This window comes from Mesoplodon densirostris, chromosome 11 (assembly GCF_025265405.1).
Source record: "Mesoplodon densirostris isolate mMesDen1 chromosome 11, mMesDen1 primary haplotype, whole genome shotgun sequence".
Taxonomy (NCBI): domain Eukaryota; kingdom Metazoa; phylum Chordata; class Mammalia; order Artiodactyla; family Ziphiidae; genus Mesoplodon; species Mesoplodon densirostris.
Genome location: NC_082671.1, coordinates 27,641,949 through 27,919,805, shown reverse-complemented (window position 1 = coordinate 27,919,805; position 277,857 = coordinate 27,641,949). Strand labels below are relative to the sequence as shown.

General features: G+C 40.6%; 2 protein-coding genes, 2 non-coding genes and 1 pseudogene across 6 annotated transcripts; 2 read left to right on the top strand and 3 right to left on the bottom strand.

The window, feature by feature from the left end:
• Positions 1-16,962: 16,962 nt before the first annotated feature.
• LOC132498511 (cyclin-dependent kinase 4-like) lies at positions 16,963-18,325 on the top strand. The gene is given in 1 exon segment (XM_060112262.1): positions 16,963-18,325. A coding segment is annotated over 1 exon segment (912 nt). The 5' UTR covers positions 16,963-17,099; the 3' UTR covers positions 18,012-18,325.
• A 36,050-nt stretch (positions 18,326-54,375) lies between these two features.
• On the top strand, positions 54,376-265,032 carry DENND5B (DENN domain containing 5B). Of its 3 annotated transcripts, none has more exons than XM_060112157.1 (22): positions 54,376-54,820; positions 151,562-151,627; positions 154,718-154,827; positions 162,606-163,272; positions 191,952-192,139; positions 197,353-197,889; positions 200,581-200,812; positions 205,188-205,338; positions 215,553-215,646; positions 220,394-220,525; positions 221,804-221,956; positions 222,828-222,906; positions 229,910-229,991; positions 243,941-244,069; positions 245,855-245,976; positions 248,707-248,852; positions 250,670-250,788; positions 251,631-251,818; positions 255,881-255,963; positions 256,178-256,304; positions 258,323-258,497; positions 259,997-265,032. In XM_060112157.1, exons 1-22 carry the CDS (start codon positions 54,694-54,696, stop codon positions 260,178-260,180), a joined length of 3,891 nt encoding a protein of 1,296 aa, XP_059968140.1. In that variant the 5' UTR covers positions 54,376-54,693; the 3' UTR covers positions 260,181-265,032. The 3 variants fall into 3 exon arrangements, with proteins under 3 accessions (XP_059968140.1, XP_059968141.1, XP_059968142.1); XM_060112159.1 differs by lacking the exon at positions 54,376-54,820 and adding an exon at positions 150,891-150,912; XM_060112158.1 differs by lacking the exon at positions 151,562-151,627.
• On the bottom strand, positions 62,800-62,906 carry LOC132499682 (U6 spliceosomal RNA). Its single transcript, XR_009533911.1, has one exon. It is a non-coding gene; the product is annotated as a U6 spliceosomal RNA (small nuclear RNA).
• Positions 86,171-86,243, bottom strand: TRNAG-UCC (transfer RNA glycine (anticodon UCC)). The gene has a single exon. It is a non-coding gene; the product is annotated as a tRNA-Gly (tRNA).
• Positions 265,033-269,661: 4,629 nt separating the features above from the next.
• On the bottom strand, positions 269,662-269,901 carry LOC132499353 (cytochrome c oxidase subunit NDUFA4-like; annotated as a pseudogene).
• Between the last annotated feature and the right edge of the window lie 7,956 nt (positions 269,902-277,857).

Here is a 277,857-nt window from a genome sequence, read left to right as displayed (position 1 = left end):
TAGTTTTCCATTGTATGTATATATAAAATGTGTTTATCTGTTTATCTATTGATGAATATCTGGGGGGGTTGTTTATTTGTTTGCTACTACAAATAAAGCTGCTTTGAATATTTGTGCACATGTCTTTGTATGGACATATGCTTTCTTTTCCATTGGGCAAATACTTAGGAGTGAAATGGCTAGATCACATGGTGGTGTGATTAACTGCAAACCTTCTCCAAAAAGGTTGCATTTTACATTCCATCATCAGTGAACAAGAATCCCAGTTCCTTCCATGTGATGAGGAAAACAATTTCATTTTTCTAAGTTGCTTCCTAGTCGTTTTAGAGTATAAAAACACCGCTCACACCTAGAGTCTGAGCATTTAGAAAAAAACTTGAGTCGAGGATACCCACAGTAAGTACCCGCTTTGTGTTTCCCGGGGCACCTTTTAAAATAACCACTCTGGGTTAAGCCTGCTGAAAGTTAGTGACCTCTGCCCAACTACCTCATGAGTAAATCGGTGCTTGCTACCCTTCTCTCCATCTCCTGCTCGCCCGGCTCTCCCTTCCCCCAGCTCATTGTACCCTCTTGCTTCTGGGGTCTGTAAGTAATAATAAATCTTGTGATTCTACTTCCTTTGTGTGGGTGTACTGAAATTGCATCTTCAATCAAAATGACCTGTGGGCTTTACTTCCCTAAATGGGAGCTCGGATGCTGAGGCAGCCTGACCCTGGATGGGTGGCTTGTGCCCCTTCATTCATCAGGTCATAATCTACATATTCTTAATTCAATACACCAGCTCCGGCTTCTCAACACACTCCACATCCTCACCAACACTTGATAGTGTCTTTCTTTCTGATTACAGCCATCCTAGTAGGTATGAAGTGGTATCTCATCATGGTTTTAATTTGCATTTCCTCAACGACTAACAATGTCTGAGCATCTTTTCATGTGTTTGTTTGCCATGCATACATCTTCTATTCCAATTATGTCTCATTTAAGTTCAAATTGTTGCATTATTTTTCTGATCTTTCATAATTTGGGCACATTAAATATAGACACTTTGGGGACTTCCCTATTGGCACAGTGGTTAAGACTTCAAGCTGCCAATGCAAGGGGCCTGGTTTCGATCCCTGGTTAGGGAACTAGATCCCACATGCATGCTGCAACTAAGGAGCACGCCTGCCGCAACCAAGACCCGGCGCAACCTAAAATAAATAAATAAAATAAATATTAAAAAATATATAAATATGGACTTCCCTGGTGGCTCAGTGGTTAAGAATCTGCCTGCCAATGCAGGGGACACAGGTTTGATCCCTGGTCCGGGAAGATCCCACATGCCGAGGAGCAACTAAGCCCGTGAGCCACAACTACTGAAGCCTGCGCTCTAGAGCCCGTGCTCCGCAATAAGACAAGCTACTGCAATGAGTAGCCCCCGCTCGCCGCAACTAGAGAAAGCCCGCGTGCAGCAATGAAGACCAAACGCAGCCAAAATTTAAATAAATAAATAAATAAATAGGCACTTTTTATCTATGTTTTTCCTCTGTGCTGGAAGAACAATTCAATAAAGCTAATGGAATGATGAGAGAAAAATAACCTCTCTTGCCATTTTTGGAGAATATTATTTACAAATGTAACACAATTTGAAGATGTTTATAAATATAAATTCTAAATAAATTTGTAAATATATTTCTAATAAAATATATACCTCAGTTTAGTTTTAAAATCAGCCTCAAGATGCAAACAACAGATAAATCGTACTCAATCAAGTGTGATTTGCCTCTGCCATCCCAGAATGTGTTTCTCCCCACACTTTTGCGTGAAGTTTTGAGGTTTTGGATTTTCTAGAGCTTCACTTCCTCTTCTCTCCCCCAAACTGCCCTTGCAAGCAGTCTACAGCGCCAGGTCTCTGTAAATTCAGAGGCTTCCTCTTCTCAGTTCCTTATCTGCGTTTGCAGCCTTTAGTTGGTCACTAGGCAAGCTTTTATTTTATTTAATTTTACTTTTTGGCCACGCCTCCCGGCATGTGGGATCTTAGTTTCCCAACCAGGGATCAAACCCACGTCCCCTGCAGTGGCAGCGCGGAGTCTTAACCACTGGACCACTAGAGAAGTCCCTAGGCAAGCTTTTAAACACCGGTCACTAAGTCATGCCTAAAAATCCCGGCATCTGGCCCTTTAAGACCAGTTTGTTGTAGAAAGGATTGCGCGCCCACTGAGAAGTGAAATCCTCAGCCAACTAAAGCTATAGTGCCATCTATTGGTAATTTAGGTGTGTCTGAGCTAAAATGGTAAAAATAAAAAAATAATAAAGAGCAAAGATTCTCACCCAACATTTGACCACACACTGGTATACTTGTTTGGTTGTAGGATGTGGCAGAAATACTTCTCACTGATAAAAGTTAAGGCCTGGGGCTTCCCTGGTGGCGCAGTGGTTAAGAATTTGCCGGCCAATGCAGGGGACACGGGTTCAATCCCTGGTCCGGGAAGATCCCACATGCCGCAGAGCAACTAAGCCCCGAGCGCCACAACTACTGAGCCTGCGCTCTAGAGCCCGCGCACCACAACTACTGAAGCCTGTGTGCCTAGAGCCCGTGCTCCACAAGAGAAGCCACCACATGAGAAGCCCGCGCACCGCAACGAAGAGTAGCCCCCACTCGCCGCAGCTAGAGAAAGCCGACGTGCACCAACGAAGATCCAACGCAGCCAAAAATAAATAAAATTGATTTTTAAAAGAAAAGAAAAAAAGAGTTAAGGCCTAAAATTTAGGAAAGATTTGGTATCACCCATGACACATTCTCCATCTCTGGTTGTCTCCCGTTCTCTCTGTCTCTCTCTCTCTCTCTCTCTCTCTCACACACACACACACACACACACACTCTCCACAACTAACCCACCAGGAAATCCGTAGGCTCTACCTTCAAAATATACCCAGAATCTGGCCTCTCTTCACCATCTGCATAATGTGCTGCTGAATTTGGTTGTCTAGCACTTTGCTGAGGATTTTTACCCCTCATCTCCTCTAAGTCTTTGCTCAAATGCTACCATCTCCATGAGGTCTGACCACCCTATTTAAAATTGCAAACAATTTCCCAGCTTTGTTTTTTTTTAAATTAATTAATTAATTAATTAATTTTTATATTTATTTATGGCTGTGTTGGGTCTTCTTTTCTGTGCGAGGGTTTTCTCTAGTTGCAGCAAGCGGGGGCCACTCTTCATCGCCGTGCATGGGTCTCTCACTATCACGGCCTCTCTTGCGGAGGACAGGCTCCAGACGCGCAGGCTCAGTAGTTGTGGCTCACGGGCCTAGTTGCTCTGCGACATGTGGGATCTTCCCAGACCAGGGCTCGAACCCATGTCCCCTGCATTGGCAGGCAGACTCTCAACCACTGTGCCACCAGGGAAGCCCCTGGGAATCCCCCCAGCTTTGTTTTTCTCCACAGACATTCATCACTTATTTGGCTTGTTGAACTCCCACGAGGACAGGGACTTGCCGTGAGGACAGAGATTTGTTCCCTTTTTCCCTTTTTTCTAATTGAGGTCTAATTCACATACGCTGAAGACACAAATCTCAAGTGAACAGTCTGACGAGAATTTTGATAAATGTAATGCACGTAACCATGTAACACACACCTATCGGAACATAGAACATTCCCTTTGCCCCAGGAAGTTCCCTTCTGCCCCTTCTCAGTCAGTCTCACACATCCACCCACTCACTGTGTTGATGTCTATCACCATAGGTTAGCTTTACTTGCTCTAGAGTTTCATATAAATGGAATTATACAGTTTGTACTCTTTTGTATCTGGCTTCTTTTGCTCAGCATAATGTTTTTGAGATTCAGCCACGTTGTTGCTTGCAGTGGTCCTTTGCTCCTTTTTCTTGTTCAGTAGCATTCCACTGTGTGACCATAATTCAGTTTGTTTACCTCTTTTTCTGATTATTGACATTTGTGTTGTTTCCAGTTTGAGGCCATTATTGATAAAGCTATAAAGCATCTACGAACATTCTTGTAGAACTCTCCTTGTGGGCATATGTTTTCATGTCTTTTGGGTAAATAACTAAGAGTGGAATTGCTGGACTATAGGGTAGGTGTATGTTTAACTTTCTAAGAAACTACTGAACAGTTTTCCAAAATGATTATAACATTTTAAGATTCCTACCAGCTGTGTGTAAGATCTGCACATCATGGACTGTGTGCTGTCAGCCATTTCAGTTTTAGCCATTCTGCTGGCTGTGGAGTGGGATCTCATTGTGGTTTTTTTTTTTTTTTTTTTTTTGTGGTATGTGGGCCTCTCATTGTTGTGGCCTCTCCCGTTGCGGAGCACAGGCTCCGGACGCGCAGGCTCAGCATCCATGGCTCACGGGCCCAGCCGCTCCGTGGCATGTGGGATCTTCCCAGACCGGGGCACGAACCCGTGTCCCCTGCATTGGCAGGCGGACTCTCAACCACTGTGCCACCAGGGAAGCCCTCATTGTGGTTTTTAACTTGCATTCTCCTATGACTTATTTCCACATGCTTATGCTTATTTTTTTATATATATAAATTTATTTATTTATTTTGGGGCTGTGTTGGGTTTTCGTTGCTATGCGCGGGCTTTCTCTAGTTGTGGCAAACGGGGGCTACTCTTTGTTGCAGTGCATGGGCTCTAGGCATGCGGGCTTCAGTACTTGTGGCACGAGGGCTCAGTAGTTGTGGCTCGCGGGCTCTAGAATGCAGGCTCAGCAGTTGTGGCACACGGGCTCAGTTGCTCCGCGGTATGTGGGATCTTCCCAGACCAGGGCTTGTACCCGTGTCCCCTGCGTTGGCAGGCGGATTCTCAACCACTGCGCCACCAGGGAAGTCCCCTCCACATGCTTATTGAAGGCTGGGATTTTGTCCATTTTATTTATTGCTTTATTTCCTGCCCATTAGTGCAAGGTGGAGCCCATATTAGGATATCAATGAATATTTGTTGAATGAATTACTCAATGGTTTACTCTAAGAAATAAACAAATTAGATTGGATTCAAGGTTGTTATCCCTTAATAATAACCCAAAGAACATTCTCTCTGACTTGGATTTTGAAATCTTTCTTTAGTGGAAGAGAAAAGATATCCTAGCTTAGTTCACTAGGAATGATATTCAACTCACAGCCCATTTTTCCCATTATGAACTAATATTACATTGATAGTCATGGTAGTTAGAATTTGCCATAGTGCTTTAGTTCCCTAAAACTTTGTTTAAATTTTTTCAAATTATTTTATGCCCATAGTGCTGTTGCTACTTTTGAACATCATCAGGCTTTTATAGCTTGGGGAGAAAAAAAATGTAAGAGCTTTTAATAAAATTTAGGTAACTAATTGGAAATTATCCTTGGGTTTTTATTTGATACGCTCAGAATTCTTAAAGTGTAATGACTACCATGTGCACAAGCTTTTGTAAACTATTACCTTATTTAATAATGAAAAATTAGGCTGGGAATAGAGGTGTTAAACTATAAGGATCTCTGAGGTTAGAATTTCTAACAGTAGTAGGAAAAATGTTTTAATGGAAAACTATGCATTGTTTAGCCTACAACCTCTCTCAGTCATCCGAGTCTGATTCTCTGGGAACTATATTACAACTTTGTAAATTGTAGACAGCTTATAGCAATCCTAAATAAATCCCAACCATAGTCATGTAAATCTTGTCCTGTCCATTTTCCTTCTCTCCTGCTCTACAGAAAAAGAAGCTAGTTTTGCCTCCATCTGCAAATTCATTTCAATTCTCCTGCTCTATGAATGAATCTGTTGGAGTCCTCTTTGAACTGGTTGTAACAGCTTACCTGTGTCAAAAGAAAATTCAGAGGGAATTCCCTGCTGGTCCAGTGGTTAGGACTCAGCGCTTTCACTGCCGGGGCTGGGCTCGATCCCTGAACATGGTACTAAGATCCCACAAGCCAGCGAGGTGTGGCCAAAAAAAAAAAAAAAAAAAAAAAAAATTCAGAAAGCTTTACTTGATATGAATATTTTATTGAGCAAGAAAAACTTCACAAACTGGGAGACTTGAAGACCAGAAGGGGTAAGACACTCACTTTCAGCAGCTACAACTCAGTTAAATGAGGAAGGATGTTGTTTTCTATCGCGATTGGTTAATAGAAAATTACATTCTTGCAGGGAGTGTAGCATCGCACAAGCTTACCTGTTTATAGCTGATGGGCTAGGAAGCTGTAAGGGCATGCTGATGTGAAGAAAGCTTAAGTTTTGTTTAAGGTCAGAGTCAGCATTTGGGGGAGATCAGAACAGTTGAAGCTTTGGTTATGGGGCTAGGGGTGATTGCTTAGGGTATATTCAAACTGTGGCCTCCATTATGGCTTTTCTTTGACACCAGTTTCCTCATTAATGAGTTTTTAAAAATATTTTACACATGTTCATTTCATAATATCTGTATGGGAGTAATAATTTTGTCCTTTGAAGGATAATTATCCTTTAATTAAATAATTAGCTGATCAATTAAAGAATTAGTTAACCATATAAGAAGGCTTATAATTAAGTTATAACTTTGGGAGTCTGGTTCACCTACATGCATCATTAACAGAGAGAGGAACTGTGGTAACTGGGATCTGGCTTAGTTTAGCCAGAATTAGTTTAGTTGTTTTTTCGCCCCACACTTACCTACTGATCAAGCTGATCAGATTGCAGAGAGGTAATTAAGGTAAAATTTGATCAGAAACCTGGTCTTCATATATAAATAGATAAACAAAAGGTCCTACTGTATAGCACAGGAAACTATATTCAATATCTTATAATAACCTATAGTATACAAAAATATGAAAAACAATATATATATTCATATATATACATATGTCTGAGTCATTTTGCTATATACTGGAAGGTAATATGGCATTGTGAATCAACTATACTTCAATTTAAAAAGCTTTATATTACAAAAAAAAAGAAAGAAACTTGGTCTTCAATAGACATGGTTCTTATGTCTTTTAAAAACGAAAGTTGTCTAAGATAGACTAGCTCTATATTTTCTCTGCTTCAAAATATATTTTAAATGTGGCTTGTGACAGGAGCTATTCTTAGAAACAAACAAAATGCTATCTTTTTTCCAACAGTTTCATATTAAGAGACTGAATATACAAATGGACAATGACCAGTCTGTATGACAATAGACTCTGACCCACAACCTTGGCAGCAAGCGGTCCCAGAAGCCAAATCACAACCTCTGCAGCTACTAGTCCAGAGTGATCAGATGAGGTCAATGACTGCCAGCTTCCTTAATATTTGCCCCACTTCCAACTCAGGAGCTACCAGAGAAAGCCAAAATGCTCCTCAGACCAAAAGCATAAGATGCCCTGCTCTAGTCAGCCACCTCCTGCTTCCAGTGCCAGCAATCTCCAATCACTGCTCACCTGGGGACTCTCACTCCCCTGTGGGTCTCTGCCCAATGTAAGAGATGCTGGCTGATTCCCTTGCTAGAGCAAACTCCCAATACATAGCCTCTGTTTGTTCTCATCTGGGTGCCCTTCGTTTATTTCCACATAATACATTTACTTCACTAGAGAATCATGAAACTTATATGAAGAATTTATTATTGGCCCAGAGGAAGCACTCAGAAAACTACAGGTTAATTCGTTCTTCCTGGAGATCAAAAAGTAGCTAGAAATTCCTCAACTATATTACTGAGATGAAATCATACAGAAAAGCTCTGGGACAGCAAACAAGAGAGTTGAACTCTAAGGCCAGTCATTTTTGTTATAAATAAAGGTAATATTATAAATGAAACTTTAAAAGTAAACTTGATTTTAATTTTCAGTACAGGAAAAAAGGTCCCTTGTTCCCAGTTTCTCAATCTTAAAGGTGAAAGGGACTTGTCCCTTGCCAAAGTTCGTTGTTTACAAAAGTCAAAAGGGGGATCTGGGGAGATGATGCGGTTTACCAGAGAACAGCGGGGAACCCCAAGGATAGCCTGGGTGTCTTTGGCCATGAACCCCTTCTCCCAGCAGCCTCAAATAAGCAAACACCCTAAGAAGAAACCATTTACAAATAGGTTCCAAACACGTCCCCCAACATTCCTTCAAGTCATATTTGTAGCCCCTAAACTCTGAACCTCAAATCTTGCTTACTCCTACTTCAGTTTTCTTTCTACAGCATCACTTCACCTTCGTCTGTTTCCAATTTTCTCATCAGCAAAAACTGTTTCAAATGAAATATTACCCAGAGCCCAAGAAGGCACGTGGGCTTCTCTTCACAGGTGCCTCGGTGCCTCCCCTCCAGAGGGCGCTGCACTTGTCTTATATAAGCGTTAGGAATCAGAATTAGAATACCTGCACCTCCAAGTACCCCAGGGCAGTGCTTTTCAAACCTTAATATGCAGACCAGTCACCTAGGAATCTTGTTAAAGGTCAGATTCTGGCTCAGGTCCTGGTGGTGCCGGAGAGTCTGAATTCCTGTTGAGTTCCCAGGGAAGGCAGTGCCCAGCCCCACCTGAGAAGAGTTTTAAAATCACACACGTATATCCCTCACTACCAGTTTAGGTGCACATATTCAGAGCGGAATCTGGGAGCTGTCATTTTAAAAGCTCCAAGTGCCAGTTCTGTTTACAAACACAGTGCTACAACAACATATTCCAAACTGCCCTGATGATAAGAACAACCTAAGACACTGGATTCAATGCTAGTTCTCAGATCTTCGCCTGGAGGTGCTGATTTAGTAGGTTTGGGGTGGAACCCAGGAATCTATTTTACAAGGGACACAAATGACTAGCAGCCCAAAAGTTTGGCAGACGATGGCCCTCAAACACAATTTAAAAACCATTCCATTCCGCTTTCCAGCTTTTGGATTTCTCCATTCTTTCATTCATTCGACTTTGTCACGACCGTCTTGGATTGGGTGGACTCCGACTGGGTCCTTTCCTTGCCCAGTGCCGATGGCGCCAATTGAACGAGACCAGGTTCGGCAAAGCAGAGAAGAAACTATTTGTTGATCAAGGAGTAGGCAGGGAGAGCTCCTGCTCTGAAGACCCCTTCTCCTTGCCGGGGGGTTGCGGGGAGCAGGAAACTTAAGGGGTAAGAGGTGGGTGCACCAGAATTCTGGGAAAGGGGCGGAGAGATCTAGAAACAGCTGGAACATGCGCAGTCCCTTGGGCTCCCTTGCACACGGACTAATTGTGCCTCGCAACGTGCAAGTCCCGCCTTTGGGCGGAGGTCCAAGCATGGTAAGGGGCAAAGGCAACTTTTAGACACTTTGGGGCTCTTCTGTGCAGGCGCTGCCCTCATGGCCAGGCTGGAACCGGTTCAGGGCAGTTGACTGTCCCCATCTTGGGCCTTTCTGGCTCTGGCTGGTTCTGCGGTTTTGCTTATGTGGTGTCTGCCTTAGTTCCTGTTAAGCGAGTACAGCTGTGGGCGTAGATCAATGGATTGTGGTGGGAAAAGAGAAAGTAGGTTAGTCTCCGTACACGTGTGGGTCTCCTCCCTGTGGCAGCTTTTTTTTTTTTTTTTTTTTTTTTGCGGTACGCGGGCCTCTCACTGTTGTGGCCTCTCCCATTGCGGAGCACAGGCTCCGGACGTGCAGGCTCAGCGGCCATGGCTCACGGGCCCAGCCGCTCTGCGGCATGTGGGATCCTCCCGGACTGTGGCACGAACCTGTGTCCCCTGCATCGGCAGGCGGACTCCCAACCACTGCGCCACCAGGGAAGCCCCCTGTGACAGCTTTGGTGTTAACTTCTGAATTATCTCCTCCAGGGCTTGATAAACTGCTGTTTCTTCAACTTTGCCATAATCAGACTTTCAGGTGGTGATTCTGAAAGGACCCTAGGCATCCCCCAGGCATTTTGAAAAGTTTAATTATTGTTTATGTAGAAAAAAATGAACCACAGGATCCAAGCATGAGCCTTTATTTGACAATACCTGGCACGAGAAATCTCAAGAGGAGCAGTCAGTTTAGGGGGAAAGAGTAGACTGTTTTACGGGACTTTAGCAAGAGGGGTCTGTCAAAATTCAGATCGTGCTGGGAATAGAGAAGAATTGTTCTTGAAGATTAGCAGCCATATCTTTAGCCATCTGGATTTTGCTTACAGTGCTGGGAAAGAACTGATAGGGGCCAAAGCCCTGTGCAAGAGGGTTGGGCAGAAGAGCCATCGGGACAAACACCTGCCAGATTCTCAGCGGAAATTTTCTAGTCTTTCAGGGTCTTGCAGTCCCTAATTTTGGTCGGCATGGATACTGAGTCTCATATCTAGGTCTTCCCACATCTTGGTTTGTTCAGTTCATTAGATCTATGTTACTTCTGAAGATTTCTATCTCAGACTCTGCAAAGAACAGGCATCCAAGCTTCCCATGACTTTTGCCTTTGTAACTCCAGTCACTTGACAAGTGAGTGGTTGCACAGAAGAGAATATAGCAAATGACTGTGGAGACAAGTATTAGCATTAGATTTATCAGAAGACCTTGAACAGTGCCTCTCAGTCCTGTTAATACTGGCTGTCATGGACTGCATGTTTACATCCCCCCAAATTCAGATGTTGAAACCCTTATCTCCAATGTGTTGGAATTTGGAGATGGGGCCTTTGGGAGGTAATTATGTCATATGGCGGGGTTAGTGCCCTTATAAGAAGAGACAGGAAGGAGCTTGTTCTCTTTCTGCTCAGCACCATGTGAAGATACAGCAAGAAGATGGCTGTGCGTAAACAGGAAGAGGGTCCTCACCGAGAACCCAAGCTGCTGGCCTCTGAGTCTATAGAGAAATAAGATTCTAGATTAACGGGTCTGTGTAACAGTCTCTTTGCTCATCCTTCTCATTTTCCCAAAGTAACAAAGATTAAGGGAAGAAACTTTATGAATTTCACTTTAGCAATAAGAGGTTTAAACTAACAGAGAGAGAAAAGATAGCCAAGCAAAGGAAGAGAAAGAGACAAAGAAGAGTTTGGCAGTCACTGACTCCAGGTATGCCTGCATCCTGATTCCCAGGTCTTGGACAGAAACTGCTCATAGATAGCCACCTGCTGTGTAGTCTGAGGCTCTTGGGAAGATGGTCTCCTTCATGATGCTTCTGTTTCTGATAACATCCCAGTGATGCTCAAGACAGTCTTATATTGGTATGATTTTCAATAAGCCAAAGTCTCTGGGATGAAGGTCATGCAGAGGTTCCTATAGTTTACCATTTGGAAAAGCTGCTGGACCCATTTTATAAACTGGGATATTCTGCATTCACCCTCTATCACCTTTTGCCATATTGGACTGTACAAGAACAGAGTCAAGGATGAGGGTGAGATCCACAGACACATGGAGTATTCAGCGAGCAGCATATGTGGAGATTGTCTATGAGTTCCTGCTGGAGTGACCCAAAAGGCCATTAGAGCCTTTGGCTGTAGTGACCAGAGTTCCTCTGGTAGTTTCATAAATTACCATTTATTCATTTGATTTTCTCTGAGGACTATTGGTGATAAGGCAGCAAAGCTTACATGTGACAGGGCCCTAGAGAGTTCCTTAACTACTATTTCAGTGAATTGGGTTCCTCAATCACTAGACAAATTAGGTGAGTTTTCTTCAAGTGGGAAACATAAGTACTAAAAAAATTTTTGCTACTGTCATAGCAGTTGCTTTACAATAAGAGAAGGCTTCAACCCAAGCAGAAAACAGAGACGGAGTAGTAAGAACACATTTAGAATCCCGTGAGAAAGAGACTGAATTAAATCCATCTGTAGAGGTTTAAAAGGGCATAAAGGTTTTGGCTCATTTCAATTTCCCTTCTTTACAGTTTTCCCAGGAGTATGGTTTGGATGGATGGATCATATTCCAGGCATATCCTCTGAAGTCTTATGAAAGATTTCCCACAAAGGCTTATGGAAGACTCTGATATAGTAAGATATGTGTATTTGGTCTTTGTTCCTGGTACAGGTTGTACCTTCACCCTATCTGAAAAAAGTTGGGGTTAATAGTGAATGCAACTGTATTGCCCAGTGTTAGAAATAGCCCACTTATCTTATAACCCTTCCCTATGTGAATCAGGGTGCGCTGAGGCGGAGGTACTTGCTAGACTAGTATTGCTGCCTGCAGTCTAAACCAGCACTGTGGCCAAACCTAATGTCCCTTCCAAAGGTGGAAAAGTTGGGGTATAGGTAGAGAGAAGGAGGAATAGTGGCTGAGGGTAGAGGAACAAATAAATGAGTTATGAAATAAGGGAAATCCAATATCACATTAATACCTCAAAAGAGGCTCAGAGCAAGAGATGACATTGTCTCTTAGCTCAATTTATCAGAAGCCTAAAAGGGTAAAGGCAGATATTGCTGAGAGCACTCCTGCTTTTTTTTTTTTTTTGAAGATGTTGGGGGTAGGAGTTTATTAATTAATTTATTTATTTTTGCTGTGTTGGGTCTTCGTTTCTGTGCGAGGGCTTTCTCTAGTTGTGGCAAGCAGGGGCCACTCTTCATCGCAGTGCGTGGGCCTCTCCCTATCGCGGCCTCTCTTGTTGCAGAGTACAGGCTCTAGAGCGCAGGCTCAGTAGTTGTGGCTCACGGACCTAGTTGCTCTGCAGCATGTGGGATCTTCCCAGACCAGGGCTCGAACCCGAGTCCCCTGTGTTAGCAGGCAGATTCTCAACCGCTGCGCCAACAGGGAACCCCCCAGCACTCCTGCTTTTAGAATCTGACAAGATGGAATGGAAGGCTGCAAACCTGAGTGGCCTCACCCTGGAGACATTTTCACACAATATGGATCCTGGACCGGACTAATTATTAATGACTGAATGGGTTCTAGTCATGTGCTGCATCTCTTAACTGTTAGGGTCCTCAGACCTGTGGTATATTTTAAAATATATATATGGTCTTTGTCCCCAGTTCCTGGCACAAAGCTTCTAAAACCCTTGGAATTTCCTGTGATAGGAGCATCTTTCATTACTCATAACAAGCCCTTTTCAACCATCCCTGAGTTTAGGTTGATGAGGTGACTCTTGGTAGACCTTTATTTTTTATTATTATTTTTAATGCAGTTTTTTAAAGATTTTTTTATGTGGACCACTTTTAAAGTCTTTATTGAATTTGTTGCAATATTGCTTCTGTTTTATGTTTTGGTTTTTTGACCACGAAGCATATGGAATCTTAGCTCCCCCTGCATTGGAAGACGAAGTCTTAACCACTGGACCACCAGGGAAGACCCTTGGTAGACCTTTAGACAGCTTCAGGATGGGGGCTGGTCAACAGAGGAACCAGCCTTATGATTAGAGGGCTGGAACTTTCAGCCCCATCCCCAGAACTCACGGGAGCAAACACAGACTGAAGATGGAGTTCAGTCACCAATGGCCAGTGATTTAGTCGATCATGCCTACCTAATGGGACTTCCATAAAAGCCCCTAAACGATGGGGTTCAGAGATCTGCTGGGTTGGTGGACACATCGAGATTGGGGGAGGGTGGTGCACCTGGAGAGGGCATGAAAGCTCTGCCCTTCCTCTCTCCCCAGTACCTTCTTCTATGCATTCTTCCATTTGACTCTTCCTGAGTTGTAATAAACCGGTAACAGTAAGTAAAGCCCTTTCCTGATTTCTGTGAGTTGTAGTGGTTTACTGAAACTGAGAAAGGGATTGTGGGAACCCCTGTCTTTGCAGCCAAGTTGGGCAGAAGTGTTGGTAGCCTGAGGACCGGGTCCTTGTGACTGGTGTCTGCAGTGAGGGCAGTCTGTGGGAGTGAGCCCCTGGACCTGTGGGGTCTGATGCTAACTCCAAATAGATGGTGTCAGAATAGAAGTAACTGGGCACCTAGTTGGTGTTCAGAGAATGAGAAAATTGCATAAATATGAATTCTACAGTTTCCTTTCTGTGTTGTTTAATTTCCACATATTTGTGAATTCCCCAAGTTTCATCTGTTGCTGATTTTTAATTTCATTGCATTATCATTAGAGAACACACTTTGTATGATTTAAGTACTTTTGAAATCATTGAGACTAGTTGTTATCACCCAGCATACTGTCCATTTTGGAGAATGTTCCATGTGCACTTGAGAAGAATGTGTATTCTACTGTTATTGGGTGTAATGTCTATAGATGCCTGTTAGGTCTAGTTGGTTTTGTAGGGTAGTTTGTCTTCTATTTCTTTGTTGATCTTCTGTCTAGTTGTTCTAGCTATTAGTGAAGCTATTATCAAAGTCTCCACTTACTAAATTTTCTACTTCTTCCAGTTCTGTCAATTTTTGCTTCATGTATTTTGGGGCTTCATTGTTAGGGTGTATGTGTTTATAATTATAATATCTTCTCAATGGATTGGCCCCTTTGTCATCATATACTTTCCTTCTTTGTCTTTCATAACTATTCAGTATTTTTGTCTTAATTGTCTGTTTACCTAATATTGTTATAGCCACTCTAGCTCTCTTTTGCTTACTCTTTTCATGGAATATCTTCTCCCATTCTTTTATTTTCAACCTGTTTATGTCTTTAAATCTAAAGTGAATCTCTTGTGGACAGTATATAGTTAGACCATGGTTTTTTAAAAATCCATTCTGCCAATCTCTGCCTTTTAATTGGTGTTTTAATCCATTTAAGTGTATACTGATAAGGAAGGACTTACTTCTGCCATTTTGCTACTTGTTTTCTGTATGTCTCATGTCGTTTTTGTTCTTTTATTCTTCCATTACTGCCTTCCTTTGTGTAAATAGATCTTTTCTGGTGTACTATTTTAATTCCCTTGTTGTTTGTATTGGTATATATTTTTTAGTTATTTTCTTAGTGGTTGCTCTGGGATTACAATTAATATATTAACTTATAAAAACGTAACTCAGATTAATACCAACTTAATTCCAAGAGTATATAAAAACTCTGCTCTTATATAACTTCATTTCTTCCCCCTCTTTTGCGCCATTAATGCCATACATATTACATCTTCATTCTATGCCCATTAATATAAATTTATAATTATTGCTTTCTGTAGTTGCCTTTTAAATCAGATAGGATAAGAAAAAAAGTGTTACAAACCAAAAAACATTTCTAGTGTCCTTCCATTTCAACCTGAAAGACTTCTTTTACTATTTGTCTGTTATTAACAAATTCTCTTGGTTTTCGTTTATCTAGAAATACTTTTTTTTTTTTTTTTTTTGGCTGCACTGGGTCTTGGTTGTAGCACGCTGGATCTTCTTTGCAGCACGCAGATCTTCATTGCGGCACATGGGCTTCTTAGTTGCGGCATGCGGGCTTTTAGTTGCGGCATGCGGACTCTTAGTTGCAGCATGTAGACTTCTTAGCTGCAGCATGTGGACTCTTAGTTGTAGCACACATGTGGGATCTAGTTCCCTGACCAGGGACCGAACCCGGACCCCCTGCATTGGGAGCATGGAGTCTTACCCACTGGACCACCAGGGAAGTCTCTATCTGGAAATATCTTAATTTCTCTAAAATAGACAAATTCTCTCAGCTCACAGCCCACCTTCTTGGTAGTCACCTTTTCTTCAGGCCACAGAGGGGTCCCTGCTCTGTTCTAGAGGGTTGGACTCTACCAGCTTGTCTGTACTATGAGACCCTGCCTCCTGATTCAGATGGCCTAAGAAAGGAAATGACTGAATTTGGACTTGGAACCAAGAAGACTCCTTGGAACCAACTGACTCTTAGGAGTTGTCAGGGAACATATTTCCCACCAAGTAAAATGGACAGTAGATGTAGATAAAGCCGTGCATGGAGAGTATGGTGTATCCAGGGCCTATGGAAGATACAAAGAAGTATCAAGCACTGTTCTTATCTTCAGGGAAGTGACAGGAAAGATAAATTGAGCAAAAGGGAATTCCTATTGTGTCCAGGTCATAAGGTAGTCCCTAAAAGTCAATGATAAATGAGTCAAGGTCCTCAGGAAACTTACTGTCTCATGGAGAAAATTAGTAGAAGAACTAATTATATTACAGTTTGATCAACACTAGCACTAAGCATAGGATGCTGCAAGCACTCAGACGAGGTCTTCCTAATCCAAACTCAGGGCCGGGGAAGGAGAGGGTTTAGTAAATGCTTTTAAGAGAAGCCAAAATTAATTCTTGTATAATAGTAGTTAACATTATTAACAGATTACTATCTCATTTAATCCTCTCTACAGCCGTATGTGGTAGGTACAAATATTACCCCCAAGTTACAGATGAGGAAACTGAGCTTTGGTGAGGTTCAGGGACTTGGCTAAGCTTCCCAGTTCTGGCGAGAAGGTCACACAGCTCTGAAGTGGTAAAGCTGAGCAGCCCTAACCAGGCATAATGAGCTTTAACCACCCATATTCATAACCACTGTGTAGCATGACAGATCACTAGTAGTTCACTAGGCTGGAATGGGAAAGGGGAACTTCAAGTCAAAGGAGTCAGGAGGAGAAAGATGGAGGGGTGAGAGTACAGCATGTGTTCTGGAAACTGAAGTAGTTCAGTGTGGCTGGATCAAGAGAGTAAAGGGGGAAATTTTTGGAAGAAGGAGGAAGAGGTAGGTTGGGGGAGGGACTCATGAAAGAGAACCATTGATGATTTTAAGCATCAAGAACTAAGATGAGGGGCTTCCCTGGTGCGCAGTGGTTGAGAGTCTGCCTGCCGATGCAGGGGACACGGGTTCGTGCCCCGGTCCGGGAAGATCCCACATGCCGCGGAGCGGCTGGGCCCGTGAGCCATGGCCGCTGAGCCTGCGCGTCTGGAGCCTGTGATCCCCAACGGGAGAGGCCACAACAGTGAGAGACCCGCGTACCGCAAAAAAAAAAAAAAAAAAAAAAAAAAGAACTAAGACGAGACTTTTTTTTTTTTTTTTGCGGTCCGCGGGTCTCTCACTGCTGTGGCCTCTCCCGTTGCGGAGCATAGGCTCCAGACGCGCAGGCTCAGCGGCCATGGCTCACGGGCCCAGCCGCTCCGCGGCATGTGGGATCTTCCCGGACCGGGGCACGAACCCGTGTCCCCTGCGGCAGGCAGACTCCCAACCACTGCGCCACCAGGGAAGCCCTAAGACGAGACTTTTAAGGTATGCAGAATGGATTGTGGAAAGGGAAGGTGTATGACTAGTCAAAGAAACCAGTCAGGGTGTCTATGGTCGGGCCCGTAGCGTCCAGCTGCCCCGGACCGAGCTCGAGTGTATGGCGCCGCAGGAACCGGCTCCGGGGCCCCGATAACGGGCCGCCCCCGCAGCTCCAGACACGGGGTGGGGGTCTCCTCTGGTCTGAGAATGGCTACCCCTCGATATGAGCCAGTGGCTGAGATTGGTGTTGGTGCCTATGGGACGGTGTATAAGGCCCGTGATCCCCACAGTGGCCACTTTGTGGCCCTCAAGAGCGTAAGAGTCCCCAATGGAGGAGGTGCTGGAGGGGGCCTGCCCATCATCACAGTCCGTGAGGTGGCTTTACTGCGGCGGCTGGAGGCTTTTGAGCATCCCAATGTTGTGCGGCTGATGGACGTCTGTGCCACAGCCCGAACTGACCGGGAGACCAAAGTGACCCTGGTGTTTGAGCATGTGGACCAAGACCTAAGGACATATCTGGACAAGGCACCCCCGCCAGGCTTGCCAGTGGAGACCATCAAGGATCTGATGCGTCAGTTTCTAAGAGGCCTAGATTTCCTTCATGCCAACTGCATCGTTCATTGAGACCTGAAGCCAGAGAACATTCTGGTGACAAGTGGTGGGACAGTCAAGCTGGCCGACTTTGGCCTGGCCAGAATCTACAGCTACCAGATGGCACTTACACCTGTGGTTGTTACACTCTGGTACCGTGCTCCAGAAGTTCTTTTGCAGTCTACATATGCAACACCTGTGGACATGTGGCGTGTTGGCTGTATCTTTGCAGAGATGTTTCGTCGAAAGCCTCTCTTCTGTGGAAACTCTGAAGCTGACCAGTTAGGCAAAATCTTTGACCTGATCGGACTGCCCCCAGAGGATGACTGGCCCCGAGATGTGTCTCTACCCCGAGGAGCCTTTTCCCCCAGAGGGCCCCGCCCTGTGCAGTCGGTGGTACCTGAGATGGAAGAGTCTGGAGCACAGCTGCTGCTGGAGATGCTGACTTTTAACCCACACAAGCGAATCTCTGCCTTCCGAGCCCTGCAGCACTCTTATCTACATAAGGCAGAAGGTAACCCAGAGTGAGCCATGGAATGGTTGCAACAGAACCAAGAGAAGAGAAGGCAACATTTCCCTTCCTTTGAACATTTGAGTGGAGAGACCCCCACTAAGAAGGTGATCTCTGCCTTCATCTCTGAGGCTATGGAGACGACTCCAACTTTTTATAGAGAATATTTTGCTGCCTTAATGACATTCCCCTCCCACCCCTCCTTTTGAGGCTTATCCTCTTGCCCCCTCTGTGTCCTTACACCAAGGGGTATGTCCCTTGTTCTTCCCCTTCCCTATACCTTGATATTGGGATCCTTTTTTATACAGGAAAAACAACAAAACAAAGAAAAAAAAAAGAAACCAGTCAGGATGACAGTTGCTTAGTCCCCAGCAAAAAGGATGATCTTAATTAAAATTGTAGCAGGAATGGAGAGGAAGTACAGGTTCAAGAGATGCAGAGACATTATACTCAGAAATGTGGCAGTCAGCTCTTTTTCTACCTGAGCAACACACTCTAAGGGGCCTTTTCAGATTTTTGGTGAAATCTAGAGATTTTGCAGAGAACTAAGGCAAATGCACTGTGGACTTTTTCCTTTGATGATAACACCTAGCTTTCTGACTTGAAAAACTATTTGTAATTTGTGGCAATACTCCCCTAATTAGAGAAGTACAAGAAGAGGATTTGGGGTGGAATACATAAATTCCGGTTGGGTTCATCTTGAGTTTGAGGTAAGTAAGGGACTCTGGGATTAAGGGAAGCTCTAGAGGCAGTTGATATACTTCTAGAGTTTAAGAGAGTTCTGGTTTGGATGTTGTGTAGACCGTCTGCAAGGTGATCAGTCCTCCCAGGTGCCCAGGACTGAGAGCTTTCCTGGAACATGTGACTTACAGTGCTAAAGCCAGGAGAGTCCCAAGCAGAGCAGGACAGCTGGTCACCCTAGGACAGGTCTGGGGCCCCAGAGAGAAAGCTGGGTTAGAAACATATATGTGGGCGGCACCAGTCTGTAAGTGACAGCAAGGAAGGGATGGAATCACCCAGGAAGAATGTGGTGTAAAGAAAAAACTGCCGAGGAATGAATCCTGAGGCATGCTAACACTAAATGAAAAGGTACAGAAATAAAAAAACTGGCGAATGTAGTACGGCTCTGTTGGTTGGTTACCCAGTAGCCATTCTCCCTTGTAGCAATCCTCTCCCCCTTTCCATGTGGGTCTAAGGGTGGACTTGTGACCCAGTGCTGACAAATGAGATTCGTTGGTTCCTTCAGCAAGCGGGGACGGATTGACTACCAGTTGCCAAGTCTGTGGGGATACAGATGAGAAGAAAATCCTTGACTTCATGGAGTCTACTTTTTCATGGATGAGAAAGATAATAAAGAAATAAAGGCATATGTCAGCTATTGATAATCCCTAAGAAGAAAAAGCAGAATAAGGGGAATAGGGAAAATGGGTTGAGGTACAGTAACATTTTATATGGAAAGTCAGGAAAGGCCTCAGTGGTAAAATGGCATGAAATGTATGGGACACCGTCCTGGTGGTAGGTACAAATATTACCTACCAGGGGTTTCAGCGCCACCTGGTGTCCACAGAGGGAGGTACCACTAAACCATGTCCAAAGGAAAGAGCCTGGATTCTTTTTTTTTTTTTTTTTCTTTTTGCGGTATGTGGGCCTCTCACTGCTGTGGCCTCTCCCGTTGCGGAGCACAGGCTCCGGACGCGCAGGCCCAGCGGCCACGGCTCACGGGCCCAGCCGCTCCGCGGCATATGGGATCCTCCCAGACCGGGGCACGAACCCGTATCCCCCGCATCGGCAGGCGGACTCTCAACCACTTGCGCCACCAGGGAGGCCCAAGAGCCTGGATTCTTGATTGATATCACTGAGCAGCCAAACCCATCCCTACTGATACAGGGATGGAAAAGGAAAGAAAGAAACGTGGGAAGAAAGTCAGAAGGAGCTGTGTCCTAGAAACTAAGGGGAAGGAGAGTTAACAGTCTCAAATGCTGCAGAGAGGCCAAGGAAGATAAATGTTTCAGTGTCTAATGGTGACCTTGACCAGGGCCGTTTCAGCAGAGCCACGGGGAAGACAGGAAGCACATGACCACACCTTTTCGAGGATCTTGCTGTGGAAGTCGAAGGTGAGGAGAGGACGCAATCTCCAGATGAGGGGATACAAACCAGAGGATGAAATTCTTAAATTCATAACTACACCAAAGTTTGTTTTACATTGAGGAAAAGTAAAAAAACAATAGACAGGGAGAAACTGAAGATATGGGAGTTAATTGATAGAGACAGTACCCAGGGGAAAAAAAGCCACAAATGTACAAACTGCTTTTCTTCTTCTTCTTCTTCTTTCAGTACGCGGGCCTCTCACTGTTGTGGCCTCTCCCGTTGCGGAGCACAGGCTCCAGACACGCAGGCTCAGCAGCCATGGCTCACGGGCCCAGCCGCTCCGCAGCATGTGGGATCTTCCTGGATCGGGGCATGAAGCCGTGTCCCCTGCATTGGCAGGCGGACTCTCAACCACTGCGCCACCAGGGAAGCCCTGCTTTTCTTCTAATGAAAAGCCGAAGTCCTTACTGGCTTTCAAGGCCCCGACTAGAGCTCTCCTCTCATCCCCAGCCCTCTCCCCGCTGCCCTCTGATGATTTGGTCGCCTGGCCTTCTTGCTGCTCCTCCCACCAGCTGCTCTTCGCTCTTTCCCCAGATATCTAAGCTCTCCCTTCCTTCCATGCTCTGCTCACAGATGACCTCTTCAAGGAGTCTCCTTGACCAACCGATATAAAATAACACCGCCATGCCCACACCATCATTCCCAATCCCTCGCCTAATTTTTTTCTGTCGCATTTATTACCACCTGACCTACCATACATCTCACTTATTTAATCGTCCACTGCCCGTCTCCCCACTAGAACGCAAGCTCCATGAAAACAAGGCCTTTGCTTTGTTTTCAGCATTGAGAACATTGTGTGGCACATAGTAGGCATCCAACAAATATTTGTGGAATGAACAAATATGTGGCCAAGAAGTAGCAGAGACAATACATGAACTTAGAAAAAGGAGTCATTGTGACCCTGGGCGGTCACAAAAGGCTCAGGTCCAAGAAGCCAGCACGAGCAATAGCAGCTCATATTTATTGGCTACATACTACCCACCAGATACTGTTCTAAGTACTTTACATAAATTGTCTTTTAAGCTTCAAAATGGATCTAGCATGTGGGTGCTCTTGTGACTTCTGTTTTACAGGTGAAGATGGAGGCACAGGGAGCGTAGGTCATGTGCTCAGAGTCTCATAAATAATTCGCAGCAGGGCTGGGATGACGAACTCAGGCAGAGCTGGGCATGTAAAGATCAGGCTGTAGTCCCTTAGCCTTTAAAGATTTAGACTTGGTGATGAGAAAGGAGAAAGATATTTCAGGCACAGCATTTCTGAAAGGCCAGAATTTACAAGTTCATTCTGGAGAGAATGAAGAGCCCAGTCTGACTAGAGAGGACATTCATGGGCTCCAGGAAATGGGAGAGAAAATTAGAAAGATAGGGTGGGGCCGGCTGGTGGACAGCTCAGTTGCCAGGCCTAGAAGCTTGGATTCCATTAGGAATTTCAGCTGGGAGTCCTGGTAGGTGTGTGATCAGAGGAGTAACAAAAGGTAAACAGCAGTTCCGTAGCTGTTGGCATGTTAACAGCCTCTGAAAGCAAAGCAGACACAGTAAGGAGTATTGGGAGGGTGAAAGAAACGCTTTCTCATCACCAAGTTCAAACTACTCTGTATTTTAATTATGATTTTTTTTTTTTTTGCGGTACGTGGGCCTCTCGCTGTTGTGGCCTCTCCCATTACGGAGCACAGGCTCCGGATGCGCAGGCTCAGCGACCATGGCTCACGGGCCTAGCCGCTCCACGGCACGTAGGATCTTCCCGGACCGGGGCACGAACCCGTGTCCCATGCATCGGCAGGCGGACTCTCAACCACTGCGCCACCAGGGAAGCCCAATTATGCATTTTAAACAGATGAAAAGGTAGCCTGGCAATCCTCACCAACTTTCCGTGTCTCCAGCAGACAGATTTAGATGTCCTAGTCAGTAATTAGCCATTGTTAATAGTGATGATGCAGTCATGACCGGTATCCTCCGAGTATTACATTTCACATCCTTTACATAAAGTATTTCATTTAATCTGCACAGCAACCTGTCCATAAGAGGAAACTGATCCTCAGTTCTAGACTCATGGACTGTTAGAATGGAAACAAACTTTAATATCATCTGCGCTATGGTTCAGTTTTCTCTGCAACATCTGAAACTCACCAGAGTCCTGCCTGCTTCCGAGAGGGGGGATGGGCAGCGTTTCACAAAGTCAGTCTCTCACCCTCAGCCCGCAGCAATCCTCAGGAGCTACAAGAACATCAGAGGAGAATATCACGAACATCTCAAGGATACTAAGTGCTGCCTGTATTTGCAGTTGCAAAAATCTTTATCCGTATAAAAATGTAGTCCAGGGCTTCCCTGGTGGCGCAGTGGTTGAGAGTCCGCCTGCCGATGCAGGGGACACGGGTTCGTGCCCCGGTCCGGGAGTATCCCACATGCCGCAGAGCGGCTGGGCCTGGGAGCCATGGCCGCTGAGCCTGCATGTCCGGAGCCTGTGCTCCGCAATGGGAGAGGCCACAGCAGTGACAGGCCTGCGTACCGCAAAAAAAAAAAAAAAAACAACACAAAAAATGTAGTCCAGGAAATCTTAGTCTATTTTCCCCTTCTGGACTCAGCCTATTTCTACCTAATCATTTTTCATATGCCAGAAGTACAGGAAGAGGATTCAGGGGAAAGTCAAACAATCTGTATCATGTGTGACTGTATGGCAGGCTCTTTATTCACAATATCTCATTTACTTCTCCTAACAACCTTGTGAACTAGATTACTAATCTCAGTTTTAATACAACATAGGGAAACTGAGGCCAAACAGCTTAAGTAACTTGCATAAATTCACCTGGGCCTGGCAGTGGCAGAACCCGGATTCTGATCCAGGTGCATCTGGCTCAAGACTTCATCTGCATCGCGTCCTGTGCACTCTCTTCTCTCTCCGTTGCCTTTTCCAGTACAGTCTCCAGTTGTACCCAGATTGCTGTCCGTCAGTAAGCTGTTTGGACAGCTTCTGGCTTCAACATCTGTACCAGTGCTGGGGGGGAAACAGCGGGCCCCACCCACTAGGGACAGCATCCAGAAGCATCTCCCACCACTCTTACTCCCCCCCGATCGTGCGGCAAAACACTTCAAAAGGGAAACCCAGGAACTATGCCCTCTCTGTTTACTTAGGTGACTTCCATAAGAGCTCACATCACACACAGTGTCCTGGCCTCACCGTATTTGGCAGTGATCAGCAGGTAGAACCCAAGGTTTTACAACAGAGACATGAAGGTTGAATGGGTGGGACCAGAGCAAAGAAGGTGCATCGGGTACAAGGGGCCCACTGACCCAGTCATATACTGCTAAGGACTGTGGGCTGTGTCCCTCCCAGTCAACTGTGGAGGCTAGAGGGACTCACCTAGGCCAGCACCCCAAGCTACTCGTCAGCTCTTTTGATTAAATCAACATTTACAGCACTGAGGTTTTTCACATTTGCTAAGGTATGTCCCTCGGGGGTATATTAAGAACACAGAAACCTTGTGTATGATGGACAATAGTAACCACTAGAGAGAGGTATCCCCAACTAGCTCAGTTGTCAACAACTCTCTTTTGAGAATCTGCTAGGGGTGGACGCTGTGGGAGAAACAAAAATGAGTAAGGCTTGCTGCCTCCCTTCAAGGAGCTTAAATATGAATCTCAGTAGTTAACTGCCTCTGTTACAAACTAAACTCTGTAAAAGAGCAGAGTGCAGTGGCTCTAAAGGCAAACGGTTCCCCCACTTAATAGCTCTGTGAGCTTGATTAAGTGACAACCTCTCTGTGCTTCAGCATCCTTGTCTATATATATAACGAGAGGTAACTGTCATAGGGTCGTGGTGAGGATTAAATGAGTCAATGCTTATACACTTCTTAAAGCAGCACCTAGAAGACAGAAAACATTCAATAAATATTTATAATAATTATTATTATTTAAAATACCAATAAGTATCCCTCTGCATGAATCAAATCAGCTAGAATTTTTATAAATTAGCACAGGAAGTCCTCATTTGTTCATTATTTCAGGAGTTAGAATATGTATATCTTTATACAGAAACATTGTAATAGATGATGTTTAGTTCCCAGGCCCTCAAACAAAAGACTCTTTAAGCCATGCTATCACTTAAGACTTTCATGTTTGCAGTTTAAAAACAAATTTAAAACTGTTCTATTGTAATAATAGAAAAAACAAAAAAACGATTTAAAATATAATCAGTAGCTTTTTATTTATCTTGAAAGTTGACACTTTAAGAAAAACAGGGTAGATTTTTAAAAATATTTATTTATTTAATTAATTTATTTGGTTGTACCAGGTCTTAGTTGCGGCAGGTGGGCGCCTTAGCTGCAGCTCCAGGGCTCCTTAGTTGCAGCACGTGGGCTCCTTTGTTGTGGCATGAGAACTCTTAGTTGCAGCATGCATGTGGGATGTAGTTCCCTGACCCAGGATCGAGCCCAGGCCCCCTGCTTTGGGAGCATGGAGTCTTATCCACTGTACCACCAGGGGAGTCCCCAGGGTAGATTTTTAAATAGATGAAAACGAACATGGAAATTTCTGACAAGATGAAAAGAAACATCTGGGTACTTGAAAGGCTTTAGAGGTCGACACTCCTAAGTTTTTAGAAAGTCTTATTTCATTCAGAACTTACATGGCTTTTTTTCCCAACCACTATTAGCAGTGGTTTTGCACCGGTACCTGGAATTAAAAAGAGGCAGAAGAGGACAAAACATATTCCTTAAAATGATATGTATACATGTGGAAGGAAAAGCCGTCTGGAATGCAGTTAACTCCATTTTTGTTTTTGTTTTTGTTTTTGCGGTACGCGGGCCTCTCACTGTTGTGGCCTCTCCCATTGCGGAGCACAGGTTCCGGACACGCAGGCCCAGCGGCCATGGCTCACGGGCCTAGCTGCTCCGTGGCATGTGGGATCCTCCCGGACCCGGGCACGAACCCGTGTCCCCTGCATTGGCAGGCGGACTCCCAACCACTGCGCCACCTGGGAAGCCCCTAACTCCATTTTAAGAAAAAAAAAAAAGCAGGATAGAATCCCCAAAAAGAAAAATGAAATATAACAGTCATTGATTTTCAACCACTGCACATTTCAAACCTGCACTTTTACATGGTAAACAACGGTACCCAGCAAATGTTGCAGTTGGGCCCTTGTTTGAGGTTTCTGCCAGCCAACTTTACAGGATGTCATCTTTGGCACTGTTAGCCCATGTGATTTAATACCTTACTCTGTTTTCTCTTATTTTAATTAAAAAATCAGAGAAAATTAAAAAATAAAGACCACATTAATAGAAAACAATTGAGACAGAGATGGTTCTCAAAGGAACACCTCCTAAGTCTCAGTTGAATGTCCACTGGTCAAGCTGTGAAGGAAAAGAAGACAATTAAAGACTATGTGCCCAGTATTAGAAATATATATTTGAAGAGTGTGAAATAAAATTAAAGATTTGATTTTCCGTTTTAGTTCTCTAGCAATGAAAACTCCCATAACACATAAGTTCATATAGACCACATAAATCCAACTTTTTAACTTTTGATTTTCAGAAATGCTGCACGTCGGTACAAGAGTAGAGGTGGCCAGTACAAATCAAGGAAGCACCTGTGCCAGGTGATTCTCCATGGTGGCCACCAGGAGGCACCATCAGCTCATTCATAACTGCCTTGGTCGGGGAGCTGTAAGTGAGGGAGGGTGTTTCCAGTGTGGTTTAAGACGGAAGAAAACAAATTGCTGTTTAATGCATTCATTCAGTTGGGACTTTTACAAATTAGTATTTGTAACTGAGAGACTGCCAGAGATTCAGGATGTGATTCAGTTTTTGCCGTCACTGACATCCCTTGTATAAATGCTTTTAAATGCAGTCTTGAGGGTAACTGATTCTCACTTCTCCATTCTCTCAAGAGCCTGTAGAATTATTCCAGTTCTGACAAGTCCCCAGTAGCTTTGTCTGGTGGAGTAGATTATCTTATCTCTTTGAACCCTGAAACACCAAATCTAAGTAAGAATCTGACCTTAGATCTTCATTTAAATTTGATAAACTGTCTCACTTACATTTATCTGCGTAAATGCTATTGGTGTCAAGACAGGAGTCAGATTCTAGACTAAATCAAACCCTGAGTCAAGAAAATGGCAGTCATGCAGCCCCTCTCGGTTCCCAGGGCTCCGCTCCCGGGAAGACACCTAGTGTTGCTGCATGACGGCTGTAGGCCCCCCTTCTCTTGCACTAGTGTTGTCCAGTATGCTTTCCCCTTTCAGCTGTTTCCTATTGCTGACAATCTGCTTACTTTAAGGCCTAAGTTACTCTAAACTATTTAAAAGACAACTGGGCTGTGTGAGAAGCTTTGGCTGGTAAGCCTTGCTGGCTGCTAAAGAGGGTCTTCCTGGGAAGCAGAAAGCTGGTGGGGACCTCACAGTCAGGGTCTGGTCCAAAAGCCAACTTTGGCAGGGCACAAAGATGGAGTCTTATACTACCACATTCCCAAGAGACTGTGGTACAAAGAACAATACACTGCAACTTACTACGTCATAATGAACAAGTAGGGCAGAGGCGCACTGATGGAGGCACACGGTTTGGTGGAAAGAGCTCTCAGTTATTGAGTTGTTTCAGCTGAAAGTAGCCAAATCCACTAGATGTGGGTTTTGCTTGCTGATTTCCCAGGGGACACATCATTTACACGTGTGGGGAATGCATTTTCCTGTAATGTCCCGCACATACTACAGTATGACTGTGCCTTATTTTATAGTCACTTACCACACTGTACATTCCACATGCTGTACATCCTCATATCGAAGTGGTCCTCCTCTCCAGTGAAGAGTAAGGAAGGTCACACCACAGTGTTAAGATAGGCTAGGCTATAGCAGGTAACAAATGAAACCCTGAACTCTCAGTGGCTGAACAGTATAATAATTTGTTTTTCGTTCATGCTGATGTTCCTGGTCAGAGCATTTCCCAGGACAGCTGTTCTCTAAGCAGCAAATTCAGGGATTGGCGCTTCTCCTATGATGTGTTTCTGCCATCTTGGAGTCTTCACTTCCAGCAGCGCAGATGGAGAGACAGCCAGACTGAAAGAACGTGAGGAGGTTTTATATAAGTGATGCTCGGACATGTAGTCTTCCTCTGAGCTCAAAAAGAAAATGAAATGGTTTGGTGGACACATATAATCAGCTCTGCCATGATCATGAATCTTTATTTCTAACAAAGGAACTTTCTGTAAATATCAAGTTCATCTTTCCCTTTCAATCCCACCTTCTGGGATTCTGTAAAATTTCTAATAACAGGGAGAAATTAAATAAAACTTCTGCATCCTTGTGAATTTATCGCCTACATAACCTACACAAGCATCTTAATCTACATAAGATTTCACTTAACCTGGAAGAATATTCTAATTATAAGCCACCCTCCATAGATGGAAGAACAGTGACCACACTCCCCCTCACCCTACCATTCCCACCTTTAGACTTCACACCATGTTACAGTTAGAACCTACAGCCATTTGTAGGGTCTTGCTTCTCCACATTTGCAAAGCCTTAATCCCACCCCAAACACAACAAAGAACATTAATGTTTCCAAATTCCAGATATTAATCTTTGGGATTTAGGGATGAGAGATCAGAATTCTCAAGAATTCCTGAAACCATAAGTTTTTCTTAAAATACTGCCAACATTATTCCTACTCTTTATTCATGACTATGGATATAGGAAACAAATTTATTTAATAATTAATAAATATTACGTTTAGTGGTATTACAGAGAACTACAGTCTATGGCAGATATCCAAACAGTGAATAAACGTGGATGAACATTAGTAGGTAGTATTTGAATAAGATAACAGTCATATCTCCCAGCAAGGTTAACAGCACTACCAGAATCACGTGAAGAAATTGCCAACTTAAGCATTTGTTTTGCTTCCCAAATGTGTTATTTTTTGTAGCACCACTCACAGGATTTGTATAAGGTATATGATGCATGTAATGTATTGATATTTATTTTATTTGCAAGAATGACTCACTGTTAGCAGCAGATGGGGCCATGAACACACCCCTATAACATAGCAACAGCTACAAACAACATGGGCTGATTGGATGGTGACCGCTTCTCTCTTTTTTTTTTTTTTTTTTTTTTTTTTTGCTGTACGCGGGCCTCTCACTGCTGTGGCCTCTCCCGTTGCGGAGCACAGGCTCCGGACACACAGGCTCCGCGGCCATGGCTCGCGGGCCCAGCCGCTCCGCGGCATGTGGGATCTTCCGGGATCGGGGCACGAACCCGTGTCCCCTGCATCGGCAGGCGGACTCTCAACCACTGCGCCACCAGGGAAGCCCGACCGCTTCTCTCTTGACTTCAACCTTCAGCTCCACGTGTCAGCAAAACCTTACGGAGCAAAGCTCAATGGAATTCTGGCACAGACGTGGTAAATCAGGGCAAGTGCAACCAACTCCTGTACCAGGACTATCTCGCGCTCACTGATTGCCAGTCTCCTGCCTGCTGTGGCCGACCTTTGATGAGTCCTTTGCCTTTTACCCTCTTCCCAGAGCTGACTAGTTCCCATTCACTTGGTGAGACCTCCTGAGCTCTGAATGCTGCTTCCCTCTAGTTGTTCCTTCTCAGGCTTCCCCCACACACTTCCCTGCCTTACCTACTGCCTACCTGGCCTTGGTCCCCCTGCTTTACTCCAAGACCTGAGCACTGCCAGCTCCCATTTCCATCGATGCCCTGTGTAACACACTGATGATAACTCACCTTACCTAAGTGGGCCTTAATGGAAAATACATATATAAATATATATAAATAATATCTTAGGGAAAGGAACCCTCCTACGCTGTTGGTGGGAATGTAAATTGGTGCAGCCACTATGGAAAACAGTATGAGGTTCCTCAAAAAATTAAAAATAGAGTTACCATATAATCTAGCAATCTCACTCCTGGGCATATATTCAGAGAAAACCCTAATTTGAAAAGATACATGCACCCCAGTGTTCACAGCAACACTGTTTACAATTGCCAGGACATGGAAGCCACCTAAATGTCCATCAACAGAGGAATGGATAAAGAAGATGTGGTACATATATACAATGGAATATTACTCAGCCATAAAAAAAGAATGAAATAATACCATTTGCAGCAACATGGATGGACCTTGAGATTATTATACTAAGTGAATGAAGTCAAAGAAAGACAAATATCATTTGATATCACTTATATGTGGAATCTAAAATATGATACAAATGAACTTATTTACAAAACAGAAACAGACTCACAGACATAGAAAACAAACTTACAGTTACCAAAGGGGAAAGGAGGGGAGATAAATTAGGGGTTTGGGATTAACAGATACAAACTACTATATACAAAATAAATAAACAAGGACCTACTGTAGAGCACAGGAAACTATATTCAATATCTTGTAATAAACCATAATGGAAAAGAAAAAAGCAATAGCTTAAATTTATATATTGAGATAAAATACTTCATATATGATCTCAATCTCATGACACCTCTGAGAGACAAAGATGATGGCAGACTTTATTTTCTCCATCTTAAGCTGAGAAAAATGGTTGCATATGGAAAGTGTGATAAATTTCAATGGTCAGCTTTTCATAGGGCTGGACTGGGACCAGTGTTTCTTTTTTATTCTTTGAATAGATATTTGAATGCCTACTAGTGCCGGCCACCTAATGCAGTTTTTATTTCATTGTTTTATATTCCTTAGGAGGGAATGTGCTTATATTAGTGGTGAAGAATAACATTCTACCACTCTAATATTTGAACCAGATATTCACAACAAGAGGTTATGGAGGTAGAGTCTGTGTTGGTTGAATGTTATTTAGAAAGCATTAATCATATCTGAGCCCTTTCATTAATTGTTCCTTAATGATTGATGCTAAGAGCTGATTCATCCACCTTTACAGCCCAGAGAGGAAGGCATGGGGCACTGTCAGAGACAGGCACGTGGAGCACTTTGCAGCTTATAAAGTGCTTTCGCTTACATGTCCTCCAATACAGTCCTCAATTTTCTGAAGGAATAGTGCCAGGATTATCTTCATTACATAGATGAAACAAAGACAGCAGCGTAAAATGAGATCCAAGGAAAAACCTACTTTTTCACTCTTGATAAACTGGAACAGTATTTGGGGAACCCCACTGGGGGTCAGCAATGTGGCAAGAAAGTGATTTTGAAGAAATATTCCCAAATTTAATTTTACCCAACTGACAAAGACAATTAAGTAAATCTTGCAGTTTGGAGAAACCCACCCTAGTTTTTGACAGTGCATAAAAGCTTAGATCTACTGCATTTGTTGCTTCAAGTTAGCAGCACTTTCTACTGTGTTCCTGTTGTGTTTATACCACAGCAAAGCTTTGCAACAGCCCAGGTTCAGGTGTACAATGTTACCGGGGTGACCATCATTGCAGTCGCATCAGCCACCACTGAATAGCCACATAGCACGAGCATGTAGCCCACTCAGCTCCTCTGGTTAGCAGACCGAAAAGCATCTGGGGTGATACTGAACTTGCCACTGGCAGGCGATACCGGGTCGTGATTGAGAGTTTGGGATAGACCCAGACAGCCTGAGTTCAAAATCTGGCTTCATTATTCACCAGTGGTGCAACTTGAACAGCTACCTCCTCTGTGATTCCGGCACCTTATCTGTAAGTGGATAACTAATGGTATCAGCCTCAAAGGTTGTTGTGAAGATGAACATGGCCAAATATGCCACCCCAAAACAGGCCACTTTGGCTTGAGGATTATTTTGAGCTAAAGGTACACAGCAGATGCTCTGACTGGCCCCCTTTTCTTCCTAAAAGCAGGAGATAAACTGCCCTATGGGATATGTCCAACAACCATATCATCAAGGGTGGGAAGTTGAGGGCAAGAGACTTCTTTGCAAACAGACCTTGTTTGCAAGGCAGTGCTTGTTAAAAATAACTCTTAGCTTTCTTTAGCCTCCCCGTTTCCTTTAGTTACTTTTCCACAATTGCCTGTCATTGTTCAATCTAGTGTAAAGGCATTTAGGTTTTGCCACTGCTTGAGGTCTTTATTTCCTTATGAAGGCTCTCATGTCACATAAAACTTATACAAAATAAATTTGTATGCTTTTCTCTGGTTAATCTGCCTCATGTCAATTTAATTCTCATGCCCAGATGAAAACTCTAAGAGGGTAGAGGTAAAATTTTGCCTCCCCTACAAGGATTAAATACTGTATCTGAAACGCATCAATATGGAAGAAACGTTTACTATTGTTATCTGCAAAATATGTGCATATATGTGAGTGTAAATGCAAAAAAAAAAGATTTGGAAGGGAGCACACAAAAGTGCTAATAGTGGTTATTCTAGGGAAGGGGAGTGAGATTTGGGGGAGGGGTTGGGAATGATGGGTGACTTTTACTCTATTTTCCTGAATTTTAATTTTTACATGAGAATTTATTTCTCAGTGAATTATTTGTGGAACTTTAAAAGTGATGTATAGACATGAACTGTCAGTCATTGCAGTACTATTAGAAAACATCACATCATATACTAAAAAAAACTATCATTTCATTAAGTAATACAGGTTTTGTGTTTTTTAAAATAACCCGAAAATATCTAGAAAAAATACAAATCTGAAAAAATTCACATTGATTTTTACCATAGGAGAGGATTGCTTTAGGAAGTAGGTAAAGCAGTGTCATAGAAAACTGTATTAATGTGCTCCAATCACATCAGCTTAGAAACGTCCTGTGGTGTAATTATAACGGAAGTTAGTACGTGACGATGCCATCCATTTTCATTACCGTGTTGCCATGTAGAGCAGTCATCGCCTTTAGCCTGCTGCAGTAGTATCATCATGTCCATCTGAGTTTCCACATCATCATCTTATATTCATGTAACCAAAAAAAGTTCCAGAAATGTGCTGCTGTCATTATTTCATCTGGGCCACAGCCATGGGTTGTTACGTAGGACATGTTTTTATTATAGGTAATGAAAGAAAGTCACAACAAAAATAAACTTTTAAATTTAGAGACAATATTCTGCACTAATCCAGAGGGTTTTATTTATTTATTTATTTATTTATTCATTTATTTTATGGCTGCGTTGGGTCTTTGTTGCTGCCCACCGGCTTTCTCCGGTTGCGGCGAGCAGGGGCTACTCTTCGTTCTGGTGCGTGGGCTTCTCACTGCGGTGTCTTCTTGTTGCAGAGCATGGTCTCTAGGTGTGTGGGCTCAGTAGTTGTGGCACGCAGGCTCAGTAGTTGTGGCTCGTGGGCTCTAGAGCGCAGGCTCAGTAGTTATGGCGCACGGGCTTAGTTGCTACGTGGCATGTGCGTTCCTCCCGGACCAGGGCTCAAACCCATGTGCCCTGCGTTGGCAGGCAGATTCTTAACCACTGCGCCACAAGGGAAGTCCCAAGAGTTTGTGTGTGTGTGTGTGTGTGTGTGTGTGTGTGTGTGTGTGTGTGTGTGTGACTTTTTGTGATTCGTGTTTGGGAATATTAGTAAGAAGAATAATTTAACTGAACAGTTTTATCCTTCATTTCAAGGGTGCAAACTTTGGGAAGAAGAGCTGTGGTAGAGATGCTTCTGGAGTTCCTATTCCCACAGGGAGAGCCTAACTGTACCCACAGAGGCCTCTGCTGACCCCCTTCCTCCCTTTTCAGGTGTATTGAGAAAGCACAGGGACTGTAAAGGCTGAGGCTTGAGATTCCCCAGCTGGTGAAACTGAGTTGAAGATAACTAAGTTAGAGACACCTCTTCAGTATGGTAAACAATTCACACTATCCCAAAGGAAATGAAGCCTTTTCCAGAGGGAGACTGGGGGATGGGGGAAGAGAGCTGGGGGAGAGGTTAAGAAGAGGGAAGGAGGAGGACTGCAAAGCAGAAAGAGGAAAGGGAGTGAGCTTTGAGGAACTTCCCAGACAGACGCTCCTGCGATTACATGATACAACCACCAGGTGGCGCACAGCCCGCCAGGTTCCCACCTGTAGTCCAATAAAGCAAGGGCGACTGTAAACACCGTGGAACTGTGCCGCATCTAGACAAGAGAGAATTGGGAGGGCTTATAATAGGATTTGGGTTTCTGTTAGATGATTTTGGGGAGGGTTCAGCAGAGAGAGGATTGTTCTGGATAGGGTGCTGTCAGAAAGTGGGGGTATCTTAATGATTTGGTGATTGAGTATCTTAATGATTTTCATCGAAAAGGTGGCAGGAACGGCATCTAGCTAACGCTATCACCCGTAAAGAAGTGGTAGTTGCTCATGTTAACCAGGAAGCCGGGGGGGGGGCGGTTGTGGGGGGCTTGGGGGTTGGGGGTTGTGGGGGGGTTGTGGGGTGGGGGGAGGGGGTTGGGGGGGTTGTTTGGTCGTTTCTGTGGTTCTCTCAGCTGTTTTGGCTTGTGCTAAAGGCGCAGTTGCAGAGTGGTCTCTGTCTCACCCCACAGAGTGATCTCAGGAGACTGTGCTAGTCTGTGAAACGGTTTAGGATTGGTAGGTGTAAAACCAGTTCCCAGCTGTGGAGGCCAAGCCGGTTCCCAGCTGACAGCTGTCGGGATTCCTTTTCTTTCTTTCTTTCTTTTTTTTTTTCACATGCTTCCTATCCACAGGGGTGCCAGCTGTTAGAAGGAGCATCCCAGGAAGTCATCCCCAGGAAAGCCCATGGCATGATGGCTAAATGCCTGAACTGTGGCCTTGGACCGACCTGACTTTGCATCCCAGCTCTGCCATTCATTGGCTGTGTGACCTTGGATAAGTTATTTAACTTCTCTGTGCCTGTTTCCTCTTTTGTAAAAGAAGGTAAAATTAGTACCTATCTCTTCTGGAAACTGGGAAAATTAAATGAGATAACATATGTAAACACAACAGTGCCTAACACATGATAGGCATCTAACTTAGACTAATCTACCCTATTCATTATTTGTCAGAGGTCACAATGGTCAGTGCACTCTGGAAACCCATTCAGGGGACTGAAGAATCAAACAATTATTAAAAAAAACTTTTACTATCAGCATATGCTCATAAAGGAAACTGATGGGTTGTCTTTCATTTCTGGTTTGTCCAAAACATATATATTCCAGACTTAGTAAGGAGATACTTGTATTCAAAAGAATTATTGCAAGGGGTGAGGGGAACTACTGCCGTGAGAGAGGGCTGTGACCATAGATCTGCAAACAACTCAGAGTTAGGCAAAAAAATTTTCCTCTGTTATAGAGAGGAGTAAACAAGCCTGGAAGGAGCTGGGCTCAGGAAAGTGGGATGAAAGAGTGGCACGAGCGGATGGTAGATCAGAGAACTTTGACCCTGAGGTCAGCCTATTCTCAGAAGCTGAGGGTGGGCCAAAGTTCAAGGGCCTGGAGGAAGGAGAGAGCTTAACCAAAGTTTGGTTAACAGTGTTTTGTTGCATTGATCAATGAGGACAAGGAATCATGTATTCAGCTAATCATTTATGAGGCAAAGAAAGGGAATCATGAGGGTCTGTGTCTGGCCTTGTCACAGGTGAACAGGGGGCATCTTAAGTCAGATGAGAAAGGACCGGTCTTGGCATTAAGCAAAGGCTGCTGGGGGATTTCTTAATCCTCACCAACGTGTTCCAGGATCACAGGGCTCAGGTAAAATTCAGCGTTGTCAGGTTGCAAATGACATGTTTCCTATTTCTCAAAGTGCTGTGTTTCAGATAAAGGATGAAACTTGGGCTTTAATATGACCTGAGAGATCCTGGATCCTTACACAGAGGCTGAGGTCTGTAAGGCAGAAGGGCCAGGGAAGAGCAGGTTTATTTGCAAAGCCCTCGGCAAACTGCACTGTTCAGAACATACTCGTTGTGTAACTTGTGTGGCTCTTGCATTGCTTCTGACCTACAAGTGGATCAATACGAAATAAAACTTGAAATGAGGCAACATCAGCGCAAAGGCTGAAACCGTGCCTTAGTTGAACCCGTGTTGAGGGCCCAGCTCTCTGCTGGTGCTCTGGGGAGTGTCAGCGTTGAAATGCTGTTCCGCCCACTCCCCCTGCAGAGCACCCTCTGCCCTGCCCCCACCCCCACCCCGAAGTAAGCTGCGCTGCTTTCTTCGCTTCGCCTGTATGGGTTTGGCTGGCGTGTCAGGGCTTTCCCTGCGTTTGGCTGGCGTGTCAGGGCTTTCCCAGGGCAGCTTGCGCCTGGAAAATCTCCCTCTCATTCCGTCCTCTCCTTGCATAGCCTTTCCTTCTCCATCGACACGGCTTGAGGGCTGCTCATATAGTCCACCATGGAGAGGGGCAATCTTGTAACTCCTACAATTTGCGATGTGCCCTGGAGGCAGCCTGGATCTGGGGTAGACCCTGAGAGGCTGCCCACGCCTGCCCCCCACCTTGGGGCACGTCTTTATTACACGCTCCTGCCAGGTTCTGAGCAGTCAAGCTTTGATTTACTTTCCCTTCCAAGAGCCAAGGGAATAAAGCTGTCAAGTACAAGCTGATGATCTGAACTAATTCTGCGGATTTATGAAAATGCTCAAAATCCAAGCGGGGTGTGAGAAGCAGCAGCCTGACGCTTGCAGCTGGGAAGTGGGTGCAGTGGGTCCCGCCACCCTCCCAGCCCCGCCCCTTCCTCTCTCCTGAAGAGACTTGTCTCCCCGCCTCCCTGCCTGTCAGGAGCCAATGCCCTCTCCCCTTCTTGAAAACAAAACCAAACCCTGCCTGTTCTGAGAGAGGGTGTGAATCAGAGGATCCTGTAACTGGAGGGAACTTTACTGACTTGTCTGATCCACCTCCGTCCTTTGGGAAAATACCTGTCCCTCCACTTTTGGAAAGCTGGCTCTGGCCCTTTTCCTTTACATCTAGGAAGGTTCTAATTATGAATCTTCCTAGGGGTGGAAGGAGAGAAGTAACCTTTCATCTGTTGGCCTCCTTCCTTCCCCTAGAGGCTGCTTCTTCCTATAGAGAAGGGTAGTTTGTGGCATCTCAAAGGAGACGTGACCAAACATTTAGAAATATCCTCGCATCCAGCGCATTAAAAGAAGGCTGGGGCTTCCCTGGTGGCGCAGTGGTTGAGAGTCCGCCTGCCGATGCAGGGGATGCGGGTTCGTGCCCTGGTCCGGGAAGATCCCACATGCCGCGGAGCGGCTGGGCCCGTGAGCCATGGCCGCTGAGCCTGCGCGTCCGGAGCCTGTGCTCCACAACGGGAGAGGCCACAACAGTGAGAGGCCCGCGTACCGCAAAAAAAAATAATAATAATAATAAAAGAAGGCTGAAGCAGTGTGGACCGCGGGTGTAGAGATAGCACTTTTAGAGGGAGGCATTGATTAAATAGAGGGGTGGGGGTGAGCGGAGTATTTAGTCAGATGAGGTTGTGAACCAATACTGCGCTCAGTGATGCCCTACTGTCTGCAGAGAATTCCTGCAAGGGGGGAGGATGTGTCATTCGTAGCACATCTTGGGCAGAGTACCCCTCTTCCCCCTCCCCCACTTCTAGTCCCTGTGCTCCCAGTGATGCTGACTGAGCACCAGGCATAGAACTTGGGGCCCAGCTTAAGCCAGTCAATACATCCTCGTCCCCAGGCCACCACAACTGGTTCAGAAATGGGCACAAGACCCCAAATGGTGCAGCCGTTGAATCCCAGGACGTGTGCTGCAGCTCTCTGGAAGAATCTCTCTCCCTTTCGTTGCACTTGAACCTGAGAGGCTGTGAGGCTGGACCTACTGCTTCAACCAGCGACTCAGAGCCTGAGAACAGAACCAGCACACAGAGGAGAGAAGAGTCAGCCAACAGAGAAATCTGTTTCTTCTTCACGCCGTTTGAGTCCTGAGTTAGGCCTTTCCTGAAACCAGTCCTCAATTCTGTGTGCTGATAAATTCCCATTCATCTGAGCCCAGTCTGAGTTAGTTTCTATCACTGTATACTCAGTCCTAACCGGGAGAATCAATATGCTTAACACATAATAGGTTTTGGAATGAATGTATGATTCAAGCATGTGTTTATCTTTAATGGACCGGGCAGGTGTCCCCACACACTCCATCTTCTCTGGTTCCTTTCTTCATGTGAGTTCAAAGAGCTTCATGTGTTTAAATTCAAAGTAGGTGAATGGTTAAGTATCAGTTTTGCTTGAAGATGAGCAGAGCTTAAAGTGGGGGGAATAAGACGTGAGGCTCCCTTAGCCTCAGAGGAGCATTGCTGCCTGAACCATCCCCGTGCCCCGCCTCCCAGTCTGTGGAAAGACTGTCTTCCGTGAAGCTGGTCCCTGGTGCCGAAAAGGTTGGCGGACCTCTGGTATAAACTGTTTCGATCCTGTTAGAAATGCTTTTGTCAGCATTTAGGAAAATTTTTTTTAATCTTTGACCTATGTTTCAAATACATATTACTAGCTAACTATCACAAAATGTAGGGCTTAATACAACCACTTATTTGCATGCGGTTTTACAGGTAAGGAATTTGAGGAGGACTCCCCTGGGCAGTCTGTCCGCCTGGCTTCATGTGGGGCCATCAGGTCTGCCCCTACGCTTCTGAGGTGGCGTGTTTGCTCATGTGTCTGATGTCTTGATGCTCCTGGGCTTTTCTTGTTGTCCACCTGGGGCTTCAGACCCCAGGGCTTCTTTATGTGGCTTGGGCCTCTCATAGCATGGTGATCTCAAGAAAGTTGCACTTAGTAGAAGCAGGAGATAGATGTTACTACGGCCAATTAAGGGCTATACCCGAAACAGGTGCAGTGTCTCTATTGCCATATGCTATTGGTCAAAGCAGTCCCAGAGCCTGTCCAGGTCCAAGGACAGTGTCAAGTTCTAGTTGCAGAAGATCAATGGGGTTGGGAGATATTTTGTGTCCATCTTTAGAACATACAGTCTGCCACAACCCATAATCTTCTAAGGAATGTATCACATGGAAATAATGAGAAAGATGGTATAAAAACAGAGAAGTTCATTATGACTTTTGTAGGAAAAAACCCCCAAACAGTGGAAACAATCTACATGTCTACCAATAGCTAAATGACTAAGTCAACCGTCACACACCAACTAACAGGAATAAAACACCATAATAATTGAGATTATGAAACAACATGAACAAGCGTTGCTATAAAAAGAGAAAACGTAAAATTCAAAAGCACGTGCAGGGGCTTCCCTGGTGGCGCAGTGGTTAAGAATCTTCCTGCTAATGCAGGGGACACAGGTTCGAGGCCTGGTCCAGGAAGATCCCACATGCCGCGGAGCAACTAAGCCCGTGCACCACAACTAAGCCCGTGCACCACAACTACGCCCGTGCACCACAACTACTGAGCCCGTGAGCCACAACTACTGAGCCCATGTGCCACAACTACCGAAACCCACGTGCCTAGAGCCTGTGCTCCGCAACAAGAGAAGCCACCACAGTGAGAAGCCCGCACACTGCAAAGAAGAGTAGCTCCTGCTCGTCACAACTAGAGAAAAACCTGTGCGCAGCAACGAAGACCCAATTCAGCCAAAAATAAAATAAAGCACCTGCACTATGATGATAATTATGTAAAAACCTGCACACATCTGAACAAAGTCTGGAAGGAAATATGTAGAAATGAAAATAATTGCCTTGAGGTGGTAAGATTCTGCATGACTTCCATTTTCCTCTTTATTGTTACAGCTTCATGAAAAATGAAAATGAGAAGAAAAGAAGAGAATTAAAGCTTTAATTGTCAGTGCTCAGTACTTGGGAGGTACATGTACTGAAGAAGTGCAGCAAAGATATAGGGAGAACACAGTTCTTCCTGTAATTCACTCATTCAGATAAGCTGCCAGGTCAGAGGATCCACAGATATACTTATTTATAATTAACTTTCTGTTATGACCTCTCATCTTCGGTATGCTGATTGTCACGTAAGCAATAATTATTATATTAACCTTGCTATGTTCCTAAGGCTGCTCATGATATGAGACTGAAAACGCTTTAAAAAGCTACTATGACATGTAAACATAAGATGATATTTTATTTAATCTTTTTCATAATGACTCCATCTTATCCAGGGTTTCTAAGATTGTCAGTGGCAATTTCGCATGGGAATTTATCCTAGAATGCTCTAGTGAGAACCTAGTCTATCTCCAGTCTCACGGCCACTGTTTGCCTGGGGACTCCATGTTTTGTATGTGAAGAAAGAGGCTGTGGAGTCTGGAATAGTCTATGCTAATCAAACTGCATGTAAAGTTCCTGTAGTGGCCCCGAATTTAACCTGGGTCTGGGAGACCAGGGACCAGCCTGCCTGGGACTATGACAGTCATAGCTGTAGGTGACCTCCAGCCCTTCACAGCCAAATCCAACCTTTGAATGGGCATTGCTCTCCAATGTTTAACTTGCTAGTCATTACTGTGCCTTTTTTTTGAAGGCCTTTTAAAACTTATTAAGGAAGGTGAAAGAAAGTGCAATAAAGGTCAAAGTCTTAAAAAAGTCTGATTAAATCATTGCAAAAACAAATTTTAAAAAAGAACTATCTGATGAGTTGTCATGACCCCTAGTTGTGTTTGAATAGTTAATGACTGGAGAAAACCTGGAGGAGGGAAGTGTTTAGATTACTTTGATTTAGGGCGATTGCCTTTTGGCGAGTTAAAAAAAAAAAAACTTATCTACTGGTTGACTAATGTAACTGCTGGTATTCTTAGAATTTACATGTCAGTATTCTTTTTTCCTGAAATTGGTGTTTTATTTAACAAATGCTTATCTACCAGGCATTATTTGGCATTATCCTGTACTTTACAGGTAATAACTAACTTAATTCTCAAAAACCCATAATGCAGCTATTGTTTTACAGATGAGGAGACTGAAGCTGGAAAAGGTTAAGAAACTTGTGCAGGATCACCAGCAATAAGCATCCGACCAGGACTCAGACCCATGTAGCCAGACTCCAGAGTCCTGTACTACTGTACTGTGCAGCCTGGGTAAGGATTCCATTAGAATTCCATGTTAACAAATAAAGCTACAAAGAATCTAATAAAATATTTCCATATCTAGGTGTATTCTTTTCAATCAAATTGCAGCAAAGACTCCTGTACTCAAAATAATTCGTAAGCTTTCTCTTATTCTTATTCATACAACTCTACATTAGGAAAGATACTGTAATTTGCAATACAGCCAAACCCTTTAAGAGGATTTACTTCCTCTCCAGCTACCAGATGGTCATAATAATAAAAGGTTAAATGTACTGTGCCTTTGCATGGTGTGCTTGTCAATCTCACTGGTTCGCCCGCCCACCCCCATGAAACACTCCTCCTGGTATTGAAGACCCTATGTAGTCCTTGAATCTGGGCTAGCCTTGTTGACACTATTATCCAATAGAAGATGGCAGAAGTGATGCTGTGCTAGGTCCAAGATTACGTCTTGAAAGGGCAGTAGCTTCCACTTTTTGCTGTTGGGAGCCCTGGGCTGCCGTGGAAGAAATCCAATTACCTTGTTGTAGAGACAAATGAAAAGGTCATGTGGCCAGGGAGGAGGAGGCCCAGCTGAGCCCAGCCCCAAGTCAATATGCCAGCTGATTGCAGATACACAAGTGACCACTGGCAAGATCAACAGAAAAATCACGTAGCTGAGCCTAGCCAAACTGAACTGTTGTTTTAAATCACTAAGTTTGGGGATAGTTTGTTATGCAGCAATAGATAACTGGAACACCAGATGCCTTTGCCTTTTATGAATGTGCTCATTCCAAAATATTTATTGACTCTCTACCATGTGACAGTTCTAGGAACTGGATATAGTGGTGAAAATTAACAAGTAAACAAATAAGTAAACACCTTCTAAGGAAGTTGCTTTCCGGTAGAGATCTGAATGATTAGAAGGAAGCACGTTCTGGAGATGGTGAGGAGATGCAGTCAGAGAGGGAGGCCGGGACTAGATCACGTCTGGGCCCTGGAGGAGTCTGGATTTTATTCTATGTATAATGGGGAACTATTGGAGAGTTTTACAAAATGGAGTGAGATTCTCTAATGTGGTCTCTGAAAAAGATGGCTCTGACATCTGTGTGGAGTAAAAACTGTAGGGGCACCAGGCAAGAGCAGGGAAATTAGGCAATGGTCCAGGCAGTAGGTGAGGATAGCTCAGACTAGGGAAGCGATTCTCAAAGTGTGGTCTTGTCAGCTTAGTGTTTCCTCAAAAAGTTAAACATAGAGTTGCTCTATGACCTGGCAGTTCTACTCCTTGGTATATCCCCAAGAGAACTGAAAATACACGTCCACACAAAAGCTTGCACATTAATGTTCATAGCAACATTATTGATAATGGCCACAAAGTGGAAACAACCCAATTGATGAATAAATAAAATGTAGTATATCCATGTAATGGAATATTATTAAGCTATATGAACAAATGAAGTACTGATACATGCTACATATGAACTTTGAAAATATTATGCTAAGTAAAAGGAGCCAGACAGAAAAGACCAACTAAAGTTCAATTTAACTTTTATAAAGTACCCAGAATTGGCAAATCCATAGTAAAAGAAAGTAGATTAGTGGTTATCAGGGGCTGGTTTGAGGGGCAATGGGTAAAGACTGCTAATGGAGTGATAAAGATGTCTGGAATTAGATAATGGTGATTATTGCACAACTTTGTAAACATGTTGAAAACTATTGAACTGTCGATCTTTTCGTTTTTTCTTTTTGGCTGTGCCACACAGCTTATAGGATCTTAGTTCCCTGACTGGGGATCGAACCCAGGCTCCCAGCATTGGGAGCGAGATTCCCAACCACTGGACCACCAGGGAATCCCCTGTTGATCTTAAAAAGTATGGTAAGTGAAGTTTATGGTAAATATAGCTCCATATTTTTAAATGTTAAAAAGTGTTGTCTGGGGAGCCCTGGAGATCCCTCTGAGACATTCTAGTGGGTCTGCAGGGTCAAAAGTATTTTCATAATAACACTAAGACATTACTTGCCTTTCTTATTCTCCTTCTTTCATGAGTATACAGTAGAATTTTCCAGACGATGGGCTTCCCTGGTGGCACAGTCCCCAATGAAGGGGACACGGGTTCGATCCCTGGTCTGGGAAGATCCCACATGCCATGGAGCAACTAAGCCCGTGCGCCACAACTACTGAGGCTGCGTTCTAGAGCCCTTGAGCCACACCTACTGAGCCCACACACCACAACTACTGAAGCCGGTGCGCCTAGAGCCCGTGCTCCGCAACAATAGAAGCCACCACAACAAGAAGCCCGCGCACCGCAACCAGAGAAAGCCTGCATGCAGCAACAAACACCCAATGCTGCCAAAAATAAATAAATAAATAAAAGAATTTTCCAGAGGGTACGTGACATGTGATATTGCAGCAGATTGAATGCAGAAGTAGATGTGAAAATGCAACCTTTTTTTTTTTAAAGTCAGACATTAAAGAGATTGGCGAAAAAGTAAAGCAATGCCACTATTCTCTCTAAATTTTGTGGGGACATATGTCTACTTAGAAAAATATATTATTTATATTAACATGATATGGACTTATTTTTTAATGGGTAAATAAATATTTTAAATTGTTTCAGCTCAGATTTCTAATACTAATGATAAGTATTAACATAACTCACATAAACAAAGGTCTTGGGAGTCTAAAATACTAGTTTCGAAGAGTGTGAAGGGACCCTGAGACCAAAAAGGTTGAGGACTGCTGAACTAGAATAATAGCAATGGAGGTAGTACAAAGTGGTTTGAAGGTAGACTCCATTGCTGGGGGTTTAGATGTTAGTAGTAAGAGGAAGAAAAGAGTCAAGAATGGCTTCTGGTTTGGGGCCTAAGCAAATGTGGATGGTGATGCCATGAGCTGAAATGGGGAGAACTGTGTGAGGAGGAGGTTTGGTAGAGAAAATCAAGTCCTATGTCAGAAATTTAGACGTTTGGACATTGAAAGATGATCTCATTTAATACTCCCTCCAATCCATGAGTTGGATATTACAGTCTCCATTTTACAGGTGAAGACGTTATAATTCAGAGTTTGCCTAGAACGCAGGAGATAGATCCTGATCTGAACCAGGTCTGACTCTGAAATCCTGGCTTATCTCAGTCGCCCTAAACTAAATTCACCTGAACTCCCAAACAGGAGGAAATAATAAAGGGATTTAGGTAAAAAGTGACATTTAAAATACGTAACAACCAGCGTGGTACCCTGTGGAGGCTGCAGTTCCCAGGAGTAGCAACGGCAGGTTTTCTGTGGGATCGCACAGGGTGAGGGGGACCAGGTGGGCATCAGGCATGTCCACTAGGGTGCGGGCAGAGTTGCCAACCAGAGCCCAGACCTGCTCCGCTCAGGGCAGAAGAAGCCAGGGGGCGGGTTGAGGGAGGAGGAGGAAGAGGCGCTAAGGTAAGTTCTCACCTTTTAAGAGGAATTTTAATATTTTAACAGAGTGCAACTATAGCAGTGTAAAGCCAGCTGAAAGTGAGCTGTGGTGCTGGGAAGGTGGACGTTAAAATATTTCTCCTCTCATTCCGGGTTCAGAGAAATTGTTTTCAAAAGCAGAGATGTGGGCTTCCCTGGTGGCGCAGTGGTTGAGAGTCCGCCTGCCGATGCCGGGGATGCGGGTTCGTGCCCCGGTCCGGGAAGATCCCACATGCCGCGGAGTGGCTGGGCCCGTGAGCCTGCGCGTCCGGAGCCTGTGCTCCGCAACGGGAGAGGCCACAACAATGAGAGGCCCGCGTGCCACAAAAAAAAAAAAAAAAAAAAAAAAAAGCAGAGACGTTGGGTTTCAGTTTTGCTCTGTTTCTTGTCCTGTAAATAATCAACTTGCTCCATTTCTAGTCCTCAGATAAAATCAACCACCCAACCAACCAACCTATCAAATACAGGAATGTGACTTATAAGAGATATTCATTTTAACATAATTTCAACACAATAAAACAATACATGGAAATACTTAAACTCAAAATTCAAATTCCTGCAACTTCAATCTGAAAAAAATTTTTGTATTACTACTATTATCTAAACTAGGTGACTATCAGTAAGACTTTTAATATTACTTACTGTATATTATTTGGTATTAAGGTGTTCATTTTTTTACGTTTGAAAATGGCATTATGATTGTGCTTTTAAAAAAAGAGTCAATCTCTTAGCTATACATACTACAGTATTTTCTGGTGAGATGATATTATATCTGACAGTTGATTTCCAATAATCTAGTGCAGTGGGGGTGAGGAGACAGTGGGGTTATAAGTGAAACAAGATGGACCACATATCGATAAATGTTGAATCCAGGTAATCAATACATGGGCACTCATTATTCCATTCTTTCTTTCTACTTTGTGTATGTTTGGAAATTTCCAGAACAAAAGTTTAAGAAAAGAGTTCAATATTTATCCAATGTTTAGAGAGTGTTGCTGTTCAAAAAAAAGACACAGGATATAAGACTGTAAATTGTTTTCTATATTTCACTTGCTTTAGGGTCTTTTTTCTTGAAAGGATTCTGTAAAATTGTACATTTCAAGACAAATATAAAAAGTAGTGTGTATTTATCCATAACCTCCTTTATCGCAGCTTCTGGGTGCCTCCTGTACACTTCCAATTATAGCAATGAGAGTAAATAATTCCCCTAATTTGGTCTTAATGTTCAACTGTTGTCCCATTAATTGCTACCTTTGTGTAGCTACTGCCTAGTAATACATCACTAGACAAGACACACATTTTATTGTCTAAATTCAGATGTTAACCTAGCAAGTTTTTCATTTTTCAGTAATTTACTTTTTTTAGGTGAAAATTTTAAAATTCTGTTTTAACTTAGTTCTTTATTGTAATCTGGGCATATTTTGCCTTAGAGGCATCTCCAGAACTCACTTTTTACCCAACGATGTTGAAAAGGTGGTTCCACAATATTTTAACATTTCTAGCTATAAATTATTTTTACACCCTAAATAAGATACTCCTGCTACCACATCCCCCTTGCCACATGTGAAGACACAACTTGAAGGTGACCATCTGCAAACCAGGAAGAGGGCTCTCCCCAGACACCCAATCTGCTGGCACTTTGATCTTGGATTTCTCAGCCTTCAGAACTGTGAAAAATAAATTTTTATTATTTAAAACTCTCAGTCTATGATAATTGCAGCCTGAACTAAGGCAAGGAGTTTGGTGTTTTATAAGACTAGATAGCAATTTTGTAAAGTAATAAAAAGTTAAGCAAACTTAACTTTTAACTAAATTTAAGGACAGGACAGCTAAATACAGAAAGTTGAAGTTATGTTATCCATCTCAAACCTTAAAGAAATGGGAGTATAAATTTAAAATGGTTGTTTCATGCTCTTGGTTCTTCACTACTAGATAATGCTCTTTCCCACTCTTAGTTAATAACATGCATATCTAAAATTAAGCCTCTTGTGTTGCCTTGGATTCTGTTACTTTAAATAGGCACCCACCAGATTATAATTTTTACTTGTTTGAAGGTTGTTGGAGTCTGATATTAATTTCTTTCCTGCCAAAAAAATCACAATGGGCAAGCTGGAAGTCAGAAACAATTATTCGGGATAGCACAATTAAATTGGCTTTTCTCCCAGCATCTTTCTTTTTACCTTTACTTATCGTTGGAGTCTGAAGTTCAAGGAAATAGTCATAGGAGAAGAATTCTTTTAAAAAGAGAGAGAGAGAGAGAGAGAGAGAGAGAGAGAGAGAGAGAGAGAGAAAGAGTCTATAGTTTTCCTAAAACAGAATAGGTACTTTCCAGAATGTATTCCAAAAACTATTACGTAATCTAAAATTGCTCCCTAGAAATCATGGAGGGGGTTCTAAGCTTGGAGGATAACAGTTGCTTAGAAGCAACTAAGATGAATAAACATGCTGTAATTTCCTTCTAAGATTTCAAGCCTAACTCAATGATGGGATTATGTCTAAATTGCTAAGCTTAAAATAATTGCCTCACGAATAGTCATATTGATTATGACTGAAAAACACAGAGGACCTGTGTTCTATTTTTAGTTTAAATGTACACTCTTTGTTGAGGAAGCTGAAGGATGCATTTACACAGTTTTCTGAAAGAATAAACTGTGATGTGTGGATGTGAGGAAAGGGAAAACAGTTCTTGACCTCCATAAGCTCTCAGCTGCACAAGTTGGAAAGAAAAGATTTATATATCTGAATTAATTAATATTGCAAGATTAAATTGTGTGGGACTACTTACAAGTGCCTCTGAATTCAGAGTGGGAGAGAATTGATGAGTGAGATTTCTGTGATTTAAAGGAAGTATTAGAAATTGTATACGAAGTCTGGAACTGAGAACTCAGGTTTAAGTTCTGGCATGTGGTAAGGGTCTAAAGATGTTGGATCCAAAACACACCCAAATCAAGATCGGTAGTTTTATTTAGTTGGCTCTTCAATTCAGTGCTTTCAACTATGAGGTTTATAGTTGAAACTAAAGAAGATTACACATTTATAACACGAAATCAAGTTCATCACTGAATAGCCAAATTAAATGGTTTTGATGATTGAAAATTATACATACATAAACATTATACTTTGCTACATTTCAACATTTATAGTTACTTATATTCTTGAGACTATTTTGGATCTCATTATGTGCAACACTATAAATCTATAGGACTCATTGACATATCACTAGAACACTGCCTGGCGTACAGTAGGCACTCAATAAGAATTGTTGAATAATGAATGAATTGTCAACATTCATACTCCTTTATGCATACATGTGTATATATGCATATATGAATATATCTATAGTCATTCAAATTAATCTTAAGAATAAGTCAATAAAATAGTTACAAGTTTGAGTTATTTATGAAAATAATCATGATTCACAATGTTGACAATCTTTTCTTACAGAAGAATACACATACACACTTAAAAAGGAAAGGTTTGGAATTACAAAAATGCAACAGACGCCTGTTGTAAAATTTTTTAACAATTTATAAATTTCATATTTGAGATATGAAAAATAAAAAGTGGAAGCTTTTCATATTTTCTAAGCACAAACATATGTATAGAGTTTATTTTAGTTTATCATACTATATATTTTTCTTTCTTGATTTGATATATTTTATATATTCAACCATATAGTAGATAATTATTTTTCCATCCGTGCAACTTCTTTCTTAGCATTACACCACATAGATATACCATAATTTATATAACCATTTCCTCTTGGTAGAAATAAGATTGTCTCCGTTTTTTTTAATACCATGAACAATGTTTCAGGTCATATCACTGCACACATATCCTTTGCTTGTGTATTTTTGTAGGAGAGATTCTGAGAAGCAGAATTGATGAAACAAAAGGTAAGAGTGTTCTAAATTTTGATGGAAAATCTGTATTTTAATCGCTACTCTTATATTCTCAATCTTGGTTTAGAGAAGGAACCCATCCAACCAAGGAAACTATCCTCTACAGAAGACTCTTAAGATTTCTTCCTCATCCTATGGTCCCTGATTCTCAGGGGGAGCCTGCCCTAGCTGCCTGAGATTCTAGTGGCATATTGTTGTTACCTCCTTGAGAAGAGATAGCACTGGGGCTTTATCCAGAATATGGAATTATATATTCTTTCCTTTTAGATTTAGAATATGTATAATTTTATTTTTAACTGGGAGGGAACTTACAGATCAATCCCCTTATTTGGGGGGCATACTTTTAGTTGCTAGTAAAAGAAAATAACTCAAACCGGCTGAAACAATTAAAGGAATATATTGGCTCACATTAACTGACAAATTCCAGATATTGACCTGGCTTCTTGTGCGATTTGATCTGGAGTTCATGATATAATCTGCTTTTCAGAGTTCCTCTAGTCTCTGCCCTTTTCTTTATGTTGGCTTCATCCTTGGCCTGGCTTTCCTTGTAGGGCTACCAGCAATTCTCTATTTACATCCAAGACGAGAAGAGGGTGTTCCTTCCTCCAGTTATCAAATGAAAGTTCTGAACCTCACACTAAGTAGACCAGCTTAGGACAATTGTCTATCTCCAAATCATTAACCCTTAAAGGGACATAGGTTCACAAAGCCTCACCCTAGAGCTAGCAGTAAGGCCAATCCCACCCAAACAGCATCAAGGCTAAACAATGAAGGGAGGGGAATGGATTCTGATTAAACAAACACTCCTTAGGGAGGAACTTCCTTTCCTCTTGCCTCTTTTCCATAAGGAGGGATTTCTACTACTGTAACACTCATGGCCCCTCCTTTGCCCCTTGCTTACTATTCTCTTGAATGATGGATAGCAAGGTCTGACATTCATGGTCCTCATTTCTCTGCTGGATGGAGCTAATCTAATTAAAGGTTGTAAGCATTGAAGATTCAGCTATTTTCTTTCCACCTGGAGCTTATGTGGGGCAGCAATACTAGGGTAAATGTAGATGTTCTGCAGTCTCAAATGTTCCCTTCTGTGTGCTGTGCCAGGGTCTGGCCTGGGGGAAGATTTCTGAACACAAAATGCAATCTATCAACAATTGAAAAAATAAGTTTATGATATTTTAAATATAGTCTGCTATTGTTTCAAGAAGTAGACAGATAAGGTACAATTAGTTTTTATAGGTTTATGTATTTATAATTATATAGAGATATTGAAAACATATACAGAGTTACAGCTTCTCTTCACGTCTTTTTTTTTTTTTTTTTTTTTTTTTTTTTTTTTTTGCTGTACGCGGGCCTCTCACTGCTGTGGCCTCTCCCGTTGCGGAGCACAGGCTCCGGACACATAGGCCCCACGGCCATGGCTCGCAGGCCCAGCCGCTCCGCGGCATGTGGGATCCTCCGGGATCGGGGCACGAACCCGTGTCCCCTGCATCGGCAGGCGGACTCTCAACCACTGCGCCACCAGGGAGGCCCTCTTCACGTCTTTTGAATTGGGGTTGGGTGGATGTGTAGAGAGGTTTTTATACCTTTTAGCCTGGTGTAGCCTGAAGGTTTTGCCTAATTCTTCCTATCAATATTCTCCAGGCCAAATCACACTTACATATATGCTCTTTTGGCTGCAAGGGGCAGAACCCCAATTTAAATTACCTTAGGCAAAAAAAAGTCAAATTCATGATAACATTAGAGGATGCTTGTTCCATTTGTCTCCTCTGTCCTGAGTGTCAGCCTCATTCTTCTCTCTAGCTGCAGGTTATCTTTCTTCACATAACAGAAACATGACCACTGGTACCTCCTGAGTTTTTCAGCTTACAACGCTGGCCACTTGCAGAGAGACCACCTCAACTCTCTGGGTCCCAAGTCCAAGACCAATGAGAAATTGCTTATTGGCCCAGCTTGGGCCACAAGCCTTCTTCTGGACCAATCAATTGTTTTGAGAGGAGGGAGAGATGTGTGTGTGTGTGTGTGTGTGTGTCTGTGAGATGTTGTATCATATCATTGTATCAATAGCTCCTCAGAGAGCAATTTGGTTGGAATGAAAGGAACAGGGTTCTCAGAAGAAGGAGGCGGTCTTGAGAAAATAATTACACATAAATCTACTATAGTATTATTGGAAAAAAGAGAAAGAATAGGACTAGATGATGAATAGGAACTAATGTTTGGTATTTTACATGAGGTAAAGGGAGAAAAGAAGGTCTAGAGATTTTATTGAGAAAGTAAGGAAACATTCATGTGAAACTATTTTTTTTTAACATCTTTATTGGAGTATAATTTCTTTACAATGGTGTGTTAGTTTGTGCTTTATAACAAAGTGAATCAGCTATACATATACATATATCCCCATATCTCCTCCCTCTTGCGTCTCCCTATTTTTTTTTAATTAGGATTTAAAAAAAAATTTTTATTTTTGGCTGCGTTGGTCTTCATTGCTGTGCGTGGGCTTTCTCTAGTTGTAGCGAGTGGGGTCTACTCTTTGTTGTGGTGTATGGGCTTCTCATTGTGGTGGCTTCTTTTGTTGCGGATCACGGGCTCTAGACGTGTGATCTTCAGTAGTTGTGGTTCGCGGGCTCTAGAGTGCAGGCTCAGTAGTTGTGGTGCTCCAGTTTAATTGCTCCGCGGTACGTGGGATCTTCCCAGACCAGGGATCGAACCCATGTCCCCTGCATTCGCAGGCGGATTCTTAAGCACTGTGCCACCAGGGAAGTCCCCACGTGAAACTTTAGATAGTACAGACATACTCAAAATGTTGACAAATGTTATGCCTTATTACTTTCAAATACTTCAGTAAAAAACAGATGAAACAAAATGGCAAAATGTTAATATTAAAACTAGGTGACGGGTATATATTTGCTCATTATCCCAGTCTTTCTGTATGTTTGAAAAATGTTCATTTCAAAGGAAAAAAATAATCAAATTCCAAAGTGGATCTCTGAAAAGAAGTCATAAGCAGCATAGAGGGGAAAGATTAGTCAACTCAAGTAAAGAGATTTCATAGACTTATAAACATCAGAGCTGAAAGGGCCTTAAGATATCCTACAATCCAGTCTTTTAGGTTTTGTTCCTGTCCTCCACTAACAATGTGTGTTTGGGTAAGTCACGAAAATTCTGTGGAACTTAGACATTTTTATTTGTAAAGTGAGGGGGCTGGCTTAGCTGATTTCAAATATTCTGTGTTAAACTCACTCAAAACTAGCTAAGACTAGGGACTTCCCTGGTGGCACAGTGGTTAAAAATCCACCTGCCAATGCAGGGGACACGGCTTCGAGCCCTGGTCCGGGAAGATCCCACATGTGGCAGAGCAACTAAGCCCGAGATCCACAACTACTGAAGCCCCTAGATCCTGAGTTCCGCAACAAGAGAAGCCTGCGCACCGCAATGAAGAGTAGGCCCTGTTCACTGCAACTAGAGAGAAAGCCCACGCACAGCAATGAAGACCTAACACAGCCAAAAATAAATAAATAAATAAATTTATTAAAAGAAACAATTAACTAAGTAAGACTAGCTCTCAGGTATCAGCAAGACTTTAAGAAAGTGAGTCACCTCCACTTGCCTGGCATTGAAGGCTCTTCATGCTCTGGCTCCAACTGTACTATTGTCCTCTATGCATCTTTATACCCCAGTCATTTCTTCTGTGCCTGGAACGTCTTCCTTCCCATCTCTACCTGATGAACTCCTATTCCTCTTATAAGGCCATCTCAAATATTACCACTTTCTTGATGTCCTATTGGATTCCTTAATAAGATTTGACCTCTGCTCACTAAATCCTACATCACTTTTTGAACTTGTCCTGTGGAATATACGACATTTTACTTTTTATTATCTCTTTTTGTTATTTTAATTATTATTATTATTTTTTTTTTTGCGGTACGCGGGCCTCTCACTGTTGCGGCCTCTCCCGTTGCGGAGCACAGGCTCTGGACGCGCAGGCTCAGCGGCCATGGCTCACGGGCCTAGCCGCTCCACGGCATGTGGGATCTTCTCGGACCAGGGCACGAACCTGTGTCCCCTGCATCGGCAGGTGGACTCTCAACCACTGCGCCACCAGGGAAGCCCAGTATTTTAATTATTTTTGAAAAATATTTTCCTTCCTGCTAGACTCTAGACTCCTGAAGAAGAGGGATTGTGTCTTATTTAGTTTCATATTCTGAAAGCATTAGCATAATGACTTACATAAAAGAGATTTTTTATAAACTTGGACCCATTGTATACGGTAGAAACAGATTTATACAAAATCGTGAGTTGGCTGTTTTGCTACCAAACTCTTATTGGCATAAACCAACACTTTTTCTGAAACTAATGATGAGGGAATATGGTTATCAATTTTCCAAATAACTTTTCATTGTGATAAGATTTTCCCAGAAAGCTAAAACCCTGGCAGAAGACAATGTCACTCAAGAAAACATCACTCACAAAAGAAAATCTTTTGTTGGAATTGTGATTATTTGGCATGTTTTGTGCTATGTAGATGTTAAAGTTGGGATTGTTTTCTCCATTGCAGGTTCCCAGTCAGGCAGCATATGTACAAGGTAGAATGCAAGGCCATGCTCTAAGCATTTGATCAATGATCTGCTGTCTCTGAAGGACTCTCTGGTAAAAACTCCAATGGAGGGCATCACTTATGCTTGGAGAGGCTCAGCCATGCCAGGGTCTGCTGCCTGCAGGAAGCACAGGAATGAGGAATTGACTGAGCACGGCTAACCTGGTGGCATATCATGTGGTGACTCTGACTACTAGTAAAATGTGGTCCAATGAACACCTGGGACTCTGAATAGTTAATTTAGCAATCCCATCTCTCTTGGTTGCGAGTATGTGTGGATGACATGGTGGAAATGAGGGATGGTTGTCTTAGCATAGGAATAGGGATATGATCTCTCCTCAACACAACTTAAATATTTTGTAAGATTTAAGTCATTTTTGTTCACTTAGCTAATTTATTTCTATGTCATTATTTTGGAGGAAAACATGTATGCAATGATATATAGTTAATTCTTGGTTATCCTTTCAGCTTTGTTTTATTGCAGCTTAATGCAGAATATACCTACACATTGTCATTCTGAAGTGATAATTAGAACATACCCAGGTATCTTCAAATTAGAGTTTAATCTTGTAATGTGTGACAATTCTCTTGAAAGCCTTAGGGGCGATTTTAGAGATTTTGTCTATTTTGATGAAATTTATATATCATAATTGAATGCATTCTGTTTGGGCTTCTTTCTATTTTTTCATCTTGAAAACATTAATGCAGGGCTTACAAACTCATAAGTCAGTTACTTTTCAAATGAACAAAAAGTGACATATCCCTTGGCTAGTGCGAACAGTAAATTAATTTTCTATTGTGCTTTATTAGTCTAGAACCTAACAAACAATCTGTAAGGATCTACCAGCAAAGATAGGAGAAACACACACACAACCTGTCATTCCCTCCCCCCACCATTAGTGAAATTGTTTTACATATTTCAGTACTCTGTATATGAGAAACAGCAATCATTGTATAATAGCAAATTAGCACATGTTCATAAAACGTCACAGATCTTACAGTTTCTGTATTTTCCTAGTAGCATCAGCAACTTGTTACTACCTAGATAACCACCCTTCTCTCATTCATTCAATAAACATAAATTGAAGGATTAGGTGGACCAGGGTTCTGCTAGATACTAGAAATAGGAATAGCAGGATTGTGACTCCTGCTCTGTGGAGCTTACAATCCAGCTGAGCAGACAGACGCAGAAAAAGTCATTATAAGCGTTTTGAAGGAAAAGTGCAGGGTGCAACAGGAGCTAATGGTGCGTTTCCCAGGCTGTGGCTCATTCTGATTTTTTGATTCTTCTTACCCTTCAAACTTGGAGAGAAAGTGAGGGTACAAGCTACCGTAATTGATGGTATGCATGCGTACATATCTTCCAGGATGAACATTATTCAGTCAAATAATTGAGGTTCGTTCTCTCAGTCCACCTCCCTGGAAGGTTTGCTTGTGTGTCTAGCAGCGGTGTTCACGATGCACACCCACACGCCCCCCCCCCGCCCCACCCCCTTATACCCAAATCCCGAAGGAAGAGAGTACGGAGTGGTGTGGAAGGGATGACAATGTGGAGTGGGATGGATTCAGTTTTTCACCTTTCAAGAGAGTAAGAACTGATTGGTGAGCTCGTTCTGAATAATGTGAAGTCAGAGGAAAGGGCAGGGTAAGAGAGCCATAGTCTTTCACTTTGTTATAAAGCAGAAACTAATTAAAAAAAAATAAAAAAAATAAAAAAAATAAAAAAAATAAAAAAAAAAGAGAGAGCCATAGTCTTGCGAAGAGCAGAGTTCAGGGTCTAATTCCTGTTGCTTTATCAGCCGCCGATTGTACCTGCTGGGAGAGCTGATAATATCAAATGAGTACAGAGCTGGGGAACTGGAGCGCCTTGGCTACTTTACACTGACCTGGAAAATGTCAGGATAAATTACGGAATGGGTCGAGGAGGGGAAGTTGGTAATTGAAGTCCTTTTAGAAGTCTCAAAGCTTTGTGGATATTGAGTATTGTTCCCCCCCGCCCCCTTCACCATTGAGCTGGCACCAATTCAGTGAGGAAGGATGGCTTGTGAATGGGGCTGAGGGCTGGGAGAAGGATTCAAAGACTAGGATCTTAAAATGAGATTGGCATCTGCACTTGTCACAGTTTAAAACATGTTGATGGTCCAGATCGTTGTGGGAAATGATTTCAGAGCGCCGTTAACCTTTCCCAAAGCTGCATTTCTTTTTAAAAAAAATCTGGATAGGTAGCATCCCGTTTAGAAGGCATAATCCTGCTCTGCGGCTTTGCCTCTTGCGGGCAGGAGTAGGCCAGGAGCCGCGTGTGTGGGGTCGCCCCCGCGCCGCAGCCCCGGTCGGCGGGCGGGCACGAATCCCGCCAGCCCTGGGCTCTCCCTCCGAGCCCGCTGGACGCGCGCGCACACACACGGCCGAAACGCGCGCTCCCGCCCCTCGCGAGCGCGCCCTCATCTCCGCGCCCCCGCCCCACGCGCCGGTCCTCCGCGCCCCCGCGCTCCCACAGCCCGAGCGCCGGCTCAGCTGACCCGCGGGCGCCAGACGCCGTGGCTCCCAGCTCGCGAGTGCAGCTGCGGCGGCGCGGGCCTCTCACGGCGACACTCCCCCCCCCGCGCGCCCCTCCCCCACCCCGCACAGGGATCCGGACCGACTGCGCGCGAGCTCGCGGCCCCTTCCCCGGCGCTGAGCGAGGAGCGAAGCTGCGGTGACGAGCGGCGGCTGCGCGGCCATGGGCGCGCCCGGGTCGCCCTAGGACGGGCGCGCGGAGACCAAAGCCCGAGCGGCAGTCTCGGCAGCGAGCCCTCTCGGGCGGCGGCGGCGGCGGCGGCAGGAGCAGCGCAGCCGGGATGAGCGGGAGCGGCGCGGCGCCCGGCCCGGGCTCGGGCTCCTCCCCGGCCGCCTGCCGTTTCGCGCACTACTTCGTGCTGTGCGGGATCGACGCGGACAGCGGCCTGGAGCCCGACGAGCTGGCGGGTAAGGCCGGGCTGCGGTGGCGCGGGGGTCCCCTCAGGGACGCGGGGGGTGCTGCGGGGACGCTCGGGAGGCGGCGTGCGGGCTCCAGACAAAGTCAGCTCCCGGCGGCGCCCGCTCTCTGGCCGGCCGGGCTCTCGGGCGGCGATTAATGACATTGTTATTTATTCCGCGTGCAGGGTGCGCTGCTGAGCCCGCGGGCGCCCGCCGGGGGCTTTTGCCTGGCGGGCGCGGGGTTAGGAATAACGGGTGCGGGGGCAGTGTCGGGGTCGGCCCCGAGGGCACGGCCCCAGCCCGGCGCGCCGGCCCCCTCGCCCTCAGCTGCCCGCGGAGGCAGCCGGTGAGTCACCGGGCGCATTAACTCCAGGCCTCGCCGTGCTCCTGCGGCTCCCGCCCCCTACCCTCCACCCTCGGCCCCGGCTGCGAAGTTTCAGCCTCGGCACGTGACGCGGCGCCCCGGCCCCCTCCGGGAGGGGAGTTGGAGGCCGCAGGGTTCGCGCCCACCCAGGCGGCGGTGGCCCGTGGGGCGAGCACCGGGCGGGAGGCTGGTTGTACTTCATCCCTGACTGTTCCCGGTCTGCGCCGCCTCACGCCTCGGGTTCTGCGATGACCGTCGAGTCACCTTTTGGAATCCTGTCGGTTTGGCAGTGTCACCGGAGCTGACGACGATCTTTGAACGCTCGGGTCCCGGCACGACGCTTTGTTGACACCGCTTATACTGTTCCGAGTTTAAGTAGTTGGATATTTCTCCTCAGTTGGGTGCACCGAGTGTTGCCGCCTGGGTTTTTCCTGGAGGGGCATTGGCCCGTCCTCTTGACTCATTTGGTGGCGCAGTGCAGGGCTGAGCTGGGGAACCGACGCTGGGAAGGGGAGCTGTTAAAGGATGGTGGTTGAGGGGCCGGGGGTGAGTGCACAGTGTCGGGAGGAGGCCGGGGAGAAAAGGCTGATTTCATTTTTCATGCCTGTTTCTTTCTGCTTGCCTTCTTGGGATCTGACTCTGGATTTTATTTTTTTAAATGGGTGAGATAAGTGACATCTACCGCTTGAACTTTATCTGTGTCAGTGTTAAACACTTAGGTCATAGCCTTTCAGAACAGCTTCTTTTGGACATAGCATTCTTGATTGCACCAGTGTGTATTTTTCTTTTCTTTTCCTTTTTGGAGGGGCGGACTGGGAAGAATGTATTAAATAATAAACAATAGTAAACAAGACTGTTTAGCCTTAAGATACAATACCCAAGTGACCTCTTACCTAAGTGAATATCTTAAGTCAGTTTCACAGCAAAACATTTTCAACAAAAACTATGTCTAGTTTTACTTAATTTTATTTTTTGAAAAGAGAGAGGAGTACCAGGTTTTCTCTATGTGTAATTATATATTCATGTTGTTTCTTCAATTAAGATTTCATGTACATATTAAGAATGGCTTTGTTAAGGGTTATGGAGTTAGAAAAAAATGTTTGCAGAGGGATTTGGAGAGATTCCTCTTTTGGGATTGGTGAAGGGAATATTTTATGTTTCTAGAATCCCTTTTCCCCTAAACATCTCCCTAAGCATTTGTGGCACTGAGGCACTTGGAGACCTTCTGTCACTGGCAACTGATGACTGGGAAAAGCCTGTATTATTTTCTTCATCAAGTCTGTATGCCTAGTAAAGCTAAAACAACACCTGTAAGTGTGGCCTGGGACTCTTTAGGCATAAGTGCAAATGGCTTTAACAAAATTAAACAGTAAAAAAAACTTTTAATGCTTTTTTTTTTTTTTTTTTCTTTTTGCGGTATGTGGGCCTCTCACTGTTGTGGCCTCTCCCGTTGCGGAGCACAGGCTCCGGATGCGCAGGCCCAGCGGCCATGGCTCACGGGCCCAGCCGCTCCGCGGCATATGGGATCCTCCCAGACCGGGGCACGAACCCGTATCCCCTGCATCGGCAGGCGGACTCTTAACCACTTGCGCCACCAGGGAGGCCCTAATGCTTTTTTTTAAGGCACATACTGGCTTCTCCTTTTGCAATACTATGGGTGAGTGTGGGTGTTGTTTGGAATTTCTGCCCCTCATAATACTTGGTGTTTTGAGGTTACAATTTTGTCTGATAATATTTTCATTTGTTCATTCAGCAAATAGTTTTGAAAGCCTTTAGGTGTAGATTGTGTTCTAGGCCCTGGGCTCAGCTGTAATCAAAGCAGTCAAAAAATTCCTGCCATGATAGAACTTACATTTTAGCATGACGAAATAATAAAAATATATAGTTTGTCAGAGGTTAATAAGTGCTATGAGGGAAAATAAAGCAGGGAAATGATGGTAGGGCAGTGCCAGCAGAATGGTGAGACTTGTGGGGTCGTAATGATTTTAAATAAGATGGTTAGGGAAGGCCTCACTGATAAGGTGATATTTGAACAGAACCCTAAAGGAGGTGAGGAAGCAAGCCATGTGGATTGTCTCAGGGAACAGCATTGTAGGCAGAGGAAACAGCATGTGCAAAGACCTGAGGTGGAAGAGTGCCTAGTTTTGTAGGTAACAGCAAGGAGGCCAATGTGGTTGATACTGAGTGAGAGGGAGAATAGTAGATACGGTCATTGAGAAGGGGTAGGGGAGATTCTGTAGGGCCTCATAGACAAGACTTCTACTCTGAGATGGAAAACCATCTCACTAGGTTTTGAGCAGTGTAATGAGGTCTGATGTACCTTCTGAAAAGATGGCTGTGGCTGCCATGTTGACTAGAGTATATCAGAGATAGACCAGTTAGGAGGCTCTTTTTCACTGTTTGAGGTGAGAGTTGTTGGTGGCTTGGACCAGGGCAGTAGCCATGAAGTGGTTAGAAGCTGGATATATTTTGAAGGGAGAGTCAGCAGGACTTGCTGATGAATTGAGTATGGTATTCATATTCAAAGAAAATGATCAGAGATGACTCCAGGATTTTCTGCCTAAACAGTTATAAGCACCTTTATTTACTAAAATTGATAGACTTATGGAGAAGCTGGCTGGAGAAGATTAGTTTAGCTTTGGACATGTTAAGTTTGAGGTGCCCGTTAGACATTCAAATGGAGATACCAAGTAGGCAAGACATCTTTCAGGGGTCTGAATTTATTTTTAGATATGAATCGAAAGCCATGAAATTGGGTGACATCACCCAGGGAGTGGGTGTAGATAGAAAAGAGGATTGAGTCCTGGAGACATTCCAACATTCAGAGGTGAGAAGGATGAGGGGAAAACAACCAAGGAGGTTAAGAAATGTGACCAGTGAGGGGCTTCCCTGGTGGCGCAGTGGTTGAGAGTCCGCCTGTTGATGCAGGGGACACAAGTTCATGCCCCGGTCCCGGAAGAAAAAAAGAAAAAAGAAAAAAGAAATGTGACCAGTGAGACGAGAGGAAACAAGAGAATGTAGTATCATGTTCCAGCTAACCGTCTTCTTAACTGTTTCCACAGAGTTACATTTAAGGATCAGGAAACAAGGCCAGTGAGTTAGGCAAATTAGTCAGAAGGTTGTTTCTGTTTTGCTGCATTAATTTCAAAGTTAATGATAGTTAAGTTTCTATTTTACTTTTCTGGAACTGATCCATTTTTATCACACTGTTTCTCAGCAAGTTGTCACCCTGCCTGTAGAAGATCTTAATTGACTTCTATTAAACGTAAATTTTACCAATTGCTTTATAGACTTTTTCTTAACATATGCATATTTCTAGAACTCACACTGTGCAGGTGGTGGGACATTGTTATCAAATGAAGGACACAAACCATATGATGAAGTAACAATTAAATAGACTGAGACTTTATGAGAAATGAGACCTAGACACTCCTCCAGTAAGGCGCTGCTTTACCAACAATGGAAAAGACTTCTTTCATCTCAAATAGGTCTTTTAATAGCAGAAGATAATTTAAATATATATAAATTTAAAATATTTTAAAATGGAAGACCTAGAAATTTTACGGAGATGTCTTTCTCTCTATGTATACTGATACAGCAGTATTGCCTATTGTCCTTTCGCTACCACGTCTTAGCTGTTGTGCTTCTCCTACTCACTGTATGTTTTCAAGATGTACTTTATCCGTAAACAAAATTGTCCCTTAAATGTTAAAGAAGAAATGTTTAAATTTCCCTTAATGTTAAAGAAAAGAAAAAGTTTCACACCGATTCTTTATTGCATAAAGAATAAAGGGGCTGTAAACAGAAGACACTGGAATTAGTTGATGTGAAGGAGAGCAGGTGTCATTTTGGAATTTTCTCTTATGTCTCTCATTTCCTCTAAGACCTAGCTGTAGGAGTTTATGTGGCTTGATTTACAGCACAGATCTTTCAGGCAATGGGAAAATGAAGGAGGTGGGGCTTCCCTGGTGGTGCAGTGGTTAAGAATCCGCCTGCCAGTGCAGGGGACACGGGTTTGAGCCCTGGTCCGGGAAGATCCCACATGCTGCGGAGCAACTAAGCCCGTGCGCCACAACTACTGAGCCTGTGCTCTAGAGCCCACGAGCCACAACTACTGAAGCCTGTGTGCCTAGAGCCCTGCTCGGCAAAAAGAGAAGCCACCGTAATGAGAAGCCTGCGCGCTGCAACGAGGAGTAGCCCCTGCTCGCCACAACTAGAGAAAGCCCGTGCGCAGCAACAAAGACCCAACGCAGCCAAAAATAAACAAATAAATAAATAAATTTAAAAACAAGAAACAAACAAAAAAAAGAAAAATGAAGGATGTAATTAGACCTTTATTTAAGTAACATAAATATGCGAACCCCCAAGAAGGAAAGGCCTTTGCCTCTCTCTTTCATAGTACCTTATACATAGTACATAGTGTTTAATAAGACTTACACATGAGTCTACAAATTGTGTGGTGACCAGAATATTCTTAAAGCTTTCCCATGGTAGTTTGGATTCAGTACTGCTGATAGATATGGAAGTCTGATGGGTGAGCACTGCCACAGACCTTTGTTTAGAGATCTTCCTTGGTGCCTCCAGCTGTTTATTTTTAGCCTTGGTGTCTTGGCTCTGGTTTCCAGAAGAGCTTAGAGGCAGTGGAGACCATGGTCTAAATTCAAATACAAAATTTAGTTGAGACTGACAGTATCATGGCACAGTAGTGCTGGAAAGGACCTTAGACATCATTTAGAGTGAAGAAACAAAGGCTGAGAGTTTAAGGTATTAGAGATCACATTTGACCAGCGCAGGCACCAGACTAAAGCCTGTTTTTCTTTTTTTTTTTTTTTTTTTTTTTTTTTTTTTTTTTGCGGTATGCGGGCCTCTCACTGTTGTGGCCTCTCCCGTTGCGGAGCACAGGCTCCGGATGCGCAGGCTCAGCGGCCATGGCTCACGGGCCCAGCCGCTCCGCAGCATATGGGATCCTCCCGGACCGGGGCACGAACCCGTATCCCCTGCATCGGCAGGCGGACTCTCAACCACTGCGCCACCAGGGAGGCCCATAAAGCCTGTTTTTTTTGGGGGTTTTTTTGCCTTGTCTCGCGGCTTGTGAGATCTTAATTCCCTGACCAGGGATGCAATCTGGGGTCTCGGCAGTGAGAGCACTGAGTGAGTCCTAACCACTGGACTGCCACGGAATTCCCAAGCCTGTTTGTTCTAATACACAAAGCTCCATAGTTATTTAAGCTCAGAAAAAAGATGAGGTTGACTCAAGTTCAGCAAGCATTTCAGGATTGCTCTTAATCCAGACTGAATGTCAATAGTCAAGACTGTGCTAAAGTCTTTTAAAAACTGCTGCTGCTGGGTGTACGGGCGTGGGTGGGGTAGGAGCTTCCTTCATCTGACTACATTGGTGGTGCCTCAATTGTTAGCCTTGTTGACATCCCTGGCCCGCAATAGATTATGTTTGGGAGTTTGGAAGGTCTGACCTGGTAACTGGGAGGTTGGGGAAGGAATAATACAAGGATCAAGTTCCATTCTAATGGGGCCAAAGAAGATTCAAGATCTGGTTGCTGTGGCATAGTGATAACTTGATTTTAGAAATCCACTGGGAAGGGGCTTCCCTGGTGGCGCAGTGGTTGGGAGTCCACCTGCCGATGCAGGGGACACGGGTTCGTGCCCCGGTCCAGGAAGATCCCACATGCCGCGGAGCGGCTGGGCCCGTGGGCCGTGGCCGCTGGGCCTGCGCATCCGGAGCCTGTGCTCCGCAACGGGAGAGGCCACAACAGTGAGAGGCCCGCGTGCCGCAAAAAAAAAAAAAATCCACTGGGAGGGACTTCCCTCGTGGTCCAGTGGTTAAGACTACGCACTCCCAATGCAGGGGGCCCAGGTTCTATCCCTGGTCAGGGAACCAGATCCCACATGCCACAACTAAGAGCCCACATGCTGCAACTAAAAGGTCCCGTGTGCTGCAACTAAGACCCGGCGCAGCCAAATAAATAAATATTAAAAAAAAAAACAAAAAAAAAGTTTAAAAACTCCACTGGAAATAAAACTCTTCATGGTGAAATTGGCCCAACAGTGAGAGCAGCTAAGTCCCTGTGGTAACCCTAGGGCTCAGGCACCTGCTGCATTGGTTAATGCAGGACCTTCCAGCATAGGGGGCTCAGAAGACCAGAGAAGACGAGATGGATAGGGAGAGGGGAGGAGGGAGGGGCATAAGTGTCTTTGGAGGAGGAGAAAATAGTAAGAGAAAGGGAAAGAAAAGGGACGGGAAGAGAAAAAGAAGGCTGGAGGAGGGCAAGTACGTAATATCCACTGCTAAGGAGTTGAGACAGACTGTTCTGAAATTCCTGAGTATATCCTTTTTGCATTTCCACTTCTGGTCACAGACACTCTTGGAGTAATAGAAGTTAGTCGTAATTTCCATGGAACTCCATATGGAAGGAAACATTTTCTTCTTCTATAATTTGTTAGAGGGTAGAGGTAGTTCCTACATAAGGTACTTTAGTCAACTATACTTCAATTTAAAAAAATAGTACTTTTAGGAAACAAATACTGTATGTCCAGATCCTTAACAGTTTTGATTAATAATGACCTAAATTTTGTTTTTGGTAAAGCCATAACTACTATTATGCTTTGGATTAATTATTCAATTTTTTAAAATAAATTTATTTATTTTCGGCTGCGTTGGGCCTTCGTTCCTGCGCGTGGGCTTTCTCTAGTTGTGGTGAGCGGGGGCTACTCTTCGTTGTGGTGCGCGGGCTTCTCATTGCGGTGGCTTCTCTCTTTGTGGAGCACGGACTCTAGGTGTGTGGGCTTCAGTAGTTGCGGCACACAGGCTCAATAGTTGTGGCGCACGGGCTTAGTTGCTCCATGGCATGTGGGATCTTCCCGGACCAGGGATTGAACCTGTGTCCCCTGCATTGGCAGGCAGATTCTCAACCACTGCGCCACCTGGGAAGCCCCTAATTATTTCAGTGTTAAATGCTTACAGTGTGCCAGGTTGAGGAGTATATAGGTGACAGTCACTGTTCTGAAAGAATCTACAATGAAATAGCAATAATAAAATAACTAACATTTATTTAGTACTTTCCACATGCCAAGCACTGGCATAATACTTCATGATTATTACCTCATTTAATCCTGACAACAACCTTAGGAAGTGGCACTGTTTTCTCTATTTTCCAGATGAGGAAACTGAGGCTAGAGAATTTAAGTACTTTACCTAACTTCATATAAGAAGTGAGAAACCTGGATTAAAATCTGACATGATCCATCCATGCTCATAACCACTACATTTACTGCCTCCTTAGTAACATATACTGTATCACACAGACTATAAAATCTACCAGTACTCTTCATGGATAACCTTATAATCAAATGAGATTATCTTTTAACTCCTCTGTAGAGGAAAGATATTAAGAGGGAGAAGACTGGTCTTTATGACCTTTAAGACCTGACTTGGCTTGTCTCTTCTTAAAGGTGGCACTGCATGCATTCTATCATTCATTTATTTAAAAAAAAAAAGAAAAAAATATATATTTGATTTACTTTTGTTCTTTTTTTGTGGTATTAAATTTTTAAAATATCGTTATTGGAGTATAATTGCTTTACAATGTTGTGTTAGTTTCTGCTGTACAAAAATATGGAACGCTTCACGACTTTGCGTGTCCTCCTTGCTCAGGGGCCATGCTAATCTTCTCTGTATTGTTCCAATTTTAGTATATGTGCTGCCTAAGTGAGCACTACTTTTGTTTTTATTAATGAATATTTATAAAGATAAGATATTATATAAGTATAAGGCATTTACTGCATAAATAAAAATACCACTTTCAAAAAAATTTTAAACCTTTTCATTCTTCTTACTGGGTTTTTTACCTATCTTTTCTTAGCATAACTTACTTGTCCTTAGGTAAGTTTATAGTTTTTAAGAGGAATGTTGGTTGCTTGTGAAACCATGGCTTGCGTGGCTGTCAGTACAGTTGTTAAAGCTGGATGCACAGTCAGAAGCTGAGAGTCCCATCGTGGGCCTGTTACATAGGACAGCTGTGGGCCTCAAGTGTTTTTTTGTTTCTTTTAAATTTAATTTTATTTATTTTTTTATAGAGCAGGTTCTTATTAGTCATCCATTCTATACACATCAGTGTATACATGTCAATCCCAGTCTTTAATTTTTGCCAATTTGATTACTATGTGTCTCGGCGTGTTTCTCCTTGGGTTTATCCTGTATGGGACTTGCTGTGATTCCTGGACTTGGGTGGCTCTTTCCTTTCCCATGTTAGGGGCGTTTTCAACTATAATCTCTTTAAATATTTCCTTGGGTCCTTTCTCTCTCTCTTCTCCTTCTTGGACCCTATAACGCGAATGTTGTTGCATTTAATGTTGTCCCAGAGGTCTCTTAGGCTGTCTTCATTTCTTTTCATTCTTTTTTCTTTATTCCGTTCTGCAGCAGTGAATTCCACCATTCTGTCTTCCAGGTCACTTATCCGTTCTTCTGCCTCAGTTATTCTGCTATTGATTCCTTCTAGTGTAGTTTTCATTTAAGTTATTGTATTGTTCATCTCTGTTTGTTTGTTCTTTAATTCTTCTAGATCTTTGTTAAACATTTCTTGCATCTTCTCGATCTTTGCCTCCATTCTTTTGCCGAGGTCCTGGATCATCTTCACTATCATTATTCTGAATTCTTTTTCTGGAAGGTTGCGTATCTCCACTTCATTTCGCTGTTTTTCTGGGGTTTTATCTTGTTCCTTCATCTGGTACATAGCCCTCTGCCTTTTCATCTTGTCTGTCTTTCTGTGAATGTGGTTTTTGTTCCACAGGCTGAAGGACTGTAGATCTTCTTGCTTCTGCTGTCTGCCCTCTGGTGGATGAGGCTATCTAAGAGGCTTGTGCAAGTTTCCTGATGGGTGGGACTGGTCTCAAGTGTTTTTATCTGTCTCGAAGGGGTTAAGTGAGATGATTGATTTCTGAACTTACCACTCCTGTCTTCTATGGGCCTGAAATTATTTTTGAATGAAAAACTAAGTATATCGGTTTTTTAAAAGATTAATCCTAAATGACATAGAACATGAAGACTGAATATACCCCATATTTCACATGAGGACTGATGGAGTAATTATAATTTTATCCACAAGGAATGGAAAAAAATAAGTTAGTCTATGTAGTGCCCTTTACAGGAAAGGTGCAATTTTTAATAAGCTTTTTGAAATATTAGTATCAGTTCATGGGCTCTCAGTTGTTATCTGCACGGACTCTTAGAAACCCAGAGACCCCTGTTTGAAATGACCGTATTATATAATCTCTAGAAGTCTGTATTTTAGCATTATGGATGATACTGCCAGTTCTCCACAAAATAGCCAGTGGGATCTTAGAATAATTTTTTCCACTTAAAATTCTTCAATAGATTCCTTTGTATTCAAATTGTTTAATGGTATCTTTGTTTGTTCAGGCTGCTATAACAGAATACCATATACTGGGTGGCTTATAAACAACAGGAATTTATTTCTCACAGTTCTGGAGTTTGGGAAGTCTGAGATGAAGGTGCCGGCAGATCGGGTGTCTAGTGAGAGCCCACTTCCTGGTTCATAGATGGCTGTCTTATATGAAAGGGGTGAGGTTGCTGTCTGATATATCACTTACAAGAATATGTATGAATCCCATTCATGAAGGTTCTACCCTTATGACCTAAGCACATCCCAAAGGCCCTACCTCCAATGGTATTCATCACATTGGGGGTTAAATTTCAACATAGGAATTGTGGCGGGGGGGGACACAAATATTCAGTCTGTTCACCCTGGTTGGCAAAGCTGTTCATGATCTGCTTTCTGCCTGACTTTCCAGCCTTCTCAGATTGGATTGCTCTTTCCTGCTACATTGGTTTTCTTGCAGGTTCTTAAACACAGCAAGCTTCTTCTTTTTTTTTTTATTTTAATTTATGTATTTTATTTATTTATTTTGTCTGTGTTGGGTCTTCGTTGCTGCATGTGGGCTTTCTCTAGTTGAGGCAAGCGGGAGCTACTTTTGGTTGTGGTGCGTGGGCTTCTCACTGGCTTCTCTTGTTGCGGAGCATGGGCTCTAGAGTACAGGCTCAGTAGTTGTGCCTCGTGGGCTCTAGAGCGCAGGCTCAGTAGTTGTGGCTCACGGGCTTAGTTGCTCCGCGGCATGTGGGATCTTCCCGGACCAGGGCTTGAACCCATGTCGCCTGCATTGACAGGCAGATTCTTAACCACTGCACCACCAGGGAAGTCCCAGCAAGCTTCTTATCTCATGGCCTGTTCATCTTCTGTTCTTTCACTAGATCCTCTTCCCCTAGACCAGCATTGTCTGTTGTAAATATAATGTGAGACACGTTTGTAGTTTTAAATTTTCTAGTAGCCACATTTAGAAAGGTAAAAAGAGACAGGTGATATTAATTTTATTTATATGTCTAGGAGATTATTTCAACATATAATCAATATGAAAATTATTCATGAGATATTTTACATTCTTTTTTTCTTACTAAATCTTCAAAATGCAGTGTGTATTTTATGCTTTCAGCACATCTCAATTTGGACTAGCCACATTTCAAGTGTTTAGTAGCCACATGTGGGCAGTGGCCAGCCTTTGGGCAGTGCAGCCCTACATCTTTGCAAGAGTGGCTTCTTCTCCTCGTTCAGGTCTTTGCACAAGTGTTACCTCCTCAGAGCGGCCTTCCAAGACCATCCGGTATAAAATAGTATCCTTCCTCCCTGCCTGCCCCACCCTGCAGTTGCTCTGCTGTATTTCCCTCACACTTATTACCACAGCACTTATTAGTACCGGACAATATATTGTGAATGCATTTGCTTGCTTTTACTTTTACTTTTTATTTATTTGTTTGTTTGTTTGTTTGTCTATTTTTGGCTGCATTGGGTCTTTGTTGCTGCACGTGGGCTTTCTCTAGTTGTGGCGAGCGGGGGCTACTCTTCATTGCAGTGCATGAGCTTCTCATTGCAGTGGCTTCTCTTGTTGTTGTGGAGCACGGGCTCTAGGCGCATGGGCTTCAGTAGTTGTGGCGCATGGGCTTAGTTGCTCCTCGGCATGTGGGATCTTCCCAGACCAGGGCTCGAACTCATGTCCCCTGCATTGGCAGGTGGATTCTCAACCACTGTGCCACCAGGGAAGCCCTGCTTTTACTTTTTTTTTTTTTTTTTTTTTTTTTTTTGCGGTATGAGGGCCTCTCACTGTTGTGGCCTCCCCCGTTGCGGAGCACAGGCTCCGGACGCGCAGGCTCCGGACGCGCAGGCTCAGCGGCCATGGCTCACGGGCCCAGCCGCTCCGCGGCATATGGGATCCTCCCAGACCGGGGCATGAACCCGTATCCCCTGCATCGGCAGGCGGACTCTCAACCACTTGCGCCACCAGGGAGGCCCTGCTTTTACTTTTTAATGTCAATCTTCCCCATTAGATTGTCGGCTCCTAGAGGACAGGACCTTGTCCCTCTTGTTTAGTATTGTATACCCTTTGACTAAAATAGTGCCTGGCCCATTATAGGGACTCAGATTGTTTGAATAAATGAATGAGATAACTTGAGATGGACAAATATAGAACTTCTCCTTTTGTTACTAACAATAAATGTTAGTATATTTGGTTTATTTGTGGGTTTTTTAACCTCTAAAATGGACTAGAGTTTTTTTTTTTTTAATGGGAAGCTTGAAATTGATTAAAAAAAACAAGAGAGTGGATGAATGATTAATTTTTTAAAAGGTGTATGTCAGCTTTGTGGAAAGCTACTAAAATTTCTTATGTCTATAATATTTATTAGCCTAATCCTTCCCTCTTGAAATAAGCTATGATAAATAGATAAATAAAAGTAATAAACTTTTTTTTAAACACTAGTTTTATGCAAGCAAGCATGCAGATACCAGCAATGCTTTGATTTTTTTTTTTTAAGCAAACAACATGTCTTACTTATTTATGAACTAGTGCCAAGTGATGAGCACATAAATGGTGGGTAGTGTTTATGAAATTTCAGAAAGTGTCTGTACAAACGAGCACTGGTAGCTTCAGTTGTGTCTTTAGAGGAATACCTTAGGAAATTGCATTCAGTTTCCTTCTTCGTAGGCATCCACATCAGTTTTGGGCCTGGTCAGCCAGGACAGTTCTCTTCTATAAAGTTTAATCCTTTGTATTTTTTTTCCATTTATACTCTGTCTTTGCCGTACCTTGTATAATGTTCTGTTCTGCCTAAGGCTTGACTTTTTAAGATGGCACCATTTAACAACCTCTTAGCTAGAGATTCCAAAAATTTTCAGTATGAGGCTGTCTTCTACATTACTTTTCAGACAGAATGCAAGGATATCTGTCTTAGTGTGAGGAGGGTAAGAACTGAGAATTCTGGGAATAAAAATGGAATTATTTTATGCACTGCTGAGACAGTACTTCATGAGCCTAGAAGAGCATGAAACAGTTGCTTTCCCCTTCATTCCCGCACCTTTCCCAAGAATCCATGATGTTTACTAACTTTATTCTAAATTAAATATGGTGACTATTTTAATTAATGGATTTCTTAAGTTAATGCCTTTTAACTTGTATAAAATGTATACAAGTTATACATATATATAATGTATATAAATAAAATATATATTTCATATCTATAAAATGTATAAAACTTGTATACATCACTGGTACAGAAAGTTAATTTTGAAATAACGCTTTCTTTAAATGACTTTCAAAGATACGTGCTAGCACTATTAAGTCAGAAGTAGTCCCAGGAAATCACCTTTATATGATGAAGCTGTGAAAATAGGTAACATTTGTTGGGCCATGAACTGTGGTTGGTTTATAAACATTGTCTTTAATCCTCACGATAACTCGAAGGTATTACCATCATCACTTTACAGGCGAGGAGGCTGAGGTTTGGTGAGTTGTTGCCCAAAGTCACAGAGACAATAAAGGCCAAAGCTGGAATTGCATCCCGGTGACCCTCTGCCACTGTGCCCCCTGCTGCCCCTCCAAGTCCTCCAGACCAGCTGTCCTCAGCTGCTGGGTGGTGACATATTACCGTGCCTGGCAGTAGTGAGTTGGGTCACAAGTAATTATTAATAATAGTTGAAACACTGAGGTTGTAAATGGTATGTATTTTTAAATAAATGGGATGAATTCAAGGTCTTCCCTCTAAGGATGTCACTCTCACTTACATTCCTATGTGCTTTTATTGAGTGGAAGAGAAAGAGGTGGCGTTACATGCACCATACCGGCAATTGTGAATAGCCCCATACATGATGGGAGATCTATCTTGTTAATGCTACTGCCAAGCTAGTTATTGATGAGCTGTGAACAGTTTTCATATATTTATGTTCTCTTAGGAATACCACTGCAAAAGTAGTCTATTTGCTTCCCTTCCCTGTATATTTTTTTTAAAAGTTGTTCATCGTCCAAGGACACACATGAGAGTATGTTTTTCAACCCTTAACACTGATCTAGATTGTTTCTAGATACTTTTCTCAATTATAAAATATGACAGTGATTTGCAAAGAGCTTTTAAACTATAGAATACAATAAAAATATGAGGTAGAATTATAATTTTAGAGTTGTAGAATTTTTAAAGTTCAACCCTGCTGTGGACTAGTAGTCTGAATCCTTAGATACAGCTTGTAGACCTCTAGGTTTTAAACTGTGAAACCCCATTTAAAGATATTTTAAATAGTTTGTTTTCTATATCCCAGAGGCCTTGTGATGTAAATCCACCTGTTTTGCGTAATTGTCTCCTGCCCTGGCCTAGAGAATCCAGGTTTCTGCTTTGGAGATCGTGTTTTCTTGCCTTCCCTGTCTCCCTCTTTTCTAGTACAACACACTCCCACTGTTATTTAACACAGAAAATTATTCTATAGTTTGAGGAAACATTCATGTAGAAGTGATATCTAAATTAAGTTTCCAGTAGTCAGCATGGCACAAGTTTGCTCATAGACTTTTGTACTTTTTTTTTTCCCCCTAATCCCTTCTTCAAAGATCACCCTTATTTTCATCTTAGTCCTCTTAAAACCACAACCTGCTCTTTTGGTTCTTTTTTCTATAACATCGTGGAGAAGGGAAAATAATTTTTTGGCAGAAATTTTCACTGTCATTAACATCTCATAGTGAAGAAGTTGAGGCCTCATGAATCCTCCAGTTACCTTCATCCCCAGCACAAACAGGGAGGGGGTTTGTTTGTTTTTTGGGCCACGCTGTGGCTCGTGGGGTCTTTGTTCCCTGACCAGAGATTGAACCTGGGCCCCAGCAGTGAAAGCCCCAGGTCCTAACCACTGGATCACCAGGGATTTCCCAGGGAGGAGTTTCTAATTTAATTTTTTTAAATGAATACATGAATGAATGAATGCATGCATGAATTAATTAATGAATGAATTTATGGCTATGTTGGGTCTTCGTTGCTGCACGTGGGCTTTCTCTAGTTGTGGCAGGCAGGGGCTACTCTTTGTTGTGGTATGCAGGCTTCTCATTGCGGTGGCTTCTCTTGTTGGAGCACGGGCTCTAGGCACACGGGCTCAGTAGTTGTGGCACACGGGCTTAGTTGCTCCACAGCATGTGGGATCTTCCCAGGCCAGGGATTGAACCCGTGTCCCCTGCGTTGGAAGGTGGATTCTTAACCACTGTGCTACCAGGGAAGTCCAGGGAGGATTTTCTTATTTCCTACATCTATTCAGGTTCCATACTTTCTGTTTCTAGTATCCCTTCATTTTCCTTCCTTTTCCTTCCCTCATAGTCCTTTGGAAAAACAGGGACAGTCTGCTAGATCAACAATATTCTTTCTATATATTAAATTTATATCATTTTGTTACCTCCTAGGACTAAAATAACAAGGAGAGATTGTTTCCCTGTAGGCAGATGAAATGTGAATTGTTTTGGGGGAAGTGAGCATCCCGTACTCTCATACAATTCCCTGACATGGAAGTCCTCCCTGTCATAAGAATCAGTACCAGCATATCAACTGGAATTCCATGAGAATGAGACTTTAATAAGAATAGTTTGGGCAGTAGGAATTTAGGACTGCTTAATAGGTTTAAAGCTTATGGATGATTCACTTCTAGGACCACAGTGTTTTGTTTTACTTTCCAGGTTAATTTTCTTCACTTTAAGTTTAACCCTAACTTTTTAAGGAAACTTAAGTGGCTGGGGTAACAAGATAACAAATTGTTTAAAAATGTTTCCCCATCTCCAATCTCAAGTGTGTTCTTTTTCTTAATGAACCTTTGTCCAAATTTCAAAATATTCTGGCTCAGCTCCAGGAAAATGAGCTTTTGCTTTGTGCCATTGTTCATGAGAACAATGACTGTGATTTCAGTTTATTAAACCATAAGCATTGGTACCATTGAGGTGTTTATGCTAAAATAGGTTATTTTGTTTAGTTGTTCTCACTCCTGTCTGGCAGTGCTTATTTTTCCATTGGCAGCCCTAGTTACAATTTTATTTTATAATTTTTAAAAAAATATTTATTTATCAAACAACCCATACATTGTTAGTATAGACATCGTGCAAGGTTAAAACATATTCAAACATCAAGATCCACATTCAGGGCTTCCCTGGTGGCGCAGCAGTTGATAGTCCGCCTGCCGATGCAGGGGACGCGGGTTCGTGCCCCGGTCCGGGAGGGTCCCACCTGCCGCGGAGCGGCTGGGCCCGTGAGCCATGGCCGCTGAGCCTGTGTGTCCGGAGCCTGTGCTCCGCAGCGGGAGAGGCCACGACAGTGAGAGGCCCGCGTAAGTTCTAGGGGCTGGAAGTCTGGGGTCAAGGTGTCAGCATGGTTGGGCTCTGGTGAGAGCTCTCTTCTTGGCTTGCAGATGGTTGCTTTCTTGTTGTGTCCTCACATAGCAGAGAAAGAGAAAGAGGAGGAGGAAGAGGAGTGAGAGAGAGAGAGAGAAGAGAGAGAGAGAGAGAGAGAGAGAGAGAAGAGAGACAATTTTATTTTAAATAAATACATGAAAGCCTTGCCTCACAGTGAAGGACTGACAGGCCTTGTTTACTGTGAAGCACTTGTAAACCATCTTGTCCCTGGTGGAAGGGGCCAGTGGAGAGAGAGTTAAAGTGTGCGTGTATAGAGGATGGAAGACAAAAACTTAAAACCACACCTGTTATTCCAAAATCCTCTTTTCCTGATCTCATTGATCTATCTCTTACCGTCTCTTCTACATGGAGCACAGATTTTGTGGTTAGCGTGCGAGAAATGGTACAGAGATAATCCAGACAAATACCCTAGATTCTGGAGTGCCCACGTAATTGTGCTAGAGGAGTCATTACAGGGTCTTCTGAACAAATGTCACACCTGATAAAAATTTAACAGAATCATGTTCACTCTTCCCTGGGATGAAATCTTCTCTAACTAGGAGTAAAAATGTAGCTTTTTCTGAATGTGGCCATAAGGCCAAGAAGTAGACATATTTCTTGAATCATTAGAGGGCAGAGGCCTTGCTGTGAAATGTCTGTTGACATGTATGCATATTTAGTAGTTATTTTCGTGCCCCAGTGAACCCTGTTGAATAGATCAGGTGACAGCTTTTATCTGAAAGTCAGTCTTTGAGGGGCAGCTGAAGCATGGGTGTATGTGTGTGAGAGATTGGTGTTTTTTTCAGTATAGGGGAAAGAAGTAACGTCTTAAGTTCCTTGCTCTTAAAAATAAGGAATTCTTTCATAAAATTCAGATTTGCTTTGGGACTTAAAGGAAATGATTGTATTATTTTAGTGAACATGACTGAACAGTTTTTGAATGTCTTTATCATGAGATAATGAGATACAGCCTCCTCTCAAGTGTGGGAACTATTTTGCACCCTGTTCCCCTGTTCCCTGACCTCTCTGCCTTTTGACCCTGCTGCTTTGTGTGAGATTATGGGCCTTTGAGCTTTTCACCAGTCGACCCAGGTTTCCTTACACAGAAACATAAAGCTTTAAGCTTCTTAAAAGGTGTTCTTAGAATTGAGGAGAACATTCAGATTTAATTGTGGGCATGACTTTTGTAAATATTTTTTCTTTAAAAAAGTCTGTTTTTTTTTTTCTGTCCAAAATATCTATATATTTTCTAATAGGAACTCTGAAGTTTTGTGACTGTGTGTATGACTACATATGTTGTTTTCTTTGGAGAAAAGTGTCACAAAGTGTAGGCGTTTATTTAGGGAGAGACTTAAAATTCGAGCTTTCCAGGATAAGGGAACCCAAGAGAAACCCAACTGTTTGCTCCCCATCGTTGTGTGTTTAGGTATGAGAAGTTAAAAATCTGTATTCATAGGCTGTTATGCAAGAGCCACAAATCGAATATTTTCAGAGAGAATCAATACTTTAACCTGCTTATCTTACAATAAGCACTTTTTAGACAAAAAGTGAGTAGGAAGAAAATTAGGGACAGACAAAAGGAGATGAACGCATTTAGTTTTGCTACTGTTTGTAGTTAATGTTTTTGTTTTGTTTTTGGAAAGAGGCTAAAATTAGTGTCACAAATAAAGGTTTGTTGATTGTCTATGTATTTTATTATTGTTTTGCATACTATCTTCAAGTTTATCCAGAAAACTACGCATTTGCTCTGTTTTGGACATTTTAGTAGGACTTTCTGAGGAATGTGTGTTTTACACACTGTCCGAAGCCTTTATAATAATGAAGCTTTTGGACTTTTGTTTACATGGCACTTTGCTGCTACGGAATGTCCTACCAGAAGTGAGGATAGGTAGAATAATTGGCTTGAAATAATAAAAGACAATAAGTGCTTTTAAAAAAAGTATGTGGCTTTTAAATTATAAAAATAATATATCCTCAATTCAAAAGCTGAAGAATAGAGGATTGTATTAAGAAAACACAAGTATCTGTTATCCCAAAGGGGTGGAATTTAAATTAAGAAAAGAAGTTCTGATTTCTGGTCACTAGTTAGAAGCCAGAGTGACCATTTTACTGAGGTGTTGTGGTTAAATGAGCTGAGCAATAATCTGAGAAACACAATAAGATTTTCTTTTTTCCAAGTCATTGCTGTTGATTTAGTAAGACAGTTGTGATGATCTCTGTGAAGAATTGTTGGTTGAAGGAGTGAATGAATAAATAATATGGCGTTGTCTACCTCAGGTGTTTACTTTGAGAGATAAAATTAAATCCTTAGTACTTACAACAGAATTTTTTAAAAACCAAAATCCTCTGTAAGATCAGTAATTAAAATGAAATGGAAAAAGAAAGAGTAGCTTTGAATCTCAGGAGTTTAACACTAAAATAATATACTAAAAATGTTTTTGATTATGGAAAAGAAAGAGGAAAGCACTGGTGGACAAATGAGATAGGAAGACAGAGGAAAGAGAAGCTGGTAAGCAAAAGAGGCAGTTCAGTGACAAATGAGATACACTCTTGATCTCTGTCTTCCTGGGAATCCAAATTATTCATAGTCACATAGCAGAATGGAAATACGTTTAGATGGCATTAGAAACCTCTGATGGAAAATCTGGTTGTCTCCCCTCAGGTTGCTGAGTCCAGAAGCAGCAGCAGACCTGACACTTGTCCCTCACAGCTCCCTTCCTGTCTCCCACGTGGGGGCTGTGTAAACATTTCAGGAGCAATGCTGGCACTGGCCTCAGAGAATTCAGAGAGCAGGGCCTGCAGTTTCCCTTTTCATGTAGCAGAATAATAAGAACAGGGACAACTTTTTGATTGTCTTACAATGTTTTGGCTGTTGGTTCTTTTAGATCCTTTCTGTAAATTACTTTCCTCCTAAAAGACACTTAGTCATATGTTTAATGTGTTTAACCAACCAACCAGAGACCTTAAGATACCAAAGAAGGCATGTTTGTCATTGTAATTGGAAAAACTTTACAAGGACAGATGTGCTTCTCTCATTTTCTTTAAACCTGTCAATTTCCTACCATGAATATGAATTTTGTTAGTAATGACCATGCATTCTAAAAATTTTGAGTAAATGAGGCAAAATGCTTCCTCCAAAAGAAATTTTTTTAAGGACAGAGAGAGAGGGAGAGGGAGGGAGAGGGAGGGGAGGAGGGAGAGAGGACTGTTAGTTCTTATCTGGAGAGTATTATTTGCATTTTTGTTTCTGTTTAGTTGTTTTTTTAGGAGGGCTGAATTGAGGTGAATTTTAGTTGCTCCAAACTCTGAGACTAGCAGTGGTTCTTTAAAAAAATTTTTTGAGAATATTAGCACATTGACAAAAGAAAGTAGAGGGGCAAAACGTGGGGAAGGGGGTGTTTATTTATGCCCAGATCTCTGCTCCCACTGTTTGTTTCTAGAACTGAATGTTAAAAGAGGTATACAGACTAGCCTCCTTTAAGCATTTCATGGAGTGGAAATGAGTTGTATCTAGCTTTTAGAAGACTTTTCTATCAGAATGCTTGTGACTATAGGTCAAACAGAACCTAAGAAGTGAAGGAATTTGGCTGGTTCACATAACAGTTTTTTTGGGTGGAGGTGATCAGGTATAGTTTAAACAGAGCTCTCGCCCCGGCTCCCTGCAGTTCTTTATGCTCCGTCTGTCCCCATTTGGCTTCACATTTGCATATCACATCTTCACTAGAGGGGATTTAACTTTTCCTCCTCCACTCCCCATTCTGGGTCTTTGCTATGACCAGTCCACTTTAGGTCACACTTCCCTAAGGCCATCCTTGAACTATTAGTGTGGCCAAGGGAAATGGGGTTAAACTGACTGTTTAGAGACCAGTTTGGGATGAAAACTACAGGGCTGCTTCACAATGGAAGAGTGCTGGGGTGGCTGCTGGAAAGCATCCTTGCTGAATGCTAGAGTGTGAAGACAGAAAAGAGCCCCTCAAAGGCTTTTAACAAGGGAATGGCATGCTCCAGGATGAGGGGTGTAGAATAGAATTAAACTGGGAAGAGACTAGAAGTGGGGAGCCAATTAGGAGATTGTTCTCCAAAACAAACTAGAGGGGAAAGGCCTGAACTAGGATAGTGGCAGTGGGAGCAAAGAAGCGAGGATGGATGTAGGAGATAGGGTAGACATAGGATGAATTGAACTAGGCAACCTTAGTGTATGTGAGGTTAAAGGGGAGGTGAGATGCACGTGACTCGACTTTGGGCCCGGGCAACAAGGATATAAGAATGTCATTCATAGAAGGAACACAGGAGGAAATAAAATTTCAGAGGATGTAGGTGAGTTTAGTTTTGAATTTGTGGTGCTGGTATGGCATTATTTTCCTTTATAGCAGGGTGGACCAAAACCACTTTCTCCACACCTTATTATAATAGTAGTGATTAACTATGTTGAAGGATGTGTGTGTGAGCAGGTAGTGGAGCTAGAACTTGAATTCAAGCCTTCAGACCCAGAATTCCATGATCTTTATATGATGTCACACTTACTTCTATTTATAGATATAACTCATGCATTCTTTTCTCCTCCTTTTCTCTCCCTCCCTCCCTCCTTTTCTTTCTTTTTCTTCTAAGGGAGGCAATAATGTGTGTATGTTAATTTAAAACTGTGTTTTTAAACATGAAGTATAAAAATACCATAATTAAGAAAAATATAGAAACTGCCCAGGACACAAGCTGAGAGACTTATTTTTTGAGTTAGGGTAATTTGTTGGGCATTAATTAGTAAGTAATTTACCTTTCTCCTGCAGTGCTTCAGTTTATAGTTAAAATGCACAGTTTTTGTGGTAGGCTTTAGTAGAGCATTTAGAATACATCTGTATTCTTCAGCTATGAGGCAGTGAACCATATGCTGCATAAAACTCTTTGGAGTTTGTACAGCAAACAACTACCAGACCAGTACTGAATGTCTGCAAGTGCTTGTACTGGGTTCTAGGCATTCCCACCTAGAACGTTCAGGTCCTCTGGTACTCCTATAGAACTATGCATACCAATTGTCTGAAAATGCTTGTATAGTGGGTACTGTAGAGGCTGGTGAGATATAATTGCTCAAGAAACATCAGCTACTACCCTCTTTAACATAATTGGTTGGATTAAACCTCAGACACTGGTGAGATTTAAGATGTTGCCGGAATTCTCCTTTAGACATTAAAAGATAATTCCTAGGATTGCATCCTTTTTTTAAAAAATGACAGCCAACCTTATCCATTATTTTTAAATACGTAATACATTTACATGGAATCATTTTCAGAAGATACAAAAAGATTATGTTAAACAATATGTCCCCTTTCCTCAGCTGTCCAGTTCCTTTCCCCAGACACAACCATATAGTTATCACTTTCTTGTGAATACTTCTAGAGATATACTGTGTTCCATGACATGTTTCTTATTAATTCCAGAGTATAGTCTTACTTTTGAACTTTGATGTATTTCTCTTACCCATGTTGTTGCCCTTTTACCTCACTTTATTTAGTAATGTTAATGATAAAGGTATTGCTCAAATTATATTTTTTATTGCTTATAGCAGGTCAGGTACAAACCCTAGTTTGCAGTTGGCAGTCGTGTTCAGAGATGTTAAATGACTTGCCAAAGTTTGCATTGCTTTTGTAGAATTAGAACCAGAGGAAGGTTCTTCTCCAAATTCAGGCCCCCTTCCCTACAGAAGAACTTAACTATTCTCATGGGTAAAAGAGCCCACCCCTTTAATCTATTGGAAAGCAGAGTGCTTATAATTAAAAAGAACGATAATAAACTCATTAAACTTAAATCGCATTCTGAATGAAAGCAAGACCAACTTTGGGCTGTTGTATGCATGAGAATTACAGATTTTGTTGGTTGCCCGTCTATTTTAGGAATAGATTATCTACACATACGGACATAAACTTGTTTTATTGAGCTTTCCTTTATTGCTCTTCACTTTATTGCGTTTTTACCTTGTGTCCAACAAGTCTCTCGGTGCCATTTTTACAATAGCATTTGCTCACTTTGTGTCTCTTTGTCACATTTGGTAATTCTCGAAATATTTCAGACTTTTTCATTATTACTGTAATATTTGTTATGGTGATCTGTGTTAAATGATCTTTGATGTTACTATTGTAATTGTTTTGGGGCACCACGAACCAAGCCCGTATAAGATAGAACTTAATATATGCATGTATTCTTTTTTTATTTTTAATAGATCTTTATTGGAGTATAATTGCTTCTCAATACTGTGTTAGTTTCAGTTGCACAACAAAGCGAATCAGCCATATACATACACATGTCCCCATATCCCCTCCCTCTTGAGCCTCCCTCCCACCCTCCCTGTCCCACCCCTCTAGTTCATTGCAAAACACCAAGCTGCTGCTTCCCACCAGCCAACTATTTTACATTCGGTAGTGCATATATGCCGATGCTACTCTTACTTGGCCCCAGCTTCCCCCTCCCACCCCAAGTCCTCAAGTCCATTCTCTATGTCTCCCTCTTTATTCCTGCCCTGCAACTCGGCTCATCAGTACCATTTTTTTTTTTTTAGATTCCATATATAGGCGTTAGCATACAGTATTTGTTTTTCTCTTTCTGACTTACTTCACTCTGTATGACAGACTCTAGGTCCATCCACCTCACTACAAATAACTCAGTTTTGTTTCTTTTTATGGCTGAGTAATATTCCATTGTATGTATGTGCCACATCTTCTTTATCCAGTCATCTTTTGATGGACATATAGGTTGGTTCCATGTCCTGGCTATTATAAATAGTGCTGCAGTGAGCATTGTGGTACATGTCTCTTTTTGAATTATGGTTTTCCAGGGTATATGCCCAGTAGTGGGATTACTGGGTCATATGGTAGTTCTATTTTTAGTTTTTTAAGGAACCGCCATACTGTTCTCCATAGTGGCTGTATTAATTTACATTCCCACCAACACTGCAGGAGGGTTCCCTTTTCACCACACCCATTCCAGCATTTATTGTTTCTAGATTTTTTGATGATGGCCATTCTGACCGGTGTGAGGTGACACCTCATTGTAGTTTTGATTTGCATTTCTCTAATAGTTAGTGATGTTGAGCATCTTTTCATGTGCCTCTTGGCCATCTGTATGTCCTCTTTGGTGAAATGTCTACTTAGGTCTTCTGCCCATTTTTAAACTGGATTGTGTGTTTTTTTGATATTGAGTTTCATGAGCTGTTTGTATATTTTGGAGATTAATCCTTTGTCTGTTGTTTCATTTGCAAATATTTTCTCCTATTCTGAGGGTTGTCTTTTTTATGGTTTCCTTTGCTGTGCAAAAGCTTTTAAGTTTTATTAAGTCCCATTTGTTTATTTTTGTTTTTGTTTCTGTTGCTCTAGGAGGTGGGTCAAAAAGGATGTTGCTGTGGTTTATGTCAAAGAGTGTTTTTCCTATGTTTTCCTCTAACAGTTTTATAGTGTCTGGTCTTAAATTTAAGTCTTTAAGCCATTTGGAGTTTATTTTTGTGTATGGTGTTAGGTAGTGTTCTAATTTCATTCTTTTACATATAGCTGTCCAGTTTTCCCAGCACCACTTATTGAAGAGGCTATCTTTTCTCCACTGTATATTCTTGCCTCCTTTGTCATAAATTAGGTGCCCATATGTGTGTGGGTTTATCTCTGGGCATTCTATCCTGTACCATTGATCTGTATTTCTGTTTTTGTGCCAGTACCATACTGTCTTGATTACTGTAGCTTTGTGGTGTAGTTTGAAGTCAGGGAGCCTGATTCCTCCAATTCTGTTTTTCTTTCTCAAGATTGCTTTGGCTATTTGGGGTCTTTTGTGTTTCCATACGAACTGTAAAATTTTTTGTCCTAATTCTGTGAAGAATGCCAGTGGTAGTTTGATAGGGATTGCATTGAATCTGTAGATTGCTTTGGGTAGTATCACAATGTTGATTCTTCCAGTCCAAGAACATTGTATATTTTGCCATGTTTATGTCATCTTTGATTTCTTTCATCAGGGTTTTATAGATTTCTGAGTACAAGTCTTTCGCCTCCTTAGGCAGGTTTATTCCTAGGTATTTTATTCTTTTTGTTGCAGTGGTAAATAGGAGTGTTTCCTTAATTTCTCTTTCTGATTTTTCATTGTTTGTGTACAGGAATGCCAGAGATTTCTGTGCATTAATTTTGTATCCTGCAACCTTATCAAATTCACTGATTAGTTCTAGTAGTTTTCTGGTGGCATCTTTAGGATTTTCTATGTATAGTGTCATGTCATGGCAAGCAGTGACAGTTTTACTTCTTTTCCAAGTTGTATTTTATTTCTTTTTCTTTTCTGATGGCTGTGGCTGGGACTTCCTAAACTATGTTGAATAAGAGTGGCGAGAGTGGACATCCTTGTCCTGTTCCTGATCTTAGTGGAAAAGCTTTCAGTTTTTCACCATTTAGTATGATGCTTGCTGTGAGTTTGTTATATATGGCTTTTATTACGTTGAAATAGGTTCCCTCTGTGCCCATTTTCTGGAGAGTTTTTATCATAAATGGGTGTTGAATTTTGTCAAAAGCTTTTTCTTCATCTATTGAGATGATCCTATGTTTTTTTTCCCTTAATTTATTAAGATGGTATATCACATTGATTTGCATACATTGAAGAATCCTTGCATCCCTGGGATAAATCCCACTTGATCATGGTGTATGTTTCTTTTAATGTGCTGTTGGATTCTGTTTGCTAGTATTTTGTTCAGGATTTTTGCACCTATGTTCATCAGTGATATTGGTCTTTAATTTTCTTTTTTTGTGATATCTTTGTCTGGATTTGGTATCAGGGTGATAGTGGCTTCGTAGTATCAATTTGGGAGTGTTTCTCCCTCTGCGATTTTTTGGAAAGGTTTGAGAAGGGCTGGTATTAGCTCTTCTCTAAATGTTTGATAGAATTCGCATGTGAAGCCATCTGGTCCTGGACTTTTGTTTGTTGGAAGATTTTTAATTACGATTTCAATTTCATTACTTGTTATAGGTCTGTTTATATTTTCTAATTCTTCCTGGTTCAATCTTGGAAAACTGCACCTTTCCAAGAATTTGTCCATTTCTTCGTGGTTGTCCATTTCATTGGCATATAGTTGTTTGTAGTAGTCTCTTAGAATCCTTTGTATTTCTCCAGTTGCGATTTCTCCTTTTGATTTGCATCCTCTCCCTTTTTTTCTTGATGAGTCTGGCTAAGGGTTTATCAGTTTTATCTTCTCAAAGAACCAGCTTTTATTGATCTTTGCTATTGTTTTCTTCGTTTCTGTTTCATTTATTTCTGCTCTGATCTTTATGATTTGTTTCCTTCTACTGACTTTGTGTTTTCTTGTTCTTCTTTCTCTAGTTGTTTTAAGTGTAGGATTAGATAGTTTATTTGAGATTTTTCTTGTTTCTTGAGGTGAGATTGACTTGCTGTAAACTTCCCTCTTAGAACTGCTTTTGCTGTGTCCCATAGGTTTTGGGTCGTGTTTTCATTATCATTTGTTTCTATGTATTTTTTTATTTCTTCTTTGATTTCTTCAGTGATCTCTTGTTTATTTAGTAGCACACTGTTTAGCCTGCATGTATTTTTTTTTTACACTTTTTTTCCCCCTATAATTGATTTCCAATCTCATAGCGTTGTGGTCAGAAAAGAAGCTTGATACGATTTCAGTTTTCCAAGGCTTGATTTCTGACCCAAGATGTGATCTGTCCTGGATAATGTTCTGTGTGCACTTGAGAAGAAGGTGTATTCTGCCACTTTGGGGTGGAATGTTCTATAAATATCAATTAAATCTATCTGATCTATTGTGTCATTTAAAGGTTGTGTTTCCATATTTATTTTCTGTTTGAATGATCTGTACATTGGTGTAAATGGCGTGTTAAAGTCCTCTGTTGTTATTGTGTTAATGTTGATCTCTCCTTTCATGGTTGTTGATCTCTCCTTTCATGGTTGTTAGCATTTGCCTTATGTATTGTGCTCCTGTGTTGGGTGCGTAATCATTTATAATTGCTATATCTTCTTGGATTGATCCTTTGATCATTATGTAGTGTCCCTCCTTATCTCTTTTAACAGCCTTTATTTTAAAGTCTATTTTATCTGATACGAGTATTGCTACTCCAGCTTTCTTTTTTTCTTTTTCTTTTTTTTTTTTTTTGCGGTACACGGGCCTCTCGCTGTTGTGGCCTCTCCTGTTGTGGAGCACAGGCTCCAGACACGCAAGCTCAGTGGCCATGGCTCACAGGCCCAGCCGCTCTGCTGCATATGGGATCTTCCCGGACTGGGGCATGAACCCGTGTCTCCTGCATTGGCAGCAGGACTCTCAACCACTGCACCACCAGAGAAGCCCCTCCAGCTTTCTTTTGATTTTCATTTGCATGGAATATCTTTTTCCATCCCTTCACTTTCAGTCTGTATGTGTCCCTAGGTCTGAAGTGGGTCTCTTGTAGACAGCATATATATGGGTCTTATTTTTGTATCCATTCAGCCAGTCTGTGTCTTTTGGTTGGGGCATTTAATCCGTTTACATTCAAGGTTATTATCGATATGTATGTTCCTATTGCCATTTTCTTAATTATTTTGGGTTTGTTTTTGTGGGTCTTTTTCTTCTCTTGTGTTTCCTACCTAGAGAAGTTTCTTTAGCATTTGTTGTAAAGCTGGTTTGGTGGTGCTGAGTTCTCTTAGCTTTTGCTTGTCTGTAAAGCTTTTGATTTCTCCATCGAATCTGAATGAGATCCTTGCTGGGTAGAGTAATCTTGGTTGTAGGTTTTACTCTTTCATCCCTTTAAGTATATCCTGCCACTCCCTTCTGGGCTGCAGCAGTTTCCTCTGAAAAATCAGCTGATAACCTTGTGGGGATTCCTTTCTATGTTATTTTTTGTTTTTCCCTTACTGCTTTTAATACTTTTTCTTTGAATTTAATTTTTGTTAGTTTGATTAATATGTGTCTTGGTGTGTTTTTCCTAGGGTTTATCCTGTATGGGACTCTCTGTGCTTCCTGGACTTGATTGCCTATTTCCTTTCCCATGGTAGGGAAGTTTTTGGCTATAATCTCTGAAAATACTTTCTCAGACCCTTTCTTTCTCTCTTCTTCTTCTGGGACCCCTATAATTCGAATGTTGATGCATTTAGTGTTGTCCCAGAGGTCTCTGAGATTGTCTTCAATTCTTTTCATTCTTTTTTCTTTATTCTGCTCCTCAGCAGTTATTTCCACCATTTTGTTTTCCAGCTCACTTATTCATTCTTCTGCCTCAGTTATTGTTAATTGATGCCTTCTAGTGTATTTTTCATTTCAGTTATTGTGTTGTTCATCTCTGTTTGTTTGTTCTTTTGTTCTTTTAGATCTTTGTTAAACATTTCTTGTATTTTCTCAATCCGTTCCTCCATTCTATGTCTGAGATTCTGGATCATCTTTACTATCATTACTCTGAATTCTTTTTCAGGTAGATTGCCTATTTCCTCTTCATTTATTTGGTCTTGTAGTTTTTTACCTTGCTCCTTCATCTGTGACATATTTTTTTGCTATCTCTTTTTTTTTTTTTTTTTTCATGAGTGGGATTTTGTTCCTGTCTTATTGGCTGTTTGGCCTGAGGCTTCCAACACTGGAGTTTGTAGGCTATTGGGTAGACCTAGGTTTTGGTGCTGATATGAGGAACTCCCTGAGACCTCACTCTGTTGAATATTCCCTGAGGTTCTCTGTTAGTCCAGTGCTTTGGAGCTCCCACCGCAGGAGCTTTAGCCCAACCCCTGGCTCGTGAACCAAGATCCTGCAATCTGTGTGGGGCGGAAAAAAAAAAAAAAAACGCACAGTAACAAAGTAAAAAATAAAATTAGACTAGGAAAGTAACAGATATGTTAGAAAGAGTATAAAAATATAGATGTATCAAAATTGGAAGGTACACTAGTAACACAGTAGTAAAAAAGAGGAGGAGGGAAAAGGAAAGAAACAAAAAAAAGATGGGGAAAAGGCCTTGGCTGTGGAGTGTGGGGCCTAAGCCAGGGCGAGGTTTGGGCGGTGGGCAGAGCCTGTGCTTAGGACCCACAGGGCAGGAAAAGGCCCTGGGGGCCGTGGGGGGTGGGGCTTAGGCTCAAGGAACAGAAGGGGCCCAGGCGTGCCCCCCACCCCTGGTCTCAGAGGGCAGGGGCCCACACCTGGGAGCCCAGCAGGCTTCTTGGGCTCGAGTGGGCAGGGCACATGCCCTCCTCTCCTCTTCTCTTCTGGTCTGGTGGGGCCCCTCCCGCCTGCCTCTCTTGATCTCCCCGGCCTCAGGGGCGCCAATCCTGTCTGGCCTCCACTTCTCCTCCCCTCTCAGTCCCCCTACGTCCTACCAGTTCACTTTGGGGTTCCTCCCGTCTCCTTGGGTGTTAGAGTTTGTCGCCACCAGCCGGCTGGCGCCCTAGTTGTGGGGAGACAGTAACTCCGCGTCTTCCCACACCGCCGTCTTGACTCCGCCTCCTATGTGGGTATTCTGACTGCTCTACTGATCTACTGTTCCCCCGTCTCCCTCTCCTCGGGCCTCCCTGTTTCCTGAGACACAGCAATATTGAAATTAGGTCAATTAATAACCCTACAGTGGCCTCTAAGTGTTCAAGTGAAAGGAAGAGTCGCATGTCTCTTGCTTTAAATCAAAAGCTAGAAATGATTAAGCTTAGTTATTACGGCATGTCGAAAACCGAGACAGGCAGAAAGCTAGGCCTTTTACACCAGTCAGCCAAGTTGTAAATGCAGAGGATTGAAGATGTGACTGAATTTCTGCAATCTCACGATTAAACTTGAATGGATGAGGAGTTCCTTCTTATGGATGAGCAAAGAAAGCGTTTTCTGGAGATGGAATCTACTCCTGGTGAAGATGCTGTGAAGACTGTTGAAATGACAGCAAAGAGTTAGAATATTACATAAACTGAGTTGATAAAGCAGCAGCGTTTGAGAGAATTGACTCCAGTTTTGAAAGTATTCCCACCGTGGGTAAAATGCTATCCAACAGCATTGCATGCTACAGAGAAGTTGTTCATGAAAGGAAGAGTCAATTGATGTGGCAAACTTCATTGTTGTCTTATTTTAAGAAATTGCCACAGGGGATTCCCTGGCAGTCCAGTGGTGAAGACTCTGCGCTTTCATTGCCTAGGGCGCGGGCTCGATCCCTGGTCAGGGAACTAAGATCCCACAAGCCCGCACAAAAAAGAAACTGCCACATCCACCCCACCCGTCACCATCCACCACCTGATCCGTCAGTCAGCAGCCATCAACCTTGAGGCAAGAACCCCCACCAGTAAACAACTCACTGAAGGCTCAGATGATGGCTAAGCATTTTTTTAGCAATAAGGTATTTTAAATTAACGTACATACATTGTATTTTTTTAGGCTTAGTGCTATTGCATACTTAATAGACTACAGTATAGTGTAGGTATAACTTTTATGTACGCTGTAAAACCAAAAAATTCACATGACTCACTTTACTGCAGTATTAGCTTCATTGCCGGTGGTCTGCAGCCAAACCCACAGTATTTCTGAGGTATGCCTCTAATTGACCAAAGACACCCACATAAGCAAGACATATATATGTCAGTCAAAAGGGCTCAACAGCATAAATGTAAAAGGACTCAAGAGAGATAACCTTTTCTTTTAATAGATAGGGGAAAATCATCCACAAGTGTAACTGCGCATGCTGGGTTAATGAAAATTTTACTTAAAAAAAAACCTTTATTGGGACTTCCCTGGTGGTCCAGTGGTTAAGAATCTGCTTTCTAATGCAGGGGGCCTGGGTTCAATCCCTGGTCAGGGAACTAAGATCCCACATGCCGCAGGGCAACTAAGCCTGTGCGCCGCAACTACTGAGCCTGAGTGCTCTGGAGCCTGTGAACCACAACTACAGAGCCCAGGCGCTCTGGAGCCCGTGTGCCACAGCTAGAGAGCCTGAGCGCCACAACAAAGAGCCCTTGTGCTCTGGAGCCCAGTGCCACAACAAGCAAGAAGCCCATGTGCCACAGCGAAGAGCCCACGTGCTACAGCTAAGACCTGATGCAGCCAAAATAAATAAACAAATAAATTAAATAAATTTTAAAAAATTAAAAAAAACTTTATTATCAGGAATTCCCTGGCTGTCCAGTGGCTAGGCCTTGGTGCTTTCACTGCCAAGGGCCTGGGTTCAATCCCTGGTTGGGGAACTAAGATCCCATAAACGGTGCCACATGGCCAAAACAAACAAACAAACATTTTATTATCTAAAGAAGTACGGAACACATGTTTTGGTTTAATTAACCTTTTGCTTTGGTAAGATACATTTCTATAAATTATGTGACGTCACCTGGATTTCATGGAGTCTTGGTATGTTAAGTGGAAGTTTTGATGGATTATGGTAGTTAAGTAGGAAATTAGCGACTTCCCTGGTGGCGCAGTGGTTAAGAATCCACCTGACAATGAAGGGGACATGGGTTCGAGCCCTGGTCCAGGAGGATCCCACATGCCGCAGAGCAACTAAGCCCATGCACCACAACCACTGAGCCTGTGCTCTAGAGCCCACGAACCACAACTACTGAGCCCACGTACCACAACTGCTGAAGCCTGCATGCCCAGAGCCCATGCTCACAACAAGAGAAGCCACCGCAGTGAGAAGCCCACGCACCACAACCAAGAGTAGCCCCCACTCGCCACAACTAGAGGAAGCCTGTGTGCAGCAACGAAGACCCAACACAACCAAAAGTAAATAAATTAATTTGTTTTTAAAAAAAAGTAGGAAATTAGCCAGTGTAGAGTATGTTTTGTTTTGTCTGCTTAGAAAAAACCCCCAAAAAACAACAAAAAAAAACCCTCATTAGTATGGAAAGTTTGAAACATACATGAAAGAGAATAGTATAATGGATCCATGTGTGCCCGTTAACTAATTATCAGCTTACTGCCATATTATTTTATCATCACCCTCCTCCCTCCTTACTCCTACCTACCACTACAGAATTATTTTGAAACAAATGCCAGATTTTGTCATTTCAACCATAATCTTTTAGAATGTTTCTCTAAAGATAGGTACTCTTTTATGTACACTTTAATGAAATGAGTTTTGGTTTTCTATTTAATCTTCAGGTCCCAGCTACAAACAATTTATGTAATGAATAAACAATATGAAATGTTTCATTAACCAAATGCAATAATTAATTCAAGAAGTAAATCTTGTGTGTGCTTTTAACATTTTGAAAGTTAAATTGACATAGATTTTAAAAATGTGACTAATTTTTTTTTTTGGGGCCGTGCCACGTGGCATGGGGGATCTTAGTTTCCTGACCAGGGATTGAACCTGTGCCCCCTGCAGTGGAAGTGCAGAGTCCTAACCACTGGACCACCAGGGAATTCCCAAGATGTAACTAATTATTAAAAGCATCAATGTTATTCTAGTTTAGAAATTTAGATTTTTTTTAACTTGTCTTTTTCTACTTTTTTTATTGAGATATAGTTGAGTTACAATATTGTATAATTATACAATAGTGAATCACAATTTTTAAAGATTATGCTTCACTTACAGTTATTATGAAATATTGTCTACATTCCCTGAGCTGTAAAATAAGAGGCTCTTTCTTTTAACATCTTGTTATAAGTAAGCTGTCAATAGGACCACTTGCTTGTATTAGTTAACTATTGCTAAGGAACAAATTATCTTAAAATTTAGTGCTGAACAGAAGTGTGTATTATCTTGCATACTTTCTGAGGGTCAGGAATCCAGGAGCAGCTTAGCTGGGTGCTTCTGGCTCAGAGTCTCTCTCATATAAGGTTGCAGTCAAGCTGTTGGCAGGGACTGCAGTCACCCCAGGGCCCTGCCCGGCTGTGGCTGAAGAATCTGTTTCTACACTCATTTGTGTGGCTGTTAGCAGGCCCCTGTTTCTCACCACTTGGGCCTCTCTGTAGGCTGCCTCTTTGTCCTAATTACGTGGCTGCTGGCTTCCTTCAGAGCAAATGATGAGAGAGACAGACAGACACAGACAAACAGATGGAGAGAGGGGCCCATGATGGAATCTGTGGTTTTTTTATAACCTTATCTCAGAAGTGGCATACCATCGTTTCTGCCTTATGCTGTTCGACCCACAGTCCAACCCTATTTCACTGTGAGAGGGAGTTCCTCAGGGCTGTGGATGTCAGGAGGGAGGGGTCATTGAGCCATCTTGCGGGCTGGCTACCACGGATGATTTTGGCAATATTAAAGCTTTTAAATCTCTGATTTAGGACTTAAAACCTTCCGCAGTGATTTTAAATAGAGTATGTCACAGCTGTACTAGTGGGCAGGATTTGCAGCAATCTGTATTTGAAAGAAGTAATACGGATCTGCTCTTGGAGAGAGTGCAGGCTCTGAAGCAGACTGCGTTGGGCAGGTTATTTACATTCCTTTCACCTAATGGTAATAGTACTCTAGCTCCTCTTGGCATTTGCTGATCAAATGCTTAGAACAGTGCCTGGCGCATAGTAGGCGCTTACATGTTATTTGTAATTTTAATGTTTATTGTTAAAGAACTTGAGTGAACTCAGCTGCTTTTGTCTCTGGAGTATAGGGTACAGTGGTGGGAGATGAGTCTGGAGGGGTAGGCGGGGACGAGTGTGCTCTGGGAAGGGTGAGCCTTCCCCTCTGTCAGCTAAGCAGAGTTGATTTGTACTTATGTTTGGTAACCCTTGGCAATTAGTGTGTATTTTAAGCTACTTTGTTTCCGGAAGAGTGGTCAGGCTTTTGTAGCACTTCCTTTGTCCATTTTTGCTTCAGCAGTAACACCTACCTAGACTCATGCTTCGGCCTCAGCAGTACAGGGCACACAGGTGTTGTTTTCTTTTCTTTAAAAATTAAAAACAAAAAACAGTCCCACTTTGAAAGAGAAATGTTGGTGGTATTGCTCTTTAAAAAAGAAAAGAAAAAGGAAAATGAAAAAAAGAAAGAATGAAAAGGGTGGTAGTAGAAGGGAACTGAAAAGTGCTTGATAGATTATGTAAGGAAGCATTTGGCTTTGGTCAGAAATTTAGTAGTTGGCCAGCTGCAAGCGAACCCATCTGGCACCCTTTTTCATTATTCTTCTGAAATATTCATGGGTTCCAACAGTCCCTGCCTTGTTTCCATTAGAGTCTCACATATTCTCAGTTTTGGTAGCCAATCTGGGGTTGCAGTGGGTTGCCCTTGTTTTCTTTCATTGTTGTTGTGGATGTAATCAATAAAGAATAGACACTCAAGGAAAAGTTTGTGTATACTCAAATTCTCTTGAAAAATAAACTGTGAAACAAATGAAATAATGTCAGATTTGAATAAAGTAACCACTACAGTTCATTATGCTTAAAAGTACGTATGATACTCTAAGCATGTCTGAATTATGAATCTCTTTTGATCTTTAAAGAGTACCCTTCATTTTCATAAAAGAAATTTTATTTTTGATTTAAAGAGCATATGATTAGTAAACTTAAAAAAATTTGTTTGTAAAAGACATTTGCATGTTTCTTATTTCTTAGAGTTCTCTTGAAATCATTTAGAATGTAGATCAAGAGAGAGCATAAGGAATCCTTTTATATTTTAAGATTAGCTTTCTTTATTGAATTATAGTTGATTTATAATATTAATTTCAAGTATATAACATAGTGATTCAATATTTTTATAGATTATACTCCATTTAAATAATGGCTGTGTTTCCCTGTGCTGTACACTATATCTTTGTTGTTTATCTATTTTATACATAGTAGCTTGTATCTTTTAATCCCATACCCCTAACTTGTCCCTTCCCCTCCCCTCTCCCCACTGGTAACTGCTAGTTAGTTCTCTGTGTCTGTCTCTTTCTGTTTTGCTATATATATTTCTTTTAGTTTTTAGATTTCCACGTATGAGATAACGTAGATTGTCTTTCTCTGACTTGTTTCACTAAACATAATACTCTCTAGGTCCATCTATATTGTTGTTGCAAACGGCAGGATTTCATTCTTTCTTATGGCTGAGTACTATTCCATAGAGTGTGTGTGTGTGTGTGTGTGTGTGTGTGTGTGTGTGTGTGTGTGACATCTTCTTTATCCATTCATCTGTTGATGGACACTTAGGTTGCTTCCATATCTTGCCTATTGTAAACAATGCTGCTATGAACATTGGAGTCCATGTATCTTTCTGAATTAGTGTTTTCATTTTTTTCAACTATATACTCAGAAGTGGAATTGCTGGATCATATGGTAGTCCTATTTTTAATTTTTTGAGGAACCTCCATACTGTTTTCCACAGTGGCTGCATCAGTTTACATTCCCACCAACAGTGCACAAGGATTCCCCTTTTCTCTACATCCTTGTTATTTCTTGTCTTTTTGATGATAGCCTGTCTGACAGGTGTGAGGTGATATCTCATTGTGGTTTTGATTTGCATTTCCCTGATGACTAGTGATGTTAAGCATCTTTTCCTGTGCCTTTTGGCTATCAATATGTCTTCTTTGGAAAAATGTCAATTCAGAGCTTCTGCCCATTTTTTAACTGGGTTCTTTGGGTCTTTTTTTTTTTTTTTTTTTTTTTTGCTGTATGCGGGCCTCTCACTGCTGTGGCCTCTCCCGTTGCGGAGCACAGGCTCCGGACACACAGGCTCCGCGGCCATGGCTCGCGGGCCCAGCCGCTCCGCGGCACGCAGGATCCTCCGGGATCGGGGCACGAACCCGCGTCCCCTGCATCGGCAGGCGGACCCCCAACCACCGCGCCACCAGGGAAGCCCCTTTGGGTCTTTTTGATACTGGGTAGTATGAGCTGTTTATATATTTTGGATATTAACCCCTTATCAGTCGTATCATTTGCAAATATTTTCTCCCATTCAGTAGGTTGTTTAACTTCTTTTACCCCAGATCATTGATACTAGAATTATTATTTAACATTCCAAAAAAAAGTTCTGAAAATTGGTCTTATAAATTACTCTCTAAGCTCATGAAAATGCTTTTTTCATTCATCTAGTTATTCCTACTTCTTTTTTTTTTCTTTTTTTTGGTTGCTGTTGTTTGTTTGTTTGATCTCAAACTCCCTTGATGTGGGCTTTAATGGAGGGACATCCTGGCACTTTGGAAGTGATGCTGTTGTCTTAAGAGGGATGCCTTGTGAGAAGCTTAAAGAGCCCCCTTACCCGGTGCTTCTTTTTTTAAAAAATTTTTTTGTTGTTGTTTTCAATTTTATTTTTTCTTTTTACCTTTGGACTCCCTTCATCAATTTCTCTGACTCCACCTCCCACCTCTGGCAACCACCAATCTGTTCTCTGTTTCTATGAACTTGGTTTTATATATATATAAAACTATATATATATATATATATATATATATATATATATATGTATAGTTTTTAGATTCTGCATATAAAAGAGATCATATGGTATTTGCCTTTCTCTGTCTGACGTATTTCACTTAGCATAATGCCCTCGAGGTCCATCCATGTTGTCATAAATGGCAAGAATTCATTCTTTTCTTATGGCTGAATAATATCCCATTATGTATATATATATCTCACAATTTCTTTATCCATTTATCCATTGATGGACGCTTTGGTTGTTTCCATATGTTGGCTATTGTAAACAATGCCGCAATTAATATTGGGGTGCATATATCTTTTCAAGTTAGTGTTTTCATTTTCTTCAGATAAATACCCAGAAGTGGAATTGCTGTATCATATTGTAGTTCTATTTTTACTTTTTTGAGGAGCCTCCATACTGTTTTCCATAGTACCTGTACCAATTTAAATTCCTACCAGCAGTGCACGTGGATTCCCTTTTTTTTTTTTCGGTACTGCCGTGTGGCTTATGGGATTTTAGTTCCCCAACAAGCAATCGAACCCAGACCCTTGGCAGTGAGAGTGCACAGTCCTTACCACTGGACCACCAGGGAATCCCCAGGGGTTCCCTTTTCTTCACATCCTTGCCAGTACTTGTTATTTATGTTCTTTTTAATGATAACCATTCTGACAGGTGTGAGGTGATATCTCATTGTGGTTTTCGTTTGTGTTTCCCTGATGATTAATGATGTTGAGCATCTTTTCATGTACCTGCTGGCCATCTGTGTGTCTTTGGGAAAATGTCAATTCAGATCTTCTCCCCATTTTTAAATTGGATTGTTTGGGTTTTTTTTTTTTTTTTTTCTTTTGGCTACTGTAAGAGATCTTTATATATTTTGGCTATTAACCTCTTACCAGATACATGATTTGCAGGTATTTTCTCCTATTCAGTAGCTTACCTTTTCATTTTGTTAGTGGTTTCCTTTCCTGTGCAGAAGCTTTTTAGTATGATATAGTCCCACTTATTTATTTTTGTTGCAAGATTCAAAAAATCATCGCCAAGACCTATATCAAGGAGCTTACTGCCTATATTTTCTTTTGGGAGTTTTATGGTTTCAGATCTAACATTCAAGTGTTTAATCCATTTGAGTTAATTTTTGTGTATGGTGTAAGATAGTCGTTGAATTTCATTCTTTTCCATGTGGCTGTCCAGTTTTCCCATCACGATTTGTTGAAGAGACTGTCCTTTCCCCATTGTATGTTCTTGGCCCATTTGTTGTAAATTAATTGACCATTTATGTGTGGGTTTGTTTCTGCATGCTCTACTCTGTTTCATTGATCTATGTGTCGGTTTTTGTGCCAGTCACATACTATTTTAATTACTATAGCTTTGTAATATAGTTTGAAATCAGGGAGTGTGATGGCTCCAGCTTTGTTCTTCTTTCTCAAGATTGCTTTTGCTATTCAGGTTTTTTTGTGGTTCCTTACAAGTTTTGGGATTATTTGTTGTTTCTTTGAAAAATGTCATTGGAGTTTTGATAGAGATTGCACTGAATTTGTAGATTGCGTTGGGTAGTAATCACATTTTAACAATCTTGATTCTTCCAGTCCATGAGCGTGGAATATTTTTCCATTTATTTGTGTCATCAATTTTTTTTTCATTAATGTCTTGAAGTTTTTGATATCCAAGTCTTTCTCTTCCTTGGTTAAATTTATTCCTAAATATTTATTCTTTTTGATGCAGTTGTAAACAGTATTGTTTTCTTTATTTCTCTCTCTGATAGTTTGTTATTAGTGTACAGAATTGCAACAGATTTTTGTGTTGATTGATTTCATATCCTACAACTTTACTGAATTTGTTTATTAGTTCTAACAGAATTTTGATAGCTTCTTCAGGGTTTTCTATACACACTTCTTTTTTTAAGAAGAAACTTTCCCACTATTTAGGAATGTCTTTAGTGGTCACATATGACTTTCTTCTGTTAGTTCCCTGTTTTACATGGGAAGAAAACCCTTGTATATATTTTTAAAGAGGTTAGCAGTTTTTATTCATACCAACTGCTGAGATTTTACCTAGTTGAGTGATAGATTAAGATTTTAAAAACAGAGTGGGGTCAGTCTTTTCATTTTTGTAGGTTAACATTGTGAAAGCAGTGTTAAAAAAAGTAGGGGCTGTTTGTGTCACAAATTTGTATGATACAGATTTTAATGTTTGATCTTCCTTTGGTTTTTCTTCTTTTAGCTTTGGCTTCTTTGTCTGCTCTGGTCTTGCAAGATGAAGAAACATAATGGCTTTATTGGGGTCAGTGCTTCTCAGAAACCTGGCTGGCTTTATTGGTCAATAGGACCCATTTGCCACCTTTTAAACAAAGGATTTGAAGGCCTTGCAGGCTGCCCATCTGTCTTAGGAAGCTTTGTGTAGCTAACGTGTAAAAAGAAGTTTTACTTAGAGGCAGAAGGAAACCTTTTCTACGTAAGTATTTAGAATTTGTGAAAAAAAGTTTCTAGGTAAATACTGAAAGTGGCTTTCAGTTTTGTGCTATATTAGTCACCTGATTTTGTTCCCGTGTGTTAGGAAGAGATGAGTTGGACAGGATTGGAGGTCTTGTCACTGAAGTAATTAAATTGAAGTTATTGCAGATCGGCCTTTTTAGAGTAGAAAGGACTTAGTTGCTTTTATCTATTATTTTCATTCATTTTATTTCACTTGTAAAATTGCTGTCATTATGTAAATCATATACAACTATAAGCCATTTATTTCTTTAAAATTAAATTTGTTGGACTTCCCTGGTGGCGCAGCAGTTAAGAATCCACCTGCCAGTGCAGGGGACCATGGGTTCAAGACTTGGTCTGGGAAGATCCCACATGCCACGGAGCAACTAACTCCATGAACCACAACTACTGAAGCCCACACACCTAGAGCCTATGCTCCACAACAATAGAAGCCACCTCAATGAGAAGCCCACGCACCTCAATGAAGAGTAGCCCCCGCTCATTGCAACTAGAGAAAGCCCGCGTACAATATCGAAGACCCAACACAGCCAAAAATAAATAAAAATAAATAAATTAAAAAAATTAAAATTGTCCTTTAGGGAGTAATCCTGTAGTATAAAATGTGTAAATTCTTTACTGTAGGTACTTAATTTGCCATTTTTATTTGCCAGGTAGACTTTTGGGCACTAATGAGATGGAGCTGGCCACATGTATTAACATTAGTTCTAAGCTTATCTTTCTGCCCTCCAGACTTGAAGCTACTTGAGGGAAGCAATTTAGCATAACAGTTAAGTACATGAATCCTGGAGTTTAAAGTGCCTGAGATTAAACCCCAGCTCTGAGACTTGCTAGTTTTGCCTCTTAAATTTTCTAAGCTTTAGCTTATCACCTCTAAAACAAGGATGTTTAACTCATAAAATTGTTGGATTAATAAATGATATAATATGCAGTGTCTGGCATACATAGGAAACAATAAATATAATCTATTATTCACCTTTATAACCCCTGAGCATCTAGTACAGTGCCAGAAGGTATACTCATTATCAATATAATTGATAAATATGCTTAAAATAAAAGCAAATACTCATGTGTTTGATATTTGTACCTCATTTTTGACTATAGTCACTACACTTAAGGCCATATCAGCTCCTATCACAGGCCTGACAAATATTAGGTACTCAAAACATGTTTGAATAAATTGTTGATTTTTCACTTGTCCTTGAAATGACAAGTTTTTCTGTTTGGCACTTTATGTTATGCTAAACCGATTGGAGCTTTAGGTGTCCTTTTTGAAAACTGAAACTATGAATTCAGGAAGTTAGATGTTGGCTAGTCAGATTTCAAAATGATGATGAGTTTTGTTTTTTGTTTTTTGTTTCTAAAGCTGAGCATCTCACGTAAGAGACAAACTGTTGCAGGTATACGGAGCAGAAATTATTTAATTTATTTGCATGTACCTGGCATTGAGATATATTTCCTTGCTGTTTCTCTTTTGCCATGTGTAGATAAGGAAATGGTTTGCTATGCTTTAAATTGTAGGGTTGTTTTTTTTTTTTTTCCGATGAGCCTCTTATATTAGTGTATACCAGATATATATTTGTGACTCAGATAGGGCCTCTGTGTATAGATCCTTTTTGGTAGCAGAACTCCTGTTTTCTTTGTCCTTTGCACATAGAGTTCTTCAGGTCTCTAAACATGACTAGGGTCTTGATGAAGGGTTCCAGCTGGTCTCCTGTTCCATTTTCTCATGAGAATATACTCCCTCTAGTACTAATTCTTTCTTCCATAGTCTCTGCAAGGTGAGATGAGTTCACTGAGGGTGAATTTCTTCCTCCCCGCTTCCCTTCTTTCCTTCCTTCTGCTATGTTAAGTAGAGTGGACAGGGTAGGCCTCACTGAGAATGATGTTTGAACAAAGACTTGAAGGAAGTAAGGGAGTTAACCAAGTGAATGTTTGGGATAAATGCCTTCCAGGCTAAGAGAACAGGAAAAGCGGAGGCCCTCAGTGGGGTTTTGGTGGTTGTCTTGTGACTGCAAGGAACCTTAAGGGGCCTGGAGGAATGAACAGTGGGAAGAATAACAGGAGGGGAGGGCAACAGGGTCACACATGATGTCAGATCATGAAGGGCCTTGTATCATTGAAAGGGCTTTGCTTTTAACTCTAATAAGAGAGATGGGGAGCCATGGCAGGGTTTGAATAGAGGAGAGACCTCTTGCTTAGTTTTAAAAGGATCATTCTGGCAGCTGTGTAAAGACGAAACTGTAGGGGTATTAGGGCAGAAGCAGGAAGCCTGCAGTAATCTAGGCAAGAGATGGTGGCAGCTCAGAACACATGGTGAGATACGGTTAGTTTCTAGATATATTTGGAAGATTGAAGCAATAGGATTTCATTACCAAATCATGGGATGTGAGAGAAGGATAGGAATCAAGAACAGTTCCAAAGGTTTTGACTTGAGCAACTTGAAAAATGGAGTTGATGTCAGCTTAAATGGGGAAGACTGTGGGTTGCATTGATTGGAGGGGTGGCAGATCGGAAATTTAGTTTTGGATATGCTGAGTTTGAAATGCTTATTGGAAATGCTTATTAGATACCTTGGTCAAGTATGTGGTTAAGTGTATGAGTTTCAACTTAGAAAAGACTGAGCTGGAATTATAAATTATGCATGTATTTAAATCCTTGAGACTGGATAACATTACCCAAGGAGAGAACTGTAGAGAGAGAAGAGGAAAAGGGCCAACGGTAGCTCATGGACACTCTAGCATTAGTACTGTATCTAATAAGCACATTTAAAACATTTTTAGGGAAAAATTATGAGTATTTTTTAATATATATATATTTAAAATTTTTTATTTATTTATAAATTTATTTATTTTTGGCTGTGTTAGGTCCTCTTTGCTGTACGCGGGCTTTCTCTAGTTGCGACGAGCGGGGGCTACTCTTCGTTGTGGTGCGCGGGCTTCTCATTGAGGTGGCTTCTCTTGTTCCGGAGCACAGGCACTAGGCATGCAGGCTTCAGTAGTTGTGGAGCATGGGCTTTAGGTGTGCGGGCTTCAGTAGTTGTGGCATGCAGGCTCAGTAGTTGCAGCTCGCGGGCTCTAGAGCGCAGGCTCAGTAGTTGTGACTCACGGGCTTAGTTGCTCCGTGGCATGTGGGATCTTCCTGGACCAGGGCTCGAACCCATGTCCCCTGCATTGGCAGGCAGATTCTTAACCACTGTGCCACCAGGGAAGTCCCATGAGTATTTTTTTTTAAAGGATAGAATAGTAAAGGATGGTGGCTGCACTTAGAGTATCTCTTTTCTTTTCCCTCTTTTTCCTTCTCTTAGAAAATTCTTAAAAATTTTCCTTTGGTAGTAAGCTCAAGGTCAGAGTGAACATACAGCTCACCCTTTTCCTGGTGGATTAACATCTTTTGATTGTGTTCCTTTAACTGTTTCACTGATGTTCTAAAATCTTTGATTGAACTTCAAGTATATAATTTCTAAACAGATATTAATAAATGCTGTCAGATGCTTACTTTTCCATCACACTTTCATTAAGCTGAACAATGAAACAAAATATAGGCAGAATATCTTCACTGGTGTAATTGATATATTAATATTATAAATTTTGAAAATGACTAGCTGTTGGACATAGTAGGGTTTAAATTTTTTTCTTGTGTTTTTATTCCTTGCTTGAGATAATGCCAAAATATTTGTGATTTAGCAACTTTGTGTGCTTAAACAGTGTATCATAATGAATGATAGAAAGTAGCTGATCTAGCTGATGGAAAATTCTTACTGATAGTTTCAATTAGTTGAATGGAGCTGATTCTGAACTATAATGTGGCTTAGGAGACCATGTCCTTCTTTCTTCTCTCTTCCACTCTGTGTCCCAGTTCTTGAGCTTGTCTCTGAATTTGTTGAGGTAAAGTAACTTATGGAGAGTAGCTTGATGTGCCATCAGTTCATTTCCTCTACTAATGGAAGGGTTCAACTAAAATAGGTTGGAGACTGATTATTTTCCTTACCTTCAGTAATAAGGATTATCTGTCAGTACTAGGATGGTAGAAAGTTTGCTTTTCATTTTTCACCTGTTATTAAAACTTCTGTCCTGGACTTCCCTGGTGGCGCAGTGGTTAAGAATCTGCCTGCCAATGCAGGGGACGCGGGTTCGAGCCCTGGTCTGGGAAGATCCCACATGCCGCGGAGCAACTAAGCCCGTGCGCTACAACTACTGAGCCTGCACTCTAGAGCCCGCGAGCCATAACTACTGAGCCTGCGTGCCACAACTACTGAAGCCCGTGAACCTAGAGCCTGTGCTCTGTAACGAGAAGCCACCACAGTGAGAAACCCGTGCACCACAACAGAGTAGCCCCAGCTTCGCAACTAGAGAAAGCCCGTGCACAGCAACAAAGACCCAATGCAACCAAAAATAAATAAATAAATAAATAAATAAATAAATAAATAAATTTGAAAACAAAAACAAAAAAAACTCTTAAAAAAAAAAAAAAAAAAACTTCTGTCCTAAATAACATATTTACCACTGAATGAAGGTGTATCTGGTGATTGAATGACTGATATTTGGAAGGACAAGTATACTTTTTTTTTTCCACACAGATAATGCTTCAACAATGCTGATTAAGTTGGCAGTTAAGAGTCTTAAATCACTCCTAATGAGGGATGAAATTGTGTCAGTTGCATTTGTTAATAGAAATCAATACCGAACTATATTCATGAGGTTTCTAGTTTGAACAACCACAGAGTTTCAAATACTAAAATAAACCTTCAATTGCCAAATAGATGCGTAGTCAGTTCTTAGTCTTTAGATTGATTGGTTTTTTGGGCTTTACTACTGTAATTTAGCCAGTCCTTTAGGGGAGGGAAACAAAGGGGAATTGATTTAGAGTACTGTGCAAAATGTGTTTTTCTCCATCAGTATGGGTATTTTTCTTGTTTTATTCATGGAGTAATGAGTTCAAAGAAGTTTTAGTAAAATGCCCAATTTTATTTCCAAAGTCAGAATAAACCTTGAAAATAAAAGCTTGTGATACTTGGGTACAAACTAAAAGACTAGGGAACGGAGTTATTTGGATCTTGCATCTAAAATTTAGAAGTTCTATGGGCCTCCCTGGTGGCGCAAGTGGTTGGGAGTCCGCCTGCCGATGCAGGGGATACGGGTTCGTGCCCCGGTCTGGGAGGATCCCATGTGCCGCGGAGCGGCTGGGCCCGTGAGCCATGGCCGCTGAGCCTGCGCGTCCGGAGCCTGCGCGTCCGGAGCCTGTGCTCCGCAGCGGGGGAGGCCGCAACAGTGAGAGGCCCGCATACCACAAAAAAAAATAAATAAATAAATAAATAAAATTTAGAAGTTCTAGAGAATAGTTTCTGTTTGACCTTGGACATCTATAAGTCTCCATGGATCAAAGAGCTGGGGTTTGGTTTTCTTATTTTGCTGTTCCTTCAGTTTCACTGCGGTAATCTTTTTTGTAATATTTATTCAATTATTTATTTGGCTGCACTGGGTCTCAGTTGTGGCATGTGGGATCTTTTAGTTGTGGCATGTGGACTCTTAATTGCGGTATGCATGTGGGATCTAGTTCCCTGACCGGGGATCGAACCTGGGCCCCCTGCATTGGGAGCACAGAGTCTTAACCACTGGCCCACCAGGGAAGTCCCCTCACTGCAGTAATCTTTGTGAAGTGATATCATTGCAGTTGCTTTTTGTTCCAAGCCCAGGAAAAAGAAAAAATAGGAAGGACAGGGAAGTTTTGATGCATATTGATACATCATATATGAAGAAATCTAGAACTGCCCTCTATGAGGAATTACTGAAAATAACAGTAAAACTTTGTGATATACTTCCATGTAACTTTAGAATGGGCTCAGTGTCTGAGGATGGCCAAAGCCAGATTATCATGATAGTGAGCTGCTGAGACTAGTCTGTGTGGTTGGTTTTGTTTTGGGGTGGGGGTGGGGGTAGACTTAAGAGCACCTTCCCGTGCTATGCTTCTGCTGTGGTTAAAGTGGTGAGCGTCTCTGTGGTGTAACAGGTTTTGCTCACTGTTGCCACCCTTCAGCTCTTTTACTCATTTCTCGTCTTCCCTGCTCTCCAAAAGACCTGAAGTGTAGTAGGCAGGTGGGGAGGGCTTTTTGCTTTTTTTTTTTTTTCCCATTGTTAAGCTTCCTTATTCACTCTAAGCCTTGAATTTGTACTTCTACTTTTTGCCTTTAAAAAAAAATGAATATAATTGTATTTTTAAACTGATTGTAAATATATTATACATGATTTTATAGAAAATTCAAGCAATACAGGGAAATATAAAGGAAGTAAAAATGAACAGCAGCCCCACTGTTGAGAGGTAACTACTGATACATTTTATTGGACATCATATTTCTACTCTCTATAGGTGAAGATAACAAGTAATTTACTTGTTTATTTAATAGTAACTTTAATATATATGACTTAAATGTTTTATTTAATATATTTTCATAATCATAATATGATTTCATTGTATAAAACACTATCTTAATCTTTTCAAACTGAATAATATGTTTTGGAGGTGATTTCATTTTAGAGCTGCATTATCCTTTTAAGAATAGAATATCATGTACTTTATGACACACTTATTTATTTACATACTGTCTTCCAATAGGTTCTTAGGTTGTTTTGAATTTTTTTATTTATAAACAGTATTGCACAAAACTTCCTAGTAGGAAAATCTTTGCACACATTTTAAATTATTTCTTTAGGTCATATTCCTAAGGGGGAAGCTACTGGATCCAGTGGCATATATATTTTATTATTATTTATTTATTTATTTATTTATTTATTTATTTTTTGCGTTATGCAGGCCTCTCACTGTTGTGGCCTCTCCCGTTGCGGAGCACAGGCTCTGGACGCGCAGGCTCAGCGGCCATGGCTCACGGGCCCAGCCGCTCCGCGTCATGTGGGATCCTCCCGGACCGGGGCAGGAACCCGTGTCCCTCGCATCGACAGGCGGACTCCCAACCACTCAGCCACCAGGGAAGCCCTATATTTTATTTTTGAATGCATATTGCCAAACTGCCCTCCATAAGGGCTGTACCGGTTTACTCTACCAGTATTCTTGAAGAAATATTACTGGTTTTGACATTTTTTTTAATCCTCCTTATTTATTTTGTTAAGAAAAGACACTCCAGTGAAAATTTCAGAATCTCTTTATTCTATAGAAAATAGCTTTCTTAGTAGTGTCCTGCAAAAGCCTCTGCAATTTCCAAGTGTTGTAAAGTTCTCTTTTGAAAATTGAGTGTCCTCTTCCAGAAACCCATGTGACAAAAATTTCTTTTTCTAAAAAAATACATAGGGACTTCCCTTGTGGCACAGTGGTTAAGAATCCACCTGAAGATGCAGGGGACACAGGTTTGGGCCCTGGTCCGGGAAGATCCAACATGCCGTGGAGCAACTAACTCCGTGTGCCACAACTACTGAGCCTGTGCTCTAGAGCCCGTGAGCCACAACTACTGAGCCCACATGCCACAACTACTGAAGCCTGTGTGCCTAGAGCCCGTGCTCTGCAACAAGAGAAGCCGCCACAATGAGAAGCCCGCGCACCGCAATGAAGAGTAGCCCCAGCTCGCCACAACTAGAGAAAGCCCGCGCGCAGCAACAAAGACCCAACGCAGCCAAAATGAAAATAAATTTAAAAAAATACATAGGTAGCATAATTAAAGTAACATTTGCCTTTTAAAATAATTTTTAAAATCTTAGGTTTTATTCACAACTTTAGAAATTATAATTTCTTTTCTTAGAATTAAGAAAAAAGACAGTGCCTTTTTAGTGTAACAAGGAGACTTGGTTATCACTGCTGATGCGAGTACATGGTACATTTTAACTCATTTCTGAACTTTCTTACTGAAGCCATAATTAGAAAATGAGCTTGGCTTTCAGTACTGTGCTTATTGATCCTATGCTGAAAGGCCCAAGTTTTCATTTGCACGCAGTAATATGTTCTCTGTGTAAGGAAACTATAGTACTCACCATTGAAAAAATACCTAGCCATAAATTAATTAAATTGGTCCCCTTGAGGGCACTCTGGCTGAAAAGGTCCATCCTTTTACCCAAAGAAGGAAAAGGTTTGATTAATTTACAGATTCTGCTCCAGCATATTATATATTATTTGGGAAAATATCAGGCTCTCATGAATTTAAAAAAATTATCCTATGGGAAATTCACTTACCTGTTTATTGAATTAGTTTCCAGAAGGATGTGAAAGCCTCAGGTCTTGTGATGGGAGGCAGGTTTGTTGAGAGACAGCATGTCATGTAAGGAAGAAACCTGGTCTCAGAGTCAGATATTCTGGGTTTTACTCCTGTTTGGGAGACTCACTTGACCTCTCTAGGCCTTAGTTTTCTCAACTGAGCAGAGTTGGTTCAGTCGCGCTTCGCGGAGCTGAATGAGCATGTCAGTCACTGGGGGGCAGAGTCTGGTTCAGTAGGTCTGGGCTGGGCCTGAGGTTCTGCATTTTGAACAAGCTCCTGGGTAATAGCAATGCTGCTGGCCCAAATATCACAATTTGAATAGCAAGGAAATAGATGATATCTGTGTTTTCTTCTAGCTCCAAAAGACTGATTCTAACCTAAGCTGTAGTAGACATTATTTAATATCTTAACATTTTTAATAAATATTTTTTTGGCTGCACCTTGCGGTATGCAGGATCTTAATTCCCCGACCAGGGATCCGACCCATGCCCCCTGCAGTGGAAGCATGGAGTCTTAACCCCTGGACTGCCAGGGAAGTTTCCATTTTAAATATTTTTAATACTATTAGGTTTAAGTGAAAGAAGACAAGTGTCTTTACAACTTTTAAGTTTGCTAGCAAGAGACTTTCTTCTGATCATGTCCAAGATTTGTTTTAAAGTATTCCACTCCCTCCCTTCAAAAAGTTGGGGGGGAATAGATAAAACAAGAATAACAAAATATTGGTAATTGTTGAAGCTGGATGACGGGTACATAGAGGTTAATTATACTTTTCCCTTATTCTCTGTCGTTAAGTGAAAGTTTGAAAATGTATTTTAAACAAAGATAGAAAAGTAAAACACAAACAAAACTAAATGTGAATTTGCCAGGATCACAGACTGATGATATATATACATATCTATATCTATCTAGCTTTAGGCACTATTTCTCAGTACTAACTTGCCTAATAGGAAGCAATGTGGCAGTGACCTGAGAGAGTCTTTGAAGGAAAAAAGCACAATGGCTAATGAAGCACATTTGCTGGAAGGAGATAAACTCAGAGCTGCCATTCTCCATGTGCCAATCTTATGCTGTTTGTTTCTGTTAAACATTGCAGATGTGTCTCTGCCAGCTAAACTTGAATGTGTTAATGTGATATTTTTGGAAATTCACTTTGCAAACTGTGAACTCAACATAGATTTTGGTTGCTGTTGTTGAATGTATCAATCAAATATCGCCTTTTTTTAATAGGACAAAGATACTTAAATTAGTGTACAGGAAATACACATTCAACCATGTTTTCTGCTATTCCAGGGGCTCTTAGATGTGGGGTTATAATGTTGCTTTTATTATTTTTATTTATTTATTTTGTATAAACAAGGTTTTAAAATTTTTTTAAATAAATTTATTTATTTATTTTTGGCTGCATTGGGTCTTCATTGCTGTGTGTGGGCTTTCTCTAGTTGTGGCTAGCGGGGACTACTCTTCTCTGCGGTGCGTGGGCTTCTCATTGCGGTGACTTCTCATTGCGGAGCACAGGCTCTAGGTGCACAGGCTTCAGTATTTCTGGCACGTGGACTCAGTAGTTGTGGCTCGCAGGCTTTGTTGCTCCGTGGCATGTGGGATCTTCCCGGACCAGGGCTCACACCCGTGTCCCCTGCATTGGCAGGTGGATTCTTAACTACTGCACCACCATGGAAACCCAATGTTGCTTTTAAATCTAGGGTAATTTTACACTCTGAGCAGAAAATCTTGATTCCCACTAAATATGTATTTTTCAGGGAGGAGTTGAAAACAAAATGGAGAAAGAATATAAGAGAGCTTTGTTTTGGTAAGGTTTTGGGAAAATGATCGGAAAATAGTTATAGGATGACACCCTGTTTAGGAAATAACATTCTGATATGGGATAAACAAATATACTCTAATATAAAGCTAACTATCTAGATTAGTTATTTTATTGGTCATATATATAGTTTATAATTTGAGAATAAATTTTAAAAGCACAAATTAATGCTAAGTTAATAACAAAAAGTAGAAAATAAAAAAATAAAATATTTTAGAAGTGTAAACCCCAGCCACAACGATTGTTAATATTTTATTGTATTTCCTTTCTGTTTTTAATGTGATTTTATATAGTTTTTCTCCTACCTTATATATCCTTTTATCCTGTTCTTTCACTGAATATTGTAAAATATACACTTTTCATTATTATTCAGTCTTTTATAAATATAACCTGAGTAAAGTAATTCTCTTTCAGGTCAGAGTGAAGACCTTCATGGCCCCCAAATGGGTAGCTTAGAAGTATCTTTCTACTTTGATTTATTTTTAGGCTAGGTCTAGGTTGTTTATTATGATGAGGGAAATGGGCATAGGAAGTAATTTTTTGTTGGAGAGATCAAGGCAGTTGCGGGGTCCATTCGGTATTTGAGTTTTGAACCAAAAGAGATTCTTGTATTCATCCTGGAAAGAATGTAATCCCAGGTTGAATAGAGCCACACTAGACCTTTAGTCCAGACCAGTGACAGCTCTGATGCCAAGATTCAGGACTTGGAAGGCACTTCTTGGGGAAGTCACACTTCTGAATCAAACCCCAAAGTGAACCTTTGGGGATAATTAGGATGCAATACAGGTATTTTTTATCAGCCCAGGGAGTTCAAGCCTCAGCAAAGGACAAAACAAAATAAAAGATATGTATACACATACATGGATTAAGTGAGCTAATACAAATAAAGTGCTAAGAACAATTCTTACCACTTAGAATATAAATGTTAGGTATTGTGTAAAGAATTGAGGAGACTTTAAGTCAGCTTTTATGTTTAATGTTAAAAGTAGTTACACACTTTTTAACAAGAAAGTGTGAATTTCTTTGAATACTGAATAAACTGAACCAAGTTGAAAATAATGATTAAGCCTGTTTCTGCCTCTTCTTCTCTTTCATGTTTTACCCATTTTACTGAGGACCTTCCTCGGTTTTACCTATTTCTCTAATTTAAAAGCCTTTTTTAGATGCCTGAAGTAAAATGGGAGATAAATCTTGGCTGATTATTAGAAGCAGGGGGAATTAGCTAATAATCTCACTGGTAATTGAGAACAGGAATTGAAATGTAAGGTCTTAGGCTTCTGTTCCTTTAAGGTTTAAAGTTTTCAGAAGTAAATGTACTTGTTCTGTTAAGGAATTTCTTTGGAACATGTTTTCATAAGAAAATTTTCATGGTGTCTGAACATGACTTGAACTTGACAGATTTCCCTTATCATCAGTGTACTTGCTTTTAAAGATGTGAAAGTGTCTATTCTATTTTTAAAATCCAATAAATTTTTAATTTTGACACACTCAGTTTGTGCTTCGATTTTCAGATCTCTAGCAATGTTAATTTTCAAGCCTGAAAGTTTAAACTATGTTGAGATCGTGGATCCCATTGAAAATGTAATAAAATGTTTGAACCTTCTTTCTAGAAAAATGTATGTACATTCAAAATGTTGTATACAGTGTGAGATTTTTCACAAATATCCTGAAACAAAAATCCATATATTGTTTTTAAACTGTTGCACCTCCTAAGTTAAAAAACAAAACAAAATAAAATAAAATTAAATTAAATTAAAAAACAAGGTTCCTTCTACCGGGGGAAAAAAAACAAAAACTGTTGCTCCTCCTTAGATATGTTACTAGTCTGTTTCCATTTAGTTAATGTCTCATTGTATTAAATTTCATTAAAATTGGACTACAGTGCTATAGTGTTTAGTTTGCATAACACAAAAGTTCTAGATTGTCTCTTTGGAAGCAATAATAAAATAGAGGAGGGAGGGCCTCCCTGGTGGCGCAGTGGTTGAGGGTCCGCCTGCCGATGCAGGGGACACGGGTTCGTGCCCCGATCCCGGAGGATCCCACATGCCGCGGAGCGGCTGGGCCCGCGAGCCATGGCCGCGGAGCCTGTGCTCCGCAACGGGAGAGGCCACAGCAGTGAGAGGCCCGCGTACAGCAAAAAAAAAAAAAAATAGAGGAGGGGTGGGACTTCCCTGGTGGCACAGTGGATAAAAGACTCCATGCTCTCAATGCAGGGGCCCAGGTTCAATCCCTGATCAGGGAACTAGATCCCACATGCATGCTGCAACTAAGAGTTGGCATGCCACAACTAAGAAGCCCATGTGCCACAATTAAGGAGTATACCTGCTGTATCTAAGACCCAGTGCAACCTAATATATAAATAAATATTTTTAAAGAAAATAGAGGAGGGGCAGTTGTGCTAAATGGATTTTTTGGAGGGTGCAGAATTCAAAGCAATGACTACTGATAAGGCAAATATAGCTATCCCTGTTTTATATACTTTATATATTTGTATATACTTTGTCTTTTAAAAATGTAATATAAGAGATTCTTAATAAAAATTGTCATCATTTTGTGTTGGGCATTTTTTTTAAAAGGTATTCTCTTGAGTGATGGATGTTTAATTCTTTTTGTAGGACTTGGAATGCTATATAGCGGTATATATTGTAAAATTTGGGGGAACCAGAAAATCTTTCAAGACATTTAAGTAGTCTGGGCTTCCTTCAGTGGATCCAGTTTCCTTGAAGAAATGCTGATAGCTCCATCCAATCTTAGGGTGACTGAGGTTATAAAATTTTCTTTGGTTCTTTTCTGCCCTGATGTGTACCACTTTGTGATTTTATAGGTTGCTGTAACTGTTTCCTTTGGTGATCTAGTCCAATATCATGACTTCAGTATAATCTTATATTAGCACTCTTGCTGATTAAATGTTAAATTTATATCTCTAGCTTAGAGTTTTCTCCTGAAATCCAGACTTTTATCTAACTGCCTTCTTAACATCTCCGTTTTGAATTAGTATCTCAAAATTAATATGTCCAAAACTGGAATTCTATTATTTCCAATAAAAAGTATTCTTCCCCTTCTCAGTTAATGGTAGGTCAGTCTCAAAGCCTTGGAATCATTCCTGGTTCCCCTTTTTCTCTCACACTTCACACTCTGTTTAGTCTATCAGTAATTACTGCCTCAACCTTCAAAATATATCCAGACGCCAGCCACATCTCACCAACTCCACTGCTCCCACCCTGGTTAGAGTTACGATCATCTTTTGCCTGGATTACAGCTTCTACAGTCTTCTGCTTCTTCCTTTGCCCCCTCTAGTGTATACTTAAGATCTTTTTTCCTGCAGATTCTTATTTTGAAAAATATCAAATCTATAGAAGAGTTGAAAGAATAGTATAATAAAAACCCATAAACCCTTCTTGCTAGATTCACCTGTTGTTAACATTTTGCTACATTTGTAAGTTATCTAGTGAATGTTCTCTCTCTATATATGTGTATTTGTTTTTGCTATACAATTTGAAAGAAAGTTACACATTTTATGAAAGTTCATCTCTGATTCTTTCAATATATAACCCCTAAGAACAAGGATATTATCCTGTAACTGCAATCCTATGATCACATCTAAGAAAATTAATGTTAATTCAGTATCATCTAATGTCTGAGAAACATTTTTTATACCTTTCCCTTCTGTAGTAGGCTGAATAATAGCCCTCTAAAATATCAGATCCTAATTGCTGGAACCTAAATGTTACCTTACTTGGAAAAAGTATTTTTGCAGGTGTGATTAAATTCACGATTTTGAGATGGAGAGATTATCCTATCCTGGATTATCCTGGTGGACTCTAAATGCTTTTCACATGTGTCCCTATAAGAGGGAGGCAGAGAGAGATTTCACACACACACACACACACACACACACACGCATACACAGGAGGAAGTGATGTAAAGACAGGGGTAAATATTTCAGTGATACAGCCAACAAACCAAGGAATGCCAGCAGCCACCAGAAGCCAGGAGCAGATTTTCCTCCAGAAGAAGTACAGCCCTGCCAACACCTAGCTTTCAGCCAGTGGTACTGATTTCTGATATCTGGCCTTCAGGGCTGTGAGGCATTACATTTCTGTTTTATGTCACACAGTTTGTTATATTGTTATAGCAGCCATAGAAAACTAATATACACCCCTTTTAAGCATTTCAGTCGAGGTTGTTCATTTTGCTTGGTCATTACGGCTCTTTTAATTTAAAATAGTTCCCCTCACCCGTTTTTTTGTTTTTCACGACACTGACTGTTTTAAAGAGTTCGGCCTGTTGCTTTGTAGAATATCCCATATTCTGGAATTACCTTATTGTTTTCTCATGGTTAGGTTCAGGCTAAACATTTTTTGGCGAGAATACCACATAGGTGATGTTGAGTAAAGAGTATTTTTTTTTTTTTGCGGTAGGCGGGCCTCTCACTGTTGTGGCCTCTCCCGTTGTGGAGCACAGGCTCCAGACGTGCAGGCTCAGCAGTCATGGCTCACGGGCCCAGCCGCTCCGCAGCATATGGGATCTTCCCGGACCGGGGCACGAACCCGTGTCCCCTGCATCGGCAGGCGGACTCTCAACCACTGCGCCACCAGGGAAGCCCTAAAGAGTATTTTTAATACAACTGCCAGAGTGATTCTTTTAAAACATTAAGTTGGGGCACAGTACTCTGTGCAGTCTCCAGTGGCCCCCATTCTGTTCAGAGGAAAAGCCAAAGCTCTCCTGTGGTCTGGTTCCTGAAACCTGCCTCACCTTGTCCCCTCCCACTCACCCCTCACTCTGTGCTGCCTTCTCACTGATTGTGGTGCTGCTTCCTGAACAAGCTGGGCGCGCTCCAGTCTTGGAACCTTTGCTCTAGCTGCCCCGTCGCCTGGAATGCTCTTCCTCCAGGTATCCTGTGGCCTGCTCCCCGTCATGTCTTGCTCAGATGGCCCTTTTCAGTGAGGCCTTTCCACACCACTATTTTAAAAAATCCATCTTTCCTCCCCTCCCCCACTTCCGATCTCCCAACACTGCTTTACTGCTGTGTTTTTCCAAGGCATGTATTACCTTCTCACACACCACATAACTTACTTATTAAAGTTATTATTTATTGTCTGCTCCTACTTGAAATACAAGCACCACAAGGCAGAAATCTTTGTTTTTTGTTCACAGATTCATCCCATGATCTTATGTTCATAGCAGGTACACAACATTTGTTGAATAAATGTGAACGAACTTTAGATGAGTATATCTAATTTTATGTTACTCCACAGTAGAGAGTCTGCTTTAAAAAAGAATAAGCAAAACACTTTACTTTGAAATAACTTTATTTATTTACTTAATAAATTTATTTATTTATTTTTGACTGTGTTGGGTCTTCACTGCTGTGCGTGGCTTCTCTTGTTGTGGAACACAGGCTCTAGGTGCCTGGGCTTCAGTAGTTGTGGCACATGGGCTCAGTAGTTGTGGCTCACGGGCTCTAGAGTGCAGGCTCAGTAGTTGTGGCGCCTGGGCTTAGTTGCTCCGTGGCGTGTGGGATCTTCCCGGACCAGGGCTTGAACCCGTGTCCCTTGCATTGGCAGGTGGATTCTTAACCACTGAGCCACCAGGGAAGTCCCTGACATAACTTTAGATTTGCAGAAGAGTTTCTAAGACACTACAGAGTTCCTGTATACCTTTTATCCACCTCTCCAGATGTTAACATTCCACATAATCATGGTACATGTATCAAAACTAAGAAATTAACAGTGGCATAATACTGCTAACTAAACTACAGACTCTATTTGGATTTCACTAATTTTTCCACTGCTCTTCTCTTTCTGTTCCTCTGCCCAATCCAGGATACCGCACATTGCATTTGGTTGTGTCACTTTAGTGTGCTCTAATCTGTGGAGAGACTGATTCAAAAAGACTGTGAATCTTTCCCAAGAATACTACCTTGTGTAAATTATTGTAAAATACTGCAACTCGTGCATTATTTGAACAAGTGGCTATTTCAAGGGAAAGAAAGATGGTAAAACTCAGGAGCACTAGAATATGTAACCATGGGGCATTGGTAAACTTCAGACAAGAAGAACGTAGGATTTGACAGTCTTTTCTGGTTTAGGTGCAGAGTATACCTATCTAGTCCATTTTCTTCTGCCATCAGAACTTCCCACCCCATCCATGCTATCACTTGAAGAGATGAATCCTAGAATAACACTTAACCATTTTTGACTTTTTAACAGGTAAATTTGACTCAGTATGTTTAACTTCACTCATTATTTGCCTATGTTACTCTTCGAGGGTAATTAATTCTGTATACACTAAAGATACATTGAGTATCTGCTCTATGTAATGCACTGCCTTAGACCTTGGGAAAGTGGATGCAAAGAAGAGTAAGAAGTTTTTTACCGTTCAGAAGCTTGTGCTCTAATATAGGTAACATATAACTAACAAACTATAATAACAACTGGTTTGACAGTGTTGAGGAAATTATTAATTTTTGCTAGGTAAGGTAAAACATGGGGGAGGATCATATTTGAACTTGCCCTTAAAGTACTCATAGAGCTTTTAATACAGTTTAATTGAGATGTAATTCACATACCCTACACATACCAAACATACCATTTAAAGCAAACAATTCAATGGCTTTTAGTATATTCACAGGGTTATGAAACCATAAGCACACATCAACTTTAGAACATCTTCATTATCCTAAAAGGAAACCCCGTATCCGTGTGGACTCCCTGTTCCTCCTTCCTTTCAGCTCCTGGCAACTACAAATCTACTTTCTGTCTCTGTAGATTTGCCTATTCTGCACAATCCATATAAATGAAATCGTACAATATGTGTCTGACTTACCTCAGCATAATATTTTCAAAGTTCATCCATGTGATGGTACATATTAGTACTTCATTCCTTTGTATTGCCAAATATTATTCCATTGTACTGGAAGTATTATATTTTATTTTTCCATTCATCAGTCAACGGGTATCTGAGTGTTTCTACTTTTTGACTACGAATAATGCTGCTGTGAATATTCACCTACAGGGTTTTGGGGGGACATATATTTTCAATAGTCTTGGGTATTGAAATTGGGAGTGGAATTGCTGGGTTGAGGAGCTGTCAGAATATTTTCTAAGGTACCGTTTTACATTCCTACTAGCAGTATACGAGGATTCCAATTTCCCCACATCCTAGCCAACACGTGTTCCTGTTTTTTGTTTTTTGTTATTTGGGTTTTTTTGGCTGCCCCACGCGGCTTGTGGGACTTCAGTTCCCTGACTAGGGACTGACCGGGGTCTTCAGCAGTGAGAGTGCGGAGTGTGGAGTCCTAACCACTGGGCCTCCAGGGAATTCCCTAGGGTTTTTTTTTTTTTTTTTTTTTTTGAATTTTAGCCTAATCCTAGTGAATGTGAAGTGACATCTCATTGTGGTTTTGACTTGCATTTCCCAAATGACTGATGATGTTGAGCATGTGTTCATGTGCTTATCAGCCATTTGTAGATCTTCTTTTGAGGCATAGAATTTTAATAGATAAAGGAAAAGGGAAGGGAGCACTTCAGCCTAACAGAACAGGGTCAAAGGCCTGAGAAATGGTGAAGAATCAGTAAAACTATAGAGTAGGGTCTCCAGAAGAAGGGAATGAGAGAGGACACTGGAAAATTTAGGGATGCTTGGGTCTCTTAAGTTTACTTTTTTTTTTTTTTTTTTGAGGTACGTGGGCCTCTCACTGTTGTGGCCTCTCCCGTTGCAGAGCACAGGCTCCGGACCCGCAGGCTCAGCGGCCATGGCTCACGGGCCCAACCGCTCTGCAGCATGTGGGGTCTTCCCGGACCGGGGCACGAACCCGTGTCCCCTGCATCGGCAGGCAGACTCTCAACCACTGCGCCAGCAGGGAAGCCCTTAAGTTTATTTTTTGATGAGTCAAGTCACACTGTCCTCTGCTTCTCTTAAGCTTAACGTTGTTCGAATTTCAAGGATATTCCTTCTTTTCTAAATGTCAGTGTGTTGTGGCTAGCGCATTTGATTGATTCATCCAACCTTAAATAAAGAATTATTGAGGGCTTACTTCGTTCCAGACGTTCCAGTCCTCAGTTAGTAAGAGAGGTAGATCAGTGAGCAAAAACAGGCAAGGTCCTTGCTTTTCATGGAGCTTATTTTCTAGTGGGGGTGATTTTTTTACCAATAAAAAACTGCCTGTTAGAGGCTGCCTTTATCCAGCATTTCTGGGCTCGGTAAAGAAATCCAGGTTTACTTTGTTCATGCTGTTGCTGATTTTGTTGGCTTGGGTCATAGCCCCCTTCAGCTTTCACCTTTTCAGACCTAAAGTTTAATCTTTAATCATCCCTTACACAGCAGCATCCTAAAATCCCTCTTGGCATCCTTGTTTCTCTTTTTGGGACTGTTACACTTGAAGTTTTTCCCACTGTCGTTTGTACCAGTTAATCAAAAAGACTGATGAACTGTAAAGAAAAGTTACATGAATATTTTAAACATTTTCTCTTAAAACATACTATGTGTATTTCATAAATGTTTGTTTTAGAACCAAGGCTTTTCCTTTGAATAAAGATCTGCTGACTATAATTTTCTATGATGTCTCTTATTATAAAGCCTGTATATAATGAATCATCTGATTTTTAGTTTCTGTTTCTTTACAGTAGAGTGAGAATTTAAAGCCATTTCAAAGAAATCTGAGTGCAAAATCCTTCTAGATTTTTTTGATTTTCCATTCCAGTCTTTAGTATTTCTGTATCTAATTAGACAGCTTATTATTTTTTTATCAGCTTGCCTATGTACATATTCAGCTTCACTTTCATAGAAATTACGAGTCTTTTCACAATCATATTTCATAATTTACTTAATAATTAAATTATGAATTCAGTATCATGTGAAACTGGATAAACATGTTGGGAATGGCTGTGGCAAACAGATTCAAGTACAGGATGTAGAAGTGCTACTGACTACGAGCACTTTTGGCCTACTGTGGACATCAGCCATTATGTTTTACAGGAGAAACAGTGTTAGTTCAATCCAAGCTATTGGTTAAGGAGAAATTGGTTAGGACAGCTGCTTCTGTATATTCCAAGTTAAGTACTCTTCCACTGTCTTCTCTTAGCACTCTATATAGACCTCTTTTATAACTTAATTCACTGCTTATAATCGTCTACTTGTTTGTCTTCCTTATGGGATTTCATAGTCTTTGAGGGCAGAGGTATACTCTCTTGTCGTTACATTCATAGTTCCTAGTATATTCTTGGCATGTAATCATTTATTCACTTTTAAAAAAGAATTGACTGGGACTTTCCTGGTGGTCCAGCGGTTAAGACTCCGTGCTCCCAATGCAGGGGGCCTGGTTTCAAGCCCTGGTCCAGGAACTAGATCCCACATGCCACAACTAAGATTCCGCATGCCGCAACTAAAGATCCTGCACACCACAACAAAGATCCCTTGTGCTGCAACTAAAGACCCAGCATGGCCAAATAAATACATTAATTAAAAAAAAAATTGACTACAAGCTCACTGTAACTCAATAATATGACCAGTTCAGTGTGATTCCTAGGTTGCACTAGTTGTATGTAATGTTCGGAATAGTTCCACTGTATTTATGTTGTCTTGAACTAGGGTGATAGATTTTAAGACACATATTGACTAACTTGAGCACATCCCCTAAAGAGTTAATTCAGTGAGACTGAGACTATGTCTGTTATTCACTGCTATATCTCCAGTACATACAATATAGAGTATTAATGCCTGGCAGACCAAAGGTGCTCAGGTTTTTAAATTTTTTTAATTACTGAATCCAGGGAATAGAGAATAGAATGGTGATGTTTCTTTTTTATTTCTTGAGGAATGGTAAAATGAATAGGGTGTGCTTCCTTAGAAGAGGAGATTAGTGAATATATCAACCAAATTTGAAAATTTGAGGCCTAGTCATACAGAAGAGAATGTGGACCTCAGTAGCTCTAGAGAACTGAACCGAGACTAGAGAGTATAAATTATAGGAAAGCAGATTGTATGTTAAACTATTTTCTAATTATTAAGACTTTAAAAAAATAGAATGTATTATTTCATGAGGTCACTGGAAAAGAAGTTTAATGACTTATTTGAGGGGTGTAAAAAAATAAATTTTTGTATGAAATGTGCAGTTGGTTTATCTGTACAAACTAAATTCATCCTAATTTAAGCCCTGTAATCTCTTGTTTCAGTCTTCCATAACATTAATATTCTTTATCAGTTATTGTCTTATAAGCTATTATAGGTCTCATGGTCTTAAGGAGAAATAAATGACTTTTTATCTCCCCGTTTAATTTTTAAGTTTGGTGGAGAGCAGATACTGTATCTTATTACAATAAAATTTTTTTTAATGGTATGCTTATAATCCAGAAATCTTGATGGATCCGGAAATCTTGATAGATTTTGAATAGCCCCACCCAATTGTCTGCTTCATTTATTAGCGTTACGGATGGTGTGCCAATTAATCTGGCATCAGATTGCTGATAGTACCATAACGTTTGTTGAATCTGATGGGTGCAATAGTCATTACACCCCTCCATATGATATATAATGAATCTTCATATTATAATGAATAAGTTCTATGAGATATTACTACGAAATAGGACTGCAGAAGTCTGTTTTTTTTAATCTTTGCTGCTTTCATAGCACTTTGCAGAGTATCTTATTCATATAAGCTATTCAATAAATATTTATTAAAAGCCTGGAAAATCTCTTGAGTCCTTAAAAAACCAATCACCCATTTGAGGAATTATTTCTTGTTTTACAGAAAGTTTATAAGCCAAAAGTACTTTGGTCCAAATGTCAAGGTTATTAAATTATATTGTTAATTTATTCTTATGTCAACAGGGCTTAATTAATGATGCTCCATTTATTTATTCCAAACTTAGATACATAGCTATAAAAATAATTTTCCTCTTTGTCTAACTTCCAAAAAACTTATTTGCTGTTTACTTCCTCTGTTTTCTTTAGATGGACTTATTCCAGTTTTGCCATATTAACAGTAGTGGGGTATTCCTTTTTGAACTGTACCCCATGTCTAGAGTATCACTTTTCTTACAGATTCACATGTGTGTGGCCAAAGGAACAACTCCATGTTTTCTAAAAGGCCTAGAGAACATGTAGCAGGTACCTCTCATTTCCCTTTGTGTTGGTCATTTTTTACGAATTACTGGAAGATGGTGGTTCCCGCTGACAGAACCATAGGTTAGTTCTTAAACATCATCTGGAATCTTTTGTTGGGCTTCTTTTGCTTAACAAACTGTCACTGAGATTCATCCATGTTGTTGTGTACATCAGCAGTTTATTGCTTTTTACTACTGAGTTGTGTTCCATTGAATGAATATACTACAATTTGTATATCCTTCTGCTTGTTGGTGGACATTTGAGTTATTTCCAGGTTTTTTGCTATTATGAGTAAAGCTGACAGTCTTGTACAAATAATTTTGTGGATATATGCTTCTTAGGAGTAGAATTGTAGGTGTATGGGTTAGGTATAAAACTCACCAACAGTTTTTTAAAGTGGCTTTGCCATTTTATAGTCCCACCAACAATGTATGAGTTCCAAGTGGTCAAGATCCTCACCAATACTTGGTATTGTAAGTCTTTTAAATTTTGATCATTCTAGTAGGTTTGAGGTGGTGTCTAATTGTGGTTTTAATTTGTATTTTACCTGACAACTAATGATGTTGAGTACCTTTTCATTTGCTTATTGGTTTTTTGTATATATTAAATTTATTCTCTTGTTCAGATCTTTTGTCCATTTTTTAAAAATGGGTTGTCTTTTTAAAAAAAATTATTGATTATAGGAATTCTTTAAATATTCTGGTGATGAATCCTTTGTCAGATATAAGGACTTTTGGTTTTGAAAATTAGTAAAATATTCAATCTAGAGGTTTCAGGATTCTTTGGGCATCTAATAGGTCAGTTTATTATCGGCAGAAATTCAATTCCAATTATAAATCTAGGGTTGTAGAAGAAAATTGGTTAGGGGGTATGTGGATTTTTCGGTTATCTATTGCTGTGTAACGACGTATGCTGTATTCTATAGTCGCTTAAATCAGCAGTTATTTACTATTTCTCACAATTCTCTGGGTCAGCTAGGCAGGACTTGTTTTTCACCCAGTGCCTACTTGGGTCGCTAATTTGGCTAGATGTCCAGGATGGCTTCTCTCACTTGACTTGGGTGGCTGAAATGGCTAGTGGCCAGGTGGGCCTCTCCTGCTTCTCCATGTCATCTCTCATTATTATTTAGTAGTTTAGCCCATGTCTCTTTATGTGGTGGTTTGATTCTAAGAGAGAAAAAACAGGAGCTGTCAGGACTCTTAAGTGCTAGGCCTGGAACTGGCACAGCGACACTTCTGTCACATTCTACTGGTTAAAGCAAGTCACAGAACCAGCCCAGATTCAAGGGGAGGAAAATAGAACCCTTCTTTTGATGGAAGAGGCAGCATGCACACATACAGGGCAGGGAAGAATTTTTGGTGGCCAGTTTTTGTGATATTTTATTACAGTGGAGTAGATGTTTAGAATTTCCTAATAAAAGATGATTTCATTAGAAATATAATTTGTAAGTTATTCCTATATTTACTTCTAAGTATCTTTCCAGTTCTTTTTTTTAATTTCATGCATTTGTTTATCCCTTACTGCATATATTCTGCTACCAACGTTTCTAAGACATGATTCAAAATTGGAGATGATAAAAAAAGGCTCAGTGGTGTATAACAAGGAGGCTTACTGAGCTATTAAAGATGTTAATTAAGATTCATTTCCTTTAATATGCTAGGAAGAACGTTATGATGCCACTTTACTGATGAACAAAATGAGCTTAATCACATCCTGGGCACCAAGTATTCTGACATTATAATCTCTTCTCTCTGAGCCCATCACAGCAGTCTTAGGATTCAAGATCTAATCCTGGGCAACATTATAGGGCCAAGTGTGTCGTATACACACAGTGAAGGAAAGTAGGGTGGCCTTGGTAATCCTGCAGTATTTTTCTTATCATATACTTGATTTTCATTTTCAAAAATTGAGGTAAAATTCCCATAACATAAAGTTAACCATTGACCATTTAGAAGTGTACAATTTAGTGGCATTTAGTACATTCACAGTGTTGTACGTCTCCTTATATACTTTTTTTTTTTTTTTTTTTGGTGGTACGCGGGCCTCTCACTGTTGTGGCCTCTCCCGTTGTGGAGCACAGGCTCTGGACGCGCAGGCTCAGCGGCCATGGCTCATGGGCCCAGCCGCTCCACGGCATGTGGGATCTTCCCGGACCGGGGCACGAACCCGTGTCCCCTGCATCGGCAGGCGGACTCTCAACCACTGCGCCACCAGGGAAGCCCTCCTCGTATACTTTTTAAAGGAAGGGTTTATGTCAGGGAAATGAAGAACAATAAAATTATGGCAAAAAAAGACTAATAAGATGTCCAAACATTAACTCAAAAAGAACACTTCTGGGCTTCCCTGGTGGCGCAGTGGTTGAGTGTCCACCTGCCGATGCAGGGGACGTGGGTTCGTGCCCCGGTCCGGGAAGATCCCACACACAGGCCACGGAGCGGCTGGACCTGTGAGCCATGGCCGCTGAGCCTGCGCGTCCGGAGCCTGTGCTCCGCAGCGGGAGAGGCCACAACAGTGAGAGGCCCACGTACCGCAAAAAGAAAAAAAAAAAACACTGCTTTGGTGGAATAGTTTAAGAGATATGCTGGGACCCCTGCCTTCCCACTGAAGTGCCAGTGTCTGGTCAGCAGCAGCATGGTCTAAGCAATCTCCTTCTTGCCTCCTGCCAGCCTCCTAAGTCCTCCAAAACTGCAAGGTTAGTTCAATTTTATCTTACCTTCCCTCTTCTGAGGATGGTAAGCAGTCTCAGGGAATCTACCACCTTGGTCCCCTCTATCCCAAGGCTTGGGAGTTTCACAGACCCATTCTAGATCTGAGAACAGCGCTTTTCCGGGGAGCAGGGACTGTGGGCATTCATTAGCCTCTTCCCGTCCTTTCCTGTGCCTCAGAATGACTGACCCACAGGTTGTCCTGAGGGCCAAGGCTCCCTGCAGTAAACTTGAAGCTGCAGGCTACTTGCAGCCCCTGCTCCCTCTTCTCCTAAAAATGGAAAGATATTTAGATACTTTTGTCATTGTTTTACTGGGGTCAGGTAAGAACTGAACAGATGTAGTAAGTCATTAGAGATTTAAAGATGTTTTTAAAATTTTGCTGTACTCTCCCTCACACACCTACAATAGTCTCAAGACTTAGCTACCACCTCCCTTGACCTAAAAAGGGGTGGAGGGATGGGAGAAGGAGGAGACATCTGTGAGGAAAAAGAAATACAAAGAAATACTCTGCCCAGAAGAATCAGTCATTCCAATATCCATCTTAATGATTAGAATGGGATAGAATAGAATAGAAGCAAGAAGATTAAAGAGAAAATAACCTCCTTGGATAGTAGAAGCCCAGTGATTTTTTTTTCTTAACAAAATGTTGGAAAAGTAGTGCTGGTGATTATGGGATACATCAAGAATAATGTTAGCAACCTTACTAATTAAAATTTAATACCAGTCATAACTTATTTGATATTTCCCTCATCTGTGAAATGGAGATCTGCCTTACTCCTAGAGGAAGGTGCATTTAGGACTGCAGAGTACAGCAAATTTCAATTCCCAATAAGGCCATGGTATCCTAAGAAGTTTTCAGAGGTAATTTGACTCTGATTTTAGCCTTACATGATCACATTAGAGCCAAACCCTTGTAAAATTTGACTCCACTGCACAATGTGATAGATGCTGAAAAAGGGGGTTTAGAGGAGTGCACCTGATGTTCCCTGGCAGGAAATGGGGAACGTTTCCCTAAGATTGTGTCACTGAACTAGGAGCAGATGTTTGCTATATTGGCAGGGATTGAGGGGAGAATGTACTAAACTGAGTAAAAATACTTGTAAAGGCAAAAAAATTTTGGATTTTTATTCAGCATTAAAGGGCCACTGAAGGATTTTATGCAGAGGATTGTAATGATCAGACTAGCATAATAGCATATTAAGAAGATCATTTGGGCAGCAATATAGAGGCCAGATTGACAAGGAGGCCAGTTAGGAGTCCACTGGAATACTCTGGGCCAGAGATGATGAGCACCTCAACTAAGGCACTCCTTTATGATGAATTGAAAGAGAAGCTAACTTCAGTAATCTAAGGCTGTGCTGCTGAGTGTGGGAGCCACTTAGCCACACATGGCTGTTGAGCACTTGAAACTTGACTGTTGCAAAATGAGATGTGCTGTAGGTGTAAAATACTCACCAGATTTCAAAGCCTTGGTATCTCAGTAAAACGTTTTTGTATATTGATTACAAGTTAAAGCAATATTTTGAATATATTGGGTTAAGTAAAATATATCATTACAATTAATTTTTCCTATTTCTTTTTACTATTTTAAGAACCTAGCTACTAGAAAATTTTAAATTATATGCATGGCTCACATTATATTTTTATTTTTTTCATTGCTGACTAAATTTATTTCAGTTCAGTTACTTGCCTAATTTATGCTAGCTGTTTGATTAGAAAGTGTTTCATTTTAACTCATAATAGGTCTGGAAACTGCAGAAATGCAAAATGGTTTTCATATATTTGGGAAACAAGGTTGAAAAGCTCTGTAAGACCGTATTTTTATTAATTAATTAATTTTATTAATAAGAGTGTCAACACGGAGTATCTGCAGGAAACTGGCTTTTGCAGTGAGGTCACAGTGCACAGTGCATTTTTAAATCCATTGTTAGATAATGTTTATTCACTCTTCTGCAAATAAATTATCTCTGCAACAAATGTTCCAAAGCTGGTGCATGGATAAGACTGGACTAGAGAAAAAGTTTATTTGAAAAACACTTTTTGAAACTTTTTAAGTGTTATCTAAACACTCTGGAGTTTTTTTTTTTTTTTTTTTTTTTGCCATGTTCCAATTGACAAAGGCCAAGAAATGCCCTCATAGGTAACAAACATTCATAGCTAAAAGGGATGGCTATTGTATCAAAAACTCTGTCTACTAATGGGTACAGAGTTTTTTTGAAGTTCTAAAATTAGATAATGGTGATGGTTGTACAACTCTGTGAATATACCCCAAACCACTTAGTTGTATACTTTAAAAGGGTGAATATTAGGGTTATGAACATATCTCAGTAAAGCTATTATAAAAAAAACCTCAATCTTTACATGCACATCTGTTGCAGTTACTGATTTCCTAGTATTTAATGAGAATTATGTGAGCAGACACGCAAAAAGCAACCACATATACAAAAATTCCTGTGATCACACAAAAATGGTCTGTTCTTTTTTGGCTTCTGTACCAGCCTCACAGATCTGGTGGTAGATGGGAAGCCTAGTGGCCTTCTTTGGTGGGTATTTGTGAAGTTATTAAGCAGTGTTTATCTAGTTTAAGGGATTGAGAGATTGACTGAGTACACTAGATTCTCATTCATATTCTGGTACAAAATGAATGTGATACACTGAAAGGTGTAGACTGAATCCAGCAGGTTAGTAGAAAAAATAATACTCCAATATTTGATCATTTGATGTTGAGGAATTTATTCTTACAGTTTCTGGCCAAGTTAGAGTTGGTTTATATCTACCTTGGATCTTGTTAGGCATGTCTCCTGTTTCTTGTATCTCAGTTCATCCTGTAGAAAACCATGCCATCTAACTCACTAGATACCCAGAGAACAGCCATGCCGTGTTTTCAGCTACAGAGACTAGCAGAGGATGCATTTACTATTTCTTTCCTGTATGCTACCATCTGAAGTAAGAGTTTCTGGCTCATCACCAAGCACCTATCAACCCAGAAAGGAAGAAATAGAGTGGATTTGGTGCATCTCTTTTCTCTCCATAACCTCTTTCCAAGTCATTTCCACAGAAGTGCCAAGGCACAGGAGAAAAGCTGAGCCCCAGTTTTTTCTGTTAAAAGCAGAACTCTTCACAGATTTTTTACACAGCTGCTGCATTTGTCCTAATCCCTTTCCTGCTCAGCCTTGTTACTGTGGCCTTGCTCTAGGGCTGCTTTCAGCAACCTTTCTGACACAGGTTTAATGCTGATTAGTCCCAAAACAATTCTAGGGCAGAGCTCCCTGCCAGGATGAAGAATGAACAAAATTGGTTTGCACACAGGCCAGCTGCAGTTGCTGCAAGTAGAGTCTGTCAAATGTGGACCATTTTTTTGTTTACCAAGATGAGGTTAAATTAGCACAGCATGAAGCAAAATGGATAAAAAAAAAAAGAAAAAAATCGAGGCTTCCCTGGTGGCGCAGCAATTGAGAGTCTGCCTGCCAATGCAGGGGACACGGGTTTGTGCCCCGGTCCGGGAGGATCCCACATGGCGCGGAGCGGCTGGGCCCGTGAGCCATGGCCACTGAGCCTGCACGTCCGGAGCCTGTGCTCCGCAACGGGAGAGGCCACAACAGTGAGAGGCCCGTGTACCGCAAAAAAAAAAAAAAAAAAAAAAGAAAAAAATTGCAAACCATCTATGCTAGTTGAGTAGGATGCGGTGAGTATGGAATTCAGGTGATTTTAAATTAGTTTGAAAAGGTAAGGTAGTATACAGTACTAAAAGCTGATTAAAAGTAGCTTGAAAGATTTGCTTGCTTCCAAATGGGACAGGGGCGTAGGTGGACTGTATAATCTTGTAAAGATTATTCAGGTCTAGCATGGTATGAATTACTCATTTTTGCAGTTATTTTCTAAATATTTGAATCAGATTTTATGTGTTTATAGAGCAGTCTCTGGTTGACGGACTTGCAGACTAGATGAGAAAGCAAGGGTGAACTATGTAAGGAGAGAACCCCGAACCCAAGAGGTCTCTGACTTCCCAGTCTTCGGTGCCCCGGGCTCCTGGCTTCTTCCTTTTGTGCAGAGCCTGCCCACAGATCCTCTCTTGGGAACCCAGGCTTCTCACCCTAGCATTCAGGGCCGAGTTGAGGGGAAGAGGGGGAGTAATTAGCTGAGGAGCAGGAGAAGTATCGGACGGGAAAGCAAATACAGAGAGTATGAGATGAAAGACACAGTGTCTCATCTGACTCCCGGGCCTCTATGCTTCACCCTGCTAGTCCTTCATCCGCTGTGGGTGTGAGAGCTCCTGATCTTCTCTTCGCTCTGACCTTTCCTGTCCTGGGTCGTGAGGTGTTTTACCCCTGCTAGTTTAGGGCTGGGGAGATAGGGAGACTTAACCACCTTATAACACTGTTCCTAAGGGAAATGAATTCTCCTATAGACCAACCCCTGAATATAACCATTAATGAAATAGACTATTAAACTGCAGCTTGTGTGGTTAGAGAGAGATCCTTCCTTTAACCAGCTGTGCACTTCTCACTCAGCACTAGACTGTACATTTCACTGTCCTTCACCTCCACTGAGGTAATTTACCTTCTGTCTCAAGATCAAGGAAGCAACAGGAGTACTAAATTAAGACACAGCAGTGTAGTAAGGGCGTTACCTACTCACAGGCCATTGTAAGTTCAGGCTGGAGGGAACTCACAGAAAAAGTAAAGATCCGCCTATGTTGGAAATAAAGTGGGTTGGGGAAAACAGGAATCACTGTGGGCTATAGCAGGGTAGTTTATAATTTAAGCTGCATCCTGAAAGAGGTTGGGCCAAGTGAGGACAGGCTGGTGTTCTAAGCTCCAGGCCTAAGGGGTCCAGGGAGCGGCACAAAGGGGACTTTTATTTCTATCTCTGAAGTTTTATTTCTGTTTTACAAAATTGTGAAGCAGATACCGCAACGTGTTAATGTTTGTTTAATTCAGGTGGCATATACCCACCAGGTGTTCATTATTTCTGTTCTACTTTTCTCTCTGTTTGAAATATTTTTTAATTACAAAAAGGAAAAGAGGGACTTCCTTGGTGGTCCAGTGGCTAGGACTCTGCAATCCCAATGCAGGGGGCCTGGTTCGACCCCTGGTTGGGGAACTAGATCCCACATGCCACAACTGAGACCCGGCTCAGCCAAATAAATAAATAAGTACTTTAAAAAAAAAAAAGGAAAAAAAATAGCCTTAAAGCTGGGCAGTACAAGAGACAAATGAAAGAACTTAAATAACATACAATTAGTAGCCAGCTCTTGAGTAGGCAGGTGGGTAATGGTAGTCATTTTATCAAGGGTCTTGAAGGAACATACAAATAATGTATTTTTCTGCAACCAAAGAACTGAAAAGTGATTAAAATCACCCATCATGAAAGATCAAATTAATGAAGAAATGGAAAAAATAAATAGCAGGCCAAAGCTTCTCCATGGTTTGGACTTAACCTCCTTTAGGTTGAGTAGGATGTGGTGAGATATGCTAACACAGAAAATATGTTGTACATCATTGGAGGAAGTGAATATAAATAAATGATATATTTTAGTCACTATCATCAAAAGGAGCAAGCTCAGGAACAAAGGAAGTAAGTATAACCTATACACCTAGTTTTCACATATATATCCGTGAAAAATAATCGTAAGCATAAGAATTATTTTTCTGAGAGAGTGTCTTTAATACATATATTTAGGGAATTCCCCGGTGGTCCATTGGTTAGGACTCTGCACTTCCATTGCAGGGGGCATGGGTTCGATCCCTGGTTGGGGAAGTAAGATCCCACAAGCCACACGGTGTGACCAAAAAAAAAAAAAAAAAGACCATATATTTAAATTATGTAAAAATATACTGTATAGCCTCCTTTTGTAATACAATTGTCTCTCTTCACCAGCTTGAATTATTGCCTTCCCAGGAATTTCTTCTATAAGCACTGAGGGAAGAACCATTACTAATAATTTTTCTGTATTCCTAGTAAGTTTGGTTAAGCTCATAGAAAGAACTGGATATATTTGTTGGTTGGTGATATAGAATTGTGAACAGTCTATTAACTACCAGTAATACTGTGTTCCTAGTGAAAAAATAAGTTTAATCTTACTGAAAAAAGTATGTCCATGTAACACAGTTTTTCTAAATGACAAACTACTGATTATTTATATGTAATTGAATGAAGTTTGAGTTTGTTGGATTTTTGTTCATTGATTCATGCAAAATGGAAAGGCCTTTAAAACTTATCCTAAAAGTACCCCTCACCCATGAGGATGGCTGCTATCAAAAAACCAGAAAACAACAAATGTTGGTGAGCATGTAGAGAAATTGGACCCCTTTGCACTGTTGGTTAGAATGTAGAATGGTACACTTGCTATGGAGAACAGTATGGTGGTTCCTCAAAAAATTAAAAATAGAATCATCATATAATCCAGTAATTCCACCTCTGTGGGGTATATACCCAGAAGAATTGAAAGCCAGAGTCTCAAAGAGATATATGTATCAGGTTTGTAACAGCATTATTCACAATGGCTATAACAAGGAAGCAACCCAGGTGTCCATCAGTGGATAAATGGGTAAGCAAAATTTGGCTTATACTATACAGTGGAATATAACAGCTTTCAAAAGGAAGGAAACTCTTCAGTATGCTGCAACATGAATATACTTTGAGAACATTATACTAAGTGAAATAAGCCAGGCATAAGAAGACACTCTATGATTCTATTCATATGAGGTGTTTAGAGTAATCAAAATCATAGAGATAGTAGAATGGTGGTTGCCAGGGCCTGAGGAGGCGGAGGGAATGAGGAGTTATTGTTTAATGGACATAGGGTTTCAATTTACTAGATGAGAAGAATTATAGAGATGAATGGTGGTGATGGTTGCATATTATAAATGTATTTAATACCACGGAATTGTATACTTAAGAATGGTTAAGATGGTAAATTTTATGTTATGTGTATCTTACTACAATAAAAAAGTTGAAGGAAAAAATTCATCCTAAAAGAATTTGACTCATTATATTCTCTCACAGAACTACAATTTAACAAACATTTATGACAATTAAATTTATCCACTATACAAGTATATCTACAAAATTATAAGTATCTGGAATGGTCATGCAGGAGCACAAAATCCATAATGCAGCTTCCCTAGTTATTTCTCAGCTATTTCTACATAATATTGTGAAAGAAACAAATACTTTTACGATGATAGTAACAATAATTTTAATTTATAATTTCGGCATAATTGTAATTGCAAGTCTTAAATTCTTACTAAATGACCTTCATACTACTACACAACTATTATTCTAAAATTTGTACAAACAAGATAAAAATCTTTACCTAATGTCAGTAACAACCCATGTTCTTTCCGCTAGCCTGTGTTCGTAATTATTCATTTACTTAGTGAATGGTCCTTGAATTCATGTTATACTAGGCACTGTATAGGCTCTGGGGATTCAGTAGAGAACAGCTCTTACCCTCACAGAGCTTCAATCTTTTCCAGAAGAAATGACTATAAGCTTAGATCTGAAGGGCGGCCAAGAATTTACAGGTGGGATGGGGAGTGGGGGCAATACTGGAAGAAGTATTTGTGGCAGACATACAGCATGTGTAAAAGTCGGCTAATTTGAGAGAGCGAGGTCCATATGGTGAGCAGCTAGTAATTTCCTCACGGCTGGAGTATAGAATACAAAGGATATGGAAAATCTTGCAGAAAGGGTTAAGATGTAAGCAGTCCGATTATGAAAAAAATTTTTTTAAATTTTTTTAAATTTTTTTTTTTTTTTTTTTTTTTTTGCGGTACGCGGGCCTCTCACCGTTGTGGCCTCTCCCGTTGCGGAGCACAGGCTCCGGACGCACAGGCTCCGGACGCGCAGGCTCAGCGGCCATGGCTCACGGGCCCAGCCGCTCCGCGGCATGTGGGGTCTTCCCGGACCGGGGCACAAACCTGTGTCCCCTGCATCGGCAGGCGGACTCTCAACCACTGCGCCACCAGGGAAGCCCCAGATTATGAAAAATTTTGAAGCAGTGTTAGGCAATTTGAGATTTAATGTTAGGATAATGAAGCACTATTGAAGGGTTCTGAAGGGGAGTAACCTCGGATCTGTATTTAGAAAGATTTCTTGGGCTGCATTATGGAGTGGGGGAGGTGGGCAGTAAGCCTGGCAGCAGGACAGTGATGACGTTTGTAATAATTCGGGTGAGAGATGACATTGGATTGGACTGGAGAAGTGGCAGTGGGGATGGAGAGAGTTGGATAGATTTAAGAAAAATAGGAGGTTAAATCAGTAGGATGAAGCAATGGATTAGATGTGGGGAATAAGAGGGAAAGAGGAGTCAAGGGTAATTCCAGCTATACAGCTTGAGCCACTGGGTGAATGGTTGTACTACTCCTTGAGCTGGAGAAATTACCAGTCAGGGCTTTGGAAGTGATTCCGTGTTTGACCTCTAAGAACTCTTCCTATTGTGAGTGTAAGAATTTCTGATTCTTGACACTTCTAAGAAAGCTCGTTATCTAATCTACAGATTAGATCATTTTTACTGCCACTTATGTAAAAGTCATTCCTGAGATGTCCATATCCCTAGTTACTCTCAGAGTTCAAAATAATATGTGAGGTTCATTGTTAGAGCTCATTGGTTTATTTATTAAAGTAGAGAGAATATTGTTTTCTGTAGGCAATGTATAATTTTGTCTGGTTACATATGTAACGAAGTTATACATAACCCTTTATAGTCAATGTAGCCATGTGTCAGATAACTCAGAAAGTAACTGTAATGATAACAGAGCCCCTGTTCACAAGGATGACAACATAAATATATCTAAATAAATTAATAAATGTTAAAAGTAAACACTTGACAATTCTCCTTCATTGCCAGTGGGAATGCAAAATGATATGGCTACTTTAGAAGTCATTGTGACAGTTTCTTACAAAACTAAACATACCTTACTGTATGATTCATTAGTCACACTCCTTGTTATTTATCCAAAGGAGTTGAAAGCCTTATATCCGCACAAAAACCCTTACACATGGATGTTGCTAGAAGTTTTATTCTTTTTTTTTCTTTTTTAACGTCTTTATTGGAGTACAGTTGCTTTACAATGGTGTGTTAGTTTGGTGTATAGCAAAGTGAATCAGCCATATGTATACATATACTTCCATATCCCCTCCCTCTTGCACCTTCCTCCCACCCTCCCTATTCCACCCCTCTAGGTGGATACAGAGCCCTGAGCTGATCTCTCTGTGCTATGCGGCTGCTTCCCACTAGCTATCTGTTTTACATTTAGTAGTGTATATATGTCCGTGCCACTCCCTTACTTCGTCCCAGCTTCCCTTTCCCCTTCCCCATGTCCTCAACTCCATTCTCTACGTCTGTGTCTTTATTCCTGTCCTGTCCCTAGGTTCTTCAGAACCTTTTTTTTTTCCAGATTCCATATATATGTGTTAGCATACGATATTTGTTTTTCTCTTTCTGACTGACTTCACTCTATGACAGACTCTAGGTCCACCCACCTCACTACAAATAACTCAATTTTGTTTCTTTCTATGGCTGAGTAATATTCCATTGTATATATGTGCCACGTCTTCTTTATCCATTCATCTGTCAGTGGACATTTAGGTTGGTTCCATGTCCTGGCTATTGTAAATAGTGCTGCAATGAACGTTGTGGTACATGACTCTTTTTGAATTATGGTTTTCTCAAGGTGTATGCCCAGTAGTGGGATTGCTGGGTTGTATGGTAGTTCTACTTTTAGTTTTTTAAGGAACCTCCATACTGTTCTCCATAGTGGCTGTATCAATTTACATTCCCACCAACAGTGCAAGAGGGTTCCCTTTTCTCCAGCATTTATTGCTTATAGATTTTTTTTAAAGGGGGCGTTTTTATTTTTATTTATTTATTTTTTAAAGGAACTCATTTATTGATTGATTGATTGATTGATTGATTGATTGATTTATGGCTGTGTTGGGTCTTCGTTTCTGTGCCAGGGCTTTCTCTAGTTGTGGCAAGCGGGGGCCATTCTTCATCGTGGTGCACGGGCCTCTCACTATTGCGGCCTCTCTTGGTGCGGACCACAGGCTCCAGACACGCAGGCTCGGTAGTTGTGGCTCACGGGCCTAGTTGCTCCATGGCATGTGGGATCTTCCTAGACCAGGGCTTGAACCTGTGTCCCCTGCACCGGCAGGCAGACTCTCAACCACTGCACCACCAGTTAAGCCCTGTTTGTAGATTTTTTGATGATGGCCATTCTGACTGGTGTGAGGTGTTGCCTCACTGTAGTTTGATTTGCATTTCTCTTAACGATTAGTGATGTTGAGCATCCTTTCATGTGTTTGTTGGCAGTCTTTTTATCTTCTTTGGAGAAATGTCTGTTTAGGTCTTCTGCCCATTTTTGTATTGGGTTGTTTGTTTTCTGATAGTGAGCTGCATGAGCTGCTTATAAATTTTGGAGATTAATCCTTTGTCAGTTGCTTCATTTGCAAATATTTTCTCCCATTCTGAGGGTTGTCTTTTTGTCTTGTTTATGGTTTCCTTTGCTGTGCAAAAGCTTTTAAGTTTCACTAGGTCCCATGTGTTTATTTTTGTTTTTATTTCCATTTCTCTAGGAGGTGGGTCAAAAAGGATCTTGCTGTGATTTAGGTCATAGAGTGTTCTTCCTATATTTTCCTCTAAGAGTTTTATAGTGTCCAGCCTTACATTTAGGTCTTTAATCCATTTTGAGTTTATTTTTGTGTATGGTGTTAGGGAGTGTTCTAATTTCATTCTTTTTTTTTTTTTTTTTTTGCTGTACGCGGGCCTCTCACTGCTGTGGCCTCTCCCGTTGCGGAGCACAGGCTCCGGACACACAGGCTCCGCGGCCATGGCTCGCGGGCCCAGCCGCTCCGCGGCATGTGGGATCTTCCGGGATCGGGGCACGAACCCGTGTCCCCTGCATCGGCAGGCGGACTCTCAACCACTGCGCCACCAGGGAAGCCCCTAATTTCATTCTTTTACACGTAGCTGTCTAGTTTTCCCAGCACCACTTATTGAAGAGGCTGTCTTTTCTCCATTGTATATTCTGATCTTTAAAAAAAATTTTTTTTTAATTTATTTCTTTAGGCTGCACCAAGTCTTAGTTGTGGCATGCGTGATCTTCGTTGCAGCACGTGGGCTTCTTAGTTATGACATGCGAACTCTTAGTTGTGGCATGCATGCAGGATCTAGTTCCCCTACTAGGGATCAAACCTGGGCCCCCTGCATTGGGAGAATGGAGTCTTACCCACTGGACCACCAGCGAAGTCCCAGAAATGATCTTAAGGGGAAAAAAAATGCAGAAACGAACTGTTGTCAGGCAAAAGAAGTAACTTTGCTGTTGTTACAAAGATCAGTTGTAAAGACTCCCAGTTCTGTGTCAGTGGTATAGGTTATCCTGAAGTGCTCAACCACCAGATCAGTTGGAACCCAAAGGATGATGATGTTGAACTTTTCTGACCCTCCTGACTTCAGTCAACTAAAGCTTGGACTCTGTAGACCTGTAAACTGCCCAGTCCCCTTTGTGAATATGTATGTATCTTTAGCTTAAAACTTCCCCAATTTTGCTGTTCAGGAGACAGTACTTTGGGAAAGATCCCTGGTGTTCTCCTTACTTGCTGTAAGAAATCCTTCCTTTCCTCGATCTTTGGCTTGATTATGTCTTTTGGCTTGACACCCACTAAGGGGCAAACCCAATTTTCAGGTAACAAGGCCTCTTTGTTTTTACATTACTCCAGTACAATTATCAAACCTAAAATTTTAAAATAATATCATTTAAAACAATATTATCTAGTTAATATTCAAATTCCCACTTGCTTCAGAAATTTATAGTTTACATCTGAATGACCAAACATGACAATTCTGTGAATAAATGAAGTTACATGATCCATTTTACGTTCACAAAGTGGCAATGTAGAACAAATGCGTAAAGTTACTAACTGTGAAAAGAATTACATAGAGCTTTGTGACAGTTATGAATTAAGCCAAAAATAAAAAGTAAGGTGACATTGCATTTGTCAAATTGATAAATCTCTTTGTAAAGATATTTGAAATGTAATGGGAAAACTTTTTAAGAAATAAATAAGATATTAGAGTAGAAACTAATCGAAGGCCTCTGTAAAGCTTTTTTTTTTTGGCTGCATTGGGTCTTCATTGCTGCACGCGGGCTTTCTATAGTTGTGGAGTCCTGGGGGCTACTCTTAGTTGCAGTGCACGGGCTTCTCATTGTGGTGGCTTCTCTTGTTGCGGAGCATGGTCTCTAGGCACGTGGGCTTCAGTAGTTGTGGCACACAGTCTTAGTTAAGTCCTATAAAGCTCTTTGGTTTGGACAACTTGAATCATAGAGTTTATGAGAAATTTAATAATGAAGGTACAGTATAGGCAAGAAAATGGGATAAAATGAATAAACTGTAAAAGGAATTTACCTTATGTGTTGCTGAAAGGGCATAGTGAAAAGAGACTCCTAGAGAATAGGAAATATATATTTTTCTTTAAAATGCCCTCCTATATAATACTACATAAATTGTTTAGTATTTGAAAGATTTAAGACCATCCAAAATAAAAAATTCTGAGAAATACAAGAATTCCACAGAAATATGGATATACTTAGTTCTTGAGTATACTCAGTTCTTGTCTTGAATATACTCAGTTCTTGTCTCTGTCTGGGATGGATGAGATTCCTAAAATCTTTTCAGATGTGGAAAGGGTAGGATAAAGTTATTTGCATTAAGAGTTTGACCTATTTTGCAGCTACATTTGTACAAAACTATTTGTACATTTGTATAAAATCAGCAGTTAATAAGTTTATTAAAATATTCTTGGCATCTTTTCTCCAAAGATCTCAACAAAGATGCTAAAAACTGTATCTCCCATTGCCCCTCCAGGTTGAGAATTGGTGACTATGTAAAGGTAGGCTGGTAGAGTGGAGGGGAAAGGTGCAATCCTAATATGAAAATATTAGGCAACTGCTGAAAATATTACAAAGAACAAATACTTCATAAGATATTGTTATAAAGAAGTTTAAAAATGTATTTATAAACTAGTATTGTAAACCTTCTCCTATTTAAGTAGTAGTTAAAAACAGGTTAACTTCTGAAGGGCCTAGAAGCAGTGATACCCCAGTAGAAATGAGCACACCTAGTGCCCAGATCTTGTTTGTAATACCATTCTCCAGTTAAAGGATTGAGGGATCCTTGAAGAAATGGCTAACTCTGGAAATGGAGCAGGAAGTATTCAAGATGAGCCTGGAGCATCTTATAGTGCCAGAAATTAAGGAAGTGCCAAAACCAAAACCAAAACACAACACATAGATCAGAGTATGTCAGTGGGCCCCAAGAGACAAATGAAAGAGTTCCCAGTGGCCGTGTGAACACCAAAATAAAAGTACATTGGATTATGACCCAAAATATAAAATATCCATGAGTTCATACAGATGTAAATAAATGATCAAATAAATTAAGGAGGGGAGAGACACATCTCCCTTGCATTAGAATTCCAAATAATTTATGTACCTACTCTTCCCTCAAGGACATGGGACACAACTCTCCACTCTAAATGTGGACTGGTTATAGTGATTTCCTTCTAAAGATTATAGTTGGAAAATGGAGAAAATAGAGGAATTTTACAATGGAGAAACATTGTCTCAGTCAGGTGATCAAGGTGATCATCAACAGTGATAAGTCCTGTTGGTTTATATTCCTGATATGATGTGATGAAAACGGCACTTTACCTCCATGATCTTCTTCCCAAAACCCTTAACCTCAGTCTGATTATTAGGAAAACATCAGACAAATCCCATTTGAAGGACTTTCTACAAAATACCTGACAAGGACTCTTCAAAACTGTCAGTGTCATCTAAAACAAGGAAAGTCTGAGAAATTGTCACAGCCAAGAAGAGCTTAGGGAGACATGACTAAATGTAATGTGTGTATGGGATTCTGGAACAAAAAAAGGACCTTAGATAAAAACTCTGGAAATGAATAAAGTATAGACTTTAATTAATAATAATGTATCAATATTGCTTCATTAGTGGTAATGTAATATTTACAGATAAGGGGAAACTATTTGGAGGGTATATTGGAACTCTGTACTATCTTCCCAATTTTTCTGTAAATCTAAAACCATTCCAAAAGCTAAAGTTTACTTTGAAAAAAAAAAGTTAGCCATGTAGTCCTGGATTCAAAGCAAAGAATAATAAAATTCTGGTCATGTGATACCACCATGGACATATGATACAGTAATAATATCCTTATGTTCTTACGTTTGAAATAAGGTAGGTGTCAAATTTTAATGTACAAGTCAGCACAAATTGGAAAAGAAAATGTTCTAAAGAAAATGGGCTAATTTTATTCCTTTACTTAAATTACATTTCAGTTTATATAGTCAAAGTTTTGAAATGACTCATTTTCACAGCTACCAATTCTTTAAATAAGTCTTACAAATTCTAGAGTATATGATTCAGATGTGAGAACAATTTTCATTCATTTATCCATTTATGCAACAAACATTAAAGAACATATGTACCAGGCACAGTATTAAGTAGGTGTTGAGGAAGTACGGATGAATAATGTGTTGAAGAGATTAAAGTCGAAAGGAGGAGATAGAATTGAACAGTTTTAATACAGTATGTTAAGTGGATAGCAATATGCAGAGTAGTTACAGGAATGGAGTTCCAAAAACTAAACGGTTCTATTTCCTTTAAAAAAAAAAAAAGGGCATTATATTTATGTGTTATGTGCCAACCAAGAAAAGAAGAGAAATGCTGTGTTCTGAACCTTAATATCAGTGAGTTTTTATTTTAACACATCAACTAATAGGTATTTAGTACAATGTTTGTACAGTAGTGATTCATTTAAAAATTAAGCTCATGGAATTTAAAAGATGTTGGACCATAAAAATGATCTGTTCTAATTTGTAGTTTTATACTGTGTTATGGAAGAAACTCTTTACTTTTTTTGTGCTTAAAGACCTGTAGGAGCCCGGCAGGGGCCAAATGCAAGGACCAGAGTGAGACCTTAGGTGCTAAGGGCAGCCCAGCTGACAGGCAGTAAGGGACCTTCGCCCTATAACCGAGTGGAACTGAACTCTGCCAACAACTGGGGTGAGCTTGGAAATGATTCTTCCCCAGAGCTCAGAAAGGAATGCAGCCCTGACAACAGGACGACTCCAGTATTGTGAGACCCAGAGCAAAGGAACCCTTTGGGCCACACTATGCCCAGACTTCTGATCCACAGAAACTGATAATAAGTGTGGGTATTGTTTTAAGTTGCCAAGTTTGTCATAATTTATTAAGGAGGCAATAGAAAACTAATATGAGGGAAGACATTCCAGACACAAGACCACGGTACTTAAAGGGAACTGCAAGTCATTGAGCTCAAGTGCAGGTGTATTGGGAGTGGGGAGTTCAGAAGCCGGAGCTGGACATGTAGGCTAGGTCTAGATCACGGTGGTCCTCAAGTGCCATATGAGCAATCTGGACTGTGGGTGACAGGAATCTGAACTTATGAGATTGGTGTCTTAGTTCACTTTGATTTTCCTGAGATAAGGTTTATTCACTTCTTTAAGTCTCTGCTCAGACATCATCAACTTAATGAGACCTGACCTCCCTATTTAATATTGCAACTGGTGCTCTCTACTGCTCTCCTCACCCTACTCTTATTTTTCTTTAACTTTCCATTGCACTTTTTTGTCTTTCAACATACTGTATAATTTATATTTATTATTTTTGTTTATCTCCTCCTAAAATACAAACTCCATGAGGACAAGGATGTTTTTGCCTTTTTGTTCACTGTTTGTTCCAGTTATTTATTGTTGCATAACAAACCACCTGAAAACTATCTGCTTAAAATGACAGTCATTAATTTTGCTCACAGATCTGCAATTTGGGCAGCCCACCATGAGGCCCACTTGTCTGTGCTCCGTGCTGCATCAGCTGAGTGGCCTGACTCGGGTCAGAGGACACACTTGCAGTTGGCTCACTTCAGGGCTGGCGGGCTGTTGCTCACTGTTGGCTGGGCCCTCAGTTCCTCTCCTTCTCACAGCATGTGACTGTGTTTTAAGGGCATGTGTCCCAAGAGAACGAGGTGGAAATGCATGGCATTTTTTTATGACTTAGTCTTAGAAGCCATAGCCTCATTTCTCTGGTACTCTTACGTTTGAGGCAGTCATAAGGCCCTTCTAGCTTTAAAGGCAGGGGACCTGGACTCCACCTTCTGATGGAGTTTCAGAAGAGCATGTAGAACAGGAGATACTGTTGTGGACATCTTTGGAAAAACCAGTCTGCTGTGCTGTTACATCCCCAAAGCTAGAATAGTGCCTTGGCTCATAGAGCTCCATAAATATTTGTTGAGTGAGTGAGTGAGTGAGAGAGAGAAAGAGAGAGAGGACAAGAGGAGAGAGATGATTAGAAGGGGAGTACAATGTGCAATGTATGGCAGGGAGACTGTAAGTTAGGAAGCTGTAAGTATTCTGAGGGTGGCTTGAGATTCAGAATTAACAAAGTGACAGTGAAAATAGAAAGGAAAGGCTGATTGGGAGGGATATTAAAGAGGCATAAATTATAAATTTTAATGGCTATTTGAATATGGAAGGAAAGGAGCAGGGTCCAGGTGAGGGAAGGGGGAGAAATCTAGACTCTAAATCCAGAATGGCTCCCAGTCAGTCAGTCACATATCCCAGCTACATACCAGGTAGTGCTCTGAGTGCTAGAATACAAGTAGTGGATGTGGTACCTTCCTTTTTTTTTTTTAACCATTTTAAAAATTTTATTTATTTTATATTTGGCTGCATTGGGTCTTCGTTGCTGTGCGCGGGCTTTCTCTAGTTGCGGCAAGCGGGGGCTACTCTTCTTTGCGGTGTACGGGGCTTCTTACTGCGGTGGCTTCTCTTGTTGCAGAGCACGGGCTCTAGGTGCACGGGCTTCAGTAGTTGTCGCACGTGGGCTCAGCAGTTGTGGCTTGCGGGCTCTAGAGTGCAGGCTCGGTCGTTGAGGCGCACGGGCTTAGCTGCTCCGCGGCATGTGGGATCTTCCCGGACCAGGGCTTGAACCCACGTCCCCTGCATCGGCAGGCGGATTCTTAACCACTGCGCCACCAGGGAAGCCCATGATACCTTTTTGATAGAGTTATTTTTAGTGTTAAATTAACTCTCTTCAGAGATGAATAGTAAATAGTAATATTTGATAACTACATGGATTATGGCACTGTTAACCGAGGAAGATCTTTGGGGCAGAAGAGGAGTTAGCTTTGAAAGTGTTGAAGTTGAGGCTGCTGGTACTGCTAAGATGAGTGGAGATTCTCGATGAGAAGGAGGAATTGTGAATTGAAACTCAGGGCTAAAGATCACCTTGAGGGTTTTCTTCTGTGTTTTTCTGGTGGAGAGGGGAAGGAGGAGTTTGTTTTTCCCATAGAGAAGAGGAAAATTCTACTCCTCCTCCCATTTTTATCCTTCTTGGTGGGTTTTATTTCGTGTTAATTTCGAAACCTTAAGAAAGTGGTTTTTCCCCCACCAGAGGTGACCTTCTTCTTTCTTAATATGCTGGACAGTAGCTTTGGGAATCACAGTCTCTTGTAGAAATGGGAAGGTCTTGGTCATCTTACAGGTCATGTTGCCCCCATGCCCACCGTGCCCCCCACCCCCTTCCCCATGTATGTGAACCGTGATGTCCTGGGTCTGTGCTCAACCTCAGTACTATTTTAAAACCTAGAGTCTCGTTAGTTCATTTTAAAGCCTGAGTGTTCTATCTCACATCCAGCATATTAGAGGAGGGCCTGGAAAGCCTTTGGTGAAAGTGCACACTGATGCACAGAGACTCAGAGGCTGTCACATCAATGGACCATTCTAGCTGCCAGCAACTTCAGGTAATTCTTGGAATAATGCTGCTTCGTTTTGATTCTTACAGGAAGATTCTGTTTCCCAGTGAATCCTGTTACTAATATTGATTTTGCCTGATTTTGCTCATGTTAGACTAATTTCATACACCATGGGGCAGTAGCATTAGTAAAACAAATGTTTTACTAATGAAACAAAAGAAATAATTTCTTTTCTTCAGAGAACATGGTTGAATTCTTATGCAGGAATTTTTTTTTTTTTGAAGAGAGTAGGGGGAATAAAATGGTATTCCTATGTAAGTTAATTGGTATTCCTGTCAAACTAAACTGGGTTACACGTGTGTCTGAACACCTTTTTTTTTTTTTTGGTGAGAATATTGGCAGCAAAAAGTGACGAATGGAAGTGGAGGGAAAGGTCTACATTAGCTCTGTGCAAATAGCTGCTTCTTTGAGTCAAGCAGCAGAAAAGCTTCCGTTTGAACAGCTCAGAACTCTAGCTCTGTAGTATTACTTGTCAGCTATAATATTTTAATGGTAGGTGACTTTCTTTTGTTACTAAAGGCAAAGGGTGGCTTTCTTGGAGGCTCTTTAGCAGAGAATAAGTTCTTTAGCAATAGGAGAAGATTTGTTTTATTTTGTATGATAAAATGCAACATGAAGAATAACATTAACATGCTTTCCCAGAAATACGTTGGATACATGATTCTCACAGAAGGTAGATATCTAATAATACTGCATACTAATAATGTGTTATTATAGTAATAAAATAATCTGTATATTATGTATGAGGAAATTTTTGCTCAAAGAAATTGTGATTTGCCCTAGGCTACTAGACTCTAGAATATTCAACTAGAACTAGAACCTTGTTTTCTTTTTTTTTTCTTTTTTTCCTTTTTTTATTGATTTTTGGCTGTTGGGTCTTCGTTGCTGCGCGTGGGCTTTCTCTAGTTGCAGCGAGTGGGGGCTACTCTTCATTGTGGTGCACAGGCTTTTCTCATTGCGGTGGCTTCTCTTGTTGTGGAGCATGGGCTGTAGGCGCACAGGCTTCAGTAGCTGCAACACGCGGGCTCAGTAGTTGTGGCTCACAGGCTCTGGAGCACAGGCTCAGTATTTGTGGCACATGAGCTTAATTGCTCCATGGCATGTGGGATCTTCCTGGACCAGGGATCGAACCTGTGTCCCCTGAATTGGCAGGCGGATTCCTAACCACTGCGCCACCAGGGAAGTCCCTAGAACCTTGTTTTCTTGGCTATAATTATTATTTATAATAATTAAATAATAAATAAACCCTTTTATATTATTTATAATAATTATAATAATAAACCCTTTCCTCTTAGAGAGTTTCATGATGTCAGTTATACTACTTCAATGGCTTTTTAAAGTTTCTTTCTTGTTTCATATTTTATTACAAAAGGGATAGTATGACAAGCATGGATTAGGAGCCAAACGGGTTGTTTTTTCATCATTAGCAGAGGACTATAGATCCTGGCTTCATTGTTAAGGTTATTTTTGCAAGTAAATAATGTACTGTTGTGTTCTATGCTTGGTGGTAGGATGCACAGTGCCTAGTAAGAATTTATGTGGTCTTTGTCCTGAGTTCCTGGCACTGAACTTCTAGAACCCTGGGGATTTCCTGGTAATAGAAATATTATCCTAATGAGGCAACTAATGATGGGACTCCATCATAGCTTCAGGTAGGGGTTGGTCACAGAAGGACATTGAACCAACCTAGGAGAGGGGAGGAGATTGGAGATTGTGTTTCAATAACATGGCTAGTGATTTAATCAGTTGCGTGTATGTAATGGAGCCCCAAACTTTATTTTTTTTAATACTAATTTATTTTTTTATTGAAGTATAGTTGATATACAATGTTGTGTTAATTTCTGCTGTATAACAAAGTGATTCAGTTATACATATATATATATATATATATATATATATATATACATTCTTCTTTTAATGTTCTTTACCATTATGGCTTATCATAGGATACTGAATATAGTTCTCTGTGCTATACAGTAGGACCTTGTGGTTTATCCATTCCATATATAATAGCTTACATCTGCTAACCCCAAATTCCCACTACATCCCTCCCCTAATCCCCTAGGCTCAGGTTTTTTTGTTTTTATATACAGCAGGCTCTTATTAGTCATCAATTTTATACACATCAGTGTATACCTGTCAATGCCAATCGAGCAATTCATCACACCACCACCCCCACCCCACCATGGCTTTCCCCACTTGGTGTCCATACGTTTGTTCTCTACATCTGTGTCTCAATTTCTGCCCTGAAAACTGGTTCATCTGTACCATTTTTCTAGGTTCCACATACATGCGTTAATATACGATATTTGTTTTTCTCTTTCTGACTTACTTCACGCTGTATGACAGTCTCTAGATCCATCCACGTCTCAACAAATGACCCAATTTTGTTCCTTATTATGGCTGAGTAATATTCCATTGTATATATGTACCACATCTTCTTTTACCCATTCGTCTGTTGATGGGCATTTAGGTTGCTTCCATGACCTGGCTCTTGTAAATAGTGCCGCAATGAACATTGGGTGCATGTGTCTTTTTGAATTGTGGTTTTCTCTGGGTATATGCCCAGTAGTGGGATTGCTGGGTCATATGGTAATTCTATTTTTCATTTTTTAAGGAACCTCCATACTGTTCTCCATAGTGGCTGTATCAGTTTACATTCCCACCAACAGTGCAAGAGGGTTCCCTTTTCTCCACACCCTCTCCAGCGTTTGTTGTTTGTAGATTTTCTGATGAAGCCCATTCTAACTGGTGTGAGGTGATACCTCATTGTAGTTTTGATTTGCATTTTACTAATAATTAGTGATGTTGAGCAGCTTTTCATGTGCTTCTTGGCCATCTGTATGTCTTCTTTAGAGAAATGTCTGTTTTGGTCTTCTGCCCATTTTTGGATTGGGTTGTTTGTTTTTTTTAATATGGAACTGCATGAGCTGTTTATATATTTTGGAGATTAATCCTTTGTCTGTTGATTCGTTTGCAAATATTTTCTCCCATTCTGAGAGTTGTCTTTTCATCTTGTTTATGGTTTCCTTTGCTATACAAAAGCTTTTAAGTTTCATTAGGTGCCATTTGTTTCTTTTTGTTTTTATTTCCATTACTTTAGGAGGTGGATCAAAAAAGATCTTGCTGTGATTTATGTCAAAGAGTGTTCTTCCTATGATTTCCTCTAAGAGTTTTATAGTGTCTGGTCTTACATTTAGGTCTCTAATCCATTTTGAGTTTATTTTTGTGTATGGTGTTAGGGAGTGTTCTAATTTCATTCTTTTATATGTAGCTGTCCAGTTTTCCCAGAACCACTTACTGAAGAGACTGTCTTTTCTCCATTGTATATCCCTGCCTCCTTTGTCATAGATTAGTTGACCATAGGTGCATGGGTTTATCTCTGGGCTTTCTATCTTGTTCCATTGATCTATGTTTCTGTTTTTGTGCCCGTACCATATTGTCTTGATTACTGTAGCTTTGTAGTATAGTCTGAAGTCAAGGAGCCAGGTTCCTCCAGCTGCATTTTACTTTCTCAAGATTTTTTTGGCTATTTGGGGTCATTTGTGTTCCCAAACACACTGTGAAATTTTTTGTTACAGTTCTGTGAAAAATGTCATTGGTAGTTTCATGGGGATTGCATTGAATCTGTAGATTGCGTTGGGTAGTGTAGTCATTTTCACAATATTGATTCTTCCAATCCAGGAACGTGGTATATTGCTCCATCTGTTTGTATTGTCTTTAATTTCTTCATCAGTGTCTTATACTTTTCTGCATACAGGTCTTTTGTCTCCTTAGGTAGGTTAATTCCTAGGTATTTTATTCTTTTTGTTGCAGTGGTAAATGCGAGTGTTTCCTTTGTTTCTCTTAGAGATTTTTCATCCTTAGTGTATAGGAATGCATGAGATTTCTGTGCATTAATTTTGTATCCTGAAACTTTACCAAATTCATTGATTAGCTCTAGTAGTTTTCTGGTAGCATCTTTAGGATTCTCTATGTATAGTATCATGTCATCTGTAAACAGTGACAGTTTTACTTCTTCTTTTCCAATTTGTATTACTTTTATTTCTTTTTCTTCTCTGATTGCAGAGGCTAGGACTTCCAAAACTATGTTGAATAATAGTGGTGAGGGGCTTCTCTCGTGCCGCAGTGGTTGAGAGTCTGCCTGCCGATGCAGGGGACACGGGTTCGTGCCCCGGTCCGGGAGGATCCCACATGCTGTGGAGGGGCTGGGCCCGTGAGCCATGGCCGCTGAGCCTGCGCATCCAGAGCCTGTGCTCCGCAATGGGAGAGGCCACAACAGTGAGAGGCCCGTGTACCGCAAAATAAATAAATAAATAAAAAATAGTGGTGAGACTGGACACCCTTCTCTTGTTCCTGATCTTAGAGGAAATGCTTTCAGTTTTTCACCATTGAGAATGATGTTTGCTGTGGGTTTGTCATATATGGCCTTTATTATGTTGAGATAGGTTTCCTCTATGCCCACTTTCTGGAGAGTTTTTTTTTTTTTTTTTTTTTTTTTTTTGCGGTACGCGGGCCTCTCACTGTTGTGGCCTCTCCCATTGCGGAGCACAGGCTCCAGCCGCACAGGCTCAGTGGCCATGGCTCACGGGCCCAGCCACTGCGCGGCATGTGGGATCCTCCCGGACCGGGGAACGAACCTGTGTCCCCTGCATCGGCAGGCGGACTCTCAACCACTGCACCACCAGGGAAGCCCCTGGAGAGTTTTTATCATAAATCTGTGTTGAATTTTGTTGGAAGCTTTTTCTGCATCTATTGACATGATCATATGGTTTTTATTCTTCAATTTGTTAATATGGTGTATCACATTGATTGATTTGCGTATATTGAAGAATCCTTGCATCCCTGGGATAAATTCCACTTTATCATGGTGTACGATCCTTTTAATGTGTTGTTGGATTCTGTTTGCTAGTATTTTGTTGAGGATTTTTGCATCTATATTCATCAGTGATATTGCTCTGTAATTTTCTTTTTTTGTAGTATCTTTGTCTGGTTTGGCTATCAGGGTGATGGTGGCCTCATAGAATGAATGTGGGAGTGTTCCTTCCTCCACAATATTTTGGAAGAGTTTGAGAAGGATGGGTGTTAGCTCTTCTCTAAATGTTTGGTAGAATTCACCTGTGATGCCGTCTGGTCCTGGACTTTTGTTTGTTGCAAGATTTTTAATCACAGTTTCAATTTCATTACTTGTGATTGGTCTGTTCATATTTTCTATTTCTTCCTGGTTCAGTCTTGGAAGGTTATACCTTTCTAAGTATTTGTCCATTTCTTCCAGGTTGTCCATTTTATTGGCATAGAGTTGCTGGTAGTAGTCTCTTAGGATGCTTTGTATTTCTGCAGTGTCTGTTGTAACTTCTTTTTCCTTTCTAATTTTATTGATTTGAGTCCTCTCTGTCTTTTTCTTGATGAATCTGGCTAATGGTTTATCAGGTTTGTTTATCTTCTCAAAGAACCAGCTTTTAGTTTTATTGATCTTTGCTATTGTTTTCTTTGTTTCTATTTCATTTATTTTTGCTCTGATCTTTATGATTTCTTTCCTTCTGCTAACATCGGGTTTAGTTTGTTCTTCTTTCTGTAGTTCCTTTAGGTGTAAGTTTAGATTATTTATTTGAGATTTTTCTTGTTTCTTGAGGTAGACTTGTATAGCTATAAACTTCCCTCTTAGAACTGCTTTTGCTGCATTCCATAGGTTTTGGATCATCGTATTTTCATTGTCATTTGTCTCTAGGTGTTTTTAGATTTCCTCTTTGATTTCTTCAGTGATCTCTTGGTTATTTAGTAACGTATTGTTTAACCTCCATGTGTTTGTATTTTTTACGTTTTTTCCCCTGTAATTCATTTCTAATGTCATAGCATTGTGGTCAGAAAAGATGCTTGATCTGATTTCAATTTTCTTAAATTTACTGAGGCTTGATTTGTGACCCAAGATGTGATCTATCCTGGAGAATGTTCTGTGCACACTTGAGAAGAAAGTGTAATCTGCTGTTTTTGGATGGAATGTCCTATAAATATCAATTAAATCTATCTGGTCTATTGTGTCACTTAAAGCTTCTGTTTCCTTATTTATTTTCATTTTGGATGATCTGTCCATTGGTGTAAGTGAGGTGTTAATGTTCCCCACTCTTACTGTGTTACTGTCGATTTCCTCTTTTACAGCTGTTAGCCTTATGTATTGAGGTGCTCCTATGTTGGGTGTATATATTTTTTTTTTTTTTTTTTTTTTTTTGCGGTATGCGGGCCTCTCACTGTTGTGGCCTCCCCCGTTGCGGAGCACAGGCTCCGGACGCGCAGGCTCCGGACGCGCAGGCTCAGCGGCCATGGCTCACGGGCCCAGCCGCTCCGCGGCATATGGGATCCTCCCAGACCGGGGCACGAACCCGTATCCCCTGCATCGGCAGGCGGACTCTCAACCACTTGCGCCACCAGGGAGGCCCGGGTGTATATATATTTATAATTGTTATATCTTCTTCTTGGATTGATCCCTTGATCATTATGTACTGTCCTTCCTTGTCTCTTATAACATTCTTTATTTTAAAGTCTATTTTATCTGATATGAGTATTGCTACTCCAGCTTTCAATTTCCATTTGCATGGAATATCTTTTTCCATCCCTTCACTTTTAGTCTGTATGTGTCCCTAGGTCTGAAGTGGGTCTCTTTTAGACAGCATATATATGGGTCTTGTTTTTGTATCCATTCAGCAAGCCTGTGTCTTTTGCTTGGAGCATTTAATCCATTCACGTTTAAGGTAATTATCGGTATGTATGTTCCTATGACCATTTTCTTAATTGTTTTGGGTTTGTTTTTGTAGGTCCTTTTCTTCTCTTGTGTTTCCCACTTAGAGAAGTTCCTTTAGCATCTGTTGTAGAGCTGGTTTGGTGGTGCTGAATTCTCTTAGCTTTTGCTTGTCTGGAAAGCTTTTGATTTCTCCATTGAATCTGAATGAGATCCTTGCCAGGTAGAGTAATCTTGGTTGTAGGTTCTTCCCTTTCATCACTTTAAGTATATCATGCCACTCCCTTCTGGCTTGTAGAGTTTCTGCTGAGAAATCAGCCATTAACCTTATGGGAGTTCTCTTGTATGTTACTTGTCGTTTTTCCCTTGCTGCTTTCAGTCATTTTTTTTTTGTCCCTAATTTTTGCCAATTTGATTACTATGTGTTCTCCTGGGTTTATCCTGTATGGGACTCGCTGCGCTTCCTGGACTTGGGTGGCTCTTTCCTTTCCCATGTTAGGGAAGTTTTCGACTATAATCTCTTCAAATATTTTCTTGGGTCTTTTCTCTCTCTCTTCTCCTTCTGGGACCCCTAAAATGCGAATGTTGTTGCATTTAATGTTGTCTCAGAGGTCTCTTAGGCTGTCTTCATTTGTTTTCATTCGTTTTTCTTTATTCTGTTCCGCAGCAGTGAATTCCACCATTCTGTCTTCCAGGTCCCTTATCTGTTCTTCTGTCTCAGTTATTCTGCTACTGATTCCTTCTAGTGTACTTTTCATTTCAGTTATTGTATTGTTCATCTCTGTTTGTTTGTTCTTTAATTTTTCTAGATCTTTGTTAAACATTTCTTGCATCTTTTTGATCTTTGCCTCCATGTTTTTCCGAGGTCCTGGATCATCTTCACTATCATTATTCTGAATTCTTTTTCTGGAAGGTTTCCTATCTCCACTTCATTTAGTTGTTTTTCTGGGGTTTTATCCTGTTTCTTCATCTGGTACATAGCCCTCTGCCTTTTCATCTTGTCTATCTTTCTGTGAATGTGATTTTTGTTCCACAGGCTGCAGGATTGTAGTTCTTCCTGCTTCTGCTGTTTGTCCTCTGGTGGATTAGGCTATCTAAGAGGCTTGTGCAGTTTTCCTGATGGGAGGGACTGGTGTTGGGTAGAGCTGGCATTGCTCTGGTAGGCAGTGCTCAGTAAAACTTTAATCCGCTTGACTGCTGATAGGTGGGGCTGGGTTCCCTCCCTGTTGGTTGTTTGGCCTGAGGCAACCCAACACTGGAGGCTACCTGGGCTCTCTGATGGGGCTAATGGCAGACTCTGGGTGGGCTCACGCCAAGGAGTACTTCCCAGAACTTCTGCTGCCAGTGTCCCTGTCCCCACAGTGAGCCACAGCCACCCCCTGCCTCCGCAGGAGACCCTCCAACGCTAGCAGGTAGGTCTGGTTCAGTCTCCCTTGGGTTCACTGCTCCTTCCCCTGGGTCCCGACGCGCACACTACTTTGTGCATGCCCTCCAAGAGTGGAGTCTCTGTTTCCCCCAGTCCTGTCAAAGTCCTGCAGTCAAATCCCACTAGCCTTCAAAGTCTGATTCTCTAGGAATTCCTCCTCCCATTGCCAGACCCCCAGGTTGGGAAGCCTGATGTGGGGCTCAGAACCTTCACTCTAGTGGGTGGACTTCTGTGGTATACTTTTTCTCCAGTCTGTGAGTCACCCACCCAGAAGTTATGGGATTTGAATTTGCTGTGATTGCACCCCTCTTCCCATCTCATTGTGGCTTCTCCTTTGTCTTTGGATGTGGGGTATCTTTTTTGGTGAGTTCCAGTGTCTTCCTGTCGATGACTGTCCAGCAGCTAGTTGTGATTCTGGTGTTCTCACAAGAGGGAGTGAGAGCACGTCCTTCTACTCTGCCATCTTGGTTCAGGCTTCCAGTCGAGCCCCAAACTTTAGACACCAAAGCTCAGTGGAGCTTCCTGGTTGATGAACACATTGTTGAGGGGGTGAGGTGGTGGGTAACACACCCTGATTCCACAAGGAGAGAGCATGAAAGTTCTGCAGTCCTTCCCAGACCTCAGCCTGTGTGTATCTTCGTTTGTCTGGTCCTTCTGATTTGTATCCCTTGTAATAAACTATAATCATAAGTATAGCATTTTCCTGAGTTCTGTGAGTTATAAATTGTCAAACTAGAGGGGTTTGTGGGAACTTCCAAATGTATTGACGGTCTGTGAGAAGTGCAGGTGGCCTGCGGAATCTCTGAAATTGGGGCAGTCTTACTGGGAACCATGCCCTCTAATGGATAATGCCTGCACTAACTCCAGGTGGTTAGGGACAGAATTAAATTGGGGTACCTCCAGCTGAGTCTGAAACAGAATATCTGTATTGTATACTCCTTTGGTTCCCAGTGAATAAACTTCAGTAATTGAAGTATATTTATATTTAATGTTAACTAAATAAAGTATGGCTCTTTAAATTTGATGTAATCAAGAAGGAAATATATTATGAGTCTCTTAGAAATTCACAACTTACTGGATGGATGTTGATGTACTTTTATTAAGATCTTAATCAAAATAAACTTTTAGGATTACCAGAATTCAGGTTTCTTTATCGGTGAACATTTTTCAGTAGTGTCTATGAATTTTCAGAGATCCCTCCAGTTTCTTTTGCTTGATTCCCTTTGTGACCAGCAGCCTACATCTCCAAGATCGCCAGCTGGATTTAGAGGTTGTAGATTTAGAAAGGTTAATAAGCCCATTGTGAGTTAAAACCTGTGGTCTTGATTAGTAGCTTAGTGGTGGGTATATGGCTTCTTCTATGAAAGGTAGAGAGCATCCATAAAAAATGGGCAAATTCTATCCCGTATTTGAAGAACTATACTCATCGTGCATTTGAGCACAGTAGCAGGCAATGTAGAGCATTACCAAGGAAGAGAAGGTGCAGTATAGTCAGGGATTGGCATTATAGTCAGAAGGTCAAAACTAACACAAATTAAAATTCAGGCTAATCCAGGAATATAAAAATAGCTAACTGTTGTAATAACAACCCTAGTCTATCAGTGGCTCAAAACAATAGAAGCTTATTTCTCATTCATTGTTTAGTCTAATGTAGGCCAAGGTGGGAAGGGGCTCTGTTTTGCAGAGGCATTCAGTGAGCCAGGTTTCTTCCATGTGTGGCCTTCCCGTCTTTAAGGCCCCATTTCCATTTGCATTTAGCTGATGAGCAGCAGAAGAAAGACAGGTTGTGTGCCTCAAGCGGGAGGTGACACCCATCACTTCTGCTCCCATTTCATTGGTAAGAAATAGTCTTTTGGCCCCCACCCAGATGCAAGGATATTGGAAAGGAGAGGAGAACATGGATGTTGGTGAGCACCTGCTGTCTGTCATAAATCCAGTATCAGTAATAGCTGTTGACTGGTGCTAAGATAATTGGCATGGCTTATTCAAGTGAGAATGGTTTGGGACTATTTCAAGGAGTGCCAGAGGGAGAAAAGATAAAGTGGAGAGAATGAAGTCCCTCCTGGATTCAGTGTCTTGTATAAATGTTATCAAACTCAGGTTTGGCTGCTTGATGCTTGAAAGCCAATACTTGAGAGACAAGTGCTGGTAGGAATGGAAAGGTTGCTTTATTCAGGAGGCCAGCAACCTGGGGAGAAAGCGGACTCATGTCTGAAAACCAACTCCGAAGACTCTGCTCTACCATGAAATTTTTAAAGGGAGAATTATTTGAGGAGGGCATCAGAGTCTTTGTTCTCGTCCACTGTGTGCAGACTTTCTTCTGATTGGTTGGTGGTAAGGTAACAGGGCGGTGTTCCAGGACTCTTGTGCTCAGCCTGAAGTTACCATCCTCCATCTGGGTGGGGGCCTTAGTTCCTGCAGAAGAACTCAAAGGTATTTTGTTAAGTATATTCCTTGTGATGGAACCAGGACCCTGCCCTGTGGCTACACTACTCTTTCTTGACTGCTCCTCCTTTGTTTCTGCATTCCCTCCCTTCCCTGATAAGCAACTGTTTGAATCTGCCCTTTGGGACTCAGGGAAGGTCAAGGAGGCTGAATGAAGCCTATTTCCTGCAAACAAGAAATGGGTGACATGCAAAGGATTTGTACCTGGGAGGGCTTCAGAGGGTCCTTTTCTGTTTCATAAAGGCTTACAAGGGTAAAGTAAGTAAGCTGTATGCTGGGGATAGGAAGTGTGGTTGCCTGGGGAGTACACCCTGTATCAGCCATAATGTAGTATGGAATGGGCAAACCAGCTCTCTGTGTAGAATTAGGAAGGCAAGGTAGGAGAGAGTGAGATCCTCAGAGGACTGGACTGTCCTCACCAGACCTAGAGCATCAGTCACTGTGCCCAGCATAGGCACACTGGAAATGTTTCTTGAATGAGTTAACATCCTCCTGTCTTTAACAAAACAAAACCTGAAACCCTTCCCTCAACCCCACATTCTCCTCCAATATTATCCCTTTATCATCTTTCCAGCAGAACTCCTCAGAAGAGTTGATTATGCTCTCTGCCTCGACTTCCTCTCTTTGCAGTCTTTCTTGGAACAACGCCAGACAGGTTTTCTCCCGCACACCATGCAGAAATCTCTTTGTCAAGGTCACAGTGACTTCCTATTGTCAGCACCGTCCTTGTTAAAACATTTTCTTTAACTTGGCTTCCATGATGCTTCTGGTTTTCTCTTACCTCACTGACTGCTTTTTCTCATTTACCTTTTTCCCAGTTCCTCATCCTCTTCCCAGCCTCTCAGTGTTGCTTGAGTCCCCTAGGTCTGACCCCAGGCTTCCTCTCTTCATCTACAGTCATTTCCTAAGTGATCTTACCCAGCCCTGTGATGTGAAATACCGTCCTTTTTATGTTTCTAACTTTTCCCCTGAATTTAAATTCTTACACCTAGGGGCTTCCCTGGTTGCACAGTGGTTAAGAATCCGCCTGCCAATGCAGGGGACACGGGTTCGAGCCCTGGTCTGGGAAGATCCCACATGCCGCAGAGCAACTAAGCCTGTGTGCCACGTCTAATGAGCCTGTGCTCTAGACCCCGCGAGCCACAACTACTGAAGCCCATGCAACTAGAGCCCGTCCGCAACAAGAGGAGCCACCGCAATGAGAAGCCCGCGCACCGCAACGAAGAGTAGCCCCCACTCATCACAACTAAAGAAAGACCATGCGCAGCAACGAGGAACCAACACAGCCAAAAATAAATAAATAAACAAACAAACAAATAAAAATTTAAAAAAATATTCCTATATCTAAAGGCTTATTCAAAAACTTCTCTTGGATATCTAATAGACATCTCAGAGTTAACATATCCAAAACTGAATTCTTCATTCCAGCTCCCTGACAGCCCTCCTCCCCGCAGTAAAATCCCCTTCTCCATTGTTCCTTGTTTCAGTAAATAACTACCCTATTCATCCGGGTGCTTAGACCAAAATCCATGGTATCACGATATCCTTCTTGACTATTTGTTTCTCTCACATCTAATCCGTCAGCAAATCATATATAATATTTATGCCTTCAGAATGTATTTAGAATCTTATCACTTCTCACCACCCTAGCACTGTCTCTCTAATCCATACTGCCATCATCTCTTGCCTGGACTGTTGCAGAAGCTCCTAACTGATCTCTTTGCATCTACCCTTGACCACTACAGTCTGTTCTCTCAGCTGCCAGGGTGATCTTTTTAAAACAAAGTCACTTCTCTGTTTAAGACACTCCAGTTACTTCCCATGATACTTAGTATAAAATCAAAAGTCCACACCACAGCCTACAAGGTCCTGTTTTATCTGGCTCCTGGCTATATCTCTGACTTCATTTTCCACCACCTCACTCAGGTGCATCGGTGTCCTGGTCTTGCTGCATCTCAGCTGGGACAAGCTCACTTGTACCACAGGGACTGTCCACTTGCTATTTCCCTTGCCTGAAATACTGTTTCCTCAGATGACCTCGTACATAGAATTAAGAGTACAGACTCTGGAGTCAGACTGCTTAGGTTTGAATGTCCTCGTTATCTGACCTGAGCAAGTTATTTAACCCTTTTGTGCCTCAGTTTCTACATCTGTAAAGTGAGAACAATAATGGGACCTACTTCACAGAGTAATTATGCTGCTGAAATGGGTTAATACATGTAGAGCACTTAGAATAACGCCTGCCTATAGTGAGCTCTGTGTTAACTATGGGACGGCTACTACTGCATCAGGTCTCTGCGTATACGTCGCCTGCTCAGAGATGTCTAAATAGCTGGAGAATTATCAGAATGAATAGCGAATATGCAGCCTCCTGGGGGATGTGCTTCGAAGGGGACAGCTTACTGTGGTGTAGAGTCAGCACATGTGCAGGAAATGTCTTTGTGCCCCTTTATTTTAGTTCCCACCGTGAAGGTGCCCACCCCTCCTCACCCACCCCCATGTCTCTTTCCCTGGTCAGTCTCCACTGCTGCCTAGTATTGCCTCTCCCAACTCCCGCTCACACTAATTCAGGCTGGGTCTTTGGAAATAGACATTTGGAGACCTGTAGGGTTAGACGTGGGAAGGAAAAGAGTTACCTCACCACCATGTTATCCCTTTTTCTTTGCCTCAGCATGGACTTCTTAGGCAGCATCCATAGTGTCTCCATTTCCTCCTCTCACCTTCATCAAAATACTGAGGAAAAATTACTGACTGTGAGTATTCTGTGTGTGTGTGTGTGTGTGTGTGTGTGTGTGTGTGTGTTTTAACTTTACCTTTAGAGAGAAAAGGAACACAATGAAAAAGGGACAGGGCAGAAGAGATTACCTGTTTCAACTTCCCTTCTATTTTCATTATTCCTATCAGCAAACTTTCTTTAAAGCATCTAGACTTCAGTGATAGCCCTCAGGGACAGGAGCATAGGGAAGTATTGGGAGACTTGGCCTTGTCTTGTGGAGAAATACCCTGTTCAGAAATAGACTGTGGTGGAAATGGACAACAAGGGAGGGAACTCACTGGGGCCCTAGGAGTGGGAAGGTTCAGAGAGGGGATGAATGAAGAAATATGTAACAGGGTCTCTCAGCCTGAGAAACAGCTCCAAGGTTCACAGATCTCCCTCTACTTGCAACCTCATGCACAGACTATAGAAATCCTCACCAGTGACTTGGAGCTGGGGGCAGGGTCCCTTACTCCCAGTGCCAATTGAGAGGAAGCATGGAGCTACCAAAAGGCCAGATCTCGTGTTCCCAGCCACAGGGAGAAGAGGTGTATTTCTGGTATACTAACATCATCTACAAAGTAAGAAGAGGATTAGATTCTTTGTAATATGACATATTGCAGAAACTTTATGAGAGTTAAGAAATTTTTAGAGCTCAGTCCTTCTAGACCTGCCTGTATACATTCTAGTATGTTAAGTAAAAATATTAGTTACATTTCTTTTTTTTTTTTGGCCACATGATGTGGCTTGTGGGATCTTAGTTCCCTGACCAGGGATCCAACCCACGCCCTCGGCAGTGACAGCCTGGAGCACCAACCACTGGACCGCCAGGGAATTCCCTAGTTACATTTCTTTTATAGTTATACATTATCTTTTTAAATATATGTGCTGTAAAGTAGACCTTGAAATCCAAATTTGGTCTAATGGTGATTCACATTATAGCTTTGCATGAAGCAGATGCACTTATTTCACTGGAAATTCTCTGAATTATTTAGGCCATAGTTAATTGGATTTTGGTAATCTGGAGGCAGTAATAAAATAATTGAATCTCAAATCTGTTAAAATTATTTTTGCTTATGTACCATTCTCCATATAACTGGCCAGAGTAAAATGATCTGGAATAGCTTTCATATTTTTTCTTTTTGTCCAGTAAAACCAGAAACAAAGGCTATATGAAGTAATTGGTAAATATAATGGCAGTGATACTCTGAACACAGCCAAGAGTTTACACCTTAAACAGGGCAGGATAGGCTATAGATAAGAGCTAGGCAGAATTATCAGACCATTGAATGGATTAGTTTCCCTACTTTGTGTCTCATTTCTGTAAGAGGGATATTCAGCGTCATTTGTAAAATTCATGCTTGCTTTTCTAAATGGGGAGATATTTGTGTCACTTGGAGTAAGTAATCTAATATTACCCTACTCTGCTACTACTCTAATTAGTAGTTGTTATTCCCGTGACGCAGAAAGAGGAAACGCCTGTAGTATATATTCAATGAATGAGGTCTGCTTCTCCACTTCTTTCTTGTTAGTCCCAGTTGTAACAATATTGCCTCCCAGGAGTATGCAGTAACCTGGGGGTGTGGAGGAGTGCACTGACTTGTGTGCCCACTGGGGCACCCTCAACCAAGGGCTTTGCACACTGGGTGTATTTTTGGGGGCTGTTCAGAGGTCTGTTTTGGGTCATCTATCCCTGATGATAGATGGACGTCAGTTCACAGTTCTGGCTGTCCCTAAAGATCCAAATAACTTCCGTCGTGATTTCAGGGTGCCCTTAGCCATTTATAATGAATCAGTTCCTTTATTCCTTCAGTTCAGGAGTTCCATAGGTAGCTTTCCCAGCCCTGTGTTTGTTGTTTTGTGGAGGGAGAGCATAGAAAATTTCTGCAAACCTTGTTTGGGATCTAGAACTCTCACGATATCTGTGGATAGATAAATAGCATCCCAAAGTAGAAGCTTAGTCTGTGCTACTCTCTTGGGATCATTCAGACCTTTGAGATGTGGATAGGAAGGTTCCCCGGCTATTCGGACCCTACAGTGATCATTATTTGGCTCTTTAAAGCAAAGACTCTGACATCTCTAAGACATACAGAAGTTTACACACCCTTCAAAGCTTCTAAGTTACAGAGCTCTAGTGTGAATTTTTTAATAGCCTGTGTCCTCATTGTAGTAAACTTTTCCCCAAGAGTTGATACTTCTTAGTTAATGGTACATAAGAGGATAGTTGACTAATGGAATCTGTACCGAGCAAACTTGAGCTTGTGTTTGCATAGCTTATTTCTCTTAACTGTTACCCTATACCAGAATCATGAGCGTTGCCATTTTGCTGGAAGTTCATACTGTGGGGCCTAGCCTCATCTTTGGTGAAGACAGTGCTCTAGGTATTAAGAGGAACACAACTGTTAGTTATATTTATGAGACTTGGAGGAGCACAGACAAGCTTCTGATTAAAATAGTGAGCAAACAGCAGTGACAGAAAATAATTTATCAGCTGCTTATGCCAGCAACTTAATGGAAAGATATTAAAGAAAAGAGTGCTTACATGAAGCAGTGGAAAAATGGATTAGAATGTAAATAGATTACAACACTTAATCTTCTTAAATTAGTAATATATTTCAAAGTATAAATTATTCTGTGAGAAATCAGAATGGTGCCCAAAACTAGTTTCTTACTACAATATGAATCCACAGTCATTTGGAACAAAATGCCACACTTGATGTGTTTTATTACTTTTAATCATTTGGATGGATTAACAGTAAGATATCTGTGTTAGCCTTTACAAAAGGTCGACTACTTATAAGATTGGATATAATATATGTTTTTGTCCTTACATTAACTATTGGAATGTAATTTTTAAAAGCAGGCTTGATTTTTAGGACACTTTTAGATTTACAGAAAAATTGAGAAGATAATAAGAGAGTTCCCATATACACCCCACCACACCTCCCTCCATGCACAGTTTTCCCTGTCATTAATATCCTAGGGTAGTATGATGCTTGTGTTGCAATTAATGAATCAGTATGATACATTATTGTTAACTAAAGTCTATACTCCATTCAGATTTCCTTTTGTTTACTTAATGTCCTTTTTCTGTTGGAGGAACCCATCCAATATACCACATTACATTCAGTTGTCTTGTCTCCTTAGGCTCCTCTTGGCTATGACAGTTTCTCAGGCCTTACTTGTTTTTGATGACCTTGACAGTTTTGACAAGTATTCATCAGGTATATTGTAGGTTGCCCCTCTTGAAATTTGTATTATGTTTCTCTACTGATTAGACTGGGGTTATAGGATCATATAGTAGGACTATGTTTAGCCTTGTAAGAAACTGCAAACTATCTTTCCTAAGTGGCTGTACCTTTTTGCATTACCACCACCAATTTACGAGAGTTCTGTCTCTTTGCATACTTGTCAGCATTTGGTATAGTCAGTTTTTTGGACTTAGCCATTCTGATAGGTTTGCAGAAATTGGGATGCAATTTCCATAGTTGGTCATTTAGTCTTACTACCATATTTTATTATATCTGACTATAGAAACATTAGCTTTCTCCTGATATTTCTCTTTAAATTAGCATTAAGAAAAGTGTGTACTTTTTCCCATATGAATAACTGTTACAGATGTTTCAATAGCATTTCGCTTATTACATTAAAATACAATTACCTATTCTCCTTCCTTTCTTATTACTAATAGCTTATAAGCTACGTACTATTAGTGTTAAGCTATGTTCCGTTGATGTTAATGTCTCATGTTTAATTGCTTTTGTTTAATTTTTTAATTCTCATTTTCCATTCTTCTTCACAGTCATTTTTGCTTTTTTGTTTGTTTGTGTTTCTTTGTTCATAAAGCTTTTTTGTTTCTGTTACATTATGTAGTTTTGTACCAATGGCTAGAAGCAGATCGTCATGGCAAGAGCCAAGATGCTGCAAATACGACTTCAGGTAAAAATAAAAATAAAAGTTGAGGTGTTAGAAGTTATTATTTTAATTCATCCCAAGACCATCAAATTGCTTCTTTATTCAGTTTTGCTTAGGCAAAAAAAAAAAAGTATTATTTTGTATTTCTGTTCTCTCATTTGCATCTTAATTTTTGTAAAGACCTCATTTGCTTCAAGCCTTGAAGAAATTATTTATTCATCAGTATTTAAGCTCTCTTGGCAGATATGTCCTATTTTCTTAGGAGGAAAGTCTTAATTGTAGCTTAAGGTCAGTAGGAGGTTACTTGGCAATATTACTTGAAATTAAGTCCACTTGTAGTTGTCGTGGGGGATATTAATATTTGCACAAATTTATAATCCTTGTTTATTTCAGGATAGTGTTTAAAAGGTGGATTTTAAGTTAAGTAAAGCATACTTATGTACTTTCCATTTCCTGGGAATTCAAATTCTTAGACCGATTCATTTTTCCTGCTAAGTCCTAGCAATAAATTCTATGTTAGAGGTTCATGGGTTCAAAGTGCAAAGGTTAGGCTGTTGCTCTGTCTCACACCTCCAAAAGGCGTCTCCAGGATTCTCTGCTTTGACTGGTACTAGTAGGAATAGCTGCATGTACTCACTTCTGAATCCTGAACAGTGTTATCAGAAGCATCACTCAGATTTTCTCCAAATTTTCTTCAAAATAATATTTGCCAAGACAGCTGTGTATATAGCAACGATCTTCCCCGCTTCTAAAGCAGTCTCATAAGAAGTGATGGTGGTGGTGGTGGTGGTTCTGTTTTTCTTTTGTTGGATTTTGTATTTCTGGTTCGTGGGGTTTTGTTTTTGTGAAATTCTTTTTCCCTGGAGGTGGTTTTCCTTCTCTCTCTTCTGGTTGATTCATTGTGCCTCAAGAGGGTGTGGTGTTCCTTCCTTAACAGGACAATTATATTGAAAATGGCAGTATCATGACTTTTCTGATTTATTTCCTGACCCATTAGTAACTTGATATATGAATGAAGATAATGTTACTATTTTAACCAAACTGAGGCAGGAATTCATTAAAAGGTAAGTGTTGCAAGGAGTTATATCCTGCATTATATGTTGTTTCTTCTGCTCCTGCAGTATTTCATATTTTATTTACATTTGTGAATGATAAAATAAGCATTTTTGGTATTTGAGGGTGGGTGAAGGAGAGGGTTTCTTGATGGCTGGGTATTATCTGAGGATATCCCGTTGCTGTGTCACTAGCACAGTCAGCAGCATAAACTTTAGAAAACCAGGAGAGAATTCTTGTTTTTCTTTTTCTCTGACTTTAAGTGGAAAGTAACCTTTCTTTTTTTAATGAAGAAGTAAATAATCTAAAAATTCTTAGCGTTTGAATGAGAATCTAGTACCAGCTTAAAGGTACCATTTACCCTTTCTGAAATCAACAGTGAGCCCTGACTCCTTTCTTCAGACGTAGTGACCCATGGATGGTTTCACATTTTCTATTGACTTTCCCGTACCCTAGAGGCATGGTGCAGAAATTGATAAACTTTCCTTAGGGATGCCTTTGACAGTTTCTCTTCTAGAAGTGAAAGCTCTCTATCTCTTAGAAGATGGAAATATGAGGTAGAAAGACAAAGAGATGAAGTGCTTGCCTAAATAAGTAAGAGGAATCCAAAGGAAAATGATCATTAGCCAAGGGCTTAAATTAGAAGTAAAAGGTTAGTTGCTGCAGTAAATCTATTTAAATTATGTGCCTTTATTCAAAAACGCTCCTGTGTATTTTGTATTGCAGTCTCCAGCAAGATTTTACAGTGTGGCTTTTCCCTCCTTCTGTGATCTGATAAGTTTTGCACTTAAAGGTGTTTTAGTATATGTCTTTTTTTTTTTTTTTTTTTGCTGTACGCGGGCCTCTCACTGCTGTGGCCTCTCCCGTTGCGGAGCACAGGCTCCGGACACACAGGCCCCGCGGCCATGGCTCGCGGGCCCAGCCGCTCCGCGGCATGTGGGATCCTCCGGGATCGGGGCACGAACCCGTGTCCCCTGCATCGGCAGGTGGACTCTCAACCACTGCGCCACCAGGGAGGCCCTAGTATATGTCTTTTATATTTTTACCAGAGATGGAAACTGAGTCTAACTAGGTGTCCAAATATGACTCATGAATTGCTTTATGATATTTTTATTTGTACAGATACTGGTAGGTGGCATTTATCTTTTGATACATCAGCTTGTGTTTTGTACTTACTTAGAACTTAACAAGTAGAAAGAACACAGGAGACAGAATGGTATTGCTCCCAAGGTGTTCTAATTCCTTAATCTCAACTTTTTGACACTGAGAATTTAAGATCCATCCATATTAAAATATTTTGTGAAAGTAAGGCATTTGGAGGTAACAGGTCGAATGGGAGTTAATTTAGTCAAGGACATAAAGAACTGAGCTAACAATTATTACTGAATTTTCTTATATATAATAATTAAAGGATAGTCTTTTACCTTTCCAGAATTTTAACAGGTGATGAAATTGGCTTAGAATAGCTTGTTTCTTTTCAGAGGTTAGTGTGCTTAATGTGTTCTATCTGCTAAACCAGACAACTCAGTAATGATGTTTCTGATTCTGTTAATAATGTTACTTGTAAAAGCATGGAGATGCAGTCAAATTTACCAGAGATTTTTGTGGGAACTCAAGCAAAGTTGCCTCCTTTGGGCACTGCAGCATTAAGTCTATCCATGTACAAAATTTCAGGATCTTAAGAAGTATAATTAGCTTAATTTGAGATGTTTCTTTAGTGAGTTAAATGTTTCCAAATAGATTTTTTTTTTTTTGTCACCACATGTTGAAATAGGACAGTAATTAGGTTACAGCAAGGATTATTTTAGCATGTCTTGACTTTTAGTATGAGTTGTGTAGCCAGGATTTTAAAATTCAGATTCTGAACTTTTAAATGCAGATCTCTTATTAACAGTTCCTTTTCAGTTGTCCATTGAAAAATTTACAACTGAGACTATTAGAGGTAGAAATTGAATCAGATTTCAACATTATCAGTCAGTATATATACAAAATAAAAATAAAACTATGGCATGCTTTTGAAAAAATTCTAGATATTAACTAATTACTAATTATCTGTTGTAGGTGAAAATTTTGACCAGAGTCCTTTGAGAAGAACATTCAAATCCAAAGTTCTGGCCCACTATCCTCAGAATATAGAATGGAACCCTTTCGATCAAGATGCAGTAAACATGGTATGTGTTTGGGTTTTTTTTTTTTTCCTCTTCAGCCTTCTTTTTATTTTAAGATGACAATAGTGACTATATTTTGAATGTCTACATTATTTCATTTAATTTAACCCTTTAAATAAAAAATTCTTTAAGATATATTATCTTCATTTTACAGATGTAGAAAATGAAGCTCAGGGAAGTTAAGTAAGTTGCCTAAAGTCCCCATAGCTAATAAGTGTATATAACAGACCCTCAAAGCCCATTTTCTTTTCCGGCCATTAAGCTGTGTGGTGAATTTGTATTACTTAATACATAGACACTTTGGTAACAGTGATATCATTTTCTTGGCCTGAAGTGGAGCCTGATGGAAGGAGCATGATTACAGTTTTCATATTTCAAGGAATGTTGTATGATGGGTCTGTAATTTATCATATTCACAAAGTAAGGTAGGAAAGGAACTTCAATGCATCATTTAGACATTAGTAGGAATTTGTTTATAAGAAATTTAAATTAGTGTCATGAGTTACCAGCGGTGATTGTAAGTCCCTTTAGAGGTTCTTAAAAATACAGTAGGTCATAATTTTCAGGTCATTTAGGAAGGGTCCTTCTTAGAAGCCTGGATAATATTTTGTTCCTCCATGATCTCTGTGATTATAAAAATAAGGGGCCGCCAAAGTGAGTAAATCAGAGATCAGGCACGATAGGCACAGAAGTGATTAAAGGTGGACAGGGACTTCCCTGGCGGTCCAGTGGTTAAGACTCCACACTTACACTGCAGGAGGCGTGGGTTCCATCCCTGGTCGGGGAACTAAGATCCCGCGTGCCATGCGGCACGGCCAGAAAAGAAAAAAAGAAAGGTGGAGTGAGGCACATAGTTGTGGTTCTTTTTGAGTATTTTAAAGGTGGAGCCAAAAGACCCCATTATGATGTGATACTGTAAGGGAAGAAAATGAATATTTAGTAGTAGATGCCCGCTAGATACCTCATGAATGTTACTTTCACATACATGCTTACATGTACCCAGTGAGGATTCTTTTTTTTGTTTTTTTTGTTTTTTTGTGTTTTTTTGTGGTACGCGGGCCTCTCACTGTTGTGGCCTCTCCCATTGCAGAGCACAGCCTCTGGACACACAGTCTTAGCGGCCATGGCTCACAGGCCCAGCCGCTCCGTGGCACGTGGGATCCTCCCAGACCAGGGCACGAACCTGTGTCCCCTGCATCGGCAGGCAGACTCTCAACCACTGCGCCACCAGGGAAGCCCCCAGTGAGGATTCTTATTCATATTTTACAGAGGTTAAGTTTACTTGCCCAGAGTTATACAGGGAGTCTCAGAGGTTAAATCCAGATCATTTTTACTCTCTAGCTCACTTTTTTCCCAGCTGCATGCTGCCTCCCCCAAAGAAAAGCTATGTAACTTGGTTTTGACATGCCCCAAAATGATATGGGTCATATTGGATCCTTTGCAGTATTTCTCTATCACAGTAAACCCATTCCAGTCTGGACTTACTCCAAGGATGGAGTAGCATGGTACTTTTTCTAAGGACAGATGCCTAAGGCACTTGGCAGTTCGACTTTGATTCTTTACAGAGCACAGTGTCCTTATTTCTCTTAACTGTTACCCTATACCAAAATCATGAGAGTTGCCATTTTGCTGAAGTTCATACTGTGGGGCCTAGCCTCATTTTTGGTGAAGACAGTGCTCTAGGTATTAAGAGGAACACAACTGTTAGTTATATTTATGAGACTTGGAGGAGCACAGACAAGCTTCTGATTAAAATAGTGAGCAAATAGCAGTGACAGAAAATAATTTATCAGCTGCTTATGCCAGCAACTTAATGGAAAGATATTAAAGAAAAGAGTGCCTACATGAAGCAGTGGAAAAATGGATTAGAATGTAAATAGATTACAACACTTAATCTTCTTAAATTAGTAATATATTTCAAAGTATAAATTATTCTGTGAGAAATCAGAATGGTGTCCAAAACTAGTTTCTTACTACAATATGAATCCACAGTCATTTGGAACAAAATGCCACACTTGATGTGTTTTATTACTTTTAATCATTTGGATGGATTAACAGTAAGATATCTGTGTTAGCCTTTACCTCTATGTGCATAACATTCACCTCTAAAGCAATTATCAGCTTCCTTGATCTGTCTTTGATATTTTCTTTACCCCTTCTCTCTGAGTTATTTTACTCAAGCAGAAAACATTTCCCTCTGAAGAACAGACACGTAGGCTTGTGTTTCGACGCTTAAGCACCATACAACATTTTGTTTATTGCTGCAAATTTGAACGGATTTGCTGGTACTCCTTGAAAATCTCTGAAAAGCATCCCATTAAACTAGTCTGCATTTGGGTCATAGATTTACTTCCCTTAATTTCCTCTTTGATTTATTAGTAAGTACATTTGTATGAAGCTATAATTGATTCCCACCTAAAGGTATAAAGCTTTGTTCTTGCCTCTAGCAAGACCCCACTCCAGTAAATTATCACCTTCTGTAATATCACTCATTCTGCTAACAAAGTGGAGCTTTGGATAAGGGTCATTAATTTCATACAAATTAAGTACCCAAAAGCAATGAAACTTGTTAAATAAAAAAAAAATTCCATGTATATGAGTGCAGTGCATATATAACAGAAAATAGATATGTGACATTTGAAATTGCTTCTGAATTAATTGCTTTTATGTCTCTTTTGGTTGTGGATTCACAGGTTTTTGTGGGAAAAAAAATGGAAGTATCATAAAACAGAGAGAACAAAACAAGTCATATACCCATCACCCAGAACTAACATGTCAACATTTGACAGATTTGCTTCAGAGTCATACCTTTCCTCTTAAATGAAACAAAACATTGCAAATGGAGCTGAAGTTCCCCTGTCTTCCCCCCACACCCCACCACCCCCATCTCAGATCGCTTTAAGGAAATCAGCATATTGGCATCCATGACTGTCTATGTAATGTTCTAATAGATGGAGCTTATCCTTAAGAATGTAGAGAACCTAGGAATTGTTAGGAAGAAAATATGGTTAATACTTTTTTAAGCAAGTTTTGTGAAATATAAAGATTCTTTTTTGTATATATGTCCTAAATGAAACATCTGATATATGATATTTCAGGTAACTAAAGAGTAATGACTATTATATAGCTCTTTATAATCTGTAAAGCTCTAAGTTTACAATTTACTATTTACTTTGATCACAAAGAAGGGTGGAGTGGAATGAGGAGCGAAGAGTAAAGGGTAAAGGATTGTCTGGAAAATACCTATTTAGACATCCATCTTGCAAAATGCAAGGAAAAAGAGCACTGTATACTTTTGACAGACTCAGGAAGTACTTGAATTTGAAATGGATAACCCTTAGTTACATTAATAGATCTGACATTGGAATGAAAGTAAACCCTCATTTTGACCCAGCTTTAAGTTCATGTCTCCCAATAAAATCATAGGAATGGGGGCTTTAATCCAGCCATTACTGGGGAGCCCACTTGTTTTCTTAACATCGCAGCTAGAATATTTCACCGGCATCTCAAACTCAGCATGCCCCAAACTGAATTCACAGTCTTCCCACCAATCTTGGTCAGTGAATGGTACAACCATCTACCTAGGTGCCTAAGCCAAAAATCTAGCATCATGCTTGAAAGTTCCCACTTTCTCACCTTCTCCCATATACAATCAGTTATCATCTACTTGTCTCTGCTACTGCATACCCGCCTCAGTCCAAACCAGCAAGCTCTCTTACCTGGATTCCTGCAATAGCTGTCTAACTGGCCTCCTGCCCCTGTCCTTTCTGTTCTTCACACTACAGCTTCTGCTTCTGCTTTCACCTCTCTTTGGAAGGCTCCTCCCCTAGTGAATTCTTTGTATTGACCCTTCAGATTTCATTGTAAACATGATTTCCTCAGAGAAGCCATCTCTAAGCACCACCTTCCATCACCCTTCCAGCATTCAGCCAGGTCCCCTTAGGTTCTCTTGGCACCTTGTACCTCTTTGTAGCACTGTTACAGTTGCAATTAATTAATTATGTAGCTGGTTGTCTACTCCCTGTCTCCTGCTATAAAGTAAGTACCATTAGGACAGGAACACTCTCTTTTATTCATTGCTATCCCTAGCTTTGCGCATAGTAGAGGTTCTAATCATTGAATAAATGAAGGTCTATATGCTGGCTTACAGTACTTCCATCCCCTGTCTTTGTTCAGGTGTCACCTCCACTGCAAAACCATCTCTTAAGCAGGAATGGTTAGGTGCTCCGTCTTCTCTATTCCTATAATACTTTGAACACACTCTGTAGCAGTATTGGTTACGTTATTTTGTAACTGCTGGTTTATATGTCTTTCTTTCCTATTAGGCTAGAAGGTCCCAGAAGTAAGGGATGATTTTCATATTTGTCTTTTGAGTTATCAAGATCTAATGCAATACATGACATAAAATAAATGTTTATTAAATGAAGAAAGGAAAGAGAAGGAAAGAAGGAAGGAAGAAAGGAAGGGCAAGCTGACTCATTGAGAGTTTTATTTGTATAGTAAGAGAGAAGGAGTGGGATTAAATAGAACTATAGAAGATAGAAAAAAGAATTGTTAAGATTCTAGCCACACTGCCTAAAAGAGTCCAGAGAGATAATGAGGACATTTGGTCACTCAAACCAGGAGAGGTACACAGCGTTGTGAGCCCAATTTGGCTAGAGTAATCTGATTGCCAGCGACAATCTGGTCAGCAGTGACAACTCTAAATTTTTAGTTGTTGTGGGAGAGTGGGGTGGGGAGGGGATATTGTTGGTAAACAGCAATATCAGGGGCTAAAAGATGTTGTTGAATGCCATGGTGAGCAAATCTTGACTTACAGTTTAGGATTATGAAAAATAAACTTGACAAATCATATGATTCTCACTTTTAAAAATGAAAAAGCAATAGCATTTTCCAATTTATGGTTCCCAGATTAGAAATATAATTCTTAGTTTTGTTGATGTGTAGGAAGAGAATTTAATAATTCTTACATCTGTTATCTGTAGCATAGAAAGTCATTCTTAATTTGAGCACAACTTTTGGCAAGCTTTTCCTGTAGATGTTTGAATGCATGCTGATGAAAACTACAAATCCTTAAGGGAATATTTGGCAGCTGTTCAAAAACAGTTTGAGCTGGAATTTTGTGGTTTATGATGTCAGGAAACCCTGTCAATTAAATTAAGTCTTTATGTTGACTTTGGAGGTCACTGTGTTTCTGTGTTGCCTATTTGATGTAAAAAGAGAACTACAGATTGAATGAAGAGATGAACTAAATCTGATCCTGTACCCCGAGCTGTTGTTCTTGATTGTTTTCTTGTTCATTCATTTATTCATTCGTTCATTCAACAAATACTTCTGTGTGCCATGCACTATGCTATGCAGGTTTGAGCTTAGCCTGGAGCAAGACTGATTCATCAGATCATCCTTCCTACCATCTTTATTGACTATAGTAAATGTGTCAGATGAGTTTTCATTCATAATCAGTAGAAGATCTCATTGACTTGTTATGGTGAAAGCAGCTTTAATTATGAAGGACTCATTATGAAAATATTCTGCCATGGCCTTTTATTTCCAAGATTAGGAATAAACAAAATTTCCCCCTAACAAATCTAGGTATTCATGTGTTTTACCTAAATCTATATCTTATTTTGCCCAAATGTACACAGTAATTTAATTTTTGTCAATATACATATATAATAATAATTAAGTAAAGCTACCATAGCTCTTTCCAATTCTTATATTCAGTGATATGAAATATAAAGACATTTTCACTGGGATACTTGTGCTGGGCTTCACAATTTTTGCTTTTTATCTTTATCAGTCACCATTTATTACGGCCCCAAATAGTGTATTGTTCCATGTATGGTACTCTTGAATTGTTAAGGCTATTACCAGTCCTTGAGTAGTTTTCAATCTAGAGATGAAACAAAATTTGAGAAACTACTGTGTGTCAGTATACGATGTACATATGTATACTATGGTGCAAGATTTTAACTGCTTCATTCAACAAAGACTTTTTAGAGGAGAAGTGACATTTTAACGGCATTTATAGGATGAAAACACTATTTTTTATGGAAAGATAAAGAAGACCTCTTTAAGGTAGTATTTATATGGAGACTTACAGGAAGTAAGGGAGTGTTTTGGATATATATAGCTCTATAACAAACCATCCCAGTGTTACTTAAGTGGCTTAAAACATAGGCTGGCAGGGGTTTTTTTTTTTCCCACAAAGGACCAGATAGTAAATAGTTGAGTGTTGTGGGCCATGCAGTCTCTGTTGCAGTTATTCAGCTCTGCTGTTGTAGTGCAAAAGCAGCTGTGTGTCTACACAGCTTAAATGGAGGAGCGTGATTGTGTTCCAATAAAATTTTATTTTCAAAAACAAGTGGCAGATTGGATTTGACCTCAGGGCTGTAGTCTCTTGATTTAAAACAACAAAATCATTGTTTTGCTTACAGATCTGCAGTTTGAGTAGGGTTTGGCAGGGTAGCCCCTTTGCTCTACTGGATGTGAGTTAGGGTGGTTCCAGGCCGAGGACTGGGATTGTCTGAAGGCCCCCAGCAGAGTAGGTGAGCTAAAGAGCAGGTTTCAGTTCCCCAAAACCTCACATTCTGTCTTCTGGGCTTTTGCACGTGCCCTCTCTGCCTTCTCTTTATCTCACTAACACCTATACACACCTACACTTATCCTCAGGTCTCCGCTTGGGCTTCCTTCATTTTTTCCCCTGGTGGCTCCCTCTTTTCTCATTTATGTCCTCCTGCTGTATTTTTTCCTAGCAGCCTATATTTACCCTATCATAGCACTTCCAATACTTTATTATTTTTTTTAAATTTTTTAATCATCTGTCATCCTTACTGGACTGGAAGCTTCAGAGGAGCAGGAACTGTGTCTTTCTCACCATTGTATCACCATCACAGGGCCTAGCTCAGAAAGGCACTTAATAAGTGTTTGTTCACAGTTTAGATGAAGGACATGTAACTCTTAAGTGAATTACATTTTTTTGGTAATGTGAGGATTTGGGAGAACTTCTAAATTTTATACCAGGTCGATTATTAAATCTGAAAAAAAATGTCATAATGTATGGTAAAATTATTTCTATGCAGAAAGTATATTGTAATACAAAAGTAGAAAGCAATAATAGAAAAGTTAATAGTGATCGTTATTTTAGGATAGTTGAATTACAAGTTCTCTTTTCCTTAGTGTATTTCAAATTTTCTGTAATTTGTTTAAAATGTTTTAAAGACTCGATTTTAATTTCTTGTGCTTTGTAAGTATCTTAAATATAGCATCTTTAACTCCTCACGTAATTTTATTCCCCAGTTTGACTCAATCCTGGGTAGTTCCCAAGACCTGGGGCATGATCTCTGCTGGAAATAATCTAAAATGTCTTGTTTCTACCCTTCTGCTTCAGTAAATAAAAAATCATTTAATTTTCAAAGTTTATTTTCCTAAGGATAATACTGTTCAAAATAGCAAAAATGATACTGTTGTTTTTATTATTCTGTGTTTAACTTTTTTTCCATTTATCAAATGAGCCTTCACCTGTCTGTGTATTCCTCTGAAACAGTATCAACATTACTCTAAAAATAGTTCTTAAATACTAAATATTTGTAAAGTGCCCTTGCATATTTTGTCTTCAAGTTACTGATGCAGCAAATGTTGTAGATAAAGAAACCGAGGCTCAGAGAAGTTACATGACTTAATGAAGGTCACAAGCTGAGATGGAGCTTCACAAACATTTTTTCTGGTTTGAAGTTGTTTGTGTACTGCCTTCTGATGCTTTTCTTCTCCTTCCTCCACAGTTGTGCATGCCTAAAGGGCTATCTTTCAGAACACAAACTGACAATAAAGACCCTCAGTTCCACTCATTTATAATTACCCGGGAAGATGGTTCTCGTACCTACGGTTTTGTTCTCACTTTTTACGAAGAAGTTACAAGTAAGCAAATCTGCACAGCAATGCAGACGCTCTACCAGATGCACAACGCAGAGCATTACAGCAGCTTGTACGCTTCATCCTCCTGCAGCATGGACTCACTGGCAAGCAGTATTGACGAGGGAGATACAACTTCCCTTTTGAAACTCCAGCGATACAACTCTTATGACATCAGCAGAGACACCCTGTATGTTTCAAAAAGTATATGTTTGATCACACCACTGCCTTTCATGCAGGCCTGCAAGAAATTCCTTATCCAGCTTTACAAGGCAGTTACCTCACAGCAGCCACCACCCTTGCCGCTTGAGAGCTACATCCATAATATTCTCTATGAGGTGCCCCTTCCTCCTCCAGGGAGATCACTGAAATTTTATGGTGTTTATGAACCCGTCATCTGTCAGAGGCCGGGCCCCAGTGAACTTCCTCTCTCCGATTACCCGCTGCGAGAGGTCTTCGAACTGCTGGGCCTGGAGAACTTGGTACAGGTGTTTACCTGTGTTCTTTTAGAGATGCAGATCCTTCTCTACTCACAAGGTAGGTCTGCCCTAGATTTTAGGTCTCCCAAAAGCAAGTACTTATGCTCTCAACTACTGGGGTATATTATTAGAACCAAATAGTTAATGGTCCGAAGTCTCTTCTGTCTTGTGTAAAGGAGAGGGTTTTAGGTAGGACCAGAGGCTGAGAGGTTACTTCTCTTTTGGATGGCAGTGGCTGTAGAGAAAAAAAGGGAAGGAATATAAAAGCATTAACTTGGCTGACTTAAGTGTATTTGTTTTTTAATGGAAGTAGCCCTTTTTTTCCCTGATAATAACATAATCATCATAAAAGAAACATATTTCTTTTTATAATGAAAGTGAGAGAATCCTCTTACTACCAGGAACATGTAGACTTCTCATTTTTTTTTTTTTTTTTGCTGTACGCGGGCCTCTCACTGCTGTGGCCTCTCCCGTTGCGGAGCACAGGCTCCGGACACACAGGCCCCGCGGCCATGGCTCGCGGGCCCAGCCGCCCCGCGGCATGTGGGATCTTCCGGGATCAGGGCACGAACCCGTGTCCCCTGCATCGGCAGGCGGACTCTCAACCACTGCGCCACCAGGGAAGCCCAGACTTCTCATTTTTTTACAGGTTAGTAAAGGTTCACATCAAGACTCAACTGACATTGGAAAGGGATAAACGAAATTGTTGACTCTGCAGTTTCCTAAGGCAATCAACTTTGGATGGGTTGATTTCATGTAGTGAGAGAAAGGGGTATAGGCGTGTGGAACAGACACGATTCTCCTAGGTCTAATAATTCCACCAAAGTTATGTGGGGGGGTTTTGTTTTGTTTTTAATCCCAAAGGAAGTTATCTTTGAGATATTTTTCATTCAAAATTCTCCCAAAACATACTTAAGAAACTAGCAGAATTTGGGTTTTATTTTACCAGTGCATCTGTGATGACTAACTTTGAGCCTAGACTAGAGCACTGGTTCTAGTCTGAACATGAATTTGCAGAGGAAGTAGAGATGCTGTGTTTTTTTTGGGGGGGGGTTGGTTTTTTTTGCGGTATGCGGGCCTCTCACTGTTGTGGCCTCTCCTGTTGCGGAGCACAGGCTCCAGACACACAGGCTTAGCGGCCATGGCTCACGGGCCCAGCCGCTCCACGGCATCTGGGATCTTCCTGGACTGGGGCACAAACCCGTGTCCCCTGCATCGGCAGGCGGACTCTCAACCACTGCGCCACCGGAGAAGCCCGAGATGCTGTGTTTTAATGGATAGTGAATTGAAGGAAAATATAAAATGGTACCTGTGCCTTGATGGGTCTTTTGAAAAATGTGGCACAAATATTGGGTTAGCATTTTGCTAACTTGTACTTAGGCTGACAGAATTGTAGTGCAGTCTCCTGACTGTTGCTGTCAAGCTTATTTTACCAGTTTCCTTTTTTTCTTTTCTATTTTAAATTATAAATGAGGCTGAGCCAAGTAGGCTATATTTGTACTTCCCCATCTTGTGTGTATGTTGATACTGTTTGTGTGTTGACAGCCCTTCATAAGGTTGTATTTTCTTCAGTTTATCCTACGTAATGTTCTCTGATAATGTGTTCCAGTGTCTCAATTTTTGTTGTCAGGAAGTTCTTCTCTAATGACTAATCTGAATTCTTTCCTGTTCTCGTGCTCTCATTTTCTTAGCGCTGGTCATTACCGGCAGATCACCCTTTTGTATCTGAAAGATTTAATGTTAAGTAATTCTTTCTTCCTTTCTACGTCTTCCTGTCTTGCTTTTTTCCCTGAAGGGGATAGGGGTTGGAGATTTGCTTGTTGGGGCAGGGGCTTGAAGCTTAATACCCTCAGGTATATTAGCTTATTAGTAAAAAGAATTTAAATCCTAGATTTTCAAGAGATCTTCCCAGTCATTTAGTTCCTTTTCCTAATGTTCTGCCTAGAGAAGCAATTTGGGGCAGAAAAAATATTGTTTTTTGTTTTTTGGGTTTTTTTGTGGTACGCGGGCCTCTCACTGCTGCGGTCTCTCCCGCTGCGGAGCACAGGCTCTGGACGCGCAGGCCCAGCGGCCATGGCTCACGGGCCCAGCCACTCCGCAGCATGTGGGATCTTCCGGGACCGGGGCACGAACCCGTGTCCCCTACATCGGCAGGCAGACTCTCAAGCACTGCGCCACCAGGGAAGCCCAAGAATATTGGTTTTTGAAGTGATAACAATCATGGGTTCAAATCTCTGTTATGTCACTTACTATCTGTAACCTTGGACAAGTTACATAATCTTCCTGAGTGTCAATCAGTTCATCTTTATGGGGATAACAGGTTTTTTCCTTCTTCTCTCACTGATTTATTGTGAGAAAGTAAGAAACCTGTGCTAACTAAATGATGGCCAATGTTGTTGTAATTATTATCAGTTTTATTAGTCCTACATAATCCTCTATAAAATTATGCACATCTTAAGTTGTGAGGATCTGACATATTATTGCATTCAAAGTATAACTTTGTTAAATTATAGAGTCAAGGCATTTGTTTCAGGATTGAGAACTTAATAAATGTTCTCTTATACTGAATGTCATTATTTTTAAAGAAAAAAACCCTTAGTTATCACACTTCCTGTTTTAAATAGCACTTTATGTCTCTGTGCTTGTGGTCTGTCTTGAGCTCTCATCTTTCTGCTCAGCTTGATTAGCTTGTCCCATTTAGTTTATGGAGTCTGTTGAAAAGTTATAGTTAATTAATATCTAAGTATTAATTTCAGTTTCAAATTAAGAAGATTGAATATTTATGAGCATGTTTTTGTACTCAAATGAGTATTTTTTGGTAACTTGGTCTTTTATGCTGAACACAAGAGTGAATCTTGAGATTGTAGAACTCTCATCATACATATATTTTTTAAGTGTCATACAAAAAGTAGGCTCATTAAGTAATTTTCTAATCATTCACAGAAATCACTCTATATTAGGAATTGTACTATTAAAGTGCCTTGTACATTTTGGTCTTTTTGCCCCCTGCATTTAATCCTCTCAACAATGAGTTAGTACTGCACATGCTTTTATGAAGGAGGAAATTGACGCTCAGGGAAGCTTAGTAACTTAGCCAAGCTATTAGGTAACATGGTGGAGCTGAGAACGGGCTTGGATCCGTCTTTATCCAGAACACTTACCCACATGTTAGCTGTATTGGACACTGCACTTAACCTTTCCTTATCTGTCTCACTATGTATTTTTAAATTATAAACTCACCTCTGAGGGTCTTTTGTAAAGGTACCATGTTAAATAATTGTAGATTATCTGTGTAAATGCAAATTTTAACAATGACAAGTGTCTCTCCCATTAGAGAAAGAAGGGAATGAATTAAGAGTTGTTATGTTGATTTGTACTCTGGTGCCATTCTTCATTTCTCCTGACTGTGTTAAGGAGTTTTAATAACATCTGGTACTTCATTTCTTGTTCACTGATGCCATAAAATTTAAAAACATTACAAGTCTTGAACAATTACCATGAAAACCCAAAAATAATAAAAGTAGATGGATTTCAGTGATGAAAATGTCCTTCTAGACTGATTTGAAATTCTTGTGCACAGCCCTTTTTTTTTCTTTATTTTTTAAAAAATGCTGCCACACACATTCCTGGGCACTGTTTGTTTGTTGGCTGCGTTGGTCTTAGTTGCAGCACATGAGATCTTCGTTGTGGCACATGGGCTCCTCTCTAGTTGCAGCATGTGGGCTTCTCTCTAGTTGTGGCATGCAGGTTTTCTCTCTCTGGTTGTGGCGTGTGGGCTCCAGGGTGCGTAGGCTCTGTAGTTGTGGCGCATGGGCTCTGTAGTTTGCAGCACGTGGCTCTCTAGTTGAGGCACCCGGGCTCAGTAGTTGTGGTGTGCAGGCTCAGTTGCCCTGCGGCATGGATCGAACCCGAGTTCCCCTGCATTGGAAAGCGGATTCTTTACCACTGGACCACCGGGGAAGTCCCCCACAGCCCATTTAAATCTATCCAGTCTGGGGACTTCTCTGGTGGCGCAGTGGTTAAGAATCCACCTGCCAATGCAGGGGACACGCGTTCGAGCCCTGGTCCGGGAAAATCCCACGTGCCGCGGAGCAGCTAAGCCCATGTGCCACAACTACTGAAACCCGCATGCCTAGAGCCTGTGCTCCGCAACAAGAGAGGCCACCGCAGTGAGAAGCCCGCACACCACAATGAAGAGTAGCCCTTGCTCGCCACAACTAGAGAGAGTCTACACACAACAACGAAGACCCAATGCAGCCAAAGATAAATAAATAAAAATTAATTAATTAAAAAAAAATCGGGCTTTCCTGGTGGCGCAGTGGTTGAGTCCGCCTGCCGAAGCAGGGGACACAGGTTCGTGCCCCAGTCCGGGAAGATCCCACATGCCGCGGAGTGGCTGGGCCTGTAAGCCATGGCCGCTGAGCCTGTGCTTCCGGAGCCTGTGCTCCTCAACGGGAGAGGCCACAACAGTGAGAGGCCTGCGTACCGCAACAACAACAACAACAAAAAATCCAGTCTGTTATTTAGAGAGTGTGTACATCACGGTCACTTTGCAGTGGTAACTGGCTAGAAATTTTAAGCAGGGAATGAACCCAAGAGGTAAAGGCTCTTTTCTAGGACCCCAGATCAGAAAAGAGTACTTCTCTTCTGCAGCCTAGAAATACTTGGAGCAAGACAGTGGGAAGATTGGAGTCTGATCATCTTTTCAAAGGAATAGTGGAGGAATAAAAGGGGAATTTAAACACCAGGGTCTAACTTTTGATACCAATAATTAACGTCTCAGGGACATTTTTGTATCTTACTTATTACCTTCTTTGACTCTTCACAATGGAAATAAGCAGTTACCCACAGCCCACGCTGCACTGCCTGCCTGTGAGCCTTCACAGTACTCCTCTCCCTTCCCCCCGCTTTGTGAGTTGTACATGAATTAACCTTGTCAGTAAGTAGAAGCTGCTTGAAGTTTTCTTGAAGAAGTTGGGAGCCTTGTAAACACAAATTTCTAGTCATGCTCAACTAAACATTATAGCTTATTTGTTATGGAGTTGATAAATCATAAAATCAAACTTGATATTTTGATGGCAGAAAGTGGGTTCCCATGACCTGTATCCAAAAAGCATTAGAATTTTAACAGCTTTGGCCAATATTTTTATAATACTAGTTTTACTTTGTGATGAACAAAAACTTAATATTAAGACATTTTTCTTAATAAGTTTTCATTATATATTCAAGAAACTAATCCTTGGTCAGTTATATGAGAAGCACATGTCTCCTTCCAGTTTGTGGCTGTTAATTTTCTTTTAGGGATCTTTTGATGAATTAATTTACTCAGTCATAAATTCTGATTTACAAATCTTTCTTATGACTTAACTTTCTGTTCTATTTAAGAAATCCTTCTCTATTCTGAGTTTCTAAAAAATAGTCTACATTTTTTCCTAAATGTTTTTAAGTTATATTTAGCATCTCTAAGAAATTGATTTTTGCTTATGTTGTGAGGAAGAGATCAAATTTAATATTTTAGAAATATCTGTAACTAGTTATTCTATACTAGTTATTAGATAGACCATTCTTCCTCCCTCTGATCTGCAGTGCCACTTCATTCATGTATAAGTTCCTGTATGTGAAGTTCCTCTATATATTTCTGGGAATTCAGTTTATTCTGCCAGTTTTTCTGTCCCTGTAGTAAATCACGCTGTTGTAATTACTATAGCTTTAAAGTAAGTCTTGGTATCTTATAGGAAAGTTCTCTTCACCACCTTCTTTTTACTGAAATTTCATTGAATGTAGTTTTGAGACAATTAACGTATTTAGAATGTTGAGTCTCCCCTCCATGAAAATGATGTATCTCTCCATTTATAAGGGCTTTCTTTAATGTCTCTAGGTAGTTTTATAATAGTAAATAGGTGATAATGTGCAAATAATGATGGTTTTATTTCTTCTTTTCCAATCTTTGTCACCTTTATTTCTTTTGCTTGCCTTGTAGTACTAACTAGGCTTTCCAGTACTGTATAGAATGGAATTGATAATAACAGGCATCCTTGTCTTTTTCCTGATGTTAAAAAGAATGCTTTTAATGCTTCACTATTAAGCATAACATTTGCTATAGTGTTTTTGGTAAATACCTTGTACCCTGTACCAGGTTAAAGAAGTTTCCTTTTATTCCTAGCGTGTTCAAATTTTTTTAAAATTATGAACGCATGTCATATTTTATTGAATGTTCTTTCTGCATCAAGTAAGATGATCATGTTTTTCTCATTTTAACCATTTATTAAGGTGAAAAATGTATATTCCACCCTTACATTCCTGACACAAACCTGATTTGGTCATGGTTTTCAGATATGGCTTGATTTAGTCTGCTAATATTTTGATTAGAAGTTTTACATCTGTGTTTTTAATTGATTTGGCTTATCATTTTTATTCCTTGCACTATCTTATCTGGTTTTTGGTATTAAGATTATTCTAACTTCATAGAATGAGTTGGAAAGTATTCCATTTTTGTCTGGAAGATAAAATGGAGAAAAATTAATTTAAGGTTCTTTTTTTAAATTTTTATTTTATTTATTTATTTTTGGCTGCGTTGGGTCTTCGTTGCTGCGCGCGGGCTTTCTCTAGTTGTGGCGAGCAGGGGCTACTCTTCATTGCGGTGCGCAGGCTTCTCATTGTGGTGGCTTCTCTTGCTGTGGAACACAGGCTCTAGGCTTGCAGGGTTCAGCAGTTGTGGCACGTGAGCTCAGTAGCTGTGGCTCTTTGGCTCTAGATCTCAGACTCAGCAGTTGTGGCGCACAGGCTTAGTTGCTCCACAGCATGTGAGATCTTCCCGGACCAGGGCTCGAACCCCTGTCCCCTGCACTGGCAGGCGGATTCTTAACCACTGCGCCCCCAAGGAATCCCCTTCATTTAAGGTTGTAATTATTTGATCCATGACTATTTGAGGGAAGCTGTCTGTAAACTGTTTGGTCTTGTTGGGAAGATGTTAAGTACCAGTCCAGTGTCTTTAATGGTTTATTTTGGTTTTCTATTCCTCCTCCCCCTTTTCCCTCCCACTTGTCCTCTGTCATCATTATCATCATCATCATCATCATTATCATCATCATCATGAACTGGGGACAAAGGTCAGATACTTTTATTATATCACAGACTACCTCCTGGTCTTTGACCACGATCCCTTAGAACAAAAGAATCCTAATAGTTAAAAGATGCTGGCATAGTACCTGTCCCTTTGGCATTACTGTTTAGTTCAGTCTATCATCCTACTGCATGAAAATGTCTCCCAGAGCAAGGCCACTGAGGTTTGCAGGGTTCCAGTACAATACATCTTCTCAGGTTCCAACTGCAGCAATATATGGCTTCCCCCTTTCAAGGCATCCGGTATAATTGAGCTAAGAGACAATGTCATCTCTTGCCCCGAGCCTCTTTCAGAGTGTTAATGTAATATTGGATTTCTCTTATTACCATAACTCATTTATTTACTCCTTTACCCTTAACTACTATTCCTCCTTCTTTCCATTTATACGCAAACTTTTCCACCTTTGGAAGGGACATTAGGTTTGGCCACAGTGCTGGTTTAGATTGCAGGCAGCAATACTAGTCTAGCAAGTACCTCCGCCTCAGTTCACTACCATTCATATTAGGGTAAGGTTACATAGGTACAGAACTAGTGGGCTGTTTTCACCTCCAGGCATTACAGCTGCATTCACTGTTAACCCTCGTTTTGCCAGATGGGGTGAAGGCACAGCCCACCCCAGCAGGCTCTTAGGAGTTCTGACATAAAGGTTTAAAAATAGAGTTTCATCCCTGCTTCTGGCACTTGTAGCTATAGTCCTGGTCCTGCATGAGGTAGGAAAAAGAAAGCTGAGGTGATGTGGGGAAGAAAATAAAAAGTATATTTTCATACCAGTATCCTTACCCCTTAGGAAGAATTGTAGTCATACCAGCATCCATCTCTATCCCCTTTTCCCCAGATCCACCAGAAGAACAGAGGTATCTATCTAGTGGAGACTCTCCCTTAGGCCCCCTTATGTTGAGTGTGAGCACACACTTGTGAAGGCATGAACGTCAGCCCTTTATGCTTTTATCTCACACATTTTAGACAGCAGATATTTCAACTGCCTGTTCTAATTCTCAATTAAACCATTACTGTGAGGGTGATAAGCAACATCGTGTATCCATTTGATGTGGTATCTCTTCACCCACTGTTGGACACTGGGTGCTGTGATGAAGCGTGTTGTGTCCCATAGCCGGAAGTGTGTGACTTGGCGGCCCACATTGGTAGAGTATCTTCTGTTCCGATCCTCCAAGAGCATTTTAAGCATTTGCATCTACTGCCTCATATGCAAAACCCAGTCTGAAGTGTCTGTTCCTGGTAGGACCCATTTATAGCCCCACCCCCACCAGGGCCGCTGGCATTAGTCCAGTGTAGTCTACTTGCTGGCTATGTGTAGTAGGGCCTTCCCCCCCGGGGAGTCTTCCCCACATCCATCTGCATCCTCTGTCTCTCCTGTTGGCAGACAAAACAGTTCTTGTTGGCAATTTGTGCCTCAGAGGGTATAAGAGGATTATGTCTAGATTCAGCCCATCTCTGCACTGCTGCAGTCCCCCAGGTGGCCACTTGAAGGGAGTGTACCAGAAGGTCTACTTGGTGGTTACATCACCTCCCAAACCTGAAAGTGGGTTCTTCTGATGGGCATTAACATGTCCTACTTTAAAGTGGCCCATAAATTCCCAGAGGGATTTCCATATGGCTGCACCTTAAACAGGCATCCTTTTAATAGCCCAGTTTTCCGTTACCCATGAGTCAGTAAAAACCCAAGCATATGGGCTTTACCATTGTTCAGTTCTTCCATCACTGCTAGGAAAACAGTGTGCAAGTCAGCCCACTGAGCCCATCTGTGTTTACTTTCTTTGATCAGAGTGGTGGCCATTCACCTTGGAACTGTCATACATAAACCAAGCAGCTCTTTGTTGGTCAGTTGAGAGGTATTTATACTGTCCAAGTGACAACAGAATCTGGCACCTCCTCACTCAGTTCCAGAGTCAGTCCTCTGGGAAAAGAGGCTTCTCATTGTATCTCCTCCTTGCCTTCTCCTCATAACAAGATCCTCTGTAGACAATCTCCATTTAATTATGGAACTCTTCTGTGCACTGCCTTCCTCGTTAGAGTGTTTTTCCGACATTACCCAAGACATCATGGGTATTTTGGGTTTCAAGATTATTTTGTCTTTCAGTCATAGGGGCAGTTTAGACTGACGTTCAGTAGCAGGCTAGTAATTGCCCCTCAAATGGAAATGCTCCAGTCCGTCATCCCAGTAGTTGTCACTGGGAGGTGCTCACAGGCTTTTGCCGCAAGCCTCAGTCTGTGCTCTATGTAGGGCTCCTGTACAGAGTTTGTCTGCCAGGCTCCAGCTTCTTGTCTATAACACTGTGTGGGCTCCGGCAGTCTTATTCCCATTTAGCATGATGTCTAATTAATATTGCTTGGATTGGAGAGCGATTGACATGCCATCCCTTTTACTTTGGGGGGAGGTGTTCCCCATTTAGACGTAGTATCCATTCCCATAAACCATTCAGGTAAGCCTGTTTAAACATTCCAGTTTTCACCCAAACTTCCACCTTAATCAGTCAACCTTAACTTTTTTCATATTCTCTCAATCTATTTGTAGCCTGCGTTAAGACTTCACCAAAGGGTTTTGGTATCACAGTGCATGAGGTCCCATCCAAGTAAAGGACTCCCAGAAACTTCTCCACTCCCTGACCATTTTAGCCAGCAGGCAATTTGAGCCAAGATTAATCTGCCTGACCTGCCCCAGGTGATGTCAGGTCTGGTTTCTCATGATAATCATTGCTTTCCCTGTGTCTTACATTTCTCCAAACTGCAGTAAACAAACTCAACTTGCTTAGAGCCCTTTAATGTAGGGGGTCCAGCAGGGGTCCCTTTGATCCACCCAGTCTCAGATAGTACTGTATTAAGACCTTTGTTTCAACCCCATCAATGTCAATGTCCATTTTATTCATCCCATTTCTTTTTTTTAATCTTTTTATTTTTAAGATTTAAAAAAATTATTTATGTATTTCTTCCTTCCTCCCTTTCTCCCTCCCATTCCTCCCTCCCTCCCTCCCTCCCTCCCTTCCTTCATTTTTCTTTTTTTTTTTTTTTTTTTTCTTTTTGCGGTATGCGGGCCTCTCACTGTTGTGGCCTCTCCCGTTGCGGAGCACAGGCTCCGGATGCGCAGGCCCAGCGGCCATGGCTCACGGGCCCAGCCGCTCCGCGGCATATGGGATCCTCCCAGACCGGGGCACGAACCCGTATCCCCTGCATCGGCAGGCGGACTCTTAACCACTGCGCCACCAGGGAGGCCCCCTTCCTTCATTTTTGACCGCGTTGGGTCTTCGTTGCTGTACGCGCGCTTTCTCTAGTTGCGGTGAGTGGGGGCTACTCTTTGTTGCGGTGCATGGGCTTCTCATTGCAGTGGCTTCTCTTGTTGCGGAGCACGGGCTCTAGGCACTCGGGCTTCAGTAGTTGTGGCACGCAGGCTCAATAGTTGTGGCTCGCGGGCTCTAGAGCTCAGGCTCACTAGTTGTGGCGCACAGGCTTAGTTGCTCCGCGGCATGTGAGATCTTCCCGGACCAGGGCTTGAACCCGTGTCCCCTGCATTCTTCCCATTTCTTAATAACCATCCACAGATTTCCATCCTGCTGGGATGCGTCTCTTGACACCCTTCTTTCTTTTTCGTCTTTCCCACTTCTATCAACATTTGCTTTATTCACTCAGTTTCTTAATAATTGTTTAAAAATTTCCACCATGCTGGGACGAGTCCCTTGACTCTTTCCTCTGCCTCTCCACATTTTCTTTTAAATTAATATAATGTTTTTATTAGCATCTGCTAAGATTCATGAGGGGAAGCTGAGACAGGCTTCTCTGACTGTGAGGTTACATGGGTTGCTAATGCAGAAGGGGCCCACAGTATTTACCATGACCTGAGTAATGAGCATTTTCAGTTGTGAATATACTAGTTATCATAACACCAATCCCACATGGCTTACATATGAATAATAAGGGGTGAATTCATCTGGGGTGTTCCACTTGACATTTTTAGGGGGAGTCAGGTAGTCCCCCTTCTTTGAGTAAACACTTTACAGCAGTTTTTATCCAGTGCACCAGGATGGCTGCTCCCTCAGGAGTAACCTGCTCTGTGTCTGTATCATGGATAGCCATCTGTAATTGTCCCATAGTTAGCTGTGGGTCCTGCACCAACCCTTCCACTCTGCAGCATTTAAAAATGAATATACTGCTCCAGGGACTTCTCTGGTGGTCCAGTGGTAAAGAATCTGCCTTATAATCTAGGGGACACAGGTTCGATCCCTGGTCAGGGAACTAAGATCCCACATGCCGTGGGGCAGCTAAGCCCGCGTGCCACAACTACTGAGCTTGCGCGCCTCAACTAGACAGCCCGCTCACTGCAAACTACAGAGCCCACGCTCCCTGGAGCCTGCTCACCACAACTAGAGAAGAGAAAACCCGCACGCCACAACTAGAGAGAAGCCCGTACACCACAACGAAGAGCCCGTGTGCCGCAACAAAAGATCCCACATGCCTCAAGGAAGATCCTGCGTGCCACAACTAAGACCCAACGCAGCCAAAATTAAAATAAATAAAATAATAAATCTTAAAAAAAATAAAATACAATAAAAATAAAAATGAATATACTGCTCCTAAATTTCTCTCTTGGTCCTTTTTAGTAAAGCTTCTTCAGGAAGCTGGTGATGCCAACCTACAAAGTGAGCTCCTTCACACTGAGCCCCATGGTCTCAGTAGTTTCTTGGTTTTGCCCTTCCCAATCCCACACATGAACTTTGGTTACCAGCAGTCTTGAGGTGCTCTTTGTTGTCCCTGAATAATTTTTCGCTTTTTGCGGGCAGCTTTGAAGCTAGTTGGCCCAGCATCAAAATCTGACCCAGCACTCTTTTAATTTCATTTTAGCTATTATAGCTAACAATAATCAAGGGATTGTATATTTCACGTTTTTCTTATTGGTTTGTATTTCTTTATGCATCCATTGAAACAATTCCCCAGGAGTTAGATCCATCAATAAATTCCATCAATAACTTTTACCTTCAGTCATTTATCTCAGCATAGCTGCTGCCCTACACCATGATTGATCATGTGGCCACCCAAGAGTCAAAGGTTCCTCATACCCTGCCCTGTTCCTTATCCTTTCTCTTCCTAAACCACATGCTTCTGTGAGCCTGTGTCATTCTACTGAATTCCACATTTTATGACACTAAATGAGAGCTTCTTTCCTCCCTGACACCCATCAGATCTGATACCAGCAATTTAGTTCACTTCTGATGCGAACTACCTGGAGTTAACATCAGATTCCACAGGTTTAAGGATTTGATCCTGCAAGACTACCCTCACTTCAGGTACCAGCCACAAATAGGGTGCCCAGCCAACTACAAATTCAGGATTTCCCACGACCCCACTTTCGGGGTGGGGGGTGGATTTTCCCACGAACCCACTAGAACGACTCACAGAACTCAGGAAAGCACTTTACTTACTGTCACCGTTTACTATAAAGGATACAACTCAGGAACACCCAAATGGAAGACATGTATAGGAGAAGGTATGGTGGGGGAAGGACACAGCTTCCATGCCCCTCCAGGCACATCATCCTCCCAGCACCTCAGTGTGTTCACCAACCTAGAAGCGCCTCTATTTCTTCTTGAATCAATTTTTGTTCATTTCTATTTTCTCTAGGAATAATTTTCTTAGCTTTCAGTTTATTGACATAAAGTCTTAATTTTTTTTATCTTCTTAATATCTGCTGTGTCTGTAGTTTTGTCCCCCTTTTCATCCCTAATACTATTTATTTATGCCTTCTCTCTTTTTCCCTTGGTTGTTTTTCCATAAAGTGTGTCAATTATGTTACTCTTTTTTTTTTAACATCTTTATTGGAGTATAACTGCTTTACAATGTTGTGTTTCTGCTGTAAAACAAAGCGAATCAGCTATACATATACATCTATCCCCATATCCCCTCCCTCTTACGTCTCCCTCCCACCCTCCCTATCCCCCCGCTCTAGGTGGTCACAAAGCACCGAGCTGATCTCCCTGTGCTATGCAGCTGCTTCCCACTAGCTATCTGTTTTACATTTGGTCGTGTATATATGTCAGTGCTACTCTCTCACTTCGTCCCAGCTTACCCTTCCCCCTCCCCACGTCCTCAAGTCCATTTCTACGTCTGTGTCTTTATTCCTGTCCTGCCCCAGGTTCATCGGAGCCTTTTTTTGTTTTTTAGTTTCCATATATATGGGTTAGCGTACGGTATTTGTTTTTCTCTTTCTGATTCACTTCACTCTGTATGACAGACTCTAGGTCCATCCACCTCACTACAAATAACTCAATTTCGTTTCTTTTTATGGCTGAGTAATATTCCATTGTATATATGTGCCACGTCTTCTTTCTCCATTCATCTGTCGATGGACACTTAAGTTGCTTCCATGTCCTGGCTGTTGTAAATAGTGCTGCAGTGAACAATATGGTATATGACTCTTTTTGAATTATGGTTTTCTTAGGGTATATGCCCAGTAGTGGGATTGCTGGGTCATATGGTAGTTCTATTTTTAGTTTTTTAAGGAACCTCCATACTGTTCTCCATAGTGGCTGTATCAATTTACATTTCCACCAACAGTGCAAGAGCGTTCCCTTTTCTCCACACCCTCTCCAGCATTTACTGTTTGTAGATTTTTTGATGATGGCCATTCTGACTGGTGTGAGGTGATACACTGTGGTTTTGATTTGCATTTCTCTAATGATTAGTGATGTTGAGCATCCTTTCATGTGTTTGTTGGCAGTCTATATATCTTCTTTGGAGAAATGTCTATTTAGGTCTTCTGCCCATTTTGGGATTGGATTGTTTGTTTTTTTGATATTGAGCTGCATGAGCTACTTGTATATTTTGGAGATTAGTCCTTTGTCAGTTGCTTCGTTTGCAAATTTTTTCTCCTTTCTGAGGGTCTTTTCATCTTGTTTATGGTTTTCTTTGCTGTACAAAAGCTTTTAGGTTTCATTACTTCCCATTTATTTATTTCCATTTCTCTAGGAGGTAGGTCAAAAAGGATCTTGCTGTGATTTATGTCATAGAGTGTTCTGCCTATGTTTTCCTCTAAGAGTTTTCCTCTTAGAGTTTCCTCTAAGTGTCTGGACTTACATTTAGGTCTTTAATCCATTTTGTGTTTATTTTTGTGTATGGTGTTAGAAAGTGCTCTAATTTCATTCTTTTACATGTAGCTGTTCAGTTTTCCCAGCACCACTTATTGAAGAGGTTGTCTTTTCTCCATTGAATATTCTTGCCTCCTGTATCAGAGTTAAGGTGACCATATGTGTGTGGGTTTATCTCTGGGCTTTCTATCCTGTTCCATTGATCTATATTTCTGTTTTTGTTGCAGTACCATACTATCTTGATTACTGTAGCTTTGTAGTATAGTCTGAAGTCAGGGAGCCAGATTCCTCTGGCTACTTTTTTCTTTCTCAAGATTTTTTTGGCTATTCAGGGTCATTTGTGTTCCCAAACACACTGTGAAATTTTTTGTTATAGTTCTGTGAAAAATGTCATTGCTAGCTTGATAGGGGTTGCATTGAATCTGTAGATTGCTTTGGGTAGTGTAGTCATTTTCACAATGTTGATTCTTCCAGTCCAAGAACATGGTATATCACTCCATCTGTTTGTATTGTCTTTAATTTCTTCATCAGTGTCTTATAGTTTTCTGCATACAGGTCTTTTGTCTCCTTAGGTAGGTTTATTCCTAGGTATTTTATTCTTTTTGTTGCAATGCTAAATGCGAGTGTTTCCTTAATTTCTCTTAGAGATTTTTCATCTTTAGTGTATAGGAATGCATGAGATTTCTGTGCATTAATTTTGTATCCTGCTACTTTACCAAATTCATTGATTAGCTCTAGTAGTTTTCTGGTGGCATCTTTAGGATTCTCTATGTATAGTATCATGTCATATGTAAACAGTGAGAGTTTTACTTCTTCTTTTCTGATTTGGATTCCTTTTATTTCTTTTTCTTCTCTGATTGCCATGGCTAAAACTTTCAAAACTCTGTTGAATAATAGTGATGAGAGTGGGCAACCTTGTGTTGTTCCTTATCTTAGAGGAAATGGTTTCAGTTTTTCACCATTGAGAACGATGATGGCTGTGGGTTTGTCATATATGGCCTTTATTATGTTGAGGTAGGTTCCCTCTATGCCTACTCTCTGGAGAGTTTTTATCATAAATCGGTGTTGAATTTTGTCAAAAGGTTTTTCTGCATCTATTGAGATGATCATATGGTTTTATCCATCAGTCTGTTAATATGGTGTGTCACATTGATTGATTTGCATATGTTGAAGTATCCTTGCATTCCTGGGATAAACCCCACTTGTTCATGGTGCATGATCCTTTTAATATGCTGTTGGATTCTGTTTGCTAGTATTTTGTTGAGGATTTTTGCATCTCTGGTCATCAGTGATATTGTCATGTAGTTTTCTTTTTTTGTGACATCTTTGTGTCATTTGGGGATCATGGTGATGGTGGCCTTGTAGAATGAGTTTGGGAGTGTTCCTCCCTCTGCTGTATTTTGGAAGAGTTTGAGAAGGATAGGTGTTAGCTCTTCTCTAAATGTTTGATAGAATTCGCCTGTGAAGCCATCTGGTCCTGGGCTTTTGTTTGTTGGGAAATTTTTAATCACAGTTTCAATTTCATTGCTTATGATTGGTCTGTTCATATTTTCTATTTCTTCCTGGTTCAGTCTTGGAAGGTTGTGCTTTTCTTAGAATTTGTCCATTTCTTCCAGGTTGTCCATTTTATTGGCATAGAGTTGCTTGTAGTAATCTCTCATGATCCTTTGTATTTCTGCAGTGTCAGTTGTTACTTCTCCTTTTTCATTTCTAATTCTATTGATTTAAGTCTTCTCCCTTTTTTTCTTGATGAGTCTGGCTAATGGTTTATCAGTTTTGTTTATCTTCTCAAAGAACCAGCTTTTGGTTTAAGTGACCTTTGCTATTGTTTCCTTCATTTCTTTTTCATTTATTTCGGATCTGTTCTTTATGATTTCTTTCCTTCTTCTAATTTTGGGAGTTTTTTGTTCTCTCTCTAATTACTTTAGGTGTAAGGTTAGGTTGTTTATTTGAGATGTTTCTAGTTTCTTGAGATAGGATTGTATTGCATAAACCTCCCTCTTAGAACTGCTTTTGCTGCATCCCATAGGTTTTGGGTCGTCACGTTTTCATTGTCATTTGTTTCTAGGTACTTTTTGATTTCCTCTTTGATTTCTTCAGTGATCTCTCGGTTTTTTAGTAGTGTACTGTTTAGCCTCCATGTGTTTGTATTTTTTACAGTCTTTTTCCTGTAATTGATATCTAGTCTCATAGCATTTTGGTCAGAAAAGATACTTAATATGATTTCAATTTTCTTAAATTTACCGAGGCTTGATTTGTGTCCCAAGATATGATCTATCCTGGAGAATGTTCCATGAGCAGTTGAGAAGAAAGTTTATTCTGTTGTTTTTGGATGGAGTGTCCTATAAATATCATGTATGTCCATCTTGTTTAATGTGTCATTTAAAGCTTGTGTTTCCTCATTTATTTTCCTTTTGGATGATCTGTCCATTGGGGAAAGTGGGTGTTAAAGTCCCCTACTCTGATTGTGTTACTGTCAGTTTCCCCTTTTATGGCTGTTAGCCTTTGCCTTATGTGTTGAAGTGCTCCTATGTTGGGAGCATAAATATTTACAATTGCTATATCATCTTCTTGGATTGATCCCTTGATCATCAAGTGGTGTCCTTCTCTGTCTCTTGTAATAGTCTTTATTTTAAAGTCTAGTTTGGGACTTCCCTGGTCACGCAGTGGTTAAGAATCCTCCTGCCAGTGCAGGGGACACGGGTTTGAGCCCTGGTCCGGGAAGATCCCACATGCCGCAGAGCAACTAAGCCAGTGCACCTACAACTACTGAGCCGGTGCTCTAGAGCCTGTGAGCCACAACTACTGAGCCTGTGTGCCACAACTACTGAAGCCCACACGCCTAGAGCCCATGCTCCGCAACAGTAGAGGCCACCACAAAGAGAAGCACGTCTGCCTCAACAATGAGTAGCCCCCACTCACAGCAACTAGAGAAAACCCATGTACAGCAGCAACAAAGATCCAATGCAGCCAAAAGTAAATAAGTTATAAATAAATTTTAAAAATAAGAAAATAAAGTCTATTTTGTCTGATATGAGAATTGCTACTCCAGCTTTCTTTTGATTTCCATTTGCATGGAATATCTTTTTCCATCCCCTCACTTTTAGTCTGTATGTGTCTCTAGGTCTGAAGTGGGTCTCTTATAGACAGCATATATATGGGTCTTGTTTTTGTATCCGTTCAGCCAGTCTGTGTCTTTTGGTTGGAGCATTTAATCCATTTACATTTAAGGTAATTGTCGATATGTATGTTCCTATTACCATTTTCTTAATTATTTTGGGTTTGTTTTTGTAGGTCTTTTCCTTCTCTTGTGTTTCCTGCCTAGAAAAGTTCCTTTAGAATTTGTTGTAAAGCTACTTTGGTGGTGCTGAATTCTCTTAACTCTTGCTTGTCTGTAAAGGTTTTAATTTCTCTGTTGAATCTGAATGAAATCCTTGCTGGATAGAGTAATCTTGGTTGTAGGTTTTTCCCTTTCATCACTTTAAATGTATCTTACCACTGCCTTCTGGCTTGCAGAATTTCTGCTGAAAGATCAGCTTTTAATCTTATGGGGGTTCCCTTGTATGTTATTTGTTGCTTTTCCCTTGCTGCTTTTAATATTTTTTCTTTGTATTTAATTTTTGATAGTTTCATTAATATGTGTCTTGATGTGTTTCTCCTTGGATTTATCCTGTATGGGGCTCTCTGCACTTCCTGGATTTGACTTACTGTTTCCTTCCCATGTTAGGCAAGTTTTCAACTATAGTCTCTTCAAATATTTTCTCAGACCCTTTCTTTTTCTCTTCTTCTTCTGGGACCCCTATAATTTGAATGTTGGTGCATTTAATGTTGTCCCAGAAGTCTCTGAGACTGTCCTCAAGCCTTTTCATTCTCTTTTCTTTATTCTGCTCTGCGACAGTTATTTCCACTATTTTATCTTCCAGGTCACTTACCTGTTCTTCTGCCTCAGTTATTCTGCTACTGATTCCTTCTAGATAACTTTTAATTTCATTTATTGTGTTGTTCATCATTGTTTGTTTGCTCTTTAGTTCTTCTAGGTCCTTGTTAAATGTTTTTTGTATTTTCTCCATTCTATTTCCAAGATTTTGGATCATCTTTACTGTCATTACTCTGAATTCTTTTTCAGGTAGACTGCCTATTTCCTCTTCATTTGTTTGGTCTGGTGGGTTTTTACCTTTCTCCTTCATCTCTGCATATTTCTCTGTCTTCTCATTTTGTTTAACTTACTGTGTTTGGGCTCCCCTTTTTGCAGGCTGCGTGTTCATACTTCCCGTTGTTTTTGATGTCTGCCCCCAGTGTGTGAGGTTGGTTCAGTGGCTTGTGTAGGCTTCCTGGTGGAGGAGACTGGTGCCTGTGTTCTGGTGGGTGGGACTGGATCTTATCTTTCTGGTGGGCAGGGCTGCGTCCAGTGGTATGTTTTGTGGTGTCTGTGAACTTAGTATGATTTTAGGCAGACTCTCTGCTAATGGGTGGGGTTGTGTTCCTGTCTTGCTAGTTGTTTGGCATGGGGTGTCCAGCACTGGTCATTGGGTTGAGCTGGGTCTTAGTGTTGAGCCAAAGATCTCTGGGAGAGCTCTCACCAATTGATAATACATGTGGCCACGAGGTCTGTGGTGGTCCAATGTCCTGAACTTGGCTCTCCCACCTCGGAGGCTCATGTCTGACATCCAACCAGAGCACCAAGACCCTGTCAGCGTACGGCTCAGAAGAGAAGGAAGAAAAGAAAAAAAAAATTTTTTTTAATAAAAAGAAAAATTAAAAGAAGAAAAAATAATAAAATAAAAAAAATTTTTTTAATAAGTAAAGAAGAAGAGAGCAACCAAACCAATAAAGAAATCCACCAGGGCTTCCCTGGTGGCGCAGTGGTTGAGAGTCCGCCTGCCGATGCAGGGGACACGGGTTTGTGCCCCGGTCTGGGAAGATCCCACATGCCACGGAGCGGCTGGGCCCATGAGCCATGGCTGCTGAGCCTGGGCGTCCGGAGCCTGTGCTCCACAACGGGAGAGGCCACAGCAGTGAGAGGTCCGCGTACCGCAAAAAAAAAAAAAAAGAAATCCACCAATGTTAACAAGCACTAAAAACTAAACTAAGATAAACATAAAAATCAGAAACATATCCGTCACAGACAGCAAATCCCATGTCCACAGTTGCTCCCAAAATCTACCGCCTCAATTTTGGGAACATTTGTTGTCTATTCAGGTATTCCACAGATGCAGGGTTCATTAAGTTGATTGTGGGGATTTAATCCGCTGCTTCTGAGGCTGCACGGAGAAATTTCCCTTTCTCTTCTTTATTTGCATGGCTCCTGAGGTTCAGCTTTGGTTTTGGCCCCGTCTCTGCACGTAGGTCGCCCTCAGGCGTCTGTTCCCCACCCAGACTGGAGGGGGTTAAAGCAGAGGCTGATTAGGGCTCTCTTGCCATCTCAGGCCGGAGAGAGGGAGGGGTACAGTAGTCATAATTGGAATGCGGGGTGGCCTGTGGTGGCAGAGGCCGACATGACATTGCAACAGCCTGAGGCACGCTGTGTGTTCTCCTGGGCAAGTTGTTCCTAGATCTCGGGACCCTGCCAGTGGTGTGCTGCACAGGCTCACCGGGGGTTGGGAGGGGGTGTGGGTAGTGACCTGTGCTTGCACACAGGATTCTTGGTGGCAGCAGCAGCAGCATTAGTGTTTCATGCCTGGCTCTGGGTCTGAACTGATAGCTGCAGCTTGCGCCCTTCTCCTGAGCTTGCTTAGGCAGTTCTCTGCCTTCTGTGGGCACACAGGAAAGGAATCCCGTCTCCTAGTGCATCCCGAAACAATGGTCTCTTGCCTCTTCGGCAGGTTCAGACTTTTTCCCGGACTCCCTCCCGGCTAGCTGTGGTGCACTAGGCCCCTTCAGGCTGTGTTCATGCAGCCAACCCCAGTCCTCTCCCTGCGATCTGACCGCCAAAGCCTGAGCCTCAGCCCCCAACGCCCACCTGTCCTGGTGGGTGAGCAGACAAGTGTCTCAGGCTGGTGAGTGCTGCTTGGCAGCGATCCTCTGTGCAACAGTCTCTCCGCTTTGCCCTCTGCACCCTGTTGCTGTGCTCTCCTCCATGGTTCCGAAGCTTCCCCCCAACTTCCCACCCCACTCCCATCTCTGCCCGCGAAGGGGCTTCTAGTGTGTGGAAACCTCTCGTCCTTCACAGCTACCTCCCACTGGTGCAGGTCTCGTCCCTATTCTTTTGTCTCTGTTTTTTCTTTTTTCTTTTGCCCTACCCAAGTATGTGGGGAGTTTCTTGCCTTTTGGGAGGTCTGAGGTCTTCTGCCAGCGTTCAGTAGGTGTTCTGTAGGAATTGTTCCACAAGTAGGTGTATTTCTGATGTATTTGTGGGGAGGAAGGAAGGTGACCTCCACATCTTACTTCTCCATTTTGAAGGTCCCCCACTATGTTACTTTTTTTTTTTTTTTTTTTTTTTTTTGTGCGGTACGCGGGCTTCTCACTGTTGTGGCCTCTCCCGTTGCGGAGCACAGGCTCCGGACGCGCAGGCTCAGCGGCCATGGCTTACGGGCCTAGCCGCTCTGCGGCATGTGGGATCTTCCCAGACCGGGGCACGAACCTGTGTCTCCTGCATCGGCAGGCGGACTCTCAACCACTGCGCCACCAGGGAAGCCCTATGTTACTCTTTTTAAAGAACTAACTTTTACCTTTGTTTGTACTCTCTTTTTTATCTTTGTTTTCTGTTTTATTAATTTCTGGTTTTGTTTTTTACTTCCTTTGGACCCATCCCACTCCCAGTATTAGCATCTTAAGTATTTGAGTGTTATGTTAGTTGCATCCCACAAGTCTTAGTATCTGGTATTTTCATTATTGAATTCTAAGAATTTTAAATTTTTCATTTATTTTGACCATTTGCCTTTCTCCCTCTTTTTTTTTTCTTTTTTGCCTTCTTTTGAAATAATTGAAACGTTTTTTCTCATTGCAGTTTTTTTTTAATTTAATTATTGTAGGTGTTATATGCTCTGTTTCTCTTTATTAATGGCAAACTTTGAGATTTTAACATGAACACTCGGTGTTATGTTAATCGGAATCTTTAAAATACAGATACTCTAAAAATGCTTTGACTCCAGTCACCCCCATCATGGCTTACTTGTTACAGTTGTTCAAAATTTTGATAATCTCTCAAATTAGGTATATTTTATGTACTTGATTTTGCTTAAAATTACTCATAATTGCCATTTTAAAAAGAGTCACATTCTATTTTGTATCTTAGGTATTTCTTCTGGGATTAATCTCCTTATTCCTAAAGTGTATCCTTACAAGTTCCTTAAATGAGGTGGCATTCTCTATTAGATTTCGTTCATCTGACAGTGTTTTAAATTTGTCCTTGTTTTTGAAAGATGGTTTCATAGGATATTAAATTCTATGTTGAAAGGTTTTTTTTCCTCTCTCTCTTAGCACATTATATTCTACTGTCTTCTGGTTTCCATTGTAGCCATTGAGAAGTCATTTATCACAGTCACTCTAATTGTCATTCCTTGGCCAGAAATCTATTTTCATTCTGACTATATATATGATTTTCTGTTTGTCTTTGGTGTCCTGTATTTTGACTGTGATTTATCTAAATGAGGGTTTCTTTATTTGTCCTGCTTGTGATTCATTGTGTTTCCTGAATTCTAGGGTTAATATTTTTCACCAGTGTTGGAAAATTCTTAACCATCTTTCTAAATTTTACTTGCATCTGTCTTTTTTCTTTTTTATCTTCCTGAACTTTAATTAAACGTGTTACTCTGTCTTGCTCAGTCTTACATATCTCTCAACTTCTTTTTCTATCTCTTTGTCTCTGTGCTGTATTCTGGTTGATTTATCTCCCACCTTATAAATTCTCTTTTTATCTGTATTTAATCCATAGTTAACCTTTCCTTTGACATTTTAATTTCAGTGGTCCTATAAGTAGTCTTACTCCTAATTCTTCCTTTAATTTTCTTAAACATACACATTTTATATTCCTTCTCAGATAAATTCAATATCTCATGAGTTGAGGATTAAGGGTTTATTCCTCCAGGAAGGGTTTGTATTTTCTTTCACCAGGCACCTGAATTCACTGGCAACATAGGTTTACTTTAAGTTAAACTTCTCACTCTTAGTCTTTCTTTGGGCCGTACAGATAGCATGAGAGCCCCAAACATCCTTGAAAACTAGCCAGTAGGTAGAAATTCACAGGGAGGCTTTTTTCCCCTTCCTCCCTGGGGCACGGCCAGGGCCAGGACAGACTACTTTCCTTGGCAATACAGATTTTGGTTTTGTTTTTTCCTTTCTACAGGTTTTTGCCCTTTTAGGTCTAGCTTTTTGCAAGAGGATCTACCATCTTAATTCCAGCCCTTCTTGGACTTTGTCCCTCAACATGCACAGAAGTAAAACCAAAGCTGTAGGCCACCTTAGATCAGTAAACACTCCAAAGACAGCCAGACATTTGAGTTTTACCACACTGGGCTCTTGCTCACGTTTTGTTCCCAGCCTCCAATGACTTCCCTTATTTTTATTTTTTTAAATTTATTTATTTTATTTATTTATTTTTAACTGCATTGGGTCTTCATTGCTACGCACGGGCTTTCTGTAGTTGCGGCGAGCGGGGGCTACTCTTCGTTGTGGTGCATGGGCTTCTCATTGTGGTGGCTTCTCTTGCTGCGGAGCACAGGCTCTAGGCACACGGGATTCAGTAGTTGTGGCTCACGGGCTCTAGAACGCAGGCTCAGTAGTTGTGGCGCACAGGCTTAGTTGCTACGCGGCATGTGGGATCTTCCCAGACCAGGGCTCGAACCTGTGTCCCCTGCATTGGCAGGCAGATTCTTAACCACTGTGCCACCAGGGAAGCCCCAACTTCCCTTATTTTTTTTTGGCAAATTCATAGTCATGTATTGGATGTTATATAGCTATTTTATTTACCATTTGTAGATTAGTTTTGGAGTCCTAGTCTACAACACTGCCGTAAATAGAAATGTTTAAAAAAGATCACTGAACTAAAATTAAAATGAACAGATTGATTGTGACAGTTACTACAGAATGTAACAACTGCTAGGCATATTAATGTAACTATTAGTAATGTAAAATAGGAAAATAATCCATATCTTTTTTCTCTTTTACCATCAATTACCAATTATATTTAACCTACATTTAATAATTTAAGTACATTGTATGTGCATAAATACTTTGGTTTTGTTTTAACCTTCATTGAAACAATAAGATACTAATTTTCACATATCCTCATGCATGTTAGAAAATTATATTTTTATGAATGTATAGATATATATATTTATAGGAAGCTATATTTTATTTAAAATTATGAATTAAACAAGACCTTTTAATTTAGAAAACAATTCTCAATGAATATATAGTTCATTGCCTATTTTGCAAGCCTATTTGACTTTGAAACATATGTATACTTTCTTAAAAAGTCATCTCATATCAAATAAATCCTTTTCAAGTCAGATTCAGATTATTTATTCTCATAGATCCATTTTGGGGGGATTCCACTTCCCACAGATTATTTCCATATAGATTATATTCAGCAAGTTTTAAAAATTGTGGTAAGAAAAAAACCCCATAAATTTACCATCTTAGCTATTGCTTAGTGAAAAGTTCAGTAGCATTAAGTATATTCACACTGTTGTACAACCAATCTCCAGAGCTTTTTTCATCTTGCAAAGCTGAAACTCTATACCCATTAAACAATACCTCTGCATTTTGCACTCCTCTTAGCCCCTTCCTGACAACCACCATTCTTCATTTGTTTCTATGAATTGACTACTTTAGATACCTCATGTAAGTGGAATTATACAATATTTGTCTTTCTTTGACTGGCTTATTTCACTTAGCATAATGTTCTTAAGGTTCATCCATGTTGTAGCATATGTCAGGATTTCCTCCCTTTTTTTTAAGGCTGAATAACTTTCCATTGTACGTATATACCACATTTTGTTTATCCATTCATCCATTGATGGATGCCTGGATAGTTTCCACCTTTTGCCTACTGCGAATAATGGTACTATAAACATAGATGTACAAATATATCTTCAGCACTCTGCTTTCAGTTCTTTTGGGCATATACCCAGCAGTGGAGTTTCAGCAGGTTTTTAGTACTTAGCTGCTTCCTGCTGCTGCCAAACACACTTTGGTTTTCTGTGTTGATAATATAGATATACTTTTAATAGCTTCAGTATATTTCATTATATAACTGGCCATAAATCTAACCCTTTTGTTAGTTACTTAGGGTATTATAGTTTATTGTTATAAATGACACTTTATACATAAGCGTCCATGTACATATGTTTTTGTATATTTATGTGATAAATTACTAGAATTGCTGGGTCAGGTGATCTGTATATTTTTAAAGCTTTTGATAGATATTGCCAAGTACAAAGCTCTAGCAATTTATGCTGCCTTTATAAGGCAATGTATGAGAATACCCTTTTCTCCACACCTTTGCTGTGATTTTCTTTTTAATCTTTGTCAATCTGATTAAAGCAAAATGTAGCTCACTTTTCAGCCATCATCGAGGGTGATTTTTTTTATGTTCATTTGAATCTGTATTCTGCCTTTTGTGATATCTTTGTGAACTAGGAAGATAAGCTGAATTATGCATAGGTCCAAGCCCTCAAAGCCAGCCTGGCTCAGTTAGTAACCAGTCACTGCCTTGGGTTAGTAAATGTATAATCTTTCAGCTGCATCAGGGTGTTCACCAGAGGTGTGCTGTACACCACCATCCTCACACCTCCACTGGCAGTGCTTCGCAATATGTAAACCCCAATAATCATTGCCTTTTCATGGGGCATTGCACCACCAGCCAGCGCTGGACCTGCTCTGTGTCACTCAGCCATCTCCTCAGCCTGCAACATGGGTCCTGTGCCCCCAACCTCAGCTCCAGCCCCAGGCTGCTGGACTGTCCCCACGGGGCTGACCTTATTCTCCACAGTGATGCTGGTGGACAGGGGCCGAGACCGGGGGATGAGACAGCGGAGGCCAGGCCATCTCAGAGTCTGTGCCTGTGCCACTGCTAGGCAAATTTTTGGCAGTATGTTTTATTGTATAACATAGGCAAGCATAATGTCCAATAGTTTTATTTCATTTTACATGTCTTAGATGTTAACATATTAATTTCTTAGTACACATTTATTGATCACTCACTATGTAGTAGGTCCTGTACCAAGTGCTAGAAATTCTGAGATTAAAAATATAGTCATTGCTCTCCAGCAGGTGATGGTTAGCAGGGAAGAGCAGAGAGATACATGAATAGATAATTATAATTGAATTTTAATAGTTTTAGTGAGAGGAATAATTAGTGGAAATAGAGGTGGGGTACTGTGGAAGCATTTGGAAGGGACTCTAGTGACGATAAGAAGTATTCAGGGAATGCTTTCCAAAGGAACCATTGCCTAAGGAAAAAGTGGAACTTAGCCAGGTACTGCAAGGGGAAGAGACATTCTGGGCAGAGGGAAAGGGTGTGCAGAGGCACAGGGACCTGTGAAAATATTTCACGTTCAGTAAATGAATTTTAAGCAGATGATTTGACTGTATATGTGGTGGTAAGAAATGAGGCAGGAAAGGGCCAAATTATGAAGAGCCCCATATGCCATGCTGAGGCACGTCTTAAATGTGGAAACTTATTACACACTCATCACTTTGAGTATCAAAGAAAAAATAATTTTCCAAATTATTTAAATTTTTAAAAACATGCTTAAAGAAGAAAACTACATTTTGTTTCTTGATTCAGTTAAAAAGAATTGTCTTGTTTCTGCTAAGTAACTGCATTATTAAAATGTGTATGGCATTTAAACCAATCTTGAGAAAGCAGAACTGGAAAAAAGAATAGACATAGAACACCCACAAGTTGGTGGAATTGTGGTGAAGGAAAAATAAACTATGTGTACCAGTCTTTCATGTCTGCTAGAAGAGGGGAAAACATGTAATTTATTTTCACTTCCCAAGTGAAAGTTTACCATAATCAAAGCAAGAAAATAGCCCAAGATGCTGGTTTCCATTCCTTAAAGAATTTGTGTTTTCTTTGAGATTGAACATTTTCCATCAACAGCAAATAAAGTAGCCAAGCTGCTAGGGATTTGATATGACGGCTTAAAACCCTCTGCCTTTCAGGATAGGTCCAATCAGGAGACAGATTAAACCACACAGTAATTTAAATAGAGGAATGTAATAAGAAGAATTATTAAACTATAATAGGAAACTATAAAGACATGAAGAAAACTCTAAAGGGTACCCTAGGAAGGACAAACTTGGAAGGGGACCCACTTCCCAAGGCTGAGGTTCATATCAATGAAGAAAGTGTGGTGGCAGCTCACTGGATGGTGGAGGTCAGTGCGTTGCCTGGGCCAGGGCTGATCCTCAGTCACCAGGCAAGCAGAAGACAAACCTCCCAGGTCCAAGTGAGCTGTGGCTGGTGAGCAGGCACACAAGTTGTCAGGGCGCCAGGTGGCTGGGAGATATGAGTGTGCCGTATCCCCATTAGGAGGGCCCAGTCACTGAGGCTGCCCACTCTGGGCGTGTGGCCGGGGAAGTGGGCCACCAGATGTCCTCACATATCCACACCAGTGATCAGCCATGCAGAAGGAGCAAGAACACACAAAACACTGCACCTTGCCCACTACACTCCAAAACCAGGGAAGAGAAGCGCTTCCTCCTGCAGTGTCTCTCCGCTGTCCTCTACTGGCAAAGTTTTCCGGTGTGTTCACTATATGAGAACATGCTTACAGTCCAGTCCATTTTCACAGACCACCTAAGGAGTGATTTGGAGCTCAGTAAATAGATCAGTAGATAACTGGCACAGGATCTGACTGCTTAAAACCCTGAACCTTTCACCTGTGTCTGGCTTTTAATTGAGAAAGAAATTAAAAAGCCCCCGACACCCAGGAACTGATCTAGCTCTCAGCTCAGCCTCCCTGTCACTGTAGACTGATTGGATGCTCATAGCTGAGCCACGTTGTTCTGTAGAGCATAAACGGTCTCACGGGACCATCCACTCCAAGCAAGGTCACTGTGCAACCCACAAAATACCAAACACCCTCTTCCCTCAAGCTGCCTGGTATTTGTTTTTTAGAAGTATTCCTGTAAACAGGTTTTCACCTAAAATTTTATAATGAATCAAATAAGGAAAATTTTAAATACATGTAGGCGATGGGTAGCTGATGATTCATGACCAAAATCCCATTGTAGACTATTAAAGGTAGTCATTTACAGATTATAAAACAACACAAGAAAAAATTTTAATGGAAAACCTCCTGCTTTTGCGTGGTTGGGTGTTCTTTGAGTTTGAGTAGCATCGGATCATTTCCCTTAACCTTTTTAAAAAGACTTCCCCAGAGTCTTACTCCCCCAGATTTTACTGTATTTGTGCACTATAAATTCTGTGAGAGAATTATTACAATTCCACAGTATCCATTCTGAAAACCAAACTTTTTTTGGTAACTCATTTATCGGCAAAATCAGATCTGAACCAAAGTGACCCTATTTAAGTTCTTTGAGTATACTGGGAGACTCATATAGTTTGCTGCAGAAACATGAATGTATTTGATTATAGGGCGCTGCCCTGGATATTTCAAGTATGTGTGGTATGCACAATATTACCTTTCTAAATTAAAAAAGAAAAAATCTGAATTCTGAAACACGTCTGCCTCTGAAGGTTTAAATAGGGATATAGACATATGTATGTATAGCATCCATGGCAGAGTGGTTTTAGAGGGCACTTTATTTGTAGCTATGTGAGTTGATGAATGTTAACTAAACTTATTGTGGTAATTTATTTTGCTGTTTATATATATATCAAATCATCATGTTGTATACCAAATGTTATATGTCAATTATATTTCAATAAAACTGGGGGTGGGGTGAGAAGGCACTTTAATACTGTGGACAGTTTTTAGTTTTGATAACTAGTTCATGTAAACAAAACAACAAAAAAACCAACCTCTAATTTTCTGGTAGCTTTCACTTTGTCCCTAGATTTGAGTTGGAGGTTAATGTAGGAAGTGTGACTATGAATGCATATATCTGTTGATTTCTTGTACCCACAAAATGAAGGCTAAAATAAATATAATAAGGATAACTATAGGCTATAGCCATGATCATTTATACAAGAAAAACAGAGCCTCTGAATTGAGGATTACATAGATATACATGTATATATAAAGTGATCAGTAGCAATATTCTTACACATTTTCAATGGGAGAAGTGCCAAGAGCAATTTTATTAGTTCTTATTTGCTTTGCATTTTGAGGGAATGTCAATTCACATACCAGTGTTTTCAGAAGCAAAGAGCTTAATGATGTTTCCCACCTACTCATACCCCCTTAAAACCATTCAGTGATATCATTTAACTCTTTAATTACGGTGGAATAGAGCTGACCTCTTTTCTGCATGGTCATGAAGAAACATTTTACTTATTTATTAGCACACGAATTTTTTCTGGAAATTGATATTTTCAAGCTTAATGCAGTGATTATGTTTTGACTTGTAATCTTCCCCCTCCATTTTTGTTGTTGCTGTTCTGTACAGATTATCAACGCCTGATGACCGTTGCGGAAGGCATCACCACACTTCTGTTCCCATTTCAGTGGCAGCATGTTTATGTGCCCATCCTCCCTGCTTCTCTGCTACATTTTCTTGATGCTCCTGTCCCTTATCTGATGGGCCTTCAGTCAAAAGAAGGAACTGACCGTTCTAAGCTAGAACTTCCTCAAGAGGTAAAAACTTACAGTAAACGATGAAGCACTTGCTGTTTGTTGATTTAGGTCAAGCCCACTTTTGTTACATAGCATTGTCTTTGTCTGAACAGAGTCTCTGGCTATTCTGCATCTTCCAAGTAGGTCTAGGGCAGAGGCTCAGCCATAGAATGCAGATCCTGATTCCTGATGGTTATTATATGCCATAGTCATTAATTAAACATGGATCAAAACAGGACAGTGGCAAATTTTCACAGCTGTAAATTTGTGAAGATGGAGCAGTAGTAGGATTACCTAGGAGCTTTATTATTTTAATAACATTTTATTTCTTTTTCCCTATTCCTGTTGTAAATTTTGTTTTTAAGTGGTACAGCCCAATTTTAACATCCTTTAAATTATTGTATTAATTGAGGTGAATTTGATTCTTGACCTCTATAAAATGAAAAGTAACATCTTTCAGCAAGCTAGGGATCATGGAAATATTAAATACTTTAGTAGTCTGTTTTCAGACGTAAGGCCAGTTATCAGCTTTTTCTAAATGTTAGCTTAGCTCGCTGGTTGAGATAAAAATTCTAACCCTTAGCTTTTAGTCTACCTTAAGATTACTATGCTTTCTGTGTGTTATATTTTCAAATGTTGTTTCAGAAGAAAATAAACAGGAATTCTTGAAAGCATTTTGAATCTAATTTTTAGCTGTTGTTAATGGTACTCAGAATTGAAATGTAAAGGCTTTGAATTGAAATATTGATGAGAGTGCCATGGCCTATTAAAAAACATAAAATGGTTAATTACGTTATATTATTCGCTTTTTAATTAGCACCTTTCTTAATAAAATCTTTCATTCTGTGCTTCACTCTTATTTGTTCTTATTACCCATAGAGATTCTAATTTTAATAAATGAATTTAAAATAACACACTAAGCCACGGATGTTATACCCAGTAATGATTCCTGTAATCATCCACTGCTTACTTTATTCTAATGAATGTTTCCCTACCAAAATTAACATTTTTGTTCAAGGGAAAATAGCTTGATTCAGATCATATAAAATACACATGCAAACTGTTTTGCTCTTTTTGAGCTTGTGCACATTCTCTGCTTCTCCCTCTCTCTTATACCCCTTTTTTCTAATACCTGAACTCTCATTTTCTCTTTTATTAAATTAATCTAAGTATCTTGTTGGTTCAAAGAAGTAAGTCCTTTAAATTTTTAAGGAAAAAGAAATAGACTAGCCAAATGCATTTTGTTTTAAAGACTTAAACAGTGACATGTTTTAGCTTCTTGTTGAGTATCTGGTCTCTTTGCATGTTAATTAAATGATATATTTTTAGACACATAAATATTATCTTTCCATTTTTGCATGAGTAATAATTGTTCAGAAATTTTAAATGCCACCTTGATGTATTTGTTGTCAGGAAATCTTTCTGTCCCTATGCCTGTGTGTATCCTCTGACTCTAAAAATCAACAAACTTAAAAATTCTGAAAACTGTTACAGTAATGTCTGTGATTTTCTAATTTTTCATTCACTAAACCAGCACTATTTAATAAATATACATACTCATGTATTCATAGAGTAGAATAATAAGAAATAACCTGAATCAGCTGTGAAAATAGCACTGCTTCTGTATAGAAAGTATTCATTAGTGCATTACTGTTTTATAAGAAAAGGCTAATAGCATATCACTTTGCTCTGGTTTCATTTTACAATGAGATGAAATAATCTACTCCACAGAATTTGGAGGAGGAAGTGGATATAAAAATAGTCATTTAAAAAAAGTGACTGGTATAAAAAAAAAAAAAAAAGTGACGGGTAATACCCTCCCTTGCCTTGAAAACTGTAAAATAAACTAATAGCTAAAAATAGTGAGAGGGCTTCTTAGAATAGTTGTGAAAATAAGTTTACGAAATGATTATTTTAAGAAGACATGATTTTAGTTGTTAGCTAACTAATGTAACTACATAGACTTATAATTAACTACCCACTCACTTGCCCCCATGATTCCAAAATGATAGGCACAGGTAGCCATTTGTTATATTGTTTTGGTCGGGGGAGGGGGGGAGAGTGATGGGGGAAGGATGTGGCACTGGGGAATAGTTGCGTAGACTGTACCTCAGTTTCTACCTTTCTTGCTCATCTTTACAGTGAACGGTAGACAAAAAAATCTAGGGAAAAACTGAAACAGCATTGCTTTGCTACTTTCTTTTTGTCATATCTTGCCCTAAAATGTTATGGAAATGTTAAATGTGCCCCTCTGGCTTACCCTTATACCAGCTTAACTTTAGCTGTTGAGAAACCAGGACTCTTACCAAGCATGAAGAGGGCTGCCCTGGACTCACATTCCTGGATACTTCTTCCTCTTGCCTATATTCTTAAGGTTACACAAAATAACAATGTCCTTAAGCCTTATTCATTCATTCATCAAACAGTTGTATCATACACTAGTAGTGTACAATATACTGGGAGACATCTGGAGAAAAATGTCACCTTTAAGAGGTGATTTCTGATTTCCAAAATAAGACATTTACAAATATCAATAACACAGGCTAAAAAAAAACGAATAAGAGGAATGAAAGAACTAAGAATATATACAGAGGAAATCAAGATGCCTTTAGGATAGGAACATGGGAAGCCTTCATGGCAGAAGAGATCATTAAGCTTCAAGTCTTTGTCCCCTACTTTTGAGGGAATGTTTGTTGTTTTTAATTGGAAGTAATTATGTATGAAGGCTTCTGGGCAGTGTTAATCAGTAAAAATATAGAAATATTTATTTCTAGGGACTTCCCTGTTGGTCCAGTGGTTAAGACTCCGCACTCCCAATTCAGGGAGCCTGGGTTCAATCCCTGGTAGGGGAACTAGATCCCACATGCATGCCACAACTAAAAGCGCCTGCATGCCACAAGGAAGTTCCCGCACGAGGCAACGAGGATTCCAAGGGCCACAACTAAGACCCGGTGCAGCCAAATAAATAATTAGGTATTTTTTAAAAAAGAAATATTTAGTTCTAAAACATCATAAGATTGAGATGTTGAGTATATTTTTCATTCTTGAGTTCTTAAAATTTTTTTTTAATTTAATGGTATTAAAAGTGAGAAACTGACTTAGAATACTCTACTGTATGGAGTTCTTATCTGTTTTAGAAAAAGAGCTTTTTGGTTTTTCTTCAATAAATTTTTATAACACAAGTTTACATTCCCTGTTTCTACTTTGTAATAATCAAAGCCCCAGTTCAGGCCCCTGTAAGTCAGCATAGGAGGGTGAGAGAGACTCGCAGGAACATGCAGACAGGACCGTAGCTGTGGTGCTGGAACATCCACCTTGCCGCACATTTTTGGCTCAGCAGTGATTACATGAGCATAACAAGCTTTAAAATTTCCCCAAATGTATCATTTTTCTCTTTTCACAGGGGAAGGAGAGGTATAGAAAAGGATAGCAGGAAGGCATTAATGAAGGATACAGTACCAAATGTAAGTGGTGAGAGGTTGCTGGTTAACATCTAGATTAGCAAGTTAGTGAATTTTTTCTTCCGTTTTGAAAGATGTTGAATCATCCATTTGAATTATGATGACCTAGTTTCTCCCTTTAAGCCTTACAATATATCCTACTTTCTAGAGACTGTAAAAACATATATAAAGATGTGGATTTAAATAAAGCTGTAATAGCACTACTGTCTTCAGTAAGATGTGACTTCAGCTCTTACTTTATTTAGAGAAAATGATTGACATTGGAGATGAGGCATAATGGAGAAAAAAAAAATCCCTTAAGCTACCAGGCTGTTTGAGGGTGCGTACCTGGAACAGGTGTCAGGAAGTCACCTACCTTCTTGGGCCTCAGTTTCTTCATCTGCAGAATTAAAGGGTTGGATTCAAAGGTTATTTTAGGCTTGAAGGATCACTGTTGATTCTGTTTGGGATGGTGGAAAATCTTGAGTTTTTATCAATCTTAATTTGGAATTTTGCTATACTTCTTGCTCATCAGTATCTAACATGAAGAACAGGGATCAAACAAAAATAAGAGGGACTTACCTGGTGGCGCGGTGGTTAGGAATCTGCCTGCCATTGCAGGGGACACAGGTTCAAGCCCTAGTCCAGGAAGATCCCACATGCCGCGGTGCGGCTGGGCCTGTGAGCCATGGCGGCTGAGCCTGCACGACCGGAGGCTGTGCCCCGCAACGGGAGAGGCCGCAACAGTGAGAGACCTGCGTACCGCAAAAAAAAAAACCCAAAAAAAACCCCATTTCCTCTTACTTCTGTCTCCTCTTTTCCTCAACTCAAAAATGTTCAAGTCAAGTCTGAGTTACCCAAGGGTTAGTCACTTATCTTTCTCTAGGCACTTGCCTCCACCGCTCTCTGCCTCCTGCTCTTTGTCCAGTGGCTTCTGAAATGGTATTACCATGTAAGAGGTTGAAGCTAATTTTAAATAAAGTGAAAATTTGTGGATTTTCTGTGGACTGGATTGCTCTTTGCCAGTTTCATTCCATTTTGGGGTACTACAGCTGCTAAATTTTAGCAGTTATTGTTAATTCTACATTATAAATGGTGTTAGAGCAGTGGAATGGCATAGAAAGTTCAAGCTCAGTAAGCATTTTATTTTACCCAGTGCCTAATTTGTAAGGTACTATGAGTCTGTGTGCTTTTACCTGTCTAAGGAAAGCCTATTCGATGCCATGTATTACAGAGTTATATCTAGATTATAATAAACTGATGAGACCCAGGGGAAATGATTCATATGTATTAAATATATACTTATACATTCCCTCACATCGGGAAAAATGCTGACAACAGAGATTTATTTTTAAAGAATAAAATATTCTTAACTCTGAGAAGGTTAACATAAAAGGCAGCGCGACCTTTTCTTTATAATAGCTGATTTTGTTTATAATAGTTGACAAGAATATTTTAGAACATAAAATTACTATAATACCTTTGTATTTTTAATTGATACTTTTAGCATTTTATTAAGTAAACGTTTTTTAAATTAATTTTTTAATTGAAGTATAGTTGATTTACAATGTTGTGTTAGTTTCTGCTGTACAGCAAAGTGAATCAGCCATACATATACATATATCCACTCTCTTCTAGACTCCATTTCCATATAGGTCATTACAGAGCACCAAATAGAGTTCCCTGTGCTATACAGCAGCTTCTTATTAGTTATCTTTTATATATAATAGTGTGTATATGTCAATCCCAATCTCCCAATTTAAAAAACCTTTGTATTTCTTTTTCCTCTTTCAGGCTAATTTGTGTTTTGTGGATATTGACAACCATTTTATTGAGTTGCCTGAAGAATTTCCACAGTTCCCCAATAAAGTAGATTTTATCCAGGAAATCTCTGGAATTCTTCTTCAATTTGGGATCCCTCCTGAGGGCAGCCTACATTGTAGTGAGAGTGCCACCAAGCTAAAGAATCTGGTTCTGAAAGACTTGGTCAATGACAAGAAGAATGGCAACGTCTCTGCTAATAACATTAGCATGTATGAGTTACTGAAGGGCAACGAAACCATAGCCCGCCTCCAGGCTCTAGCCAAGCGGACTGGTGTGACCGTGGAAAAAATGGACCTCTCTGCCTCTCTGAGTGAAAAGGAAAAAGATTTAAAACTGCAGTGTGAAGAGGCAGAGCTGAGGGACTACCAGCTCAACGTACAGCTCCGAGAGGTCTTTGCTAACCGCTTTACACAGATGTTTGCAGATTATGAAGCGTTTGTGATTCAGACTGCCCAGGACATGGAATCTTGGCTGACCAACCGGGAACAGATGCAGAACTTTGACAAAGTAAAAAGAAGCAGAGTTTCCCTTTTTATGGTTCTTAGTGGGCTATATACATTACTGATTTTGTTAACTTTTTTAAAATACAGATTTTTCCGCCTCTCCTTTCCCTTTAAGAACTCTTTTTTACCAGTATTTTATACTATATAAAGTAATTTCACTGGGAAGTATAAATCAACTAGCTCATTAAGCTGCTCATTGAATTATGTATTTAATTGCCTTTCACCTTATTTTTAACTTTTCTATACTTTGAAGATGTTTGAAGTGAAACTTAAATTCCATGTTTTTCAAATCTGTTAATACTATCTCACCTTGTACACATTTTATTTATTCATATTTTAGGATCAAGTCTAGTTAAATGAGGCCTATTCCTTTTCTAATAAATCCTCATTCTTATATTTTGTCTTCATCCTGCAATGAAGTCACAACTTGCCCATGTAAAGGTAACAGTTTACTTTCAGAAGGTAAATTTTTATCTCACCTTAGGATCAAAAGAGAGAAAAAGTGAGGTTTTATGAGAAAAATGAGTTTTTATGACTTTAACCCTCTGTTCCTAAGATTTTGGAAAGGGAAGACAGAAAACAACACTAACTTTTGATTGTCCTGCTGAAATTGAAGCTCCTTTCTAAGGTTTACTACAGAGTATTCTTCTGCTGGTTTTTCTGGACATATCCACCAAATTTTTTTTTCTTCCAGACAGAAGCACTTAGGGGTGTGCATTAACTCTTTCAGGTCACTAGGGTATATAGTTCAGTCCCTTGCCTCAGTCCCTATAGTTCAGTGATTGCCAAGGCATGATATTGCTATTAGAATGAATTATGGCTTTTTGCTAAATAGTATCTTTGTATCATGAAAGACCGCTCAAAGGGGCTAATATGTTCTAAGAGGCTAATCTACAATCTTGGAGCATCTGACAGATACGAATTAATAAAAAATTTTTGTAACGGTGGGTGGTATAAAAGATTATTTTCTGATTTCATCAGATTTTTTTAGATGAGTTATATAAACCACATTTAACAGTTAATTTCTGATGCACTTTATGTTTGAGAAAACTTCTTTAATAAATTAAGAAGCTTTCACCTCTCCAAATGTATTCTTGCTCTTAGTTTCCATTCTCATTAAGCTTAACCATTTTTCCACATTTTTTCCTAGCCAGCTTGGAACTAATCTGTGTATACTCATGATTTATCCTTGGAGCAATTCAAATTCTTATCTAAATCGAGCACTGGTACTTTCTTCCTTCTTAATCTTTATGTAGCTTCAGACTATAAATGGAATTCTTTTTATATAACCCCTAGAGAAATGAAAGTTTCATGTTGGATTCCAGAAGGCTTGTAATCATCTCATTTTCACTAGGAAAATTTACAGGACTATCACATAGTAGTCCTGCAGCCAAGTCTTTGCTGACTTAAGTGATGTAGCCCACAAGGATCTGAATATCAAAAGCCAGACATTTGGTCCATTTAGGAAAGAAGGCTGTTTGCTCTATGAAAAGTAAAATTGATATTTATCTGTAAAATATCTTTTGAAGAGGTGAACTATTTCTGGAGATGACTGTGAACCTTTCTTTGGTTATTTGGATTTGTGTAACTACATCTGAACTATGGAGGCACTTAAATTGAATAAGTGGATTTCTGTAAGGAAGTTTTTCAAAGGCATCCTGAATTTCAGAATTTATTTCCTAAATAAATATGCTAGGAGGAAGCTAGTGAGTATTAAGGAGAGTAACCTTAGGTCAGAACTTATCTTTCCACCTTTCCCCTTCTGGCTTTTGCCACATTGCACCTAATCAAAAGAATGAAAAGCAAAAGCAACCCCACAGCTGAAATAGTAATCCACTTCCAAATTTTAGCTAGTGTCAAATTGTGGCTAGAATTCCTCTACACACATGGACCTGAAGAGCCAAAGGAAAAAATTGAACCCTTTGAATTAGAAACTGATTACAATTTACTGAACCATTCCATGCAAGCAGACAAGCTGGTAACAGGAACATGTAGCTGGTTGTACATATTTTCCAAAGGCTTGGCTTGCTTTGGATGGTTTTTCAAGCAGTGCTTTTTTTAGTTGCTAAGGCCCAAACTATTCTTTCAGCACAGGTCTGGATGGAGTTTGATCTTTAACTAATACTCATCCATCAATTTTTAACTGTGGGGGCCTAGGAAAACATCCCCCTGAACCAAAGATTTTACCCGTAAGCACAAATTCCACGTTGTTGGGTTTTTTAAGGTTATTGCTTATGTATATCTTATTATTGTATCAGTTAGTCACCTCGATGCCTTATGACTTGGAGGTATTTGGCACAGGCTAGGAATAGAGAGCAGAAGAAATGACAGCTTACTGGGGAAAGGGGTCAAATTTAATGGTAAGTGAAGAGAATGACTGACGATCATGTAGCAACTGATCCACCATCTTTCATTAATGATGCCCTTTTTTCTGCATAATGGTCATGAGGACCAGAACATAAATCAATTTTGAAAGGTGGGATCAGTGCTAAAGAACTAAGTGACCTAAATTCTATGACTTTAGAAGATAGGAAGAAAAAGTGGAGTTTTAAGGATTTTTAAATTTCAAGCATCAGTTTTGTGTATTATAAGATTGTGAAAAGGAATGATCTTAGCAACAGATAATTTTTGGATTTATCATGTAGTATTGAGATGGTCTCTTTGCACTAACAATTGCCTAATTATCTCATTACAGGCTTCCTTTCTGTCTGACCAGCCTGAACCTTACCTGCCATTTCTTTCACGCTTCATTGAAACACAGATGTTTGCCACCTTTATTGATAATAAAATTATGTCTCAGTGGGAAGAGAAAGATCCTTTGCTTCGAGTCTTTGACTCTCGGATTGAGAAGATAAGACTGTATAATGTAAGGGCACCCACCTTGAGGACATCTATATATCAGAAATGCAGCACTTTAAAAGAAGCAGGTACATTTGTTATGCCTTTTTAAATTAACTTAAAATCCATGATCATATCTTTTTACACATCTTTGGCCTTATAAACCACAGGATTAATTTTCAATTTTAGACTTCTTGGTTAACCCTTGTACTGTATCAAGAGATGCTTTCTATCGTTTTGTTTCCTTCTGTTTTGTGAGCTAATGTCTGTCCTGTTCCTGCTTGACATTCCTCTTCCCTCAGAAGATGAAAAACAATAACAAATTGAATGGAATATGACTGTAAGTTTGCTGTGAAACTGTTAATTTCTGCCTTGCTGCTTATTTTTGCCTTTTTGCTTCTTACCTATTCTCTCTTCATCCAAGGAAAGATAAGTATTAATTTAAAATAGTAAATTTGAGTTGCTGCCTAATTTACATAACTAAAACAGTATATTTACTTTAGTGGTGCCATTAATTAAAATAGCTTCATTTTTTGAAATTAAATCTCTAGATTCTTGTATTCAAATTAGAGGTTCCCAACCCTGACATTAGTTTTTTTCTCTCACAGAATTATGAGTCTTGGCCAATCTTGTCTGGCAGTGTGATATAGTCCATTAAATAAATAATCATATTAATAGTCAGTGTTTACTGAGTACATACTATGTGAGGGACATAATACCAGCTGTTTTACGTGCATTTTGGCATTTGATCTTAATAATGAGGGGGTATAGACACATTTTATTGTCTGTTTTATTGCTGTCTTCATCTTACAGTTGAGAAAACTGAGAGGTTAAGTAACTTGCTGTGATTGCATAGCTTGTGGTTGGTAGAGCCCTGATTTGAACCAGAGTTTGACTGATTCTAGCCCCTGGAGCCTCACTACCACATTAGCTGTTCATTCAATAAATAAGCATGTAAAATGTACCGGTCCACACAATCTTAGACATTTATACCTGGTTCCTAACTCTTTCTTTGCCAAATAAACTGATATCTGTCACTTGAGTGCCCCTTCCTTTAATTTCTTCCCCTTCGTGTAGAAGTTATTTGAGAGCAATTTTTTTTTTTCTGGAGCCAAAAGGGGCAGCAAATGTGGATTTTCTTTGCTCTGCCTCTGTTGCTTGCCTTTCTCACTTTATTTTAAATAGATCAAAGTTACAGGAGTGGTGATGCTGTAGTTGTAACCTATTTTAAGGAAAGAAGTATATAAATGATGTCTCTTGTGTCGCCTTAGAGGTGTCTGATGACTCGCTGAAACACCATTCTGTTGTAGCCCACTTACGAGGATAGATCCTTGGAGCCCCTTTAGGAAGTGACAATTGTTTCTGTGTTTCTAGAAGTTGAGGGAGTAGAGTGAATGAAATCGTCTGTGCCTATTCAGAGAATAGGATGACTTTCAGTGCTTTAATAGCCATGTAAATAGTATAATGCCTTGTTGAGCAAATTTTATTCCTCCCTTCCTGACAGAATTTTTTAAATGAAGTTAAGTGCTGATTGCTGTATTTGTGCGCTTCTAGAAAATCTTTTCAATTAAAATAGATTTTCTATCAGCCTCTCAGAGTTTTATACTCCTGTCATTGCAGAAATTATATAAACTGTTGAAAATGTACCATTATAGCTTATATATGAAGTCCTTTTATTTTATGATGCTATTAAAAAAGCATTGACAAACAGACAATATGTACCCAAAACACTTCTTTACTGCTTTTATATTAAAAGAGTTTTAAGAACAACAACAACAAAAATGTACCATTACAGATTTAATATATATGAAAAAGAGATTAGGCTAAATTAGGAATAGTCTCCCAGGAGCTTAATTTATCAAAGACTTTCTTAAAAAGTAAAAGGAGGGCTTCCCTTGTGGCGCAGTGGTTAAGAATCCACCTGCCAATGCAGGGGACACGGGTTTGAACCCTGGTCCGGGAAGATCCCACATGTCGCGGAGCAACTAAGCCTGTGTGCCACAACTACTGAGCCTGCGCTCTAGAGCCTGAGAGCCACAACTACTAAAGCCTGCGTGCCTAGAGCCCGTGCTCCACAACAAGAGAAGCCACCGCAATGAGAAGCCCACGCACCACAACGAAGAGTAGCCCCCACTCGCTGCAACTAGAGAAAGCCCGGGCGCAGCAACGAAGACCCAATGCAGCCAAAGATAAAAATAAAAATGAATAAATAAATTTATTTTTTAAAAAAGTAAAAGGAGGCAGTCAGCTGTAACTACGTCTGTCTCATAAATGGTGCAGTTATTTCTTTTATCAGGTAAAATTGTCTCCTCCCCACCCTCACCCACAACAGAAACTAGAGACTAGGATTTTTTTGTTGACATTGGATTTTATTGTGTATCTCGTTTTTTTTTTTTTTTTGGCCTTTGTTGTTTTGCTTTTGCTTCTGTTTTGCCTCTAACTAAAAAGAATTTTGATTTGCAGGTGAACTCTTTAGGCAGAGGCTATCTGCTGCTGATATTGTGGCACCAGAACCTCATGATTTCTGTGCAGAAAGACACCAAGTTGCTAGTAACGCAGAGTTTTCTTATTCCTTACTGATCACAGAAAATGAGTTTTGGCACAAACCCTTGAAAGTCTAACAACAGCCCCATGATCTCTCAAAGCAGGCATTTAATAATTTCTGAATGTTCAGTATTCACTGATGATACAATCACTGAAAAGTAGCATTGCGTTATGCTCCCTATGGCAATCTTATAAACCCTAGAGTAATTCATTGTGAATCATTATTTTTGTTTTTACAGAGCTTCCTAACTAAAGGACAATAACTCAATATCAGATGGATTTTTTTCTGTCATTTTAAATCCAATGGAAAAACTGAAGCTACTTTTCCTTTTTTCCTTTTGTGAGAACAGAAGCACTTTTTGGCAGAGATGGAATTCGGTAGTACTTCATGGAACATAAAATTGTCAGGGACTTCAGAGAATTCCATGCCATGAATCTAAGCATTGTTTCTCTAACCATCTGTTAATTGTGTTTTATAAATATTAGGAAGCATTAAGAGTATAGATACGGTTGTGGAGAGTCAGGGGGCATCATTGAAAATAAAATATCATTTCACATTGAAACATGACATCCTTTTGCCCAGCCTAGAACATATGGACTATGTTTCACGAGAAGTTACAAGTTACACATTAAAAATAAAATGAAATTCAAAAAGTTGTGGATAAATTCATCTGAGTTATAAAGAAGAATTAGGGAAGCTTAAAACAGATACCTAACATTTTGAAGTTTAGGGTAATAATGCCTTCTGCACACATGCCTTAATGCTGCAAATGCAAACAACTGGCTGGGAGGCATCAATCTCATATAAGATGGTCTTAAGCAGGTCCATTTGACAAGAGTGGAATGTGTCATGGACAGACCCCTCCCCATTCAAAACAGAAATTTTTCTAGAGTATATATGGGTAAGAACCAGCAATACTTAATCTGCTGGTATTGAATGGGGCAAAATAAACTGATTCTATGAAATATTTGTAAAAATACCTGTTTACTTCTCTCAAACCCCAAGATTGTTAGTTCCCATGGTGTGTGCTGTTTATCACACAACCACACTTACTGCTTGTTCTCCTTGCAGTAATCTCTAGGCAAGGGATGGGAGACCTGATCTTGCTTCACAAGTATGATATTTTTTCTTGAAAATTCAGTTGATAAAGGCATTTAAGATCAGATTTTTTTACCAGAGAAATAGTTCACTGTTTCCTGGGCCTTTGAAACATCTCTCAACTTTATGTGGTTTTAAAATAGAAATGTTGAGTAATTCCTATTTTTTAACTCTGGCCTATTTTATTCTTCAAAAGGTAGTTTCTTATCCCCTGGACATTTTCTAAATGCCTGCTTATTTTATTTTTCTCTGCATTATGCCTTTTGATCTAATAAACACTCCTAAATGACTCCTACTAATGAGAATGTGTTTCTAAAAGTGAGGTGATAAACTTTACACAGTTCCTTGTTTTTACAAATGGAGAAGCATGAATATATAATGGCTCTTTGCACAAAGAAATAAAGTAACATAAGGCTACAATGCTTGCTTTTTTCTTCCCTTTACTTGTCTTTCAGCTCAAGGAAAATATTTTATTTGCCATCATTTGCTTTAATGTTGTACTTAGAACCATATTTTCATTAATAATATTGAATTTCCTACTTAAGGGAAACTGTTTCAATACTAAATTATAGATTTTTTTAACCCCGCTGCCCTGCTTTTGACAAATGCAGAAAACAGTATGAAAATTAATTATCTAGTATTTACTTAAAACTAACCTTTTTATACTTAACATTATACTGATTTCTGAAGAGCTTTTGTAAAAATCTATTTCAGACTATCAGAAAGGTTGAGTTTCTTGTCACTGCATGAATGGAGGAAGCATTATTTTTTAAGGTTTAGCCAATGAAATGTCTCTAATATGTTATGAATTTAATTTATAGCCCAGTCAATTGAGCAGCGACTGATGAAAATGGATCACACTGCAATCCACCCACATCTACTTGATATGAAAATTGGTCAAGGCAAATATGAGCAAGGGTTCTTTCCAAAGTTACAGTCTGATGTCTTGGCAACAGGACCAGCTAATAACAAGTAAGCATGTTCTTCACTTGAGTAGTTGGTTGAAGGAGTGAATGAAGGGCACAGTGCTCTAATGGGGAATGCTTAACTATTAAACATTTTATCAATCATTACTTTTTCAAAGACCAAATTAATCTGTTTGAAATATGAATTGACACTCAATGAGTATTTGACTTTTAATTCCATCATGTAAGAAAATCCAAAGACTAGATATTTTTCTCTTGTTGAAGTAATGTGCACTTGAGAATAATTTCATTTTAAATGACTGTGTTTTAAATATAATGCTAATACTGTCTAAGGGAATTAGAAAAGTTATGCCTTCACTGTCTGTATTAGTTTCCAAGGACTGCTATAACAAAGTACTACAAACTTGGTGGCTTAAAACGAGAGAAATTTATTCTTTCATAGTTCTGGAAGCTAGAAGTCCAAAATCAAGGTATTGGCAGCACCATGCTGCCTCCAAGTCCTGTAGGAAAGGACCCTTCCTTGCCCCTTCCCACTTCTGGTAGCCCCAGGCATTGTTTGGCTTACAGGAGCATAACTCAGTCTCTGCCTCCTCTTCCCATGGCTACCATCCCTCTGTGTCTGCTCTCCTCTTGTAAGGACACCAGTTATGTTGGATTAGGGCCCACCCTAAATGCCCTCATCTTAACTTGATTACATGTGCAAAGATCCTCTTTCCAAATAAGGTGACATCCACAGGTGTTGGGATTAAGACTTCATCATATCTTGGGGCTTCCCTGGTGGCTCAGTGGTTTTAAGAATCCGCCTGCCAATGCAGGGGACACTGGTTCAAGCCCTGATCTGGGAAGATCCCACATGCCACGGAGCAACTAAGCCCGTGCGCCAGAACTATGGAGCCTGCGCTCTAGAGCTCATGAGCCACAACTACTGAGCCCACGTGCCACAGCTACTGAAGCCCGTGTGCCTAGAGCCCGTGCTCCACAACAAGGGAAGCCACCACAATGAGAAGCCCATGCACCGCAATGAAGAGTAGCTCCTGCTCGCCGCAACTAGAGAAAGCCCACGCGCAGGACTGAAGACCCAACGCAGCCAAAAATAATTAATTAATTAATTAATTAAAAAAACCCAAAACTTCAGCTTATCTTTTAGGGAGACACAATTCAACCCATGACACCATTTTGTACTTTTAAGTATCAAGTGCAGAAATTACAAAACAACCAAAAATAAAGGTAAACCATATATTTTTTTATGGTAGATGTTCCACTCAGAAAATATCTGAATATGGTTAGAATTGAAAAGAGTTATTTGGATTTAGGGGAATTCTTGATTTTAGCTGAACACAAGAATGTAATAAAGAAGGATTTTACAAGAAAAGAACTCAAAGGAGAGTATTAATGGGGAATATGGTAAGTTGGAAAGAAGCCTTTGAATTTGAAATCAGCAGTTCTGGAATTTAGTTCATTCCTGACCACTAACCAGCTTAGGATCCTTGGACAATTTGGAATTACTTGCCCCTTTTCTCATTTAATAGCATTCTATAACATCTGTGATTTTATTAAAGAGGCTCAGAGAAGGAAAGGGAGGAGCCAGGCAGTGGCCAACAAATGAGATAGAAGACTGTGGTAGAGATTGGGTGTATAAAATGGAAGTGGCGTTGAGCCACCAGAATTGTCAGAAGGCAAGTAGAGAATCCAGTGAGGGGAATAAGACAGGTGGAATTATGCCTTTTAACCTAAATGGCCCAATCTAAGTAATAATATGCAAGTTCTTGAAACATGGCTTTAAAGTATGTTTCTGTCTAACATATGATCTGCTGAGCTACATGTTAGGGAAGTTTTGGTACTTACCTCTTTATTTCCCGTGATGATTGTCGTGATTTTATTGGTCAGGAGAAAAGAAAACTTAGTAAATTATCTTTATCATATGTGATGGTAATGCTTGGTTTAATTTATTAAACACTATACTAAGCTAAGTATTGTGCTACTTGGAGTTTCTTGGGATGCATATATATGTGGTAATATTTGTTTATCTTGTGTTTGTATAGTTACTGTCCTATTTTTAATAACCTGAAGGAATGAAACCCTTACCATTTTCCCAGCTAAGGGTGTTCCTTTAAATGTCTTTCTGAAATGTGTCAAAATTACTGATTCATTTAGGTCTACACGTGAAAAAACTACAGTGATAGCAAACACATCAAAGGAAAAAAGATGGTGTGTATGAATTAAGGAAAACAGTTATAGTACTATATACATTGCTGTTTCCTTTGCTTTCAGAGTCTAGTACTGGCATACCTCAGAGATATTATGGTTTTGATTCCAGAGCACCACAGTAAAATGAATATTGCAATAAAGCAAGAAGTTTTTGGTTTCCCAGTGCATATAAAAGTTATGTTTACACTATGCTGTTGTCTATTAAGTGTAGAAGAACATTATGTCTATTTTTTTTTACATATACACATCTTAAAATACTTTATTGTTAAAAAACTCTAGCCATCATCTGACAACACAGGGTTGCCACAAACTTTCAATCTGTAAAAAATGCAGTATCTTTGAAGTGCAATAAAATGAGGTATGCTTGTATGTATCATTATAAATATCCGCCCCTTTTGAGATCTCAATCAAAAAATTTGGGGGCTTCCCTGGTGGCGCAGTGGTTGAGAGTCCACCTGCCAATGCAGGGGACCTGGGTTCGTGCCCCGGTCTGGGAAGATCCCACATGCTGCGGCACAGCTGGGTCCGTGAGCCATGGCTGCTGAGCCTGCACGTCCGGAGCCTGTGCTCCGCAACGGGAGAGGCCACAACAGTGAGAGGCCCGCGTACCGCAAAAAAAAAAAAAAAAAAAAAAAATTTGGAAATTTTCATCACTGCTTCACTGAAAGTAATTATCCGTCCTTGTAACCCATTTTTTTCTGCTTTCACGAAGCATTATCTTCCCTGCTAGTGGAGCCTCCTCCATGCCATGAGAATGTTGGTTGTGGAGATGTCGCTGATAATAGCTAATATTATTAAGCCAGTTGACACTAGCGTCTCTCCTGACTGCACTAAGTACATTAGCTCATTGATCCTTATTACAAGCATATCCCTATATATAAAGCCTATATTGCTTTACCCATTTTATGACTGAGGCTCAGAGACAGTCAACAACTTGCTTCAAGATCACATAGTAGGAAGTCGTGAAACTAGGATTCAAACCTAGGTCTGCTGATTCAGGGGCCCAAGCACTTAACCACCGTACTAGATATACTGCCTGGCTCTGTTACTCTAATATAAAGGTGACGTGTGCCTTTTGTTACTTCTGGAGTTGGACGTTTTGCTTTGGTAGCCCCCAAGAAATTTTGAATAGCCTAAAATATTGAACGTAAGGGAGTTTAGCAACAGCCTGTCATACCAGCCTAACGGTCTTTCAGAATGAAAGAGCACTCAGATGCCTCACTTCTACCTCACACTGGGCTCTGTTAAGAGGGGTGGACCCAAAAGAAGATAGGATAATAATTTGGGAAGCAAGATACATTCTCAGGCGCCATCTTGCCTCATGAAGAAAAGATTGAGATCAAACAGCCTCACCCCGAAGTAGTGTCATTGTTCTATGTTGGTAAGAGTGCACTTTTGGGTTAATGGCAGGGTTAGGATTAGAACCCAGGTCTCCTTATTCCATGTTCATGGTGTCTCATTCATAAGAACTGTGGAAAGTTCTGGAAAATCTTCAGTACCAGCATTCTTTTACATATTTGGAAAAGGATCACTATGCAGTAAAGTGAAAGAATTGTGGATTTTTAAAAAACTTTATTTGATTGAACTCTTTTACTTAAATAGGTTGTTTGAACTTTAATGAAGACAGTCAAGGAGGATGATTCACTAGAAAGGTGGCCCCTCCTGTAGAAATGCAGCGTTTATGATAAAGTCTTGGGTAGGAAGGCTGTAGAGAGAATTTAATATGCTGCTTACAAGATGGAAGTAAATAGCTAATGACTGAAAATTTTACCTTACTTACCTTAGTTAATTTACAGGGTTTCACCTTCTAGTGAAGAGCTATCCCTGCTTTTATAAGCACTGAACTTAAAATGTGCTAAGAGATGTTGACCATTATGAGGATTCAGACTTTACAGATGATTGTACTAGATACAATGTTCTGTTTTTCAGAAGTGAATGACTAGTCATCAGTTTATTCATTTTTTTCTTATGTTTATAAATTATCCTAATTTTTTGAATCAATTTGATATGAGTAGACTATTAATTTAAATGGTTTTTATTTCCTCTTGATAGCATTAGGGTGCTCATTCATTCATTTGGCAAATATTTATGGAACCCCCTACTATATGTGAGACACTGTCCTGTTCATTGGGAGTTCAACAATGAACAAAATAACAAAAATCCCTGCTTTCAACATGAGGGCGCAAACAAAAAAATTTAATATGTAAAATAAGTAACCTGTCAGAAAGCGATAAGGTTTGTGAAGAAAAATAAAGGCAGGGAAAGGAAGTAAGGAGTGCTTAGAAGGGAAGATTTCAATTTTCAAATGCCATATTTTATTGCTTTTAATCTTATATATAATCTCCCCATTTCCACACAGAGCCCCAAGCATTACATTTTCAGCTAGATTGTAGTCTGAAAGAGAATAGATGTCAGAACTAATTACAGGGTAAAGGGATTTATAACCGTGCCTGTACAAATGGTTGATCAACTGTAAGAATTTCATACACTACTTACAAAGCAAAAGCAAATAAACAGTCTTCAGTATTTCAGCAAATGTGGTCATCTTTGGTAAAATTATGCTTAGAAATGAGGTTTAATAATGCAAAGAATAAATTAATTACTTAACAAGACCAGGAATTGTGGACTTCATAGTAATTTTCTTAAGTAGATGCTCATTTCCCTGTTTTGAAAATAAAATTAAACTGGGCATTTTGTCTCACAGAGTGAGATGCTAGTTATATCCTGTAAATTAATATTTATCCTTATCTTCTGTGCTTTTCCACCTTGCCTGCCAGGAGAAATATTCATCCATGTGTATTCTGCTTCCTTTATTCATTATATAAGTTTATCAGCTGGTGTTTATAATCTATTTCATATTTTTACTATTTATTTGAACCACCTTGCCTAGTAACCCTAATTTTTTAAATCCCTGAACAAATTTTACTATCTTACACTGACTGTTTTTTGCTACAAGGCTGTTTCCAAGGCCTCCAGGTCTTTGTACATTGTATTACTTATATTTTACTCTTCCTCTTTATTTATTATATAAGTTCATCAGCTGGTATTTATATTTTGCTTCAGAGCTGTTAAAAAAATATTCATGACACTTGTTGAAGATGGGAAGACAGACTTTATTCAAGGTGGAGGGGCACCTTTATTCAAGGTGTAGGGACCACCACAATGGGGTCTTGCAGTGGAGAGGGAGATTAGAGGCTTCTCTAAATACTGCATGGACAAGTGGGAATTTATCACCAAGGAGCAGAGTGGAGGTCAGCGGATAAGAAATTAGTAAGAGGAAACATCATGGGTATGGGGGATTCTGACTAAACTGACCTAACAGGATTCTTGTGGAAGGCAGGCTTAGGTGATTAAACATCACCTGGGGGATGGTGGAGAATTCAGAACCTGATCAGATATCCAGAATGATCATGTAATGAGAGGGAAGATGCTTTCTGCTAAACTGACTTAGCTAGGTTCTTGCTAAAACTGAATTTTACAAAGAAATGCACAAATGGGCTTAGGAAAGGTTAGGAGTCTAAAGTTTGGTGAAGCAGAGAATCTTTGTCAGTGTCTTGATATGCTTTTTTTCTGGATCTTCCTTTTCAGTCACCCAATTCTCTTTGTATCCTTTTTACAGTCTTTTATTGATCTTTTGCTTTAGGGACACTTCCAAGGATTCTACTTCAAAGATCTGTCACTAGATCTTAGTACCTTTTTTTTTACCGCTATAAACCTATTCTTTAAAAAAAACAAAAACACTACAACAAAACAACACAACACAAAAAAACAGCACAACAACAAAAAACATTTTAGGAGGGGCTACCTTCCTTTGCTACCATTTTTATAATAATTATTCAGTGTTCCCCTAAATAGCAGACTGAAACGAGATGATTCGTCAGTTTGAAACCAAAGCCATGCATAAGTTATTTAAAAAGCAACAAAAGAAGCAGCATTCTCATTTTAAGCTTTTTGTAAATTGGATACTTCATTAATAAGAAAATTTTAAATTGTGAATTGTCAGTAATGCAATATGACTTCCCCTGAATGGCAAAAATATAAATTCACTTCTTAACTTGTGTATAGCTCTGTGCTGTCAGGGATATACTCAAGAGTAAATATTTCTAGAATAGTACAATGAATACAGTCATGGGGATGATAAGTCAAGACCTGAGAAATCTTTTTAAATAGTTTGATATATGAAGAAAACATAGGCAGAACACTCTTTGACATAAATAGTAGCAAAATTTTTTGGATCTGTCTCCTAAAGCAAAGGAAATAAAAGCAAAAATAAACAAATAAGACCTAATTAAACTTAAAAACTTTTGCATAGCAAAGAAAACCATCAACAAAACCAAAAGACAACCTACTGAATGGGAGAAAATATTTGCAAATGATATGACCAATAAGGAATTAATATCCAACACAAATAAACAGCTCATACAACTCAACATCAAAGAAACAAACAACCCAATTAAAAAATGGGGGCTTCCCTGGTGGCGCAGTGGTTGAAAGTCTGCCTGCCGATGCAGGGGACATAGTTTCGTGCCCCGGTCCGGGAAGATCCCACATGCCGCGGAGCAGCTGGGCCCGTGAGGCATGGCTGCTGAGCCTGCGCGTCCGGAGCCTGTGCTCCGCAACGGGAGAGGCCACAACAGTGAGAGGCCCGCGTAATGCAAAAAAAAAAAAAAAAATGGGCAGAAGACCTGAATAGACATTTTTCCAAAGAAGACATACACAGATGGCCAACAGGCACAAGAAAGATGCTCAACATCATTAATCATCAAAGAAGTGCAAATTAAAACCAGAGAAGTATCAGTTCACACCTGTCAAAATGGCTGTTATCAAGAGGACCACAAATAACAAATGTTGGTGAGGATGTGGAGAAAATGGAACCCTCGAATATTATTGGTGGGAACGTAATCAGTGAGGTCACTAAGGAAAACAGTATGGAGGTTTCTTAAAAAACTAAAAATAGAACTATTTTATAGTTCTATTGCTATATTTTATAGCATTTCCACTTCTGGGTATTTACCTGAAAAAAACAGAAAACACTAATTCGAAAAGATACATGCACCCCAATTTATTTATTTTTGTTTGCATTGGGTCTTAGTTGTGGCATGCGGCACCTTTCCTTGTGGCGTGCGTGCTTCTCTCTAGTTGTGGCGCGCAACTATAAAAATAAATAAATGTTCATAGCAGCATTATTTATAAATTGCCAAGATATGAAAGCAACTTAAGTGTCCATCAACAGATGAATGGATACAGAAGATGTGATGTGTGTGTGTGTGTGTGTGTGTGTGTGTATATACACACACACATACATATATACACACAATGGAATATTACTCAGCCATAAAAAAGAATGAAAACTTGGAATTTGCAACAACATGGATGGACATGGAGGGTATTATGCTATCACTTATATGTGGAATCTAAAAACTAAAACAACTTAGTGAACATAACAGAACAGAAACAGATTCACAGATACAGAGAACAAACTAGTGGTTACCAGTGGGGATAGTGAAGCGGGGAGGGACAAGATAGGAGGAGGGAATTAAGAAGTACAAACTACTATGCACAAAATAAATATGCTACAAGGATAATACTGTACAACACAGGAAATGTAGCCAATATTTTATAATAACTGTACATGGAATATAACCTTTAAAAATTGTGACTCACTTTGGGACTTCCCTGGTGGTCCAGTGGCTAAGAATCTGCCTTCCAATGCAGGGGACACTGTTTCGATCCCTGGTCGGGGAACTAAGATCCTACATGCTGCAGGGCAACTAAGCCTGCATGCCACAATGAAAGGTCCCGCATGCCACAGCTAAGACTCGATGCAAACAAAACTAAATAAATAAAATTTTTTAACTAAAAAAAATAATAAAAATTGTGAATCACTTGTGAAAAATTGTGAATCACTTGTATACCTGAAACTTGTATAATATTGTATATCAACTATACCTCAATAAAAAATTAATTGTAAATAAAAATAAAACCACCTATAATGCCATCACCATGAGATGTTAACATTTGGTTTTATGACCTTCCATTGCATGGATCCTGATATGTGTGCATGTCCATACTTATTTTGTTTTGTTTTTTTACAAAAGTAGAAAATGCTTACACAATGTTGTATCCTGCTTTTTCATTCATTATTGTATCATAAGTACTCTCCCATATTATTGATATTCCTAGTAACTTAATTTTTTTAAATGACTATATGATGTTTCATTATATAGCACCTCCTACTGTTGAACATTTGGGTTGCTTTGAGCACATTTACTTGATTCTAAGTAACTGTTGGTTGTAAGATCTGCTATTAATTCAAAAGCTTTTTGGAAAAATTATACTTTAAACATGTATATGAAGTAGAAGATTCATCCTAGTTTCAGGAACATTTAAAAGCCAAAATGTGAGTCTTAGAATAATGGAAACACAGAATTGGTTATTGCATATATGCTGTGATGAGTGTCTATAAACCTAAATATTAGACTGTGTCTCTGATTACATTTATTTAGGGTATATTTATAGAAGGGGCAGGTGATGTAGTTGACTCTGCAAATAAAATGGCTGAAAGACATGATACCAACCCTTCAAGCGTTTATAGTAGAGAGGATTGTATAGAAAATAGAGATAAGTAATTATAACACACTGTAATAAATAATACAATTGGAGAGTATAAGAGGGGTAGCTAATTTAGATTTGGAAGAACCATAGAAGACTTCCTGTGTAGCATCTAAAGCTGTCTGAGAGATGAATAGAAGTTGGGAGAAAACTTCATCTTCAAAAGCTCAAAGGTGAGAGAGCTTATCCCATTGGAAGCACTGAGGTAGTTGAAGACAACTGGAGTTTTAAGGTAGAAAGGATGATCAGCAGAGAGTTTAAGTAAGCTAAGAATTGAAAAATAGCCATTGGATTGGCAGTGAGGGCTATAAATGGCTTCAGGAGCATTTTCAGGGAGAAGAAGCTGATCTGAGATGAACAAAATATCCAAAGATAAATAAGTAGAGGCCTTACATCTAAACTTTTCTTAAGAATGTTTACATGAGAAGAGTGAAAAAAAACAGATTTAAATTTAACTATCGAATGTCGAGAGAGACCAGCATACTTGTAAGCTGAAGGGCAATCCTCAGTTGAGAGAGAAAAATTGGAGCTATGGCATAGGCGGTTTCTAATGGAACAGATTGGAGAAGGCAAGAGAGAACTGGTCAGGGATCCTGGTGGAAGCAATAGTTGTGGCCAATATACATTATACTTTGGGATTAGAAGAAAGATGACGGGTTTGCGTGTGTGCATCACTGAAGTAGAGGGTAGGAAGAGGGAGGCAAGGCTGGGTCATCTGTTGAGTGTAGGCACTTGAGGATAAAGTGAGAGGTTTGGGAATGGGGAGCGGGGGAAAGTTGATAAAGGGCAGGTAAAGTGATTCATGGTAGTCATGAGGGAGATCAGTAACTAATTTGCATGGATATTTTAAAAGGAAGTGAGAGGGTAGTCTCTATCCAGGTCTGGGGTTCTGTTGGGCAGGTAAGGTGGAAAAGAGGATCATTACAGCTACTGTGCATTTTTTAACCTCGGTTCCAACAAAGCATGATTGTGGTGATGATTGCATACCTCTATGAATATACTAAAAACCATTGAATTGGATACTTTAAATGGGTGAATTGTATGTATCTAAATTACATCTCAATAAAGCTGCTATATATTTTTTAAAAGAATTGATTGAAAAATAAGTATTGTTGGTCTTTGGTTTTCAACAGTACATTCTTTCTATTTTAAAGACAAGTGGGGCTTCCCTGATGGCGCAGTGGTTGAACGTCCGCCTGCCGATGCAGGGGACACGGGTTCGTGCCCCGGTCCGGGAAGATCCCACATGCCGCGGAGCGGCTTGGCCCGTGAGTCATGGCCGCTGAGGCTGCGCGTCCGGAGCCTGTGTTCCGCAACGGGAGAGGCTCCAACAGTGAGAGGCCCGCATACCGCAAAAAAAAAAAAAAAAAAAAAAGACAAGTGATCGCATTTTATTTTTGTTTGGTTGTTTCTGTTAACCTACCCCTTCTGTTCTTTCAGTCGCTGGGTAAGTCGGAGTGCCACTGCACAGCGCCGGAAAGACCGCCTTCGCCAACATTCCGAGCACGTTGGGCTGGACAACGACTTGAGGGAGGTATGTGGGCTGCCATCCCGGGATGCCTTGATGCAAGAGCTGTGATCTAGGCTTACTTAACCCAGCAGGTGTCATTGTGTGGGTTCTTTTGTGTTCTTCTAAAAGAATCGTTCAATTATGTTTTAAAATAGTAATCCTTTTATACTGACATAGCTGAAAGCACCTTTTTTTCCATTTTTTGTAATTTTAATACATCTAAAATAAGGCTGTAAAACAAGTCTCCCTGTGTACCACATCAAGTAAAGGCTAAGCTTAGGGTAAATTTTGGTCAGTATTTCTCCCACAGGGAAAAAAAGCTATAAGAAGCATAGACTTTCTAAGTTTCAAGCATAATTTAAACTTAGTAAGTAAAGATATCTTTGCCTGTGCTTTGTCCTTGGCTTGCTGACACCATTTTTAGGAGTGTTTTAAAATTATTTTAAATTGAGATCCTTATGCTTTATTTGTACTACTTGAAAATAAAACGGTAATTACACATTTGAATAATGATAAGTAAGTGTTTTTTTTTTCTTGTGATCAAAAGAAAATGCAGGGCTTCCCTGGTGGCGCACTGGTTGAGAGTCCGCCTGCCGATGCAGGGGACACAGGTTCGTGCCCCGGTCCGGGAGGATCCCACATGCCACGGAGCGGCTGGGCCCGTGAGCCATGGCCTCTGAGCCTGCGCGTCCAGAGCCTGTGCTCCGCAGTGGGAGAGGCCACAACAGTGAGAGGCCCGCGTACCGCAAAAAAAAAAAAGAAAAAGAAAATGCAGTCAGAAGATCCGTTAACTATTTTCTAAACTCAGATGGGTAGAAATAAAGCAGAAAACAGCATTCCAAATATATATATTGCTCTTTGTTGATGTGTCCATGTATATATATATGATTTTAAACATTTTCTTAAGAACTGAAGCATAGCCTGTCTACTGCTTTTCTTTTGTGCTGCTGTATTTCTTCTCTCCCTTCCCTTCTGCTGTGACTTTATCATATGCATGCTTGTTTTGCTGTCTCTTTCTCCCTGTCCTTTGTTTTTTTTTTTTTTTTTTTTTTTGCTTTTCTGTCATTGGCACTTCTCCATCCTCTTAGCCTTCCGGGGAACTTGTGGTCTGCCAGAAGTCCATGGCATTCTGGGAGTGGGATCAGGGTCCACCTCCTCCTGCACGGCTTCCTAAAAAATCCTTCTCTGAGTGCTGCCTGGTATGTTCTTTGCCTGAAAGTGCTTTGCAGATGTTCCTGAACCTTGTCTTTGGTGTTCCTCGAATCATCCACGTGTGTGAGTGCACCTAGCCTCTAGAATGCCTCACATCACCTTGTGACGTGAACTGTTAGCTCTCCAATTCCTTTTGTGATTGGTACCTTTTCATGGTGGTGTGCACTAACAAGAGTAATTCTATACCATGGGCAGACAAAACTGATTATTTGAATTCCCTATCAGTGGTGGGGTTTTTTGTTTTGTTTTTTGTTTTTGTTTTTGTTTTGTTTTGCCGTATGCGGACCTCTCACTGTTGTGGCCTCTCCCATTGCGGAGCACAGGCTCCGGACACGCAGGCTTAGCGACCTATGGCTCACAAGCCCAGCCGCTCCGCGGCATGTGGGATCCTCCCGGACCGGGGCATGAACCCGCGTCCCCTGCATCGGCAGGCGGACTCCCAACCACTGCGCCACCAGGGAAGCCCCAGTGGTGTTTTTGAGGGGGAAAGGGGGGACTAGATTTAGCACAATTGTTTTTCTTCCAAAGGGGAAATACATTAACTATTCAAATATTCTTATTTAAGCATTTTGCAAAAGTGCAGAAGTGATTCATTTTCAAACAGCTTTTCTTTTGCCGAGTTTTATCTCCACAGTGTTTTAATTTACCCTTCCTTATTCCTGGTCTGTATTTTATATGGTCAGAAAATCAGATCATCAATATAGAATCTTAGTGCTAAGAGGAACATTTGAGGTAACTTTGTCCAACTTAACATGATTTAACTGAAGTCCAAGAGGCTTGCCTAAAGTCAAATGGACACGCAAAGTCAGGGCTAGGCCCACAGGCCAGGCCTTCTTACTCCAAGCCAGTGCTCTTCCCAGTAACCCTACACACTGAGTTGCACTGAAGAGCTACTCACCTGAGGGCCAGAGTTACTTAGGACTCCTGGTTGTATTCTTTCCCATTATGACATATTAATATAAATTTACTTAACTTTACAGTGGTCTGCTCTCACAGGCTCCATGCTGGTTAGAGGGACAGTGTGTTTATTAGAAAATTCAGGGAAAGCCTGTACTAAAGAGCAGTTATTTCAGTGTTTACTGAATAATAGGATATATTTTCATAGGTAGCTCCTATTGATTTACTTTTGGCTTAGGCAAAAACGATGAAGAGCATGATAGAAATCTCAAAAGAAACGTGGGGTGACTTCCCTCTGTAGGGAAATCAACTTATTATAAAACCACTCCTTGTGAAAGATTTCTCTTTCTTCTCAGTTTTTTATCTTAAAATGCACCTTTTCTTCCAGCGACCCCAAAGAAAATCACATTCTTATCGTCACTTGTTTACTGTAAAGGCACTGCTCTATTTTTGTAGTATACAGGGGCAGCCTCACTTCTTGCTGTGAGGAAGGGTCTTGAGCCACCCCTGTATCCATTCTGTGCATGTCTGTGGAATGTTGCTTATTTTGTGGCTTCAGCAAAGATGCTCAGAAGGAGAGTTTGCACGTGGCCCTGTGGAATTCACTGTTGGCTAATACTACATCTGCCCTGTATGTGCAGGGTGATTGGTGAATATGGCCACTCAAAGGACAGCCCCATTCTAGCTTTCTGTCATTTATAAAATAAAACATAAACTTTAAACAGTGCTTAATTTTTAATCCAATTATTGACTTTTAAAAATCTAATTATGCATATATTTCAGAGAAAAGAAAAATGCCTGTGGCTTCTTCCTAGCCTCTTGCCTGACCATGTACTTCACTTCTTGTAGCCAGTGTATTTCTTCCTAAGCCAAGTTTAATACTTAACTCTTCTTGAGAATTGAGTGTTGTAGTGGGTCTCTCTGCATTTGCACAAGTCCTAAAGATGGAGGAATTGAGGCTGGGGGAGAAACAGAACCCTTTTAACATTTAACAGTTAACATTTGTTTTTACCAACCATTTATCTCTAATTTGTAATATTCCAGATAACATTAGTACAACCTGAAATGATAGGACATGCAGGTATTATAATCTCATATATGATCCCTGTCTTATATCTCAGGTTTGTTTTTCTGAAACTTTTCATTTCCTGCTTTTATTTATTTGAACATTAACCTTCAGGATGTTTTGCTAGACCTCGTTACACTTAATTTCCCTAGTGGTGATAATTGACTCTCACTGTCAATTTTTCCTCTTTCTTTAACCCTCAAAAAGTTTTGAAGCAGAAAGAAGTATATACAACTGTTATAGCAACTAAATCCTTGCAGAGTTCATTTCATTTTTTAATCTGTTCTTAAAATAATTACTGGAAAAGAGATTATTTTGTTAATGCTGCCTTTCGTCAGGAGAGCTAGTGGAAGTAGAAGGTAAATGGATTCGTTGAATCCCTAATTGGTGAGATTTTTAACAAATTGTACTAGATTTAGCAGGTTATTTTTCTTCCAAGGGGGAATGTATTAAATGTGCAAACTCTCTTTTATTTAAAGAATGCAAAGGATTTTACACATCTTTTTCTTACAATATCAAATTTCCCCTTAAGATAGAAAAGATAGACTTCACATATGTATCTGTGGGAGGATGTGCTGGCTTGCAATCTCTCTGTCTCCAATAAACTGCTGCTTTTACTATATAATTTAGAGCAATTATTCTCTAAATATGGACCTAAAACACTTAGACTTTTTGGAGATTCTGCCCTGTGGTCCTGATACAAACATAAGGTATCTGGATGAGCTTTTGCAGTTACCACAGAAAGAAGAAAGGCAACAGCTGTCCTGCGCTAATTACGTGTAGTGATTTTTTTTTTTTCCTGGAAGTTCACTAATCAAAGCTCAAGAGCAGTGGTCTGAGTTTCTGTGGTCCTCTCTGAGCCATTGATGTCTCCTAAAATGATATTTCTGCTTTCTTTTGACTGTGGAACAAGGTAAAAGGAGGGATGTAGCAAAACGTCTTGGAAACAAGAGGCCCCCTCCTGCATTTGGAGCACATGATACTTTTCAGAGTGATCTCATAGCTTTCTGTGAGGCAGGTGGGCTTGTTTTATGCCCATTTTATGAATAAGCAGATATGCCTGAGGTTGTAAAATTTGTTGCAACCATTTTCCAGAGCTACTGATTTTACTGTTGTTGTGACTTGATTAGAGCAAAGGGTTGGGTTGGACAGCAGTGCCCAAGAGGTTAGAAGCATGTCAAGGCTCTTGTTTTGTGGGGAGATGGGTGGAGGAAACCAGTGATCTGAGAATCACTGGGTTCCTGGAGAACCTTGGATTTGTTATTCAGACATGCAAATTTTTCCATCCCAGCCATGACCCTGACTAATCACACCCCTGGGTATTCCCAGTAAAAAGACTGAACTAGATGAAACACCATCTCATTTTGAATGAGTTTTTACTTGGTGTGGCTTCTGTCACTCTCCTTTTCACAGGGCTAACAGTAGAGGGGGTATGAATACCCTCTGCCTTTCAGTGTGCTAAACCTTGAACGGCTATTGCACGTATACACTTTTGGCCTTTCTTTGCATCTTTTTGTTCCCGCACTTGTTTGTAAGGTTAAGTAGGTCAGAAGAATATCTGATGTTTATGCATTAAAAATACTCTTTAATTTTTAGAAATACATGCAAGAGGCACGAAGTTTAGGAAAAAACCTGAGGCAACCCAAATTGTCAGACCTCTCTCCTGCAGTGATTGCACAAACCAACTGGAAATTTGTAGAAGGCTTATTAAAAGAATGTAGAATGAAGGTATGTATTACTCACTGTGCAGGACAGTGTACATTTATGTTCAGTCCATGTATGAAGCTAAGATGAGCTGAGCCAACCCCGACTTGAGCCTGTAGCTTCCCTAGAAGGACACTTTTACTGGGGCATAAACCTCATGTGCTCTTTACTGAGGGCATGAACCTCCATGGGTTCTGTTACCCACAGAATCAGTGACATGGGAGCCCTGCATAGTTTTTCTCACCTTTCAGTCATTGCTATCTTCCTCTCCAACATGACAGATATTGAGCCAGTCAGAAGTTGTGTCAGGGATGTCGTCATCTTATGTGAAAGGCAACACATTTTTTTGTATGTGTTTATATGTGTCTCTATGTGCACCTGTGTAGAACCTTATCTGTGCTCGTGTGTGCGTATATCCATAAAGAAGAAGACCTTAGCTGTGTTGTAGGTTTGTATATATTACACATGAGTCTCCTCTCAGACATCTGTGTTTATCAGAGGTAGCAATACAAATTGACAAAACTCAGAACATCATTTTAGCCAATAACTTCATTCATTTATTTGACAGTCATTTCTTGAGTACCTTCTCTGTATTCAGTAAATGCACTATTTTAGCATCAGCTTACAATGCTGAATCACACAGACAGGGTCCTTGCCTAGAGGAACTAGATTCTCTCTCACTTTACATTTTATGAGGGCAGCTAAGTCTGCTGTAACTTAACTTTCTTGAAACTGACTTCCATTTCCTTTCCATTTTCTGGTACATACTCATAGCAGAGAAGACATGAAAGAGAAAAAGAGGAAGGAAAAAAAGAGGTCTGCTTCACTCACAAATTAGACAGTTGTGAAAAAATTTAGAGCTGCCTGTTTGTATTGTGGTTTTTGCCTAAGTGCAATCAAAACTAAGTGTGAATATCTTTAGTATGCTAAGATGAAGTGTGAGTTGTGGCAGAATGGGGTTTTCAGATTCTATAGTATATTTTCTAGGCCTGGTGTAATCCCCCAATGTTATTCAAGTAAGTAATCTGAAAATTATTGTACATAAGCATTTACATGAGGATACTTTAAAATAGCATCAGAGTCTCTCTTTAGTGACTATTTCTCTGACAAAATAGTAAAAGTATACATAATATTACTTGTTAGTTGACCACAGAGATTAAGACACTTTTCCCAAGGTGATTCAAAATCTGCAGTTAGAAGTATAATGAAGGGGAACCCAGATCTCCTGATCCAGGAATTGACTTGATGGCTTTTGGGCTCACTGCTGGGGTTAACACTTGTGACCACATGTGATATTTTCAGACAAAACGCATGTTGGTGGAAAAGATGGGACACGAAGCAGTGGAACTGGGCCACGGGGAGGCAAACATAACCGGCTTGGAGGAGAACACCCTGATCGCCAGCCTCTGTGACCTGCTGGAAAGGATATGGAGCCATGGCTTGCAGGTCAAGCAGGTAACAGTCTCAAGAGGCCCTGGTGACAGGGCGAGTTAGGAGCTCTGTTAAGAAAAGTAACAGAAAAAGATACTATAAAAATTAAAGGTTATGTCCCTTTGTCACAGGATGACTAGAAATACGCCACAGGCATTTTAATTCCAGAAAAAGAAAATATAACCCATGATTAGCAGGCAGTTTGGGGCTCTTTTCCGGTAAACAGGAAAAGATAAAACAACACATTCACTGCGGAGGCTGTATCCCCTGTAGGTTCCATTAAGTATCTGCTTTCATCACTGTCCAAGAAAAAAGTCTATTAGCCAGAATTAACAGTTCTTTGCCATTTTAAGTTATCCAGTTATTCAAGGCAGAAACACAGATGATTTCTTTGCTGTTGTCCCTCATTTCCCTTTCTATTTTTTTTTTTTTGTCTGTTCATCTTCCTCTCTTTGTCCCCTTTTCTCTTCCTCCTCTTGCCCCAGTTGTCTTCCCTCATTGCTACGCATACATCCAAACATATTTTGCATACAGAAGTACATTCTGTGCTGCTGGAGCCTTTAATTCCATGCTTGCTTGTGTGGCCAGTGTAGGCAGCCCTAGTTACATACAACTAAGTAAGAGCTGAGCTGAAGTCGGGACTTTCCTTGCCTGCACTTCCGCCCTTTGCTGAGCTGCCCTTCCCCAGGCTGTTGCCAGTGTCGTCAGTGAGGCAAAGGATGACCCTCACCGCACAGGGAGTGGGATGCTCAGAATGTCACCCAGCTAGGAATGGATGATCTTGGGTCTCCCAGCTTCAAAAAATAGGCATTTCAATGTGAATAGTTTTGATAAGTTATTTTTTGATGAATCATTTCTTATAAAATGAAAAATTGTATATGCCTTGTACTTTCAGGGGAAGTCAGCTTTGTGGTCACATTTAATTCAGTTTCAGGACAGAGAAGAGAAACAAGAGCACCTTGCAGATTCACCAGGTGAGAACTCATTGGCTTGATTGTTTCTACAGCATTGGCAGCAGTGAACCATGTGAAAAATCAGTACCTATGGCTTTGTCTCCACCTCTCTCAAGCTGACGCTCATCCCATCTTGCCCAAAGTGGGGTAAAGTAGAAGGAGCAATATTACGTACTAGCTGTGAGACCTGGGAAAAGTCCCTTGACCTTTCTGATCTTCAGCTTCCTCATCCACAAGATAGGGAAAATAATATCAGCCATGCCAAGGCTGTAGTGTTGATCAAATCAGAAAACATTTGAAAACTTCTAATGAGTTGTAATCATAGATCATACAAGTAGTATTCCTTACTCTCACCAGTATTAGGGTGTGGTGTATACTGTTTTTTTTCTTAAATAAAAGTTTATTCACATTGTTAATAATCTTTCAGGGGAGAAAACATGTATATATGTTTCAAAAGTATTCAGAAATCAGATTTCTTCCATTTATAACAAGACATCTCATGTTACAGTATCATGAGTCATTAGCTAATAACGGTAAAATAACCATCTATTTCACAAAAAGTAGAAGTAACAGTGGAAAACCAGTAGAGGTAAAATGTTTTATAGTGAGTCAGCTATTTGGGAACATTTTCTAAAATTATTACTTTAGACATTGAAAAATGTAAAAAAAAAAAAAAAGTTTTATTTTTTTAAAAACTCATAAGCCAACCACCAGCGTAAGAAATAAAGCATTGCAAATATGATTTGAACCACCCTAGTTCCATTCCCCTCACTGCCCCTAGAGGGCAATACTACCCTAAATGTGGTGTTTATTGTTAGAAACCTAGTTTTTCAATGTATCCAATAAAACAGCTAGGAATATGAATTTGATACTACATTGCCCTGGAGCCCCTCTAAACAGAATGTCAAGGTTCTGATGTCCCGGGATGTAACTATATTTATAAAGATTTAGATCGAGCTTAAAGCATTCTCTAGTGTCCATCTATCTCCGTTGTCCATTTTTCTATTGAAAAAGTAAAAATGCATTGGCATATTCCCTGAAACTATCTCTAACGTTTACCCACGTTCATAGAAGATTTAGCTGTTCAGACGTAAGGCCATAACCGAGGTAGTTTACCCTAACTAGGATAAATAAATTCCTAGGAAGAAATAACCATTTGTAGGATGAAATGTTACAAAGCCAAGCTCAGTTAAGCAGGGAGGTGGAAGCATTTGACTCTTGTGCTGAGCAGGCATGTGAGAATGTCCAGCTGTTAAAGTGAGCAGCTACCAGGCAACACCAGCAAGTTCATGGCTTTGAATGGTCAAATTGTGGGTGGTTGAGCTAGAGACCAGAGACTCAGCTGTTTGCAGGGCCTTTCAGTCAGTCAGTAATGACACCAGTAAAACTCTGAAGTCAAGGCTCAGAAATATGGAATGTGTCAAAGCCTCATGCAGTCCCTGTGCTGCACTGTCAGGTGTCAATGAAGGGCTGGAGATCTAAGAACGAACATAAGCTAAACATTGTACTGATCCTAAGTAGGATTAATGTAAGCTGTGTAGCTTTTGAAATCAAATTTATTGTCTGTTTGAAGGGGTGGATTTGATAAATATTGCTCTAACACTTCTGATAAGTCAGCCCACGAAGTTAGGACTTAAAAAGATGACAGTGTGAAATGTATTTGAAAAAATCAGTTTAAAAGTAAAATCGTTCATTGTTGAGAAATAGTGTGTTCTAATTATTTAGAAATTAGCAGTTACTGACTTTAATGATTTTAGATCTGGGTGTTTGTTTTTTTCCCCAAAAAATACTTTTTGTTTGCCAACTACTTAGCTTCCTAATTAATGGCAGTAAACAGTCTGCATCTTCATATTAAGGAAAGATCCTCCAAGTCTTTAGAGACTCACAGTGGGTTTGAAGACAGCTCTTATTAGCATCGAGCCAGGATGAGATTAGGTGATAGATCATTACTGTTTTTTCAGAAGCAGCACTAAACAGGAATCAGACATTTTAAGGGTTGCAGAAGAATGGAAAAGGTCTGTCTTAGTAAGAGGACCATAGCAGGGTAGACTGTCTTGAAATTTTTTTAATATATTTTATTTTTATAGCAGTTTTAGATTCATGGCAATATTCAAGACATGGTTCAGAGATTTCCCCTGTAGCCTCTGCCCCTACACATGCAGAGCCTCCCTCATCCTCCACCAGAGTAGTACGTTGCTTACAGTTGATGAACATACATTGACATATAGTCACCCTAAGCCCATAGTTTATTTACATTAGGATTCACTCTTGGTGTGCTGTGCCGACTGTGGGTTTAGACACATACATGTTAATGACATGGACCTACCACTGTGGTATCATATAGAGTACCTTCACTGTCCTAATACTGGTGTGTTCCTCCTATTTATCCCTCCCTCTCCTCTAACCCCTGTCATCCACTGACCTTTTTAACTGTCTCCATAGTCTTGCCTTATCCAGAATGTCATATAGTTGAAGTCATATAGGATGAGGCCTTTTCAGATTGGCTTCTTTCACTTAGTAATATGCATTTAAGTTTCCTCCACGTCTTTTAAAACTGTCTTAATTTTGACCTAGTCAAATTTTTTTTTTTTGCGGTATGCGGGCCTCTCACTGTTGTGGCCTCCCCCGTTGCGGAGCACAGGCTCCGGACGCGCAGGCTCCGGACGCACAGGCTCAGCGGCCATGGCTCACGGGCCCAGCCGCTCCGCGGCATATGGGATCCTCCCAGACCGGGGCACGAACCCGTATCCCCTGCATCGGCAGGCGGACTCTCAACCACTTGCGCCACCAGGGAGGCCCGACCTAGTCAAATTTTGACCAAGTCACTGTACCTAGTAGTTAAAAGTCCTATTTTAGAGAAAAGATCTCAGAATGCAATTGATTCTAGAGAGAGGACTGTTCTTGACATATCACCCCAAAGTTTCTACCTTTAAGAATGTTAACCAGCTTAGACATAGAGGGTGGGGTAAGATGCAGAAGGGAGTGGAAATACCATCTTAAACAGTTGTTCTGGATCTAGCCAAGAATTTGGAGTCACTCTTTAAACGTCTTATCTTCATCAAAAGTTTCCTTTAGTTACTTACCTGCCTGTAGACTATAAATGGCTCTATAAAAATAATATATGCAATCTGCACTCTACAAACTTGCTATCTATGCAGTAACATGGATTCAGGCAGAATACAAAGGAATTCCTGTGGCTAAGTATTAAATCCATGAGTGTTTATATTGAAGGAGAAAGTAACCTATTGCATTTGAGTATAGTGAATTAAGAAATACTAATAGAGTTCCCTGGTGGCCTAGTGGTTAGGATTCAGGGCTTTCCCTGCTGTGGCCCAGGTTCAATCCCTGGTTGGGGAACTGAGATCCTGCAAGCCATGCAGTGTGGCAAAAAATATATATATATATATATATATACACTAATAGAAATACACATTTTTAAATAGTTCATAAATTTCTCTTCTGGCTAGAGTAGACTTCATGGAAACTTCTTAGATTTTAGATTTCTAGATGAAAAGTATGGCCTTACTCCTTTATTCCTAATCTGCATTTTTGTTCACAGGCTTCTAAACTTTCTTCCAAAGTTACTAATAAAGTACTGTATTAATTTCCTGGGGCTACCATTATACAGGACCATAAACTGGGTGGCTTAAACAGCAGGCATTTATGGTAGAGGTACTGGGCATTAGGACTTCAGCATTTTTTGGTTGACAGTTAATCCGATGTTATAATCCAACTATCCCATCAGCAGATTTTTCATAAATCTCTATCTCCATCCCTAGTTCCTAGACGTCCATAGCCCACTAGGACCTCAAACTCAACACATCCTGAAACAAACTCATTATCTTAGCACCTCTCCCTCCTGTCCCAGTCAGGCTTTCTCCCTTCTCTCCATTTCGCTTAATGACATCAGCACCCTCTTCTCAGTCAAACTATAAGCCAGAAAGTCATCCTTAATGTAACAGCCCACTGGACATGACATCAGAACACTCTGCCCCTTTTAATTAATGGATATGATTGGGCAGGTTTCTTAACCTCTTTGAGCCTCCATTTCTTCATTTGCAAAATTAAGGTTAAAAAATTTTAAGGAAAGTTTTAACTATGGGATAGTATATATTAATACAGTTTATATTCATACTTAATATTGTTTGTGACTCTTGAGTCTTGCTTACCCTTAATCCAGTCATTTAAGTCCACTGAATATTTCTCCTCTTTGTTCTCATTGGCTGACACTGTCTTAGTTCATCCACAGGCTGGCCTTTGGAACAACTTCTAGCTCATCTCCCTTATAGCTGTTATACCATCACACTATCACTCTAGTTAACTAACTAAAAAGCACTGAGAAGCATATCATTTCTTTTCAAAATTTCTTTCCCCTCCCTAGGATTTCTGTAAATGTCTAACTTGTCATTTAAGGTTCTGCCATCTGGCCCTAAATAATCTCATCTTCCTCAGTGAGTATTTGCTGAGCATTTTGAGGGCCCCTCTGGATAGTCTCAGAATAGGATATGACCAAGCCTCAAGAGGCGTATAATTTAATAGGAGTAACGGACATGTTAACTTGTGGTAAGTTTGTGATAGAGGTTCAGTTTTACAAGTCCCATGAGAGAGAGGGAATGACTTATCCAACAGTGTTCCTAGGGGAAAGAGAATATTCAGGAAAGATTTCACACAGAGGCAAAATTAAAGCAAAATTTCTTTTTTTTTTTTTTGAGAACTTACTTTATGCCAGGCACTATTATAAGTGCTTTACATCTATTTGAATATGGTAGGTATTGTGACTGTCCCCAGTTTGCCAATGAGGAAACAGACCATAGAGGGGTTAAATGACCAACCCAAGGTCAGCGAGCTATTAAATTCTCTGTAGAGCTTGAGAAAGCCATGTTCTTAACCATTAAGCTATACTGCTCTCAATCTGAAGTGATAAATAGGCTATAAACAAGGAGAAAGATACAGAATCACTAAAGGATGAACCAGAGACTTTAACGAATTGCATGGAGACATGAAAAAGTATATCACATGTTTAAGGAATATTGATCAGTGAAGGGTGGCTAGAATACAGGATTCCAAAACAGGATTCCCAGAACATGGTTAGGCCTGTGAATGCTCTTATTGTGGTTGCTACTGCTTCTTTAAATGTCAGACTCCTCTTTTATTAAGTCTCTCACCTGTTCTCTGCTCCCTGAGGCATGATTCCTTGTATTGTCATGTCTTCCTCTGGCCAAGTTGCCAGATTATGGTCTCAGCTCCTTTCTCCTGCCTCATGATCTTTTCTTTTTCTCTTCTCAACCCATTTCATTTTTTTAAATTAATTCATTTATTTATCTGTTTTTGGTCTGTTGGGTCATCGTTGCCATGCACGGGCTTTCTCTACTCTTCATTGCTGTGTGTGTGCTTCTCATTGCTGTGGCTTCTCTTGTTGCGGAGCACAGGCTCTAGGTGTGCGGGCTTCAGTCGTTGTGGGCGCATGGGCTCAGTAATTGTGGCTCACGGGCCCTAGAGCGCAGGCTCAGTAGCTGTGGCGCACGGGCTTGTTTGCTCTGCAGCATGTGAGATCTTCCCGGACCAGGGATCATACCCATGTCCCCTGCATTGGCAGGTGGATTCTTAACCACTGCCCCACCAGGGAAGTCCCTCAACCCATTTCTTACTAGTTGTGTGGCCATCTTTCATGCTGTCTAATCATCTGGAGTGTAGAGGCATTCTCTGAGGTATTTCACTTTCTCCCCCAAAAGAGGGATGTGCTTTCATTAATTACCACACTTAAGTGATGATAGTCTCAGACAGGAAGACAACCAGCACATTCCCTGCAAGTCTCTGGAACAGTGTCTTCGGTGTCTGTTACCTCTTGGGTATCAAGATGAGCCAGTGTTTTCAGTGACCCATTGAAAACTCCCTCCCCAAACTGCCAAGACAAATGCCCTATTTGTTACCTGCTTGGTAGGGAAGGCCCTCAAAAGGACTGCCTTTGGGTTGGTCTGGCCACATTCTCTTTGTCTTGGCAACCCCATCAGTGCTCATTTATACCTGCCAAGTATCAGCCCAGCTTCTTTCACCAAGTGCCAAAAACTTGCAGATCCTAATCCACCAAAATGTTCCCTATCTTCCTTCAGTGCCAGCTTCATGTATATTTATGTGTTCTGGTATTGTATTCTAGCCCCCCAAAATAGAATGGATCTAAAAACTGAGAAAATGTAAGTTTAATCTACAACGAAAACCCACATCCTAAATTCTGATTTTATCAATGTGTTTGCCAAGTGTGATGTTGCAATTTACTTTTCATTTACAGGTGGGAAAATGGAAATAAAGAAAGGGGACAAAACGCCACAGCATCTCACTTAAAGTGAGATTGAGCACTCCAACTACAACGTATTAACCAATAATTGATTGTTTAGCCATTGCTATATAAGAGAATAATTTTTCCTTTTATAAACGTTAGCTCTTCAGACTTCATAGGAGAATGGCTCATAGACATTATACTTCTAACTCTCCATTAAGATTACTCACTTTGCATGATAAACATACTGTAGTTTGGATTCTGAACTTTGAAATAGAAATTTATATCAGACTAAAGAATCCAAACTCTTAGGTTTTTCTTTTTAAACACTCTTTCAAAAGGGGACTTGTATGATTGTAGTTCACAAGCCCAGACATAGTTCACGTACTTAGGTTAATTTACAGACATTACTTTCCTGTAATTATTTGGAGCTATTAGAATGATAACTTTAGAAAGTGACTGGCCCTTCTGGCCAAAATGTGCACACATTGTCTATTTGCTAAGTGGGCTTTTATGCTTCATTTAAAATTTTCAAATACAGCCCCATATTAACTAGAAAGAAAATAACTAGTTTACTGTATTAATAAAGTAGGAACATTCAGGTAAACAAATTTGAGCTTTTCTGTTGTCTTTAAAATTTGTTCACATCAAAATAATTTCAAAGTATTTATTTATGGAATGTGAACCATGTAGTTTTTTTAAGTCTTTACTGTTATTTTTCTAATACTTTGCTGATATTTTTCTACATAGTTGCCCTTGGACCAGAAAGAAGAAAATCTGACTCAGGAGTTATGTTGCCAACACTCAGGGTCTCTCTTATCCAAGACATGAGGTATTTGATACATGTGCTAGCATATGGTGATAACTTTGAAATATTTATGGCTTTCATTTAAATTGCTCAAATAACTGTGGCTATGGTATTTTTTTGCTTATGTATTCTGAAGAAAACATTTTTTATAATCTTATTTATTTTACTTTTATACTATTATGTGTTTTCCTGACATTAAATCCAAAGGCAAAATGCAACTGAGAAGAATTTTAAAATAGCCCTAAATTATTTTACAGTTTCTTTTGTTCTTTTCTTTTTTTAATCTCCTTAAATTCCTTCTGCCCCCAAATATAAACCAAAAAATCTGCAAATAATGACAGGTTACTTAGCAGAAAAATCACTGACAGGTAGATTTTCTTTGAAGCAAATGCAAATGTGAGACTTATCACACGCAGTTACTGGCTTTAGAAATCATTAGAAGGCATCAACATACCTAAAATAGATTTATTGAATGAGGAAGGCAGAGGCTTTTTTCTTTTAAACATTTTGGGTACATTTTAGTCAGCTTTTAAAATATGTGGGTCTAAAGTGAATGTTATAATGCTTGAAATTTTTCTTTTATGGTGTGCTTTAATATTAACTATTGATGTTTATTTGATTTGTCAGAGGCTTACACCTGAAAAGCCTAACTCTTATGAGTGGCATCATAGTACAGTGGTGACACATCCTGGCTTCACACTAGCTGTGTGATCCTAGGCACTTTTTGTAACTTCTCTTTGCCTCAGTTTTTCCTTCTCTCAAATAGAGATGAAAACAGTTATCTAGCTCATAAGAATTAAACTAAGTTAGTCCATTATACTAAAAAGTTTCAAGAAGTACTCGGGTCATCCTGAGAGTTCAGTAAATGTTGGATTTTGTTATCTGAGTCAATTCCTATGTTTGTACCTTAAATGCCCTTATTCCTTGATAGATGAAATGTAGTTGTCCTCATGTGGCTTATGATTCCTCTTGATGGCCAGCATGAGATGAATAGTTGGAACTTTGAGGGGAAAATACACTCCAGCTCTCTTAATGGAAGCATAAAACCACATCTGTTCTGCAGTGATTTCACAGTAGCCATCACTTTAAGGGGATGATTGTCAAAAGCTTTGCAGTGGTGACCTCAGGGCCAAACTTCTGAAACCTAATTAGGAGATGGTGACGTCACATAAGGCCGCCCCGCTCCTTCCAGTTTCCTGCTTATTTACTTTTATCTGCTTCATGTTGTTGGTTTTTTGTGGGGAGGGATGTCCGGCTTCAATAAACTCCCTTCACTTTATAAGAGGCAGTCTAGCGTGCTGGTTAAGACCTCAGGCTATGGAACCAGCCTATAAAGGTTGCTATTTTAGCTGTGCCACTCACTAGGCTGTGTAGCCAAGGGTAGTTCCTTATATTCCCAGTTATCTCACCTGTAACATAATAGTGTTTCTCTTAAAATTTTGGTGTAAATACTCAGTGAGTTAATAAGTGTAAAGCACTCAAAATAGGCCTGGAAATAAATCTGTGTTTATGAACTCACGCATACACATACATCTATATTTATTTCTGTTTCTATATTTATTTATATGTGTGTATATGTATTTTTACACACACATACACACAGTTAATTTTTTTAAGACCATAAATTCATAATGATATCTCTGATTCCAGTTCAGTACCACAGGGACCATTCTAGCCTTCTCCCTTATTCGTAATTTTTTTCTCCAACTATGAGACACCTGGCTCTCGTTATCTGCAACATATTCACTTATTTGTGCAACCTGTATTTTCGGAATTGCTACCCCAGCCCCTGTAAGGAGCAAGGTTACTAGCTAAGCTCAGTGCTGTGCACAGCTCCAGTTTTCTTTGTCATTAGCCTTTCAGTATCCAGTCAAAATACTGTTTTCCAAAACTTAGTTTAGTTCTTTTTTTCTCCAGTCCCTTCAGTGTGGTTGTATTATTCATTTGTAATAGTGTTAGGGTTATTTGTTAGCTTGTATTCCGTTTGGGGTTCTCTCCACATCCTAGTGGTTTTTGTTTTGGGTTTTGGTTAAATTTATATGCAGTAGAATTCATCCTCTCTTGGTGTGTAGTTCTATGTGTTTTCATAAACACACGATCATGATACAGAACAGTTCCATCACTCGTTTCGCATCAGCATCTCTCCCAGTTTCCTACTGTTGGCAATCAGCTGGTATAATTCCAAGCTCATTCCACTGAGAGGGCCTCGAAGTAGTAATGCCCCAGTAACAAAGAGCACAACTAGTGCCCACATATTGGTTTCCCAGTACCATTCTCCAATGAAAGGAACCATGGCTCTCTAGAGAAGTGATTGATTCCAGGACTAAGGAAGGGAAAATATAGGATGAACTTAGTGCATCTTTGGTAAGGCCAGAAAGTAAGGAAGTGCTCAGAAAGTATAGGATCAGGCAATAAAGACATAGGAGGGACATCCCTGGCGGTCTAGTGGTTAAGACACTGAGCTTCCATTGCAGGGGGAGTAGGTTCGATGCCTGGTTGGGAAACTAAGATCCCACATGCCACATGGCATGGCCAAAAAATAGAAATAAATAAATAAATAAATAAATAAAGACATAGGAGCCAGCCTGAAAGAGCTCCAAATGGCCAAAGCTGAAACAATTTGAGCAACAAAATAGATAACAGCAGTAATAGAGCATAACCCATAAAATAAATATCCAAGAGCCTTTTCTAGTTAAATAAATAGATGAAAGCAATGGGACAGCTCTTTTTCACAGAAGCATTCCAATTAATAAACGTAGAAGAATGAAGTAGAAAAATTAGTGGTTGAAGGGTCTAAGGTGAAACCAGCATATCTGCATAGTCTCAAAGTATCCTCCCCCAAGAATTTATTAATTACAGAGGAAAAAAATAGTAAGTTTACAGTGGAGAAACCCAGCAGACATCTCTTTAAGCAAGTGATCAAGGTTAACATCACCAGTAATAAGACAAAACTAGTAATGTACCCCCAATATGATACACCAAGAAGAGAACATCACTTCTGCAGTATTCCTACCATAAATGCATAAACTCAATATAACTATGAGAAAACATGAGAAAAATCCAAATTGGGGGTTGTTCTACAAAATAGTTGGCTAGTACTTTTCAAAAGTATCAAAAGTCATAAAGACATGAAAAGGCTGAGGAAATATCATGGACTGGAGGAGATTAAGGAGGTGACAACCAAGTGCAACAGGGTTGCTGGATTAGATCCTAGAACAGGAAAAGAACGTAAGTGGAAAAACTGGTGAAATCAGTCTGTAGTTCAGTTAATAGTGTTGTACCAATGTGAATGTCTTAGTTTGGTTATGTAAGATGTTAACATTAAGGGAAGCTGGGTATACAGGAACTCTGTACTACTTTTATTTTATTTTAATTTTTTATTATTATTATTTTTAACATCTTTATTGGAGTATAATTGCTTTACAGTGGTGTGTTAGTTTCTGCTTTATAACAAAGTGAATCAGTTATACATACACATGTTCCCATATCTCTTCCCTCTTGCGTCTCCCTCCCTCCCACCCTCCCTATCCCACCCGTCTAGGTGGTCACAGAGCACCGAGCTGATCTCCCTGTGCTATGCGGCTGCTTCCCAGTAGTATCTGTTTTACATTTGGTAGTGTATATATGTCCATGCCGCTCTCTCACTTTGTCCCAGCTTACCCTTCCCCCTCCCCATATCCTCAAGTCCATTCTCTCAGTAGGTCTGTGTCTTTATTCCCATCTTACCCCTAGGTTCTTTATGACCTTTTTGTTTTTTTCTAAGATTCCATATATATGTGTTAGCATATGGTGTACTACTTTTAGAACATTTTTGTAAATCAAATTATTTCCCAAAAATGTGGGGGGGGGGTTGTTTGTTTTTTTTTTAATAAATTTATTTATTCATTTATTTATTTTTGGCTGTGTTGGGTCTTCGTTTCTGTACAAGGGCTTTCACTAGTTGCAGTGAGCGGGGGGGCCGCTCTTCATCGCGGTGCGCGGGCCTCTCACTGTCGTGGCCTCTCTTGTTGCAGAGCGCAGGCTCCAGACGTGCAGGCTCAGTAGTTGTGGCTCACGGGCCTAGTTGCTCCGCTGTATGTGGGATCTTCCCAAACCAGGGCTCGAACCCGTGTCCCCTGCATTGGCAGGCAGATTCTCAACCACTGCGCCACCAGGGAAGCCGCGTATTTTTTTTTAAACCAGGCCTGGTACAAGGTAAATGTCTAAGGGCCGTTATTATAGCTATGGAATAGACAGCTTATTTTTTTTAATACTGTTTTCTGGGGGTTGTTTTTTTTGTTCTTTTTAAAATTTATTTATTTTAATTAATTTGTTTTTGGCTGCATTGGGTCTTTGTTGCTGCGCGCGGGCTTTCTCTAGTTGCGGCGAGCGGGAGCTCCTCTTCGTTGCGGTGCACGGGCTTCTCATTGCGGTGGCTTCTCTTGTTGTGGAGCACGGGCTCTAGGCGTGGGGACTTCAGTAGTTGTGGCATGCGGGCTCAGTAGTTGTGGCTCGCAGTGTCTAGAGCGCAGGCTCATTAGTTGTGGCGCACGGGCTTAGTTGCTCCGCGGCATGTGGGATCTTCCTGGACCGGGGCTCAAACCCATGTCCCCTGCGTTGGCAGGAGAATTCTTAACCACTGCGCCACCAGGGAAGTCCCTGTTATTGTTTTTTTTAAATTTATTTGGCTGTGTCAGGTCTTAGTTGAGGCACCAGTGATCTTCATTGTGTCATGTGGGATCTTTAGTTGTGGCACGTGGGATTTTTAGTTGTGGCATGCAGAGTCTTAGTTCTGGCATATGGGATCTAGTTCCCTGACCAAGGATTGAACCCGGCCCTCCTGCACTGGGAGCACAGAGTCTTAGCCACTGGACCACCACGGAAGTCCCAGGAGTAGATAGCTTATTATCCAGGGGTATAATTCTTGGTACAACTGCTGCTCACCTCTTCTCTCGAATGTTAGATCAGTGAGCTGTGACCTCTCTAGTCTCAGCCCCTAAAATTTCTCTCCTGGATTACATCATGGTCCGCATGTTTCAGTGCTCACCCTACTGTGATTCATCCTCCTCACTGCTAATATGGTGATCCTAGAATAAAGTGCAAATCACCTATCCTGACTGGCAGGGCCCTACTTGATCTGACGCCTGTCTGACTGCAATATTATTTCCTATCACTCTCTCTTCTTTATTTCCTCCAGCATACCAAACTTGTTTCCTGCCCTGGGGCCTTCTTTACCCGTTCCCTTCACCTGATAGCTTTTCCCTGAGTCCTACCCCCATAGAATCTCCACAGCTAAGGCTCCTTCTTGTCATTTGCATCTTGGTTCAAATGTCACTTCCTCCCACTAGCCATCCCTGACCACCTGGTCTACAGTAGCAACCCAGTCACTCTCTTTCAAATTACCCTATTTTTTAAAAAAATATTTATTTCTTTATTTGGTTGCGCTGGGTCTTAGTTGCAGCAGCTGGGCTCCTTAGTTGTGGCAGTCTGGCTCCTTAGTTGTGGCTCACAGTCTCCTTAGTTGTGACATGCAGGCTCTCAAATTCCCTTATTTTAATTCTTTGCATAATAGCACTTATTTGCTTGTTTGTTTTTCTAATACTACTTATGAACTTCATGAGAGAAGGAAATCTATCTGACATGTGAAACTGTTGAATTGCAAGTTAGTGTTAACAGAGTGGCACATAATTGGTGCTCAATTAATATTTGTTAAATGAAGGATTTGCCATATTTTAATCTCTTTGAGTGTGGGTAAGAGAATGTGTCAGTGTGTTTGTGTGTGTGTGTGTGTGTGTGTTTATCCAACATATATATGTGTGCATATATATACATACATACATATATATATATATATATATATATATATATATATATATATATATATATATATATATATATATACCTCCTTATAGCCAAACTGTTACTGAATTACATTGGTTACAGTTTTGAAGATTTAGAAAGGTGGTGATTGCTGAGGTACTTTTTACTAATCAATTTAAAATTTAGAATGTAGAAGAAACTTGAGAAGTCATATTGCTTAGCTTCTTCCTTTTATATATATGGAAACTCAGGCACAGGCAGATAAAGTCTAAGACCATATATATAGGCAACTAACAGCAGAAATGGAACTAGAACTAAGGTTTCCTGACACAGTTCATGTCTCTTTCTAACTAGATTCAAGTTCTCAGCCTTTGCCTTGTCATCAGAAAAAATGCCAGGTGTGACTAGGCACAAACAAGTTGGCAGTAGTGTATGGGTACACATCACCCTAAATATAATTTAGTATAACCTTGAATAGTCTATATTTGTTCAGGATACTCAACAAAAAGTTGATTTCCTATGACTTCTCACTTAAGGGTTACTTTGGCTTTTAATTTTCAGACTTTGCCTGAAAGAGACCCCTGGGTACCCTAAAGTGATGTTTTAGCCAAATGATAGATACTTTTAATAAAACTTAACTGGTTGATGGCTTTCAAAAGGTGTCTAGTAAGGTAGAAAGGCATTGCCGAGAAAAGACTAGCTGACTTCCTAGGGTTTTCCCCTAAGATTTTATTATTAAAAATTTTAAACATACAGCAAAGTCAAAAGACTTTATAGTGAATGCATCCATATACCCACAACCTAGATTCTACCACTTAACATTTTTCTATGGCTTTTTTAAAAAATGGGGTAAAATATATATATTATAAAATTTACCATTTTAACCATTTTTATGTGTATAGTCAGTGGCATTAAGTACATTTGCAGTAGTACAACCGTTACCACTGTCCCTCTCCAGAACTTACTGTCATTGTAAACTGAAACTCTGTACCCATTAAACAATAGCTCCTCAAGCCCCTGGTAACCACTGTTCTATTCCCTGTCACTGTGAATTTGACTGTTCTAGGTACCTCATATAAGTGGAATCATGCTTTTTGTGTCTAGTTCATTTCACTTAGCATAGTAGTTCTGTGGTTCATCCATGTTACAGCATGTATCAGAACTTCCTTACTTTTTAAGGCTGAATAGTATTCCGGTGTACGTATATACCACATTTTGTTAGTCCACTCATTCATCGATGGGCATTTGGGTTGTTTTCACCTTTTGGCTGTTGTGAATAGTGCTGCTATGAATGTGAGAGTACAAATATGTGTTTGAGTTCCTGCTTTTAGTTCTTTTGGGTGTGTACCCAAAAATGGAATCGCTTGATCATACAGTAATTTTATGTTTAATTTTTTGAGAAACCAACATACTGTTTTCCACAGTGGCTGCCACCATTTTACATTCCCACAAGTACTGCACAACTGTTCCAATTTCTCCACATCCTTACCAACATCTTTTACTTTCTGTTCTTTTTGACAGTAGCCATCCTAATATGTGAGACCTTCCAGTTTCTTATGGCATGCGTAGCCATAAGGTCTTCATAGACCTTGTGCTAAAGTCTTCAGCTTTATGAGATCAGAAACCAAATCATTAGTAAACCAAAATGTAATCAGACTCTAAGATACTCCTACTAACCAAGAGACTTACCTCAGATACCTAAGAGAGATGGAAAAATAATAGGCTATCTGTCCACTCTTGTCCAGTCATCTATGACCAGGTAAGGGCATGGTCACAGAAAGCCAGTTAAACCAATTTATTATTTCCTTAACCAGAGGACTTGATATTCTTTCATTGATAAGGATAGGCTCTGCCTGGAAGCTAGATCAAAATCAGAAGTCTACTTGCTGTCCTCAGGAGCAGAGATATGGATGCCTGATCACCCAGCTCCATGCCACCGATCCTCATACTAAGGGGACTGATGTCATCTCAGAAAGACCCTGCAGAAACGCTGCCCGTGGTTCTCTCTCCCTTTTCTCTGCTTCATTCTGCCTCTTTAAGATAACGTTATATATATTGTTGTTCTTATTCTTGATATGTTTACTTTAACTCTCAGTGCATGGGCTTATTTCTGTTTCCAAGTTCTTGGCAAGTACTTCATTGTAATCCCTAGTTGCTAGCGCGATAGTTGATGTAGATGCTTTTCCTTAAAGAGAAACACCCAAGTAATATTCTAAACTTTGGTTTCTTTCACTCTGGACACTTAAACACTTGTTTTTTTAAAGATTAGGTAGCAAAGATATCTGAGTTCACGCTTTCTGTGGGGCACATTCCCTGACAGTACCTCCTGTTTCCCACATTTCTCTCTTGAAGCAAAGACATTGGCAGTGTAGAGACTTTGAGTCCTCATAGTTGTCAGGTGTCTTGGTACCAGATTGCTTAGCAGCTGGCATGAGTCCAGACATGTCTACAGGCTATCCCCTGTTATCTCTGACAACTCCCCAGGACCTTCATAGACGCCAGGTATCACCATACTGTCAGTTATAGAATGATTCTTTTCTTCCAAAGAGAAAGGCTTGGGACAGTAAATATTAATAATTGTACAAGTTGTTGTCTACTTATAAAAGAGGAGTATTACCATGCCATTACCATTGTTACCAATTTCTTTCCAGAGTAGCTGCGCATATATCATCTAGCCATTCAAACTAGCACGGGCTTTCTCTAGTTGCCGTGAGGAGGGGCTACTCTTCATTGTGGTGCGCGGGCTTCTCATTGCAGTGGCTTCTCTTGTTGCGGAGCACAGGTTCTAGGCACACGGACTCAGTAGTTGTGGCTCTCGGGCTCCAGAGTGCAGGCTCAGTAGTTGTGGCACACAGGCTTAGTTGCTCCGCGGCATGTGGGATCTTCCCAGACCAGGGCTCGAACCCGTGTCCCCTGAATTGGCAGGCGGATTCCTAACCACTGCGCCACCAGGGAAGTCCCCCAACTTTTATTCTTAATGACAAAATGCAATTAATAATGAGGGGCATAGTAGAACATTACATGATTGAGGAGATTGTGAGTACTATAATCCAAGTATAGATATTCTGAATACGTAAACAAATGAACAGGATATCTGAGTAAATCCTAGAAATATCTGGTTTACGATGGGAATAAATTACTTGAGGGTAAATTGGCTACTCACTTTATCTTTTTATAAATAACGTGTACATATGAGCTGTGAGCATCTGGCTTTTTCTACACTAAAGTTAAATAGTCACGATTGATTTTATTACCCTCAGAAGGAATATCTGAGGAATTTTTATGACTATACAGAATGTGGGCTCACACTCGAATTGGCTAATTCCTTAATCTCTCTAATAAATATTATTGTGTTTCATTGGTGATACAGTGAAATAAGCACCAGTTTTGGACTCAGGAAATGTGGCTTCAAATTTAGTTGCTGCCACTCTTAGGAATCATTCCGTTTTAGGGAACAGGAGCCCGTTCAAACTAGCTTCAGCAGAAAGGAGAATTTTATGGGAGATACATGAGGGTATTTTCCAGAATCCAAGCACAAGAACTGTGGCTGGATTGGAAACAGTTTTGTCCAAGGTTACTACTCTCCATCTCAGGAGAAGCAAATTGTCCCTGCTTTTCCCTCCACTTCTGCTGCTTCTCCTCCCCTCTGTCCCTTGCCCTCCTTTTCTGCTTTACTGTGAACATGCTCTCCCAAGCCCTGGCCTTAACATCCCTTATTTAAGCATTCAACAAAAACTAACTTGGTTTTTCAGTGTACTAATTTCCAGTTTCTGAGAGAAAACCTGATTGGCTCAGCTTAGATCAGGCAGATGCTGCTTATCCATTCAGTTCTAGCTGAAGGATAAGGAGCATCCGTCATGGTGGTACCTGAAGTTGTTGCTTCTGGTTCTTCTGGGTCTGTAGAAGGAGAGCTTCTCCAAGAATGTGAGTACCAGGAAGAAATGATTGGTAAAAAATGGGTGGCATCTCTAGAATATGTACTATTTCTGTGACCTTGGGTGGGTCACTTAGTCTCAATGAATCTCAGTTTTCTCATTTTTGAAGTGAAATAATGATGGTCTCCCACTCACTAGTTATTGTGACAATCAGATAAGACAGAATACATAAAAATTAGAAAGCTTTGTACCAGGGTTGGAAACAAATCAAATAAATAAGCTATTTAAACCACACCATGTTTGCTTTTCTGTGAATTACCAGGATCTATTTTATTTTAATTTTTATTTTTGGCTGCATTGGGTCTTCGTTGCTGCGCACGGGCTTTCTCTAGTTGCACCGAGTGGGGTCTACTCTTCATTGCAGTGTGTGGGCTTCTCATTGCAGTGGCTTCTCTTATTGCGGAGCATGGGCTCTAGGCACACAGGCTTCAGTAGTTGCAGCATGCGGGCTCAACAGTTGCAGCATGCAGGCCCTAGAGCACGTGCACCTCAATAGTTGAGGCGCATGGCCTCAGTAGTTGTGGCGCATGGCCTCAGTAGTTGTGGCATGCAGGCTCAGTAGTTGTGGCTTGTGGCCTGTAGAGTACAGGCTCAGTAGTTGTGGCACACGGGCCCAGTTGCTCCACGGCATGTGGGATCCTCCCAGACCAGGGATCAAACCCGTGTCCCCTGCGTCGGCAGGTGGACTCCCAACCACTGCGCCACCAGGGAAGTCCCCAGGATCTATTTTAGAAGTAATACTTGTATAATATTATGCTGAGTATCACTGTAATTACCTATAATAAATTATTCCAATTTAAAAGATTCAAATGGTATAACTACACAGAAAAAATTTTAATAGATTTAAAGTTTAATAACACAACACATATAAATTGTTTTAAAGCATAAAATTAGATATAGATTTACAAAGCAACAGAATTTTTTTTAGCTTTTTATATACACTAGGCCCTAGAGGGGGCAAAGAAGGATCCAAGGCTAGTAAGAAGTATTGGGTTCCTCATTCTCAGGGAGCTTTTGTCAAGCTGAGAAAAATGTATACCAAGAGAAAATGATAAAAGTAGTAGTGCACAATAAATGCAAATCACACTATAGAATTCCATAAATTAGAGAGGTCATTGAAGGCTGCCATGGTCAAGGAAAGCTTTCTAGAAGAAGCTGGGATTTCAAACATGAACAGAATCAAATAAGGAAGCTAGAAGAGAGTAAGTACTTCAGGTAATAAAATACAGAGTCTTATAAGTTAATTGCTTGGAATAGAATTTTTGAAATAGGAAAATATGTTGAGGCCAAGTGATAATGGGCCTTGAATGCAAGCCTGAGCAGTTCAGGCTATATCCCGTGAGCTTTTGAATATTCTGGGACAAAGGAATTACATTAGGAGGCAATCTTTTAGGCAGAGTAATTTCCCTGGTGCCAATGAACAAGGGGCTTGAGGAGAAGAATCTGGTGGCCTCATCTCCTGATTCCCATGCTTCCTGCCAAAAAGAATACAAAAAAACAAACAAATAAACAAAAATTAGTGCAAACATTTTTATGATGGGAGTGCTGATAGCCACCTAAATAAAAGAGGTTTCACTTTATGTATTCCAATCCTTCCCATTTTCCTTTAACATAACATTGTTTTTCAAATAATTATTTCCCATTTTGACATTCTTCGCCTATCATGTCTCCAGATACTTAAGACCAGCATGAAACTAATTTCAGTAGACTTTACTGTTTTAGAGTAGGAAGAATACTTAGGGAAAGATGATACAACATACGTACTTACCAAACCTCATATAGATTCATTTCTAGTAGATACACTTTGATCAACTTGGTATTCCTGGATCATGTGAGCTTTAACCTGGCACTGTGCTCATGGGGGGGGGGACCTTGTACATACCGTGGAACTTTAAGTGGTAAATACCTGAGCATTTCCCCCTTATTGCTTTTAGTCAACTGTGTCATCATTTGGACAATGTCAGTAGTTGAGGAACAGCCAGTGCTGTTTCCGAGGCTCATTTTGGAGGTGCCCGTGTGGGTCGTCCAGCGCCCACCACTGCCGCCACCACCAGAACCAGGGTCTAAGCGGGACTTGCCTGACACCATCTTTCTCTGTTCACGACCGTGTGTAATGATATTAGCCCTTTAAAGATAAATTAAGTCTGTCATAATTTCTGAAAAAAATTCTTAGAGGTTAAGTTGGTTAACGAAACGGCAACAGAATTTTCTTTTATTTCCTCATTCTGACTTGTTTTTAAGCCATCTCTTTAAGCCTCACTTGTGTGATGGGATAATGCTTTACATTTTATCAAGAGTGTTTGATCAGACGCGAGGGAGGCTGCCCCAGACGGGAAGCCTGAGCAGCCAGCCGAGCCACCCTGCCCCTGCTGGGGGAGGAGCCACAACGAGGCTGCCTAATGGGGCTGGTTTGACCTGAGCAGGTGACCAATGGCCAGGGGCGAGGAGGTGAGGGGGTGGGGCTGCAGAAGGCCCGCCTACAAATGGGGTCGAGGGGCGTGACCACACTGCAGAAGTGGAGCCCTTCCGCCCAGGGCTGGCAAGAAAGCCAAGTTGCAGGGGCGGGGTGGGGCGGGTATGTGGACCTGCGCGAACAGTATGGAGATACACGGGCACTCACGAGGCATCCAGGACATGGAACAGCAGCACTGGGGACCACAGGTGACCCGCGGCCCGGCGCAGAGAGCATCATGGCAGAGCAGGTGGCTCTGAACCAGACCCAGGTGTGTGGGATACTACGGGAAGAGCTGTACCAAAGTGATTCCTTCCACCAATATGATACACATAATCTTCATCATCATGGGCGCATCCAGCAACCTGGCCAAGAGGAAGATCTACGCCACCATCTGGTGGCTGTTCTGGGATGGCCTTCTGCCAGAAGATACCTTCATCATGGGCTACGCCCTCTCCCACCTCACAGTGGCCAATACACGCAAGTGGAGCGAGCTATTCATCAAATGGCATGTGGGATCTTCCCGGACCGGGGCACAAACCCGTGTCCCCTGCATCGGCAGGTGGACTCTCAACCACTGCGCCACCAGGGAAGCCCTGTTGCAATATTTATAACAGCTGAGATGAGTCATTCTGTACATTAAAGAAAAAAAAAAATCAAATCGGGCTTCCCTGGTGGCACAGTGGTTGAGAATCTGCCTGCCAATGCAGGGGACACGGGTTCGTTCCCCGGTCCGGGAAGATCCCACATGCCACGGAGCAACTAGCCCCGTGAGCCACAATTACTGAGCCTGCGCGTCTGGAGCCTGTGCTCTGCAACAAGAGAGGCCGCGATAGTGAGAGGCCCGTGCACCGCGATGAGGAGTGGCCCCCACTTGCCGCGACTAGAGAAAGCCCTCGCACAGAAACGAAGACCCAACACAGCCAGCCAGCCAGCCAGCCAGCCAGCCATAAATAAATAAATAAATAAGGCAAAATTCCTTTTAAAAAAAAAAAAGGAAGGGATGGTGGGTCACAATCACAAAGACTTTTCAGTGAGTCATTGTACTGGTTCTATAATTATCCTGTCCCTTAGGCTTGTCCTTCCTGCTCAATCCTTCTTTCTCCTTAGGAGGAGAATCATTAGGAAGATAAATTCAGTCCTGCTGGGTATGGCATCACCTTCTACACAGAATACCAATATATACATATATGTAACATTCATTTGGGGGTTGATCACACAGTTTGTTTTTGGCCACACAATTTCCTAAGTCTCAAATTTTTAAGAATTCTTAATTTATTAGTATAGTACAGCTTGTATTCTAATACCATAGAAAATACAATTTCATATTTTCCATATGTTGTCAGGGCAATTTGAAAAATGATTCAGTGGATTAAAGTTGTAGCAGATACTACAACTGTAGAACAATTATTTTGAATAAGAACTTGAATATTCAGCCTGTTTTACTGCTTTCATTTTTCTGAGTGTCATGAATAACCAAGTGCCAGTTTATAGGTATCTATGAGCCTGAAACAAGATAAATAAAACCTGAAAGAGTGAATGAGTGTTAAATGCTTTATCTTAGGATATTGCCTGTGTGCTCGTGTTGTAATGGTAATTCTGATGTTGGACTAACTTCGTGATTCAGGTGGAACCCTTGAAGTTTAATCAACATAAATTGCGTGTTGCCTGTTGCTTCCTCTAAGTACAAAATAGCTTTTCTGTGCAAGGTGCTGTAACTCTTCAGTTCTTTTCCAGTTCAAGGTTAGCCTTAGGATTTACATCTTTGCTGTTTTACTATTCTTTAGGCATATTCAAAACATGAGTGAGATCAAGACTGATGTCGGACGAGCTCGAGCATGGATAAGATTGTCTCTAGAAAAGAAGCTCTTGTCCCAGCATCTCAAGCAGTTGCTCTCTAACCAACTGCTCACAAAGTAAGAGATGGCCTCTTGAGGCATTTCTGTTTCTGTGACCTGTGTGCTTACAAAATAAATTGCATAGGCTGACAAGCTGGCTTCTTCAGGCTGAGTTGCTGACTCCTCTGCACATGAATTCCTTTCTAACATGCACATGCTTCAGAAACTGTTGACCTCCTATTTGATTATATCTGGGAGGGTACAGATTTCAAAGCCAAGGGGCATATTGTGCTCCTCTGTTCAGAACAAAAGCTAATAGTCCCACAGCTGATAGTACCATCCAAAAAAATGGGTTGAATTTATGTAAACCGTATATCATATTGTAAAGATCACAACAAAACCAGGAGTGGTAAAAAACTAAAAAGGTCCACAGGAAAAGGCTTCTCTGAGAGTCTTGCTAATGCTTACATTTAGTAGTTTAGAGCCAGGAAACCAATCAAGTGCATATTAGTTCATTGTTAACTGTTTTGATAGTTTCCCTTTACCCCATCATGAAACCTTGGATGAAATGCATCATCCAGCTAATATGTATAGTAGAACTAATTTGAAGGTTGAGGACTTTGAGTTCTCTAGACCAAAGGTATGCAAAGAATTCAACAGAGACCTCAAACGTGACAGTGTTGGAATGCCACCAAAACCCAATTCTTTTTGTGATTTTGCATTTGTACATATCACTGTTGGGTTAAGTTACTCTCTGGAGCATTTTAGGATGAGGCTTAATGTCCAAAGTATAGGTTTGATAAAGAGTGCGTGATGTGAAGTACAGTCTGTGAACCTGACCTTGTTCTCTTAAAACTGATTACTCTCCCCACACCTTATCCCCACCCGTAAGTCACTTGCCCTTTGTGGCCAAAGTACAAAGAAGAAAATGATGATCATTTAAAATCTTACTACATAAAGGTGACTACTAAGTATTTCACATGTTTTCTACTGTACTTCTGTACATGTTCTCTTAGTTAAGATTATACTATATTTGCAATTCAGCATCATCTTTTTTTGGCTTAATATTATACCATAACATTTTCTATATCATAAGGATTTAGCCTCTGAAATCTGAATGCCTGTGTTCAAATACTACCTTTACTATTCACTATTTGAATGGCCTTAGACAAGATACTTAACTTCACTGTATCTCTGTTTTCCTCATCTATAAAAGGAGAATGCTAATAGACTTACCTCTCGTGGTCACGAGAATTAAATATATTAATAATTTAAAAATACTTGGAAAATGCTTAAATGTAAGTGCTTAATAAAAAGTTATTTATTATTTTGGGGAGTAGTAGTTTTGTTTTTGTTAAAGCTCTTCCTAAACTTTATTTTTAATGGGTATACAATGATATATTTTTACTTTTACAAATAATATTCAAGTGGACATTTGTGAGAACATCTTTGCCCACATTTCATATTATATCCCTAGGACTGAGTCCTTAAAGTAAAATGAATGAGTCAAAGAATATGATTGGTTCAAAATAATTATTACCAACAAATTGCTTTTCTGAAAATTTCAGTTCCACTTTCTATTATTCACTGCCACCCCCCACCCCCCATCAGCAGTAGTCATCACTTTTCAATCTTTATTACTTTGAGAGACAATGGATTCACGGCAGGTTGTTTCTTTAATTACTAAATAGATTTAAATGTATTATTAACTGTATTTGTGTTCATTTTTGTGAATTGTCTGTTCTTTCTAGCTTAAAGTTTCTACCCATAGTTTGTCTAAGTGGAGGTGTTTATTTTTAGTGGAAGACATAATGAAAAATATACTATACTGTTATGTTGTGCTTGTCTTATACCCTTTCCTAGGAAGCTTTATAAACGTTATGCTTTTCTACGTTGTGAAGAAGAAAGAGAGCAGTTTCTTTACCATCTTCTTTCCCTCAATGCTGTGGACTATTTCTGCTTCACCAGTGTGTTCACCACTATCAGTAAGTCTGGAGAATTGACTGTTAAGTGAAGAGTTGCTCAGATGACTAATGGAATAAGAGTTTATATTTTTTAAAACGAGACATCACAGTACAGTGAGTCAGACACTGTGATATCCACCCACCCACCCCCCGCCCTACCCCATCTCCATTTATGAACGAAGGTTATGCCCCAGCAGCCGGAGATGCTGCTGGAAGACCACCCTCAGCTGTCAGCTCCTGTGGGGAGTGTCTCACCAAAGAAAACTACCTTACCTGAAGCTATCCCTCCTACCAGAGCTGGCCAGCATCCCTGCCTGATCCATGGGCTGTCCCAGAACTCACTGTGGGACCAGCTGAGCACTCACAGCATCAGAGCTCAGTTTCTTTCTCAGCCCATCCTGCTTTCTTCCTCACATTCTGCATGCTAATTTCTGACTCAGAGTCTACTTCCCAGGAAACCCAATCTGCAGTAGGAATTGGGATGGATGTAAAGAAAAATGTTTTATTAAACAAATATTCCAATATCTTACCTGAAACACATAAGTTCAAAGAATCAGTATGTGATAATAAACTTATATAACTGAACATCATTAAACTTTGAAGATTCAGAAAGACTTCAGAATCTTGCTGGGTGTTGTAGGTCTATAGAGGGAGGAAATGATGACTGGAGACGTGTCTTTTATAAATTGAATTACAGCATTTATTCTGTTGCAGTGGGTCCCCTTCCCTACTTTGGAGAATTTTTACTTGTATCAGCAGTTTTATTCAGCTGCAAGTATCAGAAGCTTGGAAAATAGTGGTTTAAAGAAATCGGCTGTTTTAATTTTCTTACACAGTGCTAAGTCTTGGGGTAGGCAGTCCACAGTGCTGTCACGGACCCAGGCTCTTTGACAGTTACCAGTGCGTGCTAATCGCCTCCAGCGATGACTCTTCTCAGTCTACCCTCCAGCCCAAAGAGGGAAGGAGTGCCAAGGAAGAGGGGTTAGAATCTGTGCCAGAAAAACATAGTTTTCTAAGAAATCTCAATAAATATCACCAATATTTCACTGGGCACAATTGTGTAGGTTTTGGCCTTCAAAGTCTCTGGTAGAGGCAGACAAGGGGAAAATGGAGTTGGAATGGTTATTGGGCCAACCTGTATTATCTTTCAAGCTACTATTAGTTTACTAGAAACTAAGGTGTTATATACAGTTTTGAAAGAGAAGAAATAGCGGAGAGAGTTAGGATCCTAAGTTCCTCCCCATATATGCAGATTTCTCTTCATCTGAGGAACTCTTTCAATTAGGGGAATCGAAATACTTCATGAAATAAATATTCTGAGTTTAATAATATTGCTCTTTTTCTACTTTATGAAATCGTTGTTGTGCATCTGTGAGCCCTTTGCAGCCACAGAACTGCTGACCTTAAACAGGGCTTTTTCGGTAGCTTTTCTTTTTTTTTTTTTTTTTTTTTTTTTGGTAGCTTTTCTAATCCTGTCAGTGAAAGAAATGAAAGTAGCCTCTGGGCCCTAAAATAACATCTTGCACTAACCTCTTCTGCTTTCAGTTTCAAAAATCATTTGAGTCTCATGATTACTAAACCATGAAAGTATGGCCTTCCCTTTGACATTTTCCTTTCCTTCAGCCAAAATAAAAGGACAGAAAGGGAGGTTATTCTCCCAACAGAAAGTCGTCTATGTAAAGTTAGGGAAATGAACCATTTTTCCCATTCATTTTGCTCATCTAAGAGCACATTGAAGCATGAGCTCCTATTGTGAGGCTGTATCTGAGCCTGTTGTCCAGTAAATGTTTTTAGTTCTACGTGTAGTTCTTTCAAGGAGGGCTTTCTATTAGCTGTCTTGTGGCTGAATGAACAGGAATCCTGAGAATACCAACCAAAATATTGATTCTACCCTGCTTTAAAAATATATATATATGGCTCTGAGGGATAAAAATACGCTAATGTGTTTGAGCCATCCCCATTTTTTAAAGGAAATGGAGGTATGTGTAATGCCCGTGTGGTTTCCACATTTGAGCAAAGGACAGTGATAGGACAGTGACATCTAGTGGTGTGCCTTTTGAAGAGCCTTCAGAGGGGAAAGATTTCTTACAGATCCCTTTCCATATCCTGAGTCTTTCCCTGGGGCACCTCTTGCACATGAGTCACCTTTACAAGTTGTAGTTTATAGACTTCATATTAAGTCCAGAATGGAGGTGCTGCTGTTTATTATTCTTGGCTTTGCATATTGGACTGTAAAACTGGGATGGGAAAGTTCTGAAGTGCAGTGCTTTTAAGGGTTGGCCAAGAAAATCAGCAACAAGAGGATACTATCCAAGAAGTCATGTACCACCTTTTTTATATGAAACCATACCAGTAACTGTGCTCATTTATACTCGATTCTGGAATAAAATTAATAAAAACATTAAAACAATGAAAATACTATATAGCACAGTCACTGTTTATGTCCTCAGAGATTCTGGTGCTAATGCCTGACATTGTTTATAAATGTAGTGGTAATGATAAGCATGTCATGTACACATGGTGATGTATATGTGTGGAAACCACAAATATTGGGACTTTTGGCTTATAAACCAAACCTCATCTTTCTAGACTGGGGGAGGTTATGATCTAGCTTTTTGTTTAAGTACATCTTGATAGATCATTAAAAAGCAAATTATCTGTGAAAGCCCAGCCGAGTTCTTAATGTTTATTTGTTTTGTTATCAGGAGAATTTTATTGTAATTTTGTATTAATTTCAGCATTTTTTTTCAGTGATTCCATATAGGTCAGTGATCATTCCCATCAAAAAGCTGAGCAATGCGATCATCACATCGAACCCTTGGATCTGTGTATCAGGAGAACTAGGAGACACGGGAGTAATGCAGATTCCCAAAAATCTCCTCGAAATGACTTTTGAAGTAAGTTCAGCTAATACCTTTCTCTTTTTTTTGCGGTACGCAGGCCTCTCACTGTTGTGGCCTCTCCCGTCGCGAAGCACAGGCTCCGGATGCGCAGGCACAGCGGCCATGGCTCACGAGCCCAGCCACGCCGTGGCATGTGGGATCCTCCCGGACCGGGGCACGAACCCGTGTCCCCTGCATCGGCAGGCGGACTCTCAACCACTGCGCCACCAGGGAAGCCCAGCTAATACCTTTCTTAGCACAAAGTGTCATACATAGTTCTATACAACGATGCCAGTTTCACTTTTTCATTTTTCCTTGAGTCAAATAATATAAAGGAGTAATTAAGCATGCAGGATCATTTTTGGGATTATATACCTAAAGTTGTCTTGAACACGTGAATTTTTGTATTTTTACTGTTATTTTAATTGTTAAGCTCTATTTTTCCACTCATAATGGTGCACTTTGGGGCTTTGCCAGGTCCTATTCCATAATTCCCAGTGCCTAGCACGGAACCTGGCAAGTAGAGAACATACAAGTAAATGCTTTCCCCACAGTGGTTCTCTTCCAAACTGTAAATTCACCCTGCCTGAACCTAGACAAAGGGACAGGGGAGCTGCTATCCATGCTTTTGGTTTTTAGACCACGTGGTGATATTTATAAAGTGATTTTGCAAAACTGTACCTTTCACTATGGTAGTCAGTTTTCAGGTCTTACCTGGTGAAGTATTCCCATACTTTTGAGCCCACATGCTGGTTGATCCTGGCACGCAGGAAGAAGACAAACAGCTGTTCTTGGTTCAGGAAGGAAGTGGTGCTAACTGAAATGTCCTGTTCTCATGTTCCTTGGAGTCGAGGAATAGCAGTTTCCACTCAGAGTCATAACGCTGCCCAAGAGCTTATTTTGACACTATCTATCTAGTGGGGTCACAGCCATCTGTATATAAAAGATTAAAATCCTTGGCTTTTCCTTGACTACCAAGTACGGAACATAAACTGCATTATAAGTCCCATCATTGCTGTTTCTAGACTCTCACATCTGCCTACTTCTTTCCACCTCTGCTGCCACGACTACTTCAAGATGCCATCCTCCCTCACCTAGATCGCCGTGATTCAAAGACGTCAAGGGCTTTGAGAACTCATAGCTGTGATGTTCCCAACCATACATAGTCAGTTGGGGTCTGTGATCTTTTATCAGAATTTAAAAGTCAGAATTTAGTTGACATTTATTTTCACCATTCCTATTATCATCGCTTTCTTTTGTACTTGTCCACAAAGGGTCAGGAAGGACACTGATAACTATGCTTTTTTTTGTTTTCTTTTTAACAATAGCTTCAAAGACTTCTAGGTGAGGTTTGAAGTCAGTTCTGCCTTAGTATTTTATTAGAAGCAGAAAAATAGTCATGTTGGTAGTTTTTTGTATCTATAATCGTTTCTCTGACCTCTCTGCAACTAAATCTAAACAGCATCCTTTTCCCACTTCTTGAGATTCTTCCCATCCTTCATAGGCACAAATCACTGACTCTGTGATGTTTCTGGGTTCTCCACTTAGAAATCATTGTTCTTTCCCCAGTGTTCTTCAAGTACCTGTTTACATCTCTACTCTAGGGCATTGTGCAGTCCCTCTCATTTGATAGTTCATGTTCCTATGTCTCCTGTCTCATTAGAAGGGATCTATTAGATGTGAATATTTTTCTCTAGTGCACAGCAGAACACATTACGCAGAGTGGGTCCTCTGCAGTTCTTAAATTGGATGGAACCATGGCACCACTGCTAAAGCTGAGAGGTAGCAGGAAGGGATCAGGTACTGAGTAACCTGTGGTCCTGTCCCTGCAGTGCCAGAACCTGGGGAAGCTGACTACTGTTCAGATCGGTCACGATAACTCAGGACTGTTAGCCAAATGGCTAGTGGATTGTGTCATGGTCAGAAACGAAATCACAGGACATACGTACAGGTAAGTAAATGTCCTTGGGAGCTCAGACTTCTTTTAAGACTCTTTAGACAAGAAAAGGTTTGAGAATTGTTTTCATTCCAAAGCTTTTCCGCTGCCTTCTGAATTTTAGTTTAGTTTTTTGGGTTGTTTTGTTTTTGTTTATGTCATAACAAAATTGTGTTATTTTGTTCCAAATACAAAATTGTCCCCAAGATACTTTTAAGAAACTGATTGTGTTTGCTGCTAATGCTTATTAGTCCACAAATGTTGAAAAAGATTGGTGGAAGTCTGATTAAAAAAGGAAACAAAAAAGAAGCTTAAAATAATGTCAGTAAGAGGAAAGGCTTGTTCAGATGCTCCTGGGCAAAGCCAGCACTCTTCTTTGAGAACATTCTCCTCTTTTCTCCTGTAACTTAACTCCCACATTAACATCTAGTTTGAAGATATTGTTGTTGAAACTAACCCCAGAATTTTAATACAGACAAGGTATGAGAAAATATTAAAGAATTATTTTAATTTGATGATAACAATTTATTCTCTTTATATAAGAGAGAATATCTTTAGTTTTCAGAGACTCATACTAAAGTGCTTGGGAGTAAAATGTCCTGTTGTTTGTAATTTACTCTAAAATACTTTTAACAAAAAATAAAAATGAAGCATATGGCAAAATGTTATGTTTAAGTCATAAGACACCCAGGGTGTCTCTTATCTTTTCTACTTTTTTATGTGTTTGAAACTTTTCATAATGAAAAAAGCAACCCACAGGCACTAAAATGATGGGCCTCACCCATGGTGCCATTTAAAAATTCTAATTAAAGCTACTAAGATATTGGTGATTCTGAAGTTTGTTTCTGTCCTACCAGGTTCCCATGCGGGCGGTGGCTGGGGAAAGGCATTGATGATGGAAGCCTGGAGAGAATTCTCATTGGAGAATTGATGACATCAGCAGCAGATGAGGATCTAGTGAAGCAGTGTCGGACTCCACCCCAGCAGAAATCACCCACCATGGCCAGGAGACTAAGCATCACTTCACTGACAGGAAAAACTACCAGTAAATAGATTTTTTATTTTCCAGTGTGTCATGTTGCAGGCATCATGTAGCCATTTCATAGAAAACTGTTGTATTAATGAATTACAGTAAGGAGATTGAACAGAAAAAAGCTGAGGAAAATTAATTTGAGAGAAAGGCTTTAAGAGTGGGGAGAGAGGGCTTCCCTGGTGGTGCAGTGGTTAAGAATCCACCTGCCAACGCAGGGGACACGGGTTTGAGCCCTGGCTAGGGAAGATCCCACAAGCCACGGAGCAACTAAGACCGTGCGCCACAGCTACCTAGCCTACGCTCTAGAGCCTGCGAGCCACAACTGTTGAGCCCACGTGCCACAACTACTGAAGTCCACACACCACAACTGCTGAAGCCCGTGCTCTGCAACAAGAGAAGCCTGTGCACCGCAATGAAGAGTAGCCCCCGCTCACCACAACTAGAGAAAGCCCATGCACAGCAACAAAGACCCAACGAGGCCAATAAAATAAAATAAATAAATTAAAAAAAAAAAAAAGAATGGGGAGAGAAAAAAGGGGGAAAAATAAAGCAGGAGGGCTTCCCTGGTGGCGCAGTGGTTGAGAGTCCCCCTGCCGATGCAGGGAACGCGGGTTCGTGCCCCGGTCCGGGAAGATCCCACGTGCCGCGGAGCGGCCGGGCCCATGAGCCATGGCCGCTGAGCCTGCGCATCCGGAGCCTGTGCTCCGCAACGGGAGAGGCCACAACAGTGAGAGGCCCGCGTACTGCCAAAAATATAAATAAATAAATAAATAAATAAAGCAGGACATTAACAAATAATTTAAAAGCCTGAAGAATTTAGATGTTAAAATCCAACAAAAACTGCATGCTTCTGTTTTAATTAAGCTTTGGAAGTATGAATAAATAATATCTTGCCTGAAACTTAAAGGAGGAATAAGGACAGTTACATGTTACAGTACTCCCACATCTAGTTATCCAGAGCCCCTTTTTCTAAGAGGAATTCTAAAAATTCCTCTCCCTACCCCACTCCCAACTTCCTGTAGAAGTGATAAAACAAAATACTATAAAAAAGTGAATTCTGTGGATAGGATACTATGTTCATATGCCATTTTGAATAGTATAATAAACTTCTAATTTATACTAATGTCTTTAATAGGCTGAATAATGTCTCCCAGGGGTATCAGATTTTAATCCCTGGGATCTGTAAATGTTACTTTATTTAGAAAAAGGGTCTTTGCAAATATAATTAAGTTCAGGAACTTGAGATGGGGAGGTTATCCTGGATTATCCAGGTAGGCCCTAAATGCAATCACGTGTATTCTTATAAGAGGGAGGCAAAAGGAAATTAGACGCACACAGAGGAGAAGACAATAGAAAGATGGAGGCAGAAATTGAAGTGATGCGGCCACAAGCCAAGGAATGCCAGAGCCACCAGAGCTTGAAGAGGCAAGGAGCAGCTTCTTACACTGAGCCTCCAGAGGAAGTGCAGCCCTGTCCACAGCTTGATTTCTGCCTGGTGATACTGATTTCTGACTTCTGCCTTTGGAATTGTGGGAGAATAAATTTCTGCTTTTTTACATTACCAAATTTGTGGTAACCTAGTACCAGAACCACAGAAAACTAATAAAGAGGCAGTATGATTTAGTGAAAAATCACAGAAGTTTATCAGTGAAGTGGTTTTATTTCAGTTTATAGACAATAACCATGAGTAGAATAAGACGTACCTAAGAGGTCCTTAGTTAACTAACAAAGCAGCTTCCTTAGATATTATTATTCCATATCCATTTCTTAGTACATAGAAATATATTAACTATTAGAATGATACAGTCTAAAAATCTCCCTTATTCATGTATTGCCAGTGGGAATGCAAAAGGAAAAACCATTTGGCAATTTCTTTTTTTTTTTGCGGTACACAGGCCTCTCACTGTTGGGGCCTCTCCCGCCACGGAGCACAGGCTCCGGACGTGCAGGCTCAGCAGCCATGGCTCACAGGCCCAGCCGCTCCGTGGCATGTGGGATCTTCCCGGACCGGGGCACGAACCCACATCCCCTGCATCAGCAGGCAGACTCTCAACCACTGCGCCACCAGGGAAGCCCTGGCAATGTCTTTTAAAGATATACATATACTAACCATACACTTGACCCAGCAGTCCCACTCTAGATATATACCCAAAAGAAATGAATACATATATCTACACCAAGACTTGTACTCAAATGCTGCTAGCAGCTTTATTCATAATAGCCAAAATGGAAACAACCCCAGTGTCCACCAGCTGGTGAATGGAGAAGCAGATAGCGAGTGGTATATCTAGTCAATGGGATACTATTCAGAAATACTGTGGATATATCTAACATCACGGATGAATCAAAACTATTATGCCAGGTGAGAGAAACCAGACACAAAGGACCAGACACTATATGATTCCATTTGTGTTAAATTCTAGAAACAGCAATATAATAACAATGAAAAGCAGATCAGCAGTTGACAGGGGTTATGAGCTGGGGAAGGGGATTGACTGAAAAGGGGAATGGGGGAACTTTTTGGGTTGATGGAAATTTTCTATATTATGTTTGTGGTGCTGGTTATATGTCTATACATGTGTCAAAACTCATCAAATTACACACTTAAAATTGGTGAATTTATTGTATGTAATACCTCAACTATGCTGATTTAAAATTAAAAAGTGGATTTCAGTTCAGTCCTTCCAAATTATTACAACTTGTGAATCAGTCCAATTTTATGGGGTATTAATGTTTTCAGAGGCCTTATCCCCCACTTCTGGTCATATTTTCTTTCTCAATAAGCAGAAAAATTTAAATAACGTGAAATTCAGAGATGGGTACCGTGGTGTTTTTTTTCACAGTGTGTGCAAGGTGATATTTAGAGAACTAAACATTTTAAATTGGTTTCAAAGTAATGCTGATCAGCACAGGGTTCATTCGAAATGAATAAAAGCTTTCAACTAGATCTTCATGTTTAAAAGAGAAAGGTACAAGTAAAAAAATTACTAGGAGCTGGAGATGACACACTATCAGTCCTTCAGTTATAAGAGGTTTCCATTTTAACAATTTTTTTGCGTTGGTATAGAAAAAACTTACTTGAGTCTTACCTGGAAAATGTCTTATGCAGGAAATCCTCCAGCAGTATGAATTTAAAGATTCTTAAATTCTAGACTGTATAGCATGTCATTTATAGTGTGATATGTGAGATTGATTTAAGAGTTAATCACTACAAGAAAAGACCAATTATTTAATTTTTCTCTTGTTACTTACTTCTATCCATGTATGAAACCTGTTTACCACCTTTTTTTCTTTTCCGTCCTTTTTTCCTTTTTCTTTTTTTAATCATTCTTGGGGTTTGGGAGGCAAAGGTGCTTTAGATTCCGTTCAAGCAACCCACCAAGCTCTCCCTCAGGAAGGGGGCCTAGGTACGCAAGTACTGGCTGAGAGAATGAAGCAGTGCCCAGATGGACTAAGTGGCCAGAAAGAAACAGTTCTGGGCTTCAAGGCAGGGTGTCCCCATGTACCTGGCATCTTTAAACATATACCCTTTACTTTTAAGACAACAGCAAAGCACAAGATCCAAATTAGACATTCAGAGCTCCAGAAGCCTTAGCCTGTGCCTACTAAGGACTCAGAGGTAGGTGGGATAAGGGGTACCTGAGGAATGATGCTGTGGGTCTTTCCCACCTCTCTCCTTAGATCTGAGGACTAGCTAGCACTTTGTGACAGGCACCATGCCAGATGATTTACACCTAATATCTCATTCACTTTTTCCTGTGACCCAAGAGGTGTGTATTTCCCTGTTTTAGATTGAAGAAACTCAAACTCAGAGGAAGTTAGACAATTTGACCAAGGTTATGGCTTGCAAGTGGGATTTGAGGCTTGGGGTCTTGGGGGTCTCTTGGTTTCTACTCCATTGTGCCAATATGCCTCTCCCTTGGCCAAACTGGCCAAGGCAAGTTTCATGGGACCCTGACAAGCCAGCCTGCTCTGGTGAAGTGTTTCCACCACAGGCAGGCACAGTTGATGTCCTGTAGTACTTTGGTTTATTTCCCTTGCATGAGAATTCAGCCATTATTGATTATTTTTTAGAACCCAATGCTGGACAGATCCAAGAAGGAATTGGAGAAGCTGTGAACAATATTGTGAAACATTTTCACAAACCTGAAAAAGAGGTATGATGGGCTATAAAACTTAATATGGTAGGATTTTAAAGCTGCTTTATACGTGATACATAAGGCAATAAAAGGTGCTTTAATTTTCATTTGTAAGCTTTCTAATAGCTGCAAAAAAATGCTTCATAGCTACTCTCAGCACTTGTTCCTCTAGTATTTTTCTTAAACATCGAGCAGGAGCTTATTCTCCGGCACTGTGTGTTGCCCTCCACAGAGAGGAAGCCTCACTGTGTTGCTGTGTGGAGAGAGTGGCTTAGTCGCAGCGCTTGAGCAAGTTTTCCACCATGGCTTCAGATCTGCTCGCATCTTTCACAAGAACGTCTTCATCTGGGACTTCATAGGTAAATTAAAGCTGGTGTGTGTTGTTATAAGTTCATCAAAGTGTTTCTTAGAAAACTCAAACTCAGCAATTTGAGTGAATAAGAGTTAGTGATAAGGGCGTATGTTTTTAAAAGTAAATATCAAATATTTAGTATTTAGTATCTGTGCTTTTCATTCAATCAACAAATATATATAAATGTCCACAATATTCTAAACAGTATTCTAGATGCTCAAGATATACATAAAGATAAAAGTAAACAAAACACAGAAATTCCTATGGTTGACAAATTTATAATCTGGTAGGGGCAAACAATACACAAAAACATAACAGATATGCAATTCATCTGATATATTGGAAGGTCATCGTTGATCCAGAAAAAAATAGAGCAAGGTGAAAGGAAATGGAGTGGGGGCACTCTTTTAATTGGGGTGCTTATAGACTTTGTTGACAAGGTAACATTAAGCAAAGACTTTAAGGAAGCGAGCCTTGTGAATACGGGGAAGAGGGCACTGGAGGCTGAAAGAAGCGCCCCGGCAGAGCAGGGTGGGGCTGTGCTTGGCCTTGCATGGAGCAGCAGGGATGTCGGTGGGACGGGAGGGGCCGGAGCAGAGTGAGGGAGAGGGGCTGGGATTCGCAGGAGAGGGTGTTTACTGCCAGAGCCGGTTGTGGAGGGCCTTCTAGGCCTCTGGAAGCACTTTGTTCTTTGTACTGAATGGTATGGGAAGTCCTTGGAAGGCCTAGAGCTAAGGAGTGACATGATATAACCTATGTTTTAAAAGGATCACTCTAATCTGTGCTGTCCAGTATGGTAACCAGTAGTCACATGTGGCTATTTAAATTGGCTTAATTTAAATTAAGTTTAAAATTCACTCCCTCAGTCACACCAGCCCTACTAGTGGCTGTAGAACTGGAACTGGACCTTGCAGATGTAGAATATTTTCATCATCATGGAAAGTTCTACGGGAATGTACTGCTCTAGCTCGCTAAACTTTGTATTCTTTATTTTGCTATGCAGCTTCTTTTACAATTCCCAGTTTCTTTAACAGGGAGATTAATCATTTCATGTTTGTAAATAAGGCCTGGCTGAAGTAGTTGATTTTATCCAATAACTTTTAGACAAAGAAAGGAAGTTGACAGTGCTAGGCCCCGTAGAGTGGGTTGTTTTTTTTCTTTTGGAGTGCATAGACTCTCACTGCTCCTGCTTCTGATATGTGTATACATAACTCTTCCTCAGATTTTTTTTTAATAAATTTATTTTTGGCTGTGTTGGGTCTTTGTTGCTGCACACAGGCTTTCATAGTTGTGGCGCACGGGGGCTACTCTTCGTTGCGGTTCGTGAGCTTCTCATTGCCGTGGCTTCTCTTTGTTGCGGAGCACGGGCTCTAGGCGCACGGGCTTCAGTAGTTGTAGCACACGGGTTCAGTAGTTGTGGCTCACGGGCTCTAGAGCGCAGGCTCAGTAGTTGTGGTGCATGGGCTTAGTTGCTCCATGGCATGTGGGATCTTCCCGGACCAGGGCTTGAACCCGTGTCCCCTGCATTGGCAGATGGATTCTTAACCACTGCATCACCAGGGAAGTTCCTCTTCCTCAGATTTACTGAAGCAGTTCCATTTCAAGGATTTTGTTGCACAGTGTTAGCCAGCCATTCTATAACTAGAACAAAGGGCGCCACCTCAATGGCTACCATGTCTTTGCTACTTACTCTTAGAAGGCTCCAGTCTTAACAGACAAGTTCATGGGGTTTTTTTTCTTTGCTGTCAATTGCCATTTCTTGAAGGTATTCTAAAGAGAGTAAACTTTCCAACCTTCTGGAATGCAGTCTAGATTAGAAAATAAACTCCTGGGAGCATATTGTTCTACCGTGAAACATGGGCCTCTAGAATTTATTTTGAAACCAGTGATAAAGTAATGGTTTTGGTTTTAGGACTGGCTATAATGCAAAGTGTCGTTAGTATTTCCAGAATAAACCAAGTGATTCATCTTTTTTTATTTGAAGTATTATGTGTATTGTGATATGACTCTGACTTCCTTCTCCAGAGAGAGCAGTTGCTTATTTTGAAACAACTGACCAGATTCTAGACAATGAAGATGATGTCCTCATTCAGAAATCATCCTGCAAAACCTTCTGCCACTATGTAAATGCTATTAATACTGCACCCAGGAACATTGGGAAGGACGGCAAATTCCAGATTTTAGTTTGCCTTGGAACACGGTATTAAGCCAGTTCTTGACTTTCCCTATCTTTGTCACATGTTGAGCAAGAATTTAGAAAAGATTATACCATATCATGCCCCTTCCAAAGCTCTCCCGTGGGTTTCTTTCGTACCAAATTTTATGAGACTCCTGTTTATTGGGTGCTTGCTATGTGTTGGGCAGTGTGCTCCACTGCATGAAGTAGCAAGCGATATCCCCACTGTATAGATGAGAAAATAGAAAGTAGAAGAGGCACGGATAAGTTAACAAACTTTCCAAAGGTCACACAGCTAGAAAGAGGCAAAGCCAAGATTTACACCTAGTCGCACTCCAGAACCCAAAGCTCTGAACCGTTACACAGTACTGCACCAGAGGTGGGTGGATAAGTAATCGGTAGATTGGTAGATAATTAGACACACCAGCACATTCACACATATATATTTCCTGTCTAGAGCTTGTGTAGTATGTATGTGCTACCATTGCTTTAATTTTAATACATTGTGGAATTCTTACTACCTAAGTAATTCTTACTATGGAGAGTCTTCTCTTTAAGACAATTTCCTACCCCTTTCTTTTTTTAAAATGACACATAGGAGCTGTGCACTCCGTTAATTTTAAAACGGCTCTCAGAATGGTAAGAAATGAACCACATAGATCTTTAGAAGATTTTTTATCTGTGCAATGTTTGTTTTCTTCTAAACCCCTAGAAGCCCCAGCAAGAGGTGCAGGATGGCCTAGCTGCCTGGTCATGAAAGCGTAGTGAGAGGTGCTCAGTGAAGATGTCTTAGCTACTTAGTGACAGATAGTGACAGATAGCTAATGTCAGCTTAATCAGGAAACGCTGAAGATTGAGATCCTGTCCTCCTGAGCTAAGTTCTGTATTTCTTCTTAATAAAAGCTGCCCAATTTCAGCTGTGTTTTTTAAAGTTCCTTTTGAGTATGATCCTTATCTCCATTTATCTCTTTACTGTTCTGATTTATTAGACCAGTGCAACCCCTCTTTCGGTTTATAAAATCTACTTAATGTTTTTCTGCTTTGATTTTGTTCCTTACCTTGTAATGTTGTGTAAATTTTTTTTAAAAGCGCTAGTCCCTACAATTAAATGGAGACTTTCTTCCCAAAAGGTCAGTATACTTTGGCATGCCTTGCCACAGATGTCTGATTAACATCCCTGTAAAAAAGAATACAGAATGGCATTCTGCCTTTTTTTAAAGTGGTAGAATCAGAATAGAGAATTTCTTGAATACATCTAAGTCCTTATGGCCAACTTGTGCAGACCCACTTTTAGAATCTGATGGGTTTCCTCGTTAGCTTACACTGTCTCATTACCTTACCTTTTTAACCAGTCATTATCCAGCTACTTGACTTTGGTTTTGTCTTTGGTGACCTCAGAGCTTGGCTAGATTTTTCCCCCATCCAGTCCCACACCCACACCTTCCCGTCAAAAGCTCCAGTGTGTGCCTTGTTCTGCAGCGAGGGCAGCAGTGCTCAGGACTTGTTTCTGTTTGGGTCTGTAGGGATCGCCTGCTCCCACAGTGGATTCCGCTGTTAGCTGAGTGTCCTGCCATCACCCGAATGTATGAGGAGAGTGCCCTCCTGCGAGATCGCATGACCGTCAACTCCCTCATCCGCATTCTGCAGACCATCCAGGACTTCACCATAGTCTTAGAAGGCTCACTCATCAAAGGAGTGGATGTGTAACCCAATTAGCTAGAAACTCTCAGTCCAGACCCCTTGTTCCTGAACCTTCCCCAACGATGGGGACCGATTTGGACTTGTCTGACGAGGTAGTGAGTCACTGCAGGGGGCAACACACCGTATCCCCCAATTTGAACAATCCTGACACTACAGACAAGGTAAAGTGCTGTATTGTAGTTCATTTGAACCTGGAATTTAGTATAAAATAGAGTATTTTCATGTGTTAGATGTGTGTAAATATGCTCTCTTCTTTGAGAAATTATATTACTCTAATAAGATAACTTTTCTTAGATTGAATATTCCTGTGACTTAAAATAAGTAGCTTAAAAGTATTGGGAGTTGGGGGGGTGGGGAGGAGAAAGAGTGGTGCTAGTCAGGAAGAAGCCAGTAAACATGTAAATACAGTGCAACCCAGTGGGGCTTTTTTTTTCCTCCAGGTATCACAAAGGAACTCAGAATGCATTGCTGTGTCGTAGCCAGCCATCCTGGTGTCTGATCCTTTGTATTGTGAATGTAAACAGCTTTACCTACTGTAGGGGATAGTAGCCCTCACTTATAGCTTTTAAGTTTCACATGGTTTCATACGTTTGAATTGAGCCACTTTTCCAGTCCTTTGGAAAAATTTTTCCGTCAGCACAAGATATGATTCAAATATTTTAAATACTGTACCCCAGGAGCTTGGCTAAACTGGAAAGAGAACACACAAAGCCCTGAGAAGTGTGTTAACTTGTGGGATTATAACTTCTTTACACTTTGGAAAGATTAGCCTAGACTAACTTCATTCTTGGCATTTTTATTCTTGTTATTTGAGGTACTTTGGGGAGATGTGAATTTCAGAGTGTTGGCCTCATGGTCTTAAGAATTGCAAACAGCAGTTTGATTCTGTACTTTTAATTTGGCCATCTCAACCCTGCAGTGGTCCCTTACCTCTTAAGGATAACCACAAACACAGTCTTTGTTTGGTTCCAATCACCCGCCTCCCCTCTCCCGGTGCACATCCCCCCTCAGGAAGTGGGAAGAATGTTTAAGGAGGAGGAGGGCCCTGTGTGGCTTGGAATGTTTTTGTGAAAGTATTTGTTGACCATGATAATGCAAATAACAGAAGAAGAGAGAAAGAATGAACCCTTTCTGGGTGTTTCAGGGCAAGCTTTATGTTCTTTTGTAAGCAGGGGTGAAAATGTAAAACAACTGGCCCGGAGAAGGTAGAGGCCAGTACTGACAAAATGGAAGGCAAAACAAGAGGCAACAATTTTAGGAGACCAAACATTGTGAGTAACTTTCCAGTTTGGTGTTTTTTAAGGAAGTTAAATAAATTTGGTATTAGCTCGTTACCTTAAGTCTTCATCTTATGGTGAGTCCTTTAAGTCTAATTAGGCATTTGCATGTTGTTAGCAAGGAAATTGCCTCAGCAGAGCTCCAGATTTTATTCCCAGTTGTGGCTGAGAAGCAAAGCCATGGCCTCTCAGGACCCTTGTGTAATCTGAGGGTCCAGGCTTTTTAGCCAAGAGCGTGGTTTACCTTTTTTCCTGGAAGAAGAAACTAATGAAACAAGTGCCTCACTTTCCCTTTATCAAACACTGTATTCAGCCAAGGCACACGCCCTTTTACTACGTGACTGAGTCCTTGAGGAGGGTAGGGAGAGTTGAAGGCAGCATTTAGAAACCCATGGAAAGGGTTTAAGAAGATGGTTCTGGGTGACCTGGGTAGACCAGAAATTGGTTTGCCTACAGCTAACGTTTGTCCACAGTGGTGTGGCTGTTCCAGGGACATGGAAAGTCTGTTATGGGAGACATCCGGAACCTGTTTCACACTAGACACTTACTGTTCCAATGACGAGAAACCATAGCGTGATCCGATCCCGGATTTTGTCCTTGTTACCTTTTCCACAGGCCATGCTTCTGACACATGCTGGGCAAACAGAGAGATGGCTTAGGTTAGCAGGCTAGAACTGAGTCGTCTAGTCTAGCCTTCTCACTTTACAGATGGGAACACTTAAGGGTCAGAGAGATTAAAGACTTACCCGCACACCTGGACAGCGACAACACAGAGTCTAGAATTCATGTTTTTTATTACACCAGGCTGCACGAGACTGGCCTCTGAGGCATTCATATTAATAGTCTTTCTACCCTTGGTTGTTTATTCATCTACCTATACAGGTAGCACAGGGATTAATATTCATTTTAACAAATTGTCCTTAAGTTATAGAGAATTACACCTATTATAAAAAGTAGGAGCAGGAATTCTCTGGCGGTCCAGTGGTTAGGACTCCATGCTCTCGCCGCCAAGGGCCCGGGTTTGATCCCTGGTCAGGGAACTAAGATCCCACAAGCCTCACGGCGCAGCCAAAAAAAAAAAAAAAAAAAAAAAAAAACTAGGAGCAAAATTGGATTTCGGACCTGTGAATAAAACCATTACTTTATCTTCCCCAAAGAGTTATACCTAAAGTTTCATCCCACTTTCTATTGTCTGACTATAGTAGTGAGATGACCAATTTCAAAAGAAGGAATCACATCAGAACTGACATCCTCTAGAATGCTAGGCCCTTTAGAGTGGTCACCTTGGGAGTCCATATATGTATGCCAATGATAAAGCCAGTGCTCCAGACACCTGGGGGACCTCCTTATGAGCTGCCTGAATGACCTACAGTCCATTCTTTTGAATACTGCCAGTGATGGGAAATGGTGGCCCTTCAAAACAAATTTAAAATTTGAAACAACAAAAAGTCCTTAGGTTACAAGTTGATGAATGAAAAGGATACTTAAGCAAAGTTTGGGGTCACATAAGAAACTCAATTCTAAAGAAATAAGACTTAGTTCTTACCTGGCTTATAACTGTCTTTGAGCCAATATCACAATATTTTGAGTGGGACAGCAGCAGAATCCTTAGGATAAATGTACGTAGCCTTCTAAGCTGACTTCTGAAGGTCATTCAGAGGTATACTTTCTGCTCTGTTAACACTTTATTTTTTTTCCCTGTTAATACTTTAAATTAGTATATTGCTTTGTCATCACACTTCAAAGTTAAAGTACATAAAAATCTCTTTTGTAATTGACTTTTTTTTCCTCAAAATAAATTAAAAGTAATGCCTGGAATCATAATTAGTATTTTCACATAATAATAGATTAAGAAGAAATTGTTTCAAAATTAAATTGCCAAAAATATTATCTCTTGAAACATTTATCTTCCAAGTGTTTTTCAAATGTCCTGAAACTCCTAATATCACCAACCTTGGTGACATAGTGGCATTACACCGACATTGGTATTATGTGTGAGATCCTGAAGCTGTACCCTGTCTGGGGGCTTACCAGCGCCTTAAAAATGACTGAGGCTCAGTGTGGAGTAGTATAAAGTAGGGTTCTCAGTGGAGAAAAACGGGCTACCGAGAACAAAAGGAAGGCCTCCCAACCTTCTCCATCCTCTTTCCCACTGGGGACAAGAATTTGATAGAAGAACCTAAAGCTTGCAAAAGTTTATGATTTCCCTCTAAAATTTATTTTAAATATTTCACACATTTTGTACCTTTTGTAACACTATGGTATTTACTTTAACATGGCTTTTTAAGAAATCATTTTAATGAACTTCTGTCACACTATATGAATGATACAGGGGAAATACTGAATTGCTCATATTTCCTTTTTTTGGCAATAAAGCACTGTAGTATGTATATGTAAGTAAAAGAGGGATAGAGGCTATACATAACAGTTAATGTGTAGTAAGTGTTGACACCTCTGAGATATTTTGAAACTTGAGGCAACAGACAAGGACCTCAGATTCCCCAGGGAAATATTTATTTGACAGCATTGGAAGTGTAACTCTTAATGATGAAATAGCTTCTTTCTGCTAAGAATTATGATTTTTTCAGTAGATTTTCATTTTGAGAACTGTGAGTATTTTCTCTGTGAGGTTTACAGAAACTAGTCTATCTTTTTCACCATTTGAAAAGACAGTCTGAACCGTAGCTATTTACATTTCAGTATTAACACACCTTCACTGATTGAGAATGGAGTCTTGAGATCTTCTCTACTTTTGTAAAGTGAATCAATCCTATTTCCAAGTCATCCGTGTCATTTGAAGTCCATGTTTCTTATATAATATATAAGCATTTATTACATTACCTTTTAGTGTAAAAGGAGGCAGAAACAAATAATAAGCTACTAGGTCTCTTATTCCTATTAAAATACATTTATAAATCTCTTGAATCAAACTGATTTCCAAGCTTTTTGAAGAGGGTACCGATGGAGTGAGATCAGAGTAATCCAAGGAGAACCTCATCCTTTCAGATCTTACTAGACCTGATTGTCCTCTCAAGGACAAAATAAAGATTGGCTCCAGAAAGTTATCTCATTGAGCAGTTAATACCAGAGTGGAAAAAAATCTGTCAAAAACACTCTCCTCATTTGAAGGAATCCAGGGTATCCTTGGGTTATGTGGGAGGGAATCACGCTTGACCCAATTACCTAAATGTATTTACATGTGGCCCAGCCTTTATTCCAAACATTAGATAGATCTTGTTAAAAGTAGAGAGATATGGTAAGAGTTCCTGTTGTCAATCAAATGAGGGTGTTAAACTTATAAAAAGAATTCTCTGTGTTACACTTGAACCATGTATAAATGTACCCTGTGTATCTTTTTTTAAAATGAGCATTTCTGCATTTAAATTATATTGTTTTCTTTGTATTGTTAACAAAATGCACCAGAACTGGATTTTTTTTCTCATCTGAGCATACTTAAAATTTAAAGAGTATTGTGATATCAAGCACTTTAACATATGTATCAGAGAAACTGATGTGGGTTTTTCAGGTTTTGGAGTACATTTAAATATGAATTTTCATGCTTCATTCTTTACAAATAAAACTGTGGGGTTGATACTTTGTTTTACTTCATTTTTATAGAACCTTAATACTGAGCAGTTCACGGGGCAAGTGAGTCCAGAAAGTAGAGAGAGAAAACCATTATGAGAGATAAAACTACATAAAACCATTATGTAGTAGAAATATAGCCTGCTGGGCAACTGGTTATCTAACGGGGTTAAAAAAAAAAAAAAAAAAAAGAACGCTACCTCACACCATACAGAAAGATCAATTAATTCTTGGCTTAACAACCTAAATGTAAAAGGCAAAACAAAAATTTTTGAAGAAAATGTAGAATGTATTTATGAACTTGGGAAAGGGTAGTATTTAAACAAAACACTCAAAAATAACTAGCTTTTTAGTCCATAGCAAAAATGAAAGGCAGAGATTCATTGATTACCCACTATATGTTAAGCATTACTTTAGGTTAAGGACATAAAGCAGTTTAAACATACACATACATCAAATTCCTGCTATCATGGAATTTATATTCCAATGGAGGAGTTACACAATAAACATGACAAATAGGTAATACATATAGTAGTTAGATAATAACAACAAGCAAAGAAGAAGGATTGAAAGTATAGTTGGGACTGCTTAGAGATGGACTGCAATTGTAAATGGGTTAGCCAAGGAAAGCCTCACTGAAAATGGAGTTGTCTTTAGCAGAAATTGGAAAAAGCATAAGAGAAACAAGTTTACAGGAGGAACATCAAGAGCTTACTTTTGGCAGTAAGTTTGGCATGCCTCATAGACATCCAAGTAAAGATGCTGATAGACAGTTGCACATATGGATTCGGAGTTCAGGGGAAAGTAATGGTGTGTTTGTCGGGGTCCAAATCAAGAAACAGAAATCACACAGCAATTTGAAGAGGGGTAGTTTAATGTATAGAACTATGTTAGAATTCTCCAGAGAAACAAAACCGACAGGATGTGTGTGTGTATGTATATGTATATATAGAGAGATTTATTTTAAGGAATTGGCTCACACAATTGTAGAGCCTTGGTAAATCCAAAATCTGCAGGGTAGGCTGGTGGGCTGGAGACCCAGGGAAAGAGTTGTAGTTCAAGTTCAAAGAGGGTTGACTGGCAGAATGCCTTCTTGCTCTACTAAGGCCTTTAACTGATAGGGTACATTATAGAGGGTAATCTGGTTTACTCAAAGTCCACCAATGTAAATGTTAGTCTTATCCAAAAAACACCTTCACAGAAACATCCAGAATAATGTTTGATAAATATCTGGGCTCCATGGCCCAGCCAAGTTGATACATAAAATTAACCATCACAGACTACTGTAATAAGAAATTGGAATTATGGACTATTTGCTATTAAGCAATGAAAAGAACTCTAAAGAATACAAGAATAGCATATATAGGAAGCAGTCACCAACCGTAGGGCTGAGGCAAGGCAAACCTAAAAAAGCCCCCTCCCCCTTAGGCTGAGAGTCAGACTTTATTAAGAGGGCACAGCCATGGCCCACTGGATGGTAAAGAAGTTTACTGAGATGCTGTACCAGTGCCACTTGTTTGGAATCTGCTGTCAGGCACCAGGGAAACATCCATGGAGAGGTGGCATAGCCCAGAACTTGCTGGGAAACCACTGGAGAGGGTGCCAGGGAAGCCGTCCACTGGTGAATTCTATCAAAAATTTAAGGAAGAAATAATGAAAATTCTAATCAAAGTCTTCCAGAAAATGGATGAAGTATGTGTTAGTTTGCTAGAGCTGCTGTAACAAAGACTGGTTGGTTTAAACCACAGAAATCTATTCTCTCACTATTCTGAAGGCTAAAAGTCTGAGATGAAGGTGTCAGCAGGATTTGTTTCTTCTGAGGCCTTTCCCTTGGCTTATAGATGGCCGTCTTACCTCTGTCTTTATATGGTCTTCTCTCAGTGCATGTCTGGGTCCTAATTTCTTCTTCTTATAAGGACACCAGTCATATTGGATGAGGGTCAACCCTAATGACTTCTTTTTTTTTTTTTTTTTTTTTTTTTTTTTTGCGGTACGCGGGCCTCTCACCGTTGCGGCCTCTCCCGTTGCGGAGCACAGGCTCCGGACGCGCAGGCCCAGCGGCCATGGCTCACGGGCCCAGCCGCTCCGCGGCACGTGGGATTCTCCCAGACCGGGGCACGAACCCACGTCCCCTGCATCGGCAGGCGGACTCTCAACCACTGCGCCACCAGGGAAGCCCTAATGACTTCTTTTTAACTTAGCTCTTTAAATACCCTACCTCCAAATACAGTCACATTCTGAGGTATTGGGGGTTAGGACTTCAACATATGAATTCTGAGAGGACACAATTCAGCCCACAACAAGGTAATACTTCCCAACTCATCCCATGAACCAGCATTACCCTGATACCTATAGCAGACAAAGAAATTACAAGAAAAGAAAAATACAGACCAAGAACTCTCATGAATGTAGATGTAAAAATTCTTAGCAAAGTGTTAGTAATTCAAATCCAGTGATAAAAATGATATGTCATGACTAATTGGGGTCTATCAAGGAGAGCAAGGTTGGTTTAGCATTCAGTCAAGCAATATAATTCACCACAGTTACAGATTAAAAAATAAAAGCAATTTATATGCTCATCCCAATAAACACAAAAAAATTTTGACAAATTCTAATCTTCATTCATGGTTTAGGGAAAAAAAACCCAAAACTCAGTGGACTTCCTCACTTCAGATATACTGTGTTCATGGATCAGAAAATACTGAAAGTCATCTGCAAAAAACCTACAGCTAACATCATCCTTTATGGGGAAATGGTGAGTGCTTCCCCCATAATATCAAGAACAAGGCATGGATATCCACTCTTAATACTTCTATTCAACATTGTACTATAGTTTCTAGTCAGTGCAACAAGACAAGAAAAAAAAGGCATAAAGTTTGAAAAGAAAGTAAAACTGTCTTTATTCACAGATGACATGATGGTCCATGTAGAAAATCCTATGGAATTGACTAAAAAGTTACTGATGCTAATAAGTGAGCTTATCAAGGTTGCAGGATATAGAGTCAATCTACAAAAATCTGTTGTATTTCTATATGCAGTAGCATTACAGTGCAAATCTGAAATATTTGGGGATAAGTTTGACAAAAAATGTGTAAGACTTGCTCACTGAAAACTACTGAGGGAAACTAAAGAAGTCCTAAATCCATGGAGAAATATAGTGTGGTCCTAGGTCAGAAGATTCAATATTATTAAGATGTCAGTTCTCCCCAAATTGATCTATAGAGTCAATGCAATCCCATTCAAACTCCCAGAAGTCTTTTTCGTAGAACTTAACAAACTGATCCTAAAATTAATGTAGAAATGCAAAAGCCCTAGAAGAGCCTAAATAACTTGGAAAAAGATAAACAAACTTGGAGGACTTATATTACCTGATTTCAATACTTACACTAAAGCTACAGTGATTAATAAATACAGTGTGGGGAAATTGAGGTAAAGTCAGACAAATAGATCAATTGAACAGAACAAAGAGCCTGGTAATAGACCCAAACATATATGGTCAATTACTCAACAAAGTTCAAGGGTTATTAAGTGACAAAGAGGATAGTCTTTTTAGTGAATGGTCCTGGGACAGTTGAACAGCTGCATGTAAAAGAAATGAAGTTTGATCCACACCTCCCACCATATACAAAAATCAACTCAAAATGGATCATAGATGTAAATGAAAATCCTAAAATTAAAAAACTTTGAAAGAAAACACATGGTAAATGACCTTGGGTTAGGCAAAGATTTCTTAGATATGAAAAAAGATACAGTCCTTAGAAAACATTGATCGAGACTTCCCTGGCGGTCCAGTGGTAAAGAATCTGCCTTTCAATGCAGGGGACGCCGGTTCAATCCCTGGTCGGGGAACTAAGATCCCACATGCCGCAGGGCAACGAAGCCCACCTGCCACAACTTCTGAGCCCGTGCGCCTCAGCTAGAGAGCCCACATGCCACAAACTACAGAGCCTACACGCTCTGGAGCTCACGTACCACAACCACAGAGCCCACACACTCTGGAGCCCGCGCATCACAACTAGAGAGAGAAAACCTATAGGCCACAACTAGAGAAAAGTCTGTGCACCACAACTAGAGAGAAGCCCATGCACCACAGCGCAAGATCCTGCATGCCACAATGAAGATCCCGTGTGCTGCAACTAAGACCCAATGCAGCCAAAAATTTAAAAATAATAATAATAAATAAATATTTTATAAATTGATAAATTAGACAACAAAAATTAAGGAGCTTCCCTGGTGGCGCAGTGGTTGAGAGTCCGCCTGCCGATGCAGGGGACACGGGTTCGTGCCCCGGTCCGGGAGGATCCCACGTGCCACGGAGCAGCTAGGCCCGTGAGCCATGGCCACTGAGCCTGCGCGTCCGGAGCCTGTGCTCTGCAACGGGAGAGGCCACAACAGTGCGAGACCTGCATACCGCAAAAAAAAGAAGGAAAAAAAAAAAAAAGAATGTAAGTATGCTTTTGTTTTTTCAAGTTTCTGACGTTTATTAATCAGTGTAAATGCCAACACAGTACACCAACGTGATTTCATGTATGTAGAGGGGAAATATTTCCTGGTTAAATAGAAAATTTTACAGATAACTTCTGGAAGACCTTCATTCTAAGCAGCTTTATAGTCAAACATTTCATTTAGAAGTCTGGACCTTCTTTCTTCAGTTTGTTGTAATCCACATTTACTGAGTAGAACATATATTGATCACTGGGATTCAATTTCTTCTGGGTTCTGGGTTATTCTTTCTGTTCCAAATGACTGAGCAATGCCAGATACAAGACATACAGTGCTGCTCCAGTACCTCCGGCTCCAATAAATACGAAGAAAGAAATCAAGCTTGTATGCTTCTTGGCCTAACCAAGGATCTAGTGGAACATATTTGTGGCAAAGGCCTTTGGCCTGAAAGGAGACGAGAACAAATCTGCCAGGCCCCAGACTAAGTAGTCTCTGCCCAAATGTACACTCTTTGTGGGACTTCTCTGGTGGTCCAGTGGTTGAGTCCGCACTTCCACTGCAGGGGGCACGGGTTCGATCCCTGGTTGGGGAAGTAAGATCCTGCAAGCTGTGGCCAAAAAATAATAATAACTTTGACATATACCTACCACATGATCCAGCCATTCTTTAGGTAATTAAATACTGAAGGGAAATAAAAGCATATGTATATGTCTACACAAATACTTACACATGAACGTTAATCACAGTTTTATTTGTAATAGCCAAAAACTGGAATCAACCAATTGGCATCGACAGATGAGTGGATAAATAATTTGTGATATATCCATACAATGGAATACTATTCAGCAATGAAAAGGAGTAAGCTATTAGTATATGAAGCAACATAAATGCATCTAAAAACAATTATTCTGAATAAAAAAAGCCAGGCAAAAAATGAATGCATACTATAGGGTTCCATGTGTGTAAAATCAAACCAAAAATGCAAATAATCTATAGTGACAGAAGACAAATCAGTTGCTGCTTGGAAATGGGGGCTGAGGGGAGTTTGACAGAGGCCCAAGGAAACTTTGGAAGTAACAGATATATTCATAATTTTAATTGTGGTGATAGTTTCACGAGTACATACTCATGTCAAAACTTAACAAAACTGCATAGTTTAAGTAAGTGAAATTTGTTGAATGTCAATAACACCTCAAGGATTTTTAAAAATCTAACTGAAAAGTTGAGAATACACACACTGTAATTAAAATGGGTTTAAAAAAAAGGGAAAACCCAATAACTGGATTTACCAATCATTCCCTTCTACCTCATTCTATGGGCTTCTTAGTACCATGACCTGTTTATCCACAAGCACTAAAGACATCTATGCTAAAGATCGGAAGCAGGTCAGGTAAATCTAGATAAACCCAACAAGTGCGTAGCATGAAGAACTGCAGGCACACGACTGCAGTCACAGTTATACACTCCTTCAAAGAAAGCCAACTTGCATTTTTGCTTCTAAGTTTCTACCTGGCATGCTATTGTGATTCTTTAAACTCCTTTCCTTAAAACCCTTGCATGGCTGTGTCAGTTAATCCCAAACTATTAGATCATGGTCCTACCCAAACCTAACCAAGCCCCCTTTCCCCATGCAAAGGTCTGCCTTAGACCAGTCTCCAAAACCTTAGTAAATATCCAGACTGCGCCCTTTACCCTCTGACAGGTTACTAAGACTCTGTCAAGGTAAAGCTCTTCCTTACTGCCCAAGCAATAAACAGAATGTTTCGATGTTAATTCAGGAAGCCAGTATTTAACATTATTGATCTTGTATACTTCCTCTTCTGAGTTATTTTAGTAATCTTTGCCCATTCATTTTTAATGTCTGTTTTGGCTTTGATTTATAGTTTAAAAACATTTTTGATAGTGGGAAGCACCCGCATAGCACAGGGAGATTAGCTCGGTGCTTTGTGACCACCTGGATGGATGGGAGGGAGGGAGACGCAAGAGGGAGGAGATATGGGAACGTATGTATATGTATAACCGATTCACTTTGTTATAAAGCAGAAACTAAAAAAAAAATTTTTGAGCTATTCTTTGCTCTATACGATATCAATATTTTCTCACTTTCCTTTTAATTTTTGGTATTTTTTGTAGCACAGAAAATTTAAGTTTTCCAATTGTTTAAGGTTATTATACATTCCTTAAACAAAACAAAACAGCTTCTGGTGCCATACTGCCTGGGTTCAAATCTCTACTGCTTAACTATCTGAAGACCCTTGTTTTGTCACTTAAGTGCCTGGGAACCTGGTTTCCTCATCTGTCTCCCCACAGGAATGTAAGCTCCGCAAAGGAGGCATTTTTGACTGTTTTGTTAACTGCTGTAGCCCCAGCTCTGGGAACAGTGCCTGATACATAGTGCTCAGTAAATATTTATTAAATGAATGAATTTACAAAGCCAGAACAATAATCTTATTTACCTCATAAGGTTGTTATAAGAATGAACTAATCCTTGTAAATTTTAGTCTAGAACAATGCCTGGCACACAGTAAGAGCACAAGAAATGTTAGCTCCCCCAACCCCCAATCCCAGAATCCTGCCTCTTTGTGAAGTCTTACCTGAATACCCCTCCCCCACCTTCCCTGCTCCCTTTTCCACTCCCACCAGATTTGCCCACTGCCCCCCCCACCCCCGCTTAGCAACACCCGCTTGTCACTTGGAATTCTTAACCTATGGGCAGCTGTAAGCCCCTCTGAGAATCCAAGGAGAGCTATGTACACTCTCCCCAGAAAAATGCACCTGTGCACATACACACCTGTACTGTTTCAAGGAGCTCATTGGACCCTGACACTAAACCTCCTTTTTATTTTTTTATTTTTTTTATTTTTTATTTTTTTTTTTGCGGTATGCGGGCCTCTCACTGCTGTGGCCTCCCCCGTTGCGGAGCACAGGCTCCGGACGCGCAGGCTCCGGACGCGCAGGCTCAGCGGCCATGGCCCACGGGCCCAGCCGCCCCGCGGCATATGGGATCCTCCCAGACCGGGGCACGAACCCGTATGCCCTGCATCGGCAGGCGGACTCTCAACCACTTGCGCCACCAGGGAGGCCCTAAACCTCCTTTTTAGATTCCTGAATGAAGTAGACCTTAATGTCAAAACACCTTATTGCTTTGTAGCAGCAAACCTCAACAGGTCACAGGAAATTTCTCAGAGCAGATCTTAGCTGCAAGGATCAAAGTTCAAACTGGGTGTCAAGATCTGAGCTCCTCTGAGTTGCAAATTTTTCCCTCCCTTTGAGGAAAGGACGAGGATTGTTCCTTCCTGACTGCCTCTTCAGAGCTGACCCTTCACCCTGAACCTGACAGGGAAGAAGCTGTGGAGGACGAGGGCTGGAGGAAGGGGCCTCTAAAATGGAAACAGGAGGCCCCAGTAGATTCTAAGACCATCCGTAAACTTCGGCAACCCCGTTTGTTTATTTGTCTCCCAGTTGGCAATCAATAAACCCCTACCACCATGATGACCCGAGTTCCTGTCTTCTGCAGCAGGAAAGAGGGGGTAAAATGGGAGACTGTCCCACTGCCTTTTCAGGAAAAGAGGAAGACGGGCCAGTATGCAGGTGAAGAGCCCTGGACCTGGCGACTAGCCAAGCGACTTCCTGTAAGTTCTGTAAGCTTCCTAAGCCTGTGTTCTGCTCTAAGAAGAACAGGAACAGCAGAATGAACCTCATACTTTTGTTGTGAGGTAACTAAATCGACTACACACTGTCTTGCACCTGGAAGCACCCAATAATTATTAGCTGTTATTTATTACTATGAAGTAGCAACTCGAAAGAAGGACGTGGCCTGCTTACCAACGCGGTGGGCCTGGAGTCGGCCCAGGGGAAGGAGGGCCGCGTGTAGGGAGCTGGCCCGGGGCTGAGCCTGTGCCACTGCCCGGCCTCCCCACCAGCCACAGGCCCGTCAGCTTCTGTACTGTTGCCCTCCTTCTAGCTACACGGCCTCTTGCCTTTCTCTGTCCTGGAACCCCCCAGACAGAGAGGCGCAGGTCCTCAAGGGGGTCACCACCTTCCCCTTCTAGCCGCGGAGTAAGACTCCCTCATCTACGGATGTTTCTGTTACAGAGTCAGAAATTATTGGACTCAGAGAACCTGAAAGATGGGTCCAACCCTTTCTTTCTTTATTCCGATTAGAAACAGTCCAGAGGTGATGTGATTTGCCCAAAGTCGGCAACTTCCTGGAATTCGAAACCAATCGGAAGACTTCCATGTGGGTGTTCTTTCCGCGATTATCAGGTTACCTCCGAGCCTTAGGATCTGCTTTTGAAAAGGAATGAAGAGGTCGTCTAGGGAGAGCCACTGAAGGAAAAAATATTCGGATTTGGTAACTGCTTATGGCAGGGGATGAGAGAGTGGGGGGTGATAGAGTGTGTAAGCTGCTTCCTCTCAAAAAGCATAATGTGAACGATCTTAGACTTGTTGTACGAGATTATGCATTTTAGTGAGTGCATCTTCCGGCGGGGGCGGCTAGGAACTTTCCTGTTTTGTTTACCCAGGCAAGTGCCTAATGCAAAGTAGGTACCTAATAAACATTTGCCACCTGGACGACCGCATGGCTGGATGCGCCCCATCCACCATAGAGATGCGGGAGGATTTGTGGAAATAGCCCCACCTGGGAGGTACGTAAGTCCTTTCCAGTTTTTCTCAATGATGGCTTTGCCATGCACATTCTTTGTTCCTAAATCCTTGACTGCATCTCTTGATTATTTCCTTAGGATATTTTCCTAAAAGCGGGATTACTGTGAAGGGTACGCCCACATTTAAGGCTCCCGATTCTGAACCCCTCCAGCGGTGCAAGAATGAGTCAGCTTCCCAGCACGCTGGCTCAAACTGGGTATTATCAAGCTTCATTTTTTTTTGTTGCCATCTTGATAGAACACAAATAATATTTTATTTGCATTTCTTTGTGGACTAATAAGTTTGAGATTCAACTAATTTTAAAAAAACATTCTAAGGAGCCCAGAGAAATCCTGTGTGGGGTTAGGAGACCAATGAAATTAGGCACATTCTGCCCAGTGAGGGGAAACCTAAGGGCACCTATTGTTTGGAGCAATTTGTCCTGAAGATGTAAACATCTGAGCCTTTCTAGAGAGGCTTCCCCTGAACCAGGGAGGGGGAGCTGCAATTTACTAGCCTCCCTCTGTTTGTTACTTTCATTTCCTGATGAGGAGTTAATGGTATAAAACAAATGAAAAACCAGTATAAGGTTTTTCATTAAGGACAGCAAGAGAAAGTAGAAATGGGAAAACTATTTCAACTTAAAAGTCCTGGAGAAAGGGGAGGGGTGAGCGGTGACCTTTGAAACATATTTCCAGAGGAAGGGAGGTAAGTCCCTGGGGGTCTGCTGCCAGCCTGGAGGGGCCCCGAGGGGGCACTCTGGAGACTTTGTATGTGACAGGCTGCTGTTTGGTTGTGGAGCTTACAAGGCCAGGGGTCCCCGAGGACCCGGAAAGGGCTTTTAATGGACTTCTGAGGCTCCCAGGTAAACTGCCAAGGGGCAAAGGAAGGCGGTAAGGAAGTGGAGGCCGGGGGTGCAGCCCAGGCTGCTCCAGGAGTGCTGAGAAGAGAGCTTCGGGCTTTTCCCAGAGAAGAGGCAACTGTGAGCTGGGGGACTTTTCTTGTTTTTTGAAACAATGAGGACTTCCCACTCAATCAGAGCCAGGAACTGGTCCCCAGCTCTTCAGGTATCCCCTGGGTTCTTTTACAAAGCACACCAAGGAGGATAACTATTTTAGAAATGTTTACAGTTTTATTTATTCACCTAGCTCTCATTTACTCTCAACTAAATTTATAGTCCTAATTGCTGTCATTAGCATTTTCTTGATAATAAACATACAAGATGTGTTTTTTAGTTGCTGTTGTTTTTTAACTTCGTGGGGGAGTTTATTTTCCTGATTGCTTTACATTTCCTATTAAAGCCTTAAATTTAACAATCAGCCTCTCACAGCTCAGCAAACTATGAATTTTTCTGTCACTTTAATTCTTCTGAATAGGGCTTAAGCCAAATATGAACCAGTAGTTCTTAGAGGTTTAAGTAAGTGATTTCAAAGCCTGTCACACTTCAAAAATCACTTGGCTGCTTTAAAAAAATTTTCAGTTGCCCCTGCCTCCCTTTTGGGAGACTAATTTTATAGGGTTGGGACATACCCTGGAACTAGTATTTTTGAAAAGCCTCCTGGGTGATTTTTTCAAGTTGCCGCTACAAAGACCAACTTTGGGGAACTGCTGTCTAAATGCTTACCGATTTTGTTTGTCTTTTCATGGAATTTGGAAGTGGCAGCTTTAACTTCTAAAATATTAAATAATACTTTGCATTTCTGGAAAACATTCCTTTTCACCTCTTTCCCCACCTGCTCCAGGCTTCAGCTCACTGGGCTCTGCAGTCCTTACTTGACACTCTTACTACCCCGTGTTCTCTCTGGTTCCCGTGACTCCTGGTTTTCCTCCCTGGCAGCGTAGTTTGGGCTTTCTTTCGTGCATAACAATTGGCCTCTCTTCTTGTACTGTCTTTCAAAGCACTGTTGCTGCTCAGGGTGTCCTGGAAGCTCTGGTGGCCGTATTATCCACCCTCACGATCGGCGCCTGGGTGTTTACTGTTCTCTAATCTGCATCTCTCACTATTTCTGTGGGAAGCTCTGCAGATGCCCTCATTTCAACTGCCTACAGAGCGTCTACTCTCGGATGTCCCACGAAGCACCTCAGACCCACTATTTCTCGAATATTGAGTTCCTAGCCATGTTTGTCCTCTGTGTTTCATATCTCAGAGAAAGGTTCTCCCGAGTTATTCAAGCCAGAAGGTTGGGGATACCAGAGACTCTGCTGAACTTGTGTTCTAGAAGGTGGTGACTGTCAGTCCAACTCCTTCGTATCTCTAGACTCCTTCAGTCACTACCTTAGTTCAAAATCCCCCAGTGGTCTTCCTCTTTCTCTCTTACTCCCTCTAATCCGTTCTCCCCACAGCACCGTCATCTTTCTAAGGTCAGATCTTAAATTTTAGCCTCCAGCTTGAAGCTCTCCATCCCTCCAGGGTAAAGTCCACCTTCACAAATCTGGGTTAAAAAGGTCTGCCCTCTGCCCTCTAGGCCCTGCTGGTCTCCCTAGCGTGCGTCTCCACCTTCTCCACCCACGGGAGCCGCTCTCTGCACAGCCACAGAGTTACAGCCGCAGCCCAACCCGCCAGACTCTCCCGCCCGCCCGCCCCCTCCCCTTGTGCCCAGCCAACTCCTCCTCACTCTTCAGGTCTCAGCTTGGACACTCTGACAGGCAGCCTTTAAGATGGCCCCGCTGATCCCCGCCTCCTGGCGTTCGTGCCCTTGAGTGTGTTTCCTGATGTGATTCTGGAGAACAGAGTATGGCAGGAGTGCCTCAGCTCCGCAGAGACTGTGGCTCCTTTCTGGGGGCCCTTCCCCCACTCACCTGCTCCGCAGGAAGCCAGCTGCCCTGTTGCGAACGCCCGGGGATGGGGCCACGTGACCAGGAACGGAGGGGAGGCCTGCAGCCAGCAGCCTGTGAGGAACCGACTCCTGTCAGCAACCGCAGGAGCGAGCTCGGAACCGGGTCCTCCACCGGAGTTGAGCGTTCAGATGGGAGGGCAGCCTCGGCTGATGGCAAAACTGCCACCCCGTGAAAGCCCTTCAGCCTGGAGGCGCCCAGCTAAGCCACACCTTGATTTCTGACCCAAAGAAACTGTGAGATAATCACCGTCTGTTGGTTTAAGCAGCTCCACCTTTTTGTTAATTTGTTACGCAGAAATAGATAACCAGTACCACCTCTGGACCCCTGCCCCTCCTCCACACCAACTTCAGGGTCCTCCTGACTTCCGATTTTCACCAGTCATGCTCATTGCTTAGCCCTTAGTCGTAGAATTGGGGATTTGTCCAGATCTCTGCCCCCAGACTGCAGGCTCTTTGGGGAAAAGAAAAAAAAAAAAAAACAACCCAGGGACTTCCCTGGTGGCGCAGTGGTTAAGAATCCACCTGCCAGCTCAGGGGACCCGGGTTCGAGCCCTGGTCTGCGAAGATCCCACATGCCGCGGAGCAACTAAGCCCGTGCGCCACAACTACTGAGCCTGCGCGTCTGGAGCCCATGCTCCGCAACAAGAGAAGCTACCGCAATGAGAAGCCCGCGCACAGCAACGAAGAGTAGACCCCGCTTACCGCAACTAGAGAAAGCCCGCGCGCAGTAATGAAGACCCAACGCAGCCAAAAATAAATAAATTTATAAAAAGAAAGAAAGAAAGAAAAAGTCCCTTTCACCTTCTCAAGACTGAATCCCGCTCTGCTCTGGCCACACCTTTGCACACCTAAGGTATGACAGCAATCGCCCCCAAGCAGAGCTGCAGCTCCAGG

Bases quoted from the DNA above. Each gene is read 5' to 3' on its own strand.
- DENND5B (XM_060112157.1), top strand. From the start codon at position 54,694: ATGAGCGGGAGCGGCGCGGCGCCCGGCCCGGGCTCGGGCTCCTCCCCG. The intron at 54,821-151,561 runs GTAAGGCCGGGC...TACATTATGTAG, and splicing joins GGAGCCCGACGAGCTGGCGG to TTTTGTACCAATGGCTAGAA. The intron at 154,828-162,605 runs GTATGTGTTTGG...CTTCCTCCACAG, and splicing joins ATCAAGATGCAGTAAACATG to TTGTGCATGCCTAAAGGGCT.